The 288,358-nt window shown below is 42.4% G+C and overlaps 2 protein-coding genes and 2 long non-coding RNA genes across 11 annotated transcripts; all 4 read left to right on the top strand.

Annotated features, from left to right (window-relative positions):
• Positions 1–13,900: 13,900 nt before the first annotated feature.
• NFIL3 (nuclear factor, interleukin 3 regulated) lies at positions 13,901–27,683 on the top strand. Of its 6 annotated transcripts, none has more exons than XM_045562519.1 (2): positions 13,901–13,964; positions 25,827–27,683. In XM_045562519.1, the coding sequence occupies exon 2, from the start codon at positions 26,002–26,004 to the stop codon at positions 27,388–27,390; it is 1,389 nt and encodes a 462-aa protein (XP_045418475.1). In that variant the 5' UTR covers positions 13,901–13,964; positions 25,827–26,001; the 3' UTR covers positions 27,391–27,683. The 6 variants fall into 6 exon arrangements, with proteins under 6 accessions (XP_045418475.1, XP_045418474.1, XP_045418472.1 ...); XM_045562518.1 differs by lacking the exon at positions 13,901–13,964 and adding an exon at positions 14,220–14,299; XM_045562516.1 differs by lacking the exon at positions 13,901–13,964 and adding an exon at positions 14,825–15,055.
• A 46,178-nt stretch (positions 27,684–73,861) lies between these two features.
• AUH (AU RNA binding methylglutaconyl-CoA hydratase) lies at positions 73,862–231,462 on the top strand. 3 transcript variants are annotated; one of them, XM_045563780.1, is made up of 10 exons: positions 73,907–74,211; positions 95,328–95,395; positions 95,505–95,592; positions 127,349–127,435; positions 152,632–152,724; positions 154,532–154,588; positions 225,323–225,510; positions 228,491–228,541; positions 229,675–229,722; positions 230,844–231,462. In XM_045563780.1, the coding sequence occupies exons 1-10, from the start codon at positions 73,950–73,952 to the stop codon at positions 230,919–230,921; spliced, it is 1,020 nt and encodes a 339-aa protein (XP_045419736.1). In that variant the 5' UTR covers positions 73,907–73,949; the 3' UTR covers positions 230,922–231,462. The 3 variants fall into 3 exon arrangements, with proteins under 3 accessions (XP_045419735.1, XP_045419736.1, XP_045419737.1); XM_045563779.1 differs by lacking the exons at positions 229,675–229,722; positions 230,844–231,462 and adding an exon at positions 228,941–229,668 and having other exon boundaries at positions 73,862–74,211; XM_045563781.1 differs by lacking the exons at positions 95,328–95,395; positions 95,505–95,592; positions 229,675–229,722; positions 230,844–231,462 and adding an exon at positions 228,941–229,668 and having other exon boundaries at positions 73,929–74,211.
• Positions 101,648–107,410, top strand: LOC123646614. Its single transcript, XR_006737950.1, has 4 exons — positions 101,648–101,871; positions 102,386–102,512; positions 104,384–104,576; positions 105,298–107,410. It is a non-coding gene; the product is annotated as an uncharacterized LOC123646614 (long non-coding RNA).
• Positions 231,463–250,412: 18,950 nt separating the features above from the next.
• LOC123646093 lies at positions 250,413–257,389 on the top strand. Its single transcript, XR_006737793.1, has 3 exons — positions 250,413–250,455; positions 250,554–250,668; positions 257,353–257,389. It is a non-coding gene; the product is annotated as an uncharacterized LOC123646093 (long non-coding RNA).
• Positions 257,390–288,358: the final 30,969 nt, after the last annotated feature.

The raw sequence follows: 288,358 nt of genomic DNA, 5'->3' as shown, positions 1-288,358 counted from the left end.
AGTTTCTGCGTCTGTCGACAGCTGGCCTCTAAGCTCCTTTTGGCTTTAACCGGGGAAAGTCACCTTGATGCCATGCTTATAGGTCAAATGGCTGAATTTGAGATTTACTTGTTTCCAAATTTTCATTTTTAAAAATAAAATCTTTTGTGATATATGTCTTTTTCCAGATAATTTTTCAACTTTAAAGAAGCACATATAGTAAAAAGTGAAAATTCTGCCCACATCGACTCCTACTTCTGTAGCCCCAGAGGTAACCACCATGTTCCACTGCTGCATCCTTCCAGATTTTATGCATATGGAATACATACTTTTGCCTTTTAAAAAAGTTTAAAAAAGTTACACATACAGGTCTACTTTTGACTTACTACATTATTGTCACCTTCAACATCAGTATAAATAGAGCTACTTCTTTTAATAGTTGTTACTATTCCATTTTATGGAGGTATCATAATTTATTTAATGACCCACTGATGGGCACTAAAAGTTGCTTCTGATTTTCCCTCTTACAAATAACAGCACAGTGAATATCCTTGGGGATATCTTTGTTCACTTATGTGATTATTTCTGTGGGACAGATTCTGAGAAATGTGTTGCTAGTTCTGTGAGACAAATTCTTGGAAGTGCCATTGTGGGTTGGAAGGTAGGGACGACTAAACATTGGTATACACTGTCAAAATTCACTTTTAGAAGTTAGTATTTGTTTGCACTTGATTTCTCTAAAACCCTTGCCAACAATGCATATTATCATTCTTCATCATTGCCAGTTGGATAAGTAAAAAATATATCATTTTAATTTCCATTTCCTTCATGATTAATGAAGTTACTCATGTTTCTGTATGTTTCAAAGTCATTTGCACTTGATTTTTTTCAAAAATAAATTATTCATATCCTTTGCCTATTTCATTATTGGATGTTGATCTTTTTCTTGTGAATGTATAAGAGCTCTTAACATTGTAAGAATGTTAACTGTTTGTCTAGTATAAAAATGATAAATATGTTCCCAAACTTTTTGTCTTTCTACTTTGTTTAAGGTGTCCTTTATCAACCAAAAGTTGCTTGAGTTTTGCTTAATTAAATGCATTATATTTTCTTTTACAATTTCTGGGTTTTATATCATGCCCTAGCCCAAGATTATAGACCTGTTCTCCCATATGTTGGCTTAGTGCTCTTATGTGTGATTTTAACACTTTAATCACATGGGAATATTTTTATGCTTGGAATGAGGGGAAGGTCCAGCCAGTCACCCCAACAGGATGTATTTTCCCACTGTTAGCAGCTACTTAGCATCCATTTTCTCAACCTTCATGTAATCTGGTGTCCATCTGGGGAGACGGGAAAGCTAAGAAACATTTCCTAGAGTCCCCCCTGCAGCTGCGGTTCTGGAGGCGTGTGTTCCGTCATGTAGATGCACTCATGGGAGACTCTAGGAACAGAAGTGAGCCATCTTCCTGGGGCTCCTGAATGCTGCCGTTAGCAAGGGAAATCAGATGATGCGGAGCTTTCTGGAACCAGTGTTCTGGCATCTAGCGCCAGCTTCCTGGGAGTCAAGGTGCAATGGTGGTAGGGACAGCTTCTTAATGTGACTTCCTAATCCCAGACTACAGCTCTGGACACCACTCTGCAGCTTCCTGAATCATGAGAGATAGTCACAAAGGCAGCAGCTGTTTGTCTCGGACACAGCTTCAGTGGTCCCCCATTGAAGAGCTCTGCCTGGGCTGAGGCATTCCAGGAGGCCCAGCCTGGGACATGGTCCCATAGCCCTTCTAAAAGTGTTGTAAACATCGAACGCCCTATAACACATCACTCTCTGTTCAAAATACCCACAGAAACTTCTATTACCTGCACTAAACCCTAACTGATATACTCTTTGGTTTAAATTATCATATTTATCATCTATCACTTTACATTTATATGTGAATCTACTTCTAGAATTTCCATTCTATTGCATTGATTAATTTGTCTATCTTTCAATGATGCTACATTGTTTAATTAGTCCTAATATTTCATTGAATAAATTGAATAAATTCATCTCATTTATTCTTCTCTTTCAAAGTCAACTTGGTTATTCTGGAATATTTCACTTTCCAATTGAAATTGAGAATCAACTTTTTAAGTTCTTCAAAATATCCACTGGAATTTTGATTAAAAGGGATTATACTCATTGGTTAATTTGGTGATATCTGTCATCCTTATAAAATTGACTCAATGAGAAATGTGTTCACTCTCTTCACTTACATGTCTTCTTCTATGTCATTGTGCAGAGCTTAGTAATTTTCTTTATGTAGATCAGTTCGTACCTTTGTGAGAAGTAATATTGATCACTTAGTAGTTTTTGTTATTGTGAATAAGACACTTTTCTCAATTATATTTTAAATATATTTAAACATAATATTTTAAACTATCATAATAAGAGCTAGCATTTATTAAACACTGCCTAGGCAACAGGCATGTTATTTATGTTACACTTTACATGTTATTCAGACACAAATGGAAGGTCACAAAATACTCATCCAACAATGAGTTAAACAAACTGGGGTTTGTTTTTCTCGTGTTTAAGAAGCCCAGAGGTAGGGGGCAGTTGCTGACATTGACTTTCCCCTCATGGCCAAGTAGTGCTGTAGTCCCAGTACCATATCGATTTTTAAGGCAGTAGGAAAGGAAAATAGGGACACCTGCAACTTATTGTACCCCTTTGGCCAGAAAGGAGGCAGTTAGTCATCCCTGACTCCAAGGAAGTCAGTGAAAGTATTAGGTTGGTGCAAAAGTAACTGCGGTTTTAGCACTGTTGAAATTTGCTGTTGGAATACATTCTTAAATAAATGTAGTTATGTTATACCTCATTTTAATGCACATTTCTCACTTTATGTTTTTTACTAATGACTTATTACTTGCTGTTTATTTCATATTTATTTTAGACTATGGAAATGATGTTAGACAAAAAGCACATTCAAGCGATTTTCTTACTCAAGTTCAAAATGGGTCGTAAAGCAGCAGAGACAACTGGCAACATCAGCAACACATTTGGCCCAAGAACTGCTAACGAACGTACAGTACAGTGGTGGTTCAAGAAGTTTTGCAAAGGAGACGAGAGCCTTGAAGATGAGGAGCGCAGTGGCGGCCATTGGAAGGTGACAACGACCAAGTGAGAGCAATCATCGAAGCTGATCCTCTCACAACTACACGAGAAGTTGCTGAAGAACTCAACATCGACCATTCTATCGTTGTTCTGCATTTGAAGCAAATTGGAAAGGTCAGAAAGCTCTATAAGTAGGTGCCTCATGAGCTGACCGAAAATCAAAAAAATCACCGTTGTGAAGTCTCATCTCTTATTGTCTGCAGCAACAGTGAACCATTTCTCGATCGAATTGTGACGTGTGATGGAAAGTAGATTTTATCTTTTTTTTCTTTTCCTTTAATTTTTTGTCTTTTTTTGTGACTCACTCACCCACTCACTTTTGAAAAGTGGATTTTATGTGACAACCGGCGACGACCAGCTCAGTTGTTGAACTGTGAAGAAGCTCCAAAGCATTTCCCGAAGCCAAACTTGCTCCAGAAAAAGGTCATGTCACTGTTTGGGGGTCTGCTGCCAGTCTGATCCACTACAGCTTTCTGAATCCCAGCGAAACCATCACATCTGAGAAGTACGCTCAGCAAATCAATGGGATGCCCCGAAAACTGCAACACCTGCCGCTGGCGTTGGTCAACAGAAAGGGCCCGATTCTTCTCCACAACAACGCCCGACCACACATCACACAACTGACACTTCAAAAGTTGAATGAATTGCTGGCTGGGTGAGGTGGCTCCTGCCTGTAATCCTAGCACTCTGGGGAGGGTCACTTGAGCTCAGGAGTTCAAGACCCACCTGAACAAGAGCTAGACCCCATCTCTACTAAAAATAGAAAAATTAGCTGGCTGTTGTAGTATGTCCACCTGGCACGTTCCTGCAGTCCCAGCTACTTGGGAGGCTCAGGCAGGAGGATCACTTGAGCCCAGGAGTTTGAGGTTGCTGTGAACTAGGCTGACGCCACAGCACTCTGGACTGGGCAACAGAGTGAGACTCTGTCTCAAAAAAAAGAAAGTTGGATGAATTGGGCCATGAAGTTTTGCCTCATCCGCCATATTCACCAACTGACTACCACTTACTTCTTCAAGCATCTCCACAACTTTTTGCAGGGAAAACGCTTCCACAACCAGCAGGATGCAGAAAATGCTTTCCAAGAGTTCATGGAATCCCAAAGCACGAATTTTTATGCTACAGGAATACACAAACTTATTTCTCGTTGCCAACAATGTGTTGATTGTAATGGTTCCTATTTTGATTAATAAAGATGTGTTTGAGCCTAGTTATAATGATTTAAAATTCATGGTCCAAAACTGCAATTACTTTTGCACCAACCTAATATTTGATACTTAACAAATCCCAAAGTAGATAGAGACCAGGCAGATGAGCTTGGTACTAGGTGTTGGGCGAGTCACCCTGCAGAAACTCCAGTTTGTGACATGGTCGCCAAAATCATCTGAGGGCAGCACGATGGCCACCCCAGGTCCACAGAGGAGGAGACGGAAGCACAAGGAGCTTCGGCAATTTGCCACTATCACTTGGTGGTGAGTGTGGAGTGCGGGCCTTCAGCCATCTGGTACAAACGCTTCTGGGTGTAGAAAAACTTCTGTTTTAAAATATTAATACTTTGTCCAGCTACATTACTGAATTCTGCTATTATTTCTATAAACTTTAGTTTTCCTACATATTTCAGGTAAATGAACACATGGAATTTTATCATCCTTATAATAGTGATAATTCTTTTTTCCCCCATCTCATTGCATTGGCTAGGACCTTCAAAATGATGTCAAGTAATAATGGGTTTCTTCTTTATTTCTCTTTATTTTTCTTTTTTTCTTTTTTATTAACTAGGTGCTCTTTGAGAGGTGCTCTAGGTGCTGTATACCATTTGTGCCTTCTTTTTTTTTTTTTTTTTTATTTCAGCTCATGATGGGGGTACATAAGTTCAGGTTATATACATTGTCCATGTCCTGCCCATCCCCCTGAGTCAGAGTCCCAAGCGCGTCCATTCTCCAGACAGTGCGCCTGGCACTCATCATGTAGTCATACCTCCATCCCCTCCCCCCCACCTCCCCGAGTCAGCACCTTCAACATGACCATTCCCCAGAGGGTGTGCAACGCACTCATCATGTAGGCATACACTCATCCCCTCCCCCTACCCCCCTCTTCTTTATTTCTCTATTTAAATGTGAAGGCCTTTATTGCTTCACTGTTAAATGATAAAATTTATACCAAAAAGAATACTTTTCAAATAATAGCAAAAATAGATATTTTTCAGTAATAAGAACATCTTCTTTTCTAGTCTGCACTTTAAAATGTTTTCCTTTTATCACATCACAATATCTACATTTCTGACTACTCTCCAGTAAAAGGAACTATCCATATCATACTCAAAAAAGAGTACCAGAAAGGACCACCCTAGTGCTTTCCCACACTAGTGCTTTGCAGCTCTGCCTCGTCACAGTGGAATTAAGATGTGACAAGAAACTAAACAACGTCACTGGAATATATAGGTTCTTATATGTCAGGAGCAGTTTTCATAATACTATGAAAGACAAGAAAAATGGACACGAATCTCTCTGCAAGACTGAAAGAGGCTCTCTGCTACTTTTTGTGGCGAGGGACATGTTATCAGGAAACTTATTTTTGAGAACATTGCTGAGTTTTACATCTTCGACAGTTTCTGGAAGTAAGAGAAGTTGGCTGAGCCAGGGTTTCCCAGAAACTGAAGCCTGAGTCGAAGCTCCTGTGCTCTGGCTTTCTTGAAGGTTATAATCTTAGAACTACAAGAATGAAGGGGAGACAGAGAAATAGAAAAAATAAATTTATAAGGACAACGTGGTGTGCTACCAGGCTGAATACAACATCCCAAGACAGCACAGCCCGTTGCTCGGTGATCGGGACACCAAGCCACTAAATGCTGTGGGGAGGAAGCATTTATCCACTGGGTCCACCCATCTCCTTCGCTCACAGCTCAGAATTCACCTAATGGTGTATCAACTGCCTTGCACCTTGGGGTTGTGCTACCTGGCCCTTGGCAGCCTCTGAGAAAGCCAGGTCCCTGGCTATTTGCACTTGTCTGAGCTCCTCAGTGACAGCAGACGCCCAGCCATCCGTAGGGCCTGTGGGTCCGACTTGGCGCAGTAGAAGAGCCCTGAGGAAGCCACCCCAGGAGGGCTGAGTCAGCTGGGGGGCTGGTGGTAGGAGGTGGAAGAAGCAAAGGCACCTGAGACAGAGCCTCTCCGGGTAGCAAGCAGCCAAGGCCTGGGACAGCCACGGGGACCCAGGAAGGAGACAGGTTGGGACCTATGCAGCGGCTGTTTCTGTGGAGGGGAGTGGTTATGTGCTTACGCGTTGGGGGAAAGTCCCACGTGGCCCAGGTCACTGGGCAGCACGTGTCCTGCAAGGGGAAGCATCTGGATAGCCGGGACCAGAAGCAAGGGATCTCCAAAGCAGTGTAGCCCAAGTAGGGACACTCCCTGGAGGCCGAAGTCACCTTGGCCTCAGCTTTGGCTAACCTGTTCAAGCCCAGCTCCACACCTGACCATCTCTAACTGGGCTTCCCCACTCAGGAGAACACAGCACAGGCGGGTGGGGTCCAGTGCGTCCCAGAGCTCAGGCTGTGTTTCCAGCACCTTTCAGCTCTTCGTGGAATGGAAATGCCCTCAAGGTGGGTGTGCATGCAGTGGTGCTTTAGCAGTGTTTGTTGCGATGGTTACCATGTAGAGGAACTGGAGCACACACACAACATATGTGTAGTGCTTTCGTGTTTTCTCAGATGAGAAACCCGAGGCATAGAGCTTTCACGTGACTTACCCAGAACCATCTAGCTCTGGAGTCCAGGCTTTGGACTGGTTCCCTACACTGATTTTAATGTGTGACATTTGGTATAAAGAGTATTTAAAATAATGCATCACTTTTGTGGAACTGTGTTCCCTGGAGCCAGCTACACTCCCACCTGCCTGAATAAAGTACAAGCCTCATTGGTTGGGCTACTCCGGGTGCCCTAGGCCTGGCCTGGTCTACCTTCCCAGACTGCTCTCACACTGCCCACCTCCACCTTCGCACACCCTGGGTCTCCATTAAGCCCTTTGCTGGCCCCGTGGCTCCCCAAGCTTCTCTTGATCACTGATCTCTCTCTGGCTTTGCTAGGCAGGTCCTTCTACTAGGTACCCTCTCTACTGGTAGCCTGTGTCTGTGGAATGCCCACCCATCTTTAAAAACAAATTCCACCCCTTTTCAGGAAGTTCTTCTGCCCCCCTTTAATGGGATGTGGGTCTCCTCTCCTTCGAACCCCTCTTGGCACATTGTCTGGCCTTTCAAGTGGCAGTTATTACATTGTGACAGTGATTTGAGTTATGCTTTTAACCATGATGTCTACCCTCCCATTAACCTCTAAGGGCCTGGCTTACTTCCTGGTCCCTGGTAAGTAAATGTGTACTTAGTAAATGTGTACTAAGTGTAAGAAGGGAATGAATGAGCTCATAGTCTAGAGTAGGCACAGGACCTCACTCAACTCTTCCAGGGATGCCTTGGTACCTATCAGGTGCCCCATAAAGGGAAGAATTAATCCCCATCCACCTCTGGTATTCTCTCTTCTAGATTTAGGCACTTACTTGTTCAACTGAATTGAATGAGAGCCTGGTGGTGTAACAGATTTATCATCTACATCCAATTAATACAGATACACAGACACGTGCATATGTACACACACAAGTCTTTGGTTAACAATACTGTTTCCCCAATACAGGCTGATTTTTTATTGGGTTAATGATAATAATAGCTAACACAGGGCAATAGCATGTCTCAAGTACTTTCCTAAGCAATTAGTAGATGCTAACTAATTTTATCCTCAGAACAATGTATTGAAATTGATCCTATCATCATAAATGGCTGCCAAAAGGAGGAACCAAGGCAGAGAGCAGATGGGGAAAGTAACTTGCCCAGGGCCACAGAGCTTGCCAGTGTTGCTGGTGGGACCCGGACACAGGCCTTTGTATTGGGTCTTCCCACTATGCTCTGCTGCCCGCGGCTCCCGGGGACCACCTGGGAGTCTGCTTCTTTATCATCCTGACAGTACAAGGACTCACAAAATCCCGCACAAACGTGTGTGCGCTGCCTGAGCAGCTTTGTCACACAGCAGAAGTGGAATTTTGAGCACTTCTGATGAGTTGCTCAGAGTCTACCAAATGGAAAGTTTCTCAGAAGACCAGAAATGGTCAAGCACTCAATTTCTGGAATTCTCGGTGCGTTTACCAACTGATAGCATTCATTCGAATCTCTTGCTGAAACAAACCACACCTCCAGAGACAACTTTTATCTCTAAGTGTCAGTGTGCAATTCAACATGTAATTTCCTCTTATGTGTGTTACAATTAGGCAAAGGGAAGATTATGAATGAACCAGTATTAGCTGGAGCTGCTTCCCCACAAATGCCAAATTAGCAGTTTCCCCTTGCTGCACTGCGTGCCTGTGGCTCACACCAAAGGGTCACCGCGTGTTTATGCTGGAAGGGATGCTGCCGACTGCCTGGTTTACTCCCTCAGGTCTCAGAAGAAGGAACGTTCAGAAAGGAGAAATGCAGCAAGGGAAATAATCAACAGAGCAAACAGACAACCTACAGAATGGGAGAGAATATTCGCAAACTATACCTCTGACATGGGACTAATATCCAGAATCTACAATGAACTCCAATAAGTCAGCAAGAACAAAACAAATAACCCCATTAAAAAGTGAGAAAAACATATGAACTGAGTTTTTTCTAAAGAAGATATACAAATGGATGACAAACATAATGAAAAAATGCTCAACATCACTAATCATCAGGGAAATGCAAAATAAAACCACAATGAGATACCACCTCAACCCTATCAGAATGGCAATTATTAAAAAATCAAAAACCAATAGATGTTATCATGGATGTAGTGAAAAAGGAATGCTTATATACTGTTAGTGGGACTATAAATTAGTACAACCACTATGGAAAATGGTGTGGAGAGTCCTCCAAGAACTAAAAGTAGACCTACCTTTTAATCCAGCAACACCACTACTGGGTATCTACCCAAAGGAAAAGAAGTTATTGTAACAAAAAGACACCTGTACCAGAATGTTTATCACAGCACAATTCACAATTACAAAGATAGGGACTCAACATAAGTTGATTCCAATTGATGAGTGGATAAAGACACACACACACACCCCATGCAGTACTACTCAGCCATAAAAAAAGGAATGAAATAATGCCATTTGCAGCAACTTGGATGGAACTGGAGAACATTACCCAAGTGAAGTATCTCAGGAATGGAAAAACAAACAGCACATGTTCTCACTGATAAGTGGGAGCTAAAAGGTGGGTACACGTGGTCATGAAGTGGTTTAAAGGACATTGGAAACTAAGAAGTGGGGAGAGTGGGAGTAGGATGATGGATAAAAACTTACCTATTGGGTACAATGTACACTATTCTGGTGATGGGACACTAAAAGCCCTGATTTCACCCATGTAACAAAAACACTGTCCCCCCTAATATTTTGAAATAAAAATTATTAGGAAAAAGGAAAGGTGAAATGATCCCTTGGTGAGTCTGGGGTTCAGAATGCACTACGATCCCAGCTTCTGAGTTGCAGCCAGGACTGTCTCCAGTACGCTACCCTGTGCAGGACTTGGCAGAAATGCTTAGATAAGCTTTATCTCATTGATTTGAGCTGGATTGCAGTGAGGACGTGTCATCTCTTATTCTTAGTAAAATGAATTTTGTTAGAACATATTTCACAATTTTACATCTTACGTTCAGAACCCTGCTAGCTGTGTCCCCATCTGAGTTTACTGCTGCCACAATGCTTGCTCCATCGCCAAGATTTTGCAATGAACACAATTGCAAAGCTGCTTCCAAAGTCTTGACCATTTTTAGTGTATTCTTCTGCTTACCACCCACTTTTTTTTGTTAATCTCCTTTATTTTGGTACCCTTACTCACATATACCATTTAATCTCAATGAATAAAAATGCTTACAGAAATGTGTGCCATCTGTGGTGGCTGAATTTAAAGACATGTTTCAGTTTTTGTAATAGTGTACTTGCAACATTTTCTCTTCTTTACAAAATCACCTCTTTTTTATCTTTCCCTGGTCTTTTGGAAATGCTCTGAAATGGATTTAGACCATCAGCTGCTTTTGTCTGGGGAAATCATGTTGTTGGTGTAGAGATCTAATTTCTTTCTTAGCTTGAGCAAGAGCTGTTTAATAGGAAACATTTTGGCTTCCCATACTTTGAAGCCATAGTTTCTATGGAGAGTGTTATTTGACCATCCTCTATTACCCAATTTCCCACAAAAACTAGTTTTTGAAGAGTAAGGCCAAGCATGCTAATGGAACTCCTGCTAATGGAACCATGGCCGAAGCCGGGGGACCGACAGAGGCTGGAGGACAGAGTGGAAATTTTTAAAACTCACAGTGTCTAGGTTGTGGCTGGGATGGGTAGGTGTCAAGAGAGAAGAGGAAGGTGGATGTTTGGTAGAATAAAGGAATCCCAAGGAATAATGAGGATTTAAATGACTGGAGAAAAGCCAAAGGAAAAAAATTAAGAATGAATTGAGTAAATCAGGAGAAAGAAATACAAATGAAAAACAAAGATCAACAAAAGTAGAAGAATAAAAAGAAAAGGCAAAGAGGAAAGGGAAGCTGAATGATTAGAAATGGTATGAAGCACAGAAATAAAAGAAAGTGCACAAGACAGAAATACTATTCCAGGAAGTTTCTGCCTAAGCAGTCAATGACTCATGAGGTCAAAGCCAGAATCCCGGCAGAGAGCGCATACCAATGGGCCTGGAGGACGAGAACCTCGCCGCTGCTGCCATGCTAGCTCACGGCTTAAAGCCTGGACTTGAAAATGAAATGAAACCATACCCTATGGATTCTGAGGAACTGAACTTCTGTTCATGAAGTTTAACAAAAGGGCACAAGACAGTCCATAAACATAGTACAGTGGAAAGAAAACAGTCCTGGCAAACAGGAGCCCTGATGCTGGCTACAGTCGCACCAGACAAAACCAGCCAGTGGTCACCAAAGGGTTTTTAGCTATTGAAACTTTTCCTCAAAGAAAGCCAGAAGCCCAATGCGCAAAGCAGATAAGGGGGAGCTGCCCAGTCTGAGTTGCCAGGTAGGGAATCTGCCCTCCAGCTGCTGAGCTCTCCCTCCGGAGTGTCTGTGCAGAACTCCTCTGTCAGAAGGCATGGAACGTCCAGTCTCCACCTAGGTAAGTCCTGCTTTTGTTGTTGCTGTTGTTGTTTTAATGAATTGCTGTCACCACTGAAAAAATCAGGATGTTTTACTCAAAAAAAAAATTTTAAATATCAACTCTCTTTTGAAAAATTGGAGCCATGGGCCCCTGCAAGTGTGTCCCAGCACTGCAGCAATCAACAAGAGCTGAAAACCAGTGTCTCCCTAAATGGGGCACTTGCTTTTTGGCACAGTCCACACTTAGCTGACCTGAATTCTCACACCCCTGCCTAGTAAGGTCCAGGGTAAAAACCTCCAGTTATATATGACCTCTTAGGGATCTTCCAGTTCGAATCATTCTAAGCTGTAGGGTTGTTCCCATCTTAGAAAAGAGACGCCACAGCTTTAGTTGTTCTGTCCTCAAGGTATAGCTCTTTCATTTGCTTAATTAGAAAGCATGTTGGCAATGTAATAAAATGAAGTAGAATGTGGTTGATTATCTTCTGCAGGTAGTTTTCATCCCTGTCCCAGCCACCTCCTCCCTCACCTCTACTGAGAGGGGCAGCCCACTGAGAATAAGAAAGTTTTGACTTCATATCTAAACCAGAACCTCTTCATCCTCCTCCTGAGAACCTCCCAGCCCAGCTTCACAATCAGGCACATGCCGATGTCTTCCCCAAGCCTTCCTACCCTGGTTAATTTGTTTCAAATACCTTAGATTCTATTAACTCAAGTTAATCTGCAAGTACTTGCCTATTCTGTGACATAATACTCAACACATCACCACTTGGGTCTGGGAAACAGATCCTTCACCATATTGTTTAGTGGTTCCCTGATCACCAGGAGGAGCTAAAGAGTTATTTTCTAAGCTGGTATCACAGATACCTTTTACACTTCCTCTGATTTCCAAGTTAGATAGTAATAAAAAATGATGAACAAAGATGATACAGGCACAATCTAAAATATTCCAAGTAATTAGAGGAGCACTAAGTTTCAAAATTCAGCATAAAGAACAAGTTTCCACATTCAGAGAATTCTTCCACTGTCACTGCCTGGGGTGACTCCAGGAGTGTTACCTACCTATCTCGAAGGTCAAGTTGTCTTTTTATAAAAACATTTACTACCCATTCTACAACAGCTTTGGAATTCTATGAAATTATTCAAAATGAAGAACAATATGGAGAACATGTTGTGGAGGGGAGAGGAGACTATGCAGGGCAGCTCTGCATTTCTGGAAACTGGCTACATTTCCCACCCTGAAAAGGTACCTGATTTGTGGATATGGTTTTGATCTCATCTAAGAGAGGTTTCAACACCATAAATAGGCATTGAGAGGGTTTGGGAAAAAGGAAACTATCAGTAAACTTGAGAAAGGTGGAAATTAGAAACCAAAATCAGGATTCATTTTCATGAAGGTAGCCAACTCTTTGGAATAAATGTGTGATGGAGGGGTCAGCACCTGGGAAGGTGAGGTGGGGAAGACGTTGAAGTCCACGTTGCACGACTGAGTTGTCAGGGCCTTGTCTGTGAGGCTGTGCTTCACCAGGTGAACCACAACATTGCCCTGTGAAGCTTTCCAAAACCTCAATTGATAGGTGATCCGTATTTTTAAAACATGATTCTTTGGGTACTTATGATATTGTTAGGTCTAGTGGAGGGTAAACAGGTGGCAAGGAGGCCGCTACGGTCGGAACCAAATTGCGGCTAGGAACTACTCCCTGCTGAGAAAATACATAGTAAAAAGTTCCTAGTAATCTTTAACTGACTTAGCGCTCATTACCATCTAATTAGCATAACATAGGTGGAGCTTCGTGGAGAATTCTAGAAAAGACACATGCAGAAAAGGAAACTTATATAACCTACCCTGTTTTGTAACCTGTCAGGTGATGTAACACCAACCTGTCAATCACCCTCAAAGGTGGGAAACAGCAACCAATCCTGCCAGGGAAAGGCGGGACACACTAGCGGGCTTACGAAAGGCAACACGTGCTCAGCCTCCAGCGTCTGTCCACTCGTGGGCACCGGCCTTCTCTCAGGAACGTATTTTCCCTTTGTGTAGCTACCTTTAGTTTCATTCTTTCCTTTATGTGATAATAAACTGTATTAAGTTGCTCTGTTTACGACCACTCCGTCACCGGCTGCACTCAGTATCAGCATTCATTCTTGACACTGGGGACTGGGAGCCCAGGGAACATCCACACGCGGAACCGAACAATACCACTGTGTAATGTGACAATGGGAAAGGCAGGAAAGAAACAAACCCGGTGAGCAGATTTTCTGTCGATGGTGGCTACTGGGGCTGTGGGGATGGTATCTGGGTGTTCACTCTGCTCTTCTCTGAAACTTGGTGTTCGGTTTTTAGAAAGGCAAGGAGGCAAAACTGCAGTCTGGAGGCACTCAGCCCGGCTCCCACGCAGAGCAAGGAGCAGGAGGGGACTGGCTCCGGGAGGCCCTCCCACCTGCCACCTTCCCTATTTGGCAAGTCTGTGAGTCACTGTTGGGACTCGCTCCCCTCCCCAGGCCTGCGCTGCCCCTCCGTCTCTCTACCTGCAAAGGCGGGAGTGTGCCGCGTGCCCCACTGTCGCCGCGCCACGACCTGGGGACTCGCGGCCAGGCGTCCTTTCTCCCACTCGGGGAATCTGGGGGAGAAGACGACTGCACCCAGTTAGGGGCAGACACGACACTGACCAGGTATTAGCTCAAGATCGCCGTTGGAGACCCAGCGCGGCCGTCTCCAGCGCGGCCGTCTCCAGCGCCGGCACCCAGGGCCGGCGGGCGTGCCAGCAGGGCGCCCCGGGGCCGCCCGTCCGCGTGCCGGGGAGGGGCGCAGCAGACGGACCTCGACGGGCCTTGTTGCCCAGTCGTGTTACGCAACAACTGTGCCGCCGTCATCTGCGCCCTCATTGAGCAGAGGGCGGCGTTTCCGCATCGCGCGGCCCCTCAGCTCGCGGCCGTCGCGGCTCTCGGGGAGGCCCGGGGCATTTCGTCGCTGCCCGCGCACTGCCGGCTCCCGGCCGCCGACCCGGGTAGGGGGTAGGGGGTCCCCTCGGGAGTGCGCGAGGAAGGGGAGGCCGGTCCCTGCCACGCCCAGCGCTCGGGCCGCAGCAGGTAGCCCGGCCGGCTGCGGCTCCCCGGGAGACACAAAGTGCCTCTGCGAGCGCGCGAGAGTCGCGGGGCGCACAGAGCCGCGCGGCGCCTGGGAGGTGGCGGCGGCGAGGCGCGGACCGGGTGGCGGGGGTGGCAGTCCCGCGCTCCTCCCCAGGCTCGCCCGGTCGTGTCGGCGGCGCCGGCCGTTGCGCAACCCTCGTTGCGCGGAGCACCGGGCCTCGGCCGCTGCGGACGCTCGGGCCGCGGGCTGCCGGCGGCGCCGCCGCGCAGGGGAGCGGGGAGCGGGGAGCGGGGAGCGGGGGGGGAGGGGGAGGGGGCGGGGGCGCAGTGGGCGGGGTCGAGGAGAGCCCGCCCCCGCCGGCCGCGGCCATTGGCGGCGCGCAGGGGGCGGGGGCGGGCGCGGCGATTGGGGCAGGGGCCGCCAGTCACGCGGGGCTGGCGGGCGGCGACGTAGCGCGGCGCTCGGAACTGACCTACTAACACACATCTCTCGGCGCGGCCCCGGCGCCGCGGACCCGGCGCGCCCGCCCGCCTCCCCGCCGCGCCCTCGCCGCCCGCCGCCGCCCCGGAGGCCCCTCGCGAGCGCGAGTCCGAGCCCGAGCCCGAGCCCGAGCGCCGCCGGCCCGGCTCCGGCCGCCCCTTTCTCTCCTCGCCCGCCCGGGAGCAGGAACATGGTAAGCGCTCCGCCCACCGCCGGCCGGGGGCCGCGCCGCTCGGCAGACGCGCGGCGGGCGGGCGGGCGCGGGTGCGGGCCGGGCTGCGCGCGGGCCCCGGCGGCGGCGGGTGTGCGCGGGGCGTTCGTTACATAAACTTTTGCTGCCTTGTCGGGATGGGACTCGCCACCTTTAGGTGGCTGCTTTGATTGCAGCGCCCGGCGCCGGCACGTAGCCCGCTGGTCCCGCTCCCCCGCGGCTGTTGCATAATGTCTTCTGATTCCGGGAGAACTGATGTTTTGGTAGGGAAGGGCGCCGGGGCCCGAGCCTCTTCGGGCGGGAAGATGCTCTTTACCCCCGTCCCTTAGCCGGGGCCGGCGGCGCGGGGCAGAGGACGGCGTTGAGTAATGCGGATGGTGTTGGTTTGCTCGCTGAGAAAGGGCTGGTGGCGTGAACGGTGACGGCATTCGGAGAATGCCTGCTCGGCGTTTGTTTGTGTCAGCGGCTGTGTCTGCACAGACGTTTTCCACCCTGTTTGTCGTCAGCGTGTTTTACAAGCCCTCGGGAAGGTTGTGGGATTTGTCCTTTCATACATTGCATAATCTGCCCACGGCGAAAGGTTGGCCAGGATTACGGGCTGATATGGGAATGTGCGCGCGTGTGCGCAATGATTTGGTAATTTTAGCGTAGCACTGGATATTAGATCGTTATTTACGTCTATATTACTTCCCAAATAAACACGTTTTAAAACGATCCTACAAAGCATAAAAGGAAGAATTCCTCGGGTTGAATTCTGATCTCGGGTACTACTGGGGTTCGCCCTTTGGGTGTTCCAGAGCTGTTATTTTTGAATCTGGGACGAACCATTGTGACGTTTGCCTCCCCACCTTCCTAATTTTAATGCATGCCATTCGATCAGCCCTTTTTCTCACCTTATTGTCATTGCTTTTTCAGACACGACAAGACAGATCACATAATAGTTTCCTGGAAATGTTGCATTATGTAACTGCCAAATTTGCTGGCAGTGAGCATAGAGAGAGGGAGGTAATTACGTGGTTTTATAATCTTGCTACAAAGAAAGTAGGACACTCTCAGCCTTTAAGAATGTCACTATAACTGTTTTGGGTGTTTCTTTTTTCTCCTTAATGATATTTTAAACAGGAAAGTAGACAACCGGGTAAGCATTGAGTTTGCTCACGCTGCTGAAAGTGTCTTTTGCCCTAAATGAAATGTGCGTTCTTCTAAATTTAGCCCTATCACATTTTAACAATTGTGGCCTGGCAGTGCTATTTCTGGTGTTTTCTTCAGGGCTGTGTGCAAATACAAGTTCAAGGCCATTTGCTGTAGTTTCAACTGCACGCCTTCAGAGACCGTCGATAAGATTGTATTTTTAGGAAGGCATTTCGCGCGCCCGGAGCTTTGCCGGACGCTGACTCCCGTTTATCTTTTTAAGGACACTTTAGGAAACTGCTGTTCTCTGAGAACAGCAGGCAACGGCCAAGTGTCACCTTCTGTTCTTGGCTTTTGTAATAACAACAGCAAATGAGGTCAGAAGTATTTATTTCACATCGTATTTTTTCCCCAGACCAGAGATGATTTATGGGAAACAGATATAGGTTAGTAGATTGTTTTTTTGGTCTGGATACCCTAGTTTTACCCATGTGAAAATATATGAATATATAATTTGCACAGATATTAAACTTCTTCCTGGACTGTTACATAGGGTAGTTACGTGTGACTGTATGTATATATGTATACGAACAGATTTTTTTCCTAACGTTACGTTTAAATAAAGTGCAGGATTTTTTTGGCGGGGGCGTGGGAACGTACTAAAGCGCTTCACCTCTGAAACAGAGTATATTTCACCCCCAAGTAATTGCAGTCGCTTCCCGAGAAGCTAGTGTTGCTCTAGGCCCGCGAGCATCGGCCCCCAGCTCCTGTGCGAGCTCGGGTGGGAGCGAGTCCCGGCCTGCGGGAGGCCGCGTGGCGCCACCTCCCGATCGCGACCTCCCCCGCGCGGCCCCTCTCCTGCGGACCCGTGGGGTCTTCGGGAAGCCGAGGTTGCGGTCGGCGGGGCTGGGGGCGGCACTGGGGTGGCGGGCGGGGACCTCTGCCTGGGACCGAGAAGCGCCTCGGGGCGGCAGGGAGACGGGGCTGCGCCGTGGCCTGCGCGCCTCCCCGCCCCCTCCCCGCATTCCTTTGTTCTGGCGCTGGGGGTCCTCGCGGCGCCGAGGCCCCACCGCGCCGCCCACCGGAGGGAGGCGGGTCTCGGGGAGGCGCCGCGTGGGGCGCGGCCCGCGGGTCCCGGCCCAGGGGACTGGCCGGGACCGGGCGTGCGGGTACGCAGTCGGGTCGCCGGGCCGCGCGAGGCGGGGAGCCGAGGCCCGAGCGCAGGCACCGGGCGGAGCTGGGCGGCCCGGACGACCCGGAGAGCTCGAGGCTCGGCGGCCGCCCTCGGCTGGGGCAAAGCCAGGGCCCGACTGCACGCCTTTTGCACGGTGAGGTTCTGAAAGCCCGCAGACACCTTTGTTCAAAGCGTCCTCACTGTATTTCTGAGCCAGGCGCTTCTCCGTTGGAGAAGTGAAACAGACGTTGAGATAAACCTCCAAATGTCCACAGACCGCAAAAATTGGGGGTGGGGACGCTCCGGTATTGATAGTGATAAAAAGGAAGGCCCCAGCTTGACTTTGGCCACTAGAGCCTATTTTTTCTTTTTTAATCTTTACTTTATGTGGTTAAAGGCTCGAGTAGAGAGAACTCAGATCTCCAGAGTTGAAAATAAAATGAAAATGCCCACACAGACGCTGCTGTCCTACTGTAAAACTACAGTACTTTCATCCTGCCATAAAGACTTCCAGGATCGTGCTCATGCAGTAACTCACAGTGGGTTCTTGGAGACATCACAGATGTTCTCTGAAAGCGCAGCAACGCAGTCTGCTCTTTGTTGCAAATGCACGGAAAACTTGGCTTCTGTGGGATCATGGCCTGCACCCGTCCCTAATCGGTTTCCCTCTTGTTACAGGCTGCTTTCAGTAGTCAGAGAAGAGAACATGCTTTGGTGGGGTGCAAAGAGCGCAGGTTTTGAGCTCGCAACAACCCTGGGTCCTGTGCCCCAGCTGTGTTGCCCCTCTGATGCCCTGATTTCCATCAACCTCCAGGGTAAACTGAGGGAATAAAACCTGTTGAGCTGGGCAATTGTAAGCAGCTCAGTAAATGCTTCCTGTAATTGACCAGGAATGAGAGTTTTATGTGTAGATAATATATATGATTCGCCCTCATTTTTCACTGCCCAAAATCTCTGTGCAGTAACAGTAAGGATTGATGGTGGAATTAAGCCTATGAAGATCTTTCTTGAGATACTTGTCTGTTCTAATAATGATTAATTTTTATGAAAACTTTGCCAGTACATCCAGTGTTAATTTGAGTTTGAAAGGAATTCTTGACAGGATCGCAGAACCTCAAATTTCCCAAACCATCAGGGTAATGTTTGGGGAACTGTTTGAAGGAGCAGAGAGATGAGTAGTTGGTAGCGGGAATGATGCCAAACGGCTCAGTGCTTTCCAATTCCTTCAAACTTTCTGTGACGCGTTTTCTTCGGCCTGGATGATCTCTGCACCTAAAACCTTGTAGTTGAGGTCAACAGTGACTGGCCAGACCCCACATTGCGGCTCTCTTGTAGTGGGTGTAGGTAGCGGGAAAACTAAGGCCAACCCCTGTGAAACTGTTGGTATTTGACCGTTTTGACTAACAGAAGAAAATTCCATTTGGTTTACTGGCAGAAAGAGCCTGCTGCTGATAGTCATCCTTGCCTCGTGACTGTCATTCTTCAGAAAAGAGGTTAAGCACCAGTACTTACCAACACTCATTCTGCACCACCAAGCATGGTATGGAGGGCTTTTATTATCATCCCCATTTTATAGGTGAGGATATGAGAGTTCAGAGAAATTGATTAGCCTGAAAAGGAGAAGGGGAATTTACACTTTGCCACAGTGTGTTCTCACACTCACTGTAGTTTTTGAAACAATTTCCTCTTCTGTGTTAAAGGCTTATCTTTGTGAAGTGCAATTATAACATCACTGTGATGCAACAGCCTGAAAATTAAAACCCTTTGTGAGGCCCTTGCACACATTGAGCAATGTGTCTGACTCACCAGCTGAGTGGGTTTTTCTAGCTGACCTTGCCTTGGCCATTAGAGTCAATTCCGAGATGCAAATACGATTGCAGCATGGAATGGAAAAGGTGCAGTCATGTTGCCCAGGCTTTATTTTTACCCAAGTTAAACTCACACATACTTCATTATTTCCATTGTAATCCAGATGGCATTGATGCTGTTAAAGTTGTTTATTTTTAATTTGTATTGAGGAATGAGAACACTCTTGGGATTCAATTCAAAATATAACACAAACAATGTCATTGAAATTTCCTTTAATATTCATTTCTTGTTTTTGTAAGGTCTGCATGTATTTCACAGGGTTAACACATGGTTTGGTATCCTGTTATTTTTTTCTAAATTATATTTGACTTGATTTTTATTCAGATTGGACTTGTATGAGAATGTCGAAAGACACTGACCTTTGATCACAGACATTACATAAGAATTCTTTAGTTTCAAAATGAATTTTTATTACCACCACCCCCAATTAGCTCTCAAGTTTCTTTCCAAATAACTTTTGTAGTTTTTTTTAAAAAAACTGTTTCTCATGGTTTTAATTAGAGAGCATAATCTTGTTTTTATGATAAGAAAAGTTTAATAAGGATTTGCTAGATGCCACTTGTTAATAATCTCTGCTTTGAGAACTCAGTTGATTGGAATCAGAATGATGTCATTAAGCCTTTTAGTTATCAGAACATGGTGTCTTTTATTAATTAACTTTCTAGAGATCTTAAACTGTTAGTAGCCTTCAAATAAACACTAAAAATAAGCATTTTTTAATCCACTCTATTAATAAGGTACATAGTAACGTAAATGACGTTTACAATCACCCACTGACTGGAAGGTGGAAGAAGAAATTAAAAAGCCAAACTGAGGAGAATTGGGGTGATTCTGCAGTATCATTAGAAACATTCAAGAACTTTCTCCACTGGACTGCTCTGCCCTCCCCCCCAACCCACACCATTTTTGCCATCATTAATTACGCCATGTTGTATGTATTACTTATCCGTTGCAGAATTTCCTACAACTTGGTGTCCCGTAAGATTTCAGATTAGTTGCTAAACTGATCAATCATCTTTTCAAAAGTTTCAAGAATATGACTAGTCCCCATTTTGAAGTTTCTGTAGATTTGTTTTGAAATGCCTTACTGTTCCACTTCTCCCCCACCCCCTGCCTTACTCTCCCTCTTTAGTGAGAGCTGTCTTTATTTCTGGAGCCATGCAATTAATTGTTTGGTTGTGCTAGTGTCTCACCCTGTGAGACACTCACCCTGTGCCATCTTCAGAATAATTTCATTGTGCATTAGATTACAAACACTGGCCTCTTATAAAAGAATGTCACGTTACACTATTTCATTAAATTACATCGATGCTATAATAAAATGCAATGTTGTCATCCTATTTATGCAGTTTAAAACTAATTTTCAACTAGTCCTTTGTTGAAATATTTTCATTTATCATAAACTCAATCAGGTTTATTTACAGATGCACCAAAATAGAAAAAGTAGATCAATTTGTTGCTATGATAGGATAGATTCTGGCAAAGTGTGAGAGTCTATGTCTGTCTGTGTGTTCGCTGTCTTGATCAAGTACACATTTCTCTCTAACTTAGGGTCAGCTGCTTGCTAGAGACAAAATTATGTTATTAATGTGAAGCACTTAGCTAGTTCTTAGAAAGGTTTAGTGTAGTTTTCTTAATTTAAAAAGCCTTTTCATTTTCATCAGGATTAGAAAATCCTCTTACAACCTCAGTGTTTTCTGACTGAATTTTTTTACTCCCCCATACCTCCTTGGTTGTACAGGTGGCTTATTTTCTTATTTTATCTCTGCTTTTAAATACTGTATTTTTCCCCTTATCCATGAAAAGAAGTGAAGGATTTTACCCACAGGAAGAAAACATAAGTTAACATTTTGCTAGCTAATATTAATAGTTAAACATATAAAGAGTTTCGAATTGATTAATTTTTTTTCCATGAAAAATGGCACTTACCTCAAAGCAAACCTTCTTACTAGAGAGGTGGTTTACAGTTTAACATAACTTATGTTTATCTTGAATTATACAGAAGGAGTAAACAGTACCTTCAGAGAGTAGAGGGAAAATGAGATATTTCTGTTAAAAAATTTGCCAAATCATTGGGCATATCAAATAGTATTTCATCTTGTATGACAGAATTTTAAAATCAAGATATATAATAGAAGCATTTTGCAATAAAACTTACACTTTAAAGATATAATTAACAAAAATTTCTCATAGTATATTTTAATGTCTAAACTATTAGTAAGATCTTAGATGCTTGAAGCAAAGCATGTTTCTTTTCCTTTTTTGTAAAGAGTTTGAATTGTCAAACACAATTTTTGAGAGATAGGTAGAGACTAGAAACGATAAAGGTCTATCTTTATAAACATAAGTAATGAGATAACTCCTCAAAGATAAATTTGGTCTAGAATTTATGTTAAGTTGTATTTTTTAGATAATTTTCTAAATCAAATCTAATTCTTAATTAAAAACAATATTTAGGTGATCTGACTTAAACTTTGAAAGTCTAGACTTATAAAATGTAACTCTTATTTATAGAAATAGTGTGATGTACCATGAGAACGTGTTAGTCGGTGGTGGCACTTTCAGAGCAGGTACCGAGAAACACCCAGCTGGCATGCGGTGATGCCTGCGCTTAAACCTTTCTTTTTTATTTGTGTTTTAAGAAACAGTCACGTCATCTAATGGGTGTAATGAAGTTAATGATGCTGAATACACTAACATCATAGAATTGGCATGTAGTGTCAATTATTCACCAAAAAAGAAACTTAGGCAGTGACTAATGTACTGCAGCATTAAATGTTGATCTGAAAATATGACACATAGATGGAGTAATTGTTAAATTAATCATAAGGGAAAATATTGGGATTTGAAATAAAGTTGTTAGGTTAGCGTAAGTACTGACTGTTTAGAAGGCATTGTAAACTGCTTTTACGTTCGCCTTAATTTTATTGTTGAGGAACATAAGTAGAGCCCGAGCCTGCCTATCTGTGCCTTTTACTGCTCTATGATCTGGGGAAAGTCAGACTTGCTGTCGTAGCTGGTTTGTCTCCAAAATGAGAGTCAGAGAGACATTGCCCTCCCCATTTTGAAAAAGTTTTGTTTAAAAAAAAAAACACAGGTGACAATGTCCACAGCTACCACATTTCTTTTCCTCTATTTATTTTAACATAAATAGGATTGCCAGGAGATTAAAATTTAGCAGGGAAATGAAAATTAATAAAATGTTTTCTCAATTCATCAAGTACTCTCAGGATAGGAAACAACTCTGAGGAAGGTGGAGGAAAGTTCTAGATGGTACCTTTGCTAGCTTAAGTTAGGACAGCACCTAAAAGTGCCTTACAGCCGCCAAGGTGTCTTAGTAAAGGGGTGTGCCTTGCACGGGAGTGAACACTGCGTTGCACAGGTGGGTGTAGCGGGGGCTGGTCTGCCGGTGTGATGCCGCAGTCCCCGCTCTGAGCCGTAGTCTCTCATCTGCAAACGGTCGTTGTGCAGGTTGGTGGGAGAAAGCAGGTCAGGCTGCCAGTGCCTGTTGCACAGTACGTGTCCAATAAATGGCACCTCTTGTGGTTGCTTTGTTACCAGCACCATACTTAAGCCACGCTGTGCCCCCCACCCCGTGTCCGGAGCTCTGTGCACATGCCTGGTGCTTGCGTGTTTTTCTCCTACCCTGACTGCAAGTGCCTGGAGGCCTAGGAGTTTGATTTTTCCCTCCCTCTTTATGTGCCCCAAGTCTAGCTCAGTGCTCAGTACACAGTAGGTGCTCCATTATGTGTTGAATAAGCCAGTTAATGAATAAGAGAAGCTCTCTGTTAATAAGTAAAATATATTCTTTAGAATTCACTCAGCAACATTAAATTTCTCAAAAAGAAAGCATCAGAAATGTTATTTTCTTGTAAAAGGTAAATGGGTGACTATCAATCAAATGTTGACCACCTAATATCTTCAGTTTGTTGCTAAAAGACCACAAATGTATTTTAATCTCCTCCCTGAAGTACTTTTCAGCCTAGTTGGACATAGAATACAAACATGTAGAAAGACACAGTGTATGAGATCATCTCTCTCTGCGTCATTCCACAATGCTGATAAACTCTTTTCAACACTGCAAGATTATGTGATAAATAGTATTACGGGAAATATCCTAAGATAGAATGTGGTGATTTGCCAGTTGAGTTGTGGAAATAGTGAATATGTGCAGCTGCGAGAAGCACAGATTTATGGTGGCACATAGTGAAATTCAGATAGAAGATTAAGAACAAATGAGGTTTTCTGTAGTTTTTAAAGTACCAACGAAGTTGTAGAGATGATAAAGTGGACATATAGTACTTAGATACCTAGAAGAGAGAGGTTAAAGAAATTTTAAGGTAAATGGGGCTATTTTTGTTAAATGGAAGTGGGATTGCTGTTTCCGTGTGGTGTAGCAATGGCTGCCTGCCCACCCGCGCCAGCAACATGCCCGCAGTGGCACCTCCGGGCCCAGAGCCTGGGAAGGGCCCAGCTCCACTCAGTGTGGGGAGAAGTTATGCAAAGTTTAGGAAGAATAACTAATACAGAACAGTAGGGCATTTCAAAAGCATTACTGTAAAACCTTGTAAGTGAGGCAAAACATAAAAGAATCTGATTTTTTTCTAAGAAAGGGACAAATAGGTAATGCATGGAAGAGAAAGATTCTCAAGGGAAGATGACCAGAGTGGTAGTCTGCAAGGAACCACATGCTGTGTACAAACTAAAAGTTAAAAAATGTAGTGGGGATTTGAAGGCACCTTGGGAAAGATAAGGCAGTTGTCCTCTTGAGCTGGGGTTTCTCCCCGGTACCCCCCACCTGTTTTACTTAGCATGGAGGAGCTCTCGGGATGGGGGGATGCACACTCCAGCAGGACAGGACCCGTTCGATGTGCAGAGGAAAAAGGCTTTTCATGTTGGAAGAAAAAAACCTAAGTGGAAATTATAGGGAATAGTATTGTTTTACTAAGTGATAAATAGTAAGATTCCTTTTCTACCACGTCACTGCTGACTGTGACACGCTCCTTGCCTTCATTTCCCATTAAAGTTTGATTATCAAAAAACAAACAGAAACTGGGGATTAGTGATCACAAATTTCTCTGAGTTGTGCCTAGCTGTTTCCTTAACTGTGTTGGCTCAGTTTAATGAACAAAAACATGGCATGAAACTTTATTCTTTATGATCCTGGAATTATTACATCATTCCTTCCATTCCTTTGGGAAAAGACAAAAGAAGCTGGCAGGCTTTTCCAATTGATAAAATTAAACTTCATTTGATCAGTCATTATAAACCGTGCATAAGAAAGAAATAGTGTCTTTTAATATGGCAGGATAGAGTGCCACTATGTGCAGATAGTGCTGAATGAACAGTTGTGCCATCTCCACTTTCTGAAAAGTATTGCCAACTGGGAAGTCAGGTAGAGGATCAGTGTCTACAAACACAAGTTAGGTCCAAAAAGCACTGTGAAAAGATTGTTATTGGAAGATAATATTATTATCTCATGTCAAGGCAACTGTCAGTCCAAATCATAAGTATTTCATCAGTGGAAGAGGAAGCTAATTGATCATTCTATTTTTGAGCTCTTATATTTGAAACTAATTAGTGAAACTGAAAAAAATTATTTCTATAATTATAGTCCCTTGGCTTAAAATAATTTTAAGTTTCAAGAATGCACTGTACTTCTTCTTAAAAAGTCCCTTTGAATAGTTACTGTTTATTATAGTCCAAAGCTAATATATAACTGAAATCTATTATGATAGAATTTTCAGAACCAAAAAAAAGTATTTTGAAGGTTCTATCTTGAATGTTTTGATAGGTCGATTTAAAGGAATCAGGAAAAGGAACATTTCTAATCTCATAAGCTCAGATGCTTCCACAGAGATGGCTTTATTGAGGAGAATCCTTTTCATGAAAATACAGTGAATCACCTGGTGGAATTTGCCCAGATATAAGCCCACCCAGCAGTCAGGGATGTGATGGGCAGGTTTATGTCTGCATTAAGGCACAGATTAAAACCAAAGACAACTCAGTTGTTAATGAGGCTTTTATTTTGGTCTTTGTGAAGAAAAATTATCTCCATTTATATTTTATTCTTTGTAGGATTGCAGAACCTGTTTACTGATGGTAAAGGCATTTACTTGGTAAAGTTCCTTTTACAAGGTGAGCACGTTTGCTTGCCAGTGATTTAAATGTTATCTAAAATTATTAAGAAGCATCACAATGTGCACATAGTATTTAGAAACTTAACCCGCCAGAGGCGGTCTGTCATTTCCTTCCTGGAATGGCCCACACCCAACCATTTCTCCTTAAACACAGCCTTCCTCTACTTCTCCTTAGGCAGCGCTGGTTTTATTTTTGTTTTTTTTCTCACTCTCTGGGACCATAGAGTCCCCTGCTGATTAGGCTCATTGGAGATTTGTCCTTACTGCTTTACAGTGTAGATATTTGTACACTTACTTCCTTTCTGAGACTACGAACTCTGAAGGAAAGAGTGGTGCCTTGTTTGTGCCTGTAAACCCTAAGTGCTTAGCACAGTTCCATGTACATAACTGGTAATAAACATGTGTCACATGGATAACTGTTTCTTTTCATGTATTGCAGATAACCAAGAAGACCCTACTCCATTCAATAAGAGGAGCCTGACGGATTTATCCCGAACAGTAGAACAAAAGAAAGAATATTGATGGATTTTAAACCACAGTTTTTGAAGAGGTTGAGAATACTGGGAAAATAATTCGTTCTCCTATACCGCATATATAGGGTAAGGTGGTTTCTGATGCAGCTGAGAAAAATGCAGACCATCAAAAAGGAGCAGGCATCCCTTGATGTTAGTAGCAGTGTGGACAAGATGATGGTGCTGAATTCTGCTTTAACGGAAGTGTCTGAAGACCTGACTGCTGGTGAAGAGCTACTTCTGAGTGAAGGAAGTGTGGGGAAAAACAAATCTTCTGCATGTCGGAGGAAACGGGAATTCATTCCCGACGAAAAGAAAGATGCTATGTATTGGGAAAAAAGGCGGAAAAATAACGAAGCTGCCAAGAGATCTCGTGAGAAGCGTCGACTGAATGACCTGGTTTTGGAGAACAAACTAATTGCACTGGGAGAAGAAAATGCCACTTTAAAAGCTGAACTGCTTTCACTAAAATTAAAGTTTGGTTTAATTAGCTCCGCAGCATATGCTCAAGAGATTCAAAAGCTCAGTAATTCCACAGCTCTGTACTTCCAAGACTACCAGACTTCCAAACCCAGCGTGGGCTCCTTCGGGGATGAGCACGAGCCCTCGGTGGCGGCAAGTAGTTGTATTTCCGTCATCAAACACTCTCCACAGAGCTCTCTGTCTGACGTCTCCGAGGCCTCCTCGGTAGAACACACGCAGGAGAGTCCCGGGCAGGGAAGCTGCGGAAGTCCTGAGAGCAAGTTCCAAGTCATCAAGCAAGAGCCGCTGGAGCTGGAGAGCTACGCTAGGGAGCCGAGAGACGACCGGGGCTGCTACGCGGCGTCCATCTATCAGAACTACATGGGGAGCTCTTTCTCTGGCTACTCACACTCTCCGCCGCTGCTGCAAGTCAACCGCTCCTCCAGCAACTCCCCAAGAACATCGGAAACCGACGACGGTGTCGTGGGAAAGTCATCCGATGGAGAAGATGAGCAGCAGGTCCCCAAGGGCCCCATCCACTCTCCAGTCGATCGTAAACGTGTGCATCCGATGGTGGTTAAAGTTCCGGAAGTGAATTCCTCTGCCTTGCCACACAAGCTTCGCATCAAAGCCAAAGCCATGCAGATCAAAGTAGAAGCATTTGATAATGAATTTGATGCCACACAAAAACTTTCCTCACCTATTGACATGACATCTAAGAGACATTTCGAACTCGAAAAGCATAGTGCCCCAAGTATGGTACATTCTTCTCTCACTCCTTTCTCAGTGCAGGTGACTAACATTCAAGATTGGGCTCTCAAATCGGAGCACTGGCATCAAAAAGAGCTGAGTGCCAAAACTCAGAGTAGTTTCAAAACTGGAGTTGTTGAAATTAAAGACAGTGGCTACAGAGTTTCTGACTCAGAGAATTTGTATTTGAAGCAGGGCATAGCAAACTTATCTGCAGAGGTTGTCTCACTCAAGAGACTTATAGCCACACAACCAATCTCTGCTTCAGACTCTGGGTAAATTACTACTGAGTAGGAGCCGGGCATTTAGAAAGATGTCATTTGCAATAGATCAGTACGTTTTGTATTATGCTGAATTTTCACTGGACCTGTGATGTCATTTCACTGTAATGTGCACATGGTGTCTGTTTGGTGTCTTTGTGTGCACAACTTATGATGAAGATTAGATTGTGTTATCACTCTGCCTTGTGTATAGTCCATGCAAAGGCTGTATATAGTGAACATTATTTTTGTTGTTCTGTTATAAAGTGTGTAAGTTACCAGTTTCAATAAAGGATTGGTGACAAGCACAGAGCTTCTGCTTCATTGCACTTGATTTACTGGGAAAAAAAACAATTTAAGTTGCAAAAGTAAGTATTAAGGTATTCTATATTTTACTTATGTGGGAGAATTTTCTCCCCTGAATAAAGGAAAACTGAAGTATAAGTTCAACAAATAATTTGTTTTTCCAAACAAATTTAGATTTAAAAACCTTCTAAAGAGAAAGAAAAAAAATAACTGAATTTTCTTGCATTTGAGACTAATTTACTAAATTACTTCCCATTTTTTATTTTTCTTTAAGTTTTCTTAAAATTAATTTTTAAGTGGAAAAATCCAAGTTGTTTGGTAACAGCCTTTCTTTAGTCATCTCTCTTTTAAGTATGACACATAGATGTGGGTAGTTGAGTCATTGACCCACTTTAGTAGATTAAAGGGTGTTTTAAAAGAGTGGATAAAGACTAAGGATGGAGGCATTTTTATGTTACTGTAAGTCTTAACAGTTCTAGATTGCAATAGGGCACTAAACTAAATACTGCTTTTATTTAGTTTCCAAAATTCCAAAGAACCACATCAGTTACCACATCCCAACATAGTCTGAGTATATATAATGACCCTTTTTTAAGATTTGCCAATCATGACTGTAAATAGTAGCTCTGTATCTTCAGGTATTAGTTTAGAAATTATAGAAATCCAGAAAAGAGCATCATCCTCAGTAAACTAAGGATAAGACTATTCCTGGTTATTTGTCTGAGATCCTCGGTGCTGCACAGAAGCAAGTGCCATCAAACACGGTGCAAGAGTGCTTCTGTGGCAGTGGGTGACTGGCATCAGCATCCACCTCTGGGATGGGGTAGGGTGGATGTCAGTCAGTCAGTCAGGCACTGCTTCCTCCAGAGGTGAGTCCTCACCAGAGCCCCCTCCAGAATCGTGTCTTTCCACACTGTCCTCTTTTCTGTCTAGAAGTGGGTAGGGCTTGGGGAGTCCTGGAGCAGGTGCAGAGTGGCTCAGCCCTCACTCCCTGCCTGCGTCTCATGTTGGCACTGAGGCAAAATGGTGGCAGGAAGAGCGATGCTAGCATCCCATTTGAGGAGTCTGCAGTTTTTTGGCTGCCCAATTTGCATAAAATCCTGATTTTTAATATGCTAGATTTCCTAAACTTTCATATTTTAAAAAGTGTGGTGCTTTGTATTGAAGGCAATGCCTGTATTACACACACGCCATCCACTTTGTCCTTGTGGCCATGGTGACCACTTTTCTCTCTGAGATCTCCTGGCTCTTACAGAAATGTATTTCTGGGCTGGGCCTTTGGCCTTCTCTCTTCAGTATTTTATCAGCACCTGGGTGAGGCCCAGAGGCAAACTCCTCTCACTTGTGAATGTTATAAAACAGAGAAGGAGGGCTAAAATATTGGATGGGAATCAGGATCCAAAAGCCTTTGGCAGCCTAGAACAGATGGAATGAATCAAACAGTATGAAATATAATAGGAATACAATGGAAAGCCAAGTCTCTATGTTAAAAAAAGACTATTCAAATTCACAACTGGGAGAAAAACAATAAAATAACTACATTTTTAAAGAAAGCTGTAGTTCCCTCAAGCTTATTATGAGTCAACAAACGGTGAAATGTTGGGTTGTGTCAGTGTAAATAGTGTCCAAGCACAGATAACTGTCCTCTGTACCTGGGGGTGTGACTGATAAGAGCGTGATAGCAAACATTCCAGAGGAGATGGGAGGGAGACTTCGCAACTACGAAATGAAGGAAAATAATAAGAAACTGTTGATAAATTGTCCAGAGGAGCGAAAAACTTTACGAGGCACTAGAAGGGAAAATAAGTGGATAATAGCAAGAAAGGTAAATCTCAAGTTGTTTTAAGGAAGAACTTTGTGTCTCAAAGCAGTCCAGAACCCAGTAGCCCGTTTCCTGGTATTTCTGAGTATCAGCACACACGGCGAATGTCACACGCAGACGTCAGCATTGGCGCTCCCTTCCTCAGTCTCCTGCGCCTTGTCATTTCAAGAACGGAAGTTATCATTGGGATGATGTTTAAAATGTGACTCCTTGGAAATAAAAGGAGTGCCATAAGCAATTCCAAACCCACTAAAAAAGAAAATAAAAAGTAAAATTACACTGACGATTTGGTTTCATGATGTCAACTGAGGAAATGCTACCTCTTTCCCGCTTACAAAGCCCCCCAAAATGGTAGAAAATGTATTTAAAATAAAATAAATCTATAACTATACTCAGAAATAAGAAACACAAACCTCAGAGCTGCCGATGTCTTAAGAATTCCCAGGAAGGTGGTTATCAGGTGGGCCTGGACAGCCACAGATGAGCACAGCCAGGGAAGTGCCCAAAGGGGCCCTGGCCAGGCAAGGGTACACACAAGGAGAGGGCCCACAGGGGGACTGACTGCAGCCGTCAGCTAGGCAGGTGGGAGCAGGGAGCACATGGGGCAGAGGCAGGCGGGGTCTCGCCCTGGTGGCTGACACACGTCCCCCAAGAAGCCCTGCCTGGCAGCATAGCCATCCCGTGTCCAACTGTATCTCATTGTTTGGGATTTTTTTGTTGTTGTTGCCGTGCTCATTTTATAAAGAAGAATACTGAGAGTCAGGGCGACCTGTCGCAGCTCACTCAGCCAGCCCGTGTGCAGCTCCATGGGGCGCAGGCCCCGTGCCTGGGAAAGGGAAGACCCCCAAAGGCAGCAATCGGGCGCTTTGGTTCTTCCCCTGCTATAACTGGGGAGTTGAGACCAAGGAGTGGCTGCGCTCTGCAGGAGAAAAGGAAGAAAGCTAAGCAAGCGTCCGAAGTATCCAAAGGCTTTTTTTCTGTAAGTTGGCAAAACTGCTCTTTAAGCATCTATGTCTATAGTGTATAATAGCTGTCTAATAACTTTAATTTTTATCTTCAGTGAGCAAATAGTCCCAAATAAAAACAGCCAACATCTGTGCACGATTTCCACTTCACACATGCACACATGTTAAGTGTGTTTGGATATCTATACCTCCTTCGTCTACTGAAGTCTAATCTCTCGTAAATGGGCACATTTTTGACACAGCCATTGTTAATTAAAAACTTGTGAAAAAATAATAAATTGTGTTTTTTTTATAAACTAGTAGCTGTTAAGCTCATTTTGTGAAAACTAGAAATTGTCCCTGAGAAATGAGAATCGATGGCAGCACCACCTGGATTACGCTCCTTTTGTGCTTGGTGGGGCACGGATGGGGACGTGTGCAAGTGCTGTCGTCACTGGGAGACTCGTGCCACCTCCCAGTAGCTACTTACACCACAGAAATTTAAAGGAGAAAAACTTGCCAAGGCCATGAAATTGTGGGATGCTCAAAATACTAGTAAGGACAGAGAAATAAGAGAAAATTCAGAATGATGAACTAAAGTTTTCCTAGGAAAATGTGAAGTAAGATGTCTAATTGGAAGTTAATATACAACACAACCAGAGCCAGGCACAGTGGCAGGTGCCTGTAGTCCCAGCTACTCAGGCGTCTGAGGCAGGAGCATCGCTTGAGCCTGGGAGTTCAAGGCCAGTCTGAGCAACATAGCAAGACCCCATCTCAAAAAAATTAAAATAAAATAAAATACAACTGGTTTAAAGACTTTGGCAGTATTTTCCATAGAAGTAGTTTATACTGATTCTAGTGGATGTGAGGAAAAAACTAATTCAAGACCTAATGGAAATAAGACATGGTAGCAGTATGAGTGAAGGAGGAAAGATGACACTAGAAGGTGACAAGCACTACTTAGAAAGTCAGGAGACAGCCGCTGTCTGCTGGGTCACATTGGCAACTGTCAGAGCCGTTGCTGTTTGCTGAGTGTCCTCGGTAGACCAGTGGTGAGTGGACGCCTATGAAGTAAACTACGTCGGCTACGTCACCCAGATGGGTCTGAGAGCTGGTGTGATACCTCAGTTTGGCCAATCTTACCCACTTGGGAAGGAAAAGCTCACTGTGGGGGAAGTATTAATACTTGAATAAAGTCCAGAGTTCTAGAGGTCAAGAATGAGGCCCTTTTGAAAGAGCACATAAAAAAAAAAAAAATGACAGGAAAGAAGGAAAAAACATCATTCGAGAAGAATAATGTAACAATTTAACAAAGGAGAGCTTAGGAACAGGAAGAAACTTCAAAATTAATAACCCCTGAAGTAAACAGGTCTTCCAGTGTAACAGGGTTTTTTTGGTTTTTTTTTTTAAGTTATTCCAACAGCCGTGTCAGATGTCCAGTGAGAGAGGGAATTTTCTTTCTGAGAAAAGCACTTTGATATGATACTGGAGTCACAGGAAAAACCTTAAAAACACTGAGTCTGAAGGTGCCTGGCACAAACAAACAGGTGTGTTGCTCTGCCGAGAAAGTGAGGGCACAGAGGTGGCAGTTTGTGCGTGCTGTGGGTGCAGGGTCACTCCTGAGAGGAAGAGAGTGGGCAGGGGGAGAGGACCCAGTGGCTGGAGAGCCAGTGCGCCAACTGTCTGCTTTGCAGTCATTTCCATTGCTGCAGGGCACAGAGGCAGAAATACTGCTTCCATGCCCTCCAGTTTTCAGCAAGTCCTACTAGACTGTCCAGTGCTTTTTGTGAGTGAGTTTTTGTTTGTTTGCTGCACCGTGTATCTGGGTCTGCATTCTGCAGAGCAGCTGGCTGGAAAGCAGGAGCCGAGGGCGGTGACCACGAAGGCTGACGCCCTGAGGAACCGGCAGGATCTGGGGGACACTTGGACTTTGACGGTTCCTGCAACTAAGACTTGGAGATCATCCTATCTAGATCTCGAGGGTGAAGGAGCCCTCCATCCCCACCCCCCGACAAATTAGTCAGCCTAAATAACTACCGAGTGGAGACCCAGCTCTGTCCAATGTGCTCTGGAGGAAACACTGAAAAAAAGACAGTCTCTCCTTTTGAGGAGTTTTAGATTTGCCTGTGAAGGAAAGACCAAAACACTGAAAGCAGTCACAGCCAAGAGAGTACACTACCAGGAGGCAGAATATGTGGAAAAGAATGCACCTGCCGGAGAGCCTCACGGGCAGGAATGACAGCACATCTCGGCAAGTACAAGCCTGGGTCAGAGGGGAAATTCCCAGCCTGGATGGGCAGGGATAATACTGCTGTTCCGGGGAAGCGACAAAGGCATTCTGCATCACTGGAGAAGTGAATTTATTTGGAGGATTAGTAAGAAAGAAAATTCGAAGATGAATAGAGCTAGTTGCCAAAGGACCTCGAATTCCAGGCTTAAGAAATTGCCCTTGATTCCCTTAGGAAGGGCTGTGGGAAGCCTGTTCTTGTCACTGCTGCTGGGAGTCCTGTGGGGGCTGAGCTCGAGGGAAGCCGGGTGTGGGCCAGGAGAGCAGGCGCACGGGGAGAGGCCAAGAGCCAGAGCAAGCCCGGAGGGCTCCGAGAGAGCCGTGCGGGAGCCGTCGGCGCAGGGTACACGAGGGTGGCGTGGCGGGCAGACAGGCGGAGGTCTGGGAAGCGGCAGGCGGGGAGCTGGACCGAAGCCGCTCGGCGGTCGGGCCCCGGCCTCTTCGGAACCGTCCGGCTGTGCACACGCAGGGAAGCCCTGCCTGTCCTGCGGAGAACGGCACGGGTCACCGCGCTCGGCTGCAGCTCCGAGCCGCCCTCACGCCCCAGCAGGGTGGGGAGGTTCCAGAGCACGTTCATGCATCACGTCACCACGTGGAAATGTCCCCAAAGGCACTGCAGAGCCAAGAGTTTCCACTCTGAAGTCTGGGTTTACGATTTCTCCACTTCTCTCCGCATGGGCACCGGTTTCTCCAGAGAAAGAACAGGAGGAGGACTGGAAGACCAGACAGTGTCGGGGAAGACGAGAGAGCAGCGCGGAGCATTCGCCACGCGGCGTGGGTGGCCGTCTGCCAAGAGGGCCAGGTTGGGGACAGCGAGGCGGCTCCGCAGGCAGGCGGGGCGGACCGAGGGCCTCGGGGAGAGGAGCGCTCCACGCCTCAACCGCTGCCACTCGAACGGCCTTTCCGCCAAGCAGTTTCTGTCTGGGTAGCTCTAAGATGGCTGTGTCCCTGGGCCGTGTGTCAGCCCAGGAGCTGGACAGAGGTGCCCTCTCTGTCCTTAGCAACTGCCTGCTGTGACACCACGCTACGTTTCCTCGGGTGCTGGCAACGCGGCTCACGCCATGCCGCGCTTAGCATGAGCCCTAACGGACAGTTGCGTCTTCTCCCCTCCCGGAAACTTAAAACCGCATCACCGCGTGCAAGTAGAAGTCTTTGAAATGTGGCCCAAAAGCCCCGCCAGCCCAGCTGCAGCAGCGTTTTCTGACTGCTCCAGCAAGGAGCAGGCTACGCCGGGGTTACTGAAGAAGGTGGATTGTAATGAATCGAGTCTTCATCTTTTACAAAGTATGATGAGTACAATAAATTTTTTTTTTTGCTTCTTTGATTTGTAGTTGATTTTGTATTGTATGAAATTGGGATAATTATGTAGGTAATTCAGGTGAAAGAATTCTGAATTTTTTGATATTATAAATGAGTGTGTTGTTCGAAAGTCAAGATGATTGTCTGGATTCTCCACTTCACTTGCTGTTAACATGTAAATTAGGCAAAAAGCTTGCAAAATACATAAACTCATTTTCTCCAGGAGGAGGAAGCATCTTAGCTCCTCCTCGGCATCACGCAGTAAGACGGAAATGAGGAAAGTGTCATTCTTCCCATTCAATGAGTTTGAAAATAAATTGACCTCAGCCCAGAATGTCCTATGATGGAGAAAAGTAAGAGATAAATGGTGAAAGCAAGAAACAATGGTAAAGCAGAAGAATATACAAGCCATGGCTAGAACCTGCTACTTCTACCACTTTTATTTAATATTTGTCACTGCTTAACATCTTGGCCAAGTTCTCTTACATCTAAATGCCATGAATAGTTCAAAAATTGAACTCTGCTTTAAACATGCAGCAATGTGTGTTTATGTTGAAAGCATAATAAAGAATGGACTAACAACTGGTCTTTTTTTTCTGAGTTTGCCTTTTTAAGAACTCAAGGTACACTTTTTTTTTTTTTTTTCCTTTGAGGCAGAGTGTCATTCTGTTGCCTGAGCTAGAGTGCCGTGGCATCAGCCTAGCTCACAGCAACCTCCAACTCCTGGGCTCAAGCAATCCTCCTGCCTCAACCTCCAGAGTAGCTGGGACTACAGGTGTGTGCCACCCTGCCTGGCTAATTTTTTCTATTTTTTTAGTTGTCCAGCTAATTTCTTTCTATTTTTGCTAGAGATGGGGTCTTGCTCTTGCTGAGGCTGGTCTCAAACTCCTGAACTCAAGCGATCCTCCCAGAGTGCTAGGATTACAGGCGTGAGCCGCTGCACCCAGCCTCAAGGTATACTGTAAACACACACAGTTATAGTCAGTGTTGAGATGGGAGAGCCCCGGTGGCATTTCCTCTGCCCACTCCCACAAGCATGATTGTAGAACAAGGTGACCAGGCTTCAGGTGACAGCAGATTTGGAAGCTGTTTCGGAGGAATTTTGTGCCTATGTGGAGGGGAGTTGTTTTCCCCTGGGGATGTGGCTGGCACAGCTGGACACAGTGAGCACAATGCATGAGGAGGGCTGGTGCTGTGGGCTTCTGCACAATGCTGCCTGCCTTAACTGGACTTTTGGGAGCTCTTCCTGGGTCCCAGCAATGGCCCTTTGTGGAGCTCAGCAAGGAAATGTGAATCACCTGCCCAAGCTCATGCGGGGTGGGGGAGAGGGCAGGATGTCATTTCAAGAGCCACCCTTCTAATCATTATGCAGTACTGCCTTAGGTAAAGCACTTGATTTAAAATGTAGAAACTGGAGGCTGCAGGAGGAAACATGATAAATATTTTACCCACTTAGCTAAGGCCATAATTGCTTCATGTCCCTGAGCTACGACCACAGTCCCTTACCGTCAGTGGCAAGCAGACTGGCCTCCCCGAAGCCCACATCCAGTCACATCACCCATCTTTTGAAAACCTCAGGAGACCCTCTTGTTTACAAATGATAAAAGCCAAACCCTCTTGTCTGGAATTTGAGGCCTTCAAAGTTTCTGCCGACACCAGCCTTCCCCGGCCTCTCTCCCGGCACAGGCGCATTCCAGACTGCAGTTCCCGCGGTGCCGGCTGGTACAGTTCAGGCGACGGAAGCGAAGGAACACACCACGTGGCAGTGCACTGCGCGCAGTAAGACCTGAGGTTGCACAGTGCCAAACGTCTCTCTTAGTACGAGTGTCCTGGGGCAAAGTAGGGAAAGCCACTGGTTCACACCATGGATGCCAGATGTTGTCCCTGGAGCCCAGGGGGCCCCACGGAGATGCTTCACCCGCCTCTGGGAGGAAAAGAAGGGGGAGCCACAGGCCAGGCCCACAGCAGCTCCCCTCTACTGAGCGCCTCTTTTCTGATTTTTTGGTGTTTTTTGGCATTGGGCTTCTGCCTGGTAAAATGGTTCTGCTCCTCCCGACTCTGTGAAGGTGCTCTTCATCACCCCAAATCCTGGTGCTCTTCCTGCTCCCCCTGTCCACAGTGCGCGCCGGCCCCAGCGCCAGTCACGATGTGTCTTGTCCCATGTGTCTTCTCCCCAGCTAATACAGTGGCCACCATCCTAACAGCATTATTCAAAATAAATTCTGGTACGAGAAAATTAGGACTAAGCTTTCAAAACAATCATTCTATATGTTAGATAATATCTGTTGCGTACTACTGGTGTTACTGATCTTTCCATCTAAAACTTAGTTCCCTTAAATCGTACCCCTTGAAGATAATTCAGATAAATTAAGTAACCTGGCCAGGTTCTAAAAATGCAAAATAAAAACGTCCTGATGTTTTATTTTTATTTATTTATTTTTTTATTTCAGCTTATTATGGGGGTATAAAAGTTGAGGTTATATATATTGCCCATGTCCCGCCCATCCCCCCGAGTCAGAGTTTCAAGTGTGTCCAGTCCCCAGACAGTGCGCCTGGCACTCACCATGTAGTCATACCTCCATGCCCTCCCCCCACCCCCCACCTCCCCGAGTCAGCACCTTCAAGCATGACCATTCCCCAGACGGTGCGCAACGCACTCATCTTGTAGGCATACACCCATCCCCTCCCCCCACCCCCCACCCCCGTCTCAGTCTGATATCCAATTGGTATCCTTCCCCGATGTGCATTTAGGTGATGATCAGGGAAACCAGTTTTCTGGTGAGTACATGTGATGCTTGTTTTTCCATTCTTGGGATACTTCTCTTAATATAATGGGTTCCAACTCTCTCCAGGAGAACCAAAGAGATGTCGTATCATGTTATTTCTTATAGCTGAGTAATACTCCATTGTATACATATACCACAATTTACTAATCCATTCGTGAATTGATGGGCATTTGGGTTGTTTCCACATCTTTGCAATTGTGAATTGTGCTGCTATAAACATTCGGGTACAGTTGTCTTTGTCATAGAATGACTTTCGTTCCTTTGGGTAGATGCCCAATAATGGGATTGCTGGATCGAATGGTAGGTCTACTTGAATCTGTTTGAGGTATCTCCATAATGCTTCCCACAGGGGTTGCACTAGTTTGCAGTCCCACCAGCAGTGTATGAGTGTTCCTGTCTCTCCGCATCCACGCCAACATGTGTTGTTTTGGGACTTTTTGATAAAGGCCATTCTCACAGGAGTTAAGTGATATCTCATTGTGGTTTTGATTTGCATTTCCCTGATGATTAGGGATGTTGAGCATTTTTTCATATGTTTGTTAGCCATTCTCATATCTTCTTTTGAAAAATTTCTATTCATGTCGTTTGCCCACTTTTTGATAGGGTTGTTTGATTTTTTCTTGCTGATTTTCCTGAGTTCTAAATAGATTCTTGTTATCAGTCCTTTATCTGATGTGTAGTATGCCAAAATTTTTTCCCATTCTGTAGGCTGTCTGTTTATTCTCGTGACTGTTTCTTTGGCTGTGCAGAAGCTTTTTAATTTAATCAGATCCCATTCATTTATTTTTGTTGTTGCTGTGATTGCCTTAGGGGTCTTCTTCATAAATTCTTTGCCTAGACCAATGTCTGTAAGAGTCTTTCCTACATTTTCTTCTAGAATTTTAATCATTTCCCATTAAGGTTTAAATCTGTTATCCACCATGATTTGATTTTTGTGAGAGGTGAAAAGTGTGGTCCTGTTTCATTCTTCTACATGTGGCTATCCAGTTTTCCCAGCACCATTTATTGAATAAGGATTCTTTTCCCCAGAGTATGTTTTTGTCTGCTTTGTCAAAGATTAGATGGCTATATGAGGATGGTTTTACGTTTGGATTTTCTGTTCTGTTCCACTGGTCTGTGTCCCTGCACTTGTGCCAATACCAGGCAGTTTTAAGAACCACAGCCTTGTAGTATAGTTTGAAGTCTGGCAAATTAATACCTCCCATTTTGTTTTTATTGCTTAAAATTGCTTTTGCTATATGGCGTGTTCTTTGATTCCATACAAAGTGTATAATTATTTTTTCTAAATCTGTGAATAATGATGTTGGTAATTTAATAGGGATTGCATTGAATCTGTAGATCACTTTGGGTAGTATAGACATTTTAATAATGTTGATTCTTCCAATCCAGGAGCATAGTATGGTTTTCCACCTATTTACATGTTCTGCAATTTCCTTCCTCAGTGTTTCATAGTTCTCCCTGTAGAGGTCCTTTACCTCTTTAGTTAAATATATTCCTAGATATTTTATTTTCTTTGTTGCTATTTTGAAGGGTATTGCGTCTTTAATTTTGTTCTCCGATTGACTGTTATTGGCATATATGAATGCCTCTGATTTGTGTGTATTGATTTTGTAACCTGAGACATTACTGAATTCATGAATCAATTCCAGGAGTCTCTTGGTTGAATCCTTGGGGTTTTCTAGATATAACATCATATCATCAGCAAAGAGTGAGAGTTTGATCTCTTCTTTCCCTATTTGGACTCCCTTGATTCTGCTCTCTTGTCTGATAGCCCTCGCAAGGACTTCCAATACTATGTTGAAAAGTAATGGGGACAGTGGGCACCCTTGTCTGGTTCCGATTCTGAGTGGGAATGCTTTCAATTTTTCCCCGTTCAGTATGATGTTGGCTGTGGGTTTGTCATATATGGCTTGTATCATTTTTAGGTAGGTCCCATCTATGACTATTTTGTTAAGCATTCTTATCGTAAAAGGGTGTTGAGTTTTGTCAAATGCTTTTTCCGCATCTATTGAGAGGATCATATGGTCTTTATTTTTGCTTCTATTTATGTGGTGAATTACATTTATAGATTTACATATGTTGAACCACCCGTGCGTCTCTGGGATGAAGCCCACTTGGTCGTGATGGATTATTTTTTTTGATAAGCACTTGGATACGATTTGCTAGCATTTTATTGAGAATTTTTGCATCTATATTCATAAGAGAAATTGGTCTGTAGTTTTCTTTTTTTTGTTGCATCATTTCCTGGTTTTGGTATCAATGTTATATTGGCTTGGTAAAACATGTTGGGGAGAATTCCATCCTTCTTGATATTGAAGAATAGTTTATGTAGGATGGACACCAACTCTTCTTTGTATGTGTGGTAAAATTTGGGTGTGAACCCATCTGGACCAGGGCTTTTCTTTTTGGGAAGGTTTTTTTATTGCTGTTTCAATTTCAGTTCTTGATATTGGTCTATTCAGGAATTCTATTTCTTCCTGATTGAGCTTGGGAAGGCTATGTGTTTCTAAAAAATTGTCCATTTCCTCCATGTTTTCCAGTTTGTGTGCATAAAGATTCTTATAGAATTCATAGATGATATCGTGTATCTCTGTGGCATCGGTTGTGATTTCTCCTTTCATGTTCCTGATGGAGGTTATTAGAGATTTTTCTTTTCTGCTCTTGGTTAGTCTAGCCAGAGGTGTGTCTATTTTGTTTATCTTTTCAAAGAACCAACTTTTTGTTTTATTAATTTCCCTTATGGTATTTTTGTTGTCCTTTTCATTTAATTCTGATTTGATCTTAATAATTTCTCGCCTTCTGCTGGGTTTGGGGTCGGTCTGTTCTTCTTTCTCCAGCTCTTTGAGTCTATTCATTAGGTTTTCTATTTGTAAGTCTTCTGTCTTTTTGATATAGGGAATTAATGGAAATGAATTTTCCTCTCAGGACTGCTTAAGCTGTGTCCCATAGATTTTGATAAGTTGTGTCTCCTTTGTCGTTTAATTCAAAGAATCTTTTGATTTCCGACTTGATTTCTTCCTTTATAAAATAATCATTCAGGAGAAGGTTGTTTAGCTTCCATGACTTTGAGTAGGAATGGGAGTTTCTGTTAGGGTTCATTGTTACTTTTATTCCACTGTGATCTGAGAAGATGCATGGTATAATTTCTATTTTTAAAAATTTTTTAAGACATGCTTTATGTCCTAGGATATGGTCAGTCTTAGAGAATGTCCCATGAGCTGATGAGAAGAATGTATATTCAGTGGACTTTGGGTAGAATGTCTTGTAGATGTCAGTCAGGCCCATTTGTTCTAGCATTCTATTTAAGTCCATTATTTCTTTGTTTATTTTCTGTTTGGAGGATCTGTCATGTACTGTCAGTGGGGTGTTAAAGTCTCCAGCTATTACAGTATTGTTGCGTATCATTTGGTTCAGATCAAGTAGGGTTTGCTTTATGAATCTGGGTGCACCTAAGTTGGGTGCATATATATTAAGTATAGTTATGTCTTCTTGTTGAATTGTGCCTTTCACCAGTATATAGTAACCATCTTTGTCTTTTATTACTTTTGTTGGTTTAAAAACTAAGTTATTGGAGATTAAAACTGCCACACCAGCTTTCTTTTGGCTACCATTTGCTTGAAATATCGATTTCCATCCTTTTATTTTCAGTCTAAATGCATCTTTGCAGGTTAGGTGATTTTCCTGAAGACAGCAGATACTTGGTTTGTGTTTTTTTATCCATTGGGCCAGTCTATGTCTCTTGAGTGGGGAATTCAAGCCATTTACATTTATTGAGAGAACTGATAAGTGGGACAGATTTCTGTTCATCTTGTTGGGTATAACTTCATTGCTATGTTTTCTCTCTTGAGCCATTGTGGTGGCTGGAATTTGATCTTTGGCTCCTGAATAGTTTTACATTCGTGGGTCTTTCTTGTGCTGATCTGTATGTAACTCTCTTTTGAGTACTTCTTGGAGGGCTGGTCTTGTCTTGGTGAATTCCCTCAGTCCTTGTTTATCTGAGAATGTCATAATTTCTCCTTTCATATAGAAAATTTAGCTTGGCTGGGTACAAGATTCTAGGCTGGGCATTATTCTGTTTCAGAAGAGTGAGAATGGGGCCCCAACCTCTTCTTGCTTGTAAGGTTTCAGTTGAGAAATCTGCTGTAATTCTAATGGGCTTTCCTTTGCATGTTACTTGTTTCTTTCTTCTTACAGCTCAAAGAAGGGTCTCTTTAGTGGATATTTTGGTTAGTCTGATGACTGCATGGCGTGGTGTTTTCCTATTTGCTATGAATCTCCCAGGGGTTCTTTGAGCTTCTTGAACTTGTATATCTAGAGTTTTAGTAAGGCCTGGGAAATTTTCCTCGATTATGTCTTCAAATAGCTTATCCAGCCCTTGCTTATTATCTTCTTCACCCTCAGGAATGCCGATAACTCTCACGTTAGGCTTCTTCACGTAATCCCACATTTCTTGTAGACTCTGATCATTTTTCTTATTTCTTTGCTCTATCTCTGTGACTGACTTATTCAATTAGAAAGAGTTATCTTCAATCTCTGAGATTCTTTCTTCTGTTTGATCTACCCTGCTCTTGAGACTTTCCACTGTGTTTTGTAGCTCCCTGAATAAATTCTTCATTTCTAGGAGTTCAGTTTGGTTTTTCTTCAATATTTCCATTTCTGTAGTGAATTTTTCTTCCAAATCCTGGATTTATTTTTGTGGTTTCTTTGTGTTGGTTATCCATTTTTTCTTGTATGTTATTCAGCTTGTTTATAATCCATAATTGAAAATTTTCCTGTAACATGTTGGAATTTTGAATCTGGTTTGTGTCAATTGGTAGAGAGCTGGTATTTCTCTTTGGGGCCGAGATTTCCATTTGATTCTTTGTGCTCCCTGTATTTTTCTGCTGAGCCTTTCTCATCTGGATCTATCATTAGATCTTTTCTTACAGCTTTAGTCTGGCTAGCAGCATGCCTTGTACTCTGTTCTTAGGCTGTGAAGCAATCTAGGTATGTTGCTTCCTTTGTCCAGAGGGGGAGACTGTTGTGTGTTGTTTAGAGTTTTTTCTATCTCAGTTGGGGGACTGCTTCTGATGGGTCCAGCCCCAGAGGATTGGTTTGACCTAAGACTGGTTTGGCGAGTTAAGTCACTGTGTTGTGGACTTTCAGTTAGCAGGCAGGATTCACACTAGTTTCAGGCAGAAAGTCTCTCTCTCTTTTATTTTTTTTTCTTCCTTTTCTTTGGTTCTTCCTCTAGAGGGGTGGTTTCTGCGTCTTTCCGCAGGAAAGACACTGGCCGGGGGGGGGGGGGGGGGGGGGGGAGGCGGTGCCCTCGCTCACTCAGTGCCCCAACTGCTGCAGCTCCCATAGGCAAAGGTCTGCCCTGTCCCAATGTCCCCAAGGTCTGGGCTCCACACTCTTGCGTCTGGGGAAGCACTCAGTGTTCACACAAGGGTGGGGGGTCCTAGAGAGGGTCCACGGACCAGGGGAGGGAGCTGCCCAGGGAGCTGCCGGGCCCCCTATGGGTCCGCAGTGGCTAGGCTGTGAGTCCCAAGATGGCGCCCATGCGCCCGCCGATCCCTGGCGCTGGGGGAGAATGTTCAGAGTCCGGCAGGCGCCAGAGCCGGGGCCCAGCGAGCACAGAAGCCCGCAGTAGTTCCCCGGCTAGAGGCCGCCGTCCTCGGAGCCCCCCCGTCTCCCGCGGTGATTCTGCCCGGACTTCAGGCAGATCCCTGATTGAGCGGGTGTGGAGGTCGGTGGGGAGAACAAGCCGCTTTGCTGTGGGGCTGAACCCCCTCACTCGCTGGTGAGGCGGGTTCAGCCGTCCCGCACTCCGCTGTCTATTGTCCGTCCCGCACTCTCCAGATTTTCTGGATCCTATTTCCCTTTCACCTCTGTTTTTTCTTGTTCTCTGCGTCCCACGGTGATTCTCCGTGGGTTCACACCGCTGTTCCTGCGGGGGAGCGATCCTCTAGCGCTGTGGCAGACTGAGATCCATGCCTTCCTCTCCGGGAGCACGAATCCAGGAGGTCACCTCCACTCCGCCATCCTCCAACTCCGTCCTGATGTTTTAGACCAGAGATATTCAACTTTTGCTCCTTTATCCCACAGTCCTCGCTGTTAAACAAAAACGTACATCTGTCTGTTTATCTGTCATCTACCTACCTGTCATTTATTATCTACCTGTCCATCCATTCATCCATCTCGTTGTTATCTATTTATCTATCCATGCATAGATGAATCTATCTATTCTCTGTCTGTCCATCCATCCCTCTATCTGATGAGAGAGAAATCGCAGGTGCTAAAGTCAGTCAGAACATTAAATACTAGTAAAGCTTGATGTATCTTAATTTTGGACAAATAAATGTAAAAGGAAATTTCAATATTCTTCCTGCTTCACCAAAGATAATTTTATAAACACCCTGGACCTCAGTAAAGACCAATGCTTTATGTGAGAGAAATTCAGAGGTAGAAGGGTAGTAGCTTTCGTATACTTGATCAGATAATTGGGAGGGTTTTTGAAAATAATTTTTTTAAAGGTGCATTTTAGCATCTCAGTTCAAAGCTCTTAGGTGTTTCTAAACAAAGAAGGTGTACACACATCTCTTTCTTCTCCCTATTTCTTCATACAAGCTGGATTTTACTGGATAATATAGCCCTATAGATATTTTCTAGTTTTGAACTATTTTTGACACCTATACTGTATTTTGAAATTGAGGCTATGTTTGTTTCATAAGGAGCCTAGAACACAACTCCTTCATTACCTGAAAGAGAGCAAGGAAAGTGTAGACCTTCCTGCGCTTCCTCCCAGTGTCCAGGGAGAAGTTTCACCACTGAGCGAAGTGTCATGAGGCAGTGAAAACCCACAGAAAGTTGGGCTTTGAATGAATCAGGAATTGTGTTTATTCCAGGTACCAGACGGTCCCTTAGAGAGTACAAGGCCAAAGAACATAAGACCCCCTTTAACAGTTGTAAATTCTTTCAGGGCTGGGTCCAAATAGACTTCGGGAGAAAGCAGTCATCTATGAAATTCTTTTGTGAGAAATGTCTCTGGATTAAACGTTTAAGGAATTCATCTGGTCTCTCATACTAGAGCTCCTTTACAATTACAGCAGACCCCAAGGTAATTCTATTTTGCAATTTTCTACCTTGAGTTCCAACAGCCTTCACAATATTTGTAAGGCATTAAAATTTACCATCTGCTATTGCCTACTATGTCCTAGGCTTCTGATGTCATAAAAGTATTAATTATTTTAAGTAGTACATTTTTAATCTTCTTATCCTCTTTTATGAATGTGCGCTAATGAATTCTTACCAATCCATTAAGATAAGTATGATAATTTATTATTACTTTTTTTTTGCTATAAAACAAGAACAGCTTGTCTGGATTTGCATCTATAATGGTAACAGAAACTTCAAGAACATCTGCCTTGGTGTTAACTTCTAATAGGCCTCACATGGAACAATCTGTTCTCCACGTATGGGACTCCGTCATTACTCAACTCCCTCAGAAAAGATGGCACCAAATCAACTACTGCTGGTTATATTTGCATTATTTTTAAGTCATTTTATTTTTTGCTATTGATATGCTATTATTGAAACATACTACTTACTTATGAGAATTCTACTAAAATTCAATTTCTATACTAAGACTGAAGTATTAAACCAGGAAGAGCCATACATAGTAAATTCAAAGAATGCATATTTTGTGAATCGTTGAGGTGTTCTTGCCATTTGAAGAATTCCTAAAATTAGTCAGAAGACCAGAAAGATAAGCTAAAGTAATCTCGTGTAACCCACAGGATATATTTAAGGTATCTGCAGAAATTTTGTGGTGTGACTTGCAGCAGTAAGTCATTTACAACCAGTTTACATGTGACTGCCTGGTTTAACTTTTTAAAATACAAGTGTGATCAAGCCAATCTTCTGGTTTCTTACTCTACAGACTAAGCTTTGCTATTCAAAATGGGGTCCAGGCTCCTGCAGTGAGACCCTCACCCAGAAGCCCCTAGAAACATAGACTGTCAAGCCCCACACAGAATTAGAATCTACATTCTGACAAGAACCCCAGGTGGGCATGCATGCTCATTAAAGGTTGAGAAGTAAGATCTCTAAGAATGGCCCCCAACAAGCCTACCTTGGTGAAATTTGTGAAAAATGGAAAACAGTGAGTTTTTCATAAAGCTAAAGGTATTCAACTGTTCTTAGTAGACAATTATGACCTTCCTCCAGTTTTGGTGTTGTTCCTTGAATAAAATGATGTTGAATTGCAGATGATAGCAATTTGGATTTTTACTCAGTAAAATAAAAATTCAACAATTTTATGTCAGCGTCCTGTTAATTTTTTTTTACCTGATAAAAGCAGTGCAAAAGTCTGGGAACAGCAGCTGTTCAGGGCAAAGGCCACGCTCCTTTAGACCATGGAAGGCTCGTTAGCAATCCCTCCCCACCACCACCGTTCAGTCTATTCTCCAGGGACCTGGTCCTGTCCCACCTTGAGCGACTCTGGGCCTTCCCTCGTGAAGCCTCTCCTGCTGGGAACCCCTGCCTCTGTCTGACAAACTCCTTTCACATTCTCTGAGGCCCACTCATGTTATGCTACAGCTGTGAAGAGATTCTCAGTGGTGCCTAGGATGCTGTGGTTCTAGTGCTTTCCACATTATATAAAACCTTGTTTGTGTGTGTATGTCAGCACATCGAGACTGTGTGGTCCTCAGAGGCAGAGACTACATTCTCCCCACCATTTCCCAACTCCTAGGAGAGATTGACAGACATGGGTTGCTCAATATGTTTGTTGAATGAAATGACCTATTTGGAAATAAGCACCATCTGAGACAGGTGTTAGGAAATACTCCATGAATAGGTTGAAAATGGTAAAGGGAAAGGCTGAAGGTCCCACTCATTAGGAGACTTTGATGAAGTCCCTTAATCCTTCTGTGCCTCAGTTTCTTTAGTTGTAAAACAAGAATATCTGATTTAGCTTACTGCACTGGATTACTCTGAGGGTAAATAGCAAAGAATTATGGAAAAACTTTTAAAAGTTAAAAGTGGAGCTGAGTGTGGTGGCTCATGCCTCTAGTCCCAGCTACTGGGGACATTGAGGCAGGAGGATCACTTCAGCCCAGGAGTTCCAGGCTGCAGTGAGCTATGATCACACCACTGCACTCCAGCCTGGGCAACAGAGCGAGACCCCATCTCCCCAAAAAAGAAGTTAAAAGCTGAAACATTAACAAATGGTTAAACATAAATATGAGGCAGTAATCTTTTTTTTTTTTTTTAACATCCCATTAGAATGAAGACAGACCATCTATGAGTATTAGGTGGTTGTAGGTCTAGGGCTGCCATAACAAAGTCCGATAGGCTGAGGGACTTAAACACAAAAATTTATTCTCCCACCGTTCTGGAGGATAGAAGCCTGAGATCAGGGTGTGGGCAGGGTTAATTCCATCTAAGGCCTCTCTCCTTGGCTTAGATGGCATTTTCTCCCTGTGTCCTCAAATAGTCTTCTCTTAGTATGTGTCTGTGACCTAATTTTCTCTTCTGATAAGGATATTTGTCGGACTGAATTAGTGCCTACCCTAATGACCTCATTTTAACTTAATTACCTCATTAAAGACCCTGTCTCCAAATATGGTCATGCTCTGAAGTATCGGGTGTTAGGACATCAACTTATGATTTTTGAGGGGGTAATTTGGCCCACAATAATGACTTATTTAACTTTGCATAATAGGTATTTGGTGGATTTTTGAAAAAGCTAAGGTACCTCCTACGTGGTCTAACCATTCCACAAATCCAGCCAGTTTTTAGGTTCCCAATTTTTCCCAACAGTAGGCCATTTCAGAAATGCAAGCACCATTAAATTAATAATGGTGAGCCAAGGGTTCATACTTAGTAAGTAGGATATGACTCAAATGGATAAAAAGGTTTTTACAATATTTTTGAAGTTATAAAAATATAAAAGAAACATAGTATAGAAGTATAGAAAGAAAATTTTAAAGCTGCTTCTTCCCAATCTGATCCTTCTAAGACAATCAATGGTTTAGTGTGTATTTTCCATGCTAAAAATGCTTACATATGCAAAGCTCTATGAAAACGTGGGCACATATGGAGACTCCATATGGGGGCATTTTCACATCCATTTTCCTTTTATCAGTAGCCCATGATACTGCCTCAGTTTCATGATGTCATTTTGGTGGAATTACAATTAACAACTCAAAACTGCATATAATAAACACATTTCAACTGGTATGAGGGGTGGAGGAGGCGGCAAAGGATGTGCCTTTTACTTGCCGGCGGGCCTGGGGCTCAGCCGCTTCCTTGCGCAGAGGGTGTCAGTTGGCCACTGTGGTGGTTGCTTTTATGTGTCATCGTGGCTGGGCTAAGGGATGCCCACATAGCTGGCAAAGCATTGTTTCTGGATGTGTCTGTGAGAATGTTTCTGGAAGAGACTGGCATTTGAATTGGTGAGTTGAGGGGAAAAAGTTCCTCTTCCCAATGTGGGCCAGCATCACCCAATTGTTTAGAGCCCAAATACCCAAATAAAACAAAAAAAGCAGAGGAAGAGAAAATTCAATCTCTTCTGTGGGAGCTGAGACATCCACCTCCTCCTGCACTCAGACATCTGAACTTGTGGTTCTCCAGCCTTTGGACTCCAGGACTTACCCCGTCACTCTACCCCACCCCCCACCCCATTCTCAGGCCTTTGAACTTGAACTGAATTGCACCACCAGCTCTCCTGGGTCTCCAGCTTGCAAACAGCAGATCATGGCACTTCTCAGCCTCCACGATCACGTGAGCCAATACCTGCAATAAATCTCTCTCTCTGTGTATACACACACACACACACACACACACACACACATAACTGTATATAACCCACAGTTAACTCATCTCACAGGATTCAACCTCTGAGATGCTGTTCTCTGTTTTGTAGCTTTGCACTGATTTCTTGAATTTACTTACAAGTACACTTAATTTAAATATTATTTTTCAGGATTTAATAATTTCTCATCTTTTGGAAAACTATTACATATGTTCATATCCTGAAGTGATTGAATGTTTGGCAACTCTTTTTTCTATCTCTTTCTCTAATGGTTAAAGGCACTAAGGCTCTGTGGCTCAGCCCCTGTCCTTCCCTCACTCTTTGGGATCTGCCTACCTGCAGAAGTGTGCATTCTCCGGTTCTCTGTGCCTTGAGTCTGAGGGCACCAGCTCCCCCCAAATGAGGAGGCTAATAGTTGTCACAGCTATGGCAGTCGTCCAGTCCTATCAGTGACTGAGCAAGTAGATCTCATTCTGGAGTCCAGCATTGGCAGGCTCTTTATGTCTGCACATGGAAAGCCACATTTGCCAATAGCCCTGTTAGTGATAAAGGTAATAACAGAGAACCTGAGATAGCACAAAAGTACATGTTGGCTTCCTCCCCTCCCCAGCCCCATTTCTCAACAGGTTGGGGTGGGGAGGCATAGTGTAGTGTGCATTTTTTTGTATTGTTTGGTAACTATGGAAGGAAAGGAAAATTGAAAGGAAGAAACTTAAGACGGAAGTATAGGTAAGTAGTTAGTAAGCATGTAGTTTGGAAGACATATGCAAAATTTCTAAGACATGTTAGAAAAAGAAAAGTAGTTTTGCCAGGTGTGGTGGCTCACGCCAGCAATCCCAGCACTTTGGGAGGCCAAGGTGGGAGGATCACTCAAGGCCAAGAGTTCAAGACCAACCTGAGCAAGAGTGAGACTCCCGTCCCTACAAAAATAGAAAAATTAGCCGGGCATGGTGGCACACACCTGTAGTCCCAGCTACTTGGGAGGCTGAGGCAGGAGGATCACTTGAGCCCAGGAGTTTGAGGTTGCAGTGAGCTATGATGACACTTCTGTACTCTAGCCCGGACTAGCAAGACCTTATCTCAAAATAAGAAAAAAATGTAGTTAGCAAGCAGAACATCAGAGAATGTGTGTGTTAAACACAGATAGAGGGGAATGGAAAGACTGACAGGTACCCAAAATTCATGACTTTAAATATACAGGAAGCATTTGAAGCACTAAATATTCATGAGGCTTTAATTCAACCACCCATTGGTGACACCTATTCTGGCCCTATATGTTCTCTGTCTAAGAAATGCAAATAAAACCTATAGTCTCCAATCAAAATAAGTGTGAATTAATAATATGAAAAAAAAAAAAGAAAGAAACCCATAGCTGCTCAGCCAGCTAATTGCCAAGCTATCAACGAATCAGACATCCTTGCCCCTTAGCAGCAGGCCCCTTGTCTGATTAGGCCCCCTGGCTCAGACCTCTGGTCCTCAGAACATCACTGATAGGGGCAGTTGATGACACAGAGACAAAGGACAGACACACCAATGAATACTGCCATGAGCCAAGATTCAGAGATCACACCCTCCACCCTGCTCACACCCAACCCCAGCTCTGCTCACTAACCCTATTTCTTTACCCTTGTTTCTCCCTGTGTGTTTTAAATTGACTTAACAAACTAAGTGCTTGGAACAGTCTAATTTGGCCGGTGAGACTTTCTGTTCTGTGACCTCTGGAACTGCTTGGCTGGTGATGTCAAGTTGGTGATAAGTATGGAATGAATCCCAACTAAATTAACAAAAAAATGAGGCCACACTACAGAAATATTCTCTAAAATTAAAGCAGTATTTCAGAGGAAAACCTCCAATCTAGGAGGACTATGAAAAACTAACTAACTGTTCTAGTGTAGAAAAGGCATTAAACAAGAGTTTAGGAAATAAATCCAGGTCAAAACTCAATGCAGAGACCAAGTGCAATGGCTCGTGCATGTAACCCTAAGCATGGGAGGCGGAGGCTGGAGGATAGCCTAAGGCCAGGAGTTCAAGACCAGTCTGGGCAATATAACAAGACCTCATCTCTACGAAAAATTTAAAAATTAACCCAGCATGATGGCAACCACCTACAGTCCCAGCTACCTGAGAGACCGAATCAGGAGGATCACTTGAGCCCAGGAGTTTGAGGCTGCAGTGAGTTGTGATGATGCCACAGCACTCTTGCCCAGGCAACACAGAAGGACCCTGTCTCAAACAAAACAAAACAAAACTCAGTACAGGACTGACCAAATCCATAAGGTAAAACAAAAATGAACGAACTCCTAGAGCCAAAGGAGATGGCTTCAGTGCCAGTGGGAGCTGTGACGCGGTGCGTGAGCAGCAGTGGATGGCAGAAGCCAGGCTGACGCAGCGCTGCCGCCTCTGGAGCTGGCCCGGAGCGTCCTTGGCAGCAGCTCCACCTCTGCCTGGAGGACAGAAAGAGGGTCATCATGATCGACCAATAGAGCATCTTCAAAACTCGAAAATAATGCTTATGGTCTTGTCTCTCAAATCACGAAAATGGATCAGACTTAAAACAAATGAAAAAGAACTAAATCAAAGCTTAAGAAACTTAAGGAATTGCCAGAGTGGATAAAAAAATTCTGCCCAGAGCCACTCCTTTATTATAGTTTTGTCTTTTCAAGAATATCTTACAAATGGAATCACCTGGTATTAATATGTAACCTTTGAGCGGAGCCTCTGTGAGATCCTGGTGGCTTCTGCATTCGCTGAAGACATTTGGGTTGTTTCTGGCTTGGGTCTATCACAAGTAAAGCTTGCCGAGGTTTTGTGTTAAAAGAAATGTTCATTTCTCCAGGGTAAAAATCCAGTGTGGGGTTGCTGGGTCGCATGGTAGGTATCTACTGAACTTTGTAAGAAACTGCCAGAGTTCTGGAGTGGCTGTGCTGCTCTGCGTGCCCCTGGCAACACGTGAGGCTCTGGCCGCTCTATATCCTTGTCAGCACTTGGCATTGTCAGTATTTTTTATTTTGGTCATTCTGATAGATGTCTCGCGGTTCTTTTTCTTTTCTCTCTCTATTTCTTGGGAAACTTTGGATATTAATTAATCACTAAAAAAAAACCCTTGTCACTTATTAAATACCTGAAAGAAAAAGGATAGAAAGTAGCTGAGGGGAAAAAAAACCCATACAGCCATTTTATTGCTATTTAGCAAGAAAAATTTCAGGCATCATCTGCAGAAGGGGTCTAGTACCAGGTGTTATAAAGGAAAAATAAAAATAGTGGTTCTTCCTATCTGACAAAAAGATGGCACAAAGGAGACACCTGAGTATTAGAGACATGTGTCTTAACCCCTGGTAACCTCTTTATGTGGTTACTGGAAGATCTAGGAGCTTGGATGAGGATCCTCACAACAGCTCGCCCCTAGACCCAGCTAAGGAAGCCCTTCTCACCTCACCCCTACTCGCCCCATCCCTTTACCTGGAAGCCACTATTTTGGACTTTCTCGTCTCTGACATCAACAAATAGTCTGAATCTAATACACCAATATGCCAATTTACACACACACACATACACACACACACACACACACACACTGTGATAGTATATTGGGAATTACAACAATCTGAATCTACAACAAACGGAAACTAGCCGGCAACATAGACCACTACAAATGCAATGGGCTAGATTTACCACAAACCAGACTTGGGGAGACCTGGTCTCTCTACTCACGTGAAATGAAAAGGCACATGAGAACCTCAGAGCGGGCCGAGGACCTGCAGTGTGTTGCTCCCGTGGGGGCTTAGCCAGGATCTGGCCAAGCTTGAGGCGAAGCCACTGGGGACCTGGGCCCTCCCTGTTAAAAGCTCTCAGAGGGGCGGCACCCAGGGGCCAGGTCATACTCTGCTGAAACGCTCAGGGTCCTGCCCGGAGGGCCTGGCTCTTCACCTACAGATCAACCAAAGGGTGGGAAATGCATCAAGTTTGCTGAGTTACAAACTGTGCTCAAAGATATAACTGGCACCATGTCTGACACTGTTTCCTAAACAATACCAAGCAGTGTAGCTATTTAGTCTGCAAGTTGACAAGACGAGAAACTGGGAAGTTGGTGGCAAAAGGGAGGAAAAATTTAGCAAAAGAAAATCACAAAAATAAAAAAAAAAGGACATGGCCCAACCCTTGTGTCAAAGAAATATCCAAAGCCATATAACAGGAGGCAATGAGCAAAGTCACGCAGAAAGCACCTACAGTAGAGGAATCCGTCCCTATCCGTGGGGCACGTGTTCCAAGCTCCCAGTGGATGCCTAGAACCGCAGAGAGTATCAAACCCTCTATATACTGTGTTTTTCCTATACATACAACTCCATGACAAAGTGTAATTTATAAGTTAGGCACAATAGGAGGTTAACAACAATAATAATAAACAGAAAATTATAAGAATATACTGTAATAAAAGACATGGGAATGTGATCTCTCTCTCTCAAACTGTCTTACTGTACTGTGCTCGTCTACGTTCGGAAAGCAGTGACCTGGCTGGCCAAACCCTGGACACGGGGAGACGCTGCGCGCTAATGACACAGGAACAAATTATCCCACAGGACGCAGGAAACAGCTCCCAAAGCCTCAGGGCACTCGGGAGTAAATTCTCTTATAGGAAGGGCTGAACGAAGTCACACCCCTTTAAACAGCAAAGCTGTCCAAAATGTGATCCATCCAAAAATGTGATCCGTGCCATGTCACGAAGTAAGCCTCTCATCTGCCACGGGACAAACGGAATTATCAGAGAAGACGTGCTGAGCCCAAGATGGCAGACAGGTTACAGGCAGGTGTTGGACCGCTGTCTTGGGGTAAAGAAACACCATCTCACCACCTGGGATGCAGATGTGGCGTTTGCCCGCGGGCTCTGCAACGCCCGCCCCTGCACCCTCCTGCCTCCCCCTGGAAACGCTCCCTGGGGAGCAGAAAACGCCCAGAGAACACGCCTCCCCGCTCAGCTGGTCCAGGTACATGGGCTCCTACACTTAAACAGGGCTTTTCCCTCCCCCAGAGCTCCATTCAATGAACTCAAATTAGATCAAGTTCCTGTTACTGATTTGGCCTGTAGAGATTTAAGAAGCACCGATTTAAAATAGGACAGAGGGCAAAAAACAAAACAACAACAAAAAACACAAGTATGTTGACAAAATACACTTCTAATGTTTTAAGGATGCTGGTCTTTCAAGGAAAGCTCTTTTCTTACAGAAGTGACCAAGAGAAAGCCCATGACAATGACTAAACAACTAGATAACTAGATAAACAAACAAAAGAACTGTAAAAAGTCAATACTATTAAACACAATTTAAATAAGCTCTAAAATTTTGTTGGTAAATGCACAGGTTTATAAACTGTATTAAGAACAGCGTGGGTAATATTCCTATTTAATGTGAATACTTGGACAAATCATATTAGTTTGGCAATTCTGGGTTCAAAAGTAGCTATTTGTCTTCTCTCTAACCCCATTACTTTATACTTTGTAAATTTCCTCTGCTAGTTTTATGGGTCATAATATTTGAAGGCATGAAAACATAAACATATGTATTTAACTCAATTAAATAACTGCTGTTATATAAAAAGTTTTGTTCCTGTAAACTCCAAATAATAGTGCAAATCATTTTAACTTGGTTATTTCCACTTCTGCTATCTGCATGTGATTTTTAAGCATTGTCCTTTTGATTTTTAAAATCAACAATGATTATATTACAATTTATATAGATTTTTGGGATCCTTAACTGACCTCAAGACCAATGACTAATATTAAATTAAGTTAATGGCAGGTGTGGTGGCTTGTACCTGTAATCCCAGCTACTTGGGAGGCCAAGGATGGAGGATCACTTGAGGCCAAGAGCTTGAGACCAGCATGGGCAATATGGCAAGACCCCCATCTCTGAAAAACAAAAAAAAATGAAAAAAAATCATCCAGCCATGGTAACACGTGCCTATAGACCCAGCTGCTAGGGAGGCTGTGGCAGGAGGGTCCCTTGTGCTCAGGCTGCAGTGAGCTATGGGTAGAATGCACTGGAGTGTAGTGGCTCAATCATAGCTTACAGCAGCTTCAAACTCCTGAGCTCCAACGATCCTCCCGCCTCAGCCTTACCAGGAGCTGGGACTAGCACCACCATGCCTGGTAATTTTTAAAAAAAATTTTTGTAGAGATGAGGTCTCACTATGTTGCCCAGGCTGATCTTGAACTCCTAACCTCACGCAATCCTTCTTCCTCAGCCTCCCAAAGTGTTGGGATTACAAGTGTGAGCCACTATGCCCAGCCATTGATATTTAATTTATCAATATTTAATTTATTTTAAAAAGCTGAAGTCAAAACTTTGAATTTTTGTCTAACTACATACATATTTTTAAACAAAAATGCCCGTAAACATATATTTAAGGTGTCAAAGTGAAAAAGTTTATGAATGAAAAGCACACAGGGTAAATTGTTCAGAAAAATATTATTTTGATCTTTGAATATACAATCTGCTCTTAAAAAAAAAAAGAAAACAATTTTGTTCTTTGTCTTGTGGAGGGTAGAACCCCACAGTTAACTCTTCTCACAAGAGTCAACCCCTGAGATACTGTTCTCTGTTTTGCAGCTTTGCACTGATTTCTTGAGTCATTTTAAACATAAGTCTCTCATCTCTAAAAGCTAAATTTACCTACTAACATGCTTAATTTAAATATTGTTTTTCTGGCTTTAATAATTTCTTCTCTTTAGAAAACTACCATGTATGTTCATATCCTGATGTAATTAAGTGTTTGACGATTCTTTTTTCTATTTCTTTTCCCTAATCTAGATCCACAAATTAAAACAAACCTGGCAAAAAAAAAAGAGAGAGAAATAAATGATATGGTGATAAAATGTTATTAATGTAAATATTGTAATAATTATTTCCTTTTCAGGTTTGACAGAACATACTTAGGTTCATATATAATGACTGAGGCAAAACCGTCAGTGAATTAAGGTTGTTCCTAGATATAAAAACCCTGGTAATTTGGTGCAACTGTAACATATGCTGAGTGGACAGAGTCAAAGGCCCTGGATTTTGTTAATATCCTCACTGACCATAGTTCCTTTTCTCTGGATGGCCATTGGCTAAATATACCCAAATAGAAGATTTCACTGTGCTCCATTTTGATTAAATATCATCAACTGATCAAAGCAATTCTGTTTTGTCACCCAGAGATGGTTGTATAAACTATAAATCAGAAATTGAGTTATCTAGAAGTGGTAAAAAAAAAAAAAAAAAAAAAAGCCCCAATAAAGGATCGTGCCAGATACCAACAGACTTTCCCCAAGGAACAGATTTAGGATTTTTTATCTAGAAAGAGGTGACTCCATTGAAGTAGACTCCTTCTAATTTCATCAATATATTTGACTTTTGAGGATATGCCAACTGGATATCCATGTGGCAAAAATATAAAATTAGACCAGGCATGATGGCTTACATCTATAATCCCAGCATTTGGGGAGGTCAAGGTGGAAGGATGGCTTGAGGCCAGGAGTTAAAGACCAGCCTGGGCAATGTAGTGAGAACCTGTCTCTACAAAAAAATTTAAAAATTAGCCAGGTGTGGTGGTATGCACTTGTAGTCCTAACTCCTTGAGAGGCTGAGGCAGGAGGATTACTCCAGCCCAGGAGTTAAAGGCTGTAAGCTAGGATCACACCTCTGCCCTCCAGCCTGGGTGACAAAGATAGAACCTATCTCTAAAAAATAAACAAACAAACAAATAAATAAATAAAATTGATTAAGAACATAAATGTGAAAAATGAAATATTTAATATTTTAGCAGAAAATATAGGAAAATATATTTTAAGACCCTCGGGTAGGGAAATACACAGAAAGGACACTTCTGATTGCAAAAGACTGGTAAATCTGACATCATTCGTGTAAAACTTCCATTCAACCAAAGACAGCAGGAATAAAATGAAAATAGGGATCAAACAGTGAGAAAAGATATTCAAAATGCACATAATCAGAATATATAATGAATATATTTTAAAAAACTCCTACAAGCCGATGAAAATAGGATATATCACCCTAAAAAAAAACCTGAGTAAAGGATATAAGTAAAGAATTCACACGAGAAGAAATCGAAATGTTGTGTAATCGTGTAAAAATATTCAGTCTCACTAGCGATCTGAAAAACTCAAACTAAATCACAGAGCAACCATTTATGAAAAGCCTCAGGGAAAAAATTTTGTTATAATCTTTGGAGAAATGGAAACTTTTATGCATTGATAATGGACATGTACCTTCATACAACTGCTTTGGAGGATGATTTTTCAATGTCTTATGAGGCTAAAACTGTACATATCTTTTGACCAGTTTCATGTTTTAGCCAATATTTAAAATTTTTTTGGCAAGTTTGTACAAGAAGACAGATAACAGAATGCTGACTGCATTATTGCTTATAATAGTGAAAAAATTTGAAAATGACTCAAATGCCTATCAACAAAGAATGAATAAATAATGATATAGTCATTTAATTGAACATAAATAATCAAAAGAGTGAGCCAGAGCAACATGTTTCTAAAAAGATACATTTCAAAATCAACCTGAGTTAAAAAAAAAAAAACCAAAATACTGAATTTGAAGACTTGTAATCATAAAAACTTGTAAGAAACTAAGCACAGAATCTTAAAAAGTGATTATCTCTGGGAAGGGAGAAAGAGGGAGCAGAGGGTTTCATAAGGAGCTTCATAGCTTCAATTCTAGTACCCATAAAATAATTTAAACTAAGGCAAAATATTCGGCTTTGAAAGGACTGGGCTGTGGCTGCGTGGGTGCCATTGTGTTATTCTGTGCAATTTTCCGTGTGTTTGAAGTACTTCATCACAAAAACGTAATAAAGAATTTTAGTTGTCATAACAATTTCATTCTGTTGCTATAATTTAATAAACCTAATCTGGAATAGTGTCTCAGCCTTTGTCTTTTGTGGCATCTATGTATTTTAAGAGTATGTGTATATACTTTAGAATGTTCTTCATTTGGGGTTTGTCTGATGCCTCCTTGTGATTATAGTCAAGTCTCTGGGATACTGGGCAGGAGACGTGTCCTTCTCAGATGCACATCTGGTGGCACATGATGTCACTCACTGATGCTGCTAATTTTGATCATCCAGTCATGCCAGTGTCCAACTTCTCCATTGTAGAGTTATTTTCCCTCTTACAGCACAATGAGCAATCTGCTCCTCATCATAATGGCCCACCAACCCCTTCTATCATTCACTGCTGCTCCCTAATGGAATCTGTTTTACTGAGGATGTTGTAACATGATGATTTTCCAACTCCAGCATTCCCTCTGTGTTCACCAGCCAGCATTTGGCATCTACTGTGAGCAAGAGCTTTCCCTTTGCAACCATCCACCCGCCTATCTATACCTGTCTGCTGTCTACCTACCCATCATCTGTCTATTCCCTGCCATCACTGTGGACTCATGGGTGCCTAATGGTTTTCAATGGTTTATAATTCCTTACTATCCTTAATTATTTTGGTGCTCAAATTTCCCAGATTTAGTCATTTTGGGCATTGGCAGCCTCCTTTGATGTATGTCTCCTTTGATATATATCTGTTATTTTTTGAGCACTTCCTTCTTTTTTGCATAATAGCATATTCCAGGATTATCTTCTGCCATCTTTGCCTGATCCCTGGGCCTTCTCCCCAAGGACTGTGTTCATAATTTATTTGGATAAGTTTTTGTTCCCCCCTTTCAGTGTGGTTATGATATTCATTTGGGATATAGTTAGATGTAGGGTTACTTTCAGTTTTAGAGTTTTTTCCCTTCTTTTCCATTCTCATGAATTAATGTTATTTTTTGAAGATATAGAACATTAACATGCTTCCAAAATTCAGAATGGTATAAAAAAGAATGATATTATTATCTTCTGTGTCCCTTTCACCCCTTCCTCCCCCCACTTATAAGTAACCACCCTCAGTGTTTTTTGATTTATCCTTTTTGTGGTTTTGTTTGCTTGTCTTTGTAAACATAAGCAGACATGTGAATGTCTTCTTACTTCCCCTTCCTTCTTGCACAGAAGGTGGCATGCCATATATACCCATGGTCATTTTGTTTTTTTTCACTTAACTGTGTATCTTGGAAGTCACTCCCCCTGTTCATAGAGATCCTCACTTGTTTTGCAATTGCATAGCACTTTTCTGAGCATAGAGGGTTTGAACATATGGCAAGACAAAGTGAATTAAGAATAGAGGAGAAAGTCAGGAGACAGATTTTCTAAAGATATAGAGAAAAACTTTGTTTTATTTACTTTAAAATATCACCCAGGACTCTGGCAGTGTGTCAACACATAAGCAGAATACTAGGATTGGGTATTTCATAGCTTCTGTCTCAATTCAATTTCAATCTCCTTTTGGGAGGTAAGAGAGAAAGCAAGAGAAAAATACACATGTATCTGCTATCACTTCTTCTTTTTATTACTGCAGAATCTGAATTTCCAAACTGGAATGAGATCCAAGACTTGACTACACTAGCTCTACACTTGGTCTAGCCTTAATAGTGTGTAAAATTCAAAATAGAGATTAAATGATGCTAATTAAGACTCAGTTTCTCAGCCAAATATGTTTGTTTCCTGTAAAATAAAATAGAAAATGATTATAAGACCCACTGAACCATATAACTTTTAAAAACCATAATCTACATTCCTGTTTCTTTGTCTATTATAAGAACTAATAATCTGAGCTCTGGGCATAAGTTTAGAAAAGGAAACTTACATGTTCCCAAATAAATCATACTTAACTATTATTTTTGCTGTAACCTTTCTCCCCTGGGCAGTGAGGAGGAGAACTTTATAAACAGTTATCATTTAGCCACATAATATCTAAACCAACAAATCGCCAACCACTACTACTGTCTCCGCTCTTCCCCCATATTTTCTCAGTGGTATCGACTAGGAAATCGGTGCCTCTCATTGGCTCCGGGACGAGAGAGGAAGCCTTACAGCGATTTAAGAGAAGAATGTGGCCCCTTTTATTAAGTAAGGAGATAGAAATAAAGACAAATAAAATGTTATTACTGGGATGTGGCTTGTGTTCATGATTCTGGCTACTGATAATAAATGAGGTTCCCGAGGGACGTTCTTGCTCAATACTTCAGAGAAGGATTACCCAGAATAGCGCTTTCATGCATTTCTTGGCCAAAAGAGCCCCACTTGTTTGAAACAGCTTCTCAGCCAGCCTTCCTTAATGTTTTGCTGAGACCTTGATACTTTGGGTACTTGGGGCCAGGGTACTGTTAGACTGGTCACTTCTGCCCTTCGAGCGACCTTAAGTATGCTACACAAATACCATCAATTTCTGTGAGCACCATGACATGAAAATGGACCAAAGCATTGCTTTATAAGAAAAAAATTGCTTATTGTATACATGCATCAGGGGCAAAAGCATCTTCCAGCTGTAAAATTTCAAATACTCTTTTAGATAGTTTCAAAACGAGAACATAGTTTAGATAAATGCAAGTTAGTAACAATTACTTTTTAAATGCCCATATGTACTGTACATAAAATAATATATAAAGCCAGAAAAAATCTGTTTCTTCTAAAAACACTTTAATACAATGGTTCTCAACCTTGGCTGTATGTTAGAATTGCCTGGTAAGCTTTTAAAATTCCCAGTGTCCCGGCTGCAGCCTAGACCAATTCAGTCAGAATCCCTGAGCGTAGGTATCAGTATTCTTAAAAGTCTGACCCTCCCAGGAGATTCCAGTGTGTATCCAAGGGTGGTAACCACTCAGAGAGCAGGAATTTGTTTGTGAGCACCTTTAGAAAGGTACTGTACCGCCAATGGCACCAATGCCTAGGCTGGGCCCCGGCGAGGCTGAGTTCATTGTCCAAGGTGTCCAGGTTTTCAGTTTACTTGAATGAGACCCAGGGAAGTCTTTAATTATTTTAAATAATTAAATTTAAATAACTTTTAATTATTGTCATTTAATTCATGGAATCCATTGAAGAATAAGGTGGTTAAAATATGGAACTAAATAAATGATGTTTTATTAAACTACCAGAATTGGTACAACAGGAACAGATTAATATTACCTGCTCTACAATTCTAATTCTTAAATTTATTTTTTTTATACATTATATTTGTGCATATTTATGGGGTACGTGTGAAATCTTGTTACATGCACAGAATGTGTAAGGATCAAGTCAGAGTGTTTAGGGTGTCCCTCACCCAAGTATTTATCATTTCTCTGCGTTGGATATGTTTCAGGTCCTCTCATCTAGCTACTGTGGAAAATACAGTACCTTATTGTTAATTGTGCTCACCCTACTCTGCTATCAAACATTAGAACTTATTCCTTCTAACTGTGTGTTTGTACCCATTAACCAACCTCTCTTCATTGCCCCTGCCCCACCCACACACCCTTTGCAGTCCCTGGTATCTACCATTCCACTCTCTACTGCCATGTCAGCCTCTCGCTGAGCTCCCCCATCTGAGTGAGAACAGGTGATATTTGTCCTTCTGTGTCTGGCTCATATCACTCAACCTAATAACTTCCAGTCCCATCCGTGTTGCTGCAAATGATATGATTTCACTCTTTTTTATGGCTGAAGAGTATTCCATTTCTACAATTCTAATTTAAAAGCCAAATGCTAAATCTTGATATACTTCCAAAATTAAGTAGTAATTTTGAGGGGGTTTGGTTCTGGTTCTGACAGATTTCACAGAAATCCACAGATTTTAGTTTTATTTGTTCAATGAGATGAACAAATACGGGGGTTTGGAGCATCTAATTCGTGTCAGGCATTGCAGCAGACCCGGGACACAGTGGCTTGTGAGGGGTACAGGGCTGCTGCTCATGTGGGTGGATCTGATCATCTGGGAGTAAGAGGTGTAAACTCTGAGAACACACAGAAAAGCCACATGTGCGAGAAGTCAGTTCTGGCCTACAGACTTGAAAAAGAATGCTCAGCCCAAATATCGAAACTTAACACGTGGCTCTAATTAAACTTTATTTTCTCTAATTAAACTTACAGCAAATTCCATATATGCTTTCTAGAAACCAAAACTATTGATAAATAATTATAAAAAGCAGAAAGCATTTTCCCAAGCAAGATACAAATTATACCAAATGCCCCCCTTAGGCATAATTTTCTTGACTAGTAGCACCTCAGTGATGTACTTGCTAAAAACACATGTTCCTACTTTTATATTTAACAGGAAATGAAGTAGCTTTCTCGTAGGACTAAACATGCCTTTGGCCCTAAAAGCCGGCACATTCCGGGGCAGCCCCTGGGTGAGGAGGGACTGCCTGTGACCAGGCTGCTGCCAGCCGCAGGGTTTCCAGACTGTGCTCCCGCTCCCTGGGGCTCTAGACCCAGAAACCCTAGTACTTGAAGGGCACATCTCTATTGTTTAAAAAATAATTTTTTTGATATGTATGACATTCTTAGGTTTTCTCCTCTTTTCTCCCTGTTGCAAAGTGATTATTATTTCCAGCAAAATTTTAGTGTCTCTTTTTTCCCCTGTGTAATGCTGCTGTGTGCCACCTTTTTCCTTAGAGAAAAGGAAATCAAAGGCTCCAACATGGCAGGCACTGTGCCTCAGCCTCCTGAGTGGTAGCCACTCGGCAGTGTGGCACCGGGCAAACGTGACAGAAATGCAGGGGTCCCACTCTGTTGCTGACTAACAGGGACTGAAACTCAAGAGTTCTTCCTTCCACCTCTCCCAAGGCCCCAGTTTTCTAATTTGGATAGATAATTATCAAGTGATTTCAGATGAGATGACATAGATAGAGTATCTCCATATTCTATATTTCTACGGGACAAATCTATAGTAATGCTGCTGATTAAAATAAGGTCTGACTCATTTCCTGAATTATTTATAAATTCAGTTGCTTAAAATAAACCAAGCATCCTAGGCAATAAAAATGCTATAAAAATATGTTTCTGGTTTTTTATTGAATCTCTGAGCCAATAGTCTCCAATTTTTAAAAATTACATCTTCTATCAGTTAAAAAATTTAAGTATAAAATTCCAAATATATATATATACACACACACAAATATAAGTTATAGGAAGACATAAAAATACAAGCAGAAGTCCTAATATTTTTTTTCTACCGCAATGTATATCGCCTTGCAAATCACTTCTCAATGCTAAAGTTATTGTATCTTAAAAGTAATAGTAACAGCTGGCATTTATTGAATGTGTATAATATGCTGTACAGTATTAAGTACTTTACATGTATTATTTCATTAATCTTCAAACAACTTGCTCTGATCTATATGTTTGTGTCTTCCCACAGTTCATATGTTGAAATCCAATCCCTAATGTGATGGTATTGGGAGGTGGGGCCTTTGGGAGGTGATTGGGTCATGAGCATGGAGCCCCCACGAACGGGATTAGCGTGCTCATGAGAAGGCCCCAGAGAGACCCCTCACCCACTTCCTCCATGTGAGCACACAGCTAGGAAGAACAGTCTATGAACCAAAAGTAGACTCTCACCAGAACGCCAAATCTGCCAGAAACTTGATTTGGCACTTCCTAGCCTCCAGAACTGTGAGAAATAAATTTCTGTTGTTTAGAAGCCACCAGTCTGTATATTTTGTTATAGAAGCCTGAACAGACTAAGACAAAACTGCACAAAGCAAATAATACTATTTTCCCCGTTTTACAGATGGAAATTGCTGAAAGACTTACTGTTAGTAAATGGTGTCATGGAGAATGACATTTATGTGGTCTGGATCCAGAGGCCATGCTCACAATCACCAATCTACAAAAGTGACCTTAGTTTCTGCAGTATATTTTTAACTTCACTTCCTTTACTTTTTAAAAATTATCAGATAATAAATGAATGTGGTTTAAAACAGCCATATGCTGGAAAAAAAAAAGTACAAAAGGAACAGGAAAAGTCTCCCTTCCCTCCTAACTTGAGCTATAAGTGACTTGCCAAAAGAGCCTAGATATTGTGATATCAAACATAGGAAACATCTTTTCTCAAAAGTACAACTGAGTTGTATTTGCCTCTTGTTTGGAGTTCTGCTTCTGGTAATGGCAGAGTAGCTCACATCAGACCAAACCTTCTGCAGATGACAGTTACAACCTCTGGACGAAACAGAAAACAACCATCTGACGGTGCGGGAGAGGAGAGAAGGGCAGGGAGAAGCTGGAGGGGGTTGGCACTTGGAAGAAGTGTATGATACTGGGTGAGTCTCCAGCTTTGGCAGCTTTTTGCCTGTGGACAAGCCTTGGTTTATGCTCTGTGTGGTGGCTAAAACTCAGAAATCTGCAGACATACTATTTGAGGAATCAGAGGGGAAAGTTTGGGGTGATCACAACAGCTGGAAAATAAGGAGGAAATCTCAGAAAGGAGAGAGCTATAGAACGGTTGCCCCAAATTATGTGCCCCAAGTTGTATGTCTGGCTGCCCCAGAATTGTGCACGTGCGTGGCTGACTCCAACCAACACAGCCAGTGCCGGAAGAACTAACAAGAGCTTCCAGCTACTGCCCACTGCAAGAAAGGCAGAGTCTGTGTTCAGATCAGTTGACTGCCTGATAAAATGAATAATCAACACTGCTCAGGGGAACATAATCCAATCCCAAGTCTCTACAACCTATCGTCACGACATCCAGAATATAATCCAAAATTATTAAACATTTTTAATAAAAATGGTTTTATAAACATACACAGGAAAACATGACCCACATTGAAAGTAGTGATTCTCAAACTTTTCGGTCTGAGGATCCCTTTATACTCTCAAAAATTATTGAAAACCCCAGGAAGTTTTTGTTAGATAGATTATGCTTATTGATATTTACCTATTAGAAATTAAAATTGACAAAATATTAAAATATTTATTAATTCATTTAAAATAATAAATCAAATATATGTTAACATAAACAAAATATTTTCATGAGAAATAACTATATTTCAAAGCAATACAGTCAGAAGAGTGGCATTGTTTACTTTATTTCAAATCTCTTTAATGCCTGACTTAATAGGAGAACAGCAAGATTCTCATATTTCCTTCTGCATTCAATCTGTTGCAATATTTTGGTTTGGTTTAAGTTATGAGGATAATCTGGCTTCACATAGTTGGAAAGATAGGAATATTTTAATGGCATTACAGATAATTGTGGATAATCTTCTTTAATATCACACTAAAATTCGACAAGTGGTAGTTTCTTAAAGGGTAGTTGTAATGTGAAATCTGAAGTCTGCTGAAATCATAGTCTGCTATATTTCATATTCTATTATATTAAAATCCATTATTTTACATTGCACTTTTTTTTTTTTAGAGATGTGGTCCCACTATGTTGCCCAGGCAGGTCTTGAACTCCTGGGTTCAAGCGATCCTCCTGCCTCAGCCTCCCACGTAGCTGGGACTGCAGGTGCCAGCTGTTGTGCCTGGCTATATTGCACTCTGAATGGATCTTCATGTATGTTTTCTCATTTATTTTTTATAATCCTGAAAAGTGAGCTCTTCACAGCCCCACATTACAAAAGAATGTTTTAAAACTTATTCAGTAAGGCAAACTGATCCTTTCTTTCAAAAACATAATCTCATGAGGGCCACAGGTAAAAAACCAAAAACACGTATCAGGTATGACCTTGCTACTACGAACCTTTATTTAGCTTGATCACTTTTTACAACAAGCTTGTATTCAGAAACGGATTCAGTATAATGAAAATAACAAAAACAAATGTGATTCAAGAACAGTTTCTGATGGTGGAAAAATTAGCTTCTAACATAGTGCAGACCGGACTTGTGCAAAGCTTGGTGGCTAGTCCCACAAATGCGGGAGCATTGCCAGAGGTGCCAGAGGCACCGCACAACGTTCTGAGTATCACTGGCATCATTACCGCTCAGTAAGGCTCACTGTTAATGCCTGAGTAATTTTTCTCTGTGTACTACAAGTAGAAAACTACTTTACTAAATTAAAGAAAACAATTACAACCCTGGTATAACAGTACAAAAAGAACAGTACCATTAAGTCTTGAGAAGTAGAATCAATTTTGCTGCTTTTTTTTCCTAAGTTAATTTCAGGATAGCCATGAATCAAAGAGATAGACCAACTACACTGTCATCTGCTGCTTTTTTCTGAAGCTGCTGAAAGCTCTAGTGATCAGTGGATTAGCTAATGCCTCTTTTTTGAGGACAAGGAAGCATTATGTTCTCAGTGCATCCACTCTCAGTGCCTCATGCCTAACTGAGGCAAACGAAGACTTGAATGAGAATAGCTAGAGATCCTGGGGGAAAAAGAGACCATGAGTAGGGAGGTGGGAGATGGATTTGCATAGGTTCTGAGCCGACTGGCTATGTGATCTGTTGGCAAACTGCCTTCCTTAACTTGAGAGAGGGTGCACGTGGGCACAGGAGGAGGTGGGGGGCTGTAGGCACTGTCATCACCTGGAGAAGCAGCTGCAGATCTGCGGGGGATGGGGCACAGTGGCAGGGGTCATCAGAGCTGCTTGCAGGACCTGAGGAAGAAGAATCCCTCTGTTATGGACTGAGTCGTGTCCCCCTCAAATTCATATGTGGAAGCCCTAACCCTCAATGTGACTGTATTTGAATACAGGGCTTTGAAAGAGGTTAAGGTTAATGGGATCATAAGAGTGGGGCCCTAATCTGATAGGAAAGGTGGGCTTATAAGAAGAGGAAGAGAGCAGGGACATGCATGCACAGAAGAAGGGCCATGTGCAAGCCAAGGGAGTGGCCTCAGAAGGTGCCGACCTGCCACCTTGGTCTCCAGCCTCCAGAGCTGTGAGGAAATAAGTGTGTGCGGTGTTTGTCCCCGCAGCCAGGGCAGACTAACACACCCTCTGCAGTGCCCTTCACGCCACAGGATGGTCGGTTTAGAGGACAGAACAAACCCACCCCCCACCAGATAAGTGCTTAAGGGACAAGGCATGATGAACCCAAGAGAGTAGGGAGAGGGGACTAAAACCATAGACATCTAGTTACACCTCGACAAAGCGAGTACTCTTTTTACCTGTTTGGAGAGGTAGGAGACAGGTTCTGCCTACTTCACAACCCAAGGGAGGTAAGGAGCAATAGGGTTGTTCTCCTGATCTTAGAATTTTGCAGCCAGTTCCCACCCTAGACCTCCTGAAAGCAAAGGAGAATATTATATTATTGCAACAGAATATTGCTGACTAAAATCTGTCTCTACCACTTTAACTAGTGTCCGGCTCTGTTTATGTTTGATACCCTTCTTGAGGGCGGAGTATCTACAGAAATCATTTTAAGGTCTTCTGCTTGGTAGATTTGTCTCTGCTCTCCCATTTATTCATTTATTTATATCAGTATGGATTCATGGATATTTGTTATATTCCTTTGGTTATAATCCTACACTAGTCTATTTTGTTGTTTGTTGTGTTCCAGCTGTGGCCACTGGGAACCCTGTCGGTGGTTTCTGTGTCTCTTTGAAGTACCCCCATTGTTGTGGGGTTATTTTGAACATTTTCCTACTTTCTGGCACCACAACATCCTTCAGGCTCTTCTCCTGTATTTCCTTCCCCAGTCCTAGGATCATCCATTTCTCCAAGGACCTATGGAGAGTTGGAAACCAAGATCTGGGCACTACGTGTGCTCATTGACATGGAGGTGTCATTACTTGTAGGTCGTCTTAGCTGACAGAGCAAGGAAATACGTGTGTATACTAGCCCACGTGTGTAAACTTATCCATACATGTTTCCATGTATATCCATCTGTATCTACATTAAACCATTAAGCTAAACATGAGTTCATACTGATGTCTCCAACTCTAACCCTTATCATCTGGCTCATTCTAGCCTTCCCCCTGCTGATCTGTATTCTCCCACCCCAACTGTGAGAAATCAGCTCCCACTATCTGCCATCCATTTATTTAATTGCTCACTGATGTCTTAAAAAATGCTAAATGTTCACATCAATTCCTGGCATGGTTCTTGCTGATGTGCTAATTGACCCAGACTTGGCCAGCAGGATCCCTTTCAAGTTGTGTCCTTTCACATCTCTGTCAGTCTTTGAGCACCTCCGTGTTTTCCGGCACGAGGAGATATTCTGATCTCACCTTGTGTTTTCTGTCTCAGACATTGAATCAGTCATATTTTCAAGTATCCCTAATTCCCTGCTCCTCCTTTTTCTGCAACGGCTTTATTGAGACATAATTCACATACCATGGGTTCCACCTATTTAAAGTGTACAATTCAATGTTTTTTTGCATATTCTCAGTTTGTGTAACCATCTTACAATCAATTTAGAACACAATTAGCATCTCCCAAAGAAGCCACACACCCTTAGGTATCATCCCACAATCTCCCCATCCCTCCCATCCTGAGATGATGAAGGCATGTATCGTCAGGGCATGGCACATGTGTTTGTATCGTCAGCTGAAGAATCATGGGGTTTATAAATTTGAAGAGGAGAGCTTATTTCTTATTTATAAAGGGTAACAACCTGCAGGCTGGCCACCCTCACAGGCTGGGAAGTACAGCCTCCAGCAGAGATTGGAAGCAAGCACTTCAAGGGAAGGAAGGATGACACAAGAATGTATGCTGGAAATTTTGGCCATGTATACATGTTCAACTGGTTATAGGAGGAGCTATGAATATTCATGAAAGAGAGGCATTGCACACACAGTAAGCAGACATGCATGTTTACATGCATCCCATGTTCACCTTGGGGTGGACACTTAACATATAAATGCATTACATCAACAGGTGAAGGAGAAGACATGAAGGCATTCAGAGCACAGCCCCTGTGGACTGGCCAGTACTGCTCCCTGGTCAGTGGTCTCTTATCAGAAAGGAATGCTGGTCAGGTGCTGTGCTGAAACTGCAAAAAGGGAGGGGCAGCGTCAGGCAGACGTTAAAATCAGAGGTGGAGAAAGTCTTTCCAAAATGCCGGTTTCTGTTTGTTTAACCCTTAGGAAAGAAATTATAATGGTGGTTAGTGACAGAGGTGGTATTATGAGGTGTGTTTGACCTCCCATCCTGTCATGGCCAGGAATTCAGTTTTTAAGGTTTCTCTAGAGTCTCCTTGGCCAAGGGGGGGAAGTCAGTTCAGTCAGTCGGGGGGCTTAGGATTTTTGTTTTGTTTCTCGGTATGTTTGTGTGTGTACATATATATGCAATAGGTGACTGTGGGATTGTCAGGGGGTAGAGGCAGCATCTGGGAAATTGTCACCATGTGGGATCCAATGCAGAGAGTGAAGCGTCCAAGAGAGGTGATAACAGAAGAGATTGATAAAATTCCCTACTGCTGGGGATGGGATGGGTATGGGGAGGACAAACCCTTGATGACCAATTGAGAAAAGCAGAAAGTACAAAGTTGTAAATAAGAACTCAGATTTTGGGGTCAAGTGTTTGAATATCAGCTGTGTAATGTATTATCTATGTAACTCTTAGTAATGTAAGCCTTGGTTTACTTGTCTATATTTCTCTCTACCTCAGAGGTCATGATGCTCAGAGGCACACACGGTCCGTACCTAAACTGGGACCTACAGTAACCTTGGTGGGGTAGACTGCAGTATCAGTCAAGGAGCTCTGCAGGGAAGAGTGTGAGAGGGTGTCCTCTAACACACTTCTTCTCTGGGGATAGTGTCCTTGGGTGAGGCCTACTGGATCCCTCCAAGACTCTAGAGATGGGATTTTCTGGGTTTGACATTTAATCCCTCCCTCTCAGATTAGGTGGGAAAAGAACTTTTGGAGAGGAAACCCGTTAAGGGGGCTGTGCTATTGTGATAGACTAAGACATATATATTTGGTCTTCATCCCTGGTTCCTGGCACAGAGCTCCTAAAACCCCGGGAATTTCTTGTGACGGGGTGAGAGGAGCATCTTTTGTTACTCATAATAAACTCCTTTCAACCATACCTGAGTTTATGCTAATGAAGTGACTCTTAAGGTATGGAATGAGATGGAGGATGGGTGCAGGTGGTCAGAGGAAGCAAACATGCATGGAACTTTCAGCCCCTCCCTCCTTGCCCCACACCCCTCTTTCCCACCAGCTGGGAGGGGAGAGGGGCTAGAGATTGAGTTCATTGCTATGGGCAATGATATAACCCATCATGCCTAGTGATGGAATCTCCATAAAACCCCTAAACTATGGAGTTGAGAGAGCTTTGAGGGTGGTGAATATATCCACCTGGCAGGAGAGCCGTGCGCCCTGGCTCCACAGGGCAGAAACTCTGCTCTAGAGACCCTTCTGGACCTCCCTCTATGCACCTCTTCCTCTAGCTGCTCATTTGTGTCCTTCATAATGTCCTTTATGATGTTAAATACAGTTTATAGGAGGCCATTAGTTTGGACTGAGCTTCTACACTAGGCCCAAAAGACCCAACCAAATGGAGTCACTCACACAGAAGTTCCATGTCACCAAGTCAAAACTAAGTTGTTTATCTGACCTTCCAAGAACTTGGGAGAAAGAGGTATAGCGGTGATATCCCCAAACAGGCCAGTTTTAGCCCGCATGATAAGGAAGCCCCCTCTGTTTAACCTTTACAAGGAAAGTAACTTTGTAACAACCAATCTGCTTTTTGCTTTCTGTTTCTGCTTTCCTCTGCCCTTTTCTGTCTATAAAAAACAAGCCTCTCTGCTGGGCTTGTTGGAACACTCCTTTTATTTTATAGATGAGGTGTTGCCTGATTCTAGAATCACAAACAAAAGCCAATTAAGATCTTGAACCTAAATTTGTTGTCATTTTGTCTTTTGACAATGATAAACTGGTAAATGTAAGTAAAATGTTTTTCTCAGTTTGTGAGTCGGCTGCAGCAAATTATTGAACCCAAGGAAGGGGTTGTGGAACCCCCAATTTATAGCTGGTTGGTCAGAAGTATGAAAGACCTAGGACTTGTATCTTACTGGTAGCTGAAGTGGGGGTACTCTTGTGGGACTGAGGCCTCAACCCGTGTGGGTAGACTGTCCAAATTGAATTGAGTTGTAGGACACCCAGCTGTTTTCGCAGAATTGATCGCTGTGGGGCACTCCCTCCTCCACATTTGGTGTTAGAAGTTAGGTAAACACATTTCATAGTTGTAGTGTAAAAACAGATCCTGGTAATAGGGCCTTAGAGAATACTTGAAAAAGAAGGTATTTAACAAAATCATTAAAAACAGACCCAAAGAAATTCAGGGGACTGTCATTTTAATTTCATTTTGGGACAAAAACGTGAGTAAAACTTTGCATCCCCCTTGAAATGTACTGTGCTCATTTTTTGTACTTTAATGTTACAAATATTTAAAATGTCTAAATTACACCAACCACTATCTCACCTTGAATACAATTATATATGTATTTTCTATCATCTTCCAATCATTATCTATGCATATGCATAGCTCTGAAATAGTTTCTCATAGTTTTATATTGTTGTGCATATAGATTACAAATGTTCCACAGATCCTCAGATTTAACACAGTGATAAATCATTTTGTATACACAATTTCCTATTCTGAAGATATAATTAGGAATTACTCCTAGATAGCTCATGTGGAAAGACAGTCTTCAGTTTATATGTAGTTCCTGCCACTTCTTGTGAAACCCATTATACCTTAGGACTGTGAAATTTTATCTTAGGATTCATGAACAATTTAATTTAAAAGTAAAAAATTGCATTTTGGGAGGCCAAGGAGGGAGAATCGCTTGAGCTCAAGAGTTCAAGACCAGCCTGGGCAACATAATGAGACCCTTTCTCTACAAAAAATTAAAAAATCAGCTGGGTGCAGTGGTGCATGCCTGTAGTCCCAGCTACTTGGGAGGCTGAGGCAGGAGGATCGCTTGAGCTCTTAAGCCCAGGAGTTTGAGGCAGCAGTGAGCAATGACTGTGCCATTGCCCTCCAGTCTGGGTGACAGCAAGATTCTGTCTCAATAAATAAATAAATGTAAAAAAACAGAAGACTCAGTAGCATACTGTGTTCCTGAATATCTGCAATCCCCTTTGTACACAGCAATAGGACTCCAGCTTGGTATATGAGTCGCCAGTGAAAGGTCACATTTTTTAGGCCCCCTTTGCTGCTGGTGTGGCCAGTGGGATGTGAGTAAGTAGCAGGGTACATGCCATTTCTTGGTCTTCCGGCTGATAGAACTGGGTAATCACCTCAACTTTTCTTCATTTTGCTGGTTGCAGGGAGCAGCCACCTTAGACCCAGAGATGGAAGCCTCCTGTCTAAGACAGAAGAACCCTCTTACTCATCATGGACTGTTCACATTCTCTCTTGTTTAAGCCATCATATTCATGTGTGTCTTTAATACAGCAGGCCAGCCTTTATGCCAAGATATTACTTTCTCTTTGAGTGTTTCAGATGAAATAGTTTTAAGACAGGCTCTCATTTTCAAAGTCCAGAGTTCTGCTTTATTCTTCCCACTGTGTTTGTTCAGCTATTTGTTTCTCTCCAGTTGTGCTTGGTAACAAGTTGGTAACTGTTTCATTTTACAGATGACACCCATTCCCTGGTAAGTGTCTTGTGCAAGAGAGCTGGGTTCTAGAAATGAATGCTTCTGTGGTTCAGGCTGTACTCAGGAGTTCAGTGTTAGCGATCCTGGATTGCACACATTTAACATTACATAGAAGTAAGCATTAGAAAAATGCCAAGGGGGTGGCAGATCAGAAAGACTGTTAGCTGAGAGCTCAATAGAGGCAAAGGTTCCAATCCTATAAAGAGATGGTAGAAATTTGAATTTAGGTCAGGATATTACTGGGTGTAGTACTCCAAATACCCCAGCTTTTCCACATTTGACATTTCAAACACCAAGTCCCATCCTCCTTTCTCAAACTGATACTCACTGTTTTTGTCTCATATTGGACAATTTTTTACTGAAAAGTAGAAAGGAATCAGAAGGAATTAAATTTTATTGAACATCTTAACATTTATTGAAAGGCTATGCAAAACACTGATTAAGAACCTGGTCTGTGGATGTACTGGGATTCGAATTCCAGCTCCAGGGCTTCTTAGCTGCTAGCTTTGTAAGTAACTTAACCTCAGTTTCCTCACCTATAAAAATGGGGACAGTAATGCCAACTTCAAAGTTTTCTGATGATTAAATAAGATGTCTAAATGCTTGGAATAGAATAAGGAGGAAGTTGGTAAATGGTAGCTAATATTATCTGTTCTGTTCCCATTTCCTGGTGCCAAGTGTTTTACATACTTACCTCATCAACCCAATAAAATGAGCATAATTATTCTTATTTTATAGTTGAAGAAATTGAAATTAAAGAATTTGTGAGGTGAACAGATATTATACGAGGTATTCTGAAGACATGGAAGCATGGATTATTTAAATAATTCACTGATGTTTCAAAGTGAAGCAATTATGGAGTTGGGATCCAAAGCCATGTCTGTTTGATATGGAATTTGTTAAATTTCAGGTATTTGGCAATTTGCTGGTAGTTGTCATTCCTGACAGGTTGTAATGGCCACGGTGATATTTATTATTTGAATTAACTTTTAAGAATCAACTTTGCTCACAGACCTGGGATATCCACAAGACTGTTCCAGATAAGGATGATCGTCACAAACGTTAGGGAAGCAGATAGTCCTGTCCTCTATGTTGCCTTTTTCTATCAGGCTCTATGTGCACCGAAACAATGGGCAGGCCTTCTTACTTTGTTTTCTAATATAACCCAAACAATTCATGATTATTCTTCTGCAGTTTCCTAATCAATCGCAAATATTATCTGAAGTTATATTGTTTTAAATAGCACTGTGCCAGGTGCTCTGTATAACTGCTTTTTTTAAATCCACAATCTATTGATGAGCCAGCATGATGATATTAAAACAATTAGAGATCAAGTGAACAGTAATAGAATCGTTGCAGTAATTGTCATGGGTGAACTGTAAATAAAATTCTGAGTTTCCTAGTGTAGTGAATGTTTTTAATTTTATGTTGCCTTGGCATCCGTTTTGAATATAAGTTTAACTTTCTCATAACAGAAGCAGGCGGCCCAGTCGTCCTTGACACAGCCTACAGCTCCCCCCCTGCTCCAGTTCCTCGATGTAGTTGACCCAACTATCTGTGTTATACAACGGCCACCCAGTGACCATTTTTGTATGGACAGCCAGATGCAGCCTACTTGACCCACCCCGCCGGCGCCCACAGCCCTCACGGACCGTGCAGATACACTGCATGACCACCTCGAAGTCACCGGGGATTCCATGGAACACGTGCCTGCTTGCTTAAGCCCACCAATTAGAACTCCAACCGCCTGGGTAACTCTTGGACCCCAACAGAGGCTTTCGCCACATAGGTACCCTGTCCTTGCTCCCCTTCTACTGGTTGAGCTCCCTGTCACCTTCACACTTCCCATCCATCTCATGAGAAAGACCTCAAGACAAAATTAGAAAGAAACCATAACAATAAAAATCACAACACCTAGCAGTCAAAGTGAACATCATCATCAGAAAAGAGGAAAGATACAAAGGAAGCAAAATGTTCCTTGTCCTAAACTTCAAGAGAAATTTCTCACATGGCACTTTACAAAAGATACAATAAAATGCACCTTCAACACCATCCCTACAGCAGATGCAGTAATGGAATTTAATCGGCTTTTTCTTTCCACTTTGGATGAAAGCTGAGGGTATAATAACACTGAAGGAAGTTTTGCTTAGGACTCAGAAATGGTCAACGGATAATAACAGAAATTTGTGTGGCAATAGGAGTATGCTCATAGCACACTTTTCAAACAGTATTACTAATATATATTTTCCTTGTTGAGATCTGATGAAAGTTAGGTAGCAGAAGATTCTAAAATAACATGCTTTGATGATCACCTACACACTACATTGGCATTTTGAGTTTCTGGAAGAGGCACATGCTCTAATCCCACCCTGGCGACGTCTGTCCGGCCCTTGGTGGAGACGCGGCCCTCGCCGGCCGGCGGTGGCCCCGGGCCCTGTGCTCGGCGCTCTCACCCCGTCCCGAGGCCGTGCGGCACGCAGCGCTCACGCTTAGCGAGGCCGGCGGACCCGGCGTACGTGAGTGCAAGTGTCCCAGACCGAGCCGCCACGCTCCCACCCAAACCTGGGGAGACAAAGTATCTTAGCTCACTTTTGCAGCTTACTCAGCACAGGGAACTCGGGGCATAGCCTGTGGAGCGCGGGGAGACCACTCCCTCAGGGTCGTCCTTATAGAATACGTTCTCCTCAACTCTTCCACAGGCTTGGAAAACTACTTCCTCCAGCTCTGTGCCCGACAAGCCACTATCCTCGCGCCACGGACTGGCGGCATGGGGCGGCACTTACAGCGCTCAGGCAGGGCGCGGGGCGGGGCTGGGCGGGGCCGCGCCGGAGCGAGGCCGCGGGGGGCGGGGCGCGTGCGCGTGCGCGTGCGCGCGGAGGTTTAGCGCCCGGCGGGGGCGGAGCGGCAGCCGCGGCCCACGCCGTAAACAGACAACATGGCGGCGGCGGTGGCGCTCGGAACGGGGGCCTTGGGTCGCTTGCAGGCCGGCGTCGCCCGCCTGGTGGCCGTGTGCTCCGCACGGCTCGGCCCGGGGTCGAGGCCGCCCGGCTCGCTGGCGGCCCGGCAGGTGGGCCCGGCAGTCTGGGCCCAGGGCTGGGCGCCCGCGGCCAGGGGTCCCGCCCCGAGAAGGGGCTACAGCTCCGAGGTGAAGGGCGAGGACGAGCTGCGGGTGCGGCACCTGGAGGAGGAGAACCGAGGTGAGGGCGGCGGGCGGGCGGGCGCGGGCGGCTGCTCCTCCGGGAGGGCCGCGGGGCGCGGGTCTAGGTCGGGCGGGCGGGCTTGCGGAGCCCAGGCCCCCCGCACCCCGAGGTGGCCGTTGGCTTGCGCACCTGTCCGTGCTTTCGAGACCTAAACGCGCGTTCCGGCGCCTTGGCTGTAAAGCGGCCACATTCAGCGCGGAAAACAGAAGCGCAGCGTATGCCCTCCGCTCTGGACAAGCCAAGGTCAGTACGTGCTCCGGGTGTTTAATCGTCGTTTCAGGCTTTATTCTTGCTGTGTAGTGGCTTTCTGTCAACTCAGGAATCAGTGGTATGGTTGTAGAGGCTGCAGTGAGAATGCCCTTTATTATAATGAAGAATCTTAAATGTGAAGGTGTTCAGCTGGAACAGTTTTTCTTCTTGTCCATTTTATCTTAGAAAGTTAGTTTTGTCCATTTTATCTTAGAAAGTTAGTTTTGAGGGACTGTTCTGCTTCGTCTAAACAATCGAGCATTTTTTGTCTTGCTAAGGTCTGGGGACAAGAATGTGGATGATACGGATCTTGCCCTTTAGCTACCTACCCAGGGAAGAGACTGATGCATTAGCAATACAATACTGAGGGTGGGCGGCTATGGGAGAGGGAGAGATTCGGAGGGATTACTGATGAAGCTCAGCTTATTTCACTTGCAGTGCTGGGAAAATCTAAAGGGATCCCGAAAGATGAAATAGCTGTTTGCCCGAGTTAAGGCACAGGGCCGATCATTTAAATTTGACATGCATTTATTGAGCACCTATAATCTGTTAAGCAGAAGTGAAAAACGAGTAAGTCACTATTGTTGTCTTAGTATAGTGAAGCAGATCCTCTTGATTATTAGGCTTGTGTTAACTTTAAAGGCTTGGTGAGAGCAAAGGACTGTAACACCTGAAAGTTTTCACCATTTGGAAGGGGTTCCAAGGCATTCCTTAATAGGCAGTGGATTTTGCCATTAGTGAGGAAAAATAATACCAACTTTATGGAGTTGCTATGAAGATTAAATGAGATTGTTAACATAATTTGTGCATTAAGTATCTAGCCTATAGTAGGTGCTCAGGAGTATGAGTTACCTCACTCCTTAATTGTTTATTATTCCAGAGACAAGAGCATGGTCAAAGGCATGGAGATGTGAACATGTGTGGTGTATTTGGGAAATAACATAAGGCAAGTGTGGTTGTAGTGTGGCATGACAAGCAGAACAGTAAGAGATTCAGCTGGAAGCGTAGACTGGCACTGAAGTGATTAGAGCCTGAATGCCACCATCTTTTGGGTAAGCTTAGTCACGTTGGGATTTCAGTTATTGCAATGTCTGGAAAGTCTTTAAGTTAGGATCTCAATGGACCAAAATAGGAGATATCAGAGCATAAAAGACAATTGAATAAATTAAGATGCTTTCAGTTTATCTAAAATGTAAGAATTAGCTGTTAGGACTTTATGGTTTATAAGATTGACCCAGCCTTCTTTGAGGATTAGCAAGAGCGAAGACTCAGGCCTGGCTAACATTGCTTATACTTTGCTTTACTATTAACCAGCAATAAGTAGTGCAAAGAAAAACATGAGGTCAAGGCTACTACAGATGAAGGGAGTCTCCCTGGTGCCTTTGTTTCTCATAGTCTAAAATTTGGGTGTTCTCAGCAGCCTTTAAGGAATATGAGAACTCTCCCAGGTCAGAGGAGCCCCAAACTGTACGTGCAGCCTCCAGGTGGATGGGTGGGGGGTAGGCAGGTGCCAAATACATCAAGCCTCATCTGTTGTTTGCGCTCCATATTGTAATTTGTTGTGGAGGCACTGTTGTAGCCAAGTATATAGTGATTATTTCTTGCATTATTATCTATCCTACTCAGAGTTACAGAGTAGCAGTTTTGGTCATGGCTTACAGAGGTCTCTGCTGGCCTCCTGCAACAATCTCCTTCATAGGTCACCTGGTTTCCAGTCATTCTCCTTCCCAGTTTATTCTTCACATGGGTGCTGGGGTTACCTTTTTATAAGGCCAAGAAGCACTTCTGTGTTCAGTTAAAAACCTCTAATGACTCCCCATTGCCTGCAGGGCCTTTCCAACTGTCAGCCTTCACAGTCTTTCTCCCTGCAGTTGTACCTAAGCTTTGTCTTTTCCTGATCTTTTCTGTGGGGAACCTGCAGCCTCAAGGCCATATGTGGCCCTCCTGATCCCCAAGTGTGGCCCCTTGACTGATTCCAAAATTTGAATTCAGTCAAAAGGCCACACTCAAGGATCCAGAAGGTCACATGTGGCCCCGAGGCTACAGGTTCTCCAGGAGGGGCATCTCCTGAAATGACCCTTCTCCTTTCCCTACCTACCTTCCCCGAAGTCTGGCAAGCTTCTACACATAATTGTGACCCGTTTCAAAGATCATCTTCGTGAACCACGTTGGAACAATTTCTGGCAGAGATAGAGCAAACAAGCAAATTTATAGTGCAAGTCATCATTATACCTGCTCCTTTCTCATCCTCCACATCTAGATTATCAAGTCTTCTTGAGTGTCTTTGAAATCTTTCCGTGTACTTCTTCACCAATACCACCCCGTCTGAGCCAGTCAGTGGACTACTGTAGAGGTCTGCTAGCTGGTCTTCCAATATCTACTTCATTTTCTTTTTTAACAAGTTAATTCCTTTCATATGTTATTATTGTTTTAAAAAATATGTTTTTGTATATTTTATGGTGTGCAAATTATATCTCAAGAAAAATATACATTGAGGTACGTGCAAAAAATATATATATATGCATTGAGATATAATTCAATACCCAAAAATTTAAAATGTGCAGTTGTTTTTAGTATACTCAGAGTTATGCTCTATCCACCTGATCCAAATTTTAGAACATTTTTATCAACCCCAAAATAAACCCTACACTCTTTAGCAGTGACTCCCCACTCTCCTCCCCACCTCTCACCTCCCCACCCCTTGCCATAAAACAATACTTATCTACTTTCTGTTTCAATAGATTTGTTTACTGTGGGCATTTTTATAAAAGAATTATATAGTGTGATGTTTCTGTGGCTTCTTTCACTTAGCATTGTATTTTCAAGGTTCATCCTATCGCATGCATCAGTACTTCTGCTGTTTTTATGGCCAAGTAATATTCCACTGTATGGATATACCACATTTTGTCTATTCATCATTGATATACATTTGGTTTGTTTCCATTTATTTGGATATTATGAACAATGCTGCTTAGAACATTCATATGTGAGTTTTTGTGTACATCTTTTTATTTTCACATAGGAGTGGAATTGCTGGGTCATATGATACTTAAATGATTAACATTTTGAGGCACTACCAAACAGTTTTCCAAAGTGGTTGCAGCATTTTACATTCCCACCAGCAAGGCATGAGGGCTCCAGTTTCTCCATATCTCAGCCAATGCTTATTGTTTGTCCTTTTAATTATACCCATCCTAGTGGGTGGGAGGGAGAAACTTATTATTGTTTTAGATCTGGATTTCCCTAATGGCTAATGATGTTGAGTTTTGTTTTTTTAAGATGCTATAAAAAACTTTATTTATTTGAAAGGGGCCAGTACAACAATGCGTTTTTGTTGTAGGAGAGATTGAGACCAGGCCCAACTCCCTGTTGACCATCTTTTCACGTGCATATTGGCCATGTGTATATAGTTGGAAAAATGTCTACTCACATCCTTTGCCCAGTTTTTAATTGGATTGTTTGTCTTTTTATTGTTGAGTTGTAAGAGTTCTTTATATATTCTGGATACAAGTCCCTCATCAGATGGATGATTTATAAATATTTTATTCCATTCTCAGGGTTCTCTTTTCACTTTCTTGATGGTGTATTTTCAAGAACTGATGTTTTTAATTTTGATGTAGCCCAGTTCTTTTTGTTGATGTGCTTTTGGATCATATCTGAGAAACTATTGCCTAATGCGAGTTTACAAAGATTTACACCTATATTTTCTACTGAGTTTTATGGTTTTAGCTCTTACATATATGACTGATCCATTTTTGAGTTAATTTTCATATTTGGTATGCAGTAAGAGCTCTAACTTCATTTTTTTTTGCTTGTGGATGTCCAGTTGTCCTAGCACCGTTTGTTGAAAAGACTGTTCTTTCACCATTGAGTTGTCTTGGTACCCTTGTTGAAAATTAATTGACCATAAATATAAGGAATTATTTCCAGATATTCAATTCTATTCCACTGATCTACGTATCTCTCTGTATCCTACCACACTGATGACTGTAGCCTTACAGTAAGATTTGAAATTGTTTAGTATGAGTCCTCAAACTTTGTTCTTTTTCAAGAGTGTTTTGGCCATTGTGGGACTCTTACATTACCATGTAAATTTTAGAATCAGCTTGTGAATTTGTGCAAAAAAGCTAGTTGTGATTTTGGTAGGTATTGCATCGAATAGGTAGATCAATTTCAGGAGTATTGCCATCTTAACAATGTTAAGTTTTCCAATTTATGAACATGAATTATTTTTCCATTCAATAGTGCTTGTAGTTCTCAGTATAGTTTTACAAATTTTTCACTTCTTTTGTTAAATTCATTCTAGAGTACCTATATCCTTTCTGGATGTTATCGTAAATAGCATTGTTTTCTTAATTTCATTTTCAGATTACTCATTGCTAATGTATAGAAGGTACAAAATCAATTGATTTTTGTACATTGATCTTGTACAACTTTGCTGAACTTGTTTATTTGTTCTAATAGCTTTTAATGAATTTCTTAATATTTCCTATATACAAGATCATGTCATTTACACATAAAGATAATTCTACTTCTTTTCCAGTCTGAATGTCTTTTTTATTCCTTTTTCTTGCCCAATTTTCCTGGTTAGAGTCTCCATTACAGTGTTGAATAAAAGTGGTGAGAGTAAATATTATTGTCTTATTCCTGATCTTAGGGGGAAAGTATTCAGACTTTCACTGTTAAATATGATGTTAGCGATAGTTTTTTTTTTTTTTCATAGATGCACTTTATCAGTTGAGGAAGCTTTCTTCTGTTTGTAGTGTATGCTTTTTCTGAGTCTGTTGAAATGATTGTATGATTTTTCTTATTTAGGCTGTTAATGTGATGGATTACCTTAAATGGTTTTCAAATAGTGAAGCAGCCTAGCATAACTGAAATAAATCCCACTTTGTTGTGATGTATAACTCTTTTTATGTATTGTTGAATTTGATTTGCTAATATTTTCTTGAGGATTTTTGCATCTATATTCATGACACATTGGTTTTTAGTCTTTCATTCTTGTAATGTTTTTGGCTGGTTTTGTTATAAAGGCTGCTTGGAATGAGCTAGGAAGTGTCATTCTGCTTCTGTTTTCTGGAAGAGAATATAGAGAAGAAATAATGTCATTTCTTTTTTGGTATTTTGTTAGAATTTACCTGTGAAACCATCTGGAGCCGATGCTTTCTGTTTTGGAAGGTTATTAATTATTGGTTCAATTTCTCTCACAGATATAGGCCTATGCAGTTCTGTTTCTGCTTATGTGAATTCAGGTAGACTGTATCTTTCAAGGGATTGGTCCATTTCATCTAAATTTTCAAATTTGTGGGCATAGAGTTATATTATTCCTTTATTATGCTTGTCATGTCCATGGGATTAAGTAGTTATGACCCCATTTTCATTTCTGATATTAATAATTTGTGTTCTTTTTTTTCATGATAAGGCTGGCTAGAGGCTTATCAACTTGCTGATATTTTTAAAGAACTGGCTTTTGGTTTTGTTGATTTTTTTTTTCCATGTATTGATTTCTTGTTTTTAATTTCATTGATTTCTGCTAATTTTTATTTCCTCCTCCTGCTTATGTTGTAATTTGCTCTTTTTCTAGTTTCTTAAGGTGAAAGCTTAGATAATTGATTTTTGGTCTTCTTAATATATACATCCAATGATATATCTTTTCCTCTGAGCACTGCTTTTGTTACATCCCACAAGTTTTGATAAAGGCCTTATTTAATCTCTGAGTATTTTGGAATTTTCCAGCTACCTTTTTATTATTGATTTCTATTTCCATTGTGGTCTGAGAGCGTACTTTGTATGATTTCTATTCTTTTAAATTTGTTAAAGTATATTTTTGTCCCCAAATGTAGTCTGTGTTGGTGAATGCTCCCTATGAGCTCCAGAATAATGTGTATTCTGCTGTCGTTGAATAAAGCATTTTATATTCAGTTAGTTTTATCATTCAGTTAGATCTAGTTGACTGATGGTGGTGTTCAGTTCAACTGTACCCTTACTGATTTTGTGCTTGTTGGATCTGTCAATTATTGATAGAGTTGAAATTTGCGACTATAATAGTGGCTTTGTCTGTATCTCCTTGCAGTTCGATCAGTTTTTAACTCATATAATTTGATGCTTTGTTGTTAGGTGCACACACATTTAGGATTATTATGTCTTATTGGAGAAATGACCCCTCTTTTATTATGTAATGCCTCTCTTTCTCCCTGAGACTATTCCTTGATCTGAACTCAGCTTTCTCTGAAATTAATAAAGCTACTTTAGTGATTTATTAGTATCTTTTAATCAGTCTGTATCTTTATATTTGAAGTGGGTTTTTCATACACAACGTATAGTTGGGTCTTATTTTTTATCCACTTTGATGATCTCTTTTAATTAGTGTATTTAGGTCATTTACACTTAGAGTAATTATTGAAATATTAATAGTTGGATTGTTATGTACCATGTTTGTAACTTTTCATTGCCTTTGTTCGTTCTTTTTTTGATCTTCTGTCTCCTCTTGTTTTAATTGAGCATTTTATGATTCTATTTCCTCTCTTAGCATATCAATTATACTTGTTTAAAAATTTCCTTTAATGGTTGCCCTAGAGTTTGCAATATACATTTACAACTAATCAAGTCCACTTTAAAATAACACTACTTCCTGGCAGTGAAAGTATAACATAGTATTTTCAATTTTTCCCCTTTGTTCCCTGTAACATTGCTGTCATTCATTTCCCTTACCTGTAAGCTACAGTCACCTAATACATTTTGACTATTATTTTGAAGAAATTTTTATCTTTTTTATCAATTAAGAATTATAAGTCAAAAAGAATCTTGAAATTTATTTAGTAGGTTTGTTGTTAGCAATAGTATGGTTGTAAAAGTTCTTAATCTGTTGTATTTTTATTGTAGGATAGAGCAAATATATTGTTCTTGGAAACCAGGTTTTTCATATGGTGAAAAGGGGAAAGTACAAATATGGGATGAGAGAAGGTGAGAAAGAATGCTGTTACGTTGCATTTGAATTGGGGCTATCAGGATGAATTTATGATTCTAATAAATCTAAAAACCATAAGTATATATACTATACATTTCCTATTAATAGTTCTGTGCATTGAAAGCATCTAAAAGCAGTGATACCACAGTAGCAGTGAACATATCTAATGCCTGGATCTTGGTTTCTGAATATTGTTCCCTGACTAACAGAAGGGCTCTTTGGAGGTATTATTGATTTCAGTTCTAGAACAGGGGGAACCTGGAATATCTTTTTGGGTCAGAAAGCAAGGAAATGCTCAAATACTAAAGGGAATATATAGGAAGGACATAGAAAAAGGCTTGCAAAGGCTCCTCCTGGCCATAGGGTAATTTGAATATTGCAATGTATAATGATAGTTATGGGTTATAGCACGTTGCATAAAGAATTTATAGTGATACTTAGGGAGGGGAGAACTTGTTTTTATAGAAGAATGGTAGTAGAAATGATAAGAAGTTGCCATTTTGGAACCACCAATGTAATAATAAAGGAATTATTATAGCAATGTGAGGTATGGATCATTTATCTTTTTCCAGTGGGTACCCAGTTGTTCCTACATCATTTATTCATCTTTACCCCACTGAGTTGAAATGCCATTTTTATCATACAAATTTCCGTTTGGACATTCTATTTTATGATGTTTCTATATATCATGATTATAACATTATTATAATAATTAAAAGTGCTGTGTTATGTTTTAGTACATGATAAGGCTAGTTCCTCCCTCCTTCACCAATGGTCTTTCTTTTTTCATTGTTTTCTTGGCTCTTCCTGCGTTGTTATTTTTCCACATAAATTTTAGAATGTTCATTCTAGTTTCAAAATTGGGATTGTGTTGAATTTATAAATTGGGAATATTTATACTGCTTTTTTCTGTGTGAGATCATGGTATTTGTTTCCATTTGTTGAGTTTTACTTTTTGTGTTTTTTAGGAGAGTTTTATAAAGTATCTGACAGGAGGATTTGCACATTTTTTTTTTTTAAGCAAAAGTATCAGCATTTCCATTTTTTTTCTTTTTCTCAAACAGATACTGTAGATCTCATAAAGGCTGGCCCCTCCATTGGGGGCTACACCTCTTTACTTTGGCTGCAAGGTTTCACTTCTGACAATTTTAGTGAGGTGCGAGTTGTTAGAGGCACTTCATAGGGTCCCTTCCACTTCTCTGATTCCAACTGGGGCAGGGACCTCAAAGAGGCAAATTCATGTATGGTGGTTAGCACCTGGCCCTCATTTGACATACTGTTTCACTCTGTTTTCTTTACTCATAGTTATGTTACCATACTTACCTTGGGTGCTCGGAATGGTCTCTCATAAACTATTTCTTAGGGGCTTAACTTAAGCCTGCTTCTAGAGGGCTTCTAGAGGGCAAGCAGCAATATCTTATCCCACTTTAGATGGACTTCCTGTATCAATTCCGGGATGCATGCAGTTTCTATTCTGGCTGTAGGGCTTTGTTTACTTGCTGGATTACCTCTGCTACAAAGGATGGTCTATTATCAACTCTCACAAAATGTCCAGGGCTCCATGGAATGTGCTCCTGGGTGCTGCTGGCAATGGGGTGTCTGTTGACATCCTCACTGTAGGAGGAGGAGCTGCTGAAACGTCTCCGCAGTTGTCTGTCCACGGTCTCCATCACCAGCGTGGTGTTCTCCATTTGCTTGTCTGTTTCCCTGGACCGTCATTGCCTGTCATCCCGTTGTTCTCTGAGGCCTGTTTCTGTACACATGCAGGAACTCGGCAAAGGCCCTGTCAGCTCCTGGTAGGAGCCCATCTCAGAGTGGGTTCCGGTAACCTCCAGAAGGATTCCGGTAACCTCAGATGCTCCCTTCTTTCCTCTACCCAGCCGGAAATGGTATCTACCAATACAAGCCTAGGCATCTGAATGAAATCATCGAAAGGGTGGACCCCCACATGTTGGGCCGCCCCAAGCACATAAACGGTTAGCTGTAAATGGGGTTCTCTCAAATGAGGTCCCACCAATCCATCAAGACATCATGCACCCAATGTGTGTATTCATGTAGGTGCCTCATAAGAGGCTGAACCAAACCTTTGGGTAAAAGGTGGGTCTATGAGAGTTCTGTCTCCACTTAGCTGTGTCATCCCAAATGTCAGAGCCCCAGTCTTTAGTTTTTAAGGGGATCTAAATCTAGCTGGGGTATCAAGGCCCCGAGGAACAAATCATCTCCAGTGGCCTCCTTAGCAGCTCTGCCATGGCCTGACTTCTTCTTGGCATGCTGGCCACCTGCTTGGGCTCAGCAGTGGCCTGTATCAAGGCCATTATTTCAGTGGCACACTTAATATTCTTATTTCCTGCTGTCAGGAGACCCCTTTTCTTTCAAATGGCACTATGAGCATGCACAATCATAAAAACATAGAGTCCGTATAAATGTTTACCTTTTTCCTTTCACTAACTGCAACTCAGCTTCCTGGGCTGAAGGTCCCAGGTGGCAGTGCCACTGCCATGATCACCACACGTCCAGCCCCTCGTCCATAAAGCTGCTACCATCAGTAAAGAGAGATCCTATTCTTACTCTGGCGTGGGCTGATCTGACAGATCCATCCTGCCAGAATACACAGCCTCCAGGACCTCTAAACAGTCATGTTGTAAAGGCTCATTCTCTTAGGCTGGCAGATGGTAGCAGGATTGAGAGTAGACACAACTCACAAGTAGCTGTTTCTGCCTGGAGGCGAAGAGGCCGTCCCCTCACAATATTGTTCAGTGTCTTTGCCATGCCACTGGCCATGGGATGCCTCTCAGCATCTCTACTAAGACTCCAAGGCTCATTCCTCGTTTTTCTTTGTACAAGGGCTTTACCATCAGTCTGAAGTCTGGGATCCAGACGCCACTCCTAGGAACCCCAGAAAAGCTAATATAAGTCTACAAATCTGTCTGATTGCGGGTTCTGCGAGTCCCCTGCTAAGCTTCTATCAAATGGAGCAGGAGAGCCGTTTTAAACCCATGAGGCAACACAGTCCCAGGATCCTGCCGTTTAAACGCAACTGAGTACCATTCAAGTGCCCCAGCTGCTTGCCTATGCTGCCTCACTGCTGCTTGGCCTCTCCACCACTGCCCCCTGTGTGGCCGGGTGTGGCTGGTGCCGGGGTTGGTGCTGTGGCTGGGAGAAGGGGCCCCCACTGGACCACTTCTGTCCATGTGATTTGGCACCAGCCAAATCCCCACTGTCAATTTTTCCCAGGGCTTCTGTGGGGATATTTGGAGGCAGACAGCTCTGGCCCCCTCCTTTGCCATCTGAGTCCTGGCCTTAGAAAAATTTTTCTCTCCTGGGGGTGTCTTGCTACCTGGAGGCTTTTGCAACTTTTGGGCAATGTTCCTTTCAAGGTCCCGCTTCTTTACAAAATGTCAGTCTGGGGTGGATTTTTTGCCCATTCGTTTTGACTGTCTCAAAGGACCCTGCTGGTGGTTCTTGCACATTCAAGCAAATTGCCAGCCCTGGCTATGGGTTCCCTCTGGCTGAAATCGAGGTTGCTGCTGGGAGAGACCATTCTGAACCCCGAGTCATAATTTCCTGGGCATGGGATTGAAGAGTTAGTTCAGGCTGCACTCACCCCGGCCCCTCCCATGGTGCCACGATGGAAGCAGAGGCAGGTGTTCCTTCCCCTTGTGGCGTGCTGCTTGGCAGTGGGCCACGTGTGCCCTGGTCCTCCCTCCAGTCAGGCCCGTACAGCGAGGGCAGGAGGACCTCGTTTATCAAAAATCATACAAACAGATCATTTTGTACACTATAAACAATTATCTCAAGCAGAGAGCTTGAGACTCAACATTTTAACTCTATAGTGGCAGGCTGACCATTTAAGCTCTGCATTTTAACACATTAGCTGCCCTATGAATTGTTCTTAATTCACGCTAGTTTTGAGCCTGGGGCCTTGTGAAGCATACATAAGTCACGTCTCTTCACCTTGGGAGCCATGTGAACTATTTTTCAAGTTGCACATAACTCACGCATAGAAAATAATAACAAATTTTTCATTATATTAGAAAGGATCATTTGGTTTTTGAAGTTCTTATTCTATTTTTGCAATAAAACACCGTAGCCCCAAGGAAAAACATTTTTTTTCTAGTGTGGCAGTCAATGTGTTAAAAGAACCAATAGCTCAGAATAAACCACGGACCATCAACTACCACTTTTCCTCATACTCCATGCAAGCTGTTCCAGCCACCACTTTTCCTCACACTCCAGACAAGTGGTGTCACAATAGTCTTTAGACATAGGTACAAAAACTCACCAGACAAAAACTCAAAACAATCAAACATAAACAATATAGGGAATTTCCAACGCAATCTAAAATGCCAAGGCCTATCAATCAAATGGGAATTTTCATTTATCGGCTGCTTCTCCTCACACTCCAGCACGTACATTGGATTATAATAACACCATTCTCTTTACACATAAATTTGTAGCTATAAGTTAACCATTCAACCAAAGTTTTTCCCAAGGGACTTTGAGATGGAGATTCCTATATAAACAAAACTTGAGAAACAAACAAATACAATACGGGGAATCCCCAACACAGAATGCCATGGCCAACCAAATGGGAATCACAAAACAAGAACCGAATTCTCAACTGAGAATAAGCATCTCCTCATCCCAAAGGGAACAAACTGAGAACCAAACTCTCTCAGATGAAAGAACCAACATCTCCCAATTTCCCGCTTCCCTGGCAACCGCAAATGAGCTCAGTCCAAACCAAGTTCCCTAGTTCCACTCAACCTCTTGACTTCCAGCCCCAACCTGGCACCTCAATACCAATCCAACAGGGAGATCTGAAACTGCCCCCTATATGGGAGGAAACAGGGTTTTTACAAATGGCCGTGGCCTTCGCATTGCTTCCCAAATCTGTTTCCTTCTCCTCAGTTCAGGTGCGGGGACCCGTGTCTACTTCTGGGAGACAGAGACGGCAGTTTCCCAGAGCTAAAACAGACTCCAGCAGCTGCTGGAGCCATCCCTTGCTCTCTCACCTTGAAAAACCCAGAAAGACCCACGGCTTTGACCCGGGACTGCTCCCTGCCTCTTGAAGCAGTCACGGGGTGTCATTCCACTGGGGCACTGATGGGGCCCACCCAGGGACATCAACTTCTGTTACTGAAAGCTCAGCACTTATCCCTGAGGCCAAATCAGAAGAACAAAGACAAGTGGTTTGAGGAGAAGAAAAAAAGGAGTTTATTCATTTGGCGGCAAATTAGGAGGTTGGCAGACTCCTGTCTCAAAGTACCAATGTCCCCACATTTTCTGTTAAAGTGTATCTTTTGGTTGTCCTCCCTGTCTCTTTGCTTCCTTTCTGGTTGTTAATAAAAATGGGATGTTTTCTCCCGATATATTTTCTAAGTGGTTGTCCTTTTACCTCTCTTTCTTTCTTTTTTTTTTTTAGTGAAGGCTATTATTTGTGAATATGTATATTTTTAAATTATTTTCTTAATTGACACATTGTAATTATACATATTTATGGGGTAAGATTTGATGTTTTGATACATGTCTGTGTTGTGTAATGATCCATTCAGGGCGGTTGCATTTGTCATTTCCTTTTGGTGAGAACCTTCAAAAGCCTCTCTTCTAGTTATTTTGTAACATGCAGTATTTTACTGTTAACCATAGTCGCCCTGCTATGCAATAGACCACCAGAATTTATTCCTCCTACCTACCTAACTTTGTACCTGTTGACCAACCTCTCCCTGTCCTCTCCTTCCCTCTCTTCTATCTCCTCCCCAGTCTCTGGTAACCACAGTTCTACTGTGTGCTTCTATGATACCAATTTTTTGGTTTTCGTTTGTTTCTGGATATATTAATTTCATGTCTCTTAAAGAATGCTTTTTTTTAAAAAACTTGATTCTTGAGTTTTCTAGGTTTACGGTCATCATCTTTTAAAGAATTTCTAACTTGTTTCTAAGATTTGGCTGTTAAGAAATTGCTACAATTCTTGTGCATGTTTTATTGTGTTTGTGTGAGGGTGTTTCAGTGTATGTTTCAGTGTAGGATGTTCGTACTTCTGTAGCATTTTCAAGAGCCTGGATTATATATGTGGTTTATAAAGAGTATTCTTTCTGTTAGTGGTTTTCAATGGTTTGTTTATTACATGTAATTTATTAGTAATAAGTTATTGAAGTTTGCAAAATTTTTAAAAGTAAAAAAATTATACATACAGTAAAAATTAAATAAAAAACATTACAGTAAGGTGCCGCACCTTCACTTTCGGGCCTTTCCATCAAAATTAAAGACTTTTGAAACATTTCTTAAGTCCTTGCTGTGAATTACAATTTTTTTTACTGTCTTACTGATTTGTGTTACCTGCATTATTATTTTTGTAGAGTCTCCATACTCCTTTTTATCTAAGATAAGAGAATATTTGCTGTTCTGTCTTCCAGTTTCTGTCATTTATAGTGTTAGTTATATCATCAAAGTTTATGATAGTGACATTTTGTTTTATCATAATTGCTAAGTGCCTTATCTATAAATTGAAGGTAAGCACTGTTTCTGGTATTATTGATGACAGTTATATTGATAGTACCTTCAGTATATCTGTGGAATCAGTCTGCCTCCCATCGTAACTCCTATTATACAGTCTGAAACCTGCGTACTCTCATCTCTCATATGGACCTCTGCAGTAGCCTCGTGATTGGCCTTCCCAGGTACACTCCTCCGCTTTTTTGTAAATTGAGGTGAAATTCACATAGTGCAAAAATTACCATTTTAACCTTTTTAAATGTACAGTTGAGTGTTTTTTAATTTATTCATTGTGTTGTACAGCCACCACCACTAATTCCCGAACAGTGTCCTTACTTCCAGAACAAACCCCAGAATAAACCCCTTAATCTGTCCCTCCTCATTCCCTTTTGCCCCCTGGCCTCTGGAAACCATTAACCTACTTTCTGTCTTTATTAATTTGCCTAACTAGATGTTTCATAGAAATGGAATCATGTAATATGTGGCTTTTTGTGTCTGACTTTTATTCAGCAAAATGTTTTCAGGGTTGTCCATGTTAATAGTGTATATCAGTACTTCATTTCTTTTTGTGGTTGAGTAATATTTCATTGTTTGGATAGACTCATTTTGTTTCTACTTTTTGGATATTATGAATAATGCTTTTGCTCATTTGTGTACTATTATTTGTTTGAATATGTGTCATACAGTAATATGTTTTACTTTTTGGAGAACCAGCAAACTGTTTTCTACAGTGGCTGTGCCCTTTTACATTTCTGTTAGCAATCTAGGACTCTCATTTCTCTCATTCTTGCCAATACTCTTTTCTTTTTTTCCCTAAAAATTGTTATAGCCATGCTAGTGAGTGTGAAGGGATACCTCATTTTAGTTTTGATTTGCATTTCCCTGATGACTGACGATGTGCATCATTTTATGTGCTTATTAGCCATATCTTCTTTGAAGAAATGTTTATTCAAACTCTTTGCTCATTTTTTAGTTTGAGCTTTTGTCTTTTTGTTGTGAGTTGTAAGAATTCTCTATATAGTCTGGATATTATCTTTATACCAGATGTGTTGTTGCAAATATTTTCTCCTGTGGGTTCTTTTTAGTTTCTGGATAATTTTGATGAAGTCTGATTTATCTGTTTGTCTTTTTTTGGTTGTGCTTTTGGTGTCTTATTTGAGAATCTGTTGCCTAATCCAAGGTTGTAGAGATTTATGCCTATGTTTCTGTCTAACAGTTTTATAATTTTAACTCTTACATTTGTGTCTTTGATCTATTTTTAGTTTATTTTGTATATGGTGTTAGGAAGGGGTTCAACTCCATTCTTTTGTGTGTGAATATCTAGTGTTCCCATCACCATTTGTTGAAAAAACTATTCTTTTACCATTGAATTGTCTTGATATTTTTATCAAAAGACCAACTGACCATAAATTGTAAGGGTCTATTTCTGGACTCTCAATTTGATTCCATTGATCTATATGTCTATCCTTATACCAGAACCACACTTTTATAGTAAGTTTTGAAAATAGGAAATGTGAGTCTTCCAGTCTAGTTCTTTTTCAAAATTGTTTTTGGCTATTCTGGGTCCTTTGCTTATCAGCTTGTCCATTTCTGCAAAAAAGACAGTTGAAATTTTGACAGCATGTAGAGATCAGTTTGGATAATACTTTACTATCTTAATATTAAAATCTTCTGTGAAAGTGGGATGTCTGTTTATTTAGGTTGTCTTTAATTTCTTTCAGTGTGTTTTGTATTAATAGTTTTCAGAATATAGTCTTGAACTTTCTTGATTAAATTTGTTCCTAAATATTATATTCTTGGAAAATTGGCTGCTTTTTCATTATGTAATGTCCTTCTTTATCCCTGATAACTTTCCCTTTTTTTTTTTTTTTTTTTTTGAGACAAAGTCTCACTCTGTTGCCCAGGCTAGAGTGCCGTGGCATCAGCCTAGCTCACAGCAACCTTGAACTCTTGGGCTGAAGCAATCCTCCTGCCTCAGCCTCTCGAGTAGCTGGGACTACAGGAATGCGCCACCATGCCTGGCTAATTTTTTCTGTATATTTTTAGTTGTCCAGGTGCTTTCTTTCTATTTTTTAGTAGGGGCGGGGGTCTCTCTCTTGCTCAGGTTGGTCTCGAACTCCTGACCTCGAGCAATCCTCCCGCCTTGGCCTCCTGGAGTGCTAGGATTATAGGCGTGAGCCACCGTGCCCGGCCCTGATAACTTTCCTTGATCTAGATAAGTCTGCTATGTCTGAAATCAGTATAGCTACTTCTGCTTTCTTTTGATTAATGTTAGCATGATGTATCTTTCTCTAAACATTTCTAATCTCTATGCATCTTAAATATTTAAGGTGTATGTGATATTGTGAAATATGTATTTAGTCTTTGACCCATTTCCTGTCATAACTCCTAAAGTCCTCAGAATCTCTAAAATGTTGTCTTTTTGTATGCTACTGGTTAACTGATGACTGGCAGCCCCTAGGTATTTTTATGGTGGGGGCTGGTCCCCAGAAAGACCAAGGCAGGATTAGAGGGTTGGGACTTCCAGCCCTACCCACCAATGTGCAGGGAGGGGAGAGGGCCTGAAGGTTAAGTTGATCACCAGTGGTCAGTGGTTTAATCAATCATGCCTATATAATGAATCCTCCATAAAAACCCGGAAGGACAGGGTTCAGAGAGCTTCTGGAAAGCTGAGCATGTGGAGGTTTCTTAGAGGGTGGCATGCCGAGAGAGGAAGCTTCATCCCTCTTCCTCATGCCTCGTCCTATGCATCTCTTCATCTGTATCCTTTGTAATTATCCTTTATAATAAACCAGTAAATGTGTTTCCCTGAGTTCTTTGAGCTGCTCCATCAGATTAATCAAACTCAAAAGGGGGTCATGGGAAACCCAGTTTGAAGCTGGTTGGTAAGAAATTCTGGAAGCCTGGCCTTGGGACTGGTGGTGGGGGTGGGGGTGGGAAGCAGAGGAGGGGGAAGCTTTGAGAAATGAGCCCTCAGTCTGTGGGATCTGACTCTGTCTCCAGTTAGGTTGTGTCAGAATTGAATTAGAGGACACCCAGCCAATGTCTGCTGCAGGATTGATTGCTTGTTTATTGGTAGGGAGAAACCCCCGACATTGGTCACTGAAGTCTTGTGTGTTGATTGTTGTTGTTGAGAGAAAAGGAAAAAACTCCAAACTCCCTGAGTTTGTGTTTTGTTTTGTTTTTTTCCACTGACGTAGAGTTTTTTTGTAGACAACATATAGTTGGGTCTTTGTTTCTTGATCTAATGTTGCAATCTCTGTCTTCACTAATGTTCAAAGTGATATTGATTCACATTGTTATGGCTAATATTCAAATTGAATATGATCGATTAGTATCTCACATATTTATTACTGTTATTTATTTATTATTGCTCTTATTCTTTTTTCCTGTTTTTGTCTTGCACTCTTTCTCTGCCTTTTGTGGTTTTAATTGAACATTTCACATAATTTCAGTTTTCTCTTTTATTGGCATATCAGCTGCATTTCTTTTTCTTTTTTTTTTTTTTTTTTTTACCCTTTTTAGTGGTTGCCCTAGAGTTTACAGTATGCATTTACAGCTAATCCAAATCTACTTTCGAATAACACTATGCCATTTCAGGGTAGTGTGAGTGCCTTATAATAACAAAATATTTCTAATTCCTCCCTCCATTTCACTTATATGTAAACACACATAATTGAATGCATTGTTCCTATTATTATTTTGAACAAATTGTTATATGTTAGATCAATTAAGAGTAAGAAAAATAAAAGTTTTTATTTTACCGTCACTGATTCCTTCCCAGAAGCTCTTCCTTTCTTTATGTAGATCTGAGTTATGGATCTACTTAATTTCCCTTCTTCCTAAAGAATATCTTCTAATATTTCTTGTAGGACAGGCATACTGGCAACAAATTCCCTCAATTTTTGTTCATTTTGATATAGAATGATCTTTAAGACTGAATTAAAGAAAAAGAAATATGTATGAACCTATTTATGTAGAACAGCACCAGAAGAAAATGTGATCTATTTATGTAAAGTAGCAACAACCAGAACTGTAGTCTATAACTCTACTTCCATAGGTAAGTACATATTGAACATTTTCTTGGAGGTTGTGTATCTACACAGATAACTGTGGCTGTCCCTGGGGAGGGGGATGAGAGGGGTCCAGGGAAGGAGGATTTGCACTTTGGGTGTATGATTTCAGTTTCATACAAGCAGAATGTATTCATTATTTTTCGTTTTTGTTTAAGTTTTAGCTAAGTTGCAATATTCATCTTCTAGTTGTATAAACTTTACAGAGCAGGGTTAATGTTGCATTGTGAACTTGTTACAAATTCACCAAAGATTTTTATGTGTTTTGTCAAAAGGCAGGAAAAGTCTAAAATAGGAATTCAAGGTTGGCATATGAATGCTTAAGCTTTTCTGAATTTGGATAAACTTGTTTGGCGAGGCTAAGTGAGGGGGGTGAATGATAATTCTAGTTCTTAAGAAGCTGTTGAATTGTGACATAAAATGGGAGAATTACAAAACAAAAAAATTTAAGTTCTGCTGAATAAAACTGTTGTATTCCATTTGCAGTATCAGAAGCCTGCTTATACATTTGATGGTGCATTTGTTAGGTATTGGCTGATTCATTTTAGATTGCAGAGCTAATTTCCAGCTCTTTGAAGTGGAAGTACCCAAAACATCAGACCTCAAATATGGGACCAAAAGTGCTGGAATTAACTATGGTGGAAGCATTTTGAGGGCACTTTACACTTAAGTAATGATGTCAGAAGTATCATATCTAGCAGAAATTATGGTATTATTCGGTACTTACTACATCAGAAGTGTTCATGCTATAATAGAAGGGATGATAACAGTTGGGTATTTGTATTGTAAACTTCATATGAATTACATTATTTGATCTTCACCCAGTCCCACAGAGTTTGGAACTGTTAGTATCTTAAGAGAGTAAGAATTTGAGGATCAGACAGGTTAAGTAACTTACCCAAGGTCAAATAGCTAGTAAGTGGCCACTGGGATTTCTACACCAGCAGTAGGACTTAGAGCCTACATTCTTAGCCTCTACCCTGAGAATTGATACCAACTTGGATGTCTCAGAGGTACTCCAGATTCACTGTAGTTCAAAATGCAGTCATGAGCTTTACCTCCCTCCACCCTCACCTTGGTGTTTTTTAGTGGTTTAGTCTCATTAAATGTTAATCTCCTTCCATCTGATTGCTGAAGCCAGAAACCTGGTGGATATTCCTTAGCACCTCCTTCTAGTTCAATGAATCCTCAATCTAGTCATCACTAACTCATTTTAGATTTTGAATAACTCTTGAGACCTTTCACTGTCCTTTATTTCTACCACTGCCAGTCTCAGCCACGCCTAGTGTCTCCTGATTGGACTACAGCCCCCTTGAAGTCTGCGCCCCTATCCACTTCTGGTGTGATCTCCAAGTACAGAAACTGCCCCCTCCCTCCCTGTTTTCTGTGTGCATATGTGGGTGTTTACACCTAAACTCCTTAAGTAGTTACTCCTGTTCTTAGGATAAAGATCAGACTTTTTAGCAGGGCCTGTAAGGGCATTCTCTCCGGCCTGTGTTGACCTTGCCACTCTCATTGGTCACTTGTCTCCTCCTCCTGGCAGTGGGACCCTGACTGGTTTATGCTTTCTCCCATGTTTCCTCTGCCTGGAATTTAGCTCCCCTTCCTGTTTCCACCTTAACTCCTACCCACCCTTACAATCTCATCTGAAATAACACTGTCTTGAGTAAGCTTTCTCTAGCCAACTTCCCTTGCCCCCAGACCATATCAATTCTGGTTACAAGTTACTGTAGCACCATTTAAAAAACATTTTAAATTGTACCTTTTTATGATTATTAATGTTTGTCTTTCCTTCTTAAACTCTAGTTCCTTGAGGGCTGAGTACCATAGTGTGTACACAATATGTTTGAATGAGTGAGCACATCTAGTCTTTGGTCCTTGATTTTCTTCATGAGGAAACTGAAGCTTGAACAGTGTAGCATAGTTCAAGTGTGGAGTTAGATTGCCACTTACCAGCTGAAGGTAGTTAATTCACCTTTCCAAATCTCAGTTTATCTGTTAACGAGGATAAAAATAATGTGGACTTCTTGGGTTGTTCTGACGATCACGTGAGCTAATACACATAAGTGCCGGAGGCATACTAAAGGGCTCAGTTAGTGGTAGCTATTGTTATTAGTATTTGGGACCCACCCAAGATCATTTAGCTGTTTCATGCGGAGCCTGTCAGAGAGCTACCAGTCCTCTTTCATGCTTTTCTCCATATTGAGAGCATTTGGAATTCCTGCAAATTTATTCTTTTGTAAGCTGAAGTTCATCTTTGTGCCTTATTTTAAAATGGGCTTGCACAGTTTCTTGCACAGAGAAGGCCTGTGTATGTTTTGTTGTCTTTAGTTTAACCCAATTACAAATGAGAACCCTACCCACCTCCAACCCAGTGGAAGGCATTTCTAATATATGACACAATGAAAATTTGTGTTTACTAAGGGGACAAGATCATGAGTATAAGCTGTATAGAACTTTGAATGTCAAATCAAGGTCTTTGAATTCAGATATTTTGAAATAAATAATTAAAGGATTTTAAGTAGGGGGTGAATTCTGTGTGTAGAATTGTTTTTAGAAAATTGATCTGACTGGCAATTGGAATGGGAGGCTGGGTTTAGATGATGGTCTGTGATAAAATGGGGCAGTTAGGAGGGAGAACTGGGTTTTGTGGGAGAGATAATGAACTTTATTTTATAATGATTGAGTTGGAATTACTTGTTGGACTTTAAAATGGAAATGCTCTCAGGTTAAGTGATTGGGATAGAAGTCAGGAGAGAAGCCTGGGATGGAAAACTATGTAGTATGACAAAGGAGTAAATGAGATGTTAACAACTGGAATGCTAGCAAAAAGAAGATGTAGTACTTGTATGTGACAAGTTTTGTTAGCTATTCTGTATATACTTGAAGATAATGAAACCAGCTTTTAAATTGTATTCTGTAATTCATAATTTTCACTAATAAGTATGTGGCCTTCCCTTTAGTTCATCCGATTTAATGGTGTAAAATTTACCAAAATGTTGTAAATTACCTTGATGGTGCTTAAGAAGAGATAACTTGAAGGGAACATGAGGTCTTGGAGTTCTTTTCCCCTAAAAAGGCTGAAGAAAAGCAATGAATATTAAGCACTAGGTTAACTTTATAAATAGCATATTCTTTAAAAATGTGCTTATCTTGAAAAGGAGGCTAAACATGAGAATAAGGGTACAGTTCTTGCAGTGAACCTCAACAAGGTGGTAGATTTAAGTTCCAAGTTAGCTAGATGTGTGTGTTGTGGAGTCTGTTCTCAGAATGTCTCACTAACGTAAGTGCTTGTGCTTTTTCCTCTGCTTCCCCCTGCCCCCAACTAGGAATTGTGGTTCTTGGAATAAACAGAGCTTATGGCAAAAATTCATTCAGTAAAAATCTTATAAAGATGGTGAGTGTAAAGATTAAACTGTTTACTTCTAATATTGAGATATGGTCTTGACATCAGTCTGAAAATGATTTTTTCTCTTTTCCTCCTTACCTTTCCTGTTTCTGTTTAGCTATCAAAAGCCGTGGACGCTTTAAAATCTGATAAGAAAGTACGGACCGTAATAATCAGGAGTGAAGTCCCAGGGATATTCTGTGCTGGTATGTGAATAAATTTTATTATGAAATTAAAACTCCCAGAGTGTTAGGATTACAGGTGTGTACTGCTGTGCTTGGCTCCTTAATAGTTCTTATATGGGTTTTACATATGTTTTGAATTCTTTTTTCTTAACATGAAAAACTTATACCAAAGGAATTAGGATTCTTACATCTGTAACTCTAAGGACCATGTGAACATTCTTGAGGCAAGTATGTATGCATTTAACATCTAATGGCCAAGAGGTCCTCTGGGGACCATGGGTGGCTTACTGGGATGATGTAGAGTCGTTTTAGGGCTTTTAAGAAAGGTCCAATTATATGAATCTTGGAGGAGTAATGATGTGAAGGCAGAATAACACTTTAAAAATAAGTGTTAATGATCATTCGGGCATTATTGTCTTTCTGTTGGCAATGTGTTTTGTAATTATTACACTATAGTTAGTGGTAGAATTTTTTTTTTTTTTACCTATTCTTTTGTGCCCATTGGTTCTGCATCTCTACATTAGTAATATGCTTTGAAAAAGGCTTTAGTGCTTTAGTACAGTTTGTAGCTCTCTGTTACAAGTTGCCTTTTTGGGGACATATTAAATAATATACCAGATGCTATTTATTAGAATAGCAAGTTAGCCTTATCAAATCTATTTTCTTTGCTTTATTTGCTTTTAAACTTTTGCACAGGATAATCTTTTATATTTTAACTCTTAAGATTTGTTACTGTATTTTGTAAAGAAAAAATAAATGTTTTAATTACAGAAAAGTGGGGGCAAATCATTTATTTTCGTAAATCAGTGTGTATAATGGAGCCCTTCTTTCACTTTTCTCTGAAAGGTTTTCCGTACATATATTTGAAATAGGCAGTCTAGTAGGTCTGTCTCTTAATACATACACATGAAATAATAATTCCAGGTAAATAACATCTTTTTACATAGTTAAAAGAATATTTAAACTTATTGTAGCCTATATTAGCATAAACATCTTATTTTAATCAGACCACATTTATCAATTATTATGGAAGAATGCAGCCCTTTACATAATTAAAGCTTTAATTTGTATTCTGAAGTCGTAATATTAAAAATCAAAACCCTCAAAAACACAGTATATCCATTTATTATCCTTTTAGCACCCTCCCAGTTTCCCCCAAAGGCGTCATTTTTCCCTCTTCCTTTTCTGCCCCCTCAGAGATTTCTCTTCTCTGTATGTCTGTATTCTAGTGATAACTTTGTTCATTTCTAAAAACTTAAGACTTACAAAATAGTCTTGCCTCAAATTTCTTGAGCATAGGAACTTCTCTTACTCTTTGAGAGTCATCTTTTGTATTCTCACAACATAGCATTTAATAGGACTCATCAGCATGTATTTGCTGCAGTTAATCAGCCTTTAAACCGTGCTTTAATTCACTGATGCTTTCTCCAGGAACTGTCAGGGTAACAGCTTCTCTGAATTGTCTCAGACCACCCTCCTTAGTTACTGGTAGTGTCTCTGTCTGATTAAAGAGATTCCTACATTGTATTGAAGGTTGGGCCAAGTGATTTTTGACTTCTCATTTTAATCTATTATTTAGGATTAATAACTATAACATTTCACTCACATTTTTAATTTAATCAAATTTTAGTTTAAAAAATAGGCACTAGCTCAAAATATATGAAAAAGTATACATAGATAAATCTCATTTTCACTCTACTCCCTCTACCCCATGCTGCTTCTAATAAAAATAGCAATTTTTCAATGGAAGTAGGAATGGAACATAATAAATAAAGCAATTTTTATTTTTTATCTTTCTAAAATTTTATTATACTAATATATAAAAATACACACATAGCCTTGTGCTGTATAAAAACATTTTGGTTAATGATAGACTGCATATATGACAGTGCTCCTATAACATTTATAATACCGTATTTTTACTGTACCTTTTCTATGTTTAGATAGGTTTGGGTGCACAAATACTTCTCATTGAGTTACAATTGCCTATACCATTCTGTAAATGTTACTGTACTGCTAGGAGCAACAGGCTATATACCATGTAGCCTAGGTGTGTAGTAGGCCATACTGTGTAGGTTTGTGTAAGTACACTCTGTGATGTTCGCACAATGATGAAATTACCTAATTACGCCTTTCTTATAACTAAGTGTCTTCATCGTTAAGGGACATGTGACTATATAGAAATGCACTCATTAGAATGTTAAGCAGCTATTTAAAGTGGTACCTACAATGACATATAAATATACATATAAAGTGATACATATGAAGTGTGGAAAATACATGTTACAAGAGCAGGGAGAGTTGTATACAAAATGTTATGCCCAATGTTACTACAGCTGTGTTAACTATGTATACAAGTAAGATCATGGATTAGGGTTGATATTTTGTTCTATCTTCAAACTTTCTGAAATTATTATTAACAAATCCTATTAAGCAAATATATGCAAAATAAATAATTTTGAAAAATTACAAAGTATATTTTTCTGTTCTAGAAACTAAAATTGTGGTATTAACTGAATTCCTGAATTATTGTTACAGCATTTGAGAGGAAGAATTTTAGATGAAAAGAAACCTTGTGGGCTAGTTCAGACCCTTTAATTTTACAGACTCCCTGTGAGGGTGAAGGACCTGGTTAAAGGTGGTGGCTTAGCTGAAATTACTTCTTTTGATTCTTAGAATGGCATTTTTGTTACTGTATAGTGGTTTCTAATCTAAAATCTAGGAGTATGAGGTCTCCGTTTAAAGTTCTTAAAATTTTATGCATTCACACATCTTAGTGACCCCGTGTTGATTCAGAAGGTAAGTAGTGTCAAAATCTTGTTAACAGTAGTGTTAAAATATTTCTGTTATCATCCACAGTAATATCTAGATACAGATAAAAATATGTCTTAGTTGTCATGGCTCTAGATAATGTTTCCCGTACAGGTGTGGTTTGACGTGCGATGTCCTGGCATAACTGTAGGTTGGGAATCACTGTTGTGTACTTCTTGTAGATTAGAACACCTCTTCTGGGTTCATGACTTAAGTGTACTTCTTTTAGAAATCTAAGAAATATCATTTCGTTAAAGCTTCTTGTGAAGCATTGGTTATGTAGATTACGTAAGAGATTGGCCTGAATGTGTGCTGCCTCCCTGCATGTTCTAGAAACTGTTTTTTCATTTTTAAAGTTTACCTTGTTTCTCTGTCTCTGTCTCTGTCTCTCTCTCTCTCTCTCTCTCTCTCTCTCTCTCTCTCTCTCTCACACACACACACACACACACACACACACAGGGAAACTGAAATAATTCTGCTATTTAAAAATGTTTAGATAGTCAAAATTTTAATATATTGCCTATCATGAAATTATAAAAGAGTCCTTTTGGTTGGGCTGTTGCATTGGATGTAAACATGTAATCGCAGTCATCTATTTATTTTTGTGTTTTTACTATTCTAATACTAAGTAACAAAGCACATATACATTGTTTTCACCATAACATTTTGAAATGAGATTTTTCTGAGAAATTACTGAGACTGAGAATTTATTCTTGTGACATTCCTAAAATAGATGATAAACAATTCTTGGTAATTGATGCCTGTATGTAGAGCTCTAAATTGAGTGTTTCACTGAATTATGCCAGTGTGGGTTTTTTTAAAAAAGTAAAGATAGTTTTGCTTCTGCTTTTGAATTCTAGTAAATTGTGCTATGACTAAAGACTTCTCACTAAAATTGTCAACATATGTTATTGAAATGGTGTGTGTATTGTTCAAATGTCTACAGATGTCATGACATCGATACGTGGGAGCCTCTGACTAATGAAGTAATCTATTCCTTACTGTTTCAGAATCTTAGATTGTTATATTTATGTATTTGAATATTAGTCCCTTAGAGAGTTTGATAAGTGAAGGGACAGATACAACAAATTTGTTTTCATTTAGCATGGCAGTATAGGATTCTTCTGTTTTGTTGTTTTGCATTTTTTGAAATAACTTGTTTATTTACTTGGAGTACAATATACCAGTTTTAAATGTGTAATTGATGAGTTTTGACAGGTGTTTAAACCATGGTCATAGTCATGATATATAGAACATGTTCATCACTTAAAAAACTTTCTTGTATTCATGTGTGGTCAATCTCCTTCCTTTGCCCTGACCCCTTAAACTGTAGATCTCCCTGCTGCTACTACAATTTTGCCCCTTCTAGAATTTCTTATAAATGGGTTAATACTGTAGGTGGTCTTTTGTGTCTAGCCTCTTTCATTTAGCATATTGCTTTGAAGTTTACCCATGTTGTGTGTTTTAGTGGTTTCATTTTATTGCTGTGTATGATTTTTTATTTTATTGCTGAGTGTGATTTTCATTGCTGGCTGAGTGTTCATTTTATATGCTGAGTGGTCCATTGTATGGATATACCAAAATTGTTTATTCATCAGTTGATGATCATTTGGATTTTTCTATTTTTTGGCTTTTATGCATACTGCTTCTGTTACTATTCACATACGGGTCTTTTTGTGAACATATGATTTTATTTCTTTCAGGTAACTATTTAGAATGTAATTACTGGATTTTATCATAACTGTATGTTTAGTTTTATAAGAAACTGGCTAGGCATGGTGGCTCACTCCTATAATCCCAGTACTTTAGGAGGCTGAGGCGGGACGATCTCTTGAGGCGAGGAGTTCCAGATCACAGTGAGCTAGGATCACACCACAGCACTACAGCCTGGCTGACAAGAGCGGGACCTCATTGCTTAAAATTAAAAACAAACAAACAAACAAACGAACAAAAAACAACTCCAAAAAAACCTGCCTACTGTTTTCTGTACCATTTTGAATTCCCACCAGCAGTGTATGTTATGAAAGTTTCACATGCTTCATATCTTCACCAATACTTAATAACGTCAGTTTTTAAAATTAGGCATCCTAATGGATAGGTAGTCATATGTCATTGTGGTTTTAGTTTGTATTTCTCTATTGATTAATGGTTTTGAGCATCTTTTTATGTGATTATTTGTCACATTATATCTTTTTTGAAGTGTTTGTTGAGATTTTTCCCCATGTTTTTATTAGAATGTTTTCTTACTGAGTTGTAAGAGTTCTTTCTAGATTCTTCATACAAGTCTTTTATCTGATATGTTTTCTGAGTTTTCTGCCACTCAGTGGCTTGCCCTTTTTTTTTCCTTTTTCCTTTTCTTCATTCTTCAAATGAAGAACAAGTTTTTCATTTGAAGACTTGATTTGTTAACTTTTTTCTTTTATGATTAGTACTTTTTTGTGAATTAAGAAATTTTATCCTATCCCAGAGTCACAAAGATTTTCTCTTATGCTTTCTTCTAGTACTTTTGTAGTTTTTTTAGGCCCATTATGCATTCTGAGTTAATTTTTGTACGTATTGTGAGATACAGATTGAGGTATTGTGGTATGATGGAAAGTATATTTGAGTCTTTACCCTGGTTCTTGGCACAGAGCTCCTTAAGCTCTAGGAATTTCCTGAGTGATAAGAGTACCTTAATGTTTGGTAATGAAATGACCCAAGGCACGGGTCCCCTAGATAGTTTCAGGATGGGGGTTGGTTGTCAGAAAAACCAACCATGGGTTTAGAGGGTTAGAATGTTTAATACCTCCTCCACCCGCCAGCCTCTGGAGAGGGGAGAGGGGCCTGAGATTGAGCTCAATCACCAATGGCCAATGATTTCATCAGTTATGCCTACGTAATGAAACCTTCATAAAGATCCCTAACAATGAGGTTCAGGGGGCCTCTGGGTTAATGAACATATTGATTTGCTGGCAGGCTGGTGAGCCCAGAGAGGTCATGGAAGCTCTGCACCCCATCCCCCCATACCTTGCCCTGTGTCTCTCTTCCATTTGTCTGTTCCTGAGTTGTATACTTTATAGTAAAGTGGTAATTGTAAATAAAGTTTTCCTGCGTTCTATGAGTCCTCTTAGTGATTTTTTTGTTTGTTTTAGAGGCCGGGCCTTGCTCTGTCACATAGGCTGGAGTGCAGTGGGACAACTGTAGCTTACTCTAACCTTGAACTGCTGGGCTCAAGTGATCCTCCCACCCCAGTTTCCTGAGTAGCTGGGACTACAGGTTCACACCACACCTGGCTGATTTTTTTTTTTTCAATTTTTAGTGGATGTGGAGTCTCAATATGTTTCCCAGGCTGATCTTCAACTCTTGGTCACAGCCTTCCTGCCTCGGCCACCCAAAGCACTGGGATTACAGGCATGAGCCACTGGCCCTGGCCCTGTTGTAGCGAATTAATGAACCGTAGGAGGAGTGTGGGTCGCTAAGTGCCCCTGGGACTGAGGACCCTCATCTGAGGTGAGAGCAGTCTTACAGGACCCCTTAACCTGTGGGATCCTACTAATTTTGGATTTTAGTGTCAGAATTTAATTGAACTGTTGGATACATTATCCAACACCCATGTGGTGTTAGGTAATTGGAGAATTGGTGTAGAAACATCGTACACATTTGTTGTCAGTAGTGGTGTTAGAAAGAAGACATCACAGTTGGTGTCAGGAATGGGATTTGCTAGACTGACTCATGAACTCGGGAAAGGGCTTAGTTTTAACAGTTTATTATAAAGAATAAAACCGAGGAACAGCCAAATGGAAAGGATGCATTGAGCAAAATTAAGGTGGAAGGTTGCAAGCTTCCATGCCCTCTCCAGGTGTTCCACCCTCCCAGCACTTGATGTATTCACCAGCCTGGAAGCTCCCTAAACTTGGTGGTTTAGGGTTTCTTTAATGTGACATTTGTTACATAGGATTGACTAAATCATTGGCCATTGGTGATTGAGCTCAATTTCTAGCTCCTCTTCCTTCCCTCCCCACAGGTCAGGAGTGGAGTGAGGGGCTGAAAGTTCCAACTCTCTAATCATGGCGTGATCTTTCTGATGACCAGCTGCTAGTCTGAAGCTGTCTAGGGGCCCTCCAAGGGTCACCTCATTAGTATAAACTCAGGTATGTCTTAGAGGGGCTTGTTATGAATACAAAAGACTCTCTGTCACTCAGGGAATTCCAGGGGTTTTAGAAGCTCTGTGCCAGGAACTTGGGACAAAGACCAAATTTTTTTTCTTCTTCTTCTTTCTGAGGCAGAGTCTTGCTCTGTTGCCCTGGCTAGAGTACAGTAGGTCATCATAGCTCACTGCAACCTCAGACTCCTGGGCTCAAGCAATCCTACTGCCTCAGCCTCCCGAATAGCTAGGATTACGGGTGCACCCTACCATGTGTGGCTAAGTTTTCTATTTTTTGTAGAGATAGGATCTCACTCTTGTTCCAGTTGGTCTCTAACTCCTCAGCTGGAGCCATCCTCCCACCTCTTTCCACCCTAGTGTCTCAGAGTGCTAGGATTATAGCTGTGGCTTGTACACAGGGCTTTTTGTTTTTGTTTTTTGCATATGCATATTTAGTATGCATTGTTTGTTGAAAAGATTCACTTTTCCTCCATTGAATTATCTTGGGACCTTTCTAAAATATTGGTTGATCATGTATGTGTGAGTTATGTCCAGGCTCTCAGTGCTGTTCCATTAATTTATATATCTATCTTTATGCCAGCACCACTCTGTCTTAGTTACTATGTTCAGGTCTTGGATATATTTGGTTAAACTTATTTCTAAGTATTTAATATTTTCTAATGCCACTCTAAATAGCATTTCTTCTTAATTTCACTCCCAGTTTTTTATTGCTAGTATATGTAATTATTTTTAACTATGAATTTAATCTGTTTAGTAGATACAGGGCTACTCAAGTTATTTATTTATTTTTGAGTGATTTTTGGCAATTTGTGTCTTTTAAAGGAAACTGTTTTCAAAGTAATTGGTGTAAAGTTTATAATTTTCCTTATCATTTTAATTTCTGTTGAATATGTAGTGCTATCTTCTCATTCATTTTTGATATTGATTATCTTTTTCTTAACATGCTGTCAAAATGTTGATCACTTTTGTTGGTTTTTTCAAAGAACTGCCTTTTGGTTTCATTAGTTTCATTTTTTTTTTTTTCTTTTTTGCTCTTTTCTGTTTTCTGTTTCATTGATTTATTATTTTCCTTTTTTGCTTTGGGTTTAATTTATTCTTTTTTCCCCTGTCTTAAGACAGAAGTTCAAATCATTGATTTGAGGCCTTTCTTTTCTTGTATAACCTTTTGCTATTATAGTTACAGATGACCCTTGAACGGTGTGGGGTTGGGGTGCCAACACCCAACACCACTGAAACTCTGTGTATAATTTTGTTACTCCCAGAAGTTAACTACTGATAGCCTACTGTTGACTGGAAGTCTTACCAATAACATAAACCAGTCAGTTAACACTTTTTGTATGTTACATGTATTATATACTGTGTTTTTATAATAAAGTAAGCTAGAGAAAAGAAAATGTTATTAAGAAAATCATAAGAGAAAATATATTTGCTATTCATTAAGTAGAAGTAGATCATCATCAAAGGTCTTCATCCTCATTGTCTTCATGTTGAGTTGGCTGAGGAGGAGGAGGTGGTGGAGGGGTTGGTCTTGCTGTCTCAGGTGACAGAGGCAAAAGAAAATCTGCATTTACATGGACCTGTGCAGTTCAAACCTATGTTGTTCAGGGGTCAACTGTACTTTCTATCTTCATTTGAGCATGTCAGAGATGCCATTAAAAATGACTCAAGAGTACTCATATGAAGTCACGATTGCTTTGCTGCTGTTGATTCATTTCTGACTCTATTTCCTTTTTTCTTTTAAAAAAGCACATCCTTATGTCATATTTTAGGCTCTGTAGATAATATTTTCTTTTTAAGAAATAGGAAATATGTATTATTTAATGGTAATCACCTGTTTCCACTCTTACCCCTCTACAGTGCTTTCCCCACACAGCAGCCCAAGTGATCTTAAAAAAAAAAAAAGAAAGAAAAGGATCACATCACTCTATTTCAGATAGTTCTCAGAAATAAAGTGTGTAGGAGGTAGAGTCCTGGCCCCCAAAGCTGTCTACGTCCTAATTCTGGTACCTGTGAATATGTAACCTCATATGGCAACAGGAACTTCGCAGAGGTGAGTAAGTTAAAGATACTAAGATGCAGAGATTTTCCTAGTATGTCTGGTGGGCCCAGTGTAAAGACAAGGGTTTGTACAGGAGGAAGGCAGGAGGAATCTGAGGAGGGGAAATGACGATGGGAAGCAGAAGTTGGGAGTGATGTATGGAGGGGGCCACGAGCCAGGCAATATGGAAAGCCTCTAGAAGCTGGTAAAGGCAAGGGAGCTCATTCTTCTTTAATGCCTCAAGAAGGAACGCAGCCCTGCCAGTCTATAATAGACCTCTGATCTCGACTTGTTGGGTTATTTGTCCAGCAGCAGTAGGTAACTGATACCAGGTGTGTCGGGTCTCTCCTACTCTGGCCACGTGGCCTTCTCCCACCGTGTCTCCTGCTGTTCTCTGTGAGTTCACGCTGATACTTCCCTTGCCCGTTCATCACCGCAGGGTTCATTTTCATCTTTTTCCTTTCCATATTTGTATTATCTTGTCCACTCCACGTGGTCCTGTGCCCTTTCTTGCTCTGTGCTTGACAAAGCTCCCTCAGGCTCATTGTTCTTAGTGTTCCTTTTGTACTGAGAAAGGCCCCTGCTCAAATGTCATCTCCTTAGAGAGTTGTTCCTTCATCACTTAAGTCAAAGCAGGCCTACCTACTTCCCCTAGCCCCTCACATTTTCCTATTTTAGCTTCATCTTTGCACTTTTCAGTTCCTGAATTTATTTTTTACTTATTTGTTATCAGTCTACCTCCCCCCACAGATAACCTCCTCTGCTGGAATTAGGGCAGAGGCCCATTGCCAGAACAGTGCCTGGCCCATCGAAGGTGCAAATAGTCCATGGGATGACTGTGAACCATTTTGGTTGTGGAGGAAGTAACACCAGCGAAGTGCCATGGTGAAATAAAACAAGCTTTGATATAGAGGGTGTGTAGGTGGCTTGTGTGGTTAAGAAGAGTGATTTATTCTTGAGATAGTGTCAGTCTTATAAATAGAAGGTTGTACTGTTACCGAAAGTTCGGCATTGTCCCCGAGGCCACATTAGAAGAGCAAGGACAAGTGGTTTGAGGAGAAGGCAAGAAAAGTTTATTAATTTGTTGGCAAATGAGGAAAATGGCAGATTCACGTCTCAAAGTACCATTGTTCTCTCTATAAGGAGAAACAGAGTTTTAAAGGGAGTTTTCATCTTGGGGCTGTTGTTGTTTAACCATATTTGATGGTCTTGATTGACTCCATTTCCTGTGAAGACAATCTTGTGACCCCTCTCCGGACAATTCCATTGAGTCATTTTCTGTGGTATAAAATAATAACACTCCCCTGTCCCTCTGATTACTGGCCTCAGACGGGGATGCAGGTTTTAGTTCCCAAAAAGGGTGAGGAGGTTTTAAAGAGACAGCTCGTAAAACATTTTATCTTTTTTTATAGGCTGTTACCTCTGTTATGTATTTCCCACTGTCAGTTTTATCCTTTCATATCTATGGGTGGAGGGGCAGCGTAGTCATTGAGTTATTTTCTGTTGAGTTGGGGCAATGTTTTAAATGGAAGGTTTATACTTAATTTATGTCATGGTAAAGTTTTGACAGTAGATTTATGAAAATACGAATGCAGCAGATTACCAGGTGAAAAAGGGCATGAGCAACAACTACAACCGTGAGGATTGACAAGGTGAAATGGAGGAGGATACCTGATAGCGATTTTACCCCCCCTGGTATCTAAGACACCAGTTGGACTGTGAGTCCTTCCTGTCACCTTGCACACAATGTCTGATACAGGGCTGGGAAACATGGGACCTCTGAGTGTGGAGTTATTGGCTGTACCCTGTAGGTGATCCGAGAGACTGGCTTCTTTAGATTTAGAAATCATGTACAGGAATACTTGTACCGAACGAGGTTTAGATGACAAACCCAGCAGTGAGACAGATCTGTAGAAGAGGTAATAGCCCAGGGGAATCTTCATTGAAGAGTTATCTCTCCGTCTTATAGACAGAACAAAAACCAAAGAAAGGTTAGCGAAAATATCAACATTTTTCTTTTTATTTTATTTTAAACAGCTATTTTAGATACTCTAAAAGTTGGTCCATCCACTGGGGGCTTGGGTCCTCTTTTTTTATAGGATGCTTCTTTACTCTGGTGTGATGGGCCCAAGGTACTTTATGGGGTCTCTTTTACTTTTCTGTTTTTAACAGGGTTGGGGAACTGAAAGAGACAAACTTACATATAATGGTTAGTATCTGAGTTTGTTGTAAATGGGATCCTCTTAAATGAGGTCCCACCAAATCCATTAAGGTATCACACCTTTAATGTGTGTATTTATGTAGGTGCCTTATAAGGGGCCGAACCAAGGCTTTGGGTAGGAGAATGAGTTCGTGAGAATTTTATGAATATATAATTTAAATTTCTTTTGTAAGTCAGGCTACCCCAAAGTGGGGGCAGTCATAAGACTCTGTTTCAGTTGTTTCAAGGCATTTTGACAGTCTGTGGGTCAGATCAGGGGCTCCACATCTATGCCTGTAGGAGTCCTCTACAAGGGCTTTGTTATTAGTCCAAAGTTTGGGATTCAGATGTGACAGAATCCTGTTATTTTTAGGAACCCATGTAGTTGCCAAGGTAAATAACCTGTTGTTTGTAAATCTGTCTGATTGTAGGTTTCTCAGGCTGCCTGCTGAGCTCTCATTAAACAGGGCAGGAGAGCCCTTTTCAACAGTCCAGCAGTGCTGTGAGGCCACCCTGGTCCCAGGATCCTGTCATTTAAATGTGACTGAGTACTATTTGTAGTCACTTATACAGCATCATTGATGGCACATAGGTCTGGTATGAATCTGTGTTCACTGGTATGGGGAATTAAAATGTTTTTGGTGCATCTTGGGGTCCCGTTGTCTTATTCACTTTTGGTAGCCTTTTTCTTTTTTTGCAAATGTAATGATGTGTAGGTTTGTTGAGGCCCAAACTTCAAAGTGAATTGTTCTGTAATGGCACTCTCCTGTGTGTTTTACCAGGCCCTGGTATTTATTTAGCAGGAGCTTGGTGGCATCTCTAGAGGTGAGCTTTTGTCACTTCTGGAGCAGCTCCCAGTGTTCCCACTGCTTGCCCAGGTCCGTAGGATTTGGCAGTGGAGGTGGCTTCCCTGTCTCTAGCTGCAGCTCTCTGGGGTCCACGTGGGCCCTGTGGTGAGCTGCTCAGCCACCGCTTTTCCATAGCTGTCCACTGCTGCCTCGTCCCCCTGCCCCACCCCGCTGTCTGGCTTGTGGACTGCCTTGCGTGGCTGATGGTGGGGGCTGGGGCTCTAGCCAAAGCGGCAGACTGGACTGCTTTTGTCCACGAGGCTTCTCACCAGTCGAATTCCCACTGTCAATTTTACGTGAGACTCCTGTGGGGAATATTTGGATTGGAACCACTAGTGAGGCAGGGGACCCCGGAGCTCCTGCTTTGTCATCTGAGTCCTGGACTTCAAAAAAAAACATATTTGTTCTTCTAGAGGTTTCCTATTACCTGGACCTTTTATAATTTTGGGCAATGTGTTTTTCAATGTCCTTTCTTTTTATAAAAAGTACACTGATTGTACATTAATCTGGGGAACCTGGGGTGAATTTTTCCATCCTTTTCTTTTGACTGTCTCAAAGTACACTTGGTTGGCGTGGTTAATAGAGCACACATAGGTTTCCATTTTTGTTCTTCCCAAGCGTTATATACTGTAAAGGTGATATCAGTAAATTGTGAGGGATTCATGTCAGTTGTCCCTTTCATATGTTGTAGCTTTCTCCGTATATCTGGCATATTAATTGTTTGTATATTTTTAGTGGCCTTGGGATCTATATCTGTATATTTCCGATATGCCTGATAGTCATGTTTCAAAAATTTAGAGGGATGCTCTGCATTAGGATCCCATTTTGTGTAAATCTCATAGTACCCTGGAGCTGTCTTTCCCCATTTAAACCCCTTACTGATACTGCTGTAATGGGCATTGTCCTGTCCTGGCTATGAGCGTCCTCTGGCCAAATTGAGTTCTCTGTCCAGTCTTAGAAGGAGAGACCATTGCCACCCCTGATGCATAACCTAGCAGGCATGGGACTGAAGAATTAGTCCTAATCGTGCCCTCCCCAGCCCCTCTCATGGTGCCAGGATGGTGGTGATGGCAGTGGTGGCAGTCCTAGACCTGGCTCCATGTGGGCCTCCGTCAGGGGCCCCATCAGCATGGGATCAAGCTCAGCTGAGCCTGCAGTGGGCAGGTCCCCACTCCCGTCGGGTCCACTCCTGGGACCGTGGTTCATGCAGCGCTTCGCCTGTGTGGAGCTAGTGGTGGGGGAGTGGGTTCATGAGCTCCAACCTGGTTAATCCCTTCCCAATTTTATTACCCGGGCTTTCGGCCTCTTTATTATGTAATTATAGGAATGATTGTGCATGTGGGGCCTTGTCTCAGTTACCTGACTTTTAACAAAATAATTTTAGTTGTAAGATAGAGTAATAATTTAAGGTTGTATTTAACAGTCACTTTTCCTCACACTATAGTACGTACATTGGATTACAGTAACACCAGTCTCTTTTTAGAATAGATTTGTAGCTGTAAGTCCACCATTCAGTCAAGATTCTCCCCAAGGGGCTTTCCAGATGAAGTAGAAACAGAGTCTCTATGTTGAAACAAATACTCACAAACAACAAACACAGACAATATAGGAAATTCCCAGCACAAACAAGTTTAAATGTCAAGGCCTACCAAACAAATGGAACTGCACAAATGAGAATCCGATTTTCTCGGACAAGAGCTAATATCTCCTAATCTAAAAGGGAATGAATTCCCCAGCTTCCCTAGTTTCACTCAGCCTTGTGACTTTTACCCCCAGACAGCGCCTCCAAATAAAATCCAAACAAAATGTCCTGTCGCAAAGCAGAAAATTCTGAAAACCTCCCCCAAACGGGTGGAATCAAGGATCTTGGCGTGCACACTGGGGAGTGTCCAGTTGCTTCCCAATCCATTTTCTTTTCTTCAAAAAAGTTCAGGTTGGTCAGAGCTGTGTCTAATTTGGGGAGAAAGAGAGGGGGGTTTCCTGGAGCTAAACAGGCTCCGGCAGTTTCTGGGGTAGTCCCTTTTTTTTTTTTTTTTATACCTGAAAAGGTGATGTTCCTACCCACCATTTGACCTGGGGTTGCTCCCCACCTCTTCCGGTAGTCGTGGGGTGCTGTTCCACTGGGGCACAGATGGGCCCACCCAGGGATGCCTGATTCTGTTACCAAAAGTTTGGCACTTGTCCCTGAGGCTGCATCAGAACGAGGACAAGTATGGTTTGAGAAGGAAAGAGAAGTTTATTAATTCGTCGGATGAGGAGAATGGCAGACTTATGTCTTAAAATACCATTGTCCTCTCTGTAAATAGAAATACAGAGCTTTTAAAGGGAGTTTTCATTTTGGGCTGTTGCTGTTTAACTATAGTTGATAGTCCTGATTGACCCCATCTCCTGTGAAGACAATCTGGTGACCTCTGCCTAGACAGTGCTCTTGAGCCTTCTCCTATGGTACCAAAAAACAAAGAATATTTCCCAGCCCCTCTGATTACTGGCCTCGGGCAGGGATGCAGGTTCTAGTTCCCAAAAAGGGTGAGGGGGTTTTAAGGAGACAGCTCGTAAAACATTTTACTCTATTTCTGACTCTTACAGAGAGTACCTCGGGTACTAGGAAATCTGACCACTTTTGCAGTGGACCAGTGGAGATGAAAACATCAGCTTTATTACTTATTGTTAAAAACTATTTGAAAAATGTGGCTTGGATATATGCCCAAATGGACTTCAGTGTTCCCTCACCCCCAACAAGGGCTGTCTTGGAGGAGCAGAGCTGCCTCTGTGAGGGTGAGCGGAGAATGGGCCCCCTAGAGGCCCAGGAAGCTGGTCAGAGGGCCTGGGCTGTTCTTCCTCAGTTCTTTTCGCTCGGCTGCCCAGTTAGATGAGGACAGCAGTGGAGGCTGTGAGAGGCCAGAGGGGTCCTCCAGGTACAAGGCCCCTCTTACGTGAGGTCAGCACAGTGTGATTTAGCTCTCAGAACTGGGTCAGGTTTGGTAATGCTCCAGCAGCTAGAAAGGCAGAGTTGAAAAAATTAGAGGAAGATTAGGTTTTTGTCAGTCTGTTTCTGGAAATTGATATTCAGCAGCATAGTTTGCTTTCTTAGAGCTTTGTCTGGGAACTGGCATTAGTCTAGACTGACGTCAGCAAACTTTTCCTGTAAAGGGCCAGATATTTTAGACTTTGTGGGCCTCTTACAATCTTTATCACATATTCTTTATTTTATTTTTACAACTCTTTAGAAAAGATGAAAAAAAAAAACTGGGTGCAGACTGGCCTGCAGGCTGTAGTTTGCTGAACTCTGGTCCTGACTCCATTCCTGTTTCTCTTCATTGCTGGTCCTGCCCTGTTTCGTGGCATCTGGCTCTTCCCCCACAGCCGCAGGGCTGGAAGCAGGCTGCGCAGGGAGAAGCTAAACAGGCCTGGCCTTGGAGGCCGCGTCTCTTGACACGCAGTCAGAACATTTATTTTTCTGTGTGCTTGGTGAATGATCTGCAGACAGCTGTAGAACTCATAGTTTGAGAAGTATTTTTTTCAGTGATAGTGTCATTTGGGTGAATGATTGATAGATCTGAAAGGCCAGTACCAATTAGGATGACCTTGAGGTTTATAGTTCTTAAAAACCGCCTGATTAGAATTTTCATTTGAATAACTTAGGACTTTTTGGGGCAAAATAAGGTTGACAGAGATGGAGATAGTCAGTATTTTACATTTGCTAAAATACACGTAAAGGCAACATGATTAATAAATACCAATATTATTTACTCATTGAAAATTGGTAATAATGAAGATTATGTGCTTGTTTTCAGTTCTTAACTATGAACATTTGAAGATTTTTCTTTCTTAAATTATATGAAATATCTGTAAATTTGTTTGTTTTGTGACAAAGACAAATAGCCTACTAGGTGTCTGTCTTATACAGTGTTGATTGTTCCAGCGTCAGTCACTCTGCTGGAGGATCTACGGGCCTGCGTGTGCACAAGTTCTCTCTGTTCCTGCTGGTCATAACTTGAATGCCTTCAGCCCAGTATATTCTCTGGGTTTTGTTCAGCTCACAGCTTTCTTTTTTTTTTTTTTCTTTCTCTGATAGTTGCCTATGAGTGGACACTTTAGTATTTAGCCTAAAGTGTAGGGAACCCCAAAGGAAATTATTGGAGCGCTTTCTCTGAGAGGCTCTTTTTCTGTTTCCCTGCCCCTCAAATTCAAGCTGCCTCAGGCTCCCTGAACTCTGATCTCAGATCAGCAAGCCTACCATGCTCTGTGTCCCTCTGCCGCACACCCGTCTATAAAGTGCCTTCAGCAGGAAAGCTGGGACAGGTACAGGCTCCCAGTCCACAGTCTGTCACCACCTGTCGATCGCCGTCTGAAATAGCTGCTTCATATACTTTGAGGGCGGGGTGGGGGGGGTCCCCTGCAGTACTCCATCAGAGTCAGAGGTGCAAGTGCTCAGTTCCCTTTAGCGCGGGGATGGGGTTGAAGAACCAAGGTTGGCTTCTGCATGTGCTCATTGTTACTTGGGTGTTTTTACTTCTAGGTCCTGTCCTGAGACAGACCTAAGAAATAAGTAGATAAATCAATGAATTATATTACATAGTCACACCCAAATATTCACATTAATTTCTGTATTTATACATTGAAAACCGTGAGTTCACACTGATACTTGCATTTCCAGTTCATCATAACAGGGTTCATTCTCATCTTTTCCCTTTCCGTATGTGCACTGTCTGTAATATATTTACTCATCTGCTCAATCCTATACTATCCAGAAAGTAGTTTCAGAATTGCTGGTTCATACCTCTGTGATAAACATACCTTTTAACTAGAGCTTACTATTTATTTACAGTACAAATGGTCCCTGACTCATGATTGTTCAACCTAATGATTTTTCAACTTTACAATGGTGGAAAAACAATGTGAATTCAGTAGGACTATAACCCTGTCATAACCTGAGGAGCATCTATTAAATACGTTTTCAACTCACAATTTCAGTTTATGATGAATTTATGTGAAGGTAACCCATCACAAGTCGAGGAGCATTTGTATTCTGTGTCTTTAGGTTGAAAGTATGCAATACTGTAATAAACACAATACTAATAATACTGTGTTGAAAAGTTATTACTTCAGTTATTTCTCCTTTGATGTGGTTTTTTTTTTTAATTTGAAAGAAAGTTAGGTTTCCTCACTCCTGTTTATTTTATTTTGAATATATAAAATATTAATATGATTTCAAAAGTCAAAACTATACAAAGAGGTATGGTCATAGATGTGTCAGTACCCATCTCCTCCCTCCAATCCCTTACCTCTGATTCCTGCCCTTGAGACTGTTAATGAATCTCATTAGTTTCTAGGTTATCCTTCATATGTTTCTTTTTGCAAAATTAAAGATATACCCATTTACCTATTTCCGTTCTTTCTTACCCAAGCAGTGTTCCATATGTACGCTTTTGCCGTTTATTTTTTGCAGTTAATGGTACCTCCCCGAAATCACGCATATTAGTTCATAGCAATGTGGTGATGGCTGGAAGTTTATGAGGAATTAACGAGACTTTTTCAAGATGGAGATGTGACCGTGGTTTGCATGCTGATGGAACTGAACAATCCTTTTGGAGAGGAAGAAATGATACCACTTTTAGGAAGGAAGCCTAGAAGTAAGCCAGAGAGGCTGGGATGCTGGACAGAAACGGAGGGTTTGGGTTTTGGTTGGTGAAAGGGCACTTTGAGGAAGAATGAAGTGCTCTTCATAGGGCCTTGAATTCTGATAGAATCCTAGGGTAGAACAGTCCCTTCCATCAAGTAGGTAGTTATAAAAATCTACTAGTAATTTTTTAAAGATAGAAAGTTTATATTTAATTGGAGTAAAAGGTTGCTTCAGATCCTGGGTGAGAAGATATAAGTAAAAGTACTTAAGAATTGGTATTGTTGTTGAGGATCTAGTGCTCTAGAAGCCATGAGGACAGTCTAGTTGTATCCTTAACGACTAGAATAACGAAGGTAATGGTCCTTAAGTTCACTTGATCCTCTCCCACTCCTAACCTTGTCTAGAAATTTCCTGTAATAACAAGGGCCAACCTCTATGCTACCACCAGTCAAGATTCCATCCCTTGAGAACAGATGTGGCCTGAAGTAGGACCAATTTGTTATCATTTGCAATATGTCATCTAGTAGATAATAAACTCTCAGCTTCATGTGACAGAAAACTATCACAAATTGGCTGGGCTGTTAGGATTGCCTGATTCCAGTGATTCTGAATTTTTCTGAAATTCCTTTGGCTTTACTCTGCTCTGTGTGCCAGCTTTGTTCTCAGCTTGGTAGCCAGAAGCTTCAGCAGTTCTGGGCCCTGAGTCCATGCATGACCCTGTTGAAAGGAAGAGAATACTTATGTTCCAAGCTGGAGCTTTCACGGTGACCGTGATTTGATTGCTTGGGGAATGGACCACGCTGATTAGCTCAAGCTAACCAGGGTCCCCCCAGATGTGGGGGTGGATTCATCTTCTTCCAATGTATGTGGACTGTGGGCAGTGGGGAAGGCAGATGCCAGAACAAAAATAAGGCTGCCATTAGGAAACATGAGGAGGGGTGTCAGTGCTAAGTAGATGGTCAGTATTTATTCACTTTAAGAATTCCTACTGTAAACTGTGTTCATAAGGGCTCAACTATAAAGAAAACACATGGATTTCATTCATTAATTTAACACATTGATTGCCACACTAGAAAAAAGTTTTTTTTCCTTGGGGTCATGGTGTTTTATTATGAAAATAGAATAAAAACTTCAAAAACAAAACAATCCTTTCTAATTTAATTAAAAACAATTTTTTTTTATTGTTTTCTGTGTGTGAGTTATATGCAACTTGAAAAATAGTTCACTTGGCTCCAAAGGTGAAGAGACATGTGAATTGCATACGCTTCATGAGGCCCCGGGCTCAAAACTAGCTTAAGTACAATTCACATGGCAGTTAATGTGTTAATATTTTTTTTGTAGGTAGCCTGCCACGTGTCAGGTATTGGTCTAGCATCTGGGGCTATAGCAGCAAATAAGACAGAAGTAGCCTCTGCTCTGTGGAGCCTCCATAGGCAGTGGGGAGGGACCATCCAATTTTGCCAAGAGGATGTGTGACAGTATTGTTGATACGAACATTTACTAGATAGAGCTTGTAAATGAAGTGTTGAAGGTAGGTAAGTATACAAAGGTGATGGGTAGGAAATAGGTAACAGAAATGAAAACAAGTCATTGGCTTGATAATTCTGATTGATGTTTATAAATCTAAAAATGAAAATGTTAGTATTTTGCAATTAGGAGGCAAAGAATGTGGCCATCCCCTTCTCAACAAAATTATGACCCATTAATGTTTTCAGAAACAGCGCATTTCTACAGTGCAAGAGCAAGAAGAACCAGAAGTAATGATAACCTGTTAAAAGATGTATTTGAATTCTGGAGTCAGTTTTTGTAAACTGTTTTATATGTTTCAGGTTCATGCATGTCAGTTGGTTAACAATTTGATTCAAATGATATAGCCATTTTTGGGTGTGCTTGTATATATATGTGAGTGTATATATGTGTGTATTTATACATATGTATGTATTTATAGGTGTGTGTGTATACACATACATACACATACCAGGAAAATATAAAATAAAAATATGGATTTGCTCTGTTTAAATTTTTATTAAAATTTCTAATAAAGTTGTTTTTTTGCTATCCTTTTATTTTTCTTTAAATTACTTGTAAAATGATTTACATTTTATTTATGAAATAAAATCCAAAGAGTCTATTGGCCCCAGCAGATAGAGAGTGTTGGTTTTTTTTTCTGGTCTGCTGAGGGTTAATAGAATGTATCTGTGTGGATCATCATCCACAGTGGTTGATGACGAGGCACTCATTTCAAGAACTCATGGAATATTTATGAAAATTAACCATCTGCTAGGCTGTAAAACCTCCACAGATTTCAAAGGACTGCTATTACCAGAGCACATTCTGTCACCACAGGTAGTTAAGTTAGAAGTCATTTACAAAATGGTAATTAGAAAAAAAGTCCCTACATTGGGAAATTTAAGATAACTGATAAATAATTTATAGCTCCACAAAGGAATCTTAGTGGAAATTAGAAAATACTCAAAACTAACTGCTAACAAAAATACTTTAAAAGTTGTATAATATAGTTAAGGTTGTACTTTAAGAAAGAAAAAAAGACTCAGAATGAATAAACTAAGCATCCAACTTAAGTGACAGAAATAACTACAGAATAAATTCAAATAGGGTAGAAGACAGAAAGTGAGCATAAACTAACATGACGTGGAAAATGCACAGTTAAGTAAAAAGAATCCAGAGCTGATTCTTTGAAAAGTCAAATAGTCAAACTTTTGGCAAGATTAATCAAGGGGGAGGGAACAAATATACAATCTTCAGATTGAAAAAGGGAGCCATGGGTATAAATTCCACAGAGATTAAACTGGCAAGATAATACTAACAATAACTTTATGCCACTAAAGTCAGGATTTTAGGTGGAATGAACAAATTATTGGAAAGCAAAACTTAACCACAAAACTGACTTAAGAAATAGAAAACTTTAATAATCCCAGAGCATATGGAGATTGAAGCAGTAGTTAAAACTCTTTCCACACAGAAAACACCTGGCCACAATGACTTTCCAATCATTCGTGGAACAGATAATCCTACTCTTATATACATTCTTTGAGAAAATAGAAAAAGAGAGACCCTTTCTCAGATCATTTTATAAGGCTAGGGTAACCCTGATACAAGCACCCAAGAACAGCACAGGAAACAACAGACTAGTTTCCTGATCTTAGATGGAGACATTACAGGTACACCCCACCCAGGGCTGCTTGTAGGTTAAGGTGCAAATTTGGCTGCATGGAAATCATACGATATCTTGACTTGATACTTGGCTTTAATGGAGAGAATAAAAGCCTGTTTGGAGTGGGATCAAGATAGACAAGGGTGCTTGAATTGGCAGGACATATAGAAAAGCTGGAATGGTTCTAGGAGTCTTTGGGAGGACTCTTCAGGATTTTCTAGATATAAGATCATAGCATTGACAGACAGGGATAGTTTGACCTCCTCTTTTCCAGTTTGAGTGTCCTTTATTTCTCTTGTCTGATTCCTCTGGCTAGGACTTCTGCAACTATGTTGAATAGAGATGGTAAAAGTGGGCATCCTTGTCTTGTTCCATTTCTTAGGGGGAATGCTTTCAGCTTTTCCCCATTCAGGATGATGGTTGTGGCTTTGTCATATGTGGCTTTTATTATTTTGAGGTATGTTTGTTCTGTGCCTAGTTTGTTAAGGTATTTTTTATCATGAAAGGATGCTGGATTTTATTTAATACATTTTCTGCATCTATTGAGATGATCATGTGGTTTTTGGTTTTAATTATCTTTATGTGGCAAATCACATTTATGAATTTATGTATGTTGAATCATCCTTGCATCCTGTATTGAATCCCACGTGATCAAACTATTTTCTTAATGTTCTGTTGGGTTTGGTTTGCTTATGTTTTTTTGAAGATTTTTTCATCTACATTCATGAGAAATATTGGTCTGTAGTTTTTCTGTTGTGTCCTTTCCTGGCTTTGGTATCAGAGTGATACTGGTTTCATAGAATGACTTAGGGAAGATTCCCTCCTTCTCCATGTTATGGAATAGTTTCAGTAGGATAGTTCCAAGTTGTTCTTTGTAGGTCTGGTCAAATTCAGCTGTGAATCCATCTGGTCCTAGGCTTTTCTTGTTAGGAGATTTTTAATTACCTATTCAGTCTTGCATTATTGTCCTGTTCAGGATTTTTATTCCTTCCGGATTCAAGCTTGGGAGCTTGTGTGTTTCTAAAAATTTTTCCATTTCCTCTAGATTTTCTGGTTTCTGTGCATAGTGGTGTTCATAATAGTCTTGGGATGATCTCTTATTTTTCTGTGATATCAGTTGTAATGTTTCTTTTTTCTTTTCTTTTCTTTTCTTTTTTTGCCCTCCCGATGAAGGATTTTCTTTTTTATTTCTGATTGAGCTTATTTGAATCCTCTCTCTTCTTATTTAATCTAGCTAATAGTCTGTTGGTTTTATCTTTTCAAAGAACCAATTTATTTTTCATTGATCTTTTGTATTTTTTTGGTTTCAATTTTGTTTAGTTTTGCTCTGATATTTGTTATTTCTTGTCTTCTGCTAGCTTTGGGTTGGAGTCTTGTTTTTCTAGTTTCTTGAGGTGTGACATTAGGTTGTTAATTTGTGACATTTCTGTCTTTTTGATGTTGGAATTTTGTGCTGTGAAATCCCCATTTCATTGCTTTCCTTGTATCCCAGAGATTTTGGTAGCTTGTGTTACCATGGTGATTCAATTAAAAAATTTGATTTCCATCTCGATTTTGTTGTTGACTGAAAGATTGTTTAGTGGCAGGTGGTTTAATTTCTATGTATTTGTGTAGTTTTGAGAGTTCCTCATGGAATTGATTTCTACTTTTATTCCACTATGGTCTGAGAAGATACATGGTCTGATTTTGATTTTTTTTAAATTTGCTGAGACTTCTTGAGTGACCTAAGATATGGTCTATCTTGGAAAACGTTCCATGTGCTGATAAGAAGAATGTATGTTCTGCACTTTTGGGGGAGAATGTCCTGTAAATGTCTCCCCCAAATGTTAGGTCCATTTGTTCTAGAGTCTTGTTTAAGTCCAGTTTTTCTTTGTTGATTTTCTGCTTCAGTGATCTGTTTTGTTCTGTCAGTGGAGTGTTGTAGTCCCCCACTATTATTATCTTGCTGATTATTTAATTTCTTAGGTGTAGTAGTATTTGTTTCATGAATCTGGGAGCTCCAGTGTTTGGTGCGTATACATTTAGGATTATTATATCTTGTTGGATTTATCCCTGTATCATTATATTATGACCATCTTTGTCTCCTTTTTTTTTTTTTTCTGTTGTTAATTTAAAGTCTGTTTTATCTGATATAAGAGTAGCTACTCCTGCTCGCTTTGGGTTCCATTTGCTTGGAATATTTTTTTCACCCCTTTACCTTGAGTCTACATGACACTTAGGAGTTAAGTGGACTTCTTGGTGACAGCAGATATATGGGTTGTTTTTTTATCTAATGTGTCAATCTGTATCTTTTAAGTGGGGCATTTAGACCATTTACATTCAGTGTTAATATTGATAAGTGAGATACTGTTCCAGTCATCATGTTGATTGTTACCTAGTTGCTTTGTATTCTGCCTTATGTTTCTGTGAGTTTTCACATGCAAATGTTCTTACACAGATCTTTTTCGTGTTTAGAGCACTTTTGAGCATTTCTTGCAGGTCTAGTGATGACAGATTCCCCTAGTGTTTGCTTGTCTGGGAAATATTTTATTTCTCTTTCATTTATGACATTTAGTTTTGCAGGATATAAAATTCTTGGCTTACAATTATTTTGTTTAAGAAGACCAAAGATGGTACTGCCATCCCTTTTGGCTTGTAAGATTTCTGCTGAGAAATTGGCTGTTAGTCTGACAGGTTTTCCTTTGTAAGTTACTTGATGCTTTTGTCTTGCAGCTTGTGGGATTTTTGACTTCACTTTGACTTTGGCCAGATTGATGACTATGTGCCTTGATATGATGTCTTATTTGCGGTGAATCTTCCAGTAGTTCATTGGCCTTGTATCTGGATGTTTAAATCTCTAGCAAGACCAGGGAAGTTTTCCACCATTATTCCCACAAATAGGTTTTCCATAATTTTTGCTTTTTCTTCTTCTCCGTCAGGGATACCTATGATTCTTATGCTTGGGCGTTTTATATAATTCTGTATTTTTCTTGGAGACTTTGTTCATTTCTCTTGTCAATTTTTTTTTTTTTTATTTTTGACTGACTGGGTTAATTCTAAAGCCTTGTCCTCATGCTCTGAAATTCTTTCTTTTGCTTGGTTTAGTCTGTTGGTAAAGCTTTCCAGTGTATTTTGAAATTCCCTAAATGACTCTTTAAAGTTTTGTTATTAATATTATTTTTTAAAATGTTTATTGTTTTAGGGAATTTTTCATTCATGTCCAGAATTGCTTTTTTGGTTTCTTTGTGTTGGTTTTCAACTTTCTCATAGATCCCATTGAGCTTACTTACAATTTATATTTTGAATTCCATATCTAACATTTCAGTAATTTCCTTGTGGTGGGAGTCCATTGCCAGAGAGCTGGTGTGATCCTTTGGGGGTGTTGAAACAGCCTGCTTTTTCATATTTCCAGAGTTCTTATGCTGGTTCCTTCTCATCTGGAACTTCTTCCTTCACCTCAGAACAGAGAGCTTTGTGGTTCACCTGTTCTCCTCTGCCAGGAGCTCTGCTGCTCAGTGTAGAGAGGGAGAGGTAGGCTGCCTTTTGGCTTGTGGAGGTAGTTGCAGCTGCAACTGACCCAGCTGCAGCTAAAGTGGTGGAAGCAGCTCAACCCACTGTGTGAAGGGCCACCAGACTGCGGTGGGCTGTGGCTGAGATGCTCTGGCGTGGAGGTGTGATTGTACAAGGGACCTGCCTCCAGGGACTCTGGGCATTCCTCCCTGAAGAGACGAGCAGTTCAGGGAGAGGACTGCTAGGCTCACCCTCCTACTGGACAAGTGACAGCTCTCGTCCCTGGGGGATCATGAAAGTGCTTGCTACAACTTTTTAGAGGGAAAAGAGTTAGCCCCAAGCCCCGTGTAATCCTGGGTGTGATAAATGCTTTGTCAGACATGGGGCAGCTGCTCCGAAGTGCCGTGGGTTATTTGTCCCCTGTAGAGTCCTTCCCAGTCTTGAGCAGAAAGAGCTGTGGCTGCCTTGGCAGTAGTGGACAGCGGAGTAGAGGAGAAGAAGGCTCCGAATGGTGAGGAGCTGGTGCCCTGGTCCCCTTTGTCCTAAGCGGTCCTTTGGCGTGCAGCTAGAATCAGCCCACCCTGAATGCCTGAGCTCTGGGAGACCCATAGTTTCCCTGGGACCTAATGGTTCCCTAAGGCTACTGCAGACTAAGTGGGTGCTAGGGAGCATTGGCTGTGGATCTTGTGAGAGAATCCCAGGGGCTCGGACTCTGGTGGGGACAGCTGCAGAAACGCTGCCTGTCTATGAAGGGAGAGAAGTGAGCCACACCCACTGCAGTGAGCAGGGTACTGTTGGGGCTGTCCCCACTGCAAGCCTGGAACTGGCTGCCCCACAGTTCACCTGCACTACAAGGTCATGCTTTGGAGCAGACGTGGCTACGTCTGCAATTTGGGTCCCTTCCTGGGCTACCCATCTTTAAAGTCCCAAGATGGCCCCTTGGGCCTGTGACCAGAAAGGGTGGGGCCTCTTCTAGGCAAACAGCATAGACAAGATGCCAGATGGAGTGCAGTCTGCTTGCATCTCGGTCTTGCTGCAGCTTTTGGCAGGGCAGTGGAATTCTAGGACTAGGTAGGACAGCTGGGGCCCTCCTGTCCTTTCCCAGTTGGGTGGAGTTGCATCTGCATCAGTCGAAATTCATTCTGAATGCAGAACACTGCCCAACTTTAAACCCCCAAACTGGCACCTTGGGCCTGTGACCAGAAAGGATGGGGTCACTTCTAGGCTCACTGCGTATGTAAGGTGCTGTTTGCTCACAACTGGGTTGCTACAGAAACCCGTAGCAAGGCTGTGGGAATTGTCCTAGGTGTGTGTGAGAGAGCTGGGGCTCTCCTGTCCCTCCTCAGCTGGGCAAGGCTGAGTCAGCCTGAATTTAGCCTGAAGGCTGGGGCACTGCCTGGCTTCAGACTCCCCAAATGGTGCCCTTGGCCCATGACCAGAGAGGGCAGAGCCCTTCTGAGGCTGGCTGTGCTGGCAAGAAACTGTGGGTAGTGCAGTTTGCTTGAGGTTCGGTGCCATGGTAGCCAGCTGCAAGATGGTGGGCACCATCCCAGATGTGTGCTGGAAAGCCCGTTTTCTCTGCCTTTCCCCAGCCAAGTGGGGACTACAGCTGTGTTAAGCCCAAATTCAACCTGAGGGCAGGTCACAAGCCTGTCAGACTCTCAAAATGGTGCATTGAACCTTTGACCAGAAAGGCTGGGGCCCCACCCGGGCAGTCAGCATGAATGAGGAACACGGGAAAATGCTGTCTGTTCCCGTCTTAGTGAGCAGCCTACATCAGGGCGATGGGGGCCTTCCCAGGGGTGCGTGGCAGTGCCTGGGCTCCTCTCTCCCTCCTTGGAGCTGCGCAGTGTCCGCTGCTGTGCCTGCAGTATCCAGGCTCAGAGTGACGGCCGACTCCAGCTTCTCCAGGCTCGGATGCTTGCAGGATTCAGTGAGAGTTCCCTTTCTGGAACAATGTCTCTGTGCAGTCTCCATGCAGCTCCCTAGTTAGGCCCAAGACCTGCATAGGTTGTGCAGAGGGCTTGGGGGGGGGGAGGGGTTCTCTTGTAGCCAAGACTGTAAAAGTTCCTTTCAGAGAGTGGAGCCCTGGGAGCTTCTCTGTTCCTGTTTCCCTGTGTCCAGGAGCTTCTCCCAACTGTTAGCCAGCACCTGGCTGGGCAAGTTGCCATGCACCCTCTCCTTACTTTCGGTGCTTCCTGTCACTTCCGTAGTGAATCCCAGTGTTCTCTGCATTCTCTCCTGAGTGACTGTGTGAAACGTGGGAGTCTGCTCACTGCACTGGTTCTTCTCTGTGGGGGAGGCACGCACCACCTGTGTCTGGTTGTCTACCTTGACCTTGACCTTGTCCTTGTCCTTCCCTTGTACATTTTAAATTAGTCTTATCACACTCACTAGTACATCTGTTACATTCTGTAAAACTGATAGGGAGCATCTTTGTGTCTTTCTTGATCTCGGAGGGAAGCTTTCAATAATTGACCGTTAAATATTATGTAAGGTATAAGTATTTTACATTTACTTTTTATTAGATTTGAAAGATTCCCTTTTCTTCCTAGTTTGCACAAGGAACTTAATCAAGAATGAGTGTTGATTTTAGATATGACACCAAAAGCACAAATGATAAAAGAAAAAGTTGATAAATTGAACTTAATCAAAATTAAAATTGTGCTTCAAAAACCACCAAGAAAATGAAAAGACAAGTCACAGACTGGGAGAAAATATTTGTAAATCATATGTTTGAGAACAGACTTGTATCTAAGGTATAACTCTTAGAACTCAATAAGGAGAAAAGAAATTACTCAGTAAAGAATAAAGAGCAAAAGATATGAATAGACATTCATAGAGCAGCTGTATAAATCGCCAGTAAGCACATGAAAAGATGCTTAACCTCATTAGTCACTAGGGAAATGCAAATTAAAACCATTATAGATACCACTTCACCCCTTCTAAAATGACTGTAATCAGCAAGACAAGACAATTGTTGATGATTTTGTAGGAAAACAGACCCTCATACCTAGCTGGTAGGAAAGTAAAATGGTGCAGTGAACCTAGGAAAACAGTTTGGCAAGTCGCCCCAGCAAGTTAAACAGAATTTACAATATGACCAGGCAATTCCATTTCCATGTATCTACCTCAAACAAATGACAAGATTCGTTCACACACACACTTGTAAGTCAATGTTCATAGCAGCCAAAAAGTAGAAATAATCCAAGTGTCTATTATCTGATGATTGAATAAGCAAAATGTTTGTATGTCCATATAGTGGAACACTCTCTGGTGGTAAAAAGAAAAAAGCACTGATTTCATGCTTATAACATGATGAACCTGAAAAACATGCTATGTGAAAGAAAACAGAAAAATAATACCATGTATTATATGAATTTATTTATATGAAATGTCTAGGAAAGGCAAATTTATAGGAAAATATGAGGGCTGTCTGGAAAGTATCCCTCCATATATCCATGGCTCCTGTTTTTATTATTTCTTTTCTTCTACTTTGGCATTAACTTTTTCTCATTTCATATATTGTGATAGGTAGGGATACTTGATAAGGATATTTGCCTACTTGTTTTATCAGTTACTGAGAGACATCTGTTAAAAATCCACTGTTATTGTCAGTTTTTCTTTTAGCTTCTGTTGTTTTTTGCTTTATATATTTTGGGGCTGTCTTCCTATATGTAATCCCAATTTAAAATTCTTGTGACTTTTTAGTAGATTATCTTATTTATTACTATATGTTGAACCTCTAGCTTGAGTATTATTTCTTGTCTTAGATATTGTCAGATAGTAGGATAATTTTACAAGTTCGTTTTGGCTACTTTTAGCATGTTTTTTTACCCCTTTACTTTAGCCATTCTTTGCTCCTATACAATACAACTCTCATAAGCAATGTAGAATAAGATTTAAAAATCTGCTCTCATAATCTTCCTAAAGAACTCCCTTCAGTGTTTCTTTTGGTGTGGCACTGCTGGTGACTGTGTGTCTGTGTGTGTTTGTATAAAAATGTCTGTACTTCACCGTCATTTTTGAAGGGTGGGTTTGCCTAGTTAGAGTTCTAGATTGGCAGTTATTTTCTTTCTCCACTTTAAAGGTATCATCCATTTTCTGTTGGGAAGTCAGCTGTCAGTCTTGGTGTCTTTTTTAGATATTTGGTGTCTTTTTTATTTGGCAGCTTCTAAGATTCTCTTTTAGTCTTTTGCTTTCAGCAGTTGGACTTGGTATGGTTTTTTTGTGTTTATCTTGTATTATATTTAACTTTCAGAGGGCTCAGTTGAAAGCTTGGGGTATTTACAGGTCCTCTTCCTTGACAAGCTCTGAGTTCCAATTTTTTCTCCCATTTCTATGAGATTGTTTGGAAACTTAACATTTGCCTGAGAAACATGCGTCTCCCTCATGCAGGTTCTTTTCTCTGCAGTTCCTTTTCTCCAGAATCTTGGGCTCTACATTCTGGCTGGGGCAGTAGTCCTCACTGCCAGTGCTGGTCTCCCCAGCTCTAGGAGACTGCAGGGACTTCTGAGCTGCTGCTTCTTGCCAGGGCTTTTGGTCCCCTGTGCCCCAAGTTTATGACTCAGTCTACCCTTTCCTTTGTGAGGGGAAAGCAGGGGTTTACTGTAGTTTCCCTTCTCTCTGGCTTTCTAGCCTCTTATGTCCTGGCTGCCTCAGTTGCTCTCCATTACTCTCAAATAACTGTCTTATATATTTTCTCCAGTGGTTCATGGAAGAATTGATCTGATGATAACCTATTCGATCAAAGCTGACAGAGCAAGTCTATGCGAGGTGTTTTTATTTTTAAGATGGCAGTATTGCAGCATTATTGTATGCTGATGAGAACGAGTCTATAGAGAGGGAATATTGATGCCAGCTGAACAGAGTATACATGCTGAAGTGATGTCCCTGAGGAGACAAGGGGTTGAATTCAGTGCACAGGGGGACAGCTTAGTCTCCTTCATGAGTTCATCCATCCACGGTAACCGGAGGCAGGCCAGAGTATCTGGGTTCAGGTCCTTGCAAGTGGATAGCGTCAGTGGTGGGTGCCGGTAGAATGTCTTTTCTGCTTTCTTAATAAGTTGGTATCAGGGCTGGTAGGAGATTTTGAGATTTGTGGAGAGAGGGAAGGTGTCAAATGGTCTGTAGATGAGTAGGAGAGAGAATAGCATGCCTGCAATGAGCAGTCATGAACCTAAAGGATTTGAATGTAAAAAGCAGTGGAATTGAGAAATACTAGGCCTCAAAGATTTTGGGTACTACCAAATGATCTTGGAAAGAATAGAGGTGAAAGTGTATTTTTAGTGTTTGAGATTTCAGCATGTGTTTCCAAAGTAAAAGCAGAATGGATATTAACACATTTTTAAAGGTAGTCTCAAGTTTACCTTCGTGTTTAACATTCTATGGAGAAAGGTAATTACTTCTAAAATAAACCTTGGTTTATTTAGAAGTCTCAAGACTTCTGTTATGCGGATAAGACCCCACTAGATAACACAGCCAGTCTTCCAAACCTCTTCCCTGGGACTGGTGTGAGCGAATGGGCCACAGGTGTCAGGAGCCAGCCGCTGGCCTGGCTTCCAGCAGCCCGGTCCCTTCAGCCCGGAGTGTGGTTTGCACAGTGTGCTGTGAAGTCAGAGTCAGAACCAGGTGGTGTGTTAGACCACAGCCTGGTGGTTAGCCCAGCCCGAGGCCAGGGGGGCCAGTTGCTGGATCGGCTGCAGGGTCTTCTCCAGGGCCACCAGAGCCCATGGCTGCCTCCTTCTTCTCATTGCCTCGGCTCCTCTTTGTGCTGTTCACTTTCCCACCCTCCTTGCACAGCATTTAGCTGCTCTTGTTAACCAACATATGTAATAGCGTGTAGTAAGCCACATTTTATGTTCTCAATTTTAAATACTAGGTTAAACTATTATTTCTTTTAACAAATACAGTTTTTTGGGCCCGCTAACATTTTTCTTCTTTGTTAAATTTTAATTCTTTGTGAAAAAATTAATCACAAAGACATGTTGGGCATCTAAAACCATTTGATGATTACTAACATTGAGCACCCACTATCCAACCTAAGCAATACAATATTACAAATAAAATTGAAGTCCTTTGTATACCCATTGCTAATCACACCCCACCCCTGTAACCACAAAGTGAATTTGTTATTTATCATTTGCACGCATGTTTTCTATGCCTAAATAACATTCTTGTTTTAGAAACTTATGTAAGTGGTTACTATCCTATGTGTCTTTCCGTAATTATATTTTTCTTACATTAGATTTATCTGTATTTATGCTGTGATTGTTTCATTTCCTTTTTTTTGTTTCAGTCTGTGAAGCACAGATTCTTTCATTTCCATGCTGTATGTGTAACAATCTGTTTTGTAAATATGTCCTAATTTTATTCTCCTGTTGGATATTTAGGCTATTTCCAACTTTTGCTATTATGTGTATGCTAAAATACATTGACTGTTACTGTGTGCATTTTCTTGGGTTTGTGAAAGATGTTCTAGGGTATATACACCTAAGAACTGATGGGTTGTAGGGTAACGTGCTCTTGCCTACTCCAGTTCTCACTCCTGGAAGTGTGTGAGGTCAGAAAGTCCTGGCCCATACTTGATATTATGTATAGTCATAAGTAATTTATAATGGACTAATAAGAGAGTAAATATTTAGCTGAGTGTATGTCTTCTATACTGTAAGTTTACTTTGTTGTTTGTTTACTTAAATGGGGACCATTTTTTCTCTCAGATCTTTAATTTTATTATTAAAACAAACATCTTTGTTGAGCTCAGAGTTAATGATCCCTTAAGGAATTCCATATGTTTATTTTTATCTATTCCAAAGTTATGATTCTGTAATAAAGTCAGATTTATGAGATTGTCAGATTGTTCACACTTTAAAGCTAGTGATTCTCAAATGTGGTCCACAGTTACGAAGTGGGCATCTGCTGCGTCCACTACATCAGAGCAATTTTCATGGCACTAAAGGGTGATTTGCCCTTTTCACTGGGTTGGCATTTGCACTCATGCACTGCAAAAGCTGTGCTGGGTAAAACTGCCTAGGGTCTTTGCAGGAACCAAGGTGGTGGCACCAATTTGTAGTTGTTTATATGACATTAATGGATTTATTTGTATTTTTAAATGAACATATAAACATTAAAAATTTTTAGTTTCAGTTTTCTAATAGAGTAACTACCAATAGATATAATCCAAGCATAATCTTTTCCTTTAAGAGTATGAAGGGGTCCTGTGACCAGAAAGTTTGAGAAGCATTGCTTTAAGCACATAGTGGGTGTATGAGCAAATAAATACTTCATTCTTGCTTATGTTGGTCATTGAGAAAGAAAACTTGGGCAATGTCATTCCTTTAACAGATGAATTAAGTGGATCTTTAAGTTACACATTAAGTAAATTTTCAATTCTTTGCCTTAAAATTTTGTTTATAACTAGATTATATTTATAAATAAAATACTTTGCAGGTGCTGACCTTAAGGAAAGAGCAAAAATGAATTCCAGTGAAGTTGGTCCTTTTGTCTCCAAAGTAAGAGCAGTGATTAATGACATTGGTAAGCACAATTAAATTCTCTTTTTAGCATGCTGAAGATGACCTTAAATGTCAGATTTTAAAAGTTACACGCTGTCTATATATATAAGCTTTGGCTAAATACTTATATAATTACATAATCATGACCTATAGCTTATTGTTATAAAACAGCACTTACTATATTTAATTTGAAAAATTAGTAAAATATTTTGTAATTACAGATAACTCTTATGTATGATGGCATGGCATATGAGGGTATTTATTAGAAAACAATAATTTGGCATAAGCCATTGACTTAAAATATCTCTGTCCTAAATAACTTACATACAAACATATTTATAGGTTTGGAATTTTTTGCTTTTGACATAAATAGGATCGTACTTTTTTTTAGTATTACGATACCTGTCAATTTGCTTATTACTTTTTAATTTCCTCCTGCATACTCATCCACAGTCTTATATAAAATTTTAAAATATTTCTTCATTAATGAACATTTAGGTCTTTTTAAAATTCTCTTTTTGTTATTTATAATAAAGCAATGACAATCCTTGTACATAGGGATAGATTTCATATGGAATTGCTGTCCCAATTATCAGGTGTTCATTTTATATTTAATAAATCCTACTAAATTGTATACTGAAAAGATTATAATAATTCATATTCCCATCAATTATATGATGCTATCTATTAATAATTTCCTCATACTCCTACCAGCATTTAATGTTGCTACTTTTTAAGTTTACCTGGTAAAAATCAAGAAAGGCAGCTCAGTGCTTTAATTTGCATTTCCCCAAATGCTTATGTAATGCTTAATCTTTTCAAATTAGACTGGCTTTTCCCATTCTGTAAATTGCCTTTTGATATCCTTCATCCTCCTTTTGTAGGATTACTTAATAGCTACTTATTTATTGAAAAGATATTTTCATGTTAATCCCTTATTATTAAATGTGATACAGATAATATCTTCTAATGTGCCACCCTGATTTGATTCTAGTAGCTTTAAATATAAAACAATATCTGGATGGTACTAGATTCTCTTTATTATTCTTTTTTCTTGAAGATTTTGTTGATTCTAATACATCAGTTCTTCCAAATGAATTTAGAATTATTAATTTTTAAAACAAAACACAAAAATTATTGGAACTGGGATTGGAATTTTATTAAATCTTGTTAAGAAAGAATTGACATTTTTGTGATTCTGAATGTTTCCACAGTGTGCATGGCTGTCATTTTTCGGGGTCATTCATTTTTTAATGTCCTTCAAGGATGTTTTATAGTTTTCTTCACATTGGTCTTGTATCTTTTTTTCCCCTCAAATTTATTCCTAGCAATTTTGTAGCGTTTATTCCTTTGAATGGGATCTTCCTCTTATTTCTGTTGCAGTTTTGTTATCATAGGTCTGGAGGAAAGTTATTAAATTTTATGTGCGTACTTTATATCGTGCCAGCTTACTAATTACTTGTGTTAATTGTTGTTCTTCCTTAATTTTCCTGTGTTTTCCAGATGAAAAGTTCATTATCTATCAGAATTATCCACAAATAATGCAATTTTTATCTTTTCATTTCCCAACATTTTAATCTTATATATTTTTCATATTTTTTCACATTGTCTAAGGCTCTCAGTACAATATTCATTTGTTAAGATGAGAGTATTCATACTTATCTTTGACTCTGGTGAGTACCTTTAATATTAGGTCATTAAGTATGAGGTGTCCGATTTCCTTAAGTAATAAGTTTGACAGTTGATACCTCTGAAATTTCACTTTGACACTTCTTGGATTTTTCTTATTGTGAAGGTCCATCCTCAGTCTTTCAAGTGTACGTTTTGGCTCATGATTATCTTTTACATTTTTTTTAGAGCAATTTTTGTGAAATCCTGGATAAGTCAAAAACTCGTGTTATTTTTGAATATGAGTTTCATCAAGGAACAATGCAGTGCAGACAGCTTCGAATATCATTGAAGTGTTTGGGAAGGATGTAGTTAATGAATGCACAGTATGTTGATGGTTTGAGAATTTCCATTCTGGTGATTTTAATTTTGAAAGTGAGCCATGTGGGTGACCTGAGACTAAGGTGTGGATTATGATGACTTGAAAGCTGTAGTGCAGCGAATCCATCTCAACCTATGCATGAAGTAGCAGCACTAGGTTTGATGTTACTATTCCAACAATGTTGGACCATTTAAAACAAATGGGCAAGGTAAAGAAGCTGGACAGATGGGTACCGCATGAGTTAAACAAATGTCAGAAGAGACATTGTCTCAAAGCTTGCCTTTGTTTGCTGTCATGACATAAAGGCGAACCATTTCTATGCCATATTGATACGTGTGATGAAAAATAGGTTGTTTTTGACAATAGCAAGTGTTCAGCACAATGGTTAGATAAGGATGAAGTGCTGAAATACAGTACAAAAACAAATATTCATCAGAAAAAGCTAATGGTATCTGTTTGGTGGTCCAGCACTGGTATTATCTACTATAGCTTCATGAAACCTGGTCAGTCGATTACAGCGGATATCTACTGCAATCAACTGGATAAAATGATGAGGATGCTTGCCCTTAAGCAGCTGAGATTGGTCAATAGGGACAGGCCAATCCTCTTGCAAGACCGCATGTTGCACAAACAACGCTGCTCAAAGTACACGGGCTGGACTTGGAAACTCTCTGTCATCCACCATATTCACCAGACCTTGAACCAACTGACTACCACTTCTTCCAGGCTTTGGAACACTTCTTGCAAGGAAAAATATTCAATTCTCAACAAGGTGTGGAAAACGTCTTTTGTGATTTCATCACCACTCACTCTCTAGGCTTCTTGGCTGCTGGCGTAAACAATCTCCCATTAAGATGGCAACGCTGTCTTGATAGTTCAGGAGCACACTTTGATTAATTGTACTGCTTCCTGTTTGAGATATAATAAACTACACTTTTGATTCGAAATTGGACATTTCATATTTAATAATCTAATATTTTTGCAAGTAATTATCAAATTCAGGCAGTTTTTTTCTATCAGCTTATTAGGAATTTGTTTCTGCTTTTTAATCAAGAATAAATGTTAAAGTTTGTCAAATGCTTTTACAACATATGTCAGGATTATCATTGGTGTATATTAGCATTTACCTCCTTTAACCTGTATTATACTGAGTGGTATAGTACTGAGTGGTACTTGATTTACTAAGGCTGCACTGGCCTTGCAGTACTAGAATAAGCCTTACTCAGTCACTGTGGTTAGGAGTTACAGTGGTTTTTAATATATATTTATTGCTGGATTCAATTTTAAGTACTTTTGTATTATTTTTCTGGTTTGGTATCAAGGTTCTACAGTCTTCACAGAGTGAGCTTTCCATCCTTTTCTGTGCTCTGTATAGAGCAGTCATCTGTTACTTGAAAGATTAGTAGAATTTGACCATGTAACACCTTTTGGGGTCCTGTGCAGTTTTGTTATTATTTCTTCATTTTTGTTAGAGCTAACATTTTAAAAATACATGTTTTGATTTCTATGATGATTATTGCCTCTTTTTATTGTTTGTTGATATTATCTTGGGCCCTTCCTTGCTTCTCTCTCCGGCTTCAATTTCATGTTCAGATGTCTCTTGAGGTTGAGCATGAGCTTTGTTTAGAAGTTGGTCAGAAGAGCTTAATCTTGGAAGTAAAGATTGATGATGCCTGTAACTTTGTATATATTCTGGGGGGAGTGACTAACGCTGGTCTTATTGTTAAAATTACTTCCATGTTTGTTCCAGAGTCTCTTTCTATTATATTTTATGGATTCTGAAATTGAAAATTTTCTGGGACCCTTTCTGTCTTTGCAGGGGCATTTTCTTTTCTGTGATTGTAGCTGTAGTTTTTCTGTTCTGGGTCCCGATCCATTCTCCATTTTTCCTCTGTGAGTTCTTCAGTATTTATTAGGGATACTTTTTATTACAACATGACAATAGACTTTAAAATTTTAAACTATCTTTTATGATGATTCAGTGAGATTGTGAAGGACATGTAGAAACTAAATATCTTGGTCTAATCTACTCATTTAACATGTTAAAAATCAGGGGCAGGCAAACTGTATCTTAAAGGGTCATATAGTAAATAAAATAGGCTTTGCAGGGCCATATGGTCTCTGTTGCAGCAACTCAGCTTTGACATTATAGCATGAAAGCAGCCATAGACAATGTATAAACAAATGTGCATGGCTCTGTTCCAATAAAACTTTATTTATGCATACTGAAATTTGAATTTCATATAATTTTTGTGTGTTATGAAATAGTATTTTTATTTTTTCCAGCCAGTTAGAAAAAATATAAAAACCATTCTAAGCTCACAGATTGTACTAAAACAATAAGACAGGCAGCAGGTCTGATTTTTTTCCTTCTGTTTATCTCGGGTATCTTCTGTCTTCTTTATTTTGCTTGTTATTTGAAATTAATTTTATTCTTCCATTGTTTTTATTTATTTTAAAAATCTGACTGCAGTTCTAATTTGAACAACTTGATTCATGTTTGGCTCAGACCTTTTTCATTGGGTTTTGTGTTTTAGAGACTTAAAGGTTTTAAAGCCTTTGGTAGGGAACTTAAGATATTGCATTTAGGGTTTATGTATTCTTGGTGAAATTGAAGAAATAAGAATGGAGCATAAAACTTGCAAATGAGTGGGGAGGTGGAGGGAGAAGTAAGAAGAACAAAACAGTAACCAAAAAAGTTCATCTAATTGTAAAGAAAATGTGAAGAGAAAGAAAGAAGCATAAATTTAGGACATATTGAAAAGGATGATGTTGAAATAAGTCCAATAATTAACTTTAATGTCAGTTGGTTAAACTTGCTGTTAAAAGACAGAGATGTTCAGATTTGACTAAAGAATTAAAATCCGCTGTGTATTGTTCATAATAGCTATAGCTTTTTTTGGTACCAAAAGGTTACTAACCAAAAGAAAGAGATATATCAGTATGTTATGATAACAGTCAAAATACATTTTAAGATAAAAAGCATTATTAGTGAGAGACAGTTGCCACATATGATAAAAGGTTCAATTTTTCAGGAAACCTAACCCTAAACTTGTATGTACCTAAAAACAAAAGTCTCAAAATATACAAGTAAAATGATGTGGATACATTGGTAAATGTGTCATTGTTGTTAAGATTGTCATTGTTGTGGACAGTTTCAACATATCTCCCGCAATTTATCATTAGGTCAGAAAGATAAACATTAATGAAAATAATGATTTGAACAACATGATTATCAAGTTTGATTTAATAGACCCCCTAACCCTAAATTAGAGAATATATATTCTTCTCATGAGTATGTGAAATGTTAAAAAAAAAATGAGTTTATGCACACGACCCCTAAGTCTTAAAGTTTCAGAAAATTGATATATACAGAGACAGTGTTTTCTGTCCACAGTGTAATTAAGTTAGAAGCAAAAATACATGTATAGAAATTTTAAAAGCACATAGTTATAAACTTAAAAAGAACTAAATAGCTCAGGAGTCAAAGAAGAAACTATAATGAAAAAATATGAAGACTGAATGATTATAAAATTACTGTATATCCAAATATATGAGATTTGGTTAAAGTGGTAGTTGAGGAAAATTTACAACCTTAAATTCTAAGTTAGCAAGGGAAGACCACAAATAGCCAAGCTTTACCTTGCAAAGATATTTTAAAAAGTTATATGAAGTTATAAATTTAAAGAAAGTTGAAGGAAAGCAATGCATGCGTGAAATAAAAGATGGAGAAGATGCAAGCCCTTTACAAGGGAGTAAAGAGTGTCTAATGATGCATGTTACAGATGAAAGAGAGACATGGTCATAGACACAGCGGAGACTGTAAAGATAATAAAAATGCCAGGAAAAAACTCTATGCTAATAAATATGAAATTTCTGTCTCAAGAAGAAACTATGAGATGGAATAGTCATATAAGCACCGAAGACACTGAACCATTTGTTATAATAAACTTTTTCACAGAGAAAGCACCAGGCCTGGGTTTTAGATGTTAGAGATTTTCTCCTCTCCTCTCCTCTCCTCCCCTCCCCTCCCCTCCCCTCCCCTCCACTCCCCTCCCCATTGTTTACTTTTCTTTCCTTCTTTCTTTCTTTGTTTCTTTCTTTCTTTCTTTTCTTTTTTTTTAAAGACAGAGTCTCACTCTGTCACCTGGGCTAGAATACCCTGGCATCATCCTAGTTCACAGCAACCTCAAACTCCTGGGCTGAAGTGATCCTCCTGCCTCCTGCTGCCTCGGCCTCCCAGAGTGCTAGAATTATAGGTGTGAGCTGCCTCGTCTGGCCTAGATGTTAGAGATTTACATTTCAGGTGTTTTACCTAACTTGTAAGGAATAGATTATTACAGTCTTATACTTATGATAATAAAGTGAGAAGATTACTCCTAAACTCATTATTTCAAACTGGTAAAGCCTTTATACCTAAATCTGACAAACACAATGGAAGAAGGAAATGAGAGGAGCCAGTCTGACTTGTGAGTATACATGAAATGCAGCAGGTGTAACAAAAGATCAAATTGGGCTTTCCCAGGAATGCATGGGTAGTTTCCATTTGAAATGTTAAATTTAATTCATGATATTAGCCAATTAAAAGAAAACCATATATTATCTCATTGAGAAAAAGCACTTGAGAAACGTCAACGTCTATTCTTGGAAAAGCTCTCAGCAAACTAGGAATAGAAGGAAACATCCTTAGCCTGATGACAGGTATCTGTTTCTTAATAAAATGTTAGAAGGTATCTCCTAAAATCAGGAACAAGATAGGAGGACTCACTGTCCCCACCTCTGTCCAATACTGTTCCATAATTCCTGGCCTGTGTAGCTGTGAAACAGAAATAAATAAGGACTACTCAAAAGAAGAAATAACATTGTCCTTCTCAGGTGATGTGATTGTTTCCAACAAAAAGCTGGAAAAAAATTAACAAATTATTAGAAATAAGAAGAGTGTCACAAGATGGCTGGATGTGAGACTCATTAAAAATATCAGTTGCCCCTATACCGGTAACAGGGAAAAGGTGTCAAAAAAAGATGCCATTGACAGTAGGAGCAAAAATACATCTAGGAATATATATAATATATATGGAAAAATTATGAAACTTTATTGTAAGACATTTAAAAAATAATTAAATGGAGACATATCCTTTTGAATAGGAAGATTGAGTATCAAAAAGATGATTCTCACAAATGATGTACAGATTCAATGTAATTACACTTAAATTGTCAGCACTGATTTTCGGAGGGACTTGATGAGCAAAAAGAGGCCCCCAAATAGCCAAGCAATCATAAAGAGGAAGAAAATGAGGGGTCTGCCTTATCAGCACTGAAGACTTACTTTTAGTGTTACACAAATTAAGATGGTATATTACTGGCTTTGGGATAGGCACCTGTACCACTGGAGTGGAGTGTAGAATTCTGAATCAGAGCCACCCAAGTGGGGAAGCTGGTTCCTTACAGGGAAGCATTGCAGATTACTGGGGAATGGCAGAGAGTTATTAAAAGTTTAGAAGTGGAAACTAAAACTTTTGTGATCTTAATGGAGTCAAGATTTTCTTAAAACACAAAATATGACACATAAAAGGAAAAATTGATTTCTACCAAATTAAACTTAAGAACATCTGTTTATTAAAAGATACCGTTGTTGAAACTGCAAGAGGGTTTTGGTCTAGGTCTAATTGCTTGTCGCACAAAGATCCAATTATTGAGACAACGAGGATTGCCAAGGAAAAAGGGTATTAAGTCCTGTAGGGAGAACAAGAGAAGCTGCCTCAAGTCCCTCTCTCTGACTAGCATGATCCTGGGCTTTTAAAGGAAGGGGCCAATAGCCTTGGGGCAGGTTGTGGTGTAACTAACAAAGAGAAGGTTGTGGGGTTGGTGATCTTGGTGTCAGGAAGTCTGCCCAGTGGCCTTGAGAATCTCAGAGTCTTTCTTTTTTCTTTCTTTTCTTTTCTTTTCTTTTCTTTTCTTTTCTTTTCTTTTCTTTTCTTTTCTTTTCTTTTCTTTTCTTTTCTTTTCTTTTCTTTTCTTTTCTTTTCTTTTCTTTTCTTTTCTTTTCTTCTTTTTTTTTTGCGACAGACTGTCGACTTGGGTAGAGTGCAGTGGCATCATCATAGTAGCTGGGACTCCAGGCATGCACCACCTCGCCCAGCTGATTTTTCTGTTTTTTGTAGAGGTGGGGTCTTGAACTTGCTCGATCTGGTCTCGAACTCCTGAGCTCAAGCAGTCCTCCCGCCTCAGTCTCCCAGAGTGCTAGGATTACAGGTGTGAGCTACCACGCCACCTGGCCAGAAACTCAGTTTCTTTGTCTTGCAGAAAATCTACCATTTCTGGGAAACAACTCAAAAGGTCAAGTAGTTAGTTAATGGAAAGGATTATAAAAAAATATATACGGGTCATTGAAATTTGTTCATAAAGCCACAAACTGGGAAAAAGCAATTGAAATAAATAGCTGCCAAAGGATTCGTGTATATGGGCATACATGCATTAATCAGCACATGCACACATACCAGCAGCCTTAAAGTCAGTAGGACAGGGCAGAAAAACATTTCACTCAAGAGGAAAGAGGAGCGGGGGTAAACATAGAAGGTGATCAGGCTTATTAGTAATCATAGAAATGCAAATTAAGACTACTGTTGTATGCTATTTTATAGCCACCAGATTAGCCAAAGATTCTTAAGCCTGGTCTTACTAAGAGTGAGGAAGTGGATCACCTGGAAGGAAGGTTTATGCACTTGTAATGGAAGTTAAATCGGTATAACTGGAAAATAATTTGGTATTGTCTTACAAATTTGAATATCCACATTCCATAAAACCCAGTGGTTCACTTTTTAGGGAGCATTAACCTGGAAGGGTGACTTTAAGACTTTTTTTTACTAGACCCTTAGGAAGAAATATATTTCGTTTGGCCAGTAAACACATAGGAGTGGGTGAATATCAAAAGTTCATGGTTCCTTTCTTTGTGTACTACAATTTGATACTATGTCATTTAAAATAATGCCTCATTTTGACGTGCTAATGAATGGATTGCTACTTGTATCTGAAACTACATCATTCTGTAGACATTTTGCACATATGTCCGAGGGACACTTAAACTGTTAATAGCAAAAAGCTGAAAACTACCAAATTTCGATGACAGGAGAGTGGATAAATGCTTTAGTATGTTTGTATAATTGGATAGTAGATAGCATTGCACGTAAATGAATAATATGTACATGTAATAACATGGAAAAATCTTTGAAATATGTTGAATTTAAAGCAGTAAGATAACCATTTTTATAAAACAAAAAGAATGCAGAACTAAACAATTTACAGTTTAGAGATGTGTAAGTATGTAATGAAATCATACACACACACACACACACACACACACACACACACACACGGACTTCCTGGTGCTGGTTACCTTTGGCTTGGAAGGCAGGTAGGGTAGGTGAAGAGCACAGGGGCAGACAGGTGTTGGTTCTTGCCTGGATCTAGTATTGAGTGGCGATTGGGTGGGAGTTTGTTATTAATATTATGCTTCATTACATGTATATGGACATATTCTTTGTATGTGCCAAATCAGATAATATAATTTTTAAAAGATTCATCTATCTTGAGACCTGCAAACATTTATGTTATTAATATTTCTGGAGTAATTTTTTGATTTTTTTTCTTACATTCTTTGCTCTTATTTTCAAGAAAAGTTAGAATTCTACATTTTTAGAAAATATCTCCTAGGTTTAAGGTTATTCAAGGGAGAGAAAAACCCTTTGCGTGTCTAACAAAATGGGTTTGTGGACCAGAACCTGTACAGAGGCATCCATCTTTCTTCATGGCTCTTATTTCACTGGTTCTCACATAGATTGTTTATTTTCTGAGAGAAGGGCTTCCTAGGTGTATTTTTTCCTTGAGAGGAAGTGGCTTGGTTGGCGGATGTCCATGGGTGCTGACAGTGGATGTCCTGCATCGTGCTGTTAAACAAAATCTGGGGAGGCCATTGTTTGGACCGAGCTCCTGCGCTAGGCCCCTGCAGACCAGCCCAAATCAAAATGGAGTTACTTACGCTAAATGCCACATAATCACACTGAGACTTTAAGGAAGCAGATAGATCCCCCAAATAGACGAGTTTTTCCTGAAAACAGGAGATTCTAGTCTATGCGAGTCAGCTTAATAAGGAAGTCTCCTCTGCTTAAATCCTTGACAAAAAAATAATCTGAAATAACCTGATGTTAACCAATTTTTTTTCCTTGTTCTGTTTTCTTGTTTCCACCTTACAAAACCCACTGTTCTACCATTGTCCTGTGGGGAGCTTTCATTCTGTTTTATAGAATGGAGGCTGCCTCATTCATGAATTGCAAATAAAAGCCAATTAGATCTACAACTAAATTTGTTGTACTTTTGTCTTTGGCAGTACGCATGGGGCTGCTTCATATACAGACCGTGCAGTGACTAAATGCCCTGGCAGTGAGGAGCTGGGGCAGCCCACGCTGACGACTCAAGGTGATTGTTAATGCCAGCCGAGCAGGCTGTTGAACTGTAGGCATCTTGACATGGTAGCAGTGTTGGTAGTGACACAAATCAGGAGACATCCTGCCTGTTGGGTACCACTTTTCCCTCCTGCCCCATGTTCTATTTATACTTTCCACAATTGAAGAACTTCTGTGGGATATGAAAGGCAAGGGCTTTCTTTTTGCCATGGTGATTTCCTGTCTCGGCTTGTTTTCAGTGAAAGAGAGTCTGTAAGAGCTTAAATGTACTGGACTTACTTGAAAGGTATTCTCTTCCATTAAAAAAGAGATCAGAAAGAAGTTGTATATTTCATTCTGGGTCACTAAATTTGTTACTTTAGTGTTCCTAGCTTCTTAGAAAATTATTCTTAAACAGTAACTCCAGAACCCTAGAACAAAATTCAGTTCTCTTACTCTTTTCAAAAATAAAGTCATATGGCTCTTCTTGAGAGGTTTGATTCAAAGGAAATGGTAAATTCTCAGATTTCTAAAACATTGAACAAATGTTACAAGTCCTCTTTTAAAATATGGAATATCTGAGTTGAAAGACTTAACTGGTTATTTTGAAATATTAAGGCTTCAGCAAGTCAGCAAGGATCCACAGACAAGAAATTATCAGGATCTACTAACAACTGTTGTCCCTTAATTTATGATTCCTTCTAGGGCTTCACGATGTGCACCTTCCTTCCAGTTTTCTATTGTGGCAGTGTGTGCCTCACTCTTGGGACTCACATGGTAAAAATTAGCAGTAAAGAATACTGGGGTGGGGTAGGGGGGTGATGTGCTAATTACCTCACTGTTGGCCTTCCCCTTCCCCATCCCCTCCCCTTCCCCTCCTCGTCCCTATTCCCTTCCCCTCCCCTCCCTTCCCCTTTGCTTTCCCTTCCCTCCCCTTTCCCTCCCCTTCCTTCCCCTTCCTCTTCCCTTCCCCTCCCCTTTCCCCTCTCCTTCCTTATTCCCTTCCCCTTCCCATTCCCTTCCCTTTCCCCTCCCTTCTGCTTCCCCTTCCCCTTCCCCTTCTCTTCCCCTTCCCCTTCCCCTTCTCTTCCCCTTCCCCTCCGCCTCCCCTTTCCCTTTCCTTCCCTTCTGTCTTCTGTTCTCTGTCCTCTTCCTCTCTTCCCTTTCTCCTTTCTCCTCACTCCCTTTTCCCTTCTCACCTCTCCCCTCTCTCCTCTGTCTCCTCCTCTTAAGACAGAGTCTTGCTCTGTTGCCCAGGCTAGAGTGCCCTGGTGTCAGCCCAGGTCACAGTAACCTCAAACTCCTGGGCTCAAGCAATCCTTCTGCCTCAGTCTCCTCAGTAGCTGGGACTTACAGGCATGTGTCACCACACCAGGCTAATTTTTCTACTTTTTGTAGAGATGGGGTCTCTCTCTTGCTCAGGCTGGTCTCAAACTCCTGGCCTCCAGGGATCCTCCTGCCCTGGCCTCCCAAAGTGTTAAGATTACAGGCTTGAGCCATGGCACCTGGCCTTATTCTTTCTTTATTAGGGATTTATGTTAGATGATATTTCATGAAGAGCTAGAAAACAATTTTAGAATTCTCCCTTAAGTAGAAAGTCTGAGGGGACAGGCTGAGTAGAGGCATCCAAGAATTGCTACCTAATGGTAAAGAAATATTTAAAATAGAATTTTAGATTACAGAATCTAGTGTGAGCCAATGATGTTTTTATAAATGACCTTCCACAATAATCCTTTACAATGCCAGGTAGTCCCAGCTTCCTTTTCCTTTCTCTGATGAAAGAAAATTACAAAAGCTTTAATTTAGTGTGTAAATGCAAAGCTGAATTTGCATTGAAATACAGATAATTATATTAAAAGGGACAGATGACAAAATTCATCTATTTAGCAAACATTTTTTTTCTAAAGGTTTTATTATAAGGTTTTATAAAAAATAATTTAATTTTGGAAGTTTTCACATTCTCTGGTTAGCTGTTCTAAATGTGATCAAAAATCTGTTTATGTGCGTTTTTCTATAAGAAAAAGCTATCTCTGGGTGAAATACAAAGAAAACATTTTGTACAACTGAATGAAAAAATTCCATATGAAAAATCTGATGTAAATTTTATGGGATAAACCTTTTAAGCAGTGCTTCTCATTTTGTTTTTGTTAGCATGTTTTTGAATTTTAGAATTGGGACACATTTGAATTTTAGAATTGAAAGGCTCAAAGTAACACAAAATTTGTCACTAATTAAAAAGAAAACAAACCCAGCACAGTGTAATAGATGCACCCACATATCAGACTTTTATCTTGGCTGAGGTTTGCTGTTGGGATCAAACTCTTTTCCTGCCCTATGCTGGCTGTCTTTGCATCAGTGAGTATTCTTTAACATGTTGGTAACCACAAGAGCTTGCTTTCTGTCATCTGTATCTTAAGCTTGAAGTGATGTTGTATCTCAAAATGTATGGTGCTCTTAGGATGTCACAAGATCTGCTCAGCTTAACATTTTTTCAAAGATATTGCCAAAAGATGATGTTTATTTTGTAGAAAACTTACATTTTATACTTTATTTAAATGTGACAAACTCCTGAACTGTTTTGGGGTAAGTTTATTGAGGCACACGGGTTGAAGAAAATCTCCTGACCTGGTGCCAGAAGATGTGGACTCCAGTCTTCTTTCTTCCAGCGTGTGTCCCCCTGTCTCCTTCTTGTAAGAACCACAGGCGGGTTTTGTCTTCACCTGTGCCTAGTGTCTAGCACAGTAGGAGGCACGTGGGAGGTACCTGATTGAAAGGGTAAATTGACTGAGATCTTATTGGTGTAGACATGTTAGCCCAAGTGTAATGCTTTCCTCTTACTGACCCCTCTTCTGGAATCCCCTTCTCTCGGCCTCTCCCTAAAATTACAAGAATCACGTTGAACTTGCCTGCTGTCCTCTCCCCTCCCCTAGCTCCCTGGGCTCCCAGGCTGTGACGGAGCAGGACAGAATGAGCAGGAATGGAGCCTTGCTGCATAGGCAGTTATGACGGTCAATGGTCAGTTAGAACACAGCTGCCCCAGCGCCAGGTTGGGGAGGGAGGGGTAGTTGAGGGGCTCAGGTTTGATGTGTGAAGGCAGTGATGCCGAGAGGCCGTCGGTGGAGATGAGTTTGGAGTTTAGGCTTCGGGGATGCCGCCAGTAGGGAGAAACCTGTCTGAGAACCCTGAGGCATTAGGATATATGTAGAGACTGGCCTGAGCAGGAAGAGCCCAGTGGGGAGGGAGGAGGAAAGCTAGATTCTGGAAGCCTAGTGGGAAAGTGTTTCAAGGAGGGCTTCCTCCCATGCTGCTGACAGGCCAAGAAAGGTGCACGTGGAATGGACTGCTGGATTGTGGACCTGGGCTGTTAGTGATGGTTTCAGCAAGCACTTCCGGTAGGGGAGTGTTGGCGCGTGGGCGGCCGCTTTCCTGGCTGGCAAAGGATGAAAAAGCCCCACCCCCCTCCTCCCCATCCTCTGCTGCCCTAGTCTGACTGTTGGGCTTTTTGGTACAGGTCCAAAAACTAGTTATCTGAAACTTGCCCTGGTTATGGAAAAATATTTCCCATGACTTTGACTTATAGATAAACTATGAATGAGAGTATTTGGAAAGTTTTTCCTGCAAAATATGTATATACATTTCTGTGAAGCATAACATCTGATTTATCATAGCTTAGTAATAGTCTCTGAGTATTCAGAGTCTTTGAATATGAATATGGCATGAATAATTTCTTACCAGAGTTTAAAGTATGGTGTTTGTCACTCAAAGCATTGTCACTATATTCATTTTAATTACATAAAATTTTAAACGAAGGGATGTGCTTGTAAAGGTATAAATCCACTTAGAACTTTTATTTCTACTCCATATTAAGATTTAGAGAGTATTGAGTAATTAACATGAAAGAGCTTGCATAAATTCTAGGTATATCATCCCTTTTAAGATTTTCATTTGCTTTAGAGATATCTGATACTTACCAAAAATCCAGAGATGATTAATTTCTTAGCCTTTAATGGCTTATCACCATTTTATATAAGTCATATCTGTTTTAGGTATTGGATTTTTGTTTTACTTTATCTGAAAAATAAAGCATAGCTTATTTCAAAAATATTTAATTAGTGCCACAATGACTATTGTAATACAATTTGAGAGATTATACAGTTATTATATTTTCTTTACTATTGCCTAAATTATTACTTCACTTTTAGGTGTATTGTGTTAAGAATTGCTTAATAAAGAACATTTTCAAAATTTACAGAATTGTTTGTCAATCTGCCAAGTTGACCCAAAATGTTTATTGATGTTCACCATATCTTTTTTATTTGAGAGTCAAAGAGATTTTTAAAATATGTAATTAATGTAGTTAAAGTAGATTCAATCCAGCATGTATTTCACTTTTTTATTTTCCTAATTTGATATAATGACTAGAAATTGGAAGTGCTGAATTATGGTGTGTGAAAGATTGGTTGACACTCTAGTTAACTGTTTTGGTTTTTCACATAGCGATTTGCAGATCTCAATTTTAGTTTTCTTTATCCTCATGCCAAGAATGATGGAGAATGAAAACAAGTATCTAGGAGTTAATTCTTTTCTCTTACGAGTTGTTAATATCCATCTCCTGTCGAATCATAGTTTAGTGCATAGTTAAACTTCACAGTTTATGATTTATGTCTCCTTTGTTTTTTGGAATTTTATTGTCTTTACTCACTTTCATTGGATATTAATCACATTATGACTTTTGCCACTTTTTGTGAAAATTATACTATTTAAGCAGGAGCAATGGGGTTTAACAACCATGCTCTGTCACTTCAAAATATTACTCTGGAATATTCTAAAATTTGACAAGACTGAAAAAGGAATTCAGTTTAATTTTTTTGGCCCTTCTATGTTTGTTAGCTTTTAATTCCATAGAGAATATTTGAATACGTATTTATGTAACACTGAAAACTCTTTTCAGCACCTTACCTCTATTCTTTCTCTTGCACTTAAGTAATTATTGCTAATAGGCTAATTTATATTTTATACCTTTTCCTGGCTTTTACATGAATATGTCTGTGTATCAACAGACAGAAGAATATCTCTTTTACCCAGCTGTTGTCTTCATTTGTTAAGATTGTGAGATATTTTCTTTACATTTAACTGAGTTACCATACCTTTCCTTTAAATTTCTTTTCTCTTTTGTTTCTCTTGTGTTCTGCTTGTAACTAGTTGGGATTTGCTTTGTGGTCCAGACAGAGTCTCTTTCTTACTAGATGAATGCAGCTCTTTTAAAAATATTGATGTGTTTGGTATTAGGCCTGTCATTATGATTTTCTATGCTTTCTGATTTTACAATTTAAAAATCATCTTAACTAGGTTAGGTGCTTTTCTGGTTTGCTCTGTGTATGGGTTTACTCTATTGTCAATGAGTGGTATCTTTGTACTACCTTGTTATCTTTATAATATTTTATGTAGTAGGTGTGATCCATTATTTCTTTAGAAAGTTCTGTTGACTTCCTACAATGTGTGATGACAGAATTGGTATATTTCCAGTTTTAAATTCTTCCCTCCGACCTTTCTCTTCTCCCACCATTTCTTCTTACTATTTTCTTTATACAGTAGTTCCCCCTTTTCTGTGAGGGACATGCTCCAAGACCCCTTAGTGCCTGGAAATGCAGATAGTGCCAAACTCCATAAGCTGTGTACATACCTATGATAAAGTTTAATTAGTAAATTAGGTGCAGTAAGAGATTAACAACAACAGTAATAAAATAGAACAATTTATAACAATATTCTGTAATAAAAGTCACATGAATTTAGTCTCTCTCAAAAGATCTTACTGTGTGATACTAACCCTTCCTTTTGTGTTGAAGAAGGGACAGAGAGGGAAGGTGCGAGAGGTGCTATTCAGCATGGCACACAGTTTAAAACATGTGCATTGTTTATATTTATACTTCTCCATTTAATATCTTTAGCCGCAGTTGACCCTGGGTAACTGAAACCCCAAAAAGCAAAACCACAGATAATGGAGGAGTTGCTATAATTTTAAATTTACTCATACTTCTGTTACTTGTTTTATAAATTTTAAATTATTACTATATCTCTCCATCAACCCTTGTCTATAAAAAATCAGGAAATCAATGTATTTTCTTTTGTTGGCTTTATCATTTTCATATCAATCAGGTCATATAATTTTTTAAAAATAGCTTTATTGACATATAATGACATAAGTTGCACATATTAAAGTGTACAGTTTGATAACTTTTGACTCGTGAAGACATCATCACCACAATGAAGATAATGAATATGTCCGTTACCCCCAGAAATGTCCTCGTGGCCTTTGCAGTCCTTTCTCCTGCCCCTCCCTACTGCTCCCCACCTGTCCTCAGGCAATTACTGAACTTGCTTTCTATCACTATTAATTAATTTCCACATCTTAGAATTTTATATAAATGGAACACAGTATGTATTAATTTTTGTTTGTATTTCACTAGCATAATTTTTTTTATTCATCGATCTTGTATCATGTGCCAATAATAGTCCTTTTTATTGCTGAGTAGTGTTCCATTGCACGATGTACCACGTGATGGATATTTGGGTTGTGTCCAGTTTGGGGCTGTTGCATGTAAAGCTGCTACATTTACGCACCAAGACCAGTAGCATGACCTGTGTAGTGAATCAGTGCACTATCCTATGGATGGCCAGACTGTCAGGTGCTCTGTGGGTTGGCTTAGGTATCCAGGCTCTTCAAACTTTGTGTGTATAAATCACCTGGGGGCCTTGTTAAGAATGCAGATTCTGGTTCATTGGGTCTGGGGTGGGACCTGGGATTTTACATTTCTAACAAGCTTACAGGTGATGCTAATGCTACTGTTACACAAACCACACTTTGAGTTTGCAGGGGTAGAGAGCCTGAGAGTTAATGAAGCAAGGCAGTAATGGTGTATATATTTCTTTCCTGCCAGGTGAGAGTAAGCTACTTGTAGGTAGTGTTATGTTATCTTTTTATCAGAAATGGAAGTAACCACATTTGCCATGTTAAACAGCATGTTAAGTGCCAAGAGTTTTTTTTTTTACAGGTGTAACAGCGGTCAACAGTAGAAGTCATTACTCAGTTCCGTTAATAAATGTAACCTTCTAGATAAGGTTGCTGAGTGGGAACGTGTGGGGACGTAACCCTGCCGGCTCTCATCTTTTTGTGTCCTCCAGAGAGGCTTTATTTGACTTGGAGTTTTGGTAGCAAAGAGATGTTCTGGGTTGACCCTTCTTACTTTAGTAGTCTGTACAGTCGTGTGCTGGGGGCACTCCCACACCATGGCTTTGGGGGTTCCCAGATTCTCAAGTCAGAACTTGATGACAGACAACTGACCGGTGCTCTTAATGGAAAAAAATCCCAAACTCTGTAAAATAATGTTAAAGAGATTTATTCTGAGCCAAATTTGAGGACTATGACCCGGAGCCGTGCCCAATAAGCCTTGAACAAGTGGACTAGTTGAGGTTGGGTTACAGTTTGGTTTTATACGTTTCAGGGAGACAAGGGGTACAGGTAAAGTCATAATATGTGACAGGTGGGCCATCTCGAAGGTGGGGGGGGCTTACAAGTTATAGGTGGGTTTAAATATTCTTTGACTTGTAATTGGTTAAAGCCATGAAGGTTTGTCTAAAGGCTTTCAAAGTTTTAAGATAAGGGGCTGTTTATCAGAGATGAGCCACCTGACATATATTCCTTGTGTAAATTGAGGACCTGCAGGTGTGTCTTGCATACCCTTAGGCCTGTTAGTGGGTTACAAAGGATGTCTCCAAGGGAGGGGGGCATGATGAGGCACGTCTCACCTCCCTCCTCATGGCAGGCAGTTTAGTTTTGGGTTAGCCCCTTGGCCAAGAGCGGGTCCATTCAGTCAGCCTGTGGCGGGGGAGCCTTAAGATTTTATTTCAGTTCACAGTGCTTTGCGTCCAGTTCCCGAGGTTCCCCCAGTTGGACCCAGTGAACTGTGGTGTTGCTCCAGGTCCCCAGGCGTTAAGTGGAGCACAAAGCCAGTGTGCTGTCACACTCTCTGTAGAGCCTTGGCATTTCCCTTTTCCCAGACACCTGGTCGCAGGCCCTTAGGGGAAGGATGAGAGAGTGGCTTACAGTGTTGAGTCTTTCCTCAGGGACCCTGGGTCTGGGCTGTGAGAATCAGTGCTAGGCAGTGATGGTTAAGAGCCAGGCCCTGGAACCAGACCACCTGCACTCAGGTTGTGGCAGTTCCAGGTGAGTAACAGCAACTCCTCTCTGCCTCAGTATTCTGCATGTGGGAAATGAAGATCATGACAGTTCTTACAACATAAGGCTGATAGGAAGCTCAAATAGTATTTGTAAGGTTCCTGGGACAGTGGCCACACGTAGGAAGAACTTTATAATGTTTGCTAGATCCATACATGTGTATATAGAAAGGTAAGTCGTTTTTTCCTCTTTTTTCCGTAGTAAAAAAAGTTTATTTTTCTTTGCTGTATGAATTGATACGGCCCAAAAATACCTGTGTAAAAATGCATGTGGGAGGGAATGCTAGCTTTCAGCAAGTTGTTCTTGATACAGTAACACCTTCTGTAAGGAATATTGCTGCTATTCAACTATTAGTTTTTCATCACAAGTTGCAGAGTTTCTCCATTTTATTTGGATTTTAACTTAGTGTTGGAATTGAGATGTTGGACACACGCTCTGGTTAATGCCTGTGGTGCCTGAGGCTCTCGCCCTGGGAACCCTGTCTTACACCTGCAGGCCCAGCCCTGGCCGCTGCGTCTGCTGGACCCCAGGCTGGCTCTTCCCAGCGCCAGGCGGGGCCTGCGGGAGAGCTGAGGCTGCCGGCTTTGCTTAGGGTTTAATTTGTTTTTGTGGTTTCTTTAAAACCCAGTGACAGAAATGGGAGAACATAGTGATGTTATGTGAAATTTTAGCTGATAATTAGGAATTTATTGTAATTTTCAGTTAACTTTGATTTTTTTTTTCTATTCTTCTTGAAAGATTTCAGCATTCAGACTTCCAGCATACTACATGGGGCCTTTCTGTTTACATACTTGACTTCTCTGTTTTGCATAGGAACATTATTTTCCAAGCAAAACCAAATTTAAAAAATAATATTTGACACCAGCATTTTTCCTTAATAAATTGTTTATATTTTTCTAAAAGGGTACAAATAACTTACATTATATGCTGTATTTATTTGAGAGCTGAAAGTAGATACTGGCATTTTCTGCACGTTCATAGCCCTGTGACTCCTGTTGTCCTGGGCCCTGGGGCCCCGCAAACCACTGAACTGAGCCAGAGGCTTTCCTTACAGCTGCTTTTTCCTCCCTCTTAAAATAGCAAACTGTTTAATTGTTTGCTGTAATTATATTTTTAGGAGCATTTCAAAGGATTATTATCTTCTTTGTCACACCTGGCTCATTTCCTGGTACAAAACTCAAAATAGTATCTGATCCTGTTGGTTGCATAACACACTGAGTCACAGTTTCTTCCTGTTGCTGTGGGAGTAGCCGTTAGCCCCTGCAGTCCTGCTACGCCGTCTGCGCTCGCAGGGCTGCCCTGTCGAGGGTCCTTCGTCTCCGTGAGACTGATAACTTGCCTTTCCAAAGGTGTGTTTTATTGAGTTTCCTCTGTGATTAAGTGTTTCCATGTAGAAAAAATACTAGATGTAACAAACAAAAACAAACCCAAGCATATCAGGTAACTATGAAACTAGCATGCTCTTTGAGATGATGAATGTTTTCCTAAAAGAAGTTTACTGAGACAAACATCTTTCAGGGGAAATTAGGATTATGTATAGCTTTAGAATTTATAATATCTAAAGAGGCTAATATTTAATTTCCTACCCATTGAATACTAATTAAGCTGGTCTACTTAATTCTTTAGTGGGAAAATATTTATGACAAGCTTTCTACAATGCTAATTTAATTAATTAGTATTTGGAAGTACCAAGTAGTTAACCTGTTTGATAATTTGAGAATGTTAGTATCCTGTTTTCCTTGTTCTAAAGGACCCCCAAGTTTTTGTCATTTTTGTCTTATATATTTCTTGTAAGTTATAAGGCCTATGGCGCCCGAGTCATCTTGTCTTGGAACTCCCGTCTCCCATCTGCAGGCCCCCAGCCCTCACCTCTGGTGCATCTCTTGGACCCAGGCTATCTGGCTCCTTTATAGTGACCTTGGGGCACAGGCCTTTACAAAGCAAAGCGAGCCCTGGAATTTTAAAATTTCTCAAGAGGGCACAAAATTTTTATCTCCTTGAGAAACTTAATTTCTCAAATTCTTCACTATCAAATTTAAAAATAATTTTTATTCCAAAAAATATAAACATATAGGGGAAAACATTACATTGTCTGCATTCAGAATCATGAAAACCTGAGCATGAGCTGACTCCTTTCAGCCCCTCCCCCCATCCCGCCTCCCCAGGTTCCGCTGCTCCTCAGCTGCCCCGCCTGTGCAAACGCCATGCGCATGCGCGACTCGCCTGCCGCCCCCCCCCCCCTTCCACTCCACCTGTGCCCTCCCCTCCTGGTTTGTTAACACAGTAAGTTTGTTTCTTATAGCAACTCTCACAAGGGGTGTCTGCTCATTGATCAGTTCCATAAGTGCTTTTTAGGCATTAAATCTTTTTATTTCAATGACATACTTCTAAAGAAATAATGCGTTTTAGCTCTCTAATGACGAAGTGTGATGTTTATTTGAGAATATTAACTAATAAAAATGCAGGGCAAAGCCTCAGACTCTTTCTGAGGCCGTGTTGAGAACCTGTGGAGGACCAGGAACTGCAGTCTCTGTGCTCTTGCTGTCGTGCGTCAGGCCGGTGCGGTGTACGGTCAGCTTACTTTCTGTGAGCCTTCGTTTTCAGTGCACAGTTTGATGTAAAGAAAGATTTCTCTTTCCCTATGTATCACGTCAGTTTGTTTCCATTTCTAGGGAAAAATCTAAGGAATATGAGATGACACCTGCTTACTATGGGTAGATTTTCTGAAACTGGAGCTCAGTTTTGGCCTCAGCAGTACAGATGTTTTTGGCCTGTGTATCGTTTTGGAGGCTGTTGAAACTGACTTTTGTTGCTGCTCTTTCTTGAGGAGTCGGCTTATAAAGAGATAGGAAAAATACTTTGTGTTTTATTTTCATACACAACAATACAACACGGATCTCTTCTGTGGCCAGATGTATGTGGGTTTTTCCCCCACACAACAAGCAAGCGGTTCTGTAGTGGATTGTCTAGTGGGCACCAGCTGCGTGTCCTCTAATTCCTACTGGAGATGGCGTCAGATCCCGCAGGGCGAGGGCTTAGTCCCCCGAGAGTGCCCGCATTTCAGATCCCGGTTGTAAGTGGTAGGTTGTCGCCTATACTTCTGACTGGCTACATATCAGTGCTTTCCACAACCTCCTCCTTGGTTTCAGTTAATTTGCTAGAGCATTCACAGAACTCAGGGAAATACTTTACTTACATTCACCCATTTATTATAAAGGATATTGGAAAGGATACAAACGAACAGCAGATGAAGAGATGCATAGAGTGAGGCACGGGGGAAGGGCATGGAGCATCCATGTCCTTTCTGGGCCACCCTCCGGGCATCTCCTTGTGTTGCGTATCCAGAAGCCCATCCAAACCCTGGCCTATTAGATTTTTGTGGAGGCCTCATTAAGTACTCACAATTGATTAAATCATTGGCTGTTGGTGGTCGGCTTAACCCTCTGTCCCTGTCCACTCCCAGCAGGTTGGGGATGGGGATGGAAATCTAAACCCGCTAATCCTGCCTCGGTCTTCCTGGAGACCAGCCCCCATCGTGAAGCTCTCTAGGGTCCCCCAGCCACCAGTCATTTTATTAGCATGCTAAAGATACTCGTATCACTCTGGAGATTCCAAAGGTTTTAGGGGCTATATGTCTGGAAATGAGGATGAAGACCATACATATTTCGTAATGTCACGGCCTCTAGGAGCTACTTGGTGAATGCCTTCAGCACTCACACAGCAGAGAGGGGGAGCACACCCCCTCTTTCTCTGCCGCTGCTCCCTCCAGCTTAGAACTCTGTAATTCCTCCCTGTAGTTCTATAGGACTGCATTTGTTTATTTTATTTCTTTAAAGTGTCAAACAAAAGAGATTAATAATAAAAGTAGGCAAAATGTCAGGTTTAATGTAATAGAGGGGGAAGAAGCAGCGAAACCCTTGAGGTTTGTCCCAGAGTGGTCAAAGGATGTTACTGAGCAGCACTAATGTGCTGCTAGTCTTTGTTTCAGATGAGCAGTGTGACAGTGACAGCTCCGACAGGAAATGTGTGCGGAGTGCCACGGAAGCATAAAAGAAGGGACATTTGGGCCGTGGAAGACAAATAGGGGCCAGCTTGGCATTCCAGGTGGAGCCGCAGCTTGTGTGCACATAGAATCTTGAATGGGAATGACTTCTTGGAGGCTTTAAATAGTTTGGGGCTGGAACAGAGTGTCTTTCTGAGGTTGGATGAAAGACAAGACAGGTGGGCAGAACTTAGTTCCAGGAGCCTCCCATGGCATGCTTAAGGTTCATTCTGTCTTTATCCTGAAGGTGGAGTAAATTTTAAATACGGAGCTAGCATAACTGTGTTTGCATTTTAGAAAGATTGCCCTATAGGAAGTGTGGAAGATGCATCAGAAGGCTGCAAATTGCAGGTGAAGATCGACTGGGGACTTCTTGCTGCTGAGAAATGCTGAGACCCAGAACTTTAGCAGTGGAAAAGGGGTGGGAGCTTGGAGATTTGTGGGCTGTCAGGGCTTAGAAGATGATTGGATATAAGGGCATCTGAAGGGAGAACATCTGGGACTCGGTGAATGGAGGTGCTACTGACTGAAATGGAATCTGTCGCAGAAGGAGGGTTGAGAAGACATGGGTTTGGGCATGGCAAAGCGTGAAGTGGATATGCCCGGTAAGCTGGTGGCCATACAGACATAGTTTGGAGATAAATTTGGGTTTGAGGTAGAGATTTGGACATCACTGGTATTTAGTAAAATTTGTAGATGGGAATGAGACCTCCTGGGTAGAGCTTGTATTGAGAGAGGAAAAAGGCTGAGAAATTACCAGAGGCAGATGGAAAGGCAGGAAAGGTGAGGCACCCAGCAAGCTGTTGGTGATCAGTTTAACCTTGGAATTGAGTGGATTTGCGGGAGGGAGTGTCCAGGGTGAATGTCTCTGATCTTCAGGGACAAGACATCTAATGGGGACTGAATGTCGGTCACTGGCTGGGGGACAACACTGATGTTGCTGGTGCCTGGAGCAGGAATAGTCTTGGTGGGCTGGAGGTGAGTGGTCCTGGCACCGTGGACTTACTCTGTTCCTCCCAGAAGCTGCTCTGTGCAGCCTGAGAGGCCTCGCCAAGGTGAGGCCTGAGGAAAGGTGGCCAGAGGAGACACTTGAGATTGGAGAGGTCTGGATTGAGAGAGTCTGGAAACAGATAATCTCTCTAGCCAAGTTCTTAGGAAGAAAGATGGGTGGAGAGAGGATAACAAAGTTGTTACATTTTACTTGTAGCTTGAGATGACCTTGGGAACCACTCAGATTAACTTGTCATTGTATTATTTTATTGATTTTTCGTTTCTTTTTTTTTTTTCCAGATAAATTTACTAGATATTGTTTGTATATTACTCTCATTTACCAACAGTAAAAGCTGACATAGCTGTCTGTTATTTTCTTTGCAAAGAGTTCTGGAAAGCACAGTTTAAATTTGTCTTGTCCTTTGAAGTCCCTACCTCCCCCTAACTGTTCAACAGGTACAAATAGTGAACTACGGCCCCAAGCCAGCCTTGTCTACCCTGGTTCTTCCAGGCGTGCTCCTGCCTCGGGTGGCAGTTGCATGTATGTGCTCTTCCCAGCGTTTTCAGGCTTGATCTCAGACTAAATCTGATGAATCCCAGTGCATGTGAATAAGTAAGGCTTAGTGTACTTCAGCAAATTTGTATATTTTAAAATGGGTCAAGGAGTGAGCCTCTGTTTTTGACATTTCACTTATCAGAATACCTATGGAAGAGAGAGAGTTTGGGGATGGTCGTTTTTAAAATCCACATTCTGTTTATATATTAAGGTTGGCCAGCCTAGCTTCACATTCCCACAGTCAAAAATGAAATTAATAGAAAGAGTTCTGCTTCACAGAATAACTAATACAACCAGTTACTTTTTGAACTAGTTATAAAAATGAAATCTGTATAATTTACAAAAGTCATACTAACACTCTGTTTCTAGACCCAGGAAAGTCTATTAATGGTTTTGAGTTCTGTGACTGGTGGACCCCTTCCCAGCCGTGCAGGTTCCTAGACCGCCTGGCCTCTGCAGCGCTAGAGCTCGCTGGGCTGCCGCTCCCGTTCGCGCTTGCGGGCTGACGGCACGGCAAGTGCTTTCTCTTGCTTGTCTGGCCAGATGTCACTCCTTTGAAGGAGACTCTTTCATTCTGAGCACTGAAGTAGAGGATCATAATTTTCACAATTATAAATAAGTCATTTCAACTTGAAATCTGTAGGAACCAAACATCTTGTCGAAAACTTTAGGCTCTAAGATTAAGAAGTCATTAATTTAACAAAAAATGTTTATGAAAGTATTTAAATAATATGGAAAGGTTTAAAGATATGGCGCACTTATGTGATGGAACACTATACAATCATTATATAATGTTTTGAAGAATGATGGACATACTTATATTTTGTTACAGGCAAAAGGGGTACAAAAGTCTGTATATGATGATACCCATTTAAAAAATATATTCATAGAAAAAAATTTACAGTGAATCCCACAGTGAGGCAATGATCTTATTGAAGAAGCGTAACATGTTTCTTTGCATTTCAGCTAATCTTCCAGTGCCAACGATTGCAGCCATAGACGGACTGGCCTTAGGCGGTGGTCTCGAACTGGCTTTAGCATGTGACATACGAGTAGCAGGTGAGGATTAATCCTGTTAAAAACGCAATTCTTTAAGAATGAAGTTTGTGTTGATTCTTCAGATAATTGCAAATATTTTATTCTGCTTCCTCTTGTTTAGTGGAACATTTTTTTAAAAGTCACCCGTTGGGTTTAATAGTGTATTTAAAATTCTTACTTACAAAAGCAGTGTTTCAGTGTTTCTTGCCAGGATTTGAGTCAGATAGAACTGAGTTTGAACCATAGGTCCTGCCTTTTTTAGGCATGTTTCTTCCTCTTTAAAGGGAATGGGGGAAAATGACTGTTGGTGTTGTGTAGATTGAGTGAATTTATCTATGGATGTGCTTAGGCCAAGGCTAATCACTGTTGGGTACGGTGATAATAACTCAATCTTTCTGAAGTTCACTTTCTTTCTCAGTGGTCTCTGAGGACGGTGTGACGTGGCTGTGCACGCACTGCCGGCTGGCTGGTGCCGAGGGCCCTTCTGCACTTGACAGGTGCTCAGTCACTGCGTCTCCCTCACAGTTCACCAGTGGGTGCTTTCAGGTGCGGGAGGAGGCTGGAGCAGAGAAAGGCGAAGCAATAGCCCTGAAGAAGTGACTGGGTTGGACCATGAGCCCAGGCTGCCTGGCATGGCAGCCCTCACTATTTCACTGGAGCAGTGTGTGCTGCTCTGCCATGGATTGTTTTTGTTTGAGACAGAGTCCCTCTCTGTCACCCAGGCTAGAGTGCTATAGCATCCTGACAGCTCACAGCAACCTCAAACTCCTGGGCTCAAGAGATCCTGCTGCCTCAGCCTCCTGAGTAGCTGGGACTACAGGCGTGTGCCACCATGCCCGGCTAATTTTTCTCTTTTATGTAGAGACAGGATCTCGCCCTTGCTCAGGCTGGAACTGCCATGTATTGATGTGGACACTGTACTTCATAGTCTTGGCTCTGCCAGTGTCCTCACTGTCCAGCCTGAGACGTGGGCATCACAGACAGCGATGTCACTGTTCTTCCCTTGGTTCCCACTGTCACTTCCAATGTGACCGCATATTAAAAGTTGAGTCAACATAATTCAGTTGTTGATAATTTTATGTGACAGTTTCTCGGGATTTGGAGTTGCCAGTCTAGGTATACTTTTTCCTCCTTTTCACTTTATTTCAGGTCCCTGTTTTCTTGTGATGAAATCACTGGGTTTTAAATTGAAAAGCTAAGGTGTATGTAATCCATTTCTAAAAGAATGCAGAATCTGAGAATTAGGATCCAAAAAGTAGTTTAAGTACATTTGGCTATGCAAATAAAGAAGTAATTAAGATATTTTAAAGTAGCTATGAAAACAAAATGAAAAGAGGAACCCATCCAGCTCAGAACAGTAAGACCATTTGTCAGAAAGTAACTAGAGACTTGGTCTGGAGAAGTTGCCGTATCTAAGATGATATATCAAGCCGTTTGGCCTAGGGGACTGTACTAAGACAGCTAAAGAATCCCTACTCGTCAGACACAGCTTCTCTCCTGATCCTGAATAACTAACAGGATCTAATCCTTCAGCCAGGACTTGGCAATATCAGGTCTAATAATGTACTTTCAGCTCTAGTCTTCCTGCATCAAAAATCTATTCACTGCCAAGCAATCTTTAACAAAAAATGTTGTGTGACTCTCCTAATATATGTTACTTTGAGTATTTATTTCCATAACTGAATGCCTTTTGAAGTGAATTCTTAAAAATTTGTGCCACTAATTTAATTAGTAAACAATGCTTTCATTGTATCTTCTTAACTTTTCAAGTAGTCACATTTGAGTGTGATGATATGGATGGTACTAAATTTTCTTTCTTTCATTTTAGCTTCCTCTGCAAAAATGGGCCTGGTTGAAACAAAGTTGGCAATTATTCCCGGTGGAGGTATGAGTTGTTCACTGTTCATCTCTCAGTACCCTTGATTTGTTCTCAGAAACAGGACATAAGGCAAAAACACATTGATTAGAAAAGCAGCATTTTAGGTACAGAGACGAATGCTGTACTGTTTGCTCCTCTGGCAGGGTCCCTAATCAACATACAGGCCTACCTCAGAGACATGCCAGCTGGGTTCCAGACCACCGCCGTGAAGCAAACGTTGCAATAAAGCCATTCGTACAGATTTTTTTGTTTCCCGGCACATGTAAAAGTTACACTGACGATATACTGTAGTCTATTAAGTGTGCAGTAGCATTATGTCTAAAAATATACTGCAGATATCTTAATGTAAAAATATTTGATTGCTAAAAAATGCTAACGATCAAGCATCTGAGCCTTTGGGGAGTCACAGTCTCTCTGTTTGCGGTGGGTCTTGCCCCGGTGTTGACGGCTGCTGACTGGGAAGGGCGGTGGTAGCTGAAAGTTGGGTTGGTCGTGGCAGTTTCTTCAAATAAGAACAATGAAGTTCACTGCATCTCTTTCTCTCCCAAGAGATTTCTTTGTGGCTCGTGATGCTGTTTGATAGCACAGTAGAACTTACTTCAAAATTGGAGTCAGTTCTCCCAAACCTTACAACTACTTTATCAGCTAAGTTTTTATGATACTCTGACTCCTTTTTGTCATTTCAAAAACGTTCACAGCATCTTCATCAGGAATAGATTCTGTCTCAAGAAACCACTTTCTTTGCTCATCCATAAGAAGCAAATCCTCATCTGTTCAAGTTTGATCATGAAGTGGCAGTAATTCAGTCTTATCTTCGGGCACTTCTAACTCTAGTTCTTGCTGTGTCCAGCACATCTGCAGTTACTTTTTCCACTGAAGTCTTGAACTCCTCAAAGTCATCCGTGGTTGTGGGGATTAACTTCTTCTGAACTCCTTTTAAGGCTGATATTTTGACCTCCTCCTATGAATCACAGATGTTCTTAACGGCACCTATGATGGTGAATCCTTTCCAGAAGGTTTTCAATTTACTTTGCTCAGATACATCAGAGAAATCACTGTCTTTGGTAGCTACAGCCTTATAAGATGTGTTTCTTAAATAAGACTTGAAAGTAGAAATTACACCTTGATCTATGGGCTATAGAATGGATGTTGTCAGCAGGCATGAAAACACTGAATCTCCTTGTTCCTTTCCATCAGAGCTCTCGGGAGACTAGGTGTGCATTGCCAATGAGCAGTAATGTTTTGTAAGGAATCTTCTGAGCGGTAGGTCTCAACAGTCGACTTAAAATATTCAGTAAACCATGCTGTAAAGAGATGTGCTGTCATCTAGGCTTTGTTGTTCCATTTATAGAGCACAGGCAGAGTTGATTTAGCATAGTTTTCAAGGGCCCTAGGATTTTTGGAATGGTAAAGGAGTCACCAGCTGCATTAGTCCTTAACAGTAGACTCAGCCTGTTCTTTGAAGCCGGGCATTGACTTCTCTTCCCTAGCTATGAAAGTCCTGGATGGCATCTTCTTTCAATATAAGGCTGTTTTGTTTACATTGAAAATCTGTTGTTTAGTGTAGTCACCGTCATCAATGATCTCAGCTAGACCTTCTGATACCTTGCTGCAGCTTCTCTGTCAGCACCTGCTGCTGCACCTTGCGCTTTTATGTTACGGAGATGGCTTCTTTCCTTAAACCTCTTGAACCAACCTCTGCTAGTTTCCAACTTTTTTTCTACAGCTTCCTCACCTCTGTGTCTTCTAACTTTAGAATTAAAGAGAGTTAGGGCCTTGCTCTGGATTAGGCATTGGCTTAAGGAAATGTTGTGGCTAGGTTGATCAGCTATTCTCACCACTAAAACTTTCTCCGTATCAGGGATAAGGCTGTTTGTTTTGCTTTCTTATTGTTCATGTGTTCACTGGAGTAGCACTTTCAATTTCCCTTAAGTACTTTTCCTTTGCATTCACAACTTGGCCAACTGGTGCAAGGCCCAGCTTTTGGCCTATCATGGCCTTCCTCACATGTGGCTTTCCACATGCCTTCCTCACTAAGCTTAATCATTTCCAGCTTTTGATTTCTGGTGAGAGATGTGTGATTCTTCCTTTCACTTGAACATATAGAAGCCATTGTAGTGTTATTAATTGGTCTAATTTCAGTATCGTGTGTCTCTGGGAATAGGGAGGAGAGGGAGAGAGATGGGGAAGCGGCCGGTGGGTGGAGCAGTCAGGACACACACAGCATTAAGCTCGCTGTCCTATGGAAGGGGTTTGTGATGCCTCAAAACAATTACAATAGTAATGTCAAAAATCCCTGCTCACTGTAACAAATCTGATAATAATGAAAACATTTGAAATAGTATGAGAATTACCAAAGTGTGACACAGAGATGCAAAGTGAGCACATGCTGTTGGAAAAATGGCACCGATAGATTTGCTGGACACAGGGTTACCACAAACCTTCAATTTGCAGAAACCCGGTATCTGTGAACCACAGTAAAGTAAAGCACAGTAAAACCAGGTACGCCTTAGCTCAGGTAAATGGTGAAAGCAGTGCTTCTTAAGTTTTAAATTATTGTGTTAGTCACATTGTTATCACTGTTTGGATCTATTTTCTTAAAAGATTACACAGATATTTTGAAACTGTTATGTTTACATTTAAATGTGTGTGGCCTCACCAAGGGCTTCATGCAGAGTCAAATCCCAAGTGGAGGAGGAGAGAGGGTTTCCCAGGCTTTGTGCCGTCTTGCTGGGGTTAGCAGGTAGCCTGAATTGGGAGCTGAAGAGGTGTTGCTGCTTCTGTTCTATGAAAAAGATAGGTAAACTGCTTCTATTTGAAGAGCCATTTAAGAAAGCACCTTTTCAATATTAATAATGAAATCTTACATCATCCAGTAAAGCTGAAGTTTTTGCCCTTTTGATTTAGAGAATTTGGAGATACTGTCATTTTTCAAAGTCATTCTTTCAAAAAGTAGATTTCATTTAAGGATATACATATTATGGTAACCTTTTGTACCTTTTATGTATGATAAATGAAACTTATTAATGTATGAACGAAATAATAGTAACTAAAAATTAAAGTTGATGTTGAATATAGCAGACATGTTTGTGTGTGAATAGGTTAAATTGTATGTTTAACCTTGTGATTATAAGAGTAGTTATTCTAATTAGCGTATACAGGTAGAAATTAAAACAGGTTACAGTGAAATTGAAGACTGCCCAGATCAAAGACTGATTAAGTTTTCTATTTTGGTAATCGATGAAAATGCTATTCTTGTAGGCCAAAAGCATTTAATAATTACCTGTTCTATCATGCCTACCTTTTTGACTGTGACTAATGAAAACAAAAGACGGAGGATTTATAAGGAAATGGATCCACTTGAAAAGAATTATTAGGTAACTAATATGTGAAGTAAAATAAACTTTAGAAAAAGGATGACATTACATGTTTCTGAAATTTTTAAAGAAGTAAGCATTTGTTGGTAGTTAGGATGTACCTAATCCTAGAAAGATAATGGCTATAGTGAGTTGAATGGTGCCACCCCTCCTTCCCGCAAAGACATGCCAACCTGGAACCTATGAATGTGACCTTATTTGGAAAAAAGGGCTTTGCATTTGTAATTAAGGATCTTGAGATGACATCTCCTGGATTATTTTTGAGTGCCTTAAATCCAATGCCAAGGGTCCTTATAAAAAAGAGAAGACACAGAAGAGGAGAAGGCAGAAGGCAGTGTGAAGACAGAAACAGTGGAGTGATGCATCTGCAAGTCAAGGAGTGCGAAGGGTTGCTGGCAGCCCCCAGAAACCAGTGGAGAGAGGAATGGAATGGATTTGCCCCCAGCCTCTTGAAGAAACTGACTCTGCAGATACTTTGATTTTGGACTTCTGACTGCCAAAACTGTGAGAGAATAAATTTCTATTGTTGACGGCCACCAGGTTTGTGGTGATTGTTACAGCAACTAATACAATGATGTTTAAGTAATTTGGGGTGGAGGTGGGGGTTCGTAAGTGGCAGAGATTAGGGGTGGGAGCAAGAGGAACTTGGTAATTTGGATATTTACTGTGTCTTAGATATGAAATGTTTTGTGTTACAACCACCAGAAGGTAGAATTGTCCTGTGAGAGTACTGTTTGGTTTGATTAGGTGAAAAAAGATTGATTGTACTAAAGAAGTGAGGGTGATAGTTTTAACTTCCTCCATCTTCTCATGAAGTCACTGCACCATGCCATATGAGGTCTAGAAATTAGAATTTCCCCCCCCAATATATTTAGGTTCTTTAGGATCCTCTTCAGTAGTGGATGCATTAATTAGAACCCACTTTTTGTAGATCTGGTTGAAAAGAGTATATTTTGGTTCTTCTTTTAATGCTATGAAGCTTTTTTTTTTTTTTTTTTTGAGACAAGATCTCTCTTTGTTGCTGGGGCTTGAGTAGCTAGGACTACAGGTGTGTGCAACCATGCCCAGCTACTTTTTCTATATTTTGTAGAGAGGGGAGTCTTGCTCTGTTGCTCAGGTTAGTCTCAAACTTCTGGCCTCAAGTGATGCTCCTCCCTCAGCCTCCCAAAGTTGCTAGGATTACAGGCGTGAGCCACCATGCCCGGCCATTGTGAAGCTTTAAAGTTTATAGGTCATAACATGTTATATAGCACTGAATATTTTAATGAAAATGAATCTGATTACATATGAGGCTACATATTCACATTTAGATAAAAACAGGTATACAGAGAATTTTTGTTCACTTTTGTATTAGTATTATGTTTCTTAAAGCACCCTGCAGAAAGCCTGTTTTTTGACATAGCAGAGAGGTTTGTTTCTAATAAGCTTTTATATGTATTACCTAAAGGAGCTATTCTGAAATTTTTATGTAGGTAAATCCTCTTCTGGTCTACCCACAGATTTTTTTATTCATAGGTATTTTTGCCATATCCTTTTTTCCTCTTTCCTTTCTCTTTCTCATGGATGATCCTCATGTGAATTTTAAAAACTTTTGTTTATAAATTGGTGAGTTTTGCCATACCTAAAATGATTTCTGAGATATCTTCCCTTTTGCTATAAACATTTCAGTTAACTGTTACGAAGCACTTTCTATATAATAGACACAGCAGATTACACTTAATTTTTTTCTTCCTTCTCTGTGGATCTCTTTGGGCTAAAAGAAGATACTTCACTTGCTTTTTGTGAGAGATGCTCGTGTGAGCAGCCGAGGGTGTCATCTCTGGGGAAGGCCCGGCCACGCCAGGGGGCCTTCGCACTACCAGCAGCCTGGCTCTTCCTCCTCTGGGATGGGAACAGCTGCTGGCAGCCAAAAGATGGATAGAAAAGAAGTGGAGAGCGTGCACGTATGGGGAGAATATGGGGGAAATGAGAAGTGCTTCATTTTCCTTTTTAATATTATGGAGGAAGTAAATTATGTTTGGGTAAAATACATGAATTGCAGCTAATCTAGGAAATGTGTGTGTTGTGAGTCTGGCAAATAATGAGTTGTTCCAGGTCCGTAGTTCCATACTGGGCAGCGTTTGAAAGTTAATCCAAATGAAACTGTACCGCCTTACTTGAATTAACTGTATACTTGATAAAGACAAAAGAGTTAACACGATGCTACCGGCTGTGACATCATCACTTACAGCCCTTTGTGATAGCAGTTTACAGGGAAACATTTATCAAAAAATAGCACTTAGTTTTCTTTCTTTCTTTTTTTTTGTTTTTACTTGAGCCGGAACAGGAATATGTTTATTTTAAAGGTATGCTTTATAAATGTTGTTAAAAGTTCCATTATGAAATGATTATTTTGAAGAGACAGTAATAGTCCTAGTGCACATGAGCATTAATGGGCCACTGCTGTCATGCAGTCATTAAATTCATAGTCTCAATTTCAGTTGTTTTAGAAAGGATGTTTAGTATCAAGTGACTATTAAAAGTACATAGTTTAATAAAAAGAAATATATGAAGGAATGTAGAAACATATTAAAACAAAACTCAACTTTCTTAAATAATATTTAATAATTATATCAAATGTAATTGAAAGATGGAATATAATTGACTGTCAAATATATAAATCAGTACTTACATTTGTAATATTTATAATTTGATTACAAATATAAAATACAAAATATAATGTTATTGATTTAAGTTCTACATGACTTGAAAATAATTAAAATTGTTATCCCTGAACCTTCCTATAATATTCTAAATTTTATTTGGGATTTTTGTGCAATATATAGCCCTAGTTTGTTCTCCAGTACTCTCACCTTTAAGAAAGCATTTAAATTTTCTATCCTTTTTCTCAACCGATGGAATATGCAAATATTATAAATAAAATTCTCTTTTGGAAATATTTCCTAAATCAATACCACCCTTTAACACATTTATGAGAACAAAATACAACAAATTCAGAGAATTAAGACATCAGACAATTTAGGAAATTTCTTTAAATTTATACAGAAAATAGTGGCAGATTCCCTTATTCCTGGTTTTTCTTCTTGCCTCTTCTACTGGAGATTTTGGGGTTTGTGTCAAGAAACCTTACTATAACTAAGGTAACCATTATTGAGCTTCTTGCTTGGGTATACACTGCTATGGCCAGGATACCTGGTATTTGCACTGCTCTGTTGATTCCTTTTATTCCTCCCAGCTTTTTTTGGAGATATTCAAACTTTAGGAAATTTGAAACACAATGAAACACACATCTTTATGCTCTTCACAGGCTCTATCCCTCCTCTTTTCTTTCTCACTCCACTCCCCAAATCCTCTCTCAGAACCATTTCAAAATAAGTTGCATTGTTATAACAAGGTGAACTTTTAAATATTTCGGCAGGCATGCATTTTCTAAGAATAAGAATGATCTCTTATGTAACCAACATTATTATCACACCTAAGAACATTAGCATTAATTTATTAAGTAGTATCATTTAATATATGATCCATATTCAGATTTCTCTAGTTTTCTATAGCTGTTTGTTTTATTTTGTTTTCGTGTTTGAATTCTGCATCCTGGTTAGGGGTTTTTTTCAAATCTAGAAGAGTACCCCATGTTTTTTCTTTTGTTATAACACTAATTTTGTTTTGTCAGTGGTCTTTATTTAACTTTTCATGTTGAAATAACTTCAGATGTAAAAAATAGTTGCAAAAATAGTGTGAAGCACTTCCATCTACCTTTATCCAACTTTCTCAAATATTAACCTCTTCTTTAACTAACTACAGCACTGTGATCATACGGTTAGCAGAGAGACATTATCACTAACTAATCTGTAGGCCTTTTTCAAATGCTACCACTTTCCTCGCAAGTGCCCTTTTTCTGGTCCAGGATCCAGTTCAGGACCCCTGGTGCACTGAGTTGCTGTGTCTCTAGAGCTTCCTGTGACCTGGAGAGTTTCTCAGTGTGTATTTGTCTTTAATGACTTTGACAGTTTGGAAGAGTGGAGTGCTGGCCTATAGTTTTATACAATGTCTCTCAGTTTGGGTTTGTCTAATGCTTTCTCTTGAGTAAGTTAGAATTCTGTATTTTTGACAGGGATGCCACAGGAGTTCCGTTCAGGGCATGCCATTGGGGTTGCATGATGTGCGTGTGTCTCATTACTGGTGATGGTAACTTGTCTTTGACTTGAAATATGATACTTATTTACCAGTTTTTTACATTATTCAGTTTTTCTTTTTTTAATTGAGAGTAACAGTTGTACATGTGATGTTCTAATATAGACACACATTGCGGAATGATTAAATTAAGCCAGTTAACATGTGTTGCCTCACATCCTTATTTTTTTTTTTGATGAAAACGCTTAAAATCTATTCTCTTAGCAATTTTTAAGTACATAATATATTATTATTGCCTGTGGTCACCGTGGTGTACAGTAGATCTCTTGAACTTACTCCTCCTGTGTAACTGAAATTTTGTGTCCTTTGACCAACATGTCCCCAGTCCCCCCAACCAAACACTAACTTTTTAAAAGAATGCAGCCAAATTATCTCACTGAGGTTTGCATATTCTAGATTTCACTTAGTATTTCTTCATGGTTAGGTGTAGGTTAAAAATTTTTGCCAAGAATACTAAGTGGGCAGTGCCATATGTTTCATTTTGCATTTCATTATGTGGTGCTTAATGTTAGGTTCTCCCACTTTGGGTGATGATAACTTTGATCACTTGGTTAAAGTGGTATCTAGCAGTGGGTATACTTTTTAGCGTTCTGTTAGAAACTTTGTAGGAAAAGAATCTTTAGTAATTTCTATTGACCTTGGCTATTCCCCAAATTGTGTGTGTGTGTGTGTGTGTGTGAGAGAGAGAGAGAGAGAGAAAGAGAGAGAGCGAGCGCATGAGCATTTGTGCCTCCAGTGCTGTCTTATTTTCCCTTCCCCAGGGTGAGGGATTGGCAAGCATCTCTGTGCATAATTGTGCGCTGTGCTTAGCAATAAGGTAGTCTTTTGGCATGTTTTCCAGGAACTCTGTTTTAAGATGTGTCTATGAAGTAAGGGTGGATTTTTAAATCCTGTGAGCATATGTTGTCCTGAACACAGTAGTCATTTTGGAAAGCTTTGTTTACAACCTTTGTTCAAATACTCATAGAATTTCCATCAGAATCTTATCCTCAGCAGTGACCCATCTTTATCCTGTGAGGGTGAATTTGATTCATAAATAGCAAAAGATCTTTATGTGCCATATCTGATTAATAAGGTCATACTATTTCAGGAAGAAGAAAAGTATAACAACAAAAATAAGACTGATTTATTTTTAAAAGAGGCTTGTCTGATGTCAAACATTTTACCAATATTGTGAACAATGAACACCCTTGTTGGGTTTAGTGTATTGCTTCTTAAGGTGACTTCCTTAAAAGCTAACACTCATTCAGCTCTTTGAAGTCTAATATATTTATTAACATACCTCACATATACACATGCACACACTACAAAGTCTGTTTTTATGCATTAAAATGTAACTCAGTGGCCAGTTCTTTATGTTTAATTAGGGTTTGGAGAGTTACTTGTCAACTTCGCACTGTGTGCAGGCTGTGGTGTTAGTTGCTGTGGAGGAAACACATATATGTAGCCCTCAGCAATGCTCCTTTGGAACTGACCATCTAAAATCTGATGGGTGAGATTAAATATGTGTACAAGTATCATAACTGCCCTTTATAATAAAGTTGTTGTAATCAAACAGGAATAAGGCAATTTAAGACTGGAAATCATGACTTCAGAGAAAATAGTGTGTGTTCCATTAGCCATCATGAAGGAAGAAATAATAGATCTCAGTTGACAAGGTGTACAGGGTGGGTCCCTGGCTACACCTCTGACACCAGCTCCTGCTGGCACTCCCCTTGCTCATAAACCACGTTCCAGGCATATTTGTTCACCCGCCTTAGCGCGCATTTGTTGAGTCATGTGCTGGTTGTAGACACTGGGGACAAGCAAGGCAAGATCCCCGCCACCAAGCAGCTACATTCTAGCACAGGAACAGTAGTCGTGGCAAATGGTAAGTTGTGTGTTATGGCAGAAGTGGAAAGTACTATAGAAAAAGAAATAGGGGATAGAGTCTGAGAAGGGGTGGAGTTTGCAGGACAGGGAGGTCAGAGCAAGCCTCACCGAGAGCATAACACTGAAGTAGAGACTTAAATGAGTTGACGTTAATCATATGGATGTGAGGAAGAGCATTTCAGACAAGGTAACACCCGGTATAAGGGCTTAGATGGGAGTATGTTTGGGACATCCACCCTATCACTGCAACCGTAGCAGAGGCGGGGAGGAGGAGAGTGATAGCAGACACTGTCAAAGAAGCTGTCATAGAGGTATTAATAACCACTGTGAGGACCTTAGCTTTTATCCTGAATGAGAAGGGGACTCACAACAGGTTTATCAGCAGAGACGTGGACATGCTATCAGTTATCTGGAGGTGCATTGTGATCACTGTGCTAAGAGCAGACCATAGGAGGGCCAGGTCAGAAGCAGGATGGCTGCCTTTTCTGCTAGGAGTCTTTTGCTGAGCTGGAGTGGAGTGTGGTGGAGGCAGTGGGATGTGGTTAGACTCTGGGTATCTTGTAAAGATGGAGAATCTCATCACAGACTGTATGGGGAGTGTAAAGACACAGATGTGAAGAAGGACTCCAAGGATTCTGGCTGGAGTGACTGGAAAGAGAAGCTACTTTCTACTGAGACGTGGAAAGCTATGAAAAGAGCAGGTTGGGAAGTGACAATCAAGAATATTGTTTTGGACATGTTTGGTTGAAAATGATCATTAAATATCCAAGTGCAATATTAATCAAGTAGATAGTTTATTGTACAAATGTGGAATTTTAGGAGAACAGTCTGGGCTGAAAAAAAAACGTGGGATTCATTTTTTTCCTGGCGTCTACTGGCCTGATCTGAAAGCATCCTGAAACACAGAAATGGGCCTTGGTTCAGACAGGGAGAAGTCCAGGAGACTCTTTCTAGTTCAGGCTGGAGAAATTGGGAAACAGCTTCCCTCCTCGTGTTAGTAGTGGCAGCCAGGACCCAGAAGTTCTAAGGGAGGACAACCTTCTTTAATCCTAAGAGCTGTGGTCTCAGGAGGGTGTAGCAAATCCTCATTGCTTTTCTTTTCTCTGTCTTTCTACCATCTGGCCTTGAGCACTGGCACAGTCATTGGAATTCCAAGACAGCCAGGAGAAGACAGCCCCTGTGTTCTGGCCAGGGGACCGAAAAGCGGGCAACCCAGGGAACTAGAAAGGACTCAGGAAAGTTTCTCCATGCAGTTGCTGCTGAACTGCTGTGCTCACTGCTGAGCCGTGCGTGTGCCTCTGCTGTGCAACAGCAGCAGGTCACACGCTTGTGAGGACTGAACCGAGAGGGGCAACTGCCCAGGTCCAAGACAGGCCAAATGCCTCGAAAACATAATTCACGCGGAAGCCACTGTCCACAAAAGGCTAGTTGGAATGTGTAGCCTGAATACAACCAGGTCGACTGAATGTTAAAACAACAATGTCCAGGCCAAAATCACCCAGCATGTGAAGAAGCAGGAAAATCTTAACTTGCGTGAGAAAAGATGATCAACAGATGTCAACCCATATGACAAAGATGTTGGAATTATCTGACAAAGATTTTAAAGCACCTTTACAAAATGCTTCAAGAAGTTTCTCATCAGAAACCATGGAATCCAGAAATGAGTGGAACAACCTTTCCAAAGTGCTGAAAGAAAAGAGCTGTTAACCTGAAATGTTACGTCCAGAGAAAATTATCCTTTAGTAATGAAGGTGAAATAAGGACATTCTCAGATTAATGAAAACTAAAAATTCATTGCCTGCAGACCTACTGTGGTGAAAATATAGACATGTTGATTGGTGGAGCACAACAGAATCAAGAAATAGACCCACACAAATACGGCCAGTTGATACTGACAAAGGTGTATGGACAGTTCAATGGAGAAAATACAATGTTGGAAAAATGGGACATCCATATGCAAAAAATAGTGAAAAAGAGCCTCAACTTAATCTTCACAATTTATGTAAAAATTGGTTTAAGATAGATCATAAATATAAAACTATATAATTTTTGAAGCTTCATGAAGTCAGACTGTATCTCTCGTTCCCTAGAGTATAAGACCAAGGACCTAGCCCAACCCCCGTAGGTACTCAGTTTATATTGAATGTGTGAATTAATGCTCCTGGAGAAGATAGAAATTATTTAAGCCATGAAATCTAATTAATTGGGAATTTTTATTCTAAGTACTTTAGCTTCTTCCTTAGAACATCAGATTGATGCTCTCAGTTTTATTTTTTCTTGTTTTTTAAGCACCAGTAACTTGATATTTTAAAAAACTGTATTATTCATTTTGTGAGCATCATGTTACTTTCTTACTGTTCAGCTGTAATGAAGGTAGCCTTGTTTGCATTTTAATATTGTATAGTATTTGTGTATCAAGTTAAATACATGGTCTCCGGAATCACTTGAAGCAGTGTAGAAAACAGATGTTCAAAGACCTAACCTTGTCTCAGAATCATTAGAGTATGGAAAGTTAATCAAGGAAGGTAAATTAGTTCTGCCTGTAAATTAGGAAGAGTGGCAGTTCATTTCCCTCATCATTTAAAAATAAAACTGAATTCACTTTTTACAAATCATCCATTTTGGTGACTACTGTTTTGCATCTCTAGTGCCTGTAGTGTGAAAACACAGGGTGTGAACTGTGGAGCCTTACCACCCAAGGATGTTTCAGTGTGTGCTCCTGAGAATTGCGTCTGACAACCTACACGTCGAGTCTGATGATGACAAGAATTCTCATTTGGAATAATAGAATTAACATTGTGTTTCTTTCACTTATAAAAATGAACACCCTAGCTCAGAAGTAACATGATTGAATGAATGTCTGATGACTACCCATGTCTACCTGTGGAGCTGGGCAGTAGCTCGTGCTATGCACTCTGGACTCCTGGACTTGAATCCCACCCCCATCACTAAACTGTATTTCCTTAGGCAAATTATTTCTTCATTACACATCTCAGTTTCTTCTTGTGTAAGAGGAAGATAACACTAATGTCTATACCAAGGGTTGTTGTGAGAATTGACCAGGTAGGATAACACATGTAAAGTGCCCATAGTATTACCTGGCACATTGTGAGGACTAACACTTTATTACTGTAGTTGTGGTTACCTAATAGTTGTTTGCTGTAGTTTTTCTTCTTTTGTATTGTTTTTAACAGCACTAAGTTATTGTTGATGTATACTAGACCTCACATATTTTAGCATACAATTTGATAGGTTTTGACATATGTACACCTGTGAAACCACAACCACAGTCATGGTAATGAACATACCTATCACTCTTAAAAGTTTTTTCATGCAGCCACTGAACTGCTTTTTGTCACTATAGATTAATTTTCATTTTCTAGAATTTTATGTAAGTATGTTGTCATATTTCATTTAGTCTTTGCCTGGACTGAGCATAATTATTTTGATATTCATCCATGTTGTCATGAGTTTAAGTAGTTAATTCCTTTTTGTTGCTGAATGATATTGCATTATACAGCTATGTTGCAATTTCTCTGTTCACATGTGGATAGACATTTGGCTTATTTCCGGTGTTTGGCTATTATGAATAAAGCTGCTGTGAACATTTGTGTACGAGTGTTTCTATGGACGTGTACTTTCTGTTATCTTAGGTTAACCATATGATAAATGTGTATTTACATTTTTAATAAACTGCCAGGAAAGTTTCCAGTGAGGTTGTACAAGCAGTACCTCAGAGTTTCCACTGGCAGTAAATAAAAGTCCCATGTTTTTTTAACATCCTCATCAGTGCTTGGTATGGTCAGTCTTTTTGATTTTAGGTGTATGTTATGTCATTATGGTTGTAATTTGCTAGGTTGTTTCCCTAATGTGTAATGATGTTGAGTATCTTTTCATGTAGTTACTTGCCATCTGCATTTCTTCTTTGGTGACATATCCAAATCTTTTGCTTGCTTTTTCATTGGGCTATTTGTTTTAATTCTGAGTTCTTGAGTTTTCTTATTATTGGGTACTATAAATATAAGTCCTTTATCAGATATGTGTTTTGTAAATATTTTCTTTCCATCTGTGACTTGATTTTTTTCTTCTCTTAACAGTGTGTTTCAAAGAGCAGATTTTGATTTTGACAAAGTTCAGTTTATCAATTTGTTCATCCATGGATTGTGCTTTTGGTGTTGTATCAAAGTCACAAATGTTTTTCTTTTATATTTTGTTCTAGAACTTTTATCATTTTGGTTTGCATTTATATTTATGATTCATTTTGAGTCATTTTGTATATGGTATGTGGTATGGATTGATTTTCTTTTTGCATGTAGACATCCAGTTCTAGCAGAATTCGTTGCAAAGATTCTTCTTTTGCTTTTTTCAGTCTTGATATCTTTGTCAGAAATGAGGTGGTCCATGTTTGGGTTTATATCTGGATGCTGTTCTGTTCCATTAATCTAATTGTCTGTCTTGACAGTAATACCCTACTGTCTTGATTACTGTAGCATTATAATAAATCATGAAATCAGGTAGTGTTAGTCCTCTTGTTTGTCAAAGTTGTTTTGTCCAATCTAGGTTGTTTGCATTTCCATATGCATTTTAGAATCAGCATGACAGTTTCTACCAAAAAATTCTGTTGGGGTTTTGGTTGGTATTGTATCTTTAGATCAATTTGTGGAGACTTGACATCTTGCCTTATTGACTCTTTGGGCTCATGAACCCAGTACCTCTTTTTAGAATTGTTATGATGGATTTTTTTAAGAGATGGGGTCTCGCTATGTTTCCCAGGCTGACCTCAAACTCCTAGGCTCAAGTGATCCTCCCATCTCAGCCTCCCCGATAGCTAGAACTACAGGTGTGTGCTGCCATGCCTGGCACCAGTATCTGTCTTTACTTTAAGTCTTTAGTTTTTCTTAGCAATTTTTTGTGTTCCACTGTATTTGGCAAAATGTTCTATAAATATGAGTTAAATTAATTTGGTTGTTCAGTTCTTTTAATACCTTTACTGGTTTTCTCACTACTTGTTCTATCAATTATTGAGAGATGGGAATTTGAACTTTTAAGTGTAATTGTGAATTTGTGTATTTCTCTTTACTTCTGTTTGTATTTGCCTCATGTATATTCAAGTTCTGTTACTAAATGTATGAATGTTTAGTTTGGTCATGGCTTCTTGATGAATTGACCTTTATATCATTTTGAAATAATCTTTTTTTTTTTTATCCCTGGTAATATTCTTTGTTGTGAAATCTATGTCTGATAGTTATATAGCCGCTCCAGCTTTCTTCTGACTAGGGTTGCCACTTCTTCATTCTCTGCATATGATGTGTCTTTTTCTGTAGCTTTTAAGATTTTTTCTTCCTAATAGATCCTTTTTCAGTTCACAGTGTGAGCTCCTTTTCCTTTTATTCTTAACCTATTTGTCTCTATTAGGCAGCATATTGTTGGGTCTTGTTTTTTAACCTGCCTCACGGTTATTGCCTTTTAGTTGGGATATTTGAATTATTTATATTTAATGTGATTAATGATATTGTTTTATTTAAGTCTCTTATTTTCTTATTTAGTTTTTTATTCTGTTTTTGTTCTTATTTTCTTTTTTTCTTTGCCATCATTGGATTAATTGAGTATTTTTCATGATTCAGTTTTATTTTCTGCATTGGTTTATATGCTATTTTATTTTAGTATTTTTTGGTTGTTTTAGGGCTCATACTATACATCTTTAATTATAAAAGCCAACTATCAAGTGATAAACTGTTTCACATATAAGAATATTATAGTAAATACTTCCATTTATTTCTCTGGCCTTTGTGTTATTATTATTAGGTATTTTACTTTAACGTGTGTTATATACCCATACAGCATTAGTATTACTTTTGTTTAAATAGTCCATTATTCTTTAAAGAGATTTAAGTAATAAGGAAAAGTCCTATATATTTAGCTATGTATTTCCAGTTTTTAAATTTTTTCTGTGTAGATCCATATTTTTATTTGTTACTTCCTTCTCTAGAAGGACTTCCTTTAAGATTTTTATAGTGCAGATTTGCTGGTGCTAAACTCTTTCAGCTTTGAATATCTGAAAGTCATTATTTTACCTCTGTATTTGAAAGTATTTTTGCTGGGTATAAAATTCTAGGTTGGGTTGGCATTTCCACTCCCCTACTCCCCTCCTTTCAGCACTTTAAAGGTATTGTTTCATTATCTTCTTAGTTGCTTTTTTTTTTTTTGAACAAGAAATTTGCTATCATTTTCTTCTTTGTTCTCTGTATATATTATAGTATGTTTTTTCTATAGCTGCTTTTAAGATTTTCTCTTTCTCACTGATTTTGAGCACTTTGAATTGTGATGTGCTTTTCTTTATGTTTCTTTTGCTTGACATTTATTGAACTTTGTGAATTTCTAGTCCTTTTAGGTGATTGTTTCCCTGGCCTCAGATTGTTTCCTCACACATGTAGTCATCAGTAAATACTCTGCTGAATACTCAAGAGGGAGCCTTGTCAGATTTCTGGAGTTTTTTTTTTTTTTTTTTTTTTTTGAGACAGAGTCTCACTCTGTTGCCCAGGCTAGAGTGAGTGCCGTGGCATCAGCCTAGCTCACAGCAACCTCAAACTCCTGGGCTTAAGTGATCCTTCTGCCTCAGCCTCCCGAGTAGCTGGGACTACAGGCATGCGCCACCATGCCTGGCTAATTTTTTCTACATATATGTTTTAGCTGTCCATATAATTTCTTTCTATTTTTAGTAGAGACGGGGTCTCGCTCTTGCTCAGGCTGGTCTCGAACTCCTGAGCTCCAACGATCCGCCCACCTCGGCCTCCCAGAGTGCTAAGATTACAGGCGTGAGCCGCCACGCCTGGCCAGATTTCTGGAGTTTTATCTCTCTCCTGTATGCTCTAGTCACCTGGATCTCTTGGACTCTTAGCTCCTTCTCTTCAACTGAGAAGGTCCAGTGGGTTCTTAGTTTTTGCCTGTCGATACCATGACCAGGAAACTTCTTCAAGGCTATGAGGTTGGGCAATCACAGGGCTCACCTTGCTTGTTTCACATTTTTAGCAGTTACTGTCCTTTGTTGCCTCATTTCCAGTGTCTTTAAAACTGGTTTTGGATTATCTTGGCTGGATTATTTTGGCCAGAAGAGAGAGTGCTACAATTCCTTAAATGAATAAATGCACTGTCCTTGAGTTGCATTATTTTTGTCAAATGACTGACCAGTTAATTAGGAAAGTTCTCTTAATATATATCCATACTGATTGTTGCTGTTTTTCTATTCATTGAAATCTCACCAAACATCTTCCAAGACTTACTACCCACAAAGGTGAAATCAAACTTAAGAGTGACAATCTTAAAGGACATTAAGCATGAGTAGTTTAAAGGACCATTTTTCCTTTGAAAATGGAAAGTTTTGCAGTTACTTGTCACTCAGAAGGGAGTACCATCTGTCAGCATTGTGGAAGAGATGGAGAAAAAAATCCTTAATATTCAAGTTTCTTATCTTTAGTGTGTATATAAAGTTGGCTTTTATAAGATAAGCTTTTTGCTGCCTATAAGATTATGCTGTGAAACTAGAATGTGTTTCTATATTCATGTATCTTACTTCCCTTTTGTTTATTTTTTCATTTTAAAGTGGAACTTTGTGAGTATATTCCTGGACTCTGTGATCACAAGTTATGGTGACCTTTTGTGACAGCTGTATTGTGTGATCCTGTTGCATGCAGCCTTTTGCCAGCAATCAGTTTTTTTCTTATGCTTCCTTCACCTTGTCTCCTACCTTCTACTGTCTCTTGCCCAACACCTCATCATTAAAAAATTACCAGCTCCCTCTACCATGCCTCCTCCAGTGGGAAAACCTTGAGCATCCCACCCCAGAGTCCATCTTCCCTTTGGGAGAGTCTTTAATTCAAGGCTATTGTAATGTCAGTTAATAAGAAAGTAATGGTATTACTTTAAATTTAGTTCCTAGAGCATTTGAAGACAAAAGTAATATGCTATTTTTTTAAAAAAGAAAAATATATAAATGCTAATAATGTCTGATGAGAAATGCAGAATTATAATGGGAGACAGTTTTTGGGAATTTCAAAATTTATTTAATCTTTTAGTAATGGAAGGATTTCCTTTTTTTAATTTTTGAGGCAGGGTCTCACTCTATTGCCTGGGTTAAAGTGCAGTGGCGTCATCATAGCTCACTGCAACCTCCAACTCCTGGGCTCAAGCAATCCTCCCACCTTGGCCTCTCAAAGTGCTAGGATTACAGGCATGAGCACCCAACTAGATTTCTTAAAAGTAGTTTCCTGTGTTGTTTCGTGTCACTTGATTTTTTTTTTTTGAGACAGAGTCTCACTCTGTTGCCCGGGCTAGAGTGAGTGCCGTGGCGTCAGCCTAGCTCACAGCAACCTCAAACTCGTGGGCTTAAGCGATCCTACTGCCTCAGCCTCCCAAGTAGCTGGGACTACAGGCATGCGCCACCATGCCCAGCTAATTTTTTCTATATATATTTTTATTTGTCCAGATAATTTATTTCTATTTTTAGTAGAGACGGGGTCTCGCTCAGGCTGGTCTCGAACTCCTGACCTCGAGCAATCCGCCCGCCTCGGCCTCCCAGAGGGCTAGGATTACAGGCATGAGCCACCATGCCCGGCCTCGTGTCACTTGATTTTGATTCAAACCATAGGGAAATATTAGTCCTAGTAAGTAATTATTGTTGATGATTTGATCAACAATTTTAAAAATGCATCTTCTGAGGTGTTAATATATACATACATAGACCTTTCCCCCTAAAAAATACAATTATATTGCACATTCTCTTTTGTAACTTTCTGTTTTTATTCAATGATAGATTTTAGACGTCTTACTTTTTTGTCTTATTTATAATTCTAATAGAAAAACTTCTGGTATTTCACCATAAAACCTTCTTCTGGCTTTTAGTTTGAGATGTACTTCCTTAATTGTGGTAAGGAAATATCTTGACACACTGATGATGAATTTTTTGATACTTGAATTATTTAGATAGGTTTTCTATTATTGAAAGATTCTAGCTTTTCTGGAGTGAACTGTACATGTCATAGTATATTACTCTTTCATGGTAAATTATAATTCTTGATTCTATATTGTCTATATTAGAATAGTATTTTATGTATCCATCATTATAGATGAAATTAGTTTGAAGTTTTGTTTTGTATGTTAGCAGTCCCCAACATTTTTGACACCAGGGACCAGTTTCATGGAAGACAATTTTTCTACAGACCGGACCAGGCAGGGGAGGGGGGTGTGGTTTCAGGATGATTCAAGCACATTACATTTATTGTGCAGTCAAACCTCTCTGCTAATGATAATCTGTATTTGCAGCCGCTCCCCAGCGCTAGCATCACCACCTTGGCTTCACCTCAGATCATCAGGCATTAGATTCTCATAAGGAGCCCAACCTAGATCCCTCCATGCGCAGTTTACAGTAGGGTTCATGCTCCTCTGAGAATCCAGTGTCGCTGCTGATCTGACAGGAGGCGGAGCTCAGGCGGTGATGCAAGTGATGAGGAGCTGCGGTAAATACAGATGAAGCTGCGTGGGGTCGCCCACCACTCACCTCCTGCTGTGCAGCCCAGCTCTTAATAGGCCATGGACCAGTACTGGTCCATGACCCAGGGGTTGGGGACCACAGTTGTATGTTATCTCGTTAGCTCTTAAATATTAACATTTAAAAAAGTATTTGGAAGCCCTATTATTTGATCTCTGGAATACTTAAAAGGATACTGGAATTGCCACCTCCTTAAAATTTTGTATTAAATTTATCTGTGTGCCCTGATTTACTTTGACATTTTAAAATTCCCTTTTAATTACTGGTATTTCTTGGGAAATATAGTATACCCAGATTTTCAAATGTATTAACATAGACCTGTATATAGTATTTTCCAAAACTCCTTAGATTTCCCTTCAGATTTGTCTGTTTCCCCTTATTAATTCCTTAATTTGGGTTTTTGGTTACTTTCCTTTTTCTCCTGATTTACTTTTTCCCAGAACCAGCTCTTGGATTTTTTTTTTTTATTATTGTATTCTTTTTCTCTTTTCTATTTTGTGACTTTCTGCTTGTATGATCATTAATCCTACCTTTTCTTTGCCTCAGTATTTTCATTGCTTTTTCAAAACTTAACAATTCAAAACTTAATTGAATTCATCTTCATTTTTAGTGATGAAAGAGTTTGACTGTATTTTAAAGCTTATTTTAGCTGTTTATCATTCATTTTCATATAACATTTTTGTTTTTGGTTCACATTTTTATTATTATCTAATTTATAATCCTTTTTAGAATTTTTTATTTTTATGTTTCCAAGTTGCTTTTGGCATTTCCTATTAATAATTTCTAGTGTTATCATAACACATTCAGATAATGTTTTTCATAGCACTACTTTTAGGAAGTGATTGAAGTTTCATTTTTATATAATAAAAATGTAAGTTGCCATTGGCCAGTTTTTGTAAATATATTCCATGAGCCTTTGAAAAAGAAAGTATCCTTTTTTGTTTGTAGAGTTTAGATGTAGTTTATATGTTATATCTTACTAATTCTATTCTTTTTTAGTTTTTGTCTTTTTGATCGTCAAATTGGAACGTTGTATATTAAAGCATTCATTGCTATTATATGCCTGTCAATTTCTTGTTTTTCTATCAGATTTTCTTATCTGTATTTTGATTCCATGTTTTTGGTGCTGAAAGAGGTTATATATTTGTTATGGTTTATACTCTTCATTATTATGACATACCCTTATTTTGCCATTAAATGTTTTTGTGTTAAATTCTGTTTTACTGATTGCGATCCTATGACCCCTAATCCATTTGACCGTCATTTGCCTGATGTATCTTTACCCAACCTTTCATTTTCTACCTTGGAATTGCTTTAAAAAGTGTGTGTTTTAAAGCCATTATACAGAGTTTTGTAGATGTACATTTCTTCTAACAGGTAATTTTATCTTGTTTTCAGGAAGAACAGCATATGGTAGATATATTTTATAGGCCCATTGTCTTCCAGACTTGTTTCTAGTCTTGTAATATCTTTTGTAAGCTATTGTCCTTGAGTCTTGCCAGTGTATATCATGCTAGATTTTGTTTCCATGGCAGTACGTTGCAAGTTTGTATTTCCTTATGTTTTTTATGTATGCCTAACCTAAAGATACCTTTTTTTTTTTTTTTAAGTTTTGTGTTTCATTACTTGCAGTTTTCGTTAGATGTGGCACTGGCAAAGTCAGTCTATAATCTGTTGAATTTCTAAAAAATAAAGACCTACTATTAAGGTGTTTTGTTTTTGTTTTTCATTATTTAGAAAAAGTTCAAAACATTTTTATTAATTTTATTTTATCTGTAGATAAGGGTAGGCCACATTTTTGAGAACTCATGTAGATAATAATTTATATATGCAGTATTCATTTTCATTTGGTAGGAAACATTATTTGAAACTAAATTATAAGATATTGAAAATATTTTTTAATTTAATTCTACTGATCCTGATTATTTTCAATTTTTGAAAATGCAAATAAGCTTATGAGAGCTAGCATTAACTTATGGGTTACATAAAGGAAATTTGTATTTGATACTGCCTTTGGTTTTTATTTTTGCCCTTGCATGGAAAATTATTTAAAACTTTTAATGCATGAAACTGTGTTTTAGGAAGCTATTTTGGTACTAGTCTCAAAGGAGAGATAGCTATTTCTTTTCCACCCTACTGAAACTAGGTCACTGGCTTTTGGCACGTCTCCATGATGTGAGGTTCGACGTTCAAATGCGCTGTCTGGAAATAGTGATGCATCGTCAGCAAGGCCACTTTACATTTCATCAGCATAATTTCCAGTGCCCTGGAATTAATTCATTCCTTGACCTGTTAATAATTACACATGGTCACTAGCATTTCAGTGGCAGAAGAAGCCTCTGGAAATGACCGTAGTCACTACGTTAGGTGATAAGTTACAGGGTTTCTGTTCAGCTGTTGAAGTGGTTGACATTTTATGAAAACCAAGGAGCAAACTTCTATCTGATGCCATGCTAGGATTTGCCTCGAGTAGTTGAGAACACTCATCTAATCATCTAAATGTATTTTTGGATTATGTTTCCCTGTGGCCAGCTTTAAACGTGCTTAGGGAAGATCCTTGTTCCATTCTTAGCTAGAAAGTAGTGCTTGAAAAATGGAAAAGAACCATAGAGCTCCTCTAAATTTAATTATCTGTGGGTCCAATAATAACTAATACTTAAAATGAGCTACTTTGAAATCAGTTATGTATCACTTCAGTGTTTGAAAAAGAGATTGAAAAGATATGAACTATTACAAAACCACTAACTTTGTGGGCTGTCTGGGGATATAGGGCCTTGGAGCTGGGCTGCTGGGGTCTGAATCCTTGCTGTGTGGCCTTGGGAAAGTGACTTACCTCTCTTTGTTTCTGTCCCCTAATCCATAAGTGTGCAAGAGTAGGCATGTGTATTTTATAATGGCATTGTGAGGACGGTGGGAATCGGTGCATGTACATGGCTTTGAAAGGGTTCTGGTAGGTAATTGCCACTCAATACATGTAGTGGTAATAGTCACCATAGTTGTTGCTTGTTGTGTTTTAGTGTTTATAGATGACTTTTCTTTCTCTTTTGCCATTCCTGCTCCTTTCTTGTCTAAAAAATTGTTTACTCTCTTCTGTGTAGTTAGGGCTACCTAGTTGTGTTCAATTCCCCGAGAGGGCAAGGTTGAGGTATAGTATCATTTCATTTCCAACTACTCAGGAAGTGTGATTCTCGTAGGATATGGCCATATGGCCTACCTTAACACAATAGAAGAACTTTCCAAACTGTAGCATTGAAGGATGAAGCTTAGTTAGGCAGGTTTGTGGATTTGGGACTTTTCTGTGCTTCAATTTCATGTATTTGTCTGTTTAGTAGATGTTTTTCTTCCTTGAGTTTCTAAAGTTCACTTTCATCTTATCAGTGTTGTTAACCTACGTAAAGATTTATTTAATGTGGATTTAGTCCTGTATTATTTAGAATATAAGTTGAGTTGCCAACCTACTCTCTTAATTTTTATATATTTGACTTTGTAATTATAAAATTTTGCTAATTATTCATAAGGTTCACAATAACTACTGGTAATTCAGTGGCAAATAAGTACTATATTGTAAAATCTGAAAGGATTTGGATTTTTTATTTAAGTGTATTAAGACTGCATCACTAAGTATTGAAATAGGAACCTCATATCATCCTGTCTTCCTCCAGTTTGCAGTTAGAGCTCTTTGCTGATGGTGGTGGTGTCGTCGTTGGGCCGTCATTGAGTGCCGGCAGGGAAGGAGCTGGTCCATTTGGTTGACTCCAGCAATATCTACCTCAGTGCTTGTTAAATGAAAGGTGCTTAGTAAATGTTAAATGACATCAGATGATTTTCTCTGTATTTTGTATTTTCAAGGATTTTTAGGAGGCATACCCAGAAACTATGCTTGTATGTTCTTTAGATGTTTCTGCTGATAAGTATGTTTTTCGTTTGTATTCTGTTTCTGTTGCTGTTGTTGTATTTTTTTTTAAATACGCATGGTTTCAGGGTCCATTAGGGACAAATGATTCTGATTCTGGAGACCATGTAAACACCGTTGCCCTGCCCCGTGTAACACAGACCTTGAGAGAGCTCTTCCTAATTTGTGTGCCCATTTGATTCTTCAGCTGACGAAAAAAGGAGTAGATTGTCTTTCTTAAACTAAAGTATAACTGGCCAGCCCTCTTACAACTCTGAAAAGAAAGTAGATTAAGATTCTGGAGTTACTTGTATTTTGTGGCTGTGTAAAATTAAAGCTGCAAAAAGTGTTAGTCAAAGAGCTCAGGCCCTTTTCACATGTAAACCACTGAATGTTCCTGGGCAGTGACAGAACTGGAGCTGCCTGCCTCCCAGTGCCCATCATTTGGGCTGCTGTGTGATTATTTTTTACTGATTTGCTTCATGAGTGTACATATATGCACGTTATTTTTTGATGCTTTAAAAAACATTAGTTATAGAGGATTTGTTACTGAGAATTCAAATGCTTCAGTTTGGTCTCTTTATTTTGGGTGACCTTTAATTAGCATAACATTTCTAATTACACTTCTCTAATTTCTAATAACACTTTCCATTAATGTTACAGAAGTCTAAATTGCTGTTCAAATATGTGAAATGTAGTATGTTAGTGTTTCAGCTGTTGTTGCTTGCAGTGCTAATTAATAGCCACTTACCAGCACGTTAGTGCTGGCCGGCTGTAGCAGGATTGCTTGCCAGGCAGATGTAAGGGGATAGCTGCATCCAGGGAACACACCATGGAAGAGCTTTCTCTTCCGTGTTTCTATTAAGTGAAAGGTGTTCTACTCTACTACTGTGGTGAACCTTTGTTTTGTTTGTCTTTTGGCCTTGCCAGCATCTGAACCCCACTTTCCAAGGCTCTGGGTCCCTGCCGCCTGTCGGTGTGGCTGGCTGGCTGGCTGCTTGCTGAGTTTTGGCGGCCTGTGCAGGGCAGCAGGGTCCTTACCAGAGGCAGGCCTCCTGGGTGCGGTGTGAGGCTGCAGTCCTGGATCATGGTGTCATCTTGGTTCCTGCTTGTTTTTGAAACATAATTCTTCAGCATTCCTGGCAATTTGTGGGGCCACCCAAACCTTTCAGCAAATTCCTTTTCTGTGTAAATCAGCTGAAGGTGTTTTCCATCGCTAGCCACTAAGAAGCTTGACTGTTAATGCAGCTATGTATCATTCTGTCCTCCTAAATCCGAATCAGCGAGGCATATTGATGCGAAAGTCAAGTTTGGGTACTCAGAATTTTGCTCTCCTTTTTCTTCAGAGTGTGTTCCATGTCTAGTATGTCTTACCTGATTTTCCAGTGAAGTATTCTTTCTGGTCGATAGGTCTATGAGATGTATTAGTCCGCGTGGAGTATTTTATTGAGTACCGTTCATGTACCAGACACTTGCAGTGGCTGGAAATACAGCAGTAAACAAAGGAGCTTGTATTTGAGGAAGCAGACAGATATGTAATGTGTTAGATGATGATAAATGTGGTGATGAAAAAATTAAGCCACTAGGATAGGGGTCGGGTGATCTGGGAGGACATAGTGAGATAAATCCTGATGGTCTCAAGACAGAGGTGGGGAAGTGCTGGGCACTGCTCCCATTTCTTTTTTTTTTTTTTTTTTAATTTTTAATTATTATGGATACACAGTAAGCTCCCATTTCTGCTGGGACGATTCGGAGGCCTAGGAAGGAACAGGGTTCACCCAGCGTGGTGCTCAGCTTCCAGATTTCCTTTGACTCCCGAGACGCTCTGATTGGTCCAGGGCACGGGTGGGAGGTGCAGAAGCAGCATTTGAAAAGCAGCTGGCTGGAGGAGCCTGAGAGCAGCCTAAACTTAACTCAGCAGGTATAGGTGTAGAGAGATTAAATAAGCAGTTATTGTAAATGTGGTTGTAAAGGCACATTTGGATACAAGAATTAACATTTTAAATACTTTACTATGAAAATTTAAGCACATGGTCTATTAAATCTGGACCATATGCTCGTTATCCTAATGTCTATTTTAGTTGTTCCACCACATACAAAGAATGTGTGGGAGTACCAGCTTTTAGAAAAACGTCATCAGGGAAACTGCTGTTGTGTTTCCTTATTTAACATACAAAAGCATTTGACACCTGATACATGCAAATGCAATATATGTAGAAAAATCTAGGAATTGTAGAAAACTAGAAGCATATCGAAGATTTTGTATTTCATTATAAAAGGACTAATAGAATATTTTATTATGCAGAAAGGCACGCACATGCTTTCTCTCTATATACATACGTATATATATGTAGAAGTAATTGTCATAGGAAAAATCCTACTTCCTCACCTATACTTTTCAGTAAATGTCTTATGACTGAATATTTATTTTTGTCAATGTGAATATTAAAGAAAAGGCTAAGTAGACGGAATCTTAATATCTTGTTGATTACATTCTGGAAAAAAAAAGAAATGGCAGAACATTAAGCTTGAACACCATTATATAATTACTCTGTGTGAAATATAACTGGTTGCGTCAAGCTTTGATTGAGACTTGCTGAAGGTTGACACCAGCTGCATGCATTAATTGTCTCTGCAAGCAAACGCACATCCCAGCCTCACCATTTGGAAGCACGCTCTTTTCTGTTTAATTTTTTGTAAAGCATTTTATGATTGGGTTTGGATGAATGCTGCTGTAAGTTCAGATTTATCTTTTGCTTCATTTCAACAAATAAACAAAAGCCCGTTTAGCTGAATCCTAAGTACCTATATGTAAAGGGTATTTCCAAATTTTGTAACACTGAGCATTTGAGAGAGGAGAACTTATATTATTTTAAAGAAGTGTTTTGAAACATATTTCTAATAAAGGTTTATATATCTTTTTTATACTATCAATATTTGACTCTTCCTAGATATATGAATTCCAATTTATGCATTAGTACTTTTTAATAGAGTAGTTTGATCATAACAGAATATGTAGTTTTTCATTCTTTTTAATTGGAGGGTAGTAACCTCCAATTGAATTTTTCTAGGAAAAATAATATTTAATCTTCACAAAAATGTAAGTATTTTAAAAAGCATTGGGACATACTTATTATTCTCTATATCAAAGTGATGAATACCAGTTTGAGAATTTATTTGGATTGTGTTCAAGTATATTTTGGTGGCTGAATAACTACAGTGTTTGATTTGACAGATACCACGTATGGCACCTGGAAGGCTGCACTAGAGCCTGTCAAGTATTGGTTCTTTATTCATGTTGATCACAATCTGAATTGAACAAAGATTCTAGGTAGAGCACAAACAGAAGGTGTTTATTCCTTTATTGCTCTACAGGGAACATCTATTTTGAGTCCTACAGGAACCAAAACGGTGTATTGCTTAAATTCATCTAAATACTTATACCGAGGAATATTTCAATAGCATTAGACTACTAGTAAGAATCTGCAGTAGACATTTGTTGCTTTTGGCTGTCCAGCATCTGTCCCCCCCTCCTGAAAGCACCCCAGTTTCCATGAAGAAAGCACAGGGCCTGTTGCCATGAAGAAGGGGAAGCAGAGGCCCCCCTCACCCCCTTTGGGCGTGGACCCTTGAGTTCCTGCCATCTGGGGCCCTCCCACAGGGCTTTCTACTGGAGGTGGAGAGCTGTGGCCACAGTGGAGGTTTCCGTGGGGATGCTCTGACCCTTTCCCCGAACATTGCCAAGTGGTCTTTCTGGTCTCCTTGCTTGCTATCTTTCAGAACCTTACTTTGATTCTCTGTGAATCTTCCAAAAATCCCCTTTTCCTTATGTGAACCAGAGTCAATTTTAGTTGCTTATAACCTTCACAAGAACTTTAATTGGCTCAAGAAGCATATCCTTTTAAAATCTAAAGTGAAGTTTTATTTTAGTAAAAGTGTTCTGCTGGCTCACGTGATATGGTTTGATGCCATTTTAAACTCCATGGCTAGGAGACAGCTCTCCCACTGGCCCTGTAGACCCTGCCAGGGGAACGCTTTGTTTCTCTTTGTAGTTAGGTTTTGAAGATATGGTTTGTACAGATCTGAATAGCATGCCGTAAAGGGACTTGGCAATGTTTTGCTGAATTGTATTTAAAATTTTAGGAATGCTTCTCGTGCCCAAGCATTTAAAGCCATTGTTGGTCACTGGATGTTGTGTATCATGAAGGGTAGCCAAACTAAAACATTTCTTCAACTGAGGTGTTTTTGTTTTTATTTTTGAGACGGGGTTTTGCTGTGTTGCCCTGGCTGTTCCCAAATTCCTGGGCTTATCCTCCCAAGTAGCTGGAATTACAGGCATGTGTCAGCTAAACTGAGTTTTTATATCATATAGTTTTATTAAAATAAAATAAGTCCTTCTCTTCCCTCTTGTAATTTTAAAATGACTGTATTAGGGTTAGAAGTATAAGATGATTAAACTTGAAGCATTACATTTTGAAATTCATTAATATAGAATAAAATGTACCTTTACCTTTGAAGGCATTTATTTCCTATTGAAATTAGAATATGGCTGGGAGAATTATGTATTAAAAAGAAATTAAACACTTTTCTTTCAATCTGAGTATGAACTAATGAAATGGAAAGTTTGAGCATTTATGTTTAGCTCTGTCACGACATAGTTTTGTGTTAGATCACTATCTGTCACATCTTTTCATCTTAGGCCTTCTAGACAGTGAAGTATTCCTGTAAATTCATCCTATCTTTTATGAGAGAGTTCACGAAAAATGCTTTCTTAAATATACAGAAAACATTAATTATTTGAATCAAATCACCTCTGCAGGATAAACTTTGATGGAGTAGTCACACCAGCCGTAGATAAAAGAAAGCATTCACAGAGTGGGGAAGAGAGAATGGGAGAGGGGAGATGAACTCCATCATCTTCCTGCCGTTTCTGCCTAGGGTACCCAGGGCACCAGAGAGGAAGCAACCAAATGTTCCCAAAAGATAGATCTAGGCTCCTTTAAGCCACAGTGAGGATGGGGCCTGGCAGTGGAATGCTCTCGCCCCTTCAGCTGCAGCCACTACCAAGGGAGAATGGCAGGTGCTCCCCAGGGTACCTTCCTGCCTGCTCTCCGCTTGCTGAGCTCTCTGAGGGGCAAGCAGATGAGGCCAAAGGAATAAGAAAGTGCAGGCAACTGAAAATATAAATCTCAAAACCTTGAGTGAATTCACTTGGCTGTTACAGCCATTAAGCAAGATTAAGCCGCTATGAGAAGGGAGCAAGTGAGCAGAGTAAAGGCCTCATCCTAGGTTGTAAAGGTTTGGAGTTAACACTGGGTTAAGCTATTTACTAATTGTGTGACATGTTACTAATTGTGGCAGGTTACTTAGGTCTCTGAGCTTTCCTTTCTCTGTAAAATAAAAGTGATAATATCTATTTTACAGAGTTGTTTTAATGTCTGTTGTATTTGTTACCTTTAAAAAGCTGCTTTGTATAAACTGTAAAACACTACATACATACTAGTTACCTCATGGAGTTTACGTTTGTCCCTGGAGTACTGGAAAGTACGCGTACGGCTACTTCCACGTTTTAGTGATGTGTCAGGGGGTTACGCTGACGCTGCCTTTTCTGCTCTCCAGACTGATAATCGAGAGACTGGATTGTGACACCATAGATCTGCTTTTGCTCCTAAGTAGCTCTGTGCTTCTCAAACTTCCCACCAAAGTAGAACAGTGTAAAACATGCATACGGAGTGTGCTGTGCGTATAGTTTCTCTAAAATCTCATTTATTTAATAATTTTATATAAAGTTTGCCATCCAACCTATACAATGTGTGTTTATGTTATACTGTGTATACCTTTTAACTTACCTATGATTGAGATATTAACAGGCTGGATGGGGCACTGTGTGCTGTGTAACGAGGGCAGGATAGACTTGCCCAAGCCTGTGGCTTGTAATCCTAGGGGCACACACCCACCTCTGCGCTCTTCCTACCCTGTCAACGAAGAGCACTGGCCTCTGGGAGACCTGGTGTCCCCTTCTGAGCAATTATTCTGTGAAATGCTGTGTAACAGATATTGCGAGGAACTCTTGACCTGATTACAAAATCAAATTACATGAAACACTCATTTTTACAAGCTAGTTTCTAGATATTGCATAATCCTTATCCATATAAGCCAGTCAGAGAGGGCTTTGCTCAGGGTTTATTATTGTAGAGGCCACAAATTAACAAATTTTATTTGCTTAAAATATTTTTGATGGTTAGCCATCAGTACGTGGCCTTTCATTATGGTTTTCTCTCTTCTTTCCTTTATAAGCTGAAAAGTCATTGAGCTGCAGAGCCAAGAAGGCAGGCTGAGCACTGAGCATGGTCCCTGCCCCCAGCCCACCTTCAGGCTTCGCCAGAATGAAAGCATGGGCTGTAAGAGGGGGAAACAGCAGCGTGACAAACCAATAAATACCAAGCAAAAGGGGAAAGGAGTCTTCGACAAATAAGATATAAAACTCTTTTGGAATGTAGGATTGGTTTTATGGATGAGGCAAGTTGAAAGTTCTAGCCTTGCCGTCCTGCGAGGGGCGTTTGGTCAGTGCAAGTCAGCAGCAGTTTTAGAGGGCACGATTCAGAAAGGAGCTTTCCCCAAACGGAGTGCTGAGGGGCTGTTTATTAAATTGCAGCAGAGATCCGTCCTCTCTCCCCGCCTTCCCAGTGGGCGCGGGCGCACACCCACTCACCAGACAGGCAGCTGGCGTGTTGTCGGCAAAACAGACAAAACTACCTCTTCTTTTTAGACATGGAACTAAATTCAGAAAACTGGGACTTACGATGTAGACTTTCGTGCCACAGAATAAAATCCTCCCCATTCCGTGGGGTCCACTGATCAGCACCCAGGCTCTGTTCGGCCCGTATGGAGTAACGCCCACCTCTCCTGGGCCAGCAGCGCTCAGAATCCCCACCCAGGGGACGAGGCCTCCCCTGAAACACACCGGCTGGCACAGGAGCAGGGGAGGCGGTTCCCGCCCTCCTGCATCATCATCTTAAGTGGACACAGTCGAGGGGTCATCGAGCATGTGAGAATCGGCAGCACAAAAGAAAAACAGCTGAGCCTTAGGGAAAGACCTAATGCAGAAACAATGATATTATAATAAAGAGCTATTAGGTTTATTAAAAAAGACTGCAGAAGGAAAAATTTCCGTAGAAATAAGAAAATAAAGTTAAAGTCATCTTCTAAAAATGTAGAGCAAAGACCAAAAAAATGTAAGAGGTTCAACATTTGACTTACAGAAGTTAGAAGGAAAGGGAAGAAAAGGAATTATCAACACAGCGAGGGAAGGTAGTTCCCAGAGATGGAAAAGATACACATCTTTATATTAAGAGGAGCCGCCTAAAACCAGAACAATTAATTGAAAAGAGTCACTGTGGGTATGTATTTGTGGTATTTCACTGCTCCAAGGATTAAGAGAAGATAGGAGATCATTAAAGTTTTCAGAGAGAAAGAAAAATAGGTTGGCCTTTTTATAAAGAAGTATCAAACTGGCATCAGATGTTCTATCAGCAGCACTGGATGCTGCAGGTATTGCCTGCAAAACCCAAAGGTAAATATATTTTTAACCTAGAATTCTGTACCTGAGATGTAACAGCAGAATAAAGACATTTTCAGATGTGCAAGGCCTACAAAACTTAGCCTCTCAAATACCCTTACTAAGAAGATAGTTGAGCATGTACACCAGTAAAACAAAGGCATAACCAAGACAGACTTGGCCTTCGGGAAATAGAGGAACAAACCTGATTGGGCAGTGAAAGCAAATCTTTGCAGGAATAACGACTGTAAAATAGGTCCAGGTAACAACCATTCCAAATGGGACCAGGAGTACGAAAGACCCCTGAAGCAAAGTGAGAACTGACAACTTGGGGATAACCTCTATCTCCCTGCCATCCGGTACCCCCATAAAGAAAGCAGTTGGAAACCCCAGGAAAACCTCCATTGGTGTGTCAGTTTGTGGGAGAGGGCCATGCTTTAAAACAGACAGCAAGAAAAGTGGGTCAATTTATCTTAAAACTAGATTTTTTTAATTTTTTGGAGTTGTCAGGAGATTATGACATTAGAATTGTAAAGAATGAAATGTAATTTTAGCATACCTCTTAGCCTGGCATTAAATAATAATTATATATCATAATGTAGACGCTAATTGTGGATTTTCAACATTTAGAACTGGTCTGTGGTAAAGAAGTCTTGGTGGCTGTTTACTTCCAGATACAAATGGTTACAGCCTTGATGTTGTTAAAGGAAAAGTCTCGGCGACCCAAGGTGGGTTGTGGCTCCAGTGTCGGCGAGGAATTGACACACATGGCTGACTTAGTGGGGCAGGAAATTTACTAATAATCATATTCTACATACTTATACTAATAACTGGCATAAGGGTAAAATTGGGATGGGCAGTTGAAGATTATGTAGAAGTGCTAATCTCTAATTTTTTAATTTAGGAGCATCAATAGATTTATATAAAATATAAATATATTAAATATTATATATTTATTATATTAAATCCAGAAACCTAGATACATGTTTATTTTTTAGGAATATAGAGATAACTCCCAGAAGAATGAAAAACAAGAATAGTCAGAAATTTTATTCTGGGGAATGGGACATGGTGTGGGGAGGAAAAGTGGAAAAATAAATTTTGATGTATTATTAGATTTTTTTCTATGCTCTCGTATTTTGAGAAAACAAGACATTTAAAAGTATTTTCTAGTCTAGTGTTTCACTAAGTCAGACCTATAATGAAGTTTTATTAAAGAAGGTTAATTGAAATAATTATCTGTTTGAATTATTTGAGTGGCCTTAGGAAATAAAGTAATATGAAAACTGTTACATTGATCTTGGCTTTTAAAACTGAGTTATCATTTTGGAAAACAACAACAAAAAGTCAAATGAATAATTCTTCTTCCTGTTACTAAACCTAACACTTTCTTTTTCCTGAAAACTTTTTTACTTTTATACTATCCGTTATATGAATGTAGAGTATAAGTCAATCTAGCTCACTGTTAATAGATTTGCAGTTTAATTCTGAATCTGGTGGAGTAAGTTGTTGATGACGGGAATAATACCTTATGTTGTAAACCATGGCGTAGGAGTAGGGATGGGGCTTCAGAATCCTTCCAACACTGTGTTCTATGTATAAAGTAGACATTTGACTGTCATTTGAAGTTGACTAAAAAGCAAAATCTAATTTGTATTCTTGGCGCCTTTCTGTTTCTACTTTTAAAGATAAACCCAGTGTAGAGTGAGCTGGTAAGAACTACCTCAAAATACAAAAACACTATAGTAACTTCAGCAAAACAAAAGTGTCTCCTACACTCAAGAAGGGTACCTGTTGCCATGGCCACTCATCAGTTTTGTGCCTCCTGAGTAGCTGGGCTTTAGGCACAGCCCACCACACCTGGCTACTTTTTAAGTTTTTTTTATAGAGACAGGGTCTCACTATGTTGCCCAAGCCAGTCTTGAACTCCTGGCCTCAAGTGATCCTCCTGCCTTGGCCTCCCAAAGTGTTGGGATTATAGGCTTGAGCCACTGTGCCTGGCCTACTTTTGTAGCTTAAATGGGATTGATAATTCCTATTTATTTTTCCCCAAGCAAATTTTTACTATGCGACTATATCCAAAAGTTCTAATTCTTTCATCCTGGCAGAAACGACTTATTTATAAAACAAGCAACTGGCTCACTGGCCATAGTTTGCTGGCCCTTGGTGTAATAGTTAAGAACATGCAGTCTGGAACTAGACGATATAGATATAAATCTGGGCTCCCCTATTAATTGTGGGACTTAGTTTTCTAATTTTTAGAATGAAGAAAATGGAAGTGCCAGTGCTGTAGAGTTTTGTGAGCATTAAATGAGACAGAGTATGTAAAGTGTTTGAGAACAGTGCCCGACACACAGCAACTGCTCTTCAAGTTTTAGCCATTATTTTTTTTTTTTTTGAGACAGAGTCTCGCTTTGTCGCCCAGGCTAGAGTAAGTGCCGTGGCGTCAGCCTAGCTCACAGCAACCTCAAACTCCTGGGCTTAAGCGATCCTACTGCCTCAGCCTCCCGAGTAGCTGGGACTACAGGCATGCGCCACCATGCCCGGCTAATTTTTTCTATATAGATTTTTAGCTGTCCAAATCATTTCTTTCTATTTTTGGTAGAGACGGGGTCTCACTCTTGCTCAGGCTGGTCTCGAACTCCTGACCTCGAGCGATCCACCCGCCTCGGCCTCCCAGAGTGCTAGGATTACAGGCGTGAGCCACCGCGCCCGGCCTCAAGTTTTAGCCATTATTGAAATAGGGTACAAGTGGCTGTTAAGTTTACTCCCACATGCTAACACAGTCTGGTGAGTGTTTGGCCATGTCATGTTCAGTGGAAACAATGCCGTCTGACTAGCTGTGTTTGAGGGGAGAGGGAAGACCACGGTAGTTGGGCCAGGTCTTTGCTACCTCTTGTAAATGATCCTGCCATTGTTAGGTAACCTCTCCCTGATCAGGAATATAATACTACATTGAAATATTTCTATTAGAAAATTGATTCAACTCAAAATTATCTCAGGTTCCACTGAGTTTTACAGAAACATAACTGATAACCATAAATTTATGGTTAGCAAGTAATAAATATATAAACCACCTTTTAAAAATGTTATAATTCTAATTTATCTTGGTGACATTTTACAGAAATAATATTTAGAGAACTAAGCAGTTTGTTGAACAGTATGAACTAAGTAGAATATAAACATGAAATGCATTTATTTTTCTCCAGTTACTGCCTTCAACTGAGCTTTTTAAAATCGCTTTTTTCAATTCATTCTTGTGTTATTGACAGATCCAATTACTTTCTAGTCTCCTTTGGTAGTTCAAGAGATAAAAATAGCTGCTTAGTTTAGGCCAGTTAAAAATTCTGGTGTCATGTCCAATTCAGAAGTATACCCTTGTTCTAGTTCCAGCCATGTTGGAGTAACAGAGACCATTTTTGCCTGTCTACCTTAAGGCACTAGAAAATTGAGCAAATATTTGAAACAGCTATTTTCAGACATGGATTACAGGTAGTACAGGTCTGTGATCCTGAGAGGAAAGAATCAAACTAGGGAAGTACCAAAATCACTGTCACTTTCTGCGTCATGGCATTTTCCAGACTATAGTGTAAGAAAGAGGAGCCTAAGCAGTCTGTGGAAGTATCTCTGAGGAAGCTGAAGTGGATTCAGTATGTAGGATATAGCACAGGAGAGGAAGTAGCTACACAGAAGAATAGTTCCAGAAGTTTGCACGGGAGTGACCTTGAATTTGTTGTTGAATGCAAAGATGTACTTTCATATGATAAAACGCAACAAGGCCAAGCAAAGAAGGACCAGGGAACTGTAAGAAGAATAATTCCCAGAGTTCACACAGATGTGAAATAGCAAACATTCTGAGCAGCACAGTAAAGAGGCTTTGTAGGACATGCTGTGAATTGAGTTGAACCCAGAAGGATTATGCATTAGTAGGGCAAAACTGTCCTTAACATAGAGTTCTCTAGACCTCTCTCAACAAAGCTTAAAAACAAGCCTCAAAATGATCCACTTGCTGGGCAAGGAACTATTTTTGGTACAATGCCCCATATGCTTTGATGGTATATAGGTAATCTTAGTACACAACTAAACCTCATTATATCTAGTAGCCAGTAAAAAATTAGTAGACATGATGAAGCAGGAAAATGTGACTGAGGAGAAAAAGCAGTTGGTAGAAACAGATACAACAGAGGTGATGGAATTTGTAGGAAAGGACTTCAAAGTACCTGTTAAATTTGTGCTCAAAGATTTAAAAGAAGAAATGAACCTAATGAGAGAAATGGAAGATGCAAAACAGAACTATGTGGAATGTCAAGGGCTAAAATTTACAGTCTCATGCATGAATAATTTTGCTGTGTAGTGTTAGCAGCAGACTAGATACTGCAGAAGAAAAGTTAAGTGAATTTGAAGACACAGAAGTAGAAACTACCAAAGCCAGAGCACACAAAGTGAAAAGACCTAAAAATGATAACTAACAGAGACTCAGTGACTTATGGGGCAATATTAAGTGGTCTAACGTATGTAATTGGAGTCCCAACAATAACAGTGGATGTGAGGTAGAAAGAATATTTGAAAAAATAAAGGCCAAAAGTTTTCTAAATTTAGTGAAAACTAATTTTTTATGCCTTAAGACACCTGTTACATATAGTGAATTAACTTTGGTCCTGTGTATTGAAGAGGTATGCACTGTCATTGGGAGATTTAAAAATACTCCTTCATATTATTTCCTATGAGTTGTAGTCTCTCACCAAACCCTAGTCGAGAAAGGCTACTGCAGATCAACCACTAAAAATTTAAAAGAAGTATAGCAATTAAGCCAGTAGTGAAGATAGAATGGAGTATTAAAAATGCTCAACCCAGAGAAGACAAGAAAAGAAGAATAAATAAGAAGGACAGATGATAAAAATGGAAAATAATTAGCAAGCTGGTAATTTAAAACCCAACCAGGTTAATAGTTACATTAAATGTAAATTTTTCAGGCCAGGCGCAGTGGCTCACGCCTGTAATCCTAGCACTCTGGGAGGCCGAGGCAGGAGGATCACTGGAAGTCAGGAGTTCAAGACCAGCCTGAGCAAGAGCGAGACCCCATCTCTACTAAAAAATAGAAAGAAATTATCTGTGCAACTAAAAATATATAGAAAAAATTAGCTGGGCATGGTGGCACATGCCTGTAGTCCCAGCTACTTGGAAGGCTGAGGCAGGAGGATTGCTTAAGCCCAGGAGTTTGAGGTTGCTGTGAGCTAGGCTGATGCCACGGCACTCTAGCCCAGGCAACAGAGCAAGGTTCTGTCTCCAAAAAAAAAAAGAATTGGAAAAATAAATAAATAAATAAATGTAAATTTTCTGTACAGTACAATTAAGGAAGAGATTATCAGTTTGATTAAACAAGTAAAACTAAGTTATATGGTATTTATAAAACACACACTTTAACCATAAAGGCACAATATAGGTTAAAACCAAAAGGATGGAAGAAAATATGCCATGCTAACAATAGAAAAGAAAGCTGGGGTAGCTATGTTAATACTAGACAAACTAGGCTTTAGGACAAGGAATGTTATTTGGGTTAAAGAGACATGTTTCATAATAACAGAGTCAATTCACCAAGAAGACACACCAATCCTAAATGTTAATTTCCAGCACTAAAATGAATAAATCCACTATTTTGGTTGGCCTGACATTTTCAGAGAACCCCACACATCCTCAGAAGAATTCACATTCTTTTCAAGTTGCACATGGGATATTTATCACAATAGAATGATGGCCTGTAACATAAATCTCAAGTTTTAAAAGTTTGAAATAATACAGAATATATTCTCTGACCCCAACAGAATTAAATCAGAAATAAATAACAGAAATACATTTGAAAAGCCCTGAAACACTTGGAAATTAAAAGAATACATTTCTAAGTAGGCTGTGGATCAAAGAAGAAATTACATGAGAAATTAGAAAATATTTTGAACTTAGCAAAAATGAAAACATATTAAATTTTGTGGGAAATAGCTAAAGCAGGGTTTAAAGGGAAATTGTAACTTTACAAACTTATGTTAGGAAAAAAAAAAGGTCTAGAATCAGTGATCTAAACTTCTACCTTAAGAGCAGAAACTAGTGAAATAGATTATGCACAAACAATGGAGAAAAATCAGTAAAACCAAAGCTGATTCTTGGAAAATGTCCAAAAAAAAAAAAAAAAAGTAACATTGCTGGTCAACCAGATCAGGGAAATGAAAGGAGGGGAGAAGGAGGGAGGAAAGGGATTACCAGTGTCAGGATTGAAAGGTTATTACAAATCCTACAGTCATTCAGAGAATAGAATATTATGAAATACTCTATGTCAGCAAATTTACCAACTTGCAAGACACGTACAATTACCAAAACATGACATGAGAAGAAATAGGAAATCTGAATACCTCAGTACTTTTTTAAGAAATTGAACTTGTAATTAAGAATTTTCCCATAAAGGAAACTCAGGGCCCAGATGGCTTTAGTGGTAAGTTCTATCAGCTATTTATGGAAGAAATGTTACCAATCCCACTCAAGCTCCTTCAGAAATAGGGAAGGAGAACATATTTCCAGGCTCATGTTTTGAGGCCAGCATGACCTTCCTACTAGAAGCAAACTAAAATATTGCAAGGGCAAAAATATGCAGACAAATATCCCTCATGAAAAAAGATGTAAAAGTCCTAACAAAATTTTAGCACATCAAATCCAATGATACATAAACAGATAAGGTATCATAACTAAGTGGGATTTATCTCATTTATAAATCAATGTAATCTACCATATTAACAGAAAAAAAGAAAAATTATTTGACTATCTCAATATTTGCAGAAAAAGCATTTGACAGGATTCAATATTGATTCATGATTCGGGGATAAAACATAATAAATTAGAAACGGGATACTTCCTCAATCTGAAAAATGGCCTTTATAAAATACTTACAGTTATCATATTTAATGATGAAAAACTGAACACTTTCCCGCTAAAAATGGAAACAAAACAAGAATGTCTACTCTCATCACTCCTATTCAACATTGTCCTGTAGTTTCTAGTCAGTGCAGGAAAGCAAGAAAAAGAAATAAAAGGAATGCAGAATGGAAAGAAGAATTGAAACAGTCTATTCATAGATGTCATGATTATGTTTAGAGAAAATTTTAAGGAGTCTACCAAAAACAATGTTTGAACTAGTAAGTGAATTGAGTAGGGTCACTGGATACAAGGTCAAAATATATGATGACTTGTATTTCTATATACTTGCAAGGAACATTGCAAAATGAAATTTTAAAAAAATCACTACCATTTGCAATAGCATTAAAAACCATGAAAAGTATAGAATAAATTTAACAAAATATGTGCAAGATCTATGCACTCAAAACTGAAGCATGGCTAAGAGAAATGAAAGAAGACTTAAGTGATTGGAGAGACATAACATGTTCATAGACCAGAAGATGCAATATTTTATGATGTCATTTCTCTTCAACTTTATAGCTGAATGGAATCCTAGTTAAAAATCCTAGGGGACTGTTTGTGTGAAATGACAAGGTGATTCTAAAATTTTTATGGAAATTCACATGAACAAAGTTGGCTGAATTACACTGCCTGATTTCAAGACTTACTATAAAGGCATAGAAATCAAGACAGAGTGATACTGGTGTGAGAACAGACAGGCAGAGCGATGGAACAGAATTGAAATTCCAAAAATTGACCCACAATGTATGTGGTCAAGGACTCCTTGGTGGAGAAGACCTGTGATCTGTTCTCACTACCCTGTCCTCTGCATTTGAGGGAGTGTCAGGCCACCCCTAGCACCCACCTCCCCTCCCTTCTAGATCCTGACTCCAGCTCCTCTAGTCTGGGGCTGGGAGGAGGCGGGATCAAGGAGCTCCCTGGGTGGCATGTGTTCAGTGCTGGCTCTCCTGTGGCCTCCCTTGGTGCGGCAGCTCCCTGAGGTAGGAGGTCTGACTGCGGCTTCTCTTGCACTGCCACCCTGGGCCTCTGTGGCAGAGACTTCTGGCTGTTCCCAAACAGTGAATCTTCCCGCCTTCCTTCCAGTAACAGTAAGCTCTGCCTGGCTCACATCCAGCCAGCACAAGCCTGTTAGTCTCCCGTGTAGCTTCGGGATGGCCCTGTGACAGAGTTTCTGCTGGCTGCAGTCTGAGTTTGGTGGGGATATTTCTTGTCCACCCCCACAGATGAGGACAACACCCAGTTGGGGTGTGGGTACAAAACAACAAGAGACAGAATTCAGGAATGCCTACAAGTTTGGAATTTTTTAAAAGAAGAAATAAGCTTCAGTCTTTTTAAAGCCTGTGTTATTTTCATTCATCATTACTCGCATGTCTTTGCCTAGTAATGTCTCCTGTGTAGGCCGGTACCTTCCATGGTGCTGGGAAGAGACGCTCACCCCTCCCACCCCAGAAGGCAAGCGTGCAGGCTGCCGCCCGCGGTCGCCCCCCGGCCCCACCGCCACCTCGCCTTCCCGCTTGGGTGGACGGGGGCCGGGCAGTGAGTCGCCTGCCCCAGCACAGGGACAGCGGTGGCCGCTGCTCTGCGGTTCCTGCCGGCACCCCGGCCTCCTCGGCCTCTTCCCTTGACCCCTCGCCCACCCGCCTGCTGCACTAAGGGGGGAGCAGAAGAGAAAAGCCCCCGCCCTCCTCGTTAGGACTAGGGTGACTTCGTTCTTCTTTCCCCTCTCTTCTTCCCAGCCCTCGTGCGCAGACTGAAGTAGGTGGCCAGCTGGCGCTGGAGGCCGCCAAGCCCGTGGCTGGGCTCGGACAGACCCTTCCCCAGACCCCGGGACACTCGGTGCCCTTCCCCCGGGCTGGGTCTCTGTCTCCGGGCGAGGGGGCGGCAGTGCAGCCCCGCTTGTCATTATATGGAGTAGCATTTCAGAATAATCTTGGTCATAGTTTTATTAACAGTGTTATTTTAGGACAAATTTCATGAAGGATTATTTTACGCCACTAAATAAACCATAAACTTAATTGCTGAAGTCTGGTTAGAAGGATATTTGTTTTACAGTTTAAGCCTCACTAACTGATTTAATAGACTAGCCAAAAGCAGTTTCAGATACTTCCATTTATTACAAATGATCAATCTTTGTTGTTTCTAAGATAAAATGAAACTGAAATAAAATGTTTATATGATGTTATTTAAATCATATTATATTTAATTCCTATAAAATGGACGATAAGATGCCAGAACTTAGAGCTTATCCTTTAATTATCCAATTTTAAAATAGAGCTGCATAACTTACAGCATCTCAGTTCATGGATAATTAGATTGTTTTTGAAAATGAACAAAGATTTTTCAAGTTAATTCACATTATACTTTTGGCTTTAAATAAAAAGAGCTATTTCTAAATGATAACTTTGCTGGGTACCAAGTTAGCATTTGATAGTTTAAAATAAAAATTCTATTTTGTGACTCTATTAGGTTGTAAGGAGGGCATCATAAATTGCTTTTATATAGAAGACACGTACATGTACATACACAGGCATATTGAATCATTAAAAATTCCTCATCAGGACAGCCGTGGATATGTCCCTTTGTAATGGTTTGCCTCAGATTTATTTTGGACTCATGCATCTATTACTATATTTATCTTTGTCTTAATCAGCCCTTGCTGTGAGGTTTGGTTATTTTATTACAAGCAGCTATGTAAAGCTTTTTTCTCTTAAAAATTACATTCTTTTGTAGTACTGCCATCACTCACATATTACACACTTGGGCAGCAAATTAGAAGCAAATAAATAGTAGAACTTGATGAAATGCTTGATGTCACTATATTTCATGATACCGTCACAGCAAAACTCCTCTTTCGGGACAGTTTAAAATAAATGTGTTAAAATTTTTAAAAATCATATCAAAGGACATGGTAATGTAGATTATCATTCTTAGGTTATGTTAAACATGAAACTTCTCATGCTGAGTTTAACTGCAACTGTTGTTACTATTCTGAGGGTTAATACCACACCATTTCCTTGGTTTGATGCTGAGAAATACACACACAAAAGTGTATATATTTAGTGACTTTATAAGATTATCAGAAGTATGAAATTCCAAGCCTCTGGCCCTAATGGGAACTTTTGGAATATATAACCCCCTTTATAAACTTAAACTTCATTCAAGCTTTTGTGTGACAGTTTGAAACATTTTCAGTTTCAGGCTGTAAACATCAGATTCAGTCTGTGCTGAGCTGGGGTAGGGCCTGGGGTAGGGCTTGGCCGTCGTGTCTTAGTTCCACATCCAGCCTGGGAGGTAGATTACTGCCGTATCAAAGATACGGAAACTGAGTCCTGAAACCTTTCCAAGATCACGTAGGTAATTAAAGATATTTGAACCAAGATTATATTGATTGCCCCATTCTACCATTTAGGGTTTTTGTTAATTAAGAAAAATGCTCTGAAAATAATTTTCACAGTGTAAACACATCGTTGCATTGATGCACATAAATGGTTGCAGACGTGGAAAGTTCTTGACGTTTTTAGTTAACTGAAGAGATATGGACAGTTTGCTATTTTAGATCAGCCATCCCTTATGTTTGGAATTCATTTTTATTTCTACTACTGCCCTCTTAATTCAGACTTGTGTTGCCTGCCACCTGAGCTAATTGAGCATCTTATAATTAGACTCTGGAATTTTATCATCAGTATACTTAAGGCCATATAATTGCCAGATTAGTTTTATTCCAAAACCCGCAGTGGTTCCCATTGCTTACACCAGAGACAGTGTGCACTTGCCTGGCATTGCAGACTCTGATTTTTCTTCCCCAGTTTGCCCTTCCCACCCCGTGTCCCTGCCCTGTCTCAGCCGTTGCCACCCCCTCTGCTGTGTAGGGCCCTGCTTGTTCCCAACGCCCCTCCTCTGGGGAGACTTTCCCAGGCTCCTCCTACAGCCCTCTGTTTAGTCCTCTCTTTCAGTACCTAATAGTTGAGCCCTGAACCACAGAATCTAGAAAATTCAGGTAAACAGAATAAATTTGGGCACAGCATCCAGAGATTGCTTTCTGCACACATTTGCAGGCCCCTGTGTCTGGTGTAGGCGTGCTCAAGGTGATCCTGATCTACTTTGTTAACATTCTTTCTGCTAGTTTGTTCGTGGATGGATTTTAAGTATGCCAGAAAGGACATTAGTTTTATTTCCATTTTAATTAGTTGGAAATGTAATTATTTTCACTCTTTACTTAACTTGTTTACTTGACTTCCTATGTTAATTTCTTCACATATTTATAGTTTGTCTCCTTAAATCATGCTACATTTCATGGCATTAAAATAAGATTTGTATGCAGAATTACTTATCTTCACACTTTAAGGTATGCAAAGATTGTCTACTGCCTAGTGATATATTTAGATAACCCTGATAGACTACTCTGAGAAGAGGTTCTGAGAGTTCATTCGCAAGGAGCCACTCCAAGGGGTAAGGAGACTTTCAGTGAGCAGCTTGAAAAGCTACCGCGGCGGCAGTCCTCAGCTCTCTAGACGCCAGGACACAGGCCACCGAGGAGCCACAAGTCCATGGAAGTCAGCTCCTCACTACACTTGACAAAAAGCACGATTCAGTTAAACAGAAAGGTGCTTGTTCTGGCGAGGAGGCTTACAGTGATGAGCATGCCGCTGGCCTTGGTCCTGTGGCGTAGTGCTGCGGGCGTATCTCTTCTTGAGTTTCTCATTATACCCCATGACTTACTTCCTGTTTTCCTAGAGGTTCTGTGGAATGTGTTTATAAACTTAACGTATTACAAAGAAAGATATTATTGACAAGCTTAGTTTTTAGGATACAAGTCATGATGTGCTGATAAATATGAGTTTCTGAAATCAGGATATCCAATAAATGTCCAGAGTTGTAGTTATTTGCTCACTTCTTATTATATTGTGTAGGAAGCCCTAATATGTGCCACTTATTAAACATTACAATAGTAACTGCCAAGTTAATTTTTCCAAGTTTCCAGTGAGTAAGAAGTCATTTACTATACATAGTTTGAGGTTGTAATGTTTATTAGGGACAAGCTTGCTTTTCATTCTGCATTTATGAAAGATCGTTGTAGAAGCATGGTGAGCTTAATCACTTCAAACAATGGAAGGACCTTGTTTAAGGAATTGCATGATGAATTATTTTCTAAAGCATAATAGACCCTGGTGTACTTTTAAAATTGTAAATCATACATTGGATTTAAAGGAAAAGACAAAGAATAAAAAATACAAGTAATAACAACTGGTATAGAGGCAAAAACTTTGCCTATTCTCATTAAATATACATCTATACATATATGATTACAGTCTAACAGTGAGAAGGTGAAAATTAAAAGATTGTCTTGGTTCCTCCCCGTAAAAGGTCAGTGTTAATGGCTTTGTTTGTTTGCCTTAAGTCTTTTCGTGATACCTTTATTCCAATTTAGTCAAAATATGTATTATATCTACATCTAGTGATACCTTAATAGTGTACTTAAGTACTTGTTTGGTTTTTATTTCCAGTATCTGACCTCCTTGCTGCTCCAGGTGTGCGTCCCTCTGTGCTTCCCTTGTGCAGTGGGGCTGGGGTCCGGCAAGGGCGGCCGCGTCTTTGCTATGGTGACAGGGCAGAGAGGCAGCGTCCTGACGGGTGTGGTGGCCCACCAGCGGCCCCTCCAGGGCTGTGTGTTCTCATCTGTGAAATGGGGGTCATGGCACCACCTCTAGGAATTGGTGTTAGAATTAAATGAGTTTAGAAAGTTCTCAGAGTGGGGCCTGGCACGTAGTAAGCACCCCCAGATTGCGAGTTCCCTGCTTGCTGCTGTGCTTTTTTCCAGGGCACCTTATTGTCATGTAGCTATTCACACATAAATTCAATGTTTTTTAAAATGACTTCTGCTTTTTCTTCTAAAAAAATAAAAAGAGGAGAAAAAGGAAAGAAAGATGGACTGGTGGATCGACAGATTTCCTCAACAGCTTTTGTAGTTCAGTTAGACATAAAAAGCTTTGGACAGCAGAGAGGACTTAGAGGAACTGGAGTATGGAACGTGTCTGACCCCATACTACGTTATCACCGTATGGTCGCAGCCCTGAGGGGGGCAATGTGAATTGCTCTCTGCTCGGTCAGTGTAAGAGTTTATCCCGGCAGCTGCTGAATGGAGCGTCCAGGGCTGCAGTGTTACCAGAGAATGAGAGGGAACATGCAGGGGCCGCAGGAGGAAAAGTGCAGTTTGCGCTGTCCTGGCATGCACTCGACACTTGGCTCCCTTTCCCTTTTTCTTTTACAGGCTCTTTGGGAGCTTATATCACTGGAAACCACAGCTTCTGGCTTTTATAATGAATACATGATCAGCCAATGATTGACTTGCATTTACCATTCTCCAGTGACTCCTCTCAGAAATCCAGCTACTTTGTAAGTAGTAAAGACCCAACACGAATTAACCTCCTATGAGTATTCACACTCCAGCAACACACAGCACAGGCATAATTTCACCTTGACGGCCCCCGCATTGTAGAAGGACCTAGGAGAGGAGGTGAGACTTCTGTGCTGGAGAAAGCTTGGTTTCACATTAGGAGAGAAGAACTCATTTTCGTGTTTTGGTGAGAGCTCAGCACCTTGACAGCGTCAGTGCACCCCAGGTGTCAGGAGCCCCTTCCTGTCTTTGTGGGACCTCCGAGGGGGAACTGGCCGGGAGAGGACGAGTGATCCCACGGAATCTTCACAATGGCAAGATCATGACGGGACTAAGATTCACAGAGGTAAAGCGCGTCCCTGTGGTCCCCTGGCAGCCCCAGATCTGGCTCCCTCCGCAGTGCCCTTTCTCTTCTGCCGCGGCAGGGTGCTGGCGGCTCGCGGCCTGCCCGTGCGCGGGGAAGTCGCAGTCTGCTCGTGAGCGACCTCTTCTCTTTATCAAGTACCCAGAGGGGTGTGTCGGTGTATGGTCTAGTATTAGAAGTCCCCTAGAACAGAAGTCAAAATCGTTTCTGCGCTGAAGGAAGCAAAGAGCTCACACCTGGCTGTCTACAGTCTGACGGGGCTTGTCTTGGGGGTGACTGTCCATGTGCTGTTAAAAGACAGAGGACGGCAGTGATTCATTAGATGTTATAGACGTGAAATTTCCTATTTAATGAGCTTTAAATTATGAGTGCTGTTTTCCAGAGAGCAGAAACATAATGAATATGTCCTTAGCCTTTTTTTTTTAATGTTTTTAATTAGTTGCTTTAGCAGTAGAATGAGAAGAGTATTCATATTAACTGGCTGCTAGCAATATGTAGCAGTGGCACAGGTGTTCTGGTGATTCTATACTGATGTGCTGGCAAAACGCACTACTCGAGCTGATGGGTCAGACATCTGGTAGTTCCTTGGGGATACAGGAGACTCACCCGCGTGCACGTGTGGACAGGCGTGGGACACGCTCTCCTATCACAACTGCTCTTCACTCAGGACATGCAGAGAACAAGAACCTGAAACGTGTAGTAAATAAATGTGGTGTTTGCTGAGTGATGCAGTGGCTTTTAAGCCCTTCGTAGAATGGTTTGGGATGACTGTGGCACTAAAAGAATTTGTCAGAGGAGTGAGCGAAACCTGCACACCAGACAAGCTGGGGTGTGCGAGCTGCGAGGTGTGGGTAAGGTGTGTGCGCAGGAGGGTCACCCCGTGCCGGGGAGATGAGTGCAGCCTCAGAGCTCCCGCCTGCCAGGCCCACCTGCCCAGGTGGAAACCAACTCCTTGACAGCTTCTTTGGCCTGGAGATACCTTTTTTATATTTTCCATTTGTTTCTTCTTTCTAAAAGACAAAGGTAGAGGAGACTACAACTTTTAAGGAACTCCTGAATTTTTTAAATTAAAAAGCATTTTTTGTTTAAAATTAACAAAAACTATAGTGAATACATTTTTGAACATGGTCTTCAAGTATAATTTTATGTTATATTCATAATCATGGGCAAAAGTGGAAAAGATATTTGAGCATTAAATATGCTTTTAATGTGTCCCTTATATTGCTGATATTGTGGAGTGCTACCAAAAACAGATCTGCTAAACAGACAACTTCTGTGTAATCAGCTGAAAGAACAGCCACAGGGGTGAGGGTACAGGAAAAGGGGGCTTGACAAGATGCTGTGTGAGAATTTGTTCCTTTGGTTGTGTCACAGAGCCACGGTGGCTCTCGTGTTCCCAGAGCCCCCTTTATAGAACTCTAGGTCAGTCTCCAGAAATATTTTAGTCTTTATCATTTACATGGAGCCATCCACTGCAAGCATAGAAGCTTGGTTGCATTTGACCACAAGGTAAAAATGCCATTGTGCTAGCCTGCTAATACTGTGTGTGTACGGTAAGTCCTTACTTAATGTTGTCGATGGGTTCTTTAAGTGACTTTAAGTAAAACAATCTGTAGCAGGTCCTCAAATAACGTCCTGTTGTTCAACATCTTTTTGTTGTAGCATTGATGAGAAAAAAAATGGCTTTGTGACTATTAAAGTTGCAGTTTCCAAGAACCTATAGGCACCACTGAGTACTTGCTGTACATATTTTAACTGCATTTTACTATGAAACAATGAGGACAAAAACTAGTATTGTAAGCTTAAGGCTTACCTGTCAGCAATTTAAATTTCTGCGTCTCGATCCAGAGCCCATATTTACAACCTAGGTTTTATTTCCAGTACCCTAGGGCCACTCCTGTCTTCTGCAGGCTTTGTTAGAAATACAGCGTTGTTAGGAGCTCATGCTTTTTTCTCCCTTATATTTCCAGTAATTGTAGGCATTTGAAGGAAGAATGTATCTACTTTATTTTGAGACATTCTTAGTAGGCTCCTTAAAGACAAAAATAATAAATGATACACATTTAAACCTGTAAAAATAAAGTCTGGTGCAAAGGCAGTTTATGGGGTAAGAATGCTGTTTTTCAGCTATTGGTTTTCTACATGCAAAAGAATGAACTTCAATGTATATCCCTCACAATATGTAAAAATTCACAAAAATGGATCACAGACCTAAATATAAAACCTGAAAACAGAAATTCCTGTAACAAAATTTAGGGGACAAAATCTTTTATGATGTGATCTTGGGTTAGAAATCAAAGTTTTGTTAGATGAGACGCCAAAAGCGTGATCCATCCATATGAGAAAAAAGTGGAAAATATTGTACTTTATAGAAATTAAGAATGTCTTTTCTCAAAAAAACACCATTAAGAGACTGGAAAGACAAGCCCCAGACTAAGAGAAAATATGTGCCAATCATATATCTGATAAAAGACTTACATCCAAAATATATAAAGAATTCTCAAAATTCAGTAGTAAGAAAACAAAAGCAACTTGATTAAAAAATGGCCGAGAGATTAGAGCAGACACTTCACTACAGACGTGTGGATGGCAGATAAGCACATAAAGATGCTCAGCATTGTCAGTCGTTAGGAAATACAAACTAAAACCACAGTGAGACTCCTGAACACCTATTAGGATGGCTAGAATTAAAGAGTATGCTAAGTGTTTCTTCCATATTAAGAATTAGTTATCTATGATGTATGATTTTTTATAATTGCAAATATTTTTCTTTCTATTTGCCATTGTCTTTTGACTTTGCTCACGCTTGTTTTTCTCTTCTTTTTCCTTTTTCTTTCTTTTGCTTTATAGGAGTTTTTTAATGCATAAAAATGTATTAGTCTTTGCTTACCTGTGGGTGAGTGATTTAGGCTGGGCCCATCAGGCAGGTGTGGTCCGGCAGGGCCCCGCGCGTGCTTGGTAGCTGGCCAGCCTGGCTGGCGCGTGTGGGGTGGACTCCAGTGAGGACCAGCGAGGCTCAGCCGGTGCCTGCTGTGTCCCACGCAGGGCCTGTGAGTGCTGGTTTCTCACCACCTGCCTTAGGCTGCGGCGTTGGGTCTGTGGATGCCATTAGCCAGACTCTGATGGCCCTTAATTGTTTTTTAAATGACAGCTTTCGGCTTGTGTTTGTGTAATATCTTTTTCTTCTTTGCATCCTCTCCGTCTTTTTTTCTTCCTTCCGTGGACCTCAGAAATAAAATTTATTATAAATAAACATTCCCAGTTTATTGTGGTTATTTTTTCCTCCTCTTCTCCCTTCTTTCCTCTTTCTTCTTATTCCTAAGACTTTATAGAATTAATGTAGTTCAAGGTATTTCCAAAATTCAAATCTCCCTGAAGTGCAGTTCGCGTCTATTCCTGAACTCAAATAGAACAAAAAGCAGTAAGAGTAGCTCAAAGTTGAGCACCGTGCGTTGAAGTTGTGTGGCTTGACTAAAGCAGCAGAGTTTGGAAACCTCCCATGGCAGGCTGGGAGGCAGCGCCACAACAGCGGGACCCCGACAGCAGCGCCCCGACAGCGGGACCCCGACAGCAGCGCCCTGACAGGAGGACCCCAACAGCGGGACCCCGACAGCAGCGCCCCGACAGTGGGACCCCGACAGCAGCACCCCGACAGCGGGACCACGACAGAGGGACCACGACAGCAGTGCCCCGACAGCGGGACCCCGACAGCAAGACCCCAACAGCAGCGCCCCGACAGCGGGACCCCGACAGCGGGGCCACGACAGCAGGACCCCGACAGTGAGACCTCAACAGCAGCACCCCGACAGCGGGACCCCGACAGCGGGACCCCGACAGCGAAACCCCGACAGTGGGACCCCGACAGCAGCGCCCCGACAGCGGGACCCTGACAGCAGCGCCCCGACAGCGGGACCCCGACAGCAAGACCCCAACAGCAGCGCCCCGACAGCGGGGCCACAACAGCGGGACCCTGACAGCGAGACCCCAACAGCAGCGCCCCGACAGCGGGACCCCGACAGTGAAACCCTGACAGCGGGACCCCGACAGCAGCGCCCTGACAGCGGGACCCCGACAGCGGGACCCTGACAGCGAGACCCCGACAGCGGGGCCACGACAGCGGGACCGTGACAGCAGTGCCCCGACAGCGGGACCCAGACAATGGGACCATGACAGCGGGACCCTGACAGCGGGACCCAGACAGCGGGACCACGACAGCGGGACCCCGACAGCAGCGCCCCGACAGCAGGACCCCCGACAGCAGCGCCCCGACAGCGGGACCCCAACAGCAGCGCCCCAACAGCGGGGCCTGCATGCTCTCCACAGCCAGTGGCGGCAGCGGCAGGCTCTTGTTTGATTTAGATGCACCTTATCAAAAAATTTCTTCTACACCATTCTTAGTTTTAATATAGAATTGGCTGTTATTATACTTCTTTATTTTGAGGGAAAACTTTTCAGAATTACTTCAGAAATGTAAGTTTGAAAAAAGGCAAAGGGAAAATAGCTATTTATATATATCCAATATTTTCCTTTCCCCAAAACAGATGCATTATTTCAACCTAAAGTTTCTTGTGTGTCCTTTTATCATGACAAGTCATTACTAAAATCAAAATAATAAAACACATAAATTCAGTTTTTATGAAATCAGCTCACTTGAATGGGAATACGTGATATTGCTGCCAGGTAGACAAGCAGAAATTATTCTTGAAAGGCTGACTTACACTGTTATATTTTAAGTGCTTGTTAGATTTTCTGTAAAACACTAAAGAACAGTGTTTAGTGACTTTTTTGACCGTGCAAGTGAGGGGAGCATCCTTAGAGTCAGAGAAAGCAGCAAGCAGCAGGGGTCAATAACAGAGAAGGAGGCCAGCATGGCTCACGCCTGTGACCCCAGCCCTTCGGGAGGCTGAGGCGGGAGGATCGCTTTAGGCCAGGAGGTCAAGACCAACCTGGGCAACATAGCCGCTATTTCTACAGAAAATTTAAAAATTAGCCGGGTGTGGTGGTGCGTGCCTGTAGACCCAGCTACTCGAGAGGCTGAGGTGGGAGGATCACTTGAGCCCAGGAGAGCGAGGCTGCCACTGTGCCCCAGTCTGAGTGACAGAGTGAGTCTCTGTCTCTAAGGGGGAAAAAAAGTAAAATACAGAGAGAATAATAACAGTGTGTTGACCCAAGGACTCTGGTCCTGGAGGACACAGAGGGGATTCATTTTTACATGGGAGAGAGGATTCTCCTCCCTCTGAGCCCACTGGTGTCGGAGATGAAGAATGGGGTGTGATCTGAGGACGTGGAGGCTGGGGACTGACGTGTTGCATACACACGTGTGAGCGAGGGTCTGGCTGGGGAGGGAACCACCCACGGGGGGGAGAGAGTGAGCTGCTCCCCAGGCTTCCCGTGCCTGGGTTGAGCTGGCCCCGTCTGGTGGGGCGAGTGATGCTCTGCAGCAGTGTTGCACGAGGTGCACACTCAGACAAGGAAAAGGAGCGGTGCGGTATACAGTGGGGAGTTTGCCAGCTGTGTGCAGTGAAGGAGGAGAGGTTAAGGCCAAGGAGACAGGCAGGAATGCGGCTGAGGTGTTGCAGGCATCGGAAGAGCAGGCTGGGTGGAAGGGAAGGGAAGTGTGAGCAAGCCGAGGGCCGGTGGGGAGAGGAGCCGCTGCAGGTGACGCGGAAGACTGTGCCCGCGGCTTCCGCAGGGGTTTGGGCATCTTTTCATGAGACCTCTGGGGAACCCAGCTACTGGCGCGCTGCGGCTGCTTAGGAACGGGGTGGACGTACCCGGACCCTTTCCGGCCTGCTGTTCTGCCGTCCTCATCGTGCGGCTCTTCCCTCGTGGACTTCGCGTCTTGTGTCCCAACACTTGGATTTTGTGTTTAGGAATGGCAGTTCGGCTTATTAAGTAGTTATTTGCCCCACACCCCTATTCTCTTGTGTTTATTTGCTTAGCTTATAACTTCTTTTTGTGCATACACTATGTTTTTACAAGTATTTTGCCTTCAGGATATACTGCTATTTCTAATTCATTTATTAGTTCTGTAACAATGTTATTTTGGTTCTCAATGTTTTCATAGCTCTGCAGTCTCATTTTTCATTCCAGTCTATTTATCATCGCCTCTTTGAATTGCATGCATTGATTTCGTGTCATCTCTAAATTATTTCATAGTGAAAGCACTTCTGGGTATGTCCCTTCAGTTACTGCCTGAGGCTCCCGTGCGTGAAGGGCTGTCTCCAGCTTGCCACGTAGGTGCCAGCCGCTGCGTGATGCCCACCGCCCCTTCTCTCAGACAACAAGGAAGAAAAAAGCAGTGCTGAGCCCCAAAGCTTATTCACCGTGTAACAATCCTAACAGAGGCCCATGCAAAAAAATGTGAGGGACAAAAGACAGGGCGTGGTGACTCTACAAGAACATGTCAGCTTCCGCACTCCTCAAAGCAAACCAGACAGGCCTCCCACTGAGGACAGTGAAGGCTGTCCATTACGGAGCTTTCCAGAAGTCCTCCCCCAGGGCTCCCTCCACCTGGTGTGCTCATGCCTGTTTCCCTTGAGACGTACTCTTTGCTCGACATCATTTCCCAGCTTAGGACAGGGGCCTTAGGACAGTAGGTCTCCAGTGTTCATGGGCCCTGCTCCTGTCCCCGTCCCCCGGCTCCTGCAGCTTTTTCCGCTGTAGATAGGAACGATGGGCACAGTCCGTGAGTGTGCACACACGTGTGTGGGGACAGGGCAGGGACGAAGGCTGCACTCCCTCCGTGATGCAAGGTAGGAGCACAGAGGCCAGAGCAGCCTCCCAGGCCCAGACTTCAGGCCTCCACTTTCCTGTCTGTGTGGAGGAAAACGATTCCCTGCGTCCCAGGGCAGAGGGAAGGGCTGAATGAGACGATGCCTAGACGTCACTGGGCACCAGAGTCTGCCGCTCTCAGCAGGTGTCGGCTCCAGTCATTGGTCTTTCACAGACCTCTCGCTCGGGTGCTTTTCCTACTCAGTTATTTTGGTCCTGCTGATTGTGTTTCATTTATTTTCACTTTTGCCTTACTTTTTACTAAGTCTGTGCTTGATTCGTGGGAATGATTAGTGATTAGGTGATTATGATATTAATGTTTTCTTTCTTTCTCCAGCTCTCCTCTTACCAGATAAAAACCAAAATGGCTGTCTCATCACTCTGGGGGCCACCTGATGAGAAACCGTGTTTCTCAAAAAGCATCTGGATTTTTGAGTTTTTATTCGGCTGCCTTCACACCCCTTTTTCTTCAAGTGGGAAGAGGCGTTGTGATAGTATCAACACTTTTCAAAGTTTTGCCTATTCACCATCTTTGCCCCATGAGACCTCTGGCCCCTGCTTTTCACAATTATGGTGTAAGATTGCCACTTTTTCTTTCTCATTGCTCTTTGTCTCTGCCTCTCATCCCCTCCCTCATTGGTTTTTCAACTAATTTTTGTTACTTTTATTGGGTGTAAAGGGAGAGTCTAGGAATTAGTTGTAAGCTAGCTAAATATCTATCCTTAAAATCTACAATATACATTTTAAATTCGTAATCAATGCATGTTACATTTTTAGTTTTTAAAGAGTTTTCCATTTAAAATACTGCTTAATTTTAAACTCTGCGTTTCAAACAGTTTTTCAGAGGAACACCTTGCTAAATCAATCCATTGTTGACATACGCCATATTTTGTATAGTGATGGTGACAGAACTTTGATTGCTTTTGCCAGGATAGCAGTAATGTATGCTTATCACATCCAGAACTTCCCTTCACACGTTCTTCTGCGCAGGGTAGGAGGACAGGGATTGCCCTGCGGATCTTACCATTTTGGGGTGTATGATCCTCAGGACGCTGTTAAGCCGAACAAAGGGAAGGGACTGATCTGTCCTGCCCTGTCATAACCCACGTCCTCAACGGTGCCTGTAGGAAGCTAGCTGTGAGATGTGGGTGGGAAGGCAAAACTGTCAACATTTAGACAGATTAATTTCAAATATACTTTTTTCCAACTGTGCCTTAAAGTGGTTGGAAATATGAGACTCTAAAGAACTGTAAAAACATGTTTATTAAACCTGCAGCTTAAGTTTAAATTCATGTATGAGCAAACTGAATGACTAGGAAATCTACAGCTGGCCGGTGTTGTGAGGTTTTCCCCCAACAGTTTATGATAACAATTTTGGCCAATGTTATTTTAACATATTCTATTAATACTATACAGTGAACATTTTACAAGTATGTATCTGGTGATTTTTATCAATTAGCTAACTGAACCTGGAAAAGCAATAGGTGTGAGTGAATATATTAATTCATGTTGTTAATATGTTGGGGGTAGTTGTTCTTGCTGGTTTAGATACAAATTTTAGTTGTTTTTTGGTACACTTTGTTTTTATTTTTGTTTTGTGTTGGGGGGAAGGTTATTTGGGTTTTGTTTTTCTTGAGATACGGCTTAGATTTTTGAAAAACTGACTAGATGTTGGATATATTTTACAAAAATAGTTTATTTCCAGTAAGTTAGAGTTGCTTCATCTTGCTTGGCTATGCTCTGAAGAATGGCTCATCTCACTTTCTTAATATGAAACAGTTGTGGAATAGTTCTCTAAATAACAAAATCTTCATGTACTGTCCTTTTACAAAATGTTTGGTGATTTTCCCAATGAGTAATGCTAACTAGTTCACCTGTATAGTTTTAGTCATGGTCAAATACCATACTTGTTTTAATTTGCTCATTTTGCTGTTTATTTTCTGTTTAAAGGTTTAAAAAAAGTGAGCTGTTCTACACTGGCTGGTCTCCAGTAGGAGACCTCAGAAAGTGCAGGGCAGGGCACAAGAGGCGACAGCCGGGCACCTTGCTAAGGTTTTGTGCGTTGTGGTCGGTTCCTGCGTCTTTCGTGCCTTGGGCCTTTTCCTGCAGCTCCAGCCCTAAAAACCACAGGGTAAGATGGAGGTGGGCCAGCGTCAGAAAGCAGAGATGGAGGAGGAGGAAGATCTGCAGCCAGAGTGTAAAGGAGGTGGAAGGTTATGCATCCTTCCCTCTTGTGGGCCTTGCTAATTCATTTCTTTTCAGCAACACTTGCCCAGTGGGAGCCGACCACTGTGTGATTTTGTTTTGAAGGTTTCTGGCATTGTCACTGCATATACCAAATAAGACTGGTAAAAATTCATTTTTCCTTTTGTTCTGGTTATCGAGTTATAGTCATGCTGATTAACTGTCACGGAGGCCCTGTGCTGTCAGAGGATAGCTGTTCAGGGAGCACGGGTCTCTGGTCTCCGCCAGTGGAAGGCAGCTGGCCACGGGCAAAGCAGGTGAGCTGCAGTCAGACTTAGCTAATCCGTCGCTGATGGACTAGTGCACGTGGGTGAGTTGGAGACCTGACCTCTCCAGTTTGCTGATTTGTCAAATGACCGTCATAATAGCAGTGGCCACATGGGATTCTTTCAAACACTATGAGAAATAATGTGTTAAATTACATAGTACATAGTAAGTTCTCAGTAAATTGTGGTAATTTATCTATTACTATGGTGTTGCTGTGCCAGAATCTTCAGATTTTCAGCATGTGAGCTGCTTTTGGTAAGGAAAATCTAAAATATTCGTGTCTTCATGTCCATTCCATTGTTTGGTCATTTTTAGGTAACATCAAATATTTTTACATATTGTTTCTATCACTAATATTTTACTGTCTGTCTGATATGGTAACACCTGGTAAACTGTGAAAAGTACTTACCCAGATGTTTTGTGTTTACAGCAGGGAAAAGATGTCCGGATAGTGAGAGTTTTCCACTTTATCTAAAGTCCTTTATTAGAACCCTCATTTAATGAAAACATGAAGGTCCAACTGTTATGGAATGCATTCCGAGTATCCACTCTTTTTATTGTTACAATTAAATCAGTACAATTTAGAAAGGCAAGGAAACCTTGGATGTGTGGGTGTCACTTTTTATTTTACATCCGATTGTAGTTGGCAAGTACGGTGTGTTTTTCATGTGTCGAGCTTTCCAAAAGGAGTATCCTTCATATTTTTCTTTCCCCACTTGCCCTCTTCTGTTATCTTTTAAAGATAAGTGGTTAACATGTTCTGTTCCTCCTCCTTGATTTTGAAAGAATGAGAGATGATTTTGAACTTTTGGGAAATACTCTCTGAATATCGTCTAGAAAAAAACTGCTTTTTGGTAAAAGATGAGTAAAAGAAGAGATGCCCCTTACCATGTGTGCCATTTAATCAGCCTTCCTCCTTGCGGCAGGCGGCCTCCAACAGGGCCTTCTGGTGTTCACGCCGTGTGATCCCCTCCGCGGAGTGAGACGGCTGTGCCTCGGAAGCGATGGGATGTCACCTTTCAGATAGGTTGATAAAAAGACCGTGGCTTCTGTCTTGTGCCTTATCTCTCTTGACCCTCTTGCCCTGGCAGTGCCCCGCCAGAGGCAGCCCTTCGGTGTGGCTCACGTGGGCGGGACCAGAAGGCCTGCTGGCCGTGGGGAGGGAGTCGGGGGGCAGGGGCTGCAGCCTCTTGAGAGACCCCGAGCTAGAGGTCTCTAGCGCTGCCTGGATTCCTGGCCCATAGAACCTATGAAAGGTAGATGTTTGTTGTTTTAAACCACTCAGTTTTAGAGTGATTTGCAACGCACGATACATAACTAATATGGTTCTTATGATGCAGTCATTACAGTAGATGAAACTATTCCTTCATAAAGCACAGACTGCATGGTTTACACTTTACTATAGTCTCACCGTCCAGATGGATTAGGAAATATTTTTGCATAATTGGTTTGTTTTCCATATTTGAGAGAGATTTTTTTTAAAGAATAAAATTATAAACACAACTCTGAGGGGGTAGAATCTGTAGATATCAAGGTGTTAAGTTTGACAACTCATTTCACTACTTAGATGATTTATCTAATGAGGTAAACATGAAACACTGCATTTGTAGCAAACATCCCTATCCTAAAAATAATTTAATCAAGATTTTTCTTTAAGGCTGGTTTATATATTCATATTCATTTGATACCACAAGTAAGCTATACATACATATTTTATACACACCACGAAACTGATAATCTCAAAAAGGAGAAAATATCCAGCCTAGTCATAAGCCTGGTAATATAGATAATAATATGACTTTAAATCAATTACATATATTTTATTATATATAATAACATGTCTACAGCAATAACTAGGGATTAGAATGGAAAAATGCAGCACATATATAAACAGACATATTATGGCACGATATTTTTACTATGGGTAGGAGATTTCTGTTCCCGTAGCAGTAGTAATGTGTCTGATACATGTTTGTAGCTACAGAAGGGTCCACTGGATCATTTCTTCCTATTAGTTTTATTTCTCTAGGCAATTGCCATGTTTAACTTCAAACAAACTTAGAATAGGTTTATGTTCAGAAGTCTGTTAGAAAAAATCTCAGCTTAGGTCAGGTTTGCTGGTAACACTTTTCCTGCGTACCGTGGGGCAGCTATATTATAATCATTTCATCTCGGGGTGTCTTCCCTGCCCTAGGTCATTTTTGCATGACGAAGGTTGCCTAGACTGTAGAACACACCGCCATCATAGCACCGACTGACTCTTTCCCCAGTTTGTGTTACGTGGCATCCTGTTACCGTGGCAGGTGAACCGTGGGGGTGTCGAGCAGCCCTTCTCACCTCCGCTGCATCGGTGACTAAGACATTAGGCATGTTGAAATGAACTGGAGGTCATGTCAAAGTTTCTTTGGTTTTGAACAGAAACCGTCGCTGCAACCAACAGGGAGCTCATGAGGGGCTGAAGGGGCCACCAGAGACTCTCAGGGGCAGGAGACTCTAGACCCGTGCTGTCTAGTACCATCGCTGCTAACTACATGTGGCTATTTAAATGTAAATTGATTAAAGTAAACTGAAACCTTGAGCCACACTAGTCACATTTCAAGTGCTTGGTAGCGGCATGTGGCTGATGACTTCCATATTAGACAGTGCAGACGTGGACCATCTCCACCATCACAGAAAGTTCTCTCTGGCAGCAACCTGTACACCGCCTTACCTGAAGGCCTTCCCTTGAATTTATGAGCCCAACCATTCCTTCTGTTGTGCCATTCGGGATCCAGGCTGCAGCAGAGAGAGTTGATTGGTCCAGCTGACATCATTTACCTACCTCTTGGCTTCACTGGGTGGGAGAGAGGGTTGGGCAGGAGAAGCCTTCAAAGACCTTTGGAACTGCCAGGACAAGGACCTGAGTTCACAGCCCCCAAGACAGCACCCGGTGGCAGAGGAGTGTGCAGTGCTGTTGGTGGGCACTGTGACCCAAAATGCACAGACAGTCTTTAAAATGCATCATGACAGTCTTTAAAACAGTTTTTAAATGCAAGATTTTATGTTCATTTGGTATATAACCATACATTTTTCCAAAGGCAAAAAAAGAACAATGCTTCAGCAAATATTTGCTGTAAAAAGTACATGTAAACATTTAAAAATAAGTATAATTTTGTTTTTAATGAATACAACTTAGGTGTGCCTATTTCTCTAAAAGTATATGAGATAATAGATTTTAAAGTTTTCTATAATAAATATTAATGAAAGCTATATAACAAAGGTTTTAATTCGTAATTTGCCTTGGAGAAACTTTTCTTTTTGATGTCCAGCCTTTCTTCCCTTACCCTAGTCCTTAAAAGTGTTAAAGATTTTGCTAAATGCCCCTTTAGCATAAGCCACATACAGCTCAAACTAATATATTTTAGGTAGGTTCTGCTGAAGTTGAACCAATTAGGTTTTTGTCCTCACATATTCCCCTGGCTTGTTTCTTTCAGTGTATGTGTGTTTTCATTGCTTTATAACATGCTAAAGCCTCGGGGAATAGGAAGTGTTACAACACTTTAAACATTGGTCACAAATTGAAGAATAAATATTTTTATGGTTTTGTATGATTGTGACATAGTCTGTTATAAGAGCAGTAAACATGCCCTGTTTGTTCGCACAGCTCTTCCCGACCCTGTGCTGGCATTGTGAAAGTGAGGGGAGTCAGTGCCATAAGCATCCAGCCCTGCTCTGCAAAGGGAGCGCTTGGCTACACCCTCTGACACAGTTCCACGGGAATCCGCCGCAGCGAACATTCTAATCCAAAGCTAACATTTTACTTTAATGTTTCTTCCCACAGTTCAAGGGAAAAACAACCTTAAGTGGGGCTTTCTATTTTTGAGAGAAGATTTATACGTAATTCAAAAGTGGTAAAATTCTAGAAGGCAGAGATCACTTCTAATCATACCAGTAAAGGCCCATAATGTGGTGTCTGTGTGACTTCCAGCTTCCAGTCTTTGTTGCATGTGTCCACCTTCATTAGTGTGGCTTCTTTCTCCATGAAGCCATTAAAAAAGGGAAAAGATGGAGGTTAAAACACAAAGCATGGCATTTCCCACCTTTAAATGTTCCTGAAATGTGCCTTATAATCTAAAATCATAGGTTATGTTCAGTGATTTACATATTACATTATAACTGTGAAATGTCAGTCTCTGATTTAAGTTATTTAATATATGTAAATATAAAGAGGAAAATAGCTTCTGTATTTGCTGCTATTTTACACTTTGAGTTTAGGAATTTGGTCTGGGAGCAGAAGAGCTGGTGGTCTCAGATTGTTGCCAGCGTCTTCCCTTGACATCGTAGGGTCCTGTAACTCCCGAGAGGCAGCCGGAAATACAGTTGGTGGGGGAGATCACCATATGTTTTAAAAATTGTATTTCTTGCCTTCTCTGGCAAAAGCTTACCATTCCAAAGCATTTGCTAGTACAGGTTGCTACTTCAGTGTAAGTTTGTTTTAAGTAGTTATCAAGAGACTGTTCTGTAGGTGAAAAAATTCCTGATGCCTTCTCAGAATATTAGATTAAGTGATGAAAAAGTTATGGACAGGAATATGACATTCAAGTATATTTTCATTCCATCCAAATAATATATAAACATGAAGACATCTTGTTACATGATTAAAATAGTTTTGCTGCTCGTAGTAGTGACTGCTAATTGCCTGCCCGTTTTCTTTTTCTTTTTTTTGAGACAGAGTCTCACTCTGTTGCCCGGGCTAGAGTGAGTGCCGTGGCGTCAGCCTAGCTCACAGCAACCTCAAACTCCTGGGCTTAAGCAGTCCTACTGCCTCAGCCTCCCAAGTAGCTAGGACCACAGGCATGCGCCACCATGCCTGACTAGTTTTTTCTATATATATTTTTAGTTGTCCAGATAATTTTTATTTCTATTTTTAGTAGAGACGGGGTCTCACTCAGGCTGGTCTCGAACTCCTGACCTCAAGTGATCCACCTGCCTCGGCCTCCCAGAGGGCTAGGATTACAGGCGTGAGCCACCGCGCCCAGCCCGTTTTCTTTTTCCTTAGTAATAGAGTCCCAATTTCATTCTCTGTGCTATGGCAAAACATTCAGCAAGGAAACGCGTTTCCTAGCCAGCTCCAACTACACATGACCAAGTCCTAGCCAGTGAGATGCAAGCAGAAGTTGTTGGCCAGTACTTAGCCAGTGGCTCTGAAAATGGGGCACCCTCTTGCCATTCCCCTTTTCCTCCTTCCCACTGCTTGGTTTGCAGACATGATTGCAAGGTTTCAGCAGCCGTTTTGGACCATGAGATCACCTGGAGGATAGAAGATGTAGTCTGAGGATAGCAAAGAAGAAACATTGAGGGAGCTTTGTTTCTGGCTTACAGCGTGGCCATTTGTGAACTTTGTGAAGCCCTGGGAAAACTGGCCCCCAGATTTGTTGTTGACTTCCAAAGTTTCAAGGAAGTGGTTAAATCAAAGCAGTAAAATTAGTATAAAGTAGACAGGGAGAAGGCTGGCAGTCTGGCAGCGTCACATAGTAAAGTACTGACTGCCAGAGACTTGCTCCCAGTCCTCCTCACTTGTTAATAATGCTCATCCTCCCTGCTCATCACTCGTCGGAAAGGAGAATCCTTGAGGTGCAATGCAGAATCTTTTAAAAGAATTCAGAAAATGCATATGAAATCATGAAACTTGATCACGATTGTGAGGAGAAGTGTTACGTTTAAAAATGTAGTTCCACTAAAAGGAACCAAGATGTGGGGAGGAAATGTACAAGATGAGCTTGGGACATTTTGTGATACCAGATAACGGGAAGTTATCAAAGATTATTTTCGTTGTGTCAAAAGGACTTCAGAGCCAATCTAAGCATGTTTCCACTGGCCAAAGATGGGGTGGTTTGAGCATCAGTAAAGATAATAACCACAGTGGATTGTCATGTATCACATAGGCTAAAGTCTGTAAGTTGATGATTTTCCAAGATTAAAAACTTACTGTTCACCTTTAGAGGATGCTAGGGATCCAGCTGTGATTTTGAAAACTAGTAAATAAAAGAAAAGAACTACTTACGAACTACAATTACATACTCATTTTTATACTATTTATAGATCACAAGCAAAAGAAATAAAGACATCCATTTTGGGTGTTTCATCCTCTTATTTTATCTGTGGCTTCAGACGATGGTTCAAAGCCATCCCCTTCCAGAATCTTGAGTGCCAAAAAGAGAATTCAGCGTGAGCACGGACAGAGCTTGGATGTTTACAGCTCTGCTCGCTCCTGCCCAGCGCATGGCTGCTTCATCCATGGTCAGGGAGCACCAGCGACCAGGCCTGCCTTCCTCCCCTGGTAGCACCTCCAGACTTTTCCTTTGATAAGTAAACAGTTTTAAAATTATCTGGTAATTCTGCTAAGCATTATTGACTTTCATCATTAACTTTAACATACCTTATTGTTTATTTTCATTACATTATTTCTTTAGTGCCACACAGAAGGGAACAATTCATACCTGAGGCATTTGTTTTCTGCACACACACACATATCCCCTACTGAATTCATTACATGTTCAATAATTAGGTAATTGGTATTTAAAATGTTAAATCTTATGCAGAAATTGTGGTAGAGTGTTACATAGCAGTTTAACAACATTTTTTTCCAGCTAGTTTATTGATTTTGGGGGAAATTTGTTGGAGCTTTTGGGTGGGCTAAGAATAAATTATTATTTTTCCCTCTTAGAATGATAGATTCCCAGTGTTCAAATATTTTGCTATTCAGTGGCTTTTAAAACACAGAAAACTTATTCCAGAAACTGATAAGCACTTTCATTCTGTCCGCAGAACTGGATTTCAGCAATCTGAGTGCCCCGCAGGGTCCCTTCCTCCTTCCCATGTCAGCCCAGGGCCCACGCGGCCTTGGCAGGCACAGCTCCACCATCCCGACCTCCCTTTCCTGCCTCTCACTCAGGGGTGCCCCAACCTTGCAGCTCTCCACAGACCTCGCTGAGCCACCAGGTCCGGGACACTTTCACTGTCACTCATCTCCCTCCTGTCCTTTCTTCCCTCCTCACCCAGCTTAGATATCATGGTCCTTTGCAACGATCTCTTCCTTACAAATGACCTTAACTACCTTCCCACAGCCTCGGGCGGTGGGTGCGGGAATTGTAAGGACTGAATGAATCAATACGTGCAAAGCACTTAGGACCGTTTACATAGTATGATCACATAGCATCTGCTCAATAAATGTCAACTATTGCTATTACCAGCTCTCTCCTCTCTTGTACTTGTCTGGCTAAGTTCCAGCTCATCTGCCTACTCTGTGCCTGACCCCAAATAGCTAGAAATTGCTTGAAACAAATAGATAACCATGCTAACTCATCTCCTTCCTGACCACGTATCTCAAATGTGTGATTACTTTTGCCCAGCAATACTATCACAATTCCCTAGTATGTTTGCTTTTCCACTTCCCAAAACGTGTGTTCAGGTCTCTTTCCTTAATCCATCTATACTTCTTCCAAACGTTCTCAGGCACAAATAACAGGAAATCCTATTCTAGCTGACTTAATCAGAAAATATCCTATAATATCCCAAGAAGTCACAGAGTAAGGCATCTTTGGGATTGGTAAATTCAGCAGCATGACGACATCTTTCTGCTGTGCCATATTGAGTTTGGGGACTTTGCCCTTGCTGGCTTCCATCTGGTTACAAGGTGGCTGCGGTATCTCCAAGTGTCACGTGTGGACGTGGCAACATCCTGGAAGAAGACCTGCTGATTCCTGGTTGTCTATTTCAGCGAAGAAACTCTTCCTAGAAGAACCCAGCAGACGGGACTTCCCTGCAGAGGGGAGGGCGGGCGGTGCTGGGAAGGGTAACTGCGGCATGGGCCGGCTTCAGCGGAGCAGCAGCGTCCTCCGCGTTTCTCCTGCCTCAGTGAGCACTTCTCCAGGCCTTGCCGAGTCTTCTGTCTGAACAGCCTTCCTAAGTGATCTTATTCAGGCCCTGGCTTTGAATGCCACGTCTGTGATGCCGACCACTGGTAAGCATCAGACCCTGCGTCCCACCTCTCTCTCACGGCTCCCCTGTGTGTGTGAAAGACATCTCGCAGTTGCCACGGCCGGAGCGCCCTCCTCCTCTTCCAGTCTCCTCAGTGTCACTACGGACACTCCCACACGCAAGCCGGAAATTCTAGCTCTTAGAATTAGCTCTTCCCTGTCCCTCCACACTCGTTCTACTAGCAATTTCAGGTGACACTTATCCCAGGTTCCTCTGCGTCTCCCTCTCTACACTGGCCTGTCTCAGTCTGAGCCACCATCGTGCTGCACCTGCATGACAGCCACAGCCTCCCGCTATGCACCCTGCTTTGATCTTGCCCCGTAGTCTGTTCCCTCCCAAGTTTACAAAGAATCTTCTTGAAACGCAAGTCCAAGTATGTCACTGATTGCTCAAAACCCTCCAGTGTCTGTTGCATCGCTTTGTGTAGAGTGAAATGTAACTTTCACCCTGCCTGTCCAGCCCGTGTCGTACCCGCCCCGTGCTTTCCCGGGAGCCACAGTGGCCTTGTGCCTCTGGAACATTCCACGCTCAGCCTCCCCTTTGGCCTCCTTACTGGCGAGCTCCTCACTCCGTGTCCTTCCTGGTCTCCACGTGGCTGCCTGGTCATCATTCACACGCTGGCCTCCCCTTTATCCAGCAGCCTTCCGAGACCACCCAGTCTAGATGAGTCATCGAGCGCTGCGGTCCCCAGCCCCCGGGTCACGGACTGGTACTGGTCCGCAGCCTGTCAGGGACGGGGCTGCAGAACTCCCCTCCCCATGCCCCACCCTCTGTGGCATTGTCTCCCTTCTGTGAAACCCGGGAAGCAGGAGGGGGGCGCCTGGTGAGCAGCAAAGCTCACCTGCATTTACAGCCGCCCCGTCCCCGTCTCCCCACCGCTCACATCCCCGCACGAGCTCCCGCCCCCAGTCTGGGGGAAGTTACCTTCCGTGAAACTGGTCCCTGGTGCCAAAACTGTAGGGGACTTACCTAGTGTGCCGCCTCAGGACCATTTTCCCTGCCGAAGCTCCCCTTCATAACACCCCGCACGGTCTCTCTTGGCCACGTGCGTGCTTACTGCCTTTCTCCTTCCCTCCCTCTGCGGCCCCGTAAGTTGTCTGGGACCAGGCCCCGTCTGTCGTCTTCACCACTGTGTGTTCAGCACCTAGGACAGTGTCGTCACGTATTAGGCCACTCAACCAATAAATTAATAATTGAACAGATGAATTTTATTTGCAGAAAGTAAAACAGATAATCTCCACTCAGCTTTATCTGACTATTTTTGAGAGACAGAGAAAACTACTAGTTATGTTACTGTATCATTCATGTTTTTGGAGAGCAGGCAGATTGACTCTGGATACTCTAAATGAAAAGAACATTTACTGTAAGGCTCCTGGAGTCCATAGGTAGATAGAGAACGAGGCTTAGAGCACAAACTGGAGCCCAGAAGCCCTTGCTCTAGACAGTCTCCCCATGGTGGGTCTGCCCGTTGCTGCCCCCACATTGCCTGTGACCTCAGCAAGTCTCCATGCTACAAGGTTGTCCCTTCAGACTCTCCGTCCTGGAAATAGCACCCAACACGCCAGGCCTGATTGAGATGCCCGCCCCACTGTGCCAGGGCAGAGAGGAGAGGGTCTGCCCTGCGGCTTCATTTGCAGGGACCCTCTGCTGTCTGAGCTGTATACAGTGGAGGGAAGGGTAGGCAGGGGGCTGGAGTGGTCTCTAAAAGCAAGACCAGGATTTTAATGGGGGCCGTGGATGTTGAGCAGCCCAAACATGGGACAAACATCTAAAGCATCTTGGGAACTAGGTTTTGAAGTTTCTCTGCGGCTCCCGTGACCACGTCTCTTCCTCACGTCTGCAAAAGTTGTTGGACTCAAAATGGAGTCAGTAGTGTTAAAAAAAAAAAAAAACTTTAAAAGTCCCTAAGAAACAGAGCCAGGGAAGGCCATGAGGACAGGGTTCTCATGCTTGTGTGCCTGATAACTATCACAAAAGACTGTGCAAAAACCACAGCCTTGCACAGAAGTACCTCTGCAAGGACATCTGCCCAGCGGCTGCCTGTCCAACTCCAGGCTGGCATCACCCTTGTTATTGATCTTTGTAGCCAAGGATAATTATTTCAGAACAATTATGTAATCCTCTTCATTTTTCCTCTAAAACCCTTTGTCTTCCTTTACCTGTCTGAATGTGCACATAATTTACTATGGCTTGCGTATTCCCATTGCAATGCCCTAATCCCGAATGAATATCTTTTTCTTCTAGAGAGCTCTCTGTTTGTTCCTTAGGTTGACAAATCCAGACTTTCACTGGAGAATGACAGTCTCACAACAGTGTTTCTCAGAAACGCTCTTGAATGCCCAGTGACTTGCTGTCCCCCTCAGAGTAAGCCCCCTTGGGACCCGCAGGATGGGGCGTCGTTCTGCGCTCCAGCCATGCTGGCCTCCTTGTGCTCCTCAAGTGAGTCGGACGCAGTCCCCACAGACCTGTGTACTGTGTGCTCCTCCTGGAGACACACGGGCCCCTCGTTTCCTCCTGGCCTCTGCTCCAGTGTCACCCCGTTCAGAATCTGTCCCTGGCCATCCTGTCTGAACTAAGCCTACCCTTTGCCCAGTCTCTCTCCTCTCTACTGTCTGACAGCAGATGCTTGTGTGCATATCGTGGGGCTCTTCTGAGACAGTGTCGCGCTCCAGGGGCAGAGGCTTTGTTTTGTTCACAGCTCTATCCACGTAGCTAGAGCAGGGCCTCTCCATAGTGACACTTCAGTACATACTTGTTGAATGAATGAGCAAGTGTGTTGTCATCTCTGAAGTTAGTTCCAAAGGAGGAATTCCAAAGTGGTCCTGAATACCCAGTATACAGCATTTGAGGTGTTGATTGCAGTTACTCATTCGGTACTGTAAATTCTGTTGCTTTATTTAAGAAGAGTCCTCACCCATCTCCTGTTTTAGAACAGTGGGTCTGCAGATCCCACTGCAGAGCTTTAGGTTCCCCTTGGACCCACCGAATCAGAATCTCTAAGTTGACAGAGCCAAGGCAAAAAACCCTTAGAAGTCACTTGGTGTTTTCCAGGCATTCACACCTTAGAAAGGACAAGGTCAGTGACCAGGACCCTCCCTGCCCCACAGCACAGCAACGCAGCTTTGCTTGCTGACCTGACAGAGCCCCACGCAGGTCCGCGAGATGGCACAGAATGCCTTTGCTAGGTGATGACGTGACTGCGAACTAGTTGCTCTGAATTCACTGCCCCCTGGCAAGGTTTGACATACTTGTCGTTTTGCTTTGTTTGTTTTTTATTTTTAATTTTTTCAGAGACAGGGTCTTGTTCTGTCACCCAGGCTGAAATGCAGTGGTGTGATCATAGCCCACTGCAGCCTTGAACCCCTGGGCTCAAATGGTCCTCCTTCCTCAGCCTTCCAGAGTGCCAAGGTTATAGGCGTGAGCCACCACATCTGGCCTGAATTCATTTTTAACTGACAAATAATAATTATATATTTGGGGGTACCATGTGATATTTTGTTCTATATACATACATTGTAGAAATTGTCAAGCTAATTAACATATTACCTTACCAACTTAATGTGTGTGTGTGTGTGTGTGTGTGTGTGTGTGTGGTAAAAACATCAAAAATCTATTAGCAGTTTTGAAATACATAGTACATTATTATTAACCATGGTCACCATGAGGTCCTTGATTTTTAGCAGAAGGCTTGTGAGCTATCCTGGAAGTTCTTGGCTCCAGTTCACATTTCTCCTCGTGTTCTGTAGTACCGTGAGTGCCTGCAGCAGTGTCCTGGGAGTGTGTCACTTGCCCCTGTTGTGATCCCTGAGCGTGTGGCCATAGCCCTAGGAGCCTCAGAGCAGGCCTGAACAGAAGTCAGACTGTGTTGAAAGCTGTTGGGTGGACAATGGTGTGCGTTTGCACAGTCTTACAGACCTCTGTGATCTCGAATGCATTAGGGCTGCTGTCAGACTGGAACAATTTTAATTCTGTTGAGGACAATCCTATTTTTAATTTCACTGTTTAATGTCATGAGTCACGGAGACTGTATCTAGAAATGGCACATGAGGCATCCTGAACTCAAATGCCTAAGCAGGTTATGTGGCGTAGTGAAGCAAGCCTGGTATAAAAAAAATCAACTGGGCCGGGCACGGTGGCTCACGCCTGTAATCCTAGCACTCTGGGAGGCCGAGGCAGGTGGATCGCTGGAGGTCAGGAGTTCGAGACCAGCCTGAGCAAGAGTGAGACCCTGTCTCTACTAAAAATACAAAGAAATTATCTGGCCAACTAAAAATATATATAGAAAAAATTAGCCGGGCATGGTGGCTCATGCCTGTAGTCCCAGCTACTTGGGAGGCTGAGGCAGAAGGATCGCTTGAGCCCAGGAGTTTGAGGTTGCTGTGAGCTAGGCTGACACCACGGCACTCACTCTAGCCTGGGCAACAGAGCGAGACTCTGTCTAAAAAAAAAAAAAAAAAATCAACTGACAGAAATACGAAACACTGTCTTCATTTTACCTAACTCTAAGTTAATATTGGAGTTTGATATTCAGGATTAAGAAAAAGTGAATTGAATTGAAATAAATTTTCTCTAGTACTCCTCTTTACATCTGGAGCTTGCAGTCTGATGCCTTCTTGTCCACACCCAGGCTGCAGTGGCACATCTTGTCTTTGGGCTGGGATGCAGTGCTGCACTGACCCTTGGCTCTCCTAACCAGCAGGAGTATTGAGTTGCACTTAGTTTCGTAATAGGTAGTAGCTGTTCATAACCATGCACACACCAACACTGGAGAAGAATGTTGGCATAAGAAGTTTTGCCATTTAGGGTAACTGTTCCTGACATATTTATAAAAATCTGAGCTTTTGTATCAATCATGTTTAGTTTTTTTATGTCATTTTATACTGTAACTTCCATTTGTAAAGCTCTTTGCTTGTTATAATTATTAATTGAATAAAGCAAACTGAACAGATTGTATCATTTTTACAACATTTGAAATCACAAGTTTTGTATGCCTGGACATGTCGAGGGGCAGTTACCTTCAGTTCCACAAATGTAAAAATATAGTCCAGGCCATTGATCTTTGATTTCTGCAAGCTGAGATAATTTCTTACCAAACAAGATTTCCAAAGACAAAATTTCAGTAGGAATGAGTGAATTAAATAATGTAGTTGTGTAACTATTAAATATTTAATAATGTCCCTTACAGCAAATAGTATTGAGAACAGTTTGTACCTTATATAAAAATTAACACAAAATGGATCAAAGACCTTAAGAGCCAAAACTATAAAACTCTTAGGAGAAAATATATGGAAAAAGCTTCATGACGTTGGATTTGGAAATAGTTTCTTGGATATGACACCAAAACCACAAGCAACAAGAGAAAAAAATAAGTAGATTGGACTTCATCAAAATTAAAACTTTTTGTGCATCAGACAGTATCAATACAGTAAAAAGGCAGCCGATGGAGTGGGAGAAAATGTTGGCAAATCATATATCTGATAAGGGATTGATATCCAGAATATATTAAGAACTCCTACAACTCAACAAACAGAACTCAAACAACACAAAAAAATAGACAAGGGACTTTAAGTAGACATTTCTCTAAAGAAGATAATATGAATGGCCAATAAAGACAATGAACAACTGTTCGTTGTCACTAGTCATTAGGGAAAAGAGGCTCAGCATCACTAGTCACTGTAAGATACCACTTCACACCCATTAGGATGGCTACTATCCAAAAAGAAAAAAAAAACAAAACCAAATAGCAAGTGTTGGCAAGGGTGTGGAGGAATAGGAACCCTTGTTCTCTGTTGGTGGGACTGTAAAATGGTTCAGCCACTGTGGAAACCAGTACAGTGATGTCTTAAAAAATGAGAATTCCTATATGATCCAGCAGTCCACTTCTGGGTATATACCCCCAAAATTTGAAAGCTTGGTCTTGAAGAGACACTTGCACATCCATATACTCATGGCAGCGTCATTGGCGGTAGCAGAGGGTGGGAGCAGCCCCGGTGTCCGTGGGCGGTGCTGGGTAAGCACGACGGGGTCTGCACCTGCATGGAGTGTTATTCAGCCTAAACAGGCCGCGTGTCTGACACGTGCTCAGCGCGGCTCAGCCTTGAGGACATTGTAAGTGAGGTTTTAGTCACAAAAAGATAAATACTGTGCAGTTTTATTCATATGACGTACTTGAGTAGATGGCTTGTGATGTCACCCAAGATGCCAAGTCCCTGCATGCAGTGAGCCAAGTTGAGGGGTTTTCCTTGGGTCCTGTGGTGCGTTGTTTTCATGGATCACAAAGCTCTCTTCAGCGCACGCCTCTAGCCCTGCGGTCCCCACCCTGGTCCGAGGACTGTGCGGGTCCTGGGCCGCCAGAAGCCGCCAGGAACCGGGCGCGCAGCAGGAGGCGAGCGGGGAGCCCCGCCTGCACCCACAGCCGCTCCCCGTCGCGCACGTCCCTCCCCGTGCCCGCCCTGCCAGGTCTGTAGCGACATCAGTCCGTCACAGCAGCGCGACCCCCGCTGCACACTTCCCCATGAGAAGCCAACGCCTGATGATCCGAGGGAGCCCCTGCGGCGACGCTCCCCGTGGCCCTGTCCTTGGCAAGACGGTCTTCCCCAGACTGGGCCCCTGGTGTCACAAAGGCGGGGGCTGCGGTTCTATCCCACCCCCTCCGGCAGCAGTCTTGAGCTGGACGTGCAGCTAATGGGCAGGAGCGCCCAGCCGCATGGCACTCGGCTCCGGAAAGCGGGTCTGCTCTGTGATTTGGCAGCTGCCTCCTTGACCGTTCCTTCACTGCGTGTTTGCAAAGTGCTCGTTCCTGAGGAATGATGCAATAAACGGAACGATGCGACCAGTGAACGGGGGCTTCGTGGGCTTGCAGAATGTTGCAGTTGAATACAAAGTATGATATTAACAATGTGCATTACATTTGTTAGTTTTGATGAATCTGTGTTGAACTTTTCACAGAACACAAAAAAGAGCCATTTCATGATGTTGTGCTTATCATGAATACTATGCCCATTAAGCTTTTCAGTCTCCGGTACCAAAATTCTCATCAGCTCTGTGAGTAAATATAGTTATCTGGGTTATATTTGTACTTATGTTCTAATCAGCTGCTGCTGGAAACACCACAAATAACTCGTCTTTCCATGCAGCTTGTCCTATAATTTCTCAGACCTATCTTTACTACACTGAGCAGCATCATTGTTTACAGTCAAATTTAAATTTGCCAGTGCTTTCTTTATTCTTTTCAGACACATTTTCTGCTGTGTCAAGTGTATGCTCTTATAAACTCAGCAATCTCCAACTGCTTTAGCAATTTGAATACTTAATAATAACTGCATTTTAAAGAAGCATTACTCATTATATTTAATCTCTATTGAAAATATCAGTCTTTTTACAATTCACTGAATTTTTTTGTTTTTCCATCAATATTACCCATATTTTCTATTAATAAATACTATACATGGTTCTTAATATAGTTTGCTTAATAATAGCATCTTTTTTTTTTTTTTTTTTTTTTTTTAGACAGAGTCTCGCTCTGTTGCCCGGGCTAGAGTGAGTGCCGTGGCGTCAGCCTAGCTCACAGCAACCTCAGACTCCTGGGCTTAAGCGATCCTACTGCCTCAGCCTCCCGAGTAGCTGGGACTACAGGCATGAGCCACCATGCCCGGCTAATTTTTTGTATATATATTTTTAGTTGGCCAGATAATTTCTTTCTATCTTTAGTAGAGACGGGGTCTCACTCTTGCTCAGGCTGAATAATAGCATCTTAAAGCTCTGTTCTTCCAACTCAGGCACACTTTGTTAAATATGTAGGAATATACTTTATTACTGAAGGGAAATATGCCTTCTTAAAATTTGTGATCTTTATTTTTTTCCCACTTTTCATAGAGCTGTGCACAAAAAATGACGTCACTTTCCTTTTAAAGGACGGAGCTTGTGAATCAACAGCACTGCAGTAGCAGTGGTGGAGATGGGGGGTCTAGCAGTCCGTCTAAAAGGCACAGTGGCACTTGACTTCCAGCTAGAAATTGGTTTTTGGATCAAAGCACACATCCAGTTTTGAATGTTGGTGACTAATGTAGAAGTTCAAACCTTGTGGGCTGGTGTGGACAGGGCACCATCAGTTTGCTTTTCTCCTCTGACACTTGGTGACAAGTGCCCTGGCAGTCCAGCAGCCTTGGTTTTAGGGTAAGATTTAGACAAATCCTAACGTTGCAGCTGTTTTCATATTCATATTGGTAGAAATTAAGGCTAGGCTTTTACTACCTTTCTATTTAATAACATTAGAAGACATGTAGTGAATAGACAGATGGATCTTCAGTCTTCAACAAAATAGGCATCTTTTGCTACGTAACTGTTCTGACCTAAGTTTACCCTAAATCATGCTAGTATGCCACTGTGTCCCCTTGGAGACACAGAAGAGCTGATCAATTCCCAAAGGCCCTAAAGTAGTAGGCGGCAAAGTCAAAACCAAATGCATGGCTCTCTACTGAGTGGGTTTTCCCCGACAGCTGGAAGGAGGGCCTGTCTGTGTGTGAGACGGTGTCGTCAAAAGAGCAGAAACCGGTGGAGATGATGATGACTTGCACTGAGAAAATAAACACTACCAGGACAGAGCCTATTCTCATGCTTAATTGGTTTTATTTTTACTAAATTAGTTTAATAAAAATTTATTAATAAATGTTAGCAAAAAAAAAATTTATTTAACTAAAATTACAATTCATTCACCATAAAGGATTCTTTAAAAGGATATGAGTTGAATTTCTCAGAATTTGTTAAGTTTTGTCTGAGTTGAAAGAAAGATGCCCGGCGTGGCGGAAGGCGGCATTTCTGGTGAATGGACTGAGTGGGCGGCGTTGCTCGTCCACCCCCGTTCGCCTTCTGGCTCCTGCCGTGGTAGTGACCGTGGGTTCAGGGACACTCCAGTTACGCTGCAGGTAATCATCAGTGTCAAATCACTTAATGATGGAAGATTCTCAAGTGCTTTCTTGGTGTTATTGGTTTTATAAATGAATTAAGAAGTGAGATTCTATTCTGAAGTAGTTTTCCAGCTACTTTTTTTTTTGGAAATAGAGTCTCACTCTGTTGCCCAGGCCGGAGTACAGTGGCCTGGTCACAGCTCACTGCAGCCTCAAACTCCTGGACTCAAGTGATCTCCCGCCTCAGCTACTTATTTTGACATAGAAACTTCTGGCCCTTGTTTATCTTTATACATGAAGAAATTAAACACTGGAGTGTTAAAACTAAAAGGTTTCCAATCATCACCTGCCTCTTCTTTCTCCTCCCCCCCTCAGGGGGCACACAGCGACTGCCGCGTGCCATCGGAGTGTCCCTGGCCAAGGAGCTCATCTTCTCCGCACGAGTCCTCGATGGCCAAGAAGCCAAAGCAGTGGGCCTGATCAGCCACGTCCTGGAGCAGAACCAGGAGGGGGACGCCGCCTACAGAAAGGCTCTGGACCTGGCACGAGAGTTTTTACCTCAGGTATTTCTGACTGGAGTTCCTTTTTCTCGTTTTAAACAGCTTAAAACATGCTGACTAAACAACAGTCACCTGGAGTCCCCGGCACGGCCTGGGCTCGCTTTCCAGTGAAGGGACGTGTGGGGCCTGTGGAACTAGCAATGTGAATGCCAGATAAGCGCGAGGCCCTGCAGATCCAGGTCGAGATTTGAGGATACCGTGAGGGACATGTGGTGTCCACGCTTTGATAAGATGTCACTTGAACAGCATTTGTCACATGTGGCACAACGTCCTAACAAATTGTTTTAATTCATTCACCAACTGAGTGTCCTAACCTAAGCCATACCCAATGACAGGAAGAATGAGGGGTGGCTGTCACACTGGGCCACCCCCAAGTCAAACACTTTGAAATGCACTTTTCTAATCAGTGAGGAGAACACAGGCTATTGGGCTTTCACTGCGATGACTTCATTCGAGCTGGCTGCTCGTGGAGCAGCAGTTGTTTCTCTCACTCCGTGTGTGTGTGTGTGTGTGTGTGTGTGTGTGTTGTGGTGCTGTAGGTGCTGTTTTAACCCCTCTGTACTTCTTCACAGTCAGAACACCTAGCACGTTTCTTCCAGGGTGACCATGCTGATGAGTGCTGTTGGTGACCGTCCACCGGCGGCCTGTTGCAAGGGACTCTTGTTCTGTCACTCTCTCAGCTGTGCTTTTCATATATCCCTTTTGAAATTGCAGATTACAAGACTTAAGAGGAAGAGGCTTTTGCTACACAAGCAGTTAGTGATACCTCTTTATCCCTAATGAAGTTTGTTTTATAAACCTCTTAACCATTTCTGGAGTCCAAATAATGTTTTCTCCAACTTAGGATCACTTAACTCAGGATTCATAATCTCTTTTGGGGCCATGGAACCCTTTGGAGAGGTCATAAAATCCACCTCCAAAACAAGCACATACAGCCCCCACACGAATGCTCCCTCCAGCGATGCCCCGCGGCCCTCCCCGCAGCGGGCGCTGCCCTCTCCGCCCGCCCTGCCCCACCACGGGTGTGACATGGCGCCGCGTTCCGCCCCGCTGTCAGCCAGCCTCGACTCCGTCTCTGTGCATGCGTTGCTCACCTTTCATCCTCTGAGAACATTCTTTGTTAAAATTAATTTTTCTCCAGGTCAAATAAATATATAAGGAGATACTGAATGACTTCAGAAAATGTATGACTGTAAAACTATATGCACAAGTTATCAAATGAAGTTTGAGTGGAATAATCTTTGTTTTTACATTCGTTACTTTGTTATTGAATGGTTACTCTTTCAAATAATCAGAAAGCTTCTGTAAAAGTAGTATTTTGGGGTGATATCTGTATTATATGTTACTCCATTTCCCTGAGAAAAGAGGTTTGTAAGGAAGAAGGGGCATTGGTTTTATGTTTTAAAGGGAAAACTAATTAAATTGAGTATTATCTCTAATAGCATTTAAAATTTTCCTGTTTTTTCCCCATGGTTTTTGCTTTGCAAACTGTGGTCTGTGGACTGGCTGTTGGGGCATTTCCTGGGAGCGTGTTGGACGTGCAGAACCCAGGCCCGCCCCAGACACGGGACCCACACCCGGGGCAGGAAGGGTGCGAATGGGCACCCGTGTGCCCTGGGCCGTGGGCAGGCTCCTCGTCCCGACCACGTGGCAGTGAAAACGGAAAAGAGTCTCCTCGAGAGGAACACACTGTTTTTAGAAATGGGCTGATGCTCATGAAAAACACTGGTGCTAGTATGACCACAGACACAGATCGCGCTTGGAATAATTATAGCTGAGACACTTGTCTGAACACTGTAGCCTGGGAAAATTGTGGCATCTGAAAAAGATTAAGCATGTGACTTAGGAAGAGAATTTAGATAGGTCAAATTTTGAAAATAGAAAGCCCTAGATAGGAAAAAATGACATTTTTCGTCCATTCACCCATTTCTCCATTCACTTTTTAGAGTCCTTTGCTGTGCCTGTTATTTAGAGCCTCCCTTGTGTTTTCATTCAAAAGACCATTCAGTCCAAAATAAGCCACTGAATTCACCTTCATCACTCATTAGGAATTTAAAACATCAGATAACTAAATTCCATCTGAGGGACTGTGGCTCTCTATAGGGTAGTTTGGGAAGAGTTTGGCGTCCACAAGACGAAGGCCATGTTTTCCTTCTCACGGAGGACACCCCGTGCGCCCCTCAGACCCTCACACCCCCCGGAAGACTTACGCAGACTCTGCCTTTATTGGCGACGCAGGAGCACTGCCTAGAGGACGTGTGTGTTAGTCCACTGTCGCTGCAGTTAGTTGCCGACGGTAACGGAGAAACGATGAGGCGATGAAGCGCCAACGTCTGACGTCGGTGCTGTCTGAGCCCCAGCTTGATCTGTAGCAACAGCCTGAGCTTTTGTCCTAGCCCCTCGTGGGTGTCGTGCAAAGCCCACCTCCTTTTCCTTCTCCTACTGAGCTGCCAGGGTGGGTTGCTGAAAAGTAGCAAGCCTGAAAGCGGAGTGTGCTGCCCGCCAGCCATCAGGGAGGCAGTTTGTGGTGTGACAGGAACTGTGAATCTAAATAACTTGCTGTTGCCACCCAGTTGTTATAATTGCTGTTTAATTAAAACCTTGCCAATGAGCACGCATGTGCACAGAGGGAAGTAAAACTCAGTGGCAATCAAGCAGCGGGGAGCGGGAAGGAGGAGGTGGGTGAAAAACTACCTAACGGGTACAGGGAACGCTATCTGGGTGATGGGCACACTTACGACCCTGACCCAAGCATCACAAAAGCAGTCCACGTAGCCAAAAACATTTGTACCCCCATAGTATTTTGAAATTAAAAAAAATAAAACTTGTAAGACTCAGAGAAGAAATCTTCATCTAGTGTCACACAACTGTTGTTGGCTGTGCCATGAATCCAGCAATAGGAATTTCTGAATTTTACTGCTATTGACAAGATAATTTGCATAAATAGTAATTAAAGTCTGTGTTTCTTTATTTTGAATTTTAGGGACCTGTTGCAATGAGAGTGGCAAAATTAGCAATTAATCAAGGGATGGAGGTAAGTTCCTTAGTATTTAAGTTTGTTTTTGGAATGGATAGTGGAGATTTAATTTAAATGAACATGTTTAGACATCTATGTTATTTTTTAATGTTCGAAATAGAGCTGTTTGAATGCTGTTACCACCGAAAGCTGCTGAGCTTCCTTTTAGCTGTGTCATTCATCCTTCTTAGGGTAGTTGCCCACATCTGCCCGTGCCCTGCAGCTTGTGACATACTCGTTGTCTTTCCCATTGTTAATAGACACATTTATTGCCTAGTAGTTCATAGAAAATCAAAAAGAAGGGGGCTCATTCTGTGTCCCCATCAGTGTACCATCAGTGTCGTATTATACAGAATATTCCAAGGAGAACTCCTAGCTCAGAATTGACTCTAGCTCTCTCCACCTTTAATGTCTCAGTGTGCTTTCTGCAGGGAGACACAGACAGGTAAATCTTCAGGGTGTCCTGAGGTTACCCAGGGAGATGACTCTGGAAGAATGAAGGCCCCGGGCAGAGGAGGGCGTGGTACACACACCCATTTACTTGGGGCTTTTAGTTACAGCTGTTAATTTTGGTTAAATTATGGGTGTTTTGAAGAAAAGTGCTTCTTTCTTGCAGACCTAGGAGCTACTGTATCTTGCTGTGCTTCATAGCTGTAAAAAGAGATCGAATTTATTAGCAATAAATGTAGTTTTATAAATTTGCAAGTATTTGATTGACTTACTTAATAGCAACAACACTAATAGCAAACACCTTATATAGCCGTTACTATGTACCAAGCTTTTTATGTGTGTGTGTGTGTGTGTGTGTGTGTGTGTGTGTATTTTATAAATGCTTCACCTGTATTAACTCATTTGCTATTCACAGTACCTCATCTGGTGAACATTATAACTGCCCTTTGTTCAGACATCCCTCTCTGAAGCACAAAGAGGTTAAATAACTTTCCCAAGGTTACGTAGCTCTGAAGTGCAGGAGCCAGGATTTGAACCCAGGAAGCCTGGTTCTAAGTCTCTCATGTTGGTCATCTTGGTGATTTACTTACATCAAAGGAATCTGTGCTTTTGGGATAGGGTTATTCAATTTAAATTTATGTTAAATGTGCCATATTTTAAAAAGTTATTTCTACTAAAATGCATCATGCTTTTATCCTCAGGTCGATTTAGTAACAGGGTTAGCCATAGAAGAAGCTTGTTATGCCCAGGTATGTGATACAGCCACAGATTCAACGAGGATGCCCCCTCACCAATGATGCTTACCTTGTGTGTCATTCAAATGGATTGCGTGTCACTGGGCAAGATTACCCTCATGCCCGCTGCAGTACTTCCGGGGGTGGTGGCGTTAGTTGTTTCTGCTGTTTGACAGTTATAAGGTCTTACGATTGATTCTGTTCCACAGACGAATGGCCTCGTCTACATAATCGAGAAAACTCTTAGAGCAACCACATCAGTGCCGTTTGTGCTGTAGCTGTCTCTCCAGGCTTATCCCGTCTTTTGTCGGTGTGGATTTGGTATCTATCCAAATGAGCTGAAAACCTATGTCCACACAGAAACCTGCACATTAAGCTTTATTCATAATTGCCAAAACTTGGAAGCAACCACAATGTCCTTTAGTAGGTGACACGATGAAGTGTGATACATCTATACAGTGGAATATTATTCAGTGATAAAAAGATATGCACTGTCAAGCCACAAAAATGTAAAGGAACTTCAGTGCCTGTTGCTTAGTGAACGAATTCAATCTGAAAAGGGCCACATGCAATATGATTCCAATTCACTGACACTCTGGAAAAGACAAAACTGGTTTTGGTGGGGTTCGGGGATGAAAGGTGGCACACAAGGGATATTTAGGGCAGTGAACCATTCTGTGTGGTGCTGTAATGGTGGATGCATGACATCATGCATTTGTCAAAAGCCGTGGAACACCACCATGGAGAGCGAGCACTGACCGCCACTGTGGGCTTTAGTGAACGATAACGTGTTAGTTCATCACTTGTAACAAATGTACCACACAGACGCAAGGTGTTGATAATAGGGGAAACTGGAGCAGGGTTTGAGGGAGTATATGGGAACTCTACTTTCTGCTCAATTTTTTCATAAACCTAAATTGCTCTTAAAAATAGTCTTAATTTTTTAAAAGTATATTTGAAATGAAAAAAACATTTGGTGTAAAATGGTCAATTTGGTTATACAATTAGAATTGTTTAAGTGATTAGTAGATTTCAAAATTTTAGAATGCTTCTAAGTAGTTTTCTTGGATAATATTTGATAAACTTTTACAATTGTTTTTTACTTTTTAATATATGTAATATTTTGTTTTTCTTAGACCATTCCAACGAAAGACAGACTTGAAGGTCTTCTTGCTTTTAAAGAGAAAAGGCCCCCGCGCTATAAAGGAGAATAGAAGGGACAGAAATGCTTCAAATGCCGATGTAATAAATGTGCTTCTGGAAATTTCTTTCAGATCCACTATATGCCTCAGCACATGGAGTTTCAATGACCAAAGTGAAGAGTGAATTATTCATATAGTGTATTAAGCGTCTGGAATGGGCCCATATGCACTTCCTTCAAATGTGTCAATGTCACAGCCATGCAGATTTGTGAAGCTAGCAATGTATATTGTCAAAACTGATTCAGAATTAGGTATACATTTTTAAATATTTCCTGCATAGGAGGCTTTTCGTTCTTAATTTTTTAAGGTGAATAATTTATATATTGCACACTCTAGGAATAATACTGATTGTATGTCTACTGTGCTGCATTAAGAAAATAAAATTATTTCTATATACCAAAAATGTGAAGTTATACCAAATAAAGTTTCTAAGTGATTATATACATATGAACAGACACATATACGTAATTCTCAGCCTGAAAAATGAATTGATAGATATTCTGGGTGAAAACTACCTAATATAAATAAAACTAGTGAAAAGAAAACTTGGGAATTTTTCTCTTACCCCATCCTTTTTGAATCGACTAAATCATTGCACGTTGGATTTTGGAGGAAGCAACGTTTTCTTGCTGCTTCTGTTGGGGACCTCCTTCCGTGGTCCTGTGGCAGCACTGAGGCCAAGCGCTGCCCCGGGAAGGGCGCGGGAGGCCGGGCGCGGGGCTGCGCCCCAGACCTCCTCCCGGCCAGGCCCTTCCGCAGGGGGGACAGGAACATGTGGCCCGGGGCGGGGCGTGGGAGCCGCTGCGCTGGGGGCCGAGGGGAGGGCAGGGGAGGACGGGACGGCCCTGCACCTGCCCTCCCAGGCCGGGCGGAGCCCTGCGCAGCTTGTGGGAACCGGGAACTGCAGAATTCACTGTGAAAAAGTGAGGAGAACATTATGAAGTTCTGAAATAACGAGACAGCTTTAGTTTCCACTCGTCGTATCAAACCGGACTGCCTTCTGAGCTTGCCCGGGTCTGAGGCTGGCAGTGCGGGGACAGGGCGGCCCTGAGCGCCCGCAGCGCGGGCCAGACGCAGCCCGGAGGGCTCCCCGCAAACGGCAGCGCACGGGAGAGCGGCCCATTTTATCGTGGGTTTATGTCCTCACAACAGTAACTTCATTGCTGTTTGAAAAAATATAGACTTGTAATTTTTAAAATCCTGAAACTTTTTTAATTTGGGAATTTGAACTCAACCTCTCTTCTGAAATTCTTAAAAGAGGCGAGCGTGGACTGGCCGTCAGCTGGTGTTTATCCTGACAAAGCTGGGAGGCGGCTTCGCTGTCGCCGCCGAGGGTGCGCGGTGCTCCTCCTCGCCTCGGGTGCGAGGCCCCGCGGGCCCGGTGCGAAGGGACCCGGTGCGAAGGGGCCCGGTGCGAAGGGGCCCGGTGCGAAGGGGGCCGGTGTGAAGGGGCCCGGTGCGAAGGGGCCCGGTGTGAAGGGGCCCGGTGTGAAGGGGGCCTGGTGTGAAGGGGCCCGGTGCGAAGGGGCCCGGTGCGAAGGGGCCCGGTGTGAAGGGGCCGGGTGTGAAGGGGCCCGGTGTGAAGGGGGCCGGGTGTGAAGGGGCCCGGTGCGAAGGGGGCCGGGTGTGAAGGGGCCCGGTGTGAAGGGGGCCTGGTGTGAAGGGGCCCGGTGCGAAGGGGCCCGGTGTGAAGGGGCCCGGTGTGAAGGGGGCCTGGTGCGAAGGGGCCCGGTGTGAAGGGGCCCGGTGTGAAGGGGGCCTGGTGTGAAGGGGCCCGGTGCGAAGGGGCCCGGTGTGAAGGGGCCGGGTGTGAAGGGGCCCGGTGTGAAGGGGGCCGGGTGTGAAGGGGCCCCGGTGTGAAGGGGCCCGGTGTGAAGGGGGCCGGGTGTGAAGGCACCCGGTGTGAAGGGGGCCCGGTGCGAAGGCGCCCGGTGTGAAGGGGGCCCGGTGCGAAGGGGCCCGGTGCGAAGGCGCCCGGTGCAATTCACACCAGGCCCTCCGGGCTTGCACAGCGCTCACCGGCACAGTGGCCGAGCTGTCCGTTCCACGCGCGGTAACTTGCTCGTGAAGTTCTGGTGCTTGTTTCCCTAGTCCTTGAAAGGATTCAGGGCCATTTTGTCCTGTCCATGACATGCCAAATGCAACTTCCTTTTTAACTTGGAAGAAAATAATTGTGTTAACAGGAAAAAAAAAATTGAGAGTGTGCTAAATAATTTCTCTCTCTTAACGTGGATTCATAGTCCAGTCTACTGTTACTGAATGAGCACCATTTAATTTCCTTACAAGCTGATTAAGTCACTGGAGTGTGCCCGAAAGCAAAGTCCTGCAGTGATTTCAAATGTTGCAGACTTCACATATTATAGCACGAGAAACGTATCCAGTTCTCCGTATCAATGTTTGCCTTTCTCTTGATTTCTGTTCAGCAGAGCAGTCTTTCTGAGGAGCCGTCTCTGTACTCCCCAGGTCAGGTGGCCTGGCCGGTGCTCTGGCAGGGGCCATGCCACTAGGGGAGGGCCACCTCCCTTCTTGCTTCTCAGCAGTGTTGGTGCATCCAGCTGGGGTTGCAGTGGGCACTTCCGTGCGGCCCACTTAGCTCACAGCCGGCCCTCAGAGAGGCGGATCGCTGGTCAGGCGTGGTCCTCATTCCCAGGGTGAAGGCGAACTAAAGAGGGAAGAACAGGTTGCTTCATCTCAGAGCATGAGGCCTCCTGACTCTGAAGTAATTTAACGCTGATTACTTTATAATTTATCTATAAAAGGAAAAGAAGTCTCTAAGTTACTGAAGTTCTGAGGCAAGAGTCAGATTTTCTGTGATTAGAGCATCATTTCAAGTTCGGTTTGGTTTGGTTTCAGTAATAATGGATCTGGTTTTCCCATCAATCAAGTCATCGTGTTTTGTTCTCGTCCAGCTATCAAAGAACTAGCTTGTCACAGGCATCGCCTTTCAAGCAGCCTTAGAAGAGTGCTCTGTGTGGGCCAGGGTCACGGGGCATCAACGTGGGACTGTCTGCATCGGGCTTGTTGCAGCTGGCCACTGACCTTTTCCTCATGTGACCTGAACTTCCACTTTTAGTGATATGCCCCATATTGCTCATAGTTTGGGGTCCAAAGATCCTGGCAGGCAGACATTTTAAAATAATCACACCATTATTTGTCTAAATACTAATATATATGTAAGTCACTATTTATTGGATTTTATCAAAATAGCAATTAGACCAGGCGAAGTGGCTCACAGGCTCACACCTGTAATCCCAGCACACGGGGAGGCCAAGTCGGGAGGATGGCTTGAAGTCAGGAGCTCAAGACCAGCCTGAGCAAGAGAGAGACCCCATCTCTACTAAAAATAGAAAAAACTAGCCGGGCATGGTGGCGCATGCCTGCCGTCCCAGCTACTCGGGAGGCTGAGGCAAGAGGACCGCTCAAGCCCAGGAGTTGCAGTGAGCTATGATGATGTCACTGCACTCTAGCCCTGGCAACAGAGTGAGACTGTGTCTCAAAAAAAAAAAAAAAACCCAATAAACATTTTCTCATATTAAAGAATAACTATATATGGTATATATTGTCACAAAAGAAATAATACATATAGCATTTTAAATTTATTAGTAGCTAATATTTTGTAACATAAATTAAGAGCCACTTTTCTGCATAGATGAAGCAGGATACAGACTCTAATTTGGGGAAGGAGGGGTACCAAACCCTCTGATCCAGATGTGTCTGTGTCTCAGGCCCTACAAGTCACTTTCAAATGCCTTCCTGTGGATTTTCATAGTCATTGTCTCCGAGAACCTTCAAAAATGCAGCTACCCCTTAGAAGGAGAGCGCCTAAGAAATGACTTGGTTTGCAGTGTGTGTCACAATGGTTCTCAGGGCAGCGTGAGGGAACCGGGAGCCCGACAGGGAAAATAAGAGATGCCAAGGACAGACCAAGAAGCGCACCCCGTGTGATTCAGGCCCAGCCCTGGGGGCACCGGTGTGCCGAAAGGCAGCCGGGAGGGAGACGGCCCCTCCGCGCTGACAGTTCCCCGGCGGGCAGCAGAGTGAGCTCCTCGCAAGCAGCGTGTCAGTCCCTTTTCAAGTCCTACATAGAAAACACAGTATCATATGGTGTGTTTTGATTTAAAGGAACATGTAAACACCCTGTGAGTGAGATGAGAGAATAAGGGCTGTGTACTGCCATGATGATAATCACTAACACTCACGAAGCCCTTAATGCCTGCCAGGTGCCTCGCAGAGTCTCACGGAGCGGTCCCTCCTCCAAGAGAACAGGTGCCGAGGCTCCTCCCACGCACGGCACAGGGAAGGAGCAGGTGCGTGGTGGAGGCAGGGCTTGAACCTAGAGCCACTGACCTTTTTGTCACCGTTGAGCTTGAAAACAACCAGAGCGCATAAACAAAGACTGCTAACAGGTGTGTTTTCGTCAACCCAGAGGGAGTAGCGTGCTTTCCCCTTTGCCGTTTTGATCGACCTTCTTGTGACTTGGAAGGAGGTGAAAAGTGTGCTTGGCCAGTGACCTGGTGACACAGGCAGGCAGTGTGCCGCTCAGCCCCGCTGGGCACCTCCTCTGCACGTACACACGTTTTCACACCTAATAGTCAACAAAAACCTTACGAGATGGGTTTGTCAATTTATAGTTTAAAGGACGGAAGCAGCAGGACTCGTACCAAGCATGCTGCGTTCCTGGTGTTTGCTGACCACACCGTCGAGTGCAGGGAGCCATCTGGGTGACGGAATCACGCGCGGAGTCTGTCGAGAGGCTGCAGTGATCAGTGCATGACCCTGCGGCTCGGCTCCACCTAAAACCAGCGCCCCGGAGTGCAGGTCTGGGGCCTCGCGGTGGGACAGCGACACTAACCAGAAAGGAGGCGAGGTGAGCTCCGTCTGGGTCAAGAGCATCCCAGGTGGTTTAGGGGAGGGTGACAGGTGTGTCATTTGTTCTGCCTTGGTCAGTCTCCTGGAGTGTTGTGTCCAGTTCTCAGCTTTGTAACTCCAGGTGGTCACAGATCACTGTCATTTTCTGGAAAGCACGCACGAGTCTTTGGCCAAGTTTGGGCTCCACTGAAACCAGCAGTGAGACCGTGGGCGAAGCACCTCACCCCCTCCAGCCTGGTTCTAACACCAGTCTGGGTTTGTAAAGGAATCCACAGTTGTTCGTGAGCACTGCAGGGACCTGCTCAGATTGGATGCGGTCTACATCAAAGTACTTTACAATTTGTAAAATCTTATGCAAATGTGGTGGCGGGGTTTTGTCTGTTTCAGGGGAGACCAGTTGGGACAGGGAGGTGGTTCTCACAACTGTGGCCACTTCAGGGGCATGTACAAGTGCTTGGAGTGCTCACCCTGGAAAAGGGAAGCCGGGGAGACACGGCAGCTGCCCCCAGTGGAATTGCAGTTTGAAACTGGGATTTTTCAGAGGCTGCCACTGGCGGGGAGGAAGCCATGCAGGACTCTCCCGGCTCCAGCTCACTGCTCCGCAGTTGTCCAGGGACACAGGGCTCAGGACTAGGTCCACAAGCTGCCCTGCCTCTTGGAGTGTGGGAGCAGAAAGCGGGCAGTCGCGGACAGGGCCTCGGAGCCAGGGGACAGCTCCTCCAATGTGGGTGGTCCTTGTCCCTCAAGTGTTACCAGTCAGCGTCCCTCTAACACTGGCACAGACTTAGTAGATGCAAAATGTAGGGTCTCGTTACAAACACTGGTTACTGGACGGTCGGGTCTTAAGAGACAAAGAAAACAAGTATCTGCCTGCGGTGTGTCTAGTTAACTATTTCTGCCCTTGGGATAATTCACAGTTTAAGGAGTTTTAGTTTCTTTACTATTTTAAGAAAAATTGTTATCATGCTTGAATGCCATGTTTGTGTACCAGTTTCCGGTTTGGGAGTCCAGGGTGGAAGGATTGCCCTGAGGAAAGCAACCACTTCTCATCACTCTGTTGGGTTTGACGTGGCTGACCAGCCGCCACCACCATCAGAGAGGGGATGACGGAGGACCCCAGCCCCCACGAGCTGTGGCCGGGCGAGGAACAGGGCAGGCTTCCTGCCTGGGCTTCAGTGCATTCCCACGTCTTGCTCTCAAGGTGCCTTTAAACAGTTCGGTCTATCCTAAAGCATTTGAAAAAAACACTGACGTGTAAAACATCCTCTGAACGCAGTCTTTCGTGAACCCATTGCACAGAGTCCGTACCCAAACCTTTAGAGAGAAATGGTAAAGTCACCATGTCATCAGGTTGCAGCTCAGGGACTGCATAGTTTTAGTGGGGATGTTCACAGGAAAAGACTTCAGAGAAGTTTGAAAATTGGCAAGTGCACTTTCTTGACCTTTTCAAAAATCGTCTGAGTCACTTTCACTTTCAGCCTCCAAACTGTGCTGAATGAATCCTTTGTGCAATTTACAGAAAGTGAAGAACTGTTTGGCAGGCGCGATGAAGTTCAAATTCCTAATAGCCTCTCCTGCATTGAGTAATATTTCTTTTGAGTTCTGAAACACACTTTTTATGATGCCTAGAACTTGCTTGAATGCGACCACAATTTGAGTGCTTTAAAAATATAAGCACAAGAAATGTGTGATGTGCAGTAAGAGACAGGAAATGACAGCCACATCTGACTTGGTGGAGAGAAATTCTAATTATTGGAGAGCTGTGATTGGAATATTTATTTTTAGTACTTATCAGTGGCTCTGTTGGCTGCTTGCTTAGCATCGGCACAGGGGTGCACACAACATTGACGAGTTACTTTCTTTTCCTCTGGTCTTTGTAAGAATATGCGATGTGCCTTGTGATTGACTGTTAAACCACTCTTCTATAAACCCTGGCGGAGCATGTGTTATGCCGGCCCCTCCGTGGTGCTGGGACTTGTGAGTTCAGTGACTGGGCGTGGCCTCAGCACACCTGCCATTGGGCCAGGCTTTGAATGCACGGGTCACCTCAAACTCCAAGCCCCCGTGCTTGCTCTAGTTACCCCGACTTACAGTTTATATACACCCACATATGCTTCCTGTGCATTAAACAATGTTTGCATATGCACATAAAGACACGTATATTGAATTTCCTGAAAAACTTGACAGACCTAACATTTTAAACTGTATCCGGTTTCCCCCAGGGATAAGCTAGTCTTCAAAGGTAAACATGATGAATAGCATAGGGGTTGTGGAACCAGACAAAAGAGCTGTGTCTCGGCACTGGGCTGGTGCAGCCCTATTGCTCTTGCTCTGTGACCTGCGGCAGATGCAGAGTGGTGGCCACGGCTGTGAAAGAGACCTCGTCTTGTCTCTGCATCAAGCCTGAGAGTGGGGATTGCCAAAGCTGCTGGGCCTGGAAAAGGTACTGCGTTCGTGGACTCTGCTCCGTAACTTCAGATCAGCACCCTGGGTTTGACTCTAGAATCAGGATTGAGGGAAAAGGCCACCTTGGTGATTGTAGTTTTTTAGATATAATTCATGTACCATAAAAGTCATTGTTTAAATTGTGTAATTTGGTGTTTTTTTAGTATATTCAGAGTTGTACAACCATGACTACTATCTAATTCCAGAATATTTTCATTGTCCCAAAAACAAGCCCTGTACTCGTTAGTGGTCACTTCCTATTGCTCCCCCCGTCCCCCCCCAGCCCCTGGCAACCGCTGATCTACTCTCTGTCTCTGTGCATTTGCCTCTTCTGGACATTGCACATGAACGGAATGATGTAATAGGTGGCCTTTTGTGTCTGGCCCTTTCTTTTACTGCACACAAAATTGTCAAGGTTTAACCATGGGGCAGCTGGTGTCATACTTCTTTCCTTTCTGTGATTGACAATGTCCCGTGTATGTACATGCCACAGTTGTTTATCCCTCACCAACTGGTGAACATTTGGGTTGTTTCCATTTGGGGCTATTATAAATAACGCCGTTATGACCATGTGTGTACAAGTATTTGTGTGGATGTGTGTCATCATTTCCCTTGTGTGTTCCTATTAATACAAATGGAATTACTGGGTCACACGACAGCCTTGTTTACCTTTTGAGAAACTGCAAAACTAACCAACTGCACCATTTTACAATCCCATCACCAATGTACGAAAGTTTCAATGTCTCCACATCTTCACCAAGACTTGTTACTGACTTTTTGGATTGTAGCCATTGTAGCGAGTGTGCAGTGGTATGTTAGTGTGATTTCAATCTGCAGTTCCCTAATGACTAAAGATGTTGAACACATGTTCATATGTTTGTTGGCCATTTGTATTTCCTCTTTGGAGAAATGTCCATTCAAGCCCTTTCCTCATTTTTAATTAAGTTATTTGTCATTCTACGGTGGAGTTTTAAGTGTTCTTTATGTATCATGGATACAATCCCTCATTAGATACATGATTTGCCAATCTTTTCTCCTATTTTATAGGTCATCTTTTCATGTTCTTGATGGTGTCATTGGAAGCATGAAAGTTTTTTTTTTTTTTTGTACAGAATACAATGTGTTTGTGTTTTATTTTGTTTTTTTTTTGTAATATATATTTCAGGATATTATGAGGGTACAAACATTTTGGTTACTTTTTATGTCTTTGCCTCACCCAAGCCAGGTTTAGAGGCATTCACTTCCCCTCTACAATGCTCACCGCGTCCATTAGTTGTGAGTTTACCACCCTCAACCCCCTAATCCCTGGAGAATATTACTACTATGTGAGCATCATAGTGTTGACCAGTCAGTGCCAATTTGACGGCGAGTATGTGTGAAGCCTGTTCTTCCGATCTTGTGATACCTCACTCCAGATAATGGGCTGAAGCTCTATCCAGGAAAACATAAGAGGTGCTAGTTCACTGTCATTTCTTATAATTGAGTAATATTCCATTGTATACATATACCAAATTTTAATAATCCACTTATGAATTGCCAGACACTTGGGCTGTTTCCACATCCTTGCAATAGTGAATTGTGCTGCCATAAACATTCGGGTACAGATGTCTTTATTATAGAATGTCTTTTGCTCTTTGGGGTAGATGCCTAATAGTGCTATTGCTGGATCGAATGGTATTTCTATTTTTAGCTCCTTGAGGTATCTCCAAATTCTTTTCCACAGAGGTTGCACTAATTTGCAGTCCCACCAGCAGTGTAAGAGTGTTCCCGTCTCTCCACATCCTTGCCAGCATTTGTTGCCTTGGGATTTTTTGGTAGAAGCCAATCTCACTGGGGTTAGGTGATATCTCATTGTGGTTTTGGTTTGCATTTCTCTAATGATTAGAGATGTTGAGCATTTTTTATGTGTTTGCTGGCCATTATTCTGTCTTCTTTTGAAAAGTTTCTGTTTATTTCCTTTGCCCATTTATTGATGGGGTTGTTTGATTTTTTCTTGCTGATTTTTTTAAGTTCTAAATAGATTCTTGTTATCAGCCCTTTATCGGATGTGTAGAGAACAAATATTTTCTCCCATTCCTTAGGTTGTCTATTTGCTGTAATGATAGTTTCCTTGGCTGTGCAAAAGCTTTTTAATTTGATCAGATCCTATTTATTTATTATTGTTGCTGCTGTGATTGCTTTGGGGGTCTTCTTCAAAAATTCTTTGCCTAGGCCAATGTCTGAAAGGGTCTTCCCAACATCTTCTTCTAGAATTCTTAAGGTTTCATGCCTTAGGTTTAGGTCTATCACCCATCTTAAATTGATTTTTGTGAGAGGTGAGAGGTAGGGATCTAGTTTCAATCTTCTACATGTAGCTATCCAGTTTTTCCAGCACCATTTATTGAAGAGATTCTTTTCCCCAGTGTATATTTTTGTCTGTTTTGTCAAAGATTAGATTACCATATGTGGATGGTTTAATCTCTGGATTCTCAGTCTTGTTCCAAAGGTCTACATCTCTATTCTTGTGCCAGTACCATGTTGTTTTGGTTACTATAGCCTTGTAGTACAGCTTGAAGTCTGGTAGACTGATACCTCCCAGTTTGTTCTTTTTACTTAAGATTGCTTTGGCTATACGCGGTCTTCTCTGGTTCCATACAAAGCGTAGAATTATTTTTTTTCTAGATATGTAAAGAATGATTATGATACTTTGATAGGGATTGCATTAATTCTATAGATCACTTTGGGTAGTATGGACATTTTAATGATATTGATTCTACCAATCCATGAGCAAGGTAGATTTTTCCATCTGTTTACGTATTCTATAATTTCTTTTCTTAGTGTTTCATAGTTCTCCCTGTATATGTCTCTCATATTTTTTGTTAAATATCTTCCTAGATATTTTATTTTCTTTGAGGCTACTGTAAAAGTTATTGCATTTTTTATTTGAATTTCGGCTTGACTCTTATCGGCATATATGAATGCCTCTGATTTGTGTGTATTTATTTTGTATCCTGAGACTTTACTGAATTCATTTATCAATTCTAGGAATCTGTTGGTTGAATCCTTGGGGTTTTCTAGATATAATATCATATCATCGGCAAAGAGTGAGAATTTGATCTCATCTGCCCCCGTTTGGACGCCCTTAATTCCCCTCTCTTGTCTAATTGCTCTAGCAAGGGCTTCCAGCACTATGTTGAATAAAAGTGGAGTTAGTGGGCAACCCTGTCTGGTTCTGGTTCTAAGTGGGAATGGTTTCAATTTTTCCCCATTCAGTGTGATATTGGTCATGGGTTTATCATAAATGGACTTGATAATTTTAAGGTATGACACATCTATGCCTATTTTGTTAAGAGTTTTTATCATAAAGGTGTGCTGGACTTTGTCAAATGCTTTTTCTGCATCTATTGAGAGATGGTCTTTGTTCTTGCTTTTATTTATGAGGCAAATTGCATTTGTAGATTTATGTATGTTGAACCAGCCTTGTGTCCCTGGAATAAAGCCCACCTGGTCATGGTGAATTATTTGTTTGATATGCTGCTGAATTCAATTTGCTAAAATTGTATTGAGGATTTTTGCATCTATGTTCATGAGGGATATTGGTCTGTAGTTTTCTTTTTTGTTGTATCCTTTCCTGGCTTTGGTATCAAGGTGATATTGGCTTCATAGAATGAGTTAGGAAGGATACCATCTTTCTCAATGTTGTGGAATAATTTCTGTAGTATAGGTATGAGTTCTTCTTTGTATGTTTGGTAAAACTCTGAAGTGTAGCCATCTGGTCCAGGACTTTTCCGTACTGGGAGGTTTTTAATTGCTGCTCCAATTTCTGAGCTTGAGATTGGTTTATTCAGAAATTCTGTTACCTCCTGGATGAACTTAGGGAGGTTGTATGTTTCTAGGAATTTGTCCATTTTCTCCTCATTATGTAGTTTTTGGGCATATAGGTTTTTATTGTAATCGAAAATAATGTTTTGTATTTCCATGGTGTCTGTTATGACTTCTCCTTTTTCATTTCTAATTGAGTTTATTAGAGTCCTTTCCCTTCAAATTCTTGTCAGTCTCGCAAGAGGGGTGTCAATTTTGTTTATGTTTTTAAAAATCAGCTTTTGGTTTTGTTGATCTTCTGTATAGTTCTCTTATTCTCAATTTCATTTAGTTCTGCTTTGATCTTAGTTATTTGTTTTCTTCTACTAGGTTTGGAATTGATTTGCTCTTCCTTTTCCAATTCCTTGAGACTTTTTATTAAATTGTCAATTTTGGAGCTTTCTGTTTTTTGGACGTGAGAGTTTAATGCTATTAGTTTTCCTCTCAGGTATGCTTTTGCTGTATCCCACAGGTTTTGATAACTAGTGTCTCCATTATCATTTAGTTCGAAGAAACTCTTGATTTCCCTCTGTATTTCCTCCTTGACCCAATAGTTATTCAACAATAGATTGTTTAATTTCCATGACTTTATGAGGTGGTATTTCTGTTGGAATTGAACTCTAATTTTATACCACTATGATTGTAGAAGATACATGGTATAATTTCTAGTTTTTTGAATGTGTTGAGGTCTGATTTGTGGCCTAGTATATGACCAATTTTGGAGAAAGTTCCATGGGCTGATGAGAAGAATGTATATTCGGCTTTCTTTGGGTGGAATGTTCTGTAGATATCTGTCAGACCCTTTTTTTCTAGAGCTCTGTTTAAATCTATTATTTCTTTGCTAATTTTCTGTTTGGAAGATCTGTCTAGTTCAGTCAGCGGGGTGTTGAAGTCCCCTGCTACTATGGCGTTATTGTTTATCATACTATTTAGATCAGACAAGGTTTGCTTTATGTAACTGGGTGCTCCTGAGTTGGGTGCATCAATATTAAGAATTCTTAGTTATTCTTTTTGGATCTTCCCTTTTACCATTATAAAGTGGCCATCTTTGTCTTTTTTTACTTTTGCTATTTTAAAGCTTATGTTATCTGAATATAGTATAGCTACCCCTGCTTTCTTTTGACTTCCATTTGCCTGGATGATTGTTTTCCATCCCTTGACCTTGAGCCTGAAGGCATCTTTGTGGGTTAGATGCATTTCCTGTAGACAGCAGATACTAGGCTTGTGGATTTTTATCCACTCTGCCAGTCTATGTCTCTCCTGAGGCCAGTTTAAGCCATTCACATTTATTGAGAGGATTGAAATTTGAGGTAGATTTCCATTCATACTGTTGGGTGAAATCCTGTTGTTTTGTTTTGCTCCTTGAGCCATCATGAAGTCCAAGTACTAGTCTTTAACTCTTGAATGATTTTACTTTGAAGAGTGTCTATGGTGCTGTTCAGTGTGTAATGCAGGTCTGAGTACTTCCTGTAGGGCCAGTCTGGTCTTTACAAATTCCATCAGTGATTGCTTGTCTGGGAAGGACTTTATTTCTCCCTCATAGATGAAACTTAATTTTGCTAGATAAAGAATTCTAGGTTGGACATTATTCTGTTTTAGAAGATTAAGGATAGGCACCCAATCCCTTCTGGCTTGTAAAGTTTCAGGTGAGAAATCTGCAGTTAGTCTGATAGGTTTTCCTTTGTAGTTTATTTGTTGCTTTCACCTCTCTGCTCAGAGAATTGCTTCTTTTGTGTTTACTTTGGTCAGCCTAATAACTACATAACAGGGTGATTGCCTTTTCACATTGAGTCTCCCAGGAGTTCTGTGTGCTTCTTGTATCCGAATGTCAAGATTTCTGGACGGGCCAGGTGTATTTTCCTCCAGTATTCCATGAAATAAGTTTTCCAGCCCTTGTGTATTTTCTTCTTCTCCCTCTGGGATGCCAATGATTCTTATATTTGGCTTCTTTATGTAATCCCACATTTCTTGTGTGTTTCAGTCTTGTCTCTTGTTTCTGTGTTCTTTTTCTTCATCTGATTTGTTGAGCACACATATATTATCTTCAAACTTTCAGATTCTTTCCTCTGCATGATCCATTCTATTCTTGAGGCTTTCCACTGTGTTTGAAGCTCCTTGAATGCCTCCTTCATTGCCAAGATTTCTGTTTGGTTTTTCCATAGTATTTCAATTTCTTTAGAGAATTTTTCATTCATTTCCTGAAATGTTCTTGTGGTTTCTTTATGTTGGGATTCTATTTTCTCTTCAATTCCATTGAGTTTTCTTACAATCCATATTCGGAATTCTTCCTCTGTCAGTTTAATCATATCGTGTAAGCTAGTATGTATTGATGGAGATCAAATATTTTCTTTTGGAGGTGAGTTTTCTCTCTGATCTTTCATGTTTCCTGTGTTCTTTTGCTGATTGTTTCTCATCAGGCTACTTTGTCAAGCACTGGGGGTGCTGGGACCAGTTTGTGGGCTTAATTCCAGGTCCCTGAAGAGACATTCCTTGACAATGCAGGGGAGATGTGCTCTGCTCTGGTCCTGTACTGTCTTAGAGGTGTTTTAGCCTGTTGGGTAATCTCTGACCTGTTGTCTTCATCTCCTGCTTAAGGAGGTTAGTGAGTTTGGGTCCCTTACTTAGACTCCCAGAAGTTGGATCACTCGTGTGTGTGTGTGACTCTACTGCCAACCACTAGTTTGAGGTGGAAGACACTGTGTTGGGCTATGAGGTTACCCTCTCTTTTGTTGCTTGTAGTTTGCATGGAGGAGTCAGTTATCAAGGCATTCCAATACCTTTGTATTGAGCCCTGAACCCCCAAATGGGATATACAGATGCCCCAGTCTTTGGGGAATGTCATGTCACTCCCAAGGGTTGCTTGAGCCCTGTTACCACTTTAGGTGGGGTGAGAAGAGCAACAGGTACTGGCGAGCCTAACAGTGTATACTTCAGAGTTGGCTTGGTCTGCAGTTAGGGGAGAGCTGCTAATATGTTATTCAGGGCTTTTTTGCCACTCTTGCAAAGCAGCTCCTGATGGGGGGTGTCAATTGGTCCAATTGCTAAGGACTCTGGTCAAGATTTTCCTTCCCAGACCACAAGCCCCAAAGCTGTAACAGTCTGGGCACCAAGCGCAAGCCCTTGTGTTATGATCTTATCAGATGATCAAAACCAACCTGCTGTACCAAGTCAGCAATCTGTCCCTTTTGCTTAGTTCCAAGGTCCCACAGATTCAAGCCAGTCACACAGGAAAAGCGACTTTTCTTCTTTCTCCCTCCCTTCAAGGGCTGAGTCTGTCGTGACGGGCTGGGGGAGGGATGTTGGCTGAGACTGCCACAAGTCCCAGCCAGGAAAACGTCTTCTCTCATTTCTCCCTTCCTCCAAGGGTGTTGTCTGCCCTGCCAGAGGGGAAGATAAGCCACCACCAGACTGGGGGATGTGCACTTCCTGGGGCCACTGGGCATCTCAGCCCAGGAAGTGGCTACTCTGGTTACTCTGCCCCTCCAGGGCGGACTTTGTCTAGTTGATGTGAAATACACACCAAGGGGCTGCTGGAGAAGCTCTGCCCAAGGCCACTGAGGGTCTCAGACCAGAAAGTGGCCTGCTTCGCTACTCCAGAAGCATGAAGGTTTTTAATTTCGGTGAGGTCCAGTTTATTTATTGTTTTCTTTGTTGCTTGTACTTTGAGTATCTAAGAGACCAATGCCTAATTTCAGGTGATGAAAACTTATGTTCTCATCTAAGGGTTTTATAGTTTTAACTTTTACATTTAGGTTTTTGATCAGTTTTAGGTTAATTTTTGTATATGGCATGAGGTAGAGGTCCAACTTCATTCTTTCACATGTTGATATCCAGTTGTCCCAGCACGTGTTGAAAAGACTATTTTTCCCCCATTGGATTGTCTTAATACTCTTGTCAAAAATCAATTAACCATAAATATAATGGTTTATTTCTAAACTCTCAATTTTATTGCACTGATCTTTTGTCTATCCTTATGCCAGTGCCACACTGTCTTGATTACTGTAGCTTTGTAGCAAGTTCTGAAATTAGAAAATGTAAGTCTGTCACCTTTCTCAAGATTGTCTTGGCTATTCTGCTTCCCTTGCATTTCCCCACAGGAATTGTAGCATCAGCTGGTTGATTTCTGCACCCCAAAAAGGCACCTAGAATTTCAAAAGGCATTGTTGAATCTGTAGATCAATTTGGAGACTGCTGCCCTCTTAATAATATTATCTTCCAACCTATGAACCTAAGATGTTTTTTCCATTTAGTTCTTTTTTTGTCCTGCTTCCTGAAGTTCTTCTTTAATTTTTTTTCAACTCTGTTTTGTAGTTGCCAGTGTATATTTTCAACTGATTTTGTTAAAGTCATTCCTGAGTATTTTATTCTTTTTGATGCTACTAGAAATGGAATTGTTTTCTTAGTTTCATTTTTGGATTATTCTTTGTTAGTTCATAGACCTACAATTGATGTTTATATCTTGATGCTGAGCAGGAGTAGTGTCCTTTTGTCCAAACTACTTTACTAGTTCAATAGGTTTTTTAGTGGTTTCCTTAGGATTTTCTATGTACAAGATCCTGTCATCTGAAAGTTTTACTTCTTCCTTTCTAATCTGGTTACCTTTATTTCTTTCTCTTTTGTTATTTGCCTGGATAAAACCTCCAGTGTAATGTTGACAGAAATGGCAAGAGTGGAATCTTGTCTGCTTCCTAAGCTTAGGGGAAACCATTCAGTCTTTCACTGTTACAATGTTAGTTGAGGAGTTTTTCATAGATGCCTTTAGCAGGTTGAGAAAGTTCCCTTCTAGCCTTAGTTTGTTGAGTGTTTTTTTTTTTTTTTAAATCATGAATGGGTGTTGGGTTTGTAAAAATGCCTTTTCTGCACCTATTGAGATGATTATATGTGTTTTTTTTATTATTCTATTGGTATGTCTACTACATTGATTAATTTTAAGATATTAAACCAATTTGCTTTCCTGGGATGAATCCCTTGGTCATGATGTATCCTCCTTTTTATGTTGCTGGGTGTAGCTTGATAGCATTTTGTTCAGGATTTTGGGGTCTATGTTTATAAGAAATATTGGTCTGTAGTTTTCTTGTGATGTCTTTAACTAATTTGGGTCTCAGCATAATAATGACTTCACAGAAGGATTTAGGAAGTATTCCTTTCTCATCCGGTTTTAGAAGAGTTGTGTAGGATTGCTGCCAATTCTACCTTAAACATTTGGTAGAATTCATCAGTGAAATTATGGACCTGAGCTTTTCTTTGTTGGAACTGTTTTGATTGCTAAGTCTGTCTCTTTACTTGTTATAGCTCTATTCAGATTTTTGATTTCTTTTTTACTCAATTTCAATACTTTGTGGCTGTTTAAGGATTTTTTCTATTTCATTTGTTATCTAATTTGTTCACACACAGTTCAATAGTATTCCTTCATAATCCTTTTTATCTCTATAAGTTCGAGAAAGTGTTCCCCCTTCCATTCTTTTTTTTTTTAATGCAACATACAAACTTTAACAAAAGTAACAGGTACAGTCAAACAAGCACTTACATTAAGAGAAAAACTGACTAGAAGAAATTTTGTCTCAAACACCCTCCAGTAACCTACTTGCAGCTGCATTTAGCTGAGCTCTGTTGCTGTCACGAATACAGCTCATGCACAGGTGTGGGTGAATGCTTTGTACGTTTGGCAAGTATTCACGGAATACTATCTTATATACACATATACAGTAAATTTGAAAAGGATTTAATTGACGATCCCAGGTACACTTCATTTTTGTTGATCTTTTGGACGAGGCCGTCTAGAGAAGAATGTGCGGTCGTGACTCGTGAGCCCCGTAAGGAACCCAGCCCGGCCTCCTCCCCGACTCCTCGGCACCAGAGGGGCCTGGGGTACCGGCTCGGAAAGGCCCCGGGAACGTGACAGGCCGGCGTCGCAGCGCCTGTCCCAGCGGCCACCCGCCGGGGGCGCCCTGGGGGCGGGAGGGACGGCACTTCCGCTTCCGGCGAGGAATCGATTCCGCTTCCGCTCTTGAGTTCAGTTTTCACTCTTCTCTCTTTTTCGTGGTCAGTCTCGCTAGGTTATCAATTTTGTTGATCTTTTCAAAGAACCAATTTTTTGTCATCAATTTTGTTTATAGTGTTTCTTATTCTCTATTTCATTTTTTTCCATTCTGACCTTTACCATACCCTTCATTCTGCTTGTTTTAGGTTTAGTTTACCCTTATTTTTCTAATTTCTCAATATGGAATGTTAGGTTATTGATTTGAGATCTTTATTCCGTTTAACACAGGCATTTTGAGCTAAACATTTCCTTCTAAGCACTGCTTTAGTAGCATCCTACCAATTTTGGTTGTTGGTAGAAAGAGTTACCATAACAGGCCTGGATGGCCATCCCCAGGGAGGACTGATTGCAGGGCTGGCCCCTGGCTGGCCTTTGGGAACTTAGATTTTGGGAGATTCCCACCAATCCCAGACCTGGTAAGCATTACACCTTAACTGTACAAACAATATAGTTTACGCTAAACCTGCGCCTTCCTTTTAGGAATATGGAATTTGGGTATTTGCCAGGAGGAATATGCCTACATGGCTGCCCCAGCAAAACCCTGGGTTTTCAGCTCTAATGAGACATTGGCCACAATTCACACGTGTTGCTGTAATTCATTGCTGGGGAAATTAAATGTATCCTGTGTGACTCCCCTGGAAGAGGACCCTGGGACTCTTGCGGCTGGTCTCCCCGAATCTTCACCTCTGGGTCTTTTTCCTTTGCTGCTTCTACTTGGTCTCCCTTTGCTGTAATAAATCATAGCCATGAGTATGACTATATGCTGAGTCCTAGGAGTCCTCCTAGTAAATTACCGAACCTCCAACACATGTGGTTTTGTTTTCATTCATCTCAAAGTATTTTTAAATGTCCCTTGTGATATTCTTTCCTTTGACCCTTTGTTACTTTAGAATTATATACTTTAATTCACATACTTGTGTATTTCTTAAATTTCCTCTTTTTATTGATTTCAAATTTCATTCCATTGTAGTTGGCGAACATACTTTGTATGACTTAAGTCTTTTTCATTATATTGAGACTTGTTTTATGACCTAACATATGGTCTATCTTGGAGAAGGTTCCACATGCACTTGGGAGGAAAGTGTATTCTGGTGTTGTTGGAATGTTCAGTAAATGTCGGTTAGGTCTGGTTGGTGTACAGTATTATTTCATTCTTTTATTGATATTTCCCTGTTGACCTTCTGTATAGTTCTATCAATTTTTAAAATTGAGTTATTGAAGTAGGCAACTATTATTTTTGACTTGTTTATTATTCAAAAATAAAAGTCTATTATTTCTCCCTTTAATTCTGTGAATTTTTGCTTCATGTATTTTGGGGCTTTGCTGTTAGATGCATTTGTGTTTATAATTATTATGTCTTCTTGATAGATTAACCCTTTTATCATTAATGAAATAAGCTACTTTTTCTCTGGTAACCATTATATCCTAAAATCTATTTTGTCTAATATTAGTATAGCCACTCCAGCCTTCTTTTGGTTACTTTTTACATAGTATATGTTTTCTATATTCAACCTATTTTTGTCTTTGAATCTAAAGTGTATCTCCTGTATTGAGTCACTTTATTAATTCATTCTGCCCATTTTACCTTTTGATTAGAGTGTTTTGCTGTTTATATTTAATGTAATTTATTGATGAGGTAGGATTTATATCTGCCATTTTTCTAGTTGTTTTCTATATGAGAATTACAATTACTATCTTGACTTATAAAATCTATGTTGGATAAAACCAACTTAATTTCAGCAGCATACAACATCTCTGCTTCTATGTAGCTTTTTATTATACTTCCCCTTCCTCTGTGCTATAATATTACTGTCATACAAATTAAATCTGTATGCATTATGAGTCCATCAGAACAGCTTTATTTTGCTCTATGAGGTTGTTTTTTAATTTTGGTTTGAAAAAAAGAAGTTACAAATGAAAAATATACTTACACTGTCTTTTATGTATGTAGTTACCTTTGCCAGTGCTCTTTTTTTATGTGGATTTGAGTAACTTTCCTTTCATTTCAACCTGAAGGATTCCCTTCAGTACTTTTTCCAGGGCAGGCCTGCTAGTGACAAACTCTCAGTTTTTGTTTATCTTGGAATGTCTTAATTTTTCCTTCATTTTTTGGAGGATATTTTGCTGGTTCTTTTTCCTCCAGCACTGAATATGTCATTTCACTGCCTTTTGGCCTCCGTGGTTTCTGATGAAAAAGTATTTGTTAACTGTGTCGAGAATCCCTTGTGCGTGAGTCACTTCCCTCTGGCTGCTTTCAAAATTCTCTCTGTCTTTGTCTTCTGACAATTCGAACGATATGTCTCAGTGTGGATCTCTTTGAGCTGACCCTGTTTTGTTGAGCCTCTTGGATGTGTAGATTCATGTCTTTTGTCAAATTTGGGAACTTTTTTGCCATTATCTTTTGAAATATTCTTTCCTGAATATTCTTTTCTCTCTCTTCTCTCCCTCAGGAGCCCCGTGGCGTGTATGTTAGTGTACTTAATGGCAGCACACAGGTCCCTCACGGCTGTTTATTTTCCTGTGAACTTATTGTTTCCTACTCTTCATATGTGACAGTTTCTTTTGGTGAGTCTTCAAGCTTACTGCTTTTTCCTTTGCTGTCTCAGATCTGCCTTCGAAACCATCTACTGAATTTTTCATTACAGTTACTGTATTTTCAATTTTAGAATTATTCTCTGGTCTTTTTACAAAAATTTTAAATTTTTATGACTTTTCTTTATTGAACTTCTCTCTATTGATGTTTCTTGTTTGGTGGGATATCATTTTCATTCTTTATTGAACATATTTAAAATAGCTGATTCAGAATAATTTTTGGTAAGTCCAACATGTGGACATTCTCAGAGACAGCTTCTGTTGAGTGTTTCTTTTCTTTTATGAGTCATACTCTCTTGTTTCTTTGTATGTCTTGTAATGTTTTGTAAAATAATGGACATTTTAAATAACATAATGTGGCAACTGTGGAAATGACATTCCCACTCCCCACCTAGGTTCATGGCTGTTGTTTGTTGTTGTTGCTACTTGTTTATATATTGACTTTTTAAAACTAATTTTGTATGCTTTGTTATATGTGGTTACTGAAGTCTCTGCCTGGATATCTTAATTGTCAGCTAGCAATTGGACTGAAATTTCCTTGCATGCCTTGAACCAGTAAGTGTCCAACCCTTGCTGAGGGGCTGTGCGTGCGTGCGGGACACCCTTGCCATGCTGCGGCAGGCAGCTGCCGGCTCTGCCTTGTGCTTCACTGCTGCCCTGTGGAGTCGGTGGGAGCGAGGGCCCTCTCAGGCGCTTCCTGAGCCTGGTACAGCCCTGCACAGGAGCGCAGCCTTCTAGATTCCTAGGGACATGTCAGAGCTTTTTGTAGCTCCTATGGACATGACGTTCTCATTTTCAGTTTTCTGGTCAGCTTCCTACTTGCCCCAGCTGTTTTCACCACCTCAGGCAGCTTCGATGCTAAATAGTTGCCACTGATTGTCTTCCCTAAACACCCTGCAGGAGGATTGTTCCCAGAGAGTAAGGTCCTGAGTTGGGTGGAATAAAGACAAGCCCTGTGAGTGGGGGTTGTCCCCATTGTTAAATCATCAGAGAACTGCCAGGCACATCCCATAATGACAGGTTTCTAGGAACAGGGCTCAGAGGAAGCTACAAACACATTCATTCTCTTCCAGTGGCTGCTGGTTTTCATGGCTGTGGTGATTCTAAGGCGGTTGGTTTTCAATGTGTGCATGGCTGTGGGAAGAGGGGTGGAATAGGGCAAGTTAAAATGCCATCAAACTCGCTGTTCTTACTGAGATTCAGCCATTTTTCTTGAATAAATGCTGCTCAGATTTTTGCAAGCCTTTGGCTAATTTCTAGGGTTCTGGAAAAGTTTTGACAGTTTTTTTTTAAACAATCTTTGCCAGTGTTCTCATTGCTTACATGGAGGAGTGGATTTTTGGAGGTTCTCACTGCACTATGTTCACTGACATCACTTCCCCCAGTTGATTCTAATGCAGCCGTGTATACCATGGGCTGTTATTTGTAAATAAGGTGTGCAGAGTAGCTTTCTGACTTCTGGTACATCAAAAGTGACATTTATTGAATTATTATTATTATAGCTCAAAATATTTAATATTCCTCACTTCCCAAATGTCAAGTTTAGTTTAGTCAAGGAAGGATAGAATTTGTTGCTGTGTTGTCTTTTAAACATGTGCTCTGAGTACAGGGTCAGGGAAGAGAAATGCATTGTTTTAGCTGAGGTCCCCTGTTTGGCCATGAGGCTGGGTAGTCTGTGAGGGGTTTGTGTTCATTCAGCCCTCAGTGACTGAAACACAGCAAATCGATGCATAAATGCAGCAGTCTAGTAGTAGAAATCAAAGCTTAATTATTAAAATCCCAGCACTATTTTCTATTTTAGGAAAACTTTACTTTCATGCTGGTAAATTCACGTTCTGTTGTTGGACATTTAGATTCTGATGACAAAACCATTTATTAATGTGAACTTTCAGACTTTGGACAGGTTTTAAAGTACAGTAAGAGTTTGCTAGTAATGAAATCCAAAAGTCTTTTTCTCAAAAAAAAGAGAAAAACAAAAATAACCAAGATGAAATTTGATTATTATTATTTCCAATATATGTTAGGGATGCAGATATATTCTAGTTAATTAAGTTTCAGAGGAATCTGTAGGTTAAGGTGCTATCGAAAACAGCCCCACTCCACTGAGCCACTTTGAGGCCGTGGAGTGAGACCTGTGTGAGTCAGCTCACTCCCGCGGCGCTGCTACCTCTCCGAGCTTCTCAGACACAGTGGCCATTGTTACCACCGCTAATTATTAGTCTGCTCCAACAGAATTCATGTTGATGTTACAAAAACTGTTTATGCTACACAAGCTCTTTATTCATGTAATAATTATAGCATGTTTGTCTTAAGTATTTCACAAGTGTTCTCTTTGGGTAATACTGGCAAGATTAAGTAATAGTTTCTTGCTCACGTTGTTGCTCAAGAACATCAAACGTGATGGATTGAGATTGGATATATAATATGTATGTCTTTGGCTCCTAGCCTCTTTAGCTTTTTGCTTTTCTTACATATCAAATAATCTTATTGTGGGGCTATGTCTATTGTTTCTAACACAAATGCCAGGAACCACTTGAGTAAAATATTTGATTGCGATTTTAATGGAGAGTTTATATAATGATGAAGACTAATACATGCAAGCCAGCCAAACATCGTGCCAGAAACCAGGGACTTCAAAGAGTCTTCCTTTTAGAACTCTAAAGGAACTGAAATTTGTGTTGTTCCATATCGTCCAGCTTACTCATTGGCAATAAGTAACTGTTGGCAAGAAGCACGCATCACATGGTCCCGGTTCTGCCCTGGAAAGGTCAGTGGGAGGCCCAGACACTGGCCTGTGCTCAGCCGTGTACTCTGATCCTGCGACACGTGGTTCAGAGTGCGTTTCGCAATGTAACGCAGCTGATTAATGGTCACTTGCGCAAGAAGTTTTCGTTACCCTTGCTGCAAACAACCTGGGAATGATTAACTTTGTGACATAACTCTCATCACACAAAGATGGGAGAGTCAAACAGAGCTTCAAAATAATGTGCTTCAGACATAACTGAATGTGTTTTGGCTTCTTAATGTGTACGTGATTAACATTGTCTTAAAGCCAGTGAGTGAAACAGAGAAACCTCTTTTGCTTTTTTTCTTTCTTTCCCTTTTTTTTTTTTTTTTAGGAATAGGGGTTTCAATGTGAGATTGGTTCATGTGTGAACACTCTTCTACCATATTGTAATTTTATCTTTATATATTCTAGTTTGTTGTTGAAAATGTCAGTTCTGTTTTGTAGCACTCCATCTTATGAGCCAAATATCGAGTATACAGTTGCTTTTTTACTAAGAATTTTCAGAGCTACAAAGATATGACGCGCATATTCCCACACACAGTGGAAAGTTACGGTGATACTTGTTACTGAGTTCATTCTGCGTTTCCTTAACAGAATTTCGATCTTGTCAGTGGAGCGCAGTCTGAAATGCCGGATGTGTGTAGACTCTGCATTGTGAGTAGAAGAAACTCAACCAAAGTAGCTCAGGAGAAAGGAAACTTCATTGACTCCTGGCCCTGAGCTGTGGAAGGACAGGGGAGTGGCATCCTCAGGGTCAGGGAGCCAGGGTCACAGGGCTGCAGGGACGCTTTCCACTTCTCACCACATGTGGTATCTGGTGGGTAGCCGCATTCTTTGTGTCTGTCCCTGTAGACCAGCTCCAGCTGACGGCAGCTCCCAGACACATGCCTCGCCACCAGGGAAGGAGGGGCCTCTCTTTACTCCCAACTCAGAAACTCCCAGAAGAGGCCTCTGATGGGCCTAGATCGTATGCCCTCGCTGTGGCCAGGGAGGCGGGGTACTACGATTGGAGGACAGGGACCTCCTCAGGAGAAGGGAGGGCTCCTGTCCTGGCCTCCAAAATCAAAGCAGCCACTGAGAGCCAACTTGACTGAATCGGCCATCCTTTCCCCAGGACGCCCCCCGCTTGCCTTAAGGCATCTGCCCCACTGCTCAGTGAGACCACCCAGAGTCCCGCCCAGCACCTGTGCCGGTGCCGAGTGCAGATCTGGGTCACGTCCACTCCTCTCGAGGCCAGATGCGGCTCCACAGAAGGAGGCAGCCGATGGCCTCTGTGCTGTTGCATCCCCCTCAGCACACAGCTGCCCAGTGACCGAGGGACCCTCTTGTAAATGGGGATGACACATGTCCCGAGTTCCCATCCACACCGTATTCCACATGCTGGGACGGAACTTGACCCAGCCTGCAGGTCTCAGACATCCATTTGTTGACCCATTTCTCTGGCAGTCCCTTGATCCCTTAGTGAATGTCACGACCGAGGTTCTTTGTGGCAGGAACAGAGGGGAGAATTTCTCACCTGGAGGCTTTACCCCCTCCCTGGTTCATGCACCACCTCACTTTTGTTCGTGCAGTTTTAGAGGGTCCTGGAGGTCGTCACTGGCTGAGAATAGACCTCTTAAACCTTACTTGGCTTTCTGTAGATTTAATGCAGAGAGGGAGACCATTGTCTAATAGCCAGTAGCGTGATGCTTGTCAAATTACCGTGTGCGTCTGGGCTGGGTGGGATCCGAGGGCTGCCTCCCGGCACGTGCCTCAGATTCTGCCTCTCTCCGGCCCGCAGCTGCCGGCGTCTGCCGCAGAGCACCAGGCACAGGGCTTTTGAGAGGGGCTGTGGCTGCTCCAGCTGCAGCCCCACCAGCAAGGACCTGGGCCAGCAACTGGGGCAGACGTAGTAGCCACTGTCAGGGAAGCGGGTGATGTGGAGACAGGGGATGGAGAAGGCGCCAAGGCCCGTGTCAAAGCTCTTTAGGGGACAGTTAACACTGATGGAGCTTGAGCTAAGAGAGAGACTCCAGGGCTTAGCCGGTTTCAGGGGCCAGTGGACCTGCAGTCTGAGGTGCTCCCAGAACTCAGTCTCTTCCTCTCCCTTGTCATCGGGCTTCCCTGAGGGAGAGGACTTGTCCCACGCCGCCCCCAGCAGCCCCAGCCTCCTACCAGAGAGCAGGGAGCTCTTAGTGTCACCGGCCTGGAGATGTGTGGGGAGGACGAAGGCCCTTGGCGGGGTTAGGGGCAGTAGAGGGTGCAGGAGACTCCTGCTCCACTAGGTTTTTAACTCCAGCAGACAGCCGTGCGGGGTAGTGTCGGGCCTGCCCGTGCTCCTGTGTCTCTAGGCTATTAGACACGTCTTTGCCGCTGCACACACGGTGGCCCCGACACCCCAGGTGTAGCCTGTGGTCTCCAGGAAACCAGTCAATTGTTGCACAGTTTTCCAAATCCCTGTTGCCACCAACTGAGTAAACACGCTCAGCCGGGAAGGGCCCTGTTCTCCCGATGCTGTAAGCATTGTGTGTCTAATGAAGCATTAGTCAGCACTTAATTCGTGTTAGTTATTTGTCATTTTGTTTTCTCAGAAGATGGTAAACGTCTAGTTACGCTCATGCTGGGCTCCGCACGACATTTCCATGCCCACACTAGAGAAATGGGAGCCCTGCTGTCTACCACTCGGGCGCAGTGCGCCCTTCGCTGCTGCAATAGATGCTCAGGCCACACGAGTGAGCTTTTCCTGAATAGCGTAGCCGTTTCCTAAATGCAGCAGCTAAGGAAGAGAACACTTGGTTTTCTTTCTTCTGAACAATTTCCGTGACGGCTCAGTTAGTGCAAGATCAGTTAACCTGTTCTTGCAGAGCATGGAGGAGGAACCCCCAGCCTCCTCCCCTCCAAAGCCCTGCGCTCCAGTTCTTTCCTTCCAAGAACAGGCTTTATAGAAACCTCCTTTTGTTGGTACTTTCGATTGCTTCCTGTGACGGCAGTGGCAGGCGAGGCTTAGTAGTGGCCAAGGGGCCGTGTAACTGATGTGACTTTCCTTCCGCTTGGCTGAGAAAGCTTCACATGTTCTCCGCTCGGCCTCCATGCCGGGGAGGGTGTGTTTGCAAACCTGAGGTGCCTCTGATCCTGGCTCCTTCTCACGTGAGGTGGTTAAACATTGGCTTTGGAACCCGCTCCCGGGAACCTGCTGTCCCCGCATTCCAGCTCCTCCAGGGCGTGGCGGGCACCCTGCACCGTGCTGCGCTGGGGGTGCTGCACTGACGACACCGGCTGCTTCCTGGAACCGGCCAGATACGAACCGCTGGCTGCACTGCGGGTTGCAAAACCCTGTGTCATAATTGTACTTAGCGTTTTTTCTAGCGCTGGCTTCCCCGAGAAGGACGTTTTGTGTGTTGTGTGAGTGTTTGAGATCTCCTTTTCGTAATTATTTTGGAAAACGTTCAGAGGCCAAAAATAGTGACAAGCTAGGAGGCTTCCTTGCTGGCTCCATGTGGTCCCGGGGGCTCTGGCACACAGGGGTTGTGCTGAGAAGCCGAGACTGACCACCACGCGGCCAGGGTTCCCGAGACCTCTGCCCGGCACTGTCCTGCTGAGGAGGTGCTGGCAGGGACGGGTTAATCATCTAGGTTGTAAAACCCTAAATGCCTGTTGTTAGCAGCTTAATCTACGCTCCTCCTTGCAGAAGTCTTTTGACCTGTAGGGGAAAAATGGTATTTAAGATCTGGGTTAGTCAAGAGGGTGGAGTGAGCTAAGTTTAGTGGAGGCTAAAAATAGCCCCAGCTGGGGCCTTGGGGCCTGGGACCTCACCTCCCCCTGCTTCCCCGCCAGCCACACCCTCAGAGGCCCGTGCGTAATTCTAACCAGCCTGCAAATGTCATTTCTAGGATTGTCCCAGCCGGTTACTCATATGTCAGATTCCCATTCTCTGTGCTTCACGCAGGGGCTGCACTTCCACAGAAAGGTGAGTCACACCCAGGGCCTGGAAGGCCAGGCAGCAGTGCCATAAACCGGAAGAAAGAGGTGGGGACGGAGCCTCGTACAGCATTCTGGGGTGGCTTTCTTCCCCACAGGTTAATTTTTATCTTAACAACCAAGATAAGGTTGGATGGCCCTTTGATAAGAAATCTATTTTAGTACAAGGGATTATTTGAACTTCTTTTTTTAAAGCCAAAGACATTTTTTTGTGGTTCTCAACTTATAAATAAAATATATGACGAGTTGTTTAATGGGCATTTACAACACTGACTGCCCGCGACTGGTTTAGTGCATTCCCTGAACACATTTAGGGAGGCGTGGAAACGCCCCCTTCCTTCTCCTGGAGGGTGGTCGGGAGGCTCAGCCCCCACTCCAGGCTGTGCCCCTTGCTCCGAACAGATGGAGATTTGCAAACTGAATGCTATTCTGGTGCACTTATTTAGGAAAAAGATCTAAAAATAGACTTGAATAAGCATAACCTGCAAAAATAAGTTGTCAGCTTCTTTTTATCCTGCTGGGTTGAAAACAAAGCTGTCAGCAATTTCCTCACGTTGAGGAATCTGTATGCTTTCTTATTTTAGAGAAAGCTTTTCAGTAGGACTGTAATTGAGTCCCCTTAAATCTTTAAGTGTCAACAAATTACCACCTGTTGTTCTAGAGACTCTCAGACTGATGGGACCCGCTCCCTGCTCACTGCCGGCGAGCAAGCGTTTGCCCCTCCTAGAATCGGGCCTAGCCCAGAGTCAGCCCTTTTTTTTAAGGTACTTTGTGCAGCCTTTGCAGCTGGAAACAATATGTGACGGCTGTCCCCAGCCTCGTGGACACTGTTTTCTGTGAAATGGCCCCGCGTGCGAAGAGCGCGGTGCACAGCCCAGAGAGAGGTCAGGAATGGAGCTGGATCTTGCTTCACGTGGGAGAGCGCCTCACCTGGATGTGGGAAACCAAACCAAGATGGAAATGGCACCTCCCTGGGTGAAGAGAGGTGTACAGAGCAGTCCCTGGCACTCCCCACAGTCTCCCGGTGGAGGTCGATGTCCGGCCTGAGCAAGCCAGGCTTGCCCTTGGGCTGCCCCCCCCCCCCCCCATGCAGAGAGCTTGCTGGTTCTGGGTCAGGATCTGTGGTTCCGGCGGGAGAGGCTGGCTCTGGCCCGTGGAAGCGGTGTCTGGGTGGTGCTAAACTCAGCAAAGCTGCCCCCTGAGAAAGCCTTTCTCAGCCTTTTGCCTAAGTGCGACCTCTCCAACTCCAAGCAGCTCTGTCAAACTATGTGCCCCCAAACCAGACTGTCACCAGCAGGGTCGGGGATTCTGCTGCTTAGGAATGCCTGCATTCAGCTTTGACTGTGTTTGAACCTTCCTGTGCTTTCTGGAAAGAACAGGAACAGCTCCCAGTTCCCACCTCCCAACACACAAGTGCGTGCATGTGCGCACACCCCACACACACAGTGTACTGAGGAAAGGCCCGTTCCTCCTGGGCTGGGCGTGGTGACATGCCTGAGGACAGAAAGGAAGAAGAGAGAGGTGCGCAGGGACTGTGAGGGCCTCAGAGAGCCAGACAGGCCACCCAGTGTCTAGGGGGTCGCAGCTGCCTGGGGCTCTAAGGACCAGAGACTCTATCAAGTCATCAAGAAGGCCAAGGCCAAGGGGCTGTGAGGCCAGGCAGCCACCACTGTCACTGTCACTGGGTGACAGGTCAGGCCTGGACAGAAGGTGTTGGTGGCTCCTGCCTTTTCAGTCTCGCGGGGAGCTGCCCAGCCAGCAGAGGGTCTTGTGTAGCTGGTGAACTGTAACCATTTAATCTGACCTGCTTGTAAAAGGTGCTGCGGGCTGGGAGGTGGGGGGGTGTTTGCATATGTGTATGTATATACATGTATATGTAAAATAGGTGCATGCATTTCGTATGTATATAAATTTTATTTTTGTTTATATATATAAAATACCTGTACCTATTCTAATTTTTCTACAATTGCATTAGTTTTCTGTGGCTGCTGTAACAATAACCACAAACTTAGTGGCTTTGAACAGCACACATCTGACGGCGGTGTGTTCAGAGCCGGTAGCGGCTCTCACTGGCCTGCAGGGCAGAGAGGCAGGGCTGGACCTCCCCCAGAGGCCGAGGGAGGATCCCTGTCCCCACCTCTCCCACTGCCTAGGCAGCGTGATCCTCAGTGTCCCAGAATGCTGTCCCTGTCGTAAGGTCAGCTGACAGCAGCCCACCTCCTCCCCTGGCGCGCAACCTGACACACTCGGGTTGCCGGGATTAGGGCATAAGCAGCTTTGGGGCGGGCATTCGCTTACCACAGCAACATGCTGTGCCTTGTTTCACTTAGCCCAGGACGGCTGGGAAAGCCAGACAGCTCTGATCCCTTCATACTGATGTTCATTCCAGCCCGGAGCATTCACCTTCATTTCTGTAACCAGAGTTCCTGCAGTTCTCAGCTCTGGCTCTAAATTTAAATTAATTCAGTCTCATTCATTTCACATCATAGCTTTTCCATTTCTATCTCTTGATTGATCAGGCAATTTTATTTTATTTTTGTTTTCTTAGAAGTTTCTGTGTTTCTTGAAACCTGGCAATTTTGAAAGCACGTGTCTATTGCCTTTGACTAGAGTGACGATGTAACTGGGTGTCATATACCTGGGTGCACCTTTTTCTTCTCTTACCGTCCGGAGACTCATTCTACTAGTCTCGTGCATTGCTGGTGAGACTGAGAATGATCGATCCCTTTCACCAACAATTCTGCGCAGAATTCTTACTTGCAAGCCACTAACTTTGTCTCAGTAGAGCACTGTTGCAGTTGCGCTGTTGATAGCCCGCCCTGGGATGCCCCAAGCCCAGCCATATTCCACCCTGAGTCTAGGTTGTTCCGGTAGCGCCCGCAGGCCTGTCCTCCTGAGAGCCGTGGACCTGGGGGCTCCATCTGCGGCTCTTGCTTCCTTCGCAGCCAAGGAGGGAAAGGATGGGCAGCCATCTGGGTTTTCGCCCAGAAGTGATTCATCTGTGGTAGAAGGGACCCTCAAAACAAGATGCTGTGCGCGTCCTATTCCTGGGCCACCCAGGGCTCTGACCTTGTTCTCTTCTTACTTATTGTCTCCTGCAGCAAATCGCTGTTTATGCCCAACACAGCGAGCTCGAGTGTCGGCTCCCAGCCCTCCTTCCCGCCCAGACAGCCGAGCGGAGTCCTGGCAGGAAGTGTGACCCTAGGGGCCTTCCACCCTGACTGGGGTTCGAGTCTCTCCTTGCATGGTCTTCCGTGATGGTGGTCAGGGGTGTCCCCCTCCCTGAAATGCATCGGGCACATTATGGGTTGGTGGGGCGGGGGTGGGGTGGTCATAAGCTGTGCGCGGATTCCAGGTCTCTACGTGTGTGGTGCAAGGTTGATCCACTGTGTTACTCTGAGCACAGCTGGTGTTGTATTTTTCTGTTGTTGCTCTTTCGTGGGAATTTATCTTGTAAGGTTTGGGGGAAGAAGGTTTTGTCAACTCCCATCTTTCCTGGAGGGCGAACTACATTTGCAAGTAGAGCTCATGCTTGAGTTCCCAAGGGAGGAGGCCGGGCTGTCTGGGAGGCAAATGGTGAGCTCCGTGGGAGCATTGCGGGCCCTGCGGTCCAGCCCTCTCGCAGGCCCGGAAGCCCCGTCCTTCCAGCCCTCTGTGCAGGCCACGCCCATCTTGTGTTTCCTCCTGTGTCCTCCACTTGTGCGAGAGAAGACATGTCTCTAATGCATTGAAAGGAAGATTTGAAACTTATTTTCCGATTCCTCTAGCTTTTAGAAATGAACTTCACCTCTTCACCTCATGTATTTACAGGCCCGTCCCCAGCCGACAGGCTAATAGGAAAGAGCACAAATAGATGCCTTGTGACAGGGATTGTGGAATCCGACAGAGGGGCACAGCCTGCCTGGGCCGCTTATCAATTGATGACTCAGTCGGCGTCTTGCCTCTCTAAATTACAACCTTTTTTTTTTTTTTTTTTGGAGACAGAGTCTCTCTCTGTTGCCCGGGCTAGAGTGCCGTGGCATCAGCCTGGCTCACAGCAACCTCACACTCCTGGGCTTAAGCGATCCTCCTGCCTCAGCCTCCCGAGTAGCTGGGACTACAGGCATGAGCCACCATGCCCGGCTAATTTTTTTCTCTATATATTTTTAGCTGTCCAGATAATTTCTTCCTGTTTTTAGTAGAGACGGGGGTCTCGCTCTTGCTCAGGCTGGTCTCGAACTCCTGACCTCGAGCCATCCTCCCGCCTCGGCCTCCCAGAGTGCTAGGATTACAGGCGTGAGCCACCGACCGCGCCCGGCCTAAATTACAACTTTTGTATTTAAAAAAAGAGGTGGTAATAATCTGACCTCGCGGCTACGGTGTGTGGGAACAGCCTCAGACGCAGACGGGCTCGTGGGGCTGGCACCTGGGCAGAGAGCAGGGAGGGGCCTGGGGTGCGGTCACTTGGGGGCTGCAGCGGACCCCACAAGCTCTAAGCTGGATAGCCTTTCAGAGGGCTGCAAGTTTGGGCAAGGGGCCTTCATGCCCCACATTGACCAGTCACTGGGTGCACTGGGTGTCGTGGGACAGGTGCTTCTCCCAGAGCGTAGGCAGGTCCCAGAGAGCGGACGGCTGATGCCTGAGGCCAACAACCTCCCCCGCTGGGGACTAAATCCTCCATCCTGAAGGGGGAACCTGGGTGGCACACCAGTGCCCATGACAAGCAGGGAGCTGCTGCTGCCAGTCCTGGGCCTGTGGTGGACATCGCGACTCCCAGGATGGTGCCACCAAAGCTGGGAATAAATGCCTTGAACTCCCCTCGCTCCCACCAGTCTCCTGCGGATCCACTGAGTGACCAGCTGGAAGGCAGAGGCACAGGAGCCCGGCCCGGGCAGCCCACCGTGTCGGGGCAGAAAGCGGGTCTGGGCTCAGTGCACTCAGAGAACAGCCAGCACACCCAGCGTCAGGGCTCAGTTTCTCTCCCCCAGACCCACGCCTGGTCCTTAGGCTTCTCAGCTGGGAAGGGGTGCTGCTGCCTCGTGGACACGTCGCCGGAGGCTGGCTGAAAGGCTTTCATCTAGACAGCTGCCAAGGCAGTAACGTTCCAGCGTCTGGCTGGACTGTCTGAGCTGGGACATGGATGGTGCCCCCAGATCATCTTCTCAGCCCAAAGCCTCGTTTTCTCATTTCTCACTTTATCTACAGCTCTATTTCTTGAAGTTTGACTTCTCTGGGGGTAGGGTTGCAAGACTGCTCCTAAATTCATTTTAAACTCTTAATAACAGAAAGCCTTCCCTCTAGAAAGAAAAAAATGACATTTCTTTGGAGACACTGGGGGCTCTGTAGACATTAAATAACAATATAAGCAGTTGCTGGACCAGACAAGGGCTTTAGGCCAAGAAGCGGGAAGCCCCTCTCCTTCTGCTTCCTGGACCCGTGGCCACTTCTCTGGGCCAGCACTTCGTTCTCGGTGGAGGCTGCCAGCAGCACTGGTGGCCTAAACCTTCAGCCTGTCCATGGGAACTGTCACGAGAGAATGGCTTCTGGGGGCTCTAGGCTGTCTGGGAGGCAGGAGCTGCAGGGACCGTGGGCAAGTCCCTCGCCAGGGGCACAAGGGACTGCACATAACCAGGGCTATTGTGTATGACAGTCTATCTTTTAAATGGTTTTATTAATCATTTTGGGGGTTTGATTTTTGTTATGAAATTTTTGAAATCGTATCTCTAAAATTCTGGATTATCTAAATCTCTCTGGATTTTTCTCTTTCCACTCCAGAATTAAGCAGAATTTTTGTTTCAGAGCTTCAGCCAGTCCTATTAAGATGCAAAATTTGTTTTTTATAGTTCAGTCTTGAGGCAAAGCAGCCAGTCCCCCTCCCTGACCCCGAGGTCCTCCCTCACCTGCCATCCTCCCCCACCCCCTCTGGGCTCTCTGGAACATCACTGGGGACACCTCATTGGTGACCTGAGTGCACCATCCTCAGGGTGGAAGCCACCTCACAGGACTCTGTCTGTTTCTCTGGTGCCTGAGGTCAGCAGAGCCCCGTAGGCACAGAGGAGCCTGGTGGCATTTCAGTTATTGCTGTGTAACAAACCATCCCAAAACATGATGCTTGAAGCAACACAACTTTTTCTTTCTGGAGATTCTGTGGATTGGAGTTTGGACAGGGCTCAGTGGGATGATTCTCACACTCCACTTGGTATCTGCTGGGGCTGCTCCTGTGGCTGCGTTTAGCTTTGGGATCAACGCAGCTGGAATATCAAAGCTGACCTCCCATCCTCCAGGCTCCCCCCCACCATGGCCTTGATAATTCACAGGTCTAGGCTGGCTCTAATTGGGAGAAAGTGGAAGCTCAAAGCCTTTGAAAGATTGGGCTCGAAAGGCCCAGAGGCCACTTTTACCATATTCTATTGGCCAAAGGGGAGAGGAAGGAAACTCTAGGCCTCATGTGCCAGAACAGAGATTAAATGAGATGCTGTATATACTCCTTGCAAGAAATGGTCCAAAGCCTGGAAGAAGTGGTGGTCAGTTGGTGCAAGTTGTGATAAATACAGTGGATGACAGAGTTTCCAAGTCCAGCTTCTGTCGTCTGAGCAGTGTTGTTTGTTTGACATGTGGTCAAGTGTTGTCTCACAAGAGGATTGGCCTGTCTCTAGTGACCAATTTCATTCGGCTCCTTCATCAGGAAGCATCCTCGTGACTTCATCCAATTGGGTGCAGTAGATATCTGCTGTAATCTGCCCACCAGGTTTCATGAAGTGGATAATGCCAGTACTGGACCATCAAACAGATACCATTAGCTTTTTTTGATGAATATTCCATTTTGGACTGTGTTTAAGCATGTCATCTTTATCCAGCCTGGTGCCCAACTCTTGTGATTGCCAAAAAGAATCCATTTTTCATCCCTTGTTACAATACGGTACAGAAATGGTTCGGCTTTATGTTGTGACAGCAACGAAAGGCAAGCCTTGAGACTATTTCTCTTCTGATGCTTGTTTAATTCATGCAAAACCCATCTATCCAGCTTCATTACCTTGCCAATTTGTTTCAAATGGTCTAACATTGTTGGAATAGTAACGTCAAATCTTGCTGCTAATTCCTGCGTAGTCAAGTTGAGATGGATTCACTTTCACTACAGCTTTCAGCTCATCAATATCCACCTTGGCCTCAGGTCACCCATGTAGATCATTTTTAAGGTTAAAATTACTAGAACTTCTCAAACCATCAATGTACTGTGTGTTCATTAGCCACATCCTTCTCACTTTGTTGATAGTTCGAGCTGTCTGCACTGCATTGGTTCCGCAATGGAACTCATACTAGAAAATAACATGAATTTTTGACTTATCCATGGTTTCACAAATACTGCTCTTTAAAAAAACTTGATCTCAACAAACCCACAGCCAACATCATACCAAATGGGGACCCATCGAAAGTATTCCCACTTAGAACTGGAACCAAACAAGGTTGCCCTCTATCACCGTTTCTATTCAACATAGTGCTGGAAGTCCTAGCCAGAGCAATCAAACAAGAGAAGCAAAACAACGGCATCCAAGTAGGGGCAGAAGACATCAAGCTATCTCTCTTTGCTGATGATATGATTTTATATCTAGAAAACCCCAAAGATTCTGCCATGAGACTACTGGAATTGATAAACAAATTCAGCAAAGTCTCAGGTGACAAAATCAATGTACAGAAATCAGTAGCATTCCTATATGCCAACAACAGTCAAACTGAAAACCAAATCAAAGATTCAATACCCTTCACAATAGCAACAAAGAAAATAAAATACCTAGAAATATAGTTAACTAAGGAAATAAAAGACCTCTGCAGAGAGAACCATGAAACACTGAGGAAGGAAATAGCAGAGGATGTAAACAGGTGGAAAACATACAATGCTCATGGGTCATCAGAATCAACATTGTTAAAGTGTCTATACTACCCAAAGTGATCTACAGTTTCAATGCATTCCCTATTAAAATAACAATATCATTTTTTGCAGATCTAGAAAAAATAATTCTACACTTTTTATGGAATCAGAGAAGACCTGATACAGCCAAAGCAATCTTAAGCAAAAAGAACAAATTGGGAGGCATCAACTTACCAGACTTCAAGCTATACTACAAAGCTATAGTACCTAAAACAGCTTGGTATTGGCACAAGAACAGAGACATAGACCAATGGAACAGAACTGAGAACCCAGATATAAAACCATCCTCATACAGCCGTCTAATCTTTGGCAAAGCAGACAAAAACATACATTGGGGAAAAGAATCCTTAATAAATGGTGCTGGGAAAACTGGATAGACACCTGTAGAAGACTGAAACAGGATTCACACCTCTCACCTCTCACACATATCAACTCATGTGGATAACAGACTTAAACCTAAGGCATGAAACTACAAGAATTCTAGAAGAAAATGTTGGAAAAACTTTTATAGACATTGGCCTGTGGAAATAATTTATGAAGAAGACCTCAAAAGCAATCATGGCAACAACAAAAATAAATAAATGGGACCTGATCAAATTAAAAATTTCTGCACAGCCAAGGAAACTATCACAGGAGCAAACAGACAATCTACACAATGGTAGAAAATACTCACACGTTACACATCCAATAAAGAGCTGATATAGAACTCAGGAAAATCAGCAAGAAAAAATAAACAACCCTATCAAAAAGTGGGCAAAGGACATGAACAGAAACTTTTCAAAAGAAGATATACTAATGGCCAACAAACATGAAAACATGCTCAACATCTCTCATCATCAGGGAAATGCAAATGAAAACCACAATGAGGTATCACTTAACTCCAGTGATAATGGCCTTTACCAAAAAGTCCCAAAACAACAAATGTTGGCATGGATGCGAAAAGACAAGAACACTCATACACTGCTGGTGGGACTGCAAACTGGTACAACCCCTTTGGAAAGCAGATACCTCAAAGAGATCCAAGTAGAATACCATTACTGGGCATCTACCCAAATGAACAAAAGACATTCTATAAAAAAGACATCTGCACTCAAATGTTTATAGCAGCACAATTCACAATTGCAAAGATGTAGAAACAACCCAAGTGCCCATCAATACATGACTGGATTAAGAAAATGTGGTATATGTATACCATGGAGTTCTACTCAGCCACAAAAAACAATGGTGATCTAGCACCTCTTGTATTATCCTGGATAGAGTTGGAGCCCATTTTACTAAGTGAAGTATCCCAAGGATGGAAAAATAAGCACTACATGTACTTACCACCAAATTGGTATTAACTGATCAACACTTAAGTGCACATATAGTAGTAACATTCATCGGGTGTCGGGCAGATGGGAGGGGGAGAAGGGGATGGGTATATACACACCTAATGGGTGTGGTGTGCACTGTCAGTGGGGATGGACACGCTTGGAGCTCTGACTTGGGTGAGGCAAAGGCAATATATGTAACCTGAGTGTTTGTACCCCTGTAATGTGCTGAAACAAAATAACAAAACAAAACAAAAAGAACTGAAAGAAAAAATAAAAAAACTTGAAAGATAATCACAGGCCAAGTGTGGTGGCTCATGCCTGTAATCCTAGCACTCTGAGAGGCCGAGGTGGGTGGATTATCTGAGCTCAGGAGTTCGAGACCAGCCTGAACAAGAGCAAGACGCCATCTCTACTAAAAAAATTAGAAGGAAATTAGCTGGACAACTAAAAATATATAGAAAAAATTAGCCAGGCATGGTGGCACATGCCTGTAGTCCCAGCTACTCGGGAGGCTGAATCAGGAGGATCGCTTCAGCCCAGGAGTTTGAGGTTGCTGTGAACTAGGCTGATGCCACGGCACTCTACTACCCTGGGCAACAGAGTGAGACTCAGTCTCAAAAAAGAAAAGAAAAGAAAAAAGAAAAGAAAAGAAAGAAAAGGAAATCACAAGTCAAAACATGCATTTGAAAGACAGGATGACCCCTCACAATAAACATAAAACAAGAAATGTCAAAGTCAAATATCAGAGATACCAACTTTCAAGCTTAGTACTTAGGGAGATCGGACATTTCATACTTAATAACCTAATACCAAGCATGGCACGTGCCCAGTGCTAGCAAATACTCCGTCCACAGCAGCTGCTCGCATTGCTGTGCCCCTTTAGTTATTAGCCAACATTCCGGGTGAGCCCGCAGCATGTCTGCCCTGCTCTGGGGAGCAGGCGCCTGCCCTGTGGAGCTTGCAAAGGCAGGCCATGGGAGGCGGGCATGGCCAGGCATCAGTGGCACCTCTTGGTCACTTTAAATCTAGAAACAACGTCCTGCAGCCCCACGCCCCACATGCAGAAGAAGGGCAGATCCTGGCCCAAAGTTCTGCAAATCCCCAAAATGTCCCAGGGCCTCTTCTGCAGGCACTTGCCATCCTCGTCCTGCAAGGCCTTGCCCAGGACACGCAGCCCAGCCTCACCCCAGGCAGGCGGGGGGTGGGGTGCTCTGTCAAGCTTGGGGCCATCAGGTCATATTCTTGGGCTCGCCTGGATTGCAGACAATGAAATGGTCCCGAGGGGCGCGGGGGCTGCCAGGAGTTGCGGCTGAGATTACGGATCCATGAATAAATTCACCTGGGCCCTTTTACGTCCTTGTTCCTCAGGGTTCTTGGGCCACCAGGGGGCCCATGGGACAGACTCACACCTGGTCCTGACCACCTGGTCCCCCCTTCTCTCTGCTCCCCTCCCAAGGGCCTCTTGTTTTCTGGGCAGAGTAATTCATCCTTCTTTTTATTGCCTTAAGATGTGCTGCTCAGCCCCAACCTCTTTGCCTGGACCCCTCTGTTTCTCAGGGCCAACCCGAATGCAGCTCCTCCCGGGGGTCTTTGGCTGCTGCTGGCAACACCATAAACTATTTGCCGCTGGAGCCACACGCTAAGGGAGGGCACCCCCAGGGCTGCCTACCCCAGCCGGGAGGTCGGCAGCTCCTGCAGGAAGGGATCTGCCCAAGGCTGGCGGATGAGGCGGAGCTTCGCAGAGCAGCTCCGGGGGAACAGGCGGTCCTCGTGCAGAGGACCCAACCCTGACTGCACGTCTCCGGCCCCTGGGGCAGCTTTGGAACATACTACCCTCTGGAGTCCCACCGAGGCCACCTAAACCAGCCCTGGCCACGTAAGCCCAGGCCTGGGTATTTTTAAAAACTTCCTGAGTTATTGTCACGGTGCAGCCGATGACTGTGGTGGCCATGACTGGTAAGAGTCATTGATTTAGTGAATGAAAATGTGTTTAAATTTTAATCAACTAACACTTCCTAAAGGCCTGACTATAGACAAGAAAGGTGCCAGGTTCCCAGAATTCGAAGGTGTCCAGGGCTTGTCACCAGCCTCTGGGAGGCTCCCAGCCCTGCCTTCCCACCAACAAACTGGCCAGGCTCCCTAGGAAAAAGAGGCACCTGTGTTCAGCCCATCACAGACTTCGCTGATGAGTGAGATAAAGGACTTGAGACTAGCAGGCCGGACAGGAAGATGGTGTGGGTCTAACTTCAGATACCCTTGGCTGCTCGGGAACACGAGGGACACGGAGCAGTGGTGGGTGCTCACCTGTGCGTTGCTTTGCGACTGGAGTACAAGTGACGGCACTCTGACTCACACAGTGCCTCCTAGGAATCACGCAGAGTGTATCTGCATTCTCATTTTGGTAGCAGCAGAACTGAAAATAGAAATGAGAAGCTTGGGGGGGGGAGACAAGAAGGAAAGGAGTGGGGGAGAGAAGCTGAATGGAACTCTTAGAGCTTCGCAGTCTGGGTGGAAAGTTGAAGTCATGCAACCAGACAGATCTCTCTTTCTTCCCCTAATTAATTACAGGTTGTATAGTCAGGGTGTGGGCTGGGTGTATTCCTTTTATTTTTTAAAACCATGTTTGACAGCCGCAGGCTCCCAGGATTGCATCAGGATCTCAGGTGTGCTGCAATTCGTGAGAAACGCGAGTGGCTGTGTAATTCTGTCGTTACGCGGCGCCATGTCCTCATTGGGCCCATTTACATCATCTCATCAGGAGAGGAGAAGCCCATGGCACCATCTTACCTTAAGGAAAAACTGTAATGTCTTTCATTTTATAAAGTAATAACCCTAAAGACAACAATACTAATAAAAAAAAAGTAAAAACACGCACAGTGGCCCACACATGCTCTGACAGTGCCTGCCTGCCCGCTGCCGTGCACGCTGAGCCCGGCTGCAGAGCACAGTGCTGCTGCTCGTGGTTTTGCACCCAGGTTGCCTGGCTTCACGAATTCACCTTAGGTGAGTCACTTGGTCAGTCCTGCCTCAGTTTCCTGACCTGTGCGGTGGAGAGAACAACGGTAGCGCACCAGATGGGATTGTTACGAGGAGTGAATACATGAATGCAGGGCTGGGTGGAGCCTGGCTGTGGGGGAACTCAGCACCGCTGTCATCACCACCACGACTGTCCCCGACCTCTGCCTGCGCTCACAAAAGCAGACACGTGTGCACTCAGGTGCACCCCACACATGCGTGAACACACACACAACATCAACTTTTAAAATTATTTTTGATTATTTTTAATTATTTTGTTATTGTTTGTAAGAAAATTTGACTGTTATGGAATTTTTGAAATGGTATCTTTAAAATTCTGGATTATCTAAATATCTCTGGATTTTTCTTTATCTACCCCAAAGTTAAGCGGACTCCTTGGGGCATGTAATTTTTTCCCTCCAAATAATACCATGACGCTCTGCGTGGAGGTCTGCAGCTGGAGCTGCCACTTCGCAACAAGCAGTGAGGATTTTCTCCGGCCAGTAACCACACACCTTTCCACGGGCAACCGTTCTTTTTCGTTGTTCCTCCCTGGGGGGACACTCAGGTTGCTCTGAGGGTTGCTGTCATGTTCTTACTGCTCTGTGCTGGACATGCAGTTTTAATTTCTCAGATGCCATGGAATTGCTCTCCCACATCTGTGCCGCCTGGCCTCTCTGCTGAGGGCACCCTGTCTCCACGCCCAGGCCAGGGCTGGACCCAGACACTGGACTCTGCCCATCTGATCACGGAGAAATATTTTCTCACTGTTTTGCTTTGCATTTCCATAATTATTATTTATGTAAAGGATTCTCATTTATCTTGTGCAACGTGCAAGCACCACTGTGAACACGTCAATACATTTGTCAGCCTCTACAGTTCGTTTTGTAGCTGAACTCCTTTTGTACAAACGAAACACATGTACAAACACTCCGTGCCTTCCTCACACCAGTAATTTGCCAGATTAGCACATTTAGGTAAAGAAGAGCCCTCAATTTTGAACCTTCATATTGTTTCAAATTGTATTTTTGAAGTGCTCATCCTATAAACCAAATAATTAAGCATTAATTTATTCACTTAACAGCTGATACTGAGCACCTTTCTGTGTCAGGCTCATACAGTTTGTAGGCTTTGGGGATAATCGGTAAACAAAGATTTCTAAAAATCCCTGCCCGTGTGGAGTTTATGGTCTATCAGATGTTCTGTGAAGTTTGGATTTGGTGGAGGGGCCGTACTCGGGGATCTGGAGGGACACATGTGGCCCTGAGGCAGCAGGTTCCCCACCCTGCGTCCCAGATCATACCCGTGTGGGCACCTGAGGTGGTGGCCACAGAGCAGGTGGTGGCCACTGCATGCTAGAGCCCACGATGGCCTCTGACCTGCTCCGTGTTCCCACCTGCCACTGTGACTGCAGCCACATTGAGCTAGTGCGCAGTGTGGCCTGGGGGCCACGGCCCCCACTCTGATGCCCCCATTGGCCCTGGGACAGGATCAGCGGACACAGGATCAGGGGACATGCTTCAGGGCCCCTGAGCTGTCCTTCATCCAGATGGGAAGAGGAAGCTGAGGGCACCTGCCCCACTCATGGTGCTTGGGGAGCCCACCTCCCCGCTCCAGGGGAGGCTCTGAGGATCCACAACAGGCCCCCACTGTCTCCAGCGTCCAGGCACTGGAGTCCCACCAGGTCCGTCTCCAGTCCAGCCCCTGCCGAGTCTGGGCCAGTCCTGATGCAGGAAGGGCCCTCTCTCGTCTGCCCCTACCCCAGCGAGTAGGCTGCCCGTTTTCCCAGTTCCTCTACCAGGAAAGGACTTTGGTGACTCGCCCTAGGCTGAGACTTACGTCTGAGCAAGCAGCCGGCCCAGGGTGGCAGCTGTCCCTGGGCCAGTGGACTCAGAGGCTTATCCTGGGCCAGTCACCGGTGGGGTCTCGGAACATCGCCGCTGGGGAAGGGAAGCGATTCTCCAGATCCACAGGGGCTTTCCCTGAAATGGAACCAAGCCATGGGTGTCCACGGCCCCAGCATGCAGTGGCCAACGGTGGGCCTGGGGCAAGAGTGACAGGGGCCACCACCATGGGCTCAATGAGTCCCCGGCCACAGAGCCCGGCCAGGCCTACGTGGCTGGGGGGCTTCAGACGCAGCCAGCACGGAGCAGGGTGGTCTTCACACAGACAGTGGCTCGTCAGGGAGCTGGGTGCCCTCCCCAGGTGGTGCTGGGGGACGCTTGACTCAGTGGCCTGAAAGGACACGGATTTCTTCTCCTGTTCTGGACGCTGAAAGTCCAAAATCAGTCTGCCTGGGCAGGTGTGGCAGGGCTGCTTCCCCCGGAAGCTCTCGGGGAGAGTCCATTGCCGGGCTTGCTTGCAGCCGCTGGAGGCACCTCTGCATCCTCCACAGCACCTGCCTCCTCTCCAGTCAGCCTCCCTCCTGTGGGGGCCCCGCGACCACACTGCGCCCGGCCCTGCCCGGAGTCCTGGTCCTGAGCTTCGTCGCATCTGCAAAGTCCTTTCCCCAGGTCAGCTCACACTCAGGCGTCCTAGGGATTGGGATGTGGCCGTGGTTGGGGTGGGAGGGCCTGTCCCTCTGGGCGGGGGTGCTGGAGAGGCGCTGCGGGCAGAGACAGCCCCTGCCCAGTTTCCCGCCTGGCCCAGCACTTCGCTGGGCAGCTCTGGAGTGTGACCCTCTCCCCAGACAGCGCGGGTCCTCGCGGGGAGCTGCGGACCCAGGCCAGGTGGCAGTGGGTGGGCTGCAGGGGGAGCCCCCCCGACCATGCAGTCGGGGCAGGCAGTGTGGGGTGCTGGGGGTGCTGGGGGGCGGCGGGAGGCCAGGGAGGACGCCCGGTGGGGTGAGCGTGAGCCCCAGTGGAGGCAGCATGAGTGGGAGGGAAGGGGGAGTTGGCAGCCGCCCTGGGCCGTGGAACTGGCCCGCGTGGGCTCATCAGCGCGCCCCGGCCGCCTTCCCGCCCTCTTCCCAGGGCCTCTGTACTCCCCTGTGGCGGTGGATTTCCCCGCTCAGCCCCCGAGGCCCGCATCTAAACCCTTGCTAGCTCATCTCTGTCCACCATGACCACTCCCCACAGCCCATGGCTCTCTCCGCCGAGGCTCGCGCCCCTTCCAGCCCGCGGTAGAAACGGGCGCTGCCGCGAGGCAGGTACAGAGTAGGGGCCCCCGCTGCAGGTGGACGCACAGGGCCCTTGTTTCCAGACGGCACTGGGGTGGTCTGAGATGCCTCTGGAGCTGCCAAGTGACCTCCCGGCCTGACCTTCCACCCTGGACAAATCCAAGTAAGCTGATGTAAATAATGTTGATTTCAGGACAACCCTGGCACAGCCCCGCGTCCCCTCAGACAGCTGTAAGCCTCGAGCTGGGTCCAACACCTCCTCCTCTCTCACAAACGAGGTGTCCCCTTGTCACAGAGGAAGCCCCTTAGGAACTGCCCTCCACCGGGCCCTAGCCGCTCCTGAAAGCCCCCATGGTGCCGTGCGGCTGAACACCAAACAGGGAGCGCTGGCAGGTCCCCTGGGGATGGGGGAGGATAGCAGGCCAGGTGCCAGTCAGGGCACGCTGCCCTTGTGGGTCCCCAGCAGCACAGGCCCACACAGGCTAGCTTCCTGCGCTCCTCTGCCCACTCTGCACCCGGCAGCCTGGCCCTCCCTACCCTGGGGGTGTTTAGCCCAGGGATGGTGAGAGTGCGAACACTGTGGGTGGAGCCCTACGCAGGGCTTTGCACAACGAGTGTGGGTGCAGAGTCCAGAGCCTTCTGGCCAGGCCCCCGCGCGCCCACACCTCTGCTGGCTGTTGAGTTTCTGGCCCTGGTGCATTGCCCGGGACCCCTCCTCTGCACCCTTTCAGGTCCACTAGACCTTCGCGTGGCCTGAGCTACGCTTCCCCTTTTCCCAAACCCATGCAGCTGAATTTCCCCTGCCAAACCACAGAAATGAGAGGCGGCTTGTTTCCTGGCAAACACCTTCCAGAGCCAGACTTGACTGGCCACAAGATGGGTTTATCATGAAATCAAATATTGCGCTGAGGTTCCCTGGGCTTTTGATTGTTCTTGCGAAGGCGGTGAAGGTGGGGTTGGTGTGTTTCAGAGCAATGGAAGCAGGTTGTGTTCTGTTAACTTTGTAAATTAAAAGCTTCTGGGAAATAGAAAATAGATAACAGACAGGAAATAGAAAATCTGATGGCCAGTGGGTATGGGGCTCCCAGCTGCTCACTGGAGGGACTGCAAAAGAAGAAAGAGCATATTATTTCCAGTTTGCCTCCATAAATAACCACATTTAAGTGAAACCTGGCACGGACTAAGAAAAACAAAGAAGTTTAAATCACTCTTGTAAGATCGGAGCTGAGAAGAATCCCCCCGCGCCTGCGGGAAGGGCAGAGCCCGCCTGTTGCTGGAAGGAGCTTTCCAGCTCAGTGCAAAACCACATTCCAGCCTGCGCACTCCCCTTCCTCCCGCTGCCAGGTGGAGTCCCCTTTCTGCCTTCTGTCCTTCCAGCAGGTCAGGCTGCCCGGCACGCCCCAGATTTTGGTATCTCCTGGCACACGGACCAAAACTCATCCTTTTTCCGCTAGAAAACACGGTGAGAGAGTGTGAATAAGACAAGCTCAGGGATGACGATTGTAAACATCAACTATGACGTTTGATACCCTAAGTATCATCAGTACCTTCCTCAGAGGCTGCATCTGCAGCTCCCTCCAGAACTGCCACCATCAAGCCACACTCCAGAGCTGCTGTCCTGCAATAGTGTGCCACACACAGTCTATGGGCAAGGACCAGTTCTTTCTGGTTTTCCCCCAGTCCGCCGTGGACCAGTGCTTTGTGAAACACAGTAGGCGTGGATTACCAAAACACAGCCGCACGCTCCGATGCTGCAGCCTGGCTGACTGCCGGGACGTGCTCTGCGATCACGTCACGGGGCAGAGCCCCGCGGTTCGTGGGTGGCCCGGCCTGCCGACCACAGTGAGAGAGCGCTGGCAGCCCCACAGCCTGCATGCTCCGTGCGTGTTCCTATTTCAGCCATGAACAGCCTTTTTATTGTTCCCATAAAGCACCAGGGCTGGCAAACTGCCAGCCAGAAAGGCCTCTGTCAGACCACGCCTGCCGATGCAGCCAGAGTCCCGTCACCGTGGTCTCCGTGGCTCTGTGCGTCTGGCTCTCAGGGGCCCCTGGCGGGTGTTGACTCGGGCACCGCGTGGCCCTGCCCACGTTTGCTCCGTCGGAGTCACTGGTGGAGCTGAGTTTCATTCTCCAGGTAACATGCTGATTCTTAATCACTAAAGACATTCTCCTTTCATTATCACAGATCCTCTGAGCACTTAGCGGCCCGGTGGAAACCACAATAAGCACATCCGCCGAAATAGAAACTGCAGAGCCTTCTTCAAAGAATTCACACGAACACGGTCACAAAATTCCGCACAACGCACCAGTTAGAATGAGCAGGAGGGCCGCTCTCCTCCTCGAGTTTCCTACATCATCCTTCACCTACAAATCCCTTCCAACACACATAGTTTTTCCAGGGTCCTAGTTACTATATTTTGATTTCTGCTAAACCAATAACTTGGTATTCTATATTTCTTTGCCCAGATTTAGGGTTTTTTTTTTTAATAATTTATTACTAAATATGGCAAGCTCTTAAAACACATCATGGAATGAAATTTGACATTATGAAGTTGGGACTCACTGGCTTAGCTGAGTCATTTCTGTCACAGTGGAGCTGGAGTACGCTTTGAGACACTCATGAGCGTGTTAACTTGTTAACTTTAAGAAAGTCCTCTGGTGGGGGGCAATGTTGCGTGATGTTTTGGTGTGAGGTTATGCTGGTCCCATAAAACACAGGCTTTGGGATGTGTCCCTCCATTTCCTGAGCAGTCCATGTGCGACTGGTGGTATTACTTCTCTGAGCGGTTGATGGAATTCACTTGTGAAACTATCTGGGCTGGGAAGGTTTATGATGACAAATTCAACTTCTTTAATGAACACAGGGCTATTCATATTTTCCCTCTCATCTCGTGTAAATTTTGGTAAATTGTACTTTTCAAATAATTTGTCCGCTTGCCTAAGTTGCCACATTGAATGGCGAAGTTATTCACAAAATTGGCTTATTCTACCTCTAGTATCCATACTATCTGAAGTGATAACCAGTCTTTCATTTCTGATATTTGTAATTTGTGTTCTATTACTGTTTTTTTGTTTATTAACTAGTTATGAGTTTAATTTGGTGTTTTTAAAGGACTAGGATTTAGGTTTGTAATTTTTTCCTGATGTCTACTATTTTGTTAATTTCTGCTCTTTCCTTCTACTTTGGGTTTACTTTGCTCTTCTTGTCTTAGCTTCTTGGGGTGTAATCTTTGGTTGTTGATCTTATAAGTTTCTTCTTTTCTAATGTAAGCCTTTCAAAGTGTACATTTCCCTGCTAGCATTGCTTTACTTGGCCCCACACATTTTGATGTGTTGTATTTTCACTATCAGTCAATTTGAAATATTTAAAAAATTTTTTGTGATTTATTTTTTGAAACATGGCTTATTTAGAAGTGTGTAGGCTAATTTCCAAATATTGGGGGCTTTCCTAAACATGTTATTGATTTCTAGTTTAATTCTGTTGTAATAGGAGAAACTATTTTGTGTGATTTCAGATATTTTAAAATTCCTGAGAGTTTGTATTACGGCCCAGCATACATTTTGTCCTAGAGAATTTGTGTGTGTCTTTGAAAAGAACATGTAGTGATACACAAACAGCAGTTAGGTTAAGGTAAATGGTGACCATGTTCAGCCCTCGCTGTGTCTACAGATAGCTTGTTCTGATTGACCAACAAGTTGCTGAGAGGGGAGTGTTAAACCTTTTACTATGATTGTGGAACTGCTTCTTCCTCCAGTAAGCTCAGCAAAGAGAGGGGCTTCTTCCATCTGATAAAAAGCCTTTGTGAAAAACCTAGAGCAATGCTTGCTGTTGAAACATTGAGTACTTTCTCCCTAGGATCAGGGTCAAGATGAGGAGGTGAGCTCTCTCTCTCCCTCTCTCCCTCCTTCCCTCTCTCATCACTTCTAGGAAACATTGTACTGAGAATCAGGCTATGGCAGTAAAATGAGAAAAAGACATAAAAAGCATAAATATTGGTGGGGAAGAAGTAAAACTGTCTCAATTTGAACATGATTGTTTACAAGAAAAATCTCAAGGAATCTACAAAACCACTAGTATACGTTGCAGGACATAAAAATCAATTGCATTATGTATATACTAGCAGCAAACAATTGGAAAATGAAATTTTAAAAAATTTCATTTATAATACCACCAAATAAAATATTTTAAAAAATATTTAACAAAAGATGTAGAAGTCCTCTTCGCAGAAAACTACAGAACATTGCTAAGTGAGACATTTAAAAAGACCTGAATACATGCAGAGGTGTTGTTTCAAATCTCACTTCCATTGGGAGACCCAATAGTACTAAGATATCCATTCTCCTTAAATTGATCTGTAGAGTCAATGCAATTTCAATCAAAATTCCGTCAAGGTTTTGTGTAGAAATTGAGAAGCTAATTGTAAAATGTACTTGAAAATGCAAAGGACCTAGATTAGTCAAAGTACAAAGGCTGACATCACTTGGTTTCAAGATCTCCCGCAGAGTGACAGTGACTGGGTGGTGGCACAGCTGAGAGGAGGGACACAGAGCCACCGAGCAGAGGGCAGAGGGGCAGAGATGGAGGTTTCCGCCCCCGCCCCGAGACCTAGCCCCTGGCTGGTGTTATTAACATGATTATATTATACCACAAAAGGGGTTTTGCAGATTTAATTAAGATTACCAATCCATTGACCTTAAAAAAGGGAGGCTATCTGGGTGAGCCTAAGCTAAACGTGAGTCCTTTAAAGGCAGTTTTCCCTGGCTGGTAACAGAAAGGGAAGGCTGGGCCTCCTCCCAGCACACACCGGGTCTGTGGGAGGAGGCGTCCCGAGAGGAGGTGTTCCCAGAGACACAAGCAGAGCCCTGGAAGCTCTCTGAGGCCTGGTGCAGAACTCCCACCGTCAGGTAGCCGCATTTCCACTGGGAAGCCCGCCCAGACTCGAGGGGAGGGGCTGCCTGCTGTCTGCAGTCCAGGGACGCACAGGCTCATCTCGGCCGGAAGCGCCCTCACAGACACACCCAGAGTGACGCTGACTCCGGGCACCCCGAGGCCCACTCAGATCCACACGTAAAGCCGATCACCACACGTGGGAGGGCGTGGTCTGGACCGTGAGTCTGTGTCCCCCTAACCTGCACACACTGAGGGCCCCTGGGCAGGTCTGATTCCTGTCGTACGCCCACAAACACTGACCTGGGCCTGTGTGTGCGTTATTTCTAAGCCTTACCACGGCCCCGAGGGAGCTCCTGAGTCCGCAGGAAACTGGGTAGAGGGCATGGCAGGAACGTCCTCCTTAGTTACTTGCTGGAGGGCACAGAGCTGACGGTGCTGTTAACCTGGGCTTCACTGGTTTTAAAACTCTGTTAGTTCACTTGCTAGTGTGTGTTCAGAGGGAAAGCAATCAACCACGCTGTACCCACAAGAAAGACAAATCAATCACCTGAAATCAGAGTACCTCAGAAAACAGCTGACGCTACACAACATGGGGGTTAGGAGTGCCAGCATCCCCCACAGTTTTGTTAATGGGAAAAACCCAAACTCTGTAAAATAAAGAGGTTTATGAGTATTCTGAGCTGAACGTGTGTGACTGGCCCAGAGCACATGGCCTCAAGAGGCCCTGAGACACTGTGCCGGTGGTAGCTGGGTCACAGTTTGGTTTCATGCATTCATGGAGACAGGAGTTACACATGGACCCCAAGTAAAACCCTAAGTCAGTATGCAGAGGGCACACATTGGTTGGCCTGAAAAGGCGGGACATCCCAAAGGGGTGAGGGGTTACAGGTTATAGGTGGGTTTAAAGACTCCTTGATTTGTAGTTGGTTACAGAAATGCAGCTTTGTCTAAAGGCTTGGAGGTTGTTACGTAAGAACGGCCGTCAATCAGAGACAAGCCACTGGACATTTACCAAACTCAAGTGGTCTGTTAAGTAAGCTGATGGCCTGCAGGTGTGGTTTGAGCTTTGTCTTGCACGGCCTTAGGCCTTTTGATGATGTAGCCTCCTACTGTTACAAAGAACATCTCCAGAAAGGGAGGGGCATGGATGAGGCCTGTCTGACCTCCCTCCTCATGGCCAGCAACTCAGCTTTAGGGTTTTACTGGGGTCCCCTTGGCCAGAAGGGGTCCATTCAGCCAGCTGGGGGGCTTCAGATTTTATTTTGGCTCACAGTTGGAAATCCCCATATAACTTTCGACTCCCTCCAAGCTTAACTAGTAACAGCCTACTGTTGACAGGAAGCCTTACTGATAGCAGGAGCAGTCGATTAACGCATGTTTTGTGTGTTACATGTATGATATACTGTACTCTTAAAGTGCGCTAGAGAAAAGACAATGTTATTAAGAAAAATCACGAGGAAAAGGAAAACCTGTTTGCTCTCCACCCAGTGGAAGTGACTCACACACAGGGCTCCATCCTTGCCCTCACCTCGGGTGGGCCGAGGAGGGGAGGGGGGTGTTGAAAGGAAAACTCTGGCCAGGTGCTCTGCCTTTTTGAACAGAATCTGAGCACCTGGCTGCCCGTGTCTGGCTGAAACTCAGTGACTGGTGCAAGAGTAGGTTACAGTCTGTGTACACATCCACTCAGGTGACAGTCCGTATGGCGGGAGAAGCCTCTAGGCCAAACTCAGAACACGCAAGGTGGCGGCTTTAAGCTCAACTTAATGGAACAGGGGGTTGTTCTCGCTGGCTCCGGGGCTGCAGAGGAGAAGGAAAATCCATGTGTAAGTGGACCCGGCGGTCCAAAGCCCTGTTGTTCGAGGATCGACTGCACACCCAGTCCTTGTCTCAAACCCAGGGCTCAGGTTTGTCCTAATGCTCCTGTCTCTAAGACACTGGTGTCGCCGCTGCTCTGCGTGCACTGCTAAGATGTGTGTCCCCTGGCTCCGTGCGCTGTGGTCGCCCTGGCCAAGAAGGGCTTGGCGGCAGAAGGGATGGGAGTTCACCAGCCACCAAAGCCCTGCCCAGAGAGGCTCCCCCAAGCTGCGGGCGTTCACAGTGGGTGCTGGGACTCCTGCGTCCCCTCCTGTGCGCATTTTGAGTTCTGGAGAACCACTCTGCCTCACAGTAGCTGACAAAGGTCTGTTTGGCGGTGGCCCGCCAGCTGGTTTCCACCCCCAAAGTCAGGGCGCCAGGCATGCGGCTCTGCTTCTCCTGCCGACCTTCCCGCTGCGGGGAGCCAGTCCGAGGGAACTGAGGCAGGAAAGCCACCTGACACCGTGGCAGCTCGGGATGTCCTGGCAGTGACACTTGGCAGGTGTTGGGAGGAGGGGAGGTGGACACCCTGAAGACCTCTGACCCTTCCTGAGGCCGAGGGTGGGTGACAGCGTGTTGTGTGAACGGGAGCTGGGAGAGGGCAGAGCCCAGGGTCTGCCGTGACTTCAGGGGCCTCAGCCAGACGGGCCTTGGACACTGCTGGTTACGCTGGGGCAGCAACGGCCACGGCCCCTGCCACGCCCGACAAAGCCCGTCGGTCAGGATGGGTGAGGTCTGCCTCGGGCACCAGTGGTCCCCAGTCTCCGGGGCTCTGCTCAGCACGGTCACCTGAGGGCCGAGGCGACAGCGCCACCTCAGCAGGAGGCCCACGCCTCTGCCGGGTGGGGAGGCCCCTGCAGCCGCGACAGTGGCGCCTCCCCTTCCTGCCTCGGGCCATTCTGCGGGGACTGCGTTCTCAGACACTCCGCTTCCAGGCACCCACCCTGTGTCACCTGGAGGCCAGCACAGACCAAGGGCTGCACACTCTCGGCCCCAGGTGCATTTCGCCTGCACGGTGTTACAAAGGACAGTGGAGCAGCATGTACAGATCAGACGGTTTCCCGCAGAACCACGGATGCCCGATTCCCCTTGAAAACCAGATGACGGTCCGCTCTGAGCAAGCACCTGGCAGCAACACCTCCGAGGGAGGCAGCTGCCTTCTGTGAGGGCCACGTGCCCCTCTGGGTTTCCGCCGTGCCCACATCCCCAGCTGAAGGCCCTCAGCGCCCCCTGCCAGCCTCTCGGCTCCCTGCCCGGGGCTCTGGCGCACACTGGGCCCGGCATGCCGTCCTGCCTCTGGCCCTCGGCCCACACCGACCGACGGAGACCGACCGAGACCGGCCGCAGGGTCAGAGGGGCCGGGTCCCTCAGAGCCCTCAGCGCTGCACAGGTCAGCCTTGCCCCCCCTGCTGCCCTGTGGCCCCTTCTTGCTCACTGGAGGTGGCGGTGCTCTCTCAGTGCCTCTTGTCCTCTGGGGCTTGTTTTGGCAGGAGGGCAGAGGGGTCAGGAATGCCTGTAGCCTGCCCTCTTCAATTCAAAGACTCCAGAAACATCTAGGCCTGTTCCCGGTCTGCCTGGAGTCTGTCTGCCGTCCATCCAGGCAGGCCACCCAGCACGGTGCCCAGCCCAGGGCTCCACCCATCCCCGCTCTCCATGAGACCTACTCAAGAGACTGTTGCTCCCTCCGTCCGCTCACCAGTGATGTCCTCCTGGGAACTCTCCTGTAACACCTGCTGTCTGAGTCCTGCAGGGTGGCTGTCACAGAAAACCTGGGACTGGGTAACTGATAAACAAGAGAAACGTATGGTTCACAGGTGTGGAGGCTGGATGTCCAAGGTTAAGCGCACGCCGTCTCTGGTGTCTGGGGAGGCCCTCCTGGTAGATGGCGCTTTGTTGCTGTGTCCTCACTGGCAGAAGGACGAAAAGGCCTCCCTTGAGCCCTGACCCCATCCCTGAGGGCGCTGCCTGTGGGCCTCAGCTCCTAGTCCTACCACAGTGGGGTTAGGTGCCAACATACGACCTGCGGGGGACACCAGCGTTCAAACCATAGCAACCTCATATCCCAAACATTTAACCAGCGCCTTCTAAGCACCAGGCCTGTGCTCACCGTTGGGCGACACAGGTGAGCAAGCGAAGACGGGTCTTGCATCTTACAGTCTGCAGAGGAAAGGGAGGTGGCGATGGGAGGAAACCCAGGGCGGGCCGTGGACAAGGCCTGCAGGGCTCAGCCAGGGTCAAGGCAGCGCGGCCCCCGGGGACACGGGCCGGAGGGGCAGGCGCGAGAAGCGAGGAAGGGCAGGGGCGCGGTCGGCAGGGGCGCGGCGCGCGGGCCGGCGGGGCCGGAGAGGAGCCCGCGGCCGGGCAGGCGCGCGGTTGGCGGCTGCGGCTCTGGGGCGGCCGGATGACTCCGGCGGGCTCTGTGGCGGTGGAGAGCTGGGCCGCGGCGCAGGGTTGGGGTGCAGCAAGCTGGGAACAGTTACCGGGAGGACAACCCGCCAGCGGGACGGCGGGACGAGGCTGGGGCGGGGCGGCCCCTCTCTACGCGGCTCTCCTCCCCCGCCCCCACGCCGCCCCCCTCCCCCTCCCCCACGCCTCTCCCCCTCCCCCACGCCTCTCCCCCTCCCCCCACGCCGCTCCCCCTCCCCCATGCCTCTCCCCCCCCTCCCCCATGCCGCTCCCCTCCCCCACGCCTCTCCCCCTCCCCTCCCCCACGCCTCTCCCCCTCCCCCTCCCCCACGCCACTCCCCCCACGCCCCATCTGAGCAGGGGCCTCTGCGCAGCAGGTGCCAGGCCCGCAGGCAGTCGTGCTCTATCTCCAACATGGGGTCAAAAGGGGTGTTATGTAGATTATTGTTGATGAGAATTGTCATGTGTTATTTTTTAAGAATGGAGGCATTTTAACTGAGAAGTCAGAAGTAAGGGGGGTTGGTAGTGCATGTATGAGTCAGCTGAGGCATGTGTCAATATGATATATTATTGGGGGGTCTTGGGATGTTTTTATGTCTACATAGGGATGTTTGAAAAATTATAACTGGCTCAGTCAGAGGATTATGATGGTCTAGGACAGAATGAGGCTTGAGGTGACATATTTAATACTGGGATAATTTAGTGGAAGCAGCTATGGTTTGGAAAATCTGTTATTAATGAATTGTCTTTTTATGTAAAAGAAGATAGTGTTGGTAAGGCAGTTATGATTTACAACATAAAGACTCAATTTATTTTGCTTATCTGTTAGTAAGTTTGGCTTGCAACAGTAATTTTAGATTATTTAGTGGCTTATGGGATTCAGTCTGTTGTTTTTTGTTTAGGTTTTGGAGAGGCAAGTTTTATTTGGGTGTTGTATTAGTCTGTGTTGCACTACTAAAAAGGAACACCTGCAGCTGGGTAATTTTTCATGAAAAGAGGTTTATAGGCTCCCAGTTCTTCAGGCTGTCCGAGAAGCCCAGCACCAGCACCTGCCTGGGGCGAGGGCTTCAGGAGCTTCCAGTCAAGGTGGAAGGCAAAGGGGGAGCAGGTGTGTCACCTGGGGAGAAGGAGCAAAGCAAGAGAGGGAGGAGCGCTGCTCTTTTAAACAAGGAGCTCTCCAGGAACTAGAAGAGCTCAGACTCACTGATCATCACAGTAGGGCACCAAGCCATTCATGAGGGATCCGCCCCCATGACCCAAACCCCTGCCACCCAGCCCCACTTCCAACACTGGGGACCAGATTTCAACATGAGATTTGGAGGGGCCAAACATCCAGACTATATCCGGTATGATAGATTGAAGATTTTATTTTGGCTAGTTTGACTGATGAGTGGATGGTCAGAGGTATTTTATAGGGGCTGATTTATTGGGGGACAAGTTGGTCTTTTGGTATATGTTTTTTTATGGTTTGAGGGGGACTTGGTCATTTGTCTGGTACTGGTGAAAGTGCATGTTGGTTGGGAGCAGTAGTTTGTTAGAAGTAAATTTATGAATAGAAATTAGAATTTTATTTAAGATTTTTAGATATCCTTTAAATGTTATTTTTTGTTGTTGTATAGGGTTCCTTCCTCCCAGCGAGCCTAGGGATGGTTTATATATATTATTTTGAAGGGGCTCATTTGGAGTCTGTTTTGGGGGATCATCTGAATTTTTAATAGGGCAGAGGGCAATATTTTAGGTTAAATTATTTTTTGGCAGATTTTGGCAATTCTTTTTTTTTTTTTGAGTCAGGGTCTCCCTCTGTTGCCCTGGTTAGAGTGCCGTGTCATCATAGCTCACTACAACCTCAAACTCCTGGGCTCAAGTGATCTTCCTGCCTCAGCCTCCCGAGTAGCTGGGACTACAGGCTCATGCCATCATACCTGGCTACTTTTTCTATTTTTTATAGAGATGAGGTCTCGCTTTTGCTCAGGCTGGTCTTGAACTCCTGACTTCAACTGATCCTCGGCCTCTTAGAGTTCTAGGATTACAGGCATGAGACACTGTGCCTGGTAGACAATTATTTTTTAAGGTATTTTTTGTAGTCTTTTTAGTGGACTGGGATGCGTGAAGTATGAAGTTTTTAATTTATTTTTAAAATACGTGATACTTTTTGAGTTATTTGGGAGATGAAGGTGGTCTTATTGAATTCACCACTCTGGTTATAGGAAGTCTATATTAGGGATTTTTTTAAGTAGGGCTTTAGCCAATTTTGTGGCCTTTGTTGTTTTGGAGGAAAAGGCTTTAATTTATTTTTTGAAGGTGTTAACAAATACTAAAAGGTATCTGATGGCTTTAGGGGCTGGGGGCGTTATGGTGGAGTCTGTCATCCTCACAGGGTTTCACATCAGACTGTGTGTGATAGAGTGTAGTCTCAGGGCTATTGTTGGCATAAATTATATGTTGTGAAATGACTTTTTGGATGGTCTTTTGTAAATTGGGGCTGATTAAATATTTTTGGATTTATTGTGAAGTAGTATTTTTTATAATGAGTGTTTTGATTAATTTGACTTATGAGTTTTTTCAAAGGGCCTCAGGCACTAGGATGATATTTTTTGAATTACATTTTCAGTCAGGGTGTTCTGGGGTGGAAGACCTAGATTTTTATTTTTTGGCTTTTTAAAAATTTTAGGGGTATATTGAGGCTGATAATTGGTAAGGTCAGTTTGGGGAATTGGTGCTTTCAGAAGGGCCTTAAAGCGCTGGGTCTTTGTGGCAGTCTCAGTTATCTGATCTGTCCGTGATTTCTGTTGTTGTTGTTGTTGTGATGAGGACACCCTGTCCCCGTGCTGGGGCAGTGAGTATATCGTTACGTTTGTAGAGTTGGTGAAAGATTTGTCTGTCTTCTCTCTGTCTCCAAACATTGGTGTCACATGCTTAGCTTTGACTACACATCAGAGGCACGAGCCTAAAGCTGGAATTCTGCCACAAGGCTGCTTCCCGGGTGCCCCAGCGTATTCCAGAGAGCCAGCAGGAAGTAGCTGTCACCAGTGTCATGACCTGGCCTCAGAAGTTCCATAGAGTCTCTCCACTGCGCCCTTCGGTCAGCAGGTCACGGAGGCAGGCCCAGCATCAGGGCACCTGTCCCTGGCAGAGCTGTGCAGGGCGGCACGAGGACTGTACCAGTCAGTATCTGTGACGTGTTTAGAACAGCTCCTCAGAGGAACACACCTGCACAGTGATTGTTAAATAAAGCTTATTGCTCCTGGATTTGAAAAATCGTGTTCCAATAAGCCAACTTCCTGTCTAATAACTAGAACATTTCTGCATTGTCCCAAGAGGAAAGGACCTAATCCCGATGCTCTTTCAGCACCTGGCCATTAGGAGCTGGAGTCAGAATCCTTGTCTCAGCTCCAGAAGCTTCACCAGGAGATGAGAGAATCCAGAGGGAAGGCCCCTCTGTGCAGGCAGAGGGGACAAATAGTGGGCTTTAGCACCGGACTTGTGAGCAAATGCCTGGATGGCCCCACCTCGGCTGTGAAACACAGAGCAAAGAAGGCCAGGGTGGACGGAGGCTCTCGCTGCATGTCCCAGCCTCCTGCAGCCCTTGGAAGCCTCCACCCCTGGCCTCTCCTCTGACGGTTACATCAGAGGCTCTGAAGCAGGACCTGGCTTCAGAATTTTGAAACCTTGCAGGTGATTTCAAAATGCAGCTAAACTTAAGAACAACTGAAGAGTACTGGTTTCCAGTGTTCCTGTGCCTGGGACTCACTTGGGGATCTTGTTGAAGTGTGGACCCTGACTCAGAGGGTCTGGGCACACTGAGCTTCTGCCTTTCCAGCAAGCTCCCAGCGATGCTGGTGCAGTAGGTCTGTGGACCACACTTCGAGTGGCAGGAAAATAGAGCAGTGTTTCCCAGTCTTCTCTTGACTTTTTGAATCTATACCTCCCATTGATTAACATAAAAATTATATGTCTTCTTTAATGTTATTTGAAAACTGCACAATAAATTGGGTATTGGGACTAAAACCAAGTGCTGGCACGAGGGACAAAGCTCTACCTTGTCTGCACATCACATTCTGTGGCCTCCCCACCGGCTGAGCCCAGCAGGGGTGTCCCACCCTCACCTGTGATCTGAGAAAACAGCCCAGTGCAAAACAACCAGAGGTGGCACCCAGGACCAGATTCCCGCCTGCTCCTTCTCCCACTGCCGAGGGGGACCCACCACCCCACTTCCTCTTGGGGCCTTGCTTTCCCCATCACTAAGCGAGAGAGCGCCAGGTGACTTCAAAGGGCCTTTCCAGTGTGGCTGGGGAATTTTGATCTTAAATCATCCTTTAATCTTTTCTGTCACATGGCCAAAGGATCTTTGGTCTTCTCTGTGACTTTCAGGAAAGAGGCAGGCGTCCAGTAGCACTGTGCACCATGGGCACCCATGGCAGGGGACTTCCCCGACAAGGACATAGACAGGCACATGAGGGGCTGAGACCAGGCCGCAGGATGCCAGCAGGAACAGCGCCCAGGCCGGGGCTGTGGAAACTCGGTCTGTAAAGGGACAGGTGGTTCCACAGGCGGTGCTGCCAGCAGCCCTACGTCACAGCTACTTAGCTCCACCCCGACGCACGACGGGGCCATGGACGGTGTGTGTGCGCCAATACAACTCGATTCACAGAAACAGGCGGCGGGCGGATGCGGCCCACAGACTGCAGTTTGCCGACTGGGCCTAGAGTAGAGCTTCTCAAACCTTCAGGGGCTCACCCAGGCGTCTTGCTAAACTGTGGGTTCTGGGAGCGAAGGTCTGAATGCAGCCCGGCCCAGTGGAAACACAACAGGAGTGACGTGTGATGTAAAATTTCCTGGTGGCTACTTTTTTTTTTAAGTTTAAAAAAAAGTGAAATTAATGTTAATAAGCTACTTAATATAACCTAACATACCCAAGATAGTATGATTTCATTGTGTGGCACTAACCATGTTTCAAGGATGCAGTAGCCACATGTGGCCAGCAGCCAGGGTGATGGCTGCACAGGAGCCATGCGAGGCCTGGGAGTCTGCATTTCAGACCAGCTGCAGGTGACACGGATGCCACTGGTCCAGGGACCTCACTTTGTAGCGAGGGCCCAGAGAATGTTATCTTCTAACTGAGCTGGTGAGATAGCTGTGGAGCTTTTACACAGTTTTCTGGAGGATATTTGGCAAATCGTGTACGTGAATGTTTGAAGTCACATCTTAGGGAACGTCCCCACTCATTGGTACCATCCCTGTGCATTACTATCAAGTAATATTAGGTTGGTGCAAAACTAATTGTGGTTGTAGCACTGCTGAAATTTGCCATTTGATACTGGAATACATTCTTAAATAAATGTGGTTATGTTATACATCATCTTAATGTGCATTTCTTTATGTTTTTTGCTAATGACTTATTACTTGCTGTTTATTTGATATTTATTTTAGACTATGGAAATGATGTTAGACAAGAAGCAAATTTGAGCAATTTTCTTATTCGAGTTCAAAATGGGTCATAAAGCATCGGAGACAACTGGCAACATCCACAACCCATTTGGCCCAGGAACTGCTAACGAACGTGCAGTGCAGCGGTGGTTCAAGAAGTTTTGCAAAGAAGACGAGAGCCTTGAAGATGAGGAGCACAGTGGCCACTGGAAGTTGCAAATGACCAACTGAGGGCAATCATCGAAGCTGATCCTCTCACAACTACACAAGAAGTCTCCAGAGAACTCAGCATCGACCATTCTACGGTGGTTCTGCATTTGAAACAAATTGGAAAGGTCAGAAAGCTCGATAAGTGGGCACCTCATGAGCTGACCGAAAATCAAAAAAATTGTTTTTATAAGTGTCATCTTCTCTTATTGTATACACAGCAACAACGAACCATTTCTCAATAGGATTGTGACATACGATGAGAAGTGGATTTTATGTGACAACCAGTAATGACCAGCTCAGTTGTTAAACTGCGAAGAAGCTCCAAAGCATTTCCTAAAGCCAAATTTGAACCGAAAAAAGGTCATGCCACTGTTTGGGGGTCTGCTGCCAGTCTGATCCACTACAGCTTTCTGAATCCCGGCGAAACCATCACATCTGACAAGTATGCTCAGCAAATCGATGAGATGCACCGAAAACTGCAACACGTGCAGCCCTCGTTGGCCAATAGAAAGGGCCCGAATCTTCTCCATGACCAACACTTCAAAAGTTGAATGAATTGGTGGCCGGGCACAGTGGCTCATGCCTGTAGTCCTAGCACTCTGGGAGGCTGAGGTGGGAGGATCACTTGAGCTCAGGAGTTCAAGACCAACCTGAGCAAGAGTGAGACCCCATCTCTACTAAAGATAGAAAGACTAACAGGGTGCTGTGGCACTCTGACCCTGGCAACAGAGCAAGACTCTATCTCCAGAAAAAAAAAGAAAGAAAAGAAAAGTTGAAG

The sequence above is a fragment of the Lemur catta genome, chromosome 10, assembly GCF_020740605.2.
Source record: "Lemur catta isolate mLemCat1 chromosome 10, mLemCat1.pri, whole genome shotgun sequence".
Taxonomy (NCBI): Eukaryota; Metazoa; Chordata; class Mammalia; order Primates; family Lemuridae; genus Lemur; species Lemur catta.
This window is presented reverse-complemented; position numbering and strand designations above follow the sequence as displayed.

Bases quoted from the DNA above. Each gene is read 5' to 3' on its own strand.
- NFIL3 (XM_045562519.1), top strand. From the start codon at position 26,002: ATGCAGCTGAGAAAAATGCAGACCATCAAAAAGGAGCAGGCATCCCTT.
- AUH (XM_045563779.1), top strand. From the start codon at position 73,950: ATGGCGGCGGCGGTGGCGCTCGGAACGGGGGCCTTGGGTCGCTTGCAG. The intron at 95,396-95,504 runs GTGAGTGTAAAG...GTTTCTGTTTAG, and splicing joins GTAAAAATCTTATAAAGATG to CTATCAAAAGCCGTGGACGC. The intron at 127,436-152,631 runs GTAAGCACAATT...TTTGCATTTCAG, and splicing joins AGCAGTGATTAATGACATTG to CTAATCTTCCAGTGCCAACG.